The sequence below is a fragment of the Tinamus guttatus genome, unplaced genomic scaffold (assembly GCF_059628265.1).
Source record: "Tinamus guttatus ecotype Peru unplaced genomic scaffold, ASM5962826v1 Tinamus_guttatus_pri_ptg000202l, whole genome shotgun sequence".
Lineage (NCBI taxonomy): Eukaryota > Metazoa > Chordata > Aves > Tinamiformes > Tinamidae > Tinamus > Tinamus guttatus.
In genome coordinates, this window is record NW_028288736.1 from 628,854 (window position 1) to 872,646 (window position 243,793).

At 38.7% G+C, this 243,793-nt stretch overlaps 2 protein-coding genes across 20 annotated transcripts; both read left to right on the forward strand.

Moving 5' to 3' along the window:
* Positions 1-20,388: 20,388 nt before the first annotated feature.
* Positions 20,389-52,399, forward strand: ARSJ (arylsulfatase family member J). Its single transcript, XM_010228098.2, has 2 exons — positions 20,389-20,765; positions 50,893-52,399. Exons 1-2 carry the CDS (start codon positions 20,389-20,391, stop codon positions 52,289-52,291), a joined length of 1,776 nt encoding a protein of 591 aa, XP_010226400.2. The 3' UTR covers positions 52,292-52,399.
* Positions 52,400-105,613: 53,214 nt separating this feature from the next.
* On the forward strand, positions 105,614-243,445 carry CAMK2D (calcium/calmodulin dependent protein kinase II delta). 19 transcript variants are annotated; one of them, XM_088523995.1, is made up of 22 exons: positions 105,614-105,966; positions 106,546-106,640; positions 156,930-156,989; positions 183,649-183,703; positions 191,730-191,795; positions 194,375-194,447; positions 200,128-200,230; positions 205,469-205,552; positions 206,270-206,364; positions 207,657-207,779; positions 208,723-208,806; positions 209,677-209,719; positions 214,189-214,226; positions 215,749-215,781; positions 219,756-219,815; positions 221,336-221,377; positions 223,866-223,914; positions 236,149-236,224; positions 237,303-237,397; positions 237,962-238,190; positions 242,224-242,273; positions 242,803-243,445. In XM_088523995.1, the coding sequence occupies exons 1-21, from the start codon at positions 105,899-105,901 to the stop codon at positions 242,228-242,230; spliced, it is 1,578 nt and encodes a 525-aa protein (XP_088380121.1). In that variant the 5' UTR covers positions 105,614-105,898; the 3' UTR covers positions 242,231-242,273; positions 242,803-243,445. The 19 variants fall into 19 exon arrangements, with proteins under 19 accessions (XP_088380121.1, XP_088380125.1, XP_088380122.1 ...); XM_088523999.1 differs by having other exon boundaries at positions 214,192-214,226; XM_088523996.1 differs by lacking the exon at positions 194,375-194,447 and adding an exon at positions 195,369-195,441.
* The last annotated feature ends 348 nt before the right edge of the window (positions 243,446-243,793 follow it).

Below are 243,793 nucleotides of genomic sequence, written 5' to 3' on the forward strand. Positions count from 1 at the left end.
ATAGTAACAGAATGTTGCCTTTGAAATTACTGTTTCATTTCCTTGCTCCTTGTTGGTAAAGAGGTTAGAATAAAAATACTGCTTTCAAGGATGTTAAAGTGGGTTTTTTATTATTTTTTTTCAAGAGGAGATGGAATAAATCCTAGATATTTAATTTAAAGTGATTAAAAGTAAGTCATAAACTGATCCAGAGATGTTTCCCGCTTAGGCTCCAGGCAGGTGATGGTGGGCAATGCTGCTGAATACTGGTACTTCAGTGCTGAAGCTGCCTTGGACCCCAAAGCAGTTCAGAGCAGTGTCAGATGCTGCCTGAATTCCGCTAGACTGAAAAAGCCTTTACAAGGCATAGCTGGGGGCTGCTGGCCTATAAACCCTGCAGTAAGCTACTGTCCTACAGTATGAAGGGCCATAAGGAGAATCAGTGGTTCTGTTACACCAGATTTTCAACTTTACCCTTTTTTAAAGCAGAACAAGGCATTAAGAGCCATTGACCTCTTAACGCCCATACAGCATTTGAAAAAGGGATTACACAAGTCTCTGGGAAGCTACTAAAAGGGTTCAGCTTTTAAAAGTCAAAGTTACTACATAGAATGCAAGAAACTGGTGCAGGAAAGGACACATGCACCTTTGGTGCGGTTTCATTGGGGAAGTTTTGTTGTAAATGGCAGTGGTTCATCATGGTGTTGCTGTAAAAGCCAATGGACTGGGCCTTGTGGTCTTTCTTTTAGTATGACAGTGAACGGGGCGTTTGGCAAGGCACTTTAGTCAATCTCTGGAGTACAGCCCTAAAGTCAGGGCTGGATACTGGTGGATTTGACAGCTGAAATGCCTTGTTTTCAAATGTGTCTGGAGGAAGAGACGGTGCAGGAGCCACGGGGCTGGAGCGGGGCATGAGCTGCTTGAACCGCGGTCCCCTCTCTCCCTGAGGGGAGCCCAGCCTGTGCGTAACTCGCAGGCAGCGGATGGCATCGGGAGAGCGCAGTGGGAGGGAAGGCTCTGAGGCCCTTGCCAGGAAGCTAATCGTTTCCCCAGGCCCCTTCTGAGTGCCTGAGTCCTCTGCCTTGCAGAGGAGTCACAGGCATCTGAGTGACCTGAACTTAAATGAGGTCTGGAAGCTGCAAAGGTGGATGACAGCACCTCAGCCTGAGGTGACCCCTTTTCTGGAATCTGTCTCTGGATGTTTTGAAACTGTTTACTTTTGTGTGTGTGTGTTCAGGTACTATTTTAATGTCTATGATTCTCATTTGGGGAAGATACTGCTCTTCCTTTTTACCAATAGCAGGATTTTATCTAAATATGAATTCATATTGTATGGAGTGTTCTATATATTCTTTGAAAGTGTTTTGGGGTAGGAGAGATATAATGTGGGCCTAAATTGCTTGTTTTAAAAATGGCAGAACTTTAATTTTAATAGGATTATTACCTTTGTTCTTTTTTCCCTCAGCAAGTGAAAAACATAAATTATTGTAATTCAGTGCCTTTGCTGTATAAAAGGTTCCTCTAAAACAGTACATATAATAGGATAAGCAACCAGATTAGCTCTTTGGATTCACCTCATGCTGTGGCTTCTCTTCTTGGTCTTTGTAAAAATTAAAATGGCACCATGTTTCCTCAGCTATTGCAGATTATGTTAAGGCAGTGAAACAGTACAATATCCACGTAGGTGTTCTTATGCTTGTGCTGCACACGCTGGGGCTGTAGTGAAAGAAGGCCAGGGAAAAACTCACCTGCAGCTTTGTGAAGTGGGTTAGAGCCTTCACACATTCAGTGTAATCGGTTTTGCATAACTGAACACACGTGACATTCACCTCTGTACTTTGCGAATATCATATACTTAATAGTTCTCTTCCTCTCAGGTTTTCATTTGCTGAACTGCTCTTCACTTCCTTTTCATATTAAGGAAACAACAGGCAGAGGCCCAAGCTTCATCATTATTAATGGGTAAATGAAATGTGCTGCTATTAAGGGACCATTTTAAAGGGAACAGTGTTTGAAGGCCCTGGTGTTCTTGGGGTTTTCTGCTTAGAAGTTTCCTTGCTAGAACCTTGAAAAGCAAAAGACCCTTGTTTACTCAGCCTAGTCTACAGGGAACATGAAACAAGGAATAGATCCCCAGTAAGCAAGGAGCTGTCAGAAGCAAGGGTAGATTTGTGATTTATTTCCTATGGAGAGATATGGGTTGTTAATGCCACTTAAAGAGTTTTTTAAAGCTCGGTGACAGAACTGTTAGGTATGAGGGCCTGCTCAGAGTGAAGTAAGTGAAAAGGGAGGAGGTTTGACGTCCCTGGGAAGAGCTTCTGCCAGGAGGGCTGGCCCCGCAAAGTGCAGGGGAGTTGCTGCACTGAAAGGAGAATTTGCTTTTTCTGGATGGTGCCCAGGGATTCTTCCCATTTCTGTCTCCACTCACTTCTGGAGATCTCATCATTCCTGTTCAATTTGAGACTCCTTTGCTAGCAGTCACTTCTGTCTCCTTCCTTACGTGAGCTTTGGAGCCTTAGTTTGAACCCAGCTGTGTTTTCAAGTGTGCAGAATGCAATTGTCAAACTACCTCAGCCTTATTTTTAAAAAAGGATCCAGCTATTAGGAAATTTGTTCAAAGAGCAATTGGGTTGTAAGTACTTGAGACCTTTTCTCAAATGGGACATGGGCCTTCAGGAGACATTGCCCAAAAAGTACCTTGCAGGCCCAGAGTGATGCAGTGGCATTGCGGTTGTTCTGGCCTCCTACTATAACTCTAATAAAAGAAATGATCCTGCTTTGAAAAAATCTCCTTTAGGTCAGTGATCCCCATACTGCAGCCCACCCATGACAAATTGCAATTCTCTATGGCTCATTGGAACCCGCTCAGTCTCCTGCAGGGTATTAAATATACATAAAAGAGTGACACAGTGGAGGGAATGCTTGCCATCTATGAATTCAATCTAGTCCACTTTCTCTTGCTTATCCTGTTACTTGAAAATGGAAAGCAATTAGTTGTGTTTCCAGCAGAATCCCCAAACAGTTTTTAGCAAATGTCAGTACCAGCCGGTAGCACTAATTCTTCTCCAGAGGCCTGGGAAACTTTGCAACTCTGTATTCATTTACTAATTCATCTGGCAGAGTCAAATGCTCTGGCTGGTTCCAGAAATTAAACTATATCAACTCAAAACTTCCTTTTGTTTATAACTGATCTGTTTTTTTCTCTTGAAATAGTCATTAAGCTAGCTTTTATCTTTTCCATAATACTTTCTTAGCATCTGAACATTTTTATGGCCCTGTTCTCTCAGTAACCAGAGATTTCCCGTAAACTTCTCCTTGGTCCTAAGTTATTCTTTTAGCCCACAAGTATCACATCATTCTAGAGAAACTCTTTCATTTTTCCCCCTTTTGGTTTGCCCACCTGTTCTCCTTGTATCACACACGAGAATCAGCATACATGCAAAAGCTGCTTTTACTTCTTGCATGATGCTAAAGATTACTTCCAATTATTATTACATTCTTACAGTAGTTAAAAGCTTAACAACAATCTAGGATTGCTTCCACGTGCCTTTTTAGCAGCATCCATGATTCACAGTGAATAATGGTGACACTTACTGGTTTGTACTGTGGGAGCATTGAGTAGCTCACTGGTGTACAGAAGTCTGTGTCAGAACTCAGGAACAAATCCTTAAATCCTAGCTCAGTTTTTCAGCTACATTTCTTCTTCTCAGTAGCATGGGCTGAAGAAACTGTAAAAGGAGAAAAGAAAGGGGGAGAAACATGACTGCTATTTAAAGAAGTACTCCCTTTGCACTTTCTTTTTTACATTCCTTTCCTTCTCACCTTTGCCAAATACAGTCCTAGAGCCACACTTGTGTTTGGGGAAGCAGAGAGAGATCATGCCGAAATGATGTGGATCTACTATAAGCAGTTACTTATTTTGTTTTCCTGTCTTTGCAAACAGGAATATTAATGCCTAGAAGCAGGAATGTAGGTGGGTCTTTTCCCCATTTTACTTTTTGGCTGACTTCTATCGGGGCGTAAGCAGCTTTGCAGGGTGTAGTTTGTGCTGTCAACTGTGGTGCATAGTGCTCACGGTGCTTAGTGAATTTTATGTGCATAGGAAATTTACTGTTGGAAAATAAATCCACCTGGACTGATTCCAACATCATTCAGCAAGTATATGTTTGCATGTGTATCTGTTTGCTCTAGTGTTTTGCCTATGTGAATTGAGTTTCCCTATCCATAAACTGATGCACAATTACCATGGAAACAGCAATATTCATACACATACGAAAAGCAGTTCAGAACATGATATTAGAGCAATTTATATCAGTGTGCAATTACCCTTACTTCCTGAAGAATTTCTCTAACAAAGGAAATATGTCCTTAAGCAAATCTCTATGATCAGCGCAATAACGAAAGAGAAGACAGATTGCTTGAAGCACAATGTGTCATGCAGGTAATATCCAAAGGCTTACCATACGAACAGAAAAAATACTGGTGCCAATTTTACTTTAGCTATAGCTAAGTTCTTTGGAAGGCTTCTGTCCCTTGCAGCTACCCTTGGCTATCTGATATCTAGAAAATCATCTAACTGATTTTGTTGTTTGCACTATTTGTAGGTGAACAGCTGGCAAAAAAAAAAAAAAATCATGAACTAATAAAACTTTAAATGCAAAATATGGGGAAAGGTTATAAGTATGAAACAGATTTGGCTTGCTTAAATCTGTGATAATGATCTCATTAGATGCTCTAAAATGCAAAATAATCTTGTTGAGGGATTGCAGGTCCACTGGATTTCTGGGTCTGGGAGACTACACTTGACAGCTCTGAAAGTCAGTACAAGATCCTTCTTGGTGAAATCCCAGTGGGAAATTCCTTCCTCTAGATAATACTGTTCCAGAGTCAGTGACAAGTTTGCTTGTAGTGGAGGTGTGCTTTTTTGTTTGTTTTTTAAGCACAAGTATCCGTTTTATGCTCAGCAGGAAGACTGACTTTTCTTCAGGTCTAATTCGCTGTTACTCAGATAAACAATGTATGAAAAAGCTTAAATCTGAGATTCTAAAATGGTCTGAAATGTTACTGCCTGACAAAACCTTTGTCACAGCAGTTGATCTCTATCCATTTTACACAGCTTGCCATATCATAGCTCTTTTAGCACTTGATTGTGTTGGGCAAATTATAGAGCTCCAGGAGCTTAACTGGTGACAAGGCATAGCAATGGCCAGTTCACCAGATGAGGAAAATCTATTCACGTCACATAAACTGACAAAAACGTGAGAGAAGAACATGAGAGAAAAAACAGCACATCAGTCTTCTGCAAAAAGTTACAACTAAGTTACACTGGGGTATCTTGGCAGTTTTTAGCTGTTGGTATACATATAAAGAGCTTTGGACAAATCCAAATTGAAGTAAGATTATTTTGACTTTGATGGCAAGTGACCTCAGAGGGAATTCAGGTAATCCGTTTTAACATTCCCACCTGCAGCTAGTTCAGATGGAATTTTCTCGTGTATTCCTAAGCAGGCAGCTCTGTGCCTATGATAGGTAGGAATGTTGTTGCTCAGCAGTCTGTGGAAACCACTGACAACAAAACAGGTGAAAGAAAGGCTTATAATTTGGAAGTCATAGGAGCTGCACCAACAAACTTTCAACACCTTCATGTTACGTGATCTAAAAGTCTCCACCAAACGCAGATTGCTTGTTACTACAAGATCCAGCCTCGCACACTAACATCTTTGAAAATTGTACCTCAGGGAACTTTTGTTTTCTGTGTGTTCTGCTGTACATGCAAACAGCAAACTTGGATCAAAGCTCCAGATCAAAGTCTGATCAGTACAGTACCTTCCACTTGAGAGTTAGTATGTCCACAATATCAGTCATAAAATCTCGAAGGAGACCACGCCTCCTATTTTATGCCAACAAGCCCGCCCCGAAGTTACCTAATCTATGCAATTAGGGTCTGTAAAGCATATTTGTTTGATATATGTGAAATGAGCCATCTAGGAATAGAACAGAAGATTTGATATTTATTCTAAATATCTGAGAGATCTACTTTAACCCAGAGATTAATCTGTTTTTCTATAAAACAATAAATTGTTTTCAGCATCTTCATCAGTATGGATAAAACTAGACAAGACAGCAATGGGCAGTGGAGCTGGTTGCAAGGAATGTGCTAGCACAAAAGATCCTCCTGGGTTTGGGGCTCCAGGTTTCTGGCATAACAGGCGGGCCATTGCATTTTAAAATCCCGTGTCGATAGCAGCCCAGCCAGTCCTCATGCTGTGGTGGTCTGTAAGCTAAGCAAACACAGGCCCCTCTGCTTTTCAGGAAGCAACTAGTGCGGTTTGTTAATATCCAGACCATGACTTATACAGGTGAGTTTAAGCATGCAAATAATATTTTTAAGAACAAATTCTCATCTGTGTGTTCTGCTCATAAAATCAAAATATTAGGTTTGCTCTAAACCTGATATTTTGCTCCTATCTTTAACAGATGTCTATTTTTATCATTAATCCTGCCTATCACCTTTGGATTTTGCTTCTAATAAGTATTTGTATTAAAGAAACTCCACAAGAAAAGTGCAAACAGAAGGTGTAATATGGCTAAGTGCTGTGCTGCCAGATTTTATAATATTCTCACAATCCGACAGTTTATTTGTAGACTCAGACCTGTTGGCAAGTGAAGAGAGGAACATCAACTGAGGTTGCGCGTGGTAAAAATAGTATTTTTCTAGCTTCTTCTCTTAAAGAAGAAATGGTTAAAATAAAATGTATTAAAAACTCAAAATTCAGAGGGTAGATGATATCCAAAGTGTACTAAACAAAAAACATACTTTCAAATGTCATGAAAATTAAGGTACCTGATCCATGATTTGAAAGCGTATGGTTTTGTCAGTATTATAAATGTCCATTAACACATTTATTATTGTTTCCCTTGGAGACAGTATTAAAAAGAATTTCTTGTACTGATAAAGAGATAGAGCTTGTAACTTAAAATCCTTTATCCCAAAAGCAAGAGGAATACAGCCTTAATGTATGTATAAGTATACATTTCTACATGTCAGAGAAAAAAAACGTTTAGGCATATTCCTTCATGATTGAAGTATTTCATACAATTCTATCGGACAAAATACAAAATTTGTATTTAATTTATGAAGAATCTGTAGTGGAAGCTTAGCCTGCACATGGACTGGTGTCGAAAATACGCAGTTTTTAAAGGTAGCATGAGTTATTGGTGTTACAGTGTGGATAAAAGTGTTGTGGAACAAAGAAAATGAAAAATCCATGGAAATAGCTATTCCTTATTCATATATGTGTGAGTGCGCGCGCATGTGTAGTGTGTGACTATATATATATGGGCGAGTGGGTGTGCGTATACATATACACAAACATTGACCTACCTTCAGCAGGAATTTTTTTAAGGTTTGGAAATAGATGTTACCAAATAAATATAGCTAAAATCTATTTCCAGAGCAATAAATGTACCTCGCAGATCAGGTATGGTTTGTGACTTTGTAAGCTCATACTCAAACTGCTGAGGCTCAACTGAGGACATGACAGTTCCTCTGTTATTTTTCTTTTCCTCTGTTGCACATGGTGATAGTTTTGATTTCATGGCATTTATAAGGCCTGTTACTAGGGAGCTGTCAAAACAAATAAAAAAGTGAAATTCACTGTATGGCACAGCATTTGCTTGAACAGCACTGTCGTGACAGTAATAATCTTCACCATCCTTGTTCCATGGTTTATAAATCATTCCAGGGGTTTGCTCGAGGAAGGACCTTTTCTGTGGATTTCAGTGGATTTTGCTTCAGTCTTTTACCATGTCTATAGGTGCTGTGCAGCAGGGTGTGTGTAGTGGCTCACTGCAAAGTAAATAATTTTTCCTGAGACTGTATTTGGGAAACTACCTTAAGTTATCCTTATGCCTCCATCTGCTCACACAAGGATGGTTGCACAAAGCCCTAACTCATCTGCAATCTGTGGCACAAACCCAAATATTTACTGTGAAATCTAAGGAAACAGCAAAGAAATACGAGATGTCCGTTCTACCTTGTGAACACTTCTAAAAGAAAAAGAAATGGTTGCTCTATGGAAACATGCACAGGCTTCTAGCAGTGTATGGCTTGAGTGCTCTCCTGATTGCTTTTTCTGCACAGCATAAGCATTTGCCTCCCTGTGTAACGTGCAACACCGTAAAACTCATTAGGTAGCATAAAAGTATTACTGTTCACTGTAGAAAAAGATTTGTCCCTGGTGGGACTTAGCTTAATGATATGTCAGTAGTGCAGAGCTGGCAATGAAGTATCTGCATGGGTAATTCATCCCAAAGGGGAAGGCAAGGAGACATGAGGTTTTCATTTCAATTACTCGCTATCTGTGGTGGAGGAAATGCTAACCCACCTGGGAGAGCGACTTGAGTTTATTGCAGGCCTGTGTCTGTCTGAAGGCCTGTTGCAGGAATTGGCCAGTACAGAAGTAGGTCCTATGCGGTGCTGCTTGCTTGCAGAGCGAGCGAAGGAATGAGCGATCCAGGAGAACTGATAAGAATGATCTGTGCTGAGGTCAGAGGGCAAGGTAGCGGAACATACCGATGAATCTCACATTTGTTTTTGTAGTAAGGGAAATCTCTCTTTTGGTGACCTCCTTGCAGCAAGATTTAAGTTTCTGCTTTCCCCACAGTGTTTAGTTACTTGCAAAGATGCTTCAGAGTGCCCGAGCGAAATTGAAAAGACTGCCTGATGCGAGTCATGGAGCAGGCTTGGCAGCAGTTTGGGGAGGGAGAGGGAACTGTTTGGAGGAGCTTGGTGGGGCTTCATCCCTGAGCCTGGGACAATGCAGGAGAGTAATGTAGGGATGTAGTTTATTAATCCAAGCAGGGGCAGGGGTAAAATTCCCCTGCAGAACACTGGGCAGGCTTCTGAAAATTCTCAGTTTATTACATATTCAGTGTAGGGAAATAGGGGTGGTGTGTTTTCGTATTTCTGGCAATCATCCAGGCCTAGCTGAAATCTTGTTTAATACACGAGGTTATTGCTAACTTTTAGAACACTCCAGATTTTCCAAAGGATGTGACAGAAACCCACTACCTGAAAAAGTCAAGCTCATTGTGATTACTTAGGCAGTAATAGTGCCTTAAGGCTCTGATTTGCATGACATGCTCTCATACTGGCTCTTATTCTGCTGGCTCTTATTGCAGATATACAGCAAATCTGCTGGCTCTGTAGAAGCCAAGAGGTCACATTTTATGTTTTTTAATTACTCATTGGCCTTAATCAGCAATTTTTGATTGTCCTAATATTCTGAACACACTGCTGCCTACAGATTTGCTGCCTATCTGTGTGATTCAGTGTTACACAGAATTTCATTCTGGTCAAATTTTATAGTACAATTTGAGGAGTGCATTCTTTTTCTTTATCATCTCTTGGTTCCTAAGCAACATGTATTTTCTGCTCTATGACGCAAAATGTACAAAAGTTCCTCTGAATGCCTTCAGTAATTTGCAGGATGCACAGCCTTTTAAGAAGGGCGCCTTTCCGATGGGTAAGTTAGGGTCTCACAAGGCCAAAACTGTACATCAACTTTAATGCTGCTTACAGGTAGCATATATATACACCTGCAGTTACATCACATATCTTTGCCCTGTGTGGTCAGTGTATATATAGGGCACATACATATGTACATGTAAGAAGGCTAGGCAGCAGTGTTTCACCTTACTGGAAAAAGAGGCTAAGAAAAGTGTTTAAAACCAGCAGTCTGTTCAGTAGTTCAAATGCTGCAGTTGGTAAGCAGGTAAAACAAGTATGCCAGAGACGTTACGAAAAGACAGTTGTAGGTTTGGGTCAGACTGGATCTTGAAGGGACTCCCTGCAGTTCAGGTCTGCAGCTTGTTGCTTTATTGGCGCTGTAGAAAAGGCTCCTGGGTGCGCTGCTGCTACCCCAGCTGCAGCTTTTCTGTGGCTAAAGAGGTGGTTCGTGCTAAAGAGCAAGGCTGCAGCTTTCTAAGGAGCAATAAAGCCCATGTTCCAGCCAGGCAAGTAATGAATCAAGGGCATTCACACCATAGTTCTACAGTAAGTTGTGAACTTGTAATAAGTAACAGCTGTTTTGAAATATACTGTGTTCACCTGTGCTTAGCTATTTTCTTTTAATACTAAGAAGAGATTTATAGTACATCTCACCTTAAAGCCTTGTGTTTTTTTCTTTTATCATGTTCTGTTCCTTCCTATGTGCTTTGGATGTGTGTGTGAGCGAGAGTTTATGAATGGGTATGGAATTGCCTTGTGGCCTGGGCAGTGTCAAATTCAGAACAGAAATAAGATACAGATGTTTATGAGTGATATAAACTGAAACAGTACAGCAGGCCTGTGATGGATACTCTATAATAACAACTTTTAAATTAAGATGGGGTCCTTTTCTAAAGCATATGCTGTGATGTTCAAATAGGCATGAATTCAGGGAAGTTACGTAGTCTTATTATGTAAACAGCTACACAGATAGTCATGGGAGACTTTTCTGACTTTAAAATCTATGAATGAATCTGTCTGTAAAGTCACTGGTTTTCATAGTCCTCAATAAGTGCAACTATGGCTGCTTTGAAAATCTCACAAACTCATTCATAGTAAGCATACAAAACAAGTGAAAATTCTTATGGTGTATATTTGTACCTACATAGATAGTGTTACTAGAAAATAGTGGTTCTGTTTGTCAAGTAAGCAATAATTAAGCCTATATGTGTATCCCAGCAATATAATAAGGGGATTTGCATCCTGGAAAGTTAAGTATTTCATTTTTTATCAATAGACTCTTTAACACTTTGATTAGAATATGGAATAACTTCTGCATGAGGAGAGACTAATGGCAAGAGACTGGAAGTGTATCATGCATATTCAAAAAGTGCTGAATGACATAGGGAAGATGTGTAGAGGCCCCTCTTTCATGCAGTACACGAAATGGGGATGCTTATCAATCCATGAGGTCCTGAGTTTGAGATAAATAGAAGGCAGTATTTCTCCCAGTGCATCAGCCAAATTGTGACAGCCAGGCCAAAGGTGGCCATGAGATCAAAACCACGAGCAGGTTCCATGTAGAGCTGTATAAACTCCATGTCAGCCATCAGCTGGGACACCAGCTCCAACGCTGGAGATCCCCAGGCTTCCTGGGCGGGAGGCCCTTGTCCGCAGCCCGAGCTCGAGGCGGCGTGGGTTGCGTGAAGCCTCTTTGGCTTTTTCCAGTAGGGCTCTTCTTTCTCCTTACGGAAGGAATGCAGTTAGCATTTTTCTAATTTGACTAGTTAGTTCTGCTTTTTAATGTAGTCCTGTTGCTTGGTGTACGAGTAGTTTCATCACTGAAACGTGCAGATTATATCTGCAGTTTATTTGTAAACCGTTTTCTAGGGTAATGACTTTGTAGCAGTTATGAACTAGAAACCAGCTGAACTACGTGGCCTGCTTAGAGACAGCAGAGTAAGGACGTTTCTTGGATGGGAGAAGGAGAGGTGTTCTGTTGTTCTTGTTTGTTGTTGTTTTTGTTAGTTTCTTTGTTCGTTTTTTAAACTCGAGAAAAGAGAGGACAAAGAGCTTTAGCAACTCAGTATTATTTTCCTGCAAAATCTATGATCTCTATACTGACTTTCCTTTTAAATTTAAATCAGATCAGTTAATGATGAACATTTGGGTGTTAAAATGAGCAAACCAAAGCCTAAAGAAAAAAAAATCACAGCAGCAATTGTCCTGCTAAAATGCCTTTCCCTTAGTGTCAATCCATGGCTAACTGTAGTCCCCCCACAGTCCCACTGAGAGACATCTCTCTGGCAAAAGTGTGGCGAGTGGTTTTTTTCTGACTGCCTTTGAAGCAAAGGTATGAAATGAGAAGTGGCAAGAAGCTAAGCATTTCACACAACTTTATTGCTAATTTCTCAACATTGTCCAGGAATTTGCTGGAGCAAACAGAAGCATCCATGCTGAAACAATAAGACAGCTTAGAGAAAAATCAGAAAATCAAAATTAGAAGTGTATTACTTTTTAACTCTGTACCTTTGCGTATTAAATTGATGGTAAAAATGCCTAATGGACATGTATATACTTTTTAAATTATTTGTGGCCCAAGACCAATCTCCTGTGTTCGAAAGATGATAACTATGAATAATACTCTCCTACCAATCCATCTTCATCTTAACTTGTGCCAGTGCTGCCAAGGAAAAAAAAAAGTTGTGTGTTTTTTTTTTTCTCCTCTTGCAGCAACAATATTAAGATATCATGAAGAGGGTGAGGGGAAGCACTTGAACAAGTACTGCATGAGAGCAAGAGCCCAGCAAATGTTCTGTCATGCTTTCTTAGCGTGTGTTCTGACTTTTTTCTTTTCTTAATTCTCCATGCAGATAAAAGGAAAATACATCTATTGATATACAACTGTTTAGAAGGAAATTGCTCCATGTATGTTCCACTGTTGTTGGGAGGGAAGCAGGAGCACTACTTTAAGAAAGGAAATCAGTTCCAGCATCAAACTGCCTCTAAATTTTGGTGAAGATTGGCATAGGAAGCAAAGAACCAGCCTGATGCTCCCCAGAGTAACTGCCAAGCAGAAAAGAAATACCTACCTGAAAGCAGCTGGTTTCAGAGAATCAGTGTTATGAAACAGGAAGGCAAGTTATTTCATACAGGTTTGATGCTGTAAGAACTGTAGTTACAGGAGTACAAGTCAAAAGAAAAGAAGAGCTATTATTGCTTTAAGCTTTGGAAAACTGCATACTTTTAAATTCCCTGCAGGCAGTAATGGCTGGTGCTCTATTCTGTTAGCACAACGTGAATATAAACAGAGGCAACTGCTGACACTTAGGTCTGCAATTTTTTGGTCGGTCAATGTATTTTTCAATATTAGTATAGAATCCAAGATCTGAATGTGAGCCAACCTAGCCAAGTTTTAAGCCAATCAGTGTGGTACAAAATGAGACCCAACATAACTGTGGTAGTTCCAAATGGATCTTTTGAATGTACTTTCCTTCCTTGTCTTTTTACAGCTAGAGAAAACACCAGCAAAAAAATAAAAATCAAACTAACAAGTAGTTTCCAGATACATTACATATGTATCTAAAAGGAAAGTCCCATGCTCTTTCTGTTGTATAGTGCTCTGATCATGCCTAAAAATGCAGCTCGTGACTTTTACTGTTGTGCTTGGCATGCCTTCTCCCAGGCTTCAACAGTACCAACCAAAGTGCACTCCTGCAGGAGCACGCCCGAGGTCCGTCACCTCGGCTGTGCCCATCGCATTTGTGCATGGCCCTCCTGGAGCTTTTGTGAATGGCAAGTCATTTTGCAAAGTTAATGCTGGCAGTCAGGTAGAGGCAGGAAGGTGGCCGCGCGGTCCCCTTGGCGCGACACCTTACACCCAACACCTGCACCTAACTGCGGGCTCGCCACAGAACATGCTGTCTGCTGGCCAGCGGGCATCAGGGACTGCGTAGATGAAGGAGAAGTTGAAGGAGGAGAAAAGAATGCGCTAGGAAGTAAAAGAGGCACACCTGTAGATTAGTAACCTTAACGTTATGTTAGTTATATGCCATGGGCCACCAAAATGATCTGCTTGGTTCAACATGCAGCAGCCTGCCTAGAAAGAAGGAGCAGCAAAAGAAAAGGCATTGCATTTGTGTGCAGGTAGAAAATGAGCAGCTGTAGTGGTTCTGAGCTTATCACAGGTTGTGGCCATTTCCCACCGAGGACAGAAATCTGGGGAGGCTCCAAAGCCCCTATCTTCTGTAACAGAGAGAGTTTCGACAAACTGCAAACCTTGCAGATTCCTAAGAGGCCAATGATTGCTAAAATATGCCGGGGTGGGACAAAGCTATAGATTACAAAATAGATGTGGGTTGTGCCAGATTATCTGTCATTATTTTTATGCATTTCTGAAAGGATGAAAAGATCATTGGCTATTTTGCTAAAAGACTTAGACTATATGGCAAAGGGGAATTAAGACAGTGAGAGGCAGTCAGTGAGAAATATTCTTTCCTGGCAGCCCTCTGAGTAGGTATGGGACAGTAGCTGCAGGAAGCCCTACTACGTGTGTATGTGAATACACACGTTTGTGCTAGCATGTCTATGTGTTGTAACCTCCCTTTTGGTTAAGCACAGATGGCAGATCCATGGAGCCCTCTGAATATTCATTTTAACTGCCAGTCATTATAAAGCATAATTAAAATTCCTTACCAAAGTAATCTCTGACATTAACATGTCTAAGGATCTATACACATGACCTAAAGCTTTCATTTTATATAGTAGCTACTCATCTAAAAGCCATTTCTAGTATTTAACAACTATTTAAAAAATGCCAAGCCTTACAAGCGCTTCATTAGCCCTCTCTTCTGAAGAGCAAGCATTATTCCAAGTTAAAAGCAGCCCTGCCGGTTAAAGCTAGCATTTGGGAAGGACTGCTCTGTTGCAGCTGTGCCTGCAACCTTAAAGCAAATGCTTCACGCGAGGCTGCAAACAATGTTTGGAATGACATCTTGCTGCAGCTGCACCCTCCTGGCCCATCTTTATTTTCAGCTTTACTGTTGTCTGGGGAAAAAATGTACCGGTTTGTGAATGACAGACAGTTGTTAAAATACTTGCTGCAGGTCATCCCATTACCCCTCATTCACCAGAGATTTTTTTCTTTACAGAAAGGAAGTATTCTGTTTGCTTAAAATTATAGTCTTTCTGAAAACATCCACCCTATTTAAGTTTCCTAGATTTATGTTGCATTAAGAGGTCAGGCCTTGTCCCAATTCTTTCTCTGGCCTTTCAAATTGCACGAATATTGAGACAAGTTTTAAACAAGATGGGTGTCCTTGTGTGTGAAGATCTGTGCCCAGGGAACAAATGCAGCTCTTGCTTCTGTAGTGCCCACAGCAAAGAATATCAACGCTCTGCAGGTCTTAGCAGCTCTCTTGGAAAGAAAGCTGAACACTACCAGGCCCGAGCTTCAAAGCAAGGAGCGTGCGGATGGCTGTGGCAGCCAGGAAATGTGCGTGGTAACCTGTTGAGGTCATTTGGCTCCTCTAAAATACAGTGAAGCCAGAAAGGTGTCCCCAGCCCTCACTCACCGCCATCCAGACAGGAGCCGCCGGGGTGAGTGCTGGCAAACGGACGGGCCGCAGCGAGTCCAGGCCGTGGGGCCGGGGCCGCCCAGCTGGGCCTGTGGAGCTGGTGTGCTCTTCTCCCGGCCCGAGAGGCGCGGGGGTCATTCTCAGGGAAATGCCTGAGGAAGTTGTTCTCCTGCCTCTCTGAAATAAATTATTTTGTCCTCATCCTCAGGGCAGCAAAACTCGATTTGGCCTTTACAACTGAGAAGCCCTCACTGCGGGTGGAGAGGATAAATATATAAATGCAGCAGATGCAGACCCTTTGCAGATTGGACTTTGTAAGTGTTAAGTAAATCCAACTGTTGGGCATAGCAACTTTGCATTGGAGGCAATATATCATCTCTAATGCTGCCTCTCACTGAGATGCACATGCCACTTTTATTTTCCAGTAAGGACTTTTTCTGGCATCTGCTGCCAAAATGCTCCCTTTTCCTAAGGAAGTACGTGTGGGAACAAATCACATGGTGGTTGCTGTTTGCAAAAGCAGTTGTTTCAACAGGCCTGCACAAATGGAAAGGCTTGGGTCTGCCTCGCTTGGGAATATGGAACTAGGGGCTCCTCCAGGAGGGCAACAGCAGCTCCAAGATTTTGGTGTTGCAGTCGTGACAGGGATCACTGTGTGAGGCATTCCTAAGGTCAAGTCCTCAACTTCCAGGTACCTTTTTTGGCATCAGTCGAGTAACTGCCAATTTACATCCCTGAAGGCAGCTGAGATCAGAATCTGGACCTCTGCCTATGGAATACAGCAGGGAATTGAGGAAACTGTGTTAAATACAGAATAACTTAGCAGCAGGTTCTGCTTATGTCATCATGAACTGGGGAGTAAGTCACTGGTGCAATCTGATAATTCATGACTAGCAGATCTGCAAATTAATTACCAGGTTCCTCCAATGAAAGCAAAGGCAATGATGTAAGTCCTGTGAATCACCAGTTTTTATTCATGTTCCTAATACGCTGTTTCCAGCAATGAATGCTGGACAAAAGCACAGCATCCACTTGGGAAACAGAATGAAGTGCAGGCCTGATTTTTTCTTCCCTAGCAGGCAGATGCGCTGAGGCCAGTGGTGCGCAGAAACTAAATTATTGGTAAAAGTAAGGTTAATAGGAAATGCATAGTTACATTTCCTGTGCTTGGGAATTTGAAGAATATTGTCTGTGTGTGTAGGCCGAAGGCGGCTTTCCTCTTAATACAGCTGTACTTAGTAAGCTAAAAATAACTGTTCAAAAAAATGCTTTTTGAACAAAAAGTTCTTTGGCCTCAGGCATAACTGAGAAGAGGAGGGGAATGCACATCCTGCAATGTAACCTTTTCTGTTACTGATGGCCCTGACTGGAAGGTGAAAAGCATCACGTAGTCTACAACAAATGAGAATTACCTTTCCAAAACTGAGCTAAGTGCTAAAAGAATCGTTACAATGCTACCATGAGTTATACTGTTTGCAAACATCATCTTTTTCCTGGACTCTGTGCTCCCAAAACGCATTTTGCCATTTCTATTCCTGTTCCTTGTGAACTCTTAGCAAGATTCCTGCTTAGGGTATGTACTTGGATGAGGGAAAAATCTTGCATCATTTAGCCTATACACGCTGCTCACGCTGGAGCTGCGTGCCAGGCTCCTCTTGCACTGGAACAGGACCTGCATGTGGTCTCCGCTGGTGTGACAGACCAAGGCAGAGCAAGATAACACAGCCTGTGTTGTCTTCCTCTTTGGAAAATATCTTTATCTGCGTTCTTTGAGGTGTGTCTCATTTTAAAAGATGTCTCCACCAACGTGCTTATATTCCCTGTTCCCTGCTGTGTGAATCTGACACAGTCCAGCAGCAAATTAGTGGCTGGGTAGCACGAAGGGAGTAGGAGAAGAGCTGTGACTCAGAGGGATGGCTCTGAGTCACATCTCCCCGGGGCCTCTCTGCAGAACCTCTGGCAGGAACCAGCTCTACCGGGCTCATTCTTTGCTGTCCCTCGAAGTCCCCCATGGCTCCTTGCTCTGCCATGATCGGCTTTGAAGGAACCGTCTCATTTAGTTTTTCCGCAGCACCTTTCAGCTGCTATCTTCTTGGGCTTATATTTGTTTGTCAAACATATGTGTCAGAAACAGAAAGCCTGTTAGGTGGAAGCCTGATCTGAAACAACTAGAAAAGGGCATGTTTAATAGCCCCTAGCTCGGCTGGAGATAACTGAAGACAAGCCTTCAACTAAATTCCTCCTCTTGGCACAAGCTTAATTTAGTTAATTTTATGGTCTCAGTACATGCAGAGACTGTATAACAAGTGCTAAAAATACATGATTTCCTAATGGAATACTAAGTTCATTTTTAATTAGTGTGTATTTGGATTAATGTATTCATTGCCCTCAAATTAAAGTATTTATGAAGGTTGTGTGTTTTTTCCCTGGGGGACTTGCTACAGCTTGCACAACTCCTTCCCTTCACCAAGCATCCTGAGGGGACTGTATAGGCCATGCTTCCAAATCCTGAGCGTCTACAAATATTAAGTGGAATATTAATGGCACATGATTTTCCAAGGCCAGCATAATATTTTGCTTACATAAGCCTATTTTTTTTAAAAAAGGGGAAGAAAGGTAGGTGTTCTGTCCAGCCCATGGCGAAAGAAGGCCAGGTTCATAGGCGGCCCTCCAGTAGTGATCGCCTGGGAATGTTTCCATTTGCAGTTGCAAGGGTGGCATGGATAACGGGGCCCTGCCAGGAGGCAGCTCAGCAAAACCAAAAGGTATCCTGCTGTCTGCTGAAGCCCATACTCGAGGTCCTTTGGGAGAGAAACTCTGTTGCATCTGCACAGTGATCTGTTCTTCTCCAACCATTTGAACAATTTGGCTTCCAAACTCTCTCCTATCTGGTTCTGCGGTTCTGCTGACTGATGCTAATCACTTACTCAGTAGTGATATCATGCAGCCGACCCCCCGATCATCTCTTTTAATGTTCTTGAAATATTTTGATTATGTAAGGAAAATTATAGGTGCATAGTTACAGATAATTATATAGAAATGTCATAAGATATGGATTATAATTTCTGTACACTTCTTAATAACTGCACAGTAACACCCGAAGTTTGATATTTTGCTGTTAAAAGCAAATCATTAAGAAACAGGGAGAAAATATCTTAATTACTACAGAAGTATGAATAGACTTTAGCAGGTATTTAGCATTTTGCTTTAAATTCCTGTCTGGGTCCATGCTGCTATTAGAGCATATTTTAAAAGGACAATTGCTTACCTTATCGCATTAGATATACTAAAGGCAAAATACCATTACTAATACAGGTTTTATTTTACTGTATACTAAAATTTACTGTATAGTAAAATAAAAACTGTATAGCTTTCTGTATGTTATTTTGCATTTGCGTGCATAGGAAGTACCCTCTTTATTCCCATGAGAAGTGAGAGTAAAGTTAATTTGAATGCAGAGTTCTTTTAAAAGGGATGTTATTTCAGTATATGAATATTTTACATTTTTTTCAGTTTAGGTTTTGGATGTTTTGTTTTGTTTTGTTTTTTTGAAAAGGGCTTGAGGTAACATGCTCTAAAGCTATTCTGACTTCAGATGTTCTACCTTGAGAGCTAACCTTTGTAGGCTTTACGGTGCAGGTGTAAGTTTATCGATGCTACTTTCCAGTGCCGACAAGCCTGTAGGCCGCGTATGAAAATCACTCATTGCACATCCATGTTCACGTTCTTCTGCTACAGTGTTTTATTCACTTCAGTGAAACACTGTTGGGTAACTCTTTCACTGGAAATCTTTGAGTGGAAATGTTCCTGTTCACATTAGATTGCACAAAATCAATTGGATTTGGCTCAAATTAAAATTCCTTTGGGACAGCATTCTTGCGATTCTCTCTGCAGAACAAGGACACCAAGTGCTGTTACAAGCTGAACGATGGAAGTGCAAGCATCCAAGCAGGCAGAATCCAGACACTTAGGTTAGATTATGTTACTGGAGGCAATTAACGGATGTAAAGCCGTGTTCAACACCTAATGCACCACAGGGGTATCAGTTAAGAGGCAGTTTCCCATGTTTTCTCTCACTGTTCCATGTACAGAAACTCTTCTAACACTTCCTTTGGAAGCTGCATGTTGCAGAAAAATATTAACTGAGGGCACCATTAGATTGAATATGATGCTGCACCTTATGTACTCTCATGGTGATTCCAGAAGTGGGAGTTTTTCATTAGAGACAGCTGTTTCTGCACGTTTTCATGTAATGCACGAGCGAATGCCAGGCTGTGTGAGAGGAAGGCTGAGTGAGAAGGGAGGTCTCCTCCTCCTCCTCCTCCCAGAGCTTCCTTGCGCTCTGCACGAGCCTGTTTGGGGCAATGAGCTGCAGTCCGGAGCAGAGCGGGCTGCTGAGAACGTACCAAACGTTGTGTCCCTCACGTTTCAGAAGTGAAGGAAAGCTAGATACCGGCCAACCTGCTTGCCGTCAGGGGCCAGCTGGCGCTTCTGGGGCTGCCCACGTGGAGCTGCAGCAACTGTCGGGTTTTGTTGACTGGATAGTGAAGAGTTAATGTGGTACAAAGCCTACTTGGAGTAAAAGTCGTTCCTGTCGTGATGAGTCACGTTAGACAGGTTGGACCTGCACATTTCGCTCCGTTAGCGTAATCATGCATGAACGTGACTTTCTGCCTGCTTCGGGATCTTAAGGACCAGGGCGAAGCCGTCTGTCTTTTGCAACTGTGGCACGTTCAGATTTGAGCCTGACTTGTTCAAAAACCCAGAGCAAGCCCAGCGGCCCTTGCCGCGGGCCCGGGCCTGGGGCCGGCGCCTCCGCCCCGGGGGCGCTCGGGGCGCCCGGCCGGGGGCAGCGGGCGGGCGGGCGGGCGGCTGGCGGGGAGGCGGTGCGGCGGGAAGGGGACGGGGACGGGAGGGAGGAAAGAGGGAAAGAAAGAAAGGGAAGGGGGGGCAGAAGGGGCGGGCGGGGCGCAGAGGGGCCGGGGGCGGCGATGCGGGCGGCGGGGGCGGGCGCCGCGGGGCGCGCGCGGCGCGGGGCGGGCCCGGCGCCCGCGGGGCGCCCTCGCTCGCCCCGCCACGGGCCCCGGCCCCGGCGCGGGCTGCGCCTCGGGCGCGGGCTCGGGCAGGCAGCGGCGCGGGAGGCGGCCGAGGATGCGGTGAGCGCCGGCCCCCGCGCTCCGAGCCGGCCCCGGCCGGGCACCCCCCGCCGCCGCGCGAGCGGCAGCCGCTGAAGTTGGCGAAGTTGTCGGCGGGCTGAGCGGGGCCCCCGGGAGCCGCCGCCCGGGCCGCGGCGCGCGGTGCTGCCCCGGCCTCCGCCTCGCGCCGCCGCCGCAGCCGGGGTGAATGGCCCGCGGCGGGTGTCGCTGGCCTCGGCGGCGCCGCAGGGGGAACATGCTGGCCGTGGGGGTGCTGGCCGGCCTCTCCGTGCTCAGCCTGCTCGCCTACGGCTACCTGTCCTGGGACAGCCTCGGGCTCGGGCCCGCGGGGACGGAGGCGGCGGGCGCCGGGCTCGGAGCGGCGCCGGGGGCCGGCGCGCCCGGCTCGCAGCCTCACATCGTCTTCATCCTGGCCGACGATCAGGGATTCAGAGACGTAGGGTACCACGGATCGGAGATCAGGACACCCACTCTGGACAAGCTAGCTGCCGAAGGGGTTAAACTGGAGAACTACTATGTTCAGCCTATGTGCACACCATCCCGAAGCCAATTTATCACTGGAAAGTAAGTTCGCTACTTCGTCATTGAAATCGCCAGTTTAAAGACTGTCCCTGTTGAAAGGAGCGCAGGTCTCTGGGGATGAACCTGGTTAGATGCACCCCTCTGCTCCTGTAGCCAGAAAGGTGCCTCTCTGATTCGCGTAAAAGCCTTAAGCAAAATGCACTTTCCAAAGTGCATTTCTCAATAATGCAGTAGGAACTCACTCTCTGTGAGCCAGGAAGAATTCAGGACTGTGAACTACCCTGCCAGAGTATTATAGGAATAGATTTACATTTATTGCAGTACTAACATACGTGCTAGCTGTCAAGTAATGCTGCTGTTACTGGGAAGAGATCATCTGAGATTTGCTTTGCAATTGCAGAAGTTGCAGGGAAAATCCTTGTTAGTGAAGTGAAGGGGAAATGTTTTCTCCTATAAATTGCTGTATGCACGTTGCAATGCTGGACACTCTGAACCTTGACTTGCTACAAGTTTTTTCTGAGGATTATATTGAATTGAGTGATGATTCCGCTGCAAGTGAGGTGTGGATGAGTTCAGGAAATCTGAATTCTTTTTCAGGTTCCTCAGAACTACAGTTATCTCTTTTGTCAGAGTGTAATTGTTACTTTGCAAACAATTAGAAACTTTCCTTTCAAGCCACTAAAATACTTGCTTCATTAAAAACAACCAGCGGGTTGCTGTTGTATTGTTTGCTGTCTCTGGTCAGTTGTGTTTTGTTGTTATGCTTTAAGTGGATAAGCTATTACCCAACCTAAGGGCCTTCTGTGAAAGCTGATAAGGATCAAGAGCTGGAGGTTGGATCAAGAGTTCTGCCTGCATTTGAACGGCAGGAACAGTTCCCAAGTGACCCCAAGGGTGGACGCATCGATCTGGGAAAAAAACACCTCGTTTCTGTTTATCTTAACTCACTTCAACAGGAACAGGAAAATCTTAAAAGAACAAAACAAAATGAGAGGAAAAAGAATTATTTAGCTTATTTTCCCTTTTAAGTGTAAATAGGAACAAGGCAACCTTAATACTGCTAGTAAAAGAAGCACGTGATTAAATAAAACAAGCAACTGGCCTGGTGTCTTGCATCTCCTTTTGGTAGAGACGTGATTCCTGGTCTCAGTCTAGTCCTCAGACTTCCTGGACCTGGGAAATTGGCCCAGAGAGCTGACGTTATCTAGAACAACAGTCCTGACGTTGTATTTTCCTGGTGCGGACTGAGAAAATTGTTTTGGAACACTCTTTTCTAAGAACATATGTGCCCTGTGGCAGCTGAAGTAATGGCTTAAAAGGGCACCTTATATGTTAGGATAGCATTTATGCGTTGTAGCTGCCTTCAAAGCCCGGCAGTGGTTGGAGGCAAGGAGCAAGGCCAGCAGCAGCAGGTAGCCAGCCAGCTCCCTGCGGGCGGTGGTTGGGAGCCGGCGCCGCGCGCGGGAACGTCGCGCCGCACACGGGAGCATCGCGCGGCCGCGGGGCCGGCGGCTTCCAGGGGAGCCAGGGTGCTGGACCGGCCTCCCGGCGGCCGGGGGAGTTGCCTGAGCGCTAAAAAGAGTGAAATAAGTAAGGAATAAAAGCAACCCAGTTGACCTATTTTAATCCTTCACTAAATATGGAACATTTTACATATGTAAATATACATATATATGTAAGAAAAAAACAGACATGTTCTTAGGAACCTAGCTCTTTTCATCTGCTCACTGGGAGGAAATAATTATGAAAATCTGCCTACTTTGTTTCTGGAACATTTTTATTGGAAAAAAAAAGAAGTTTGCTTATCCTGCATTTTTATTTTCTTAACATCTGCTGGTCTAAAACCATTAGAACATTTTTTTCCTGTTCTGCTTTGGGAAAGGGAGCAGCAGAGGGAAAGGACTGCTTTGCATGACTGAGAAATAAAGGAAGGAAATGGTGAGGGTTTAATAAGTCTGGGTAGAATATTAACAAGGCAGATGCAGAAGGATACTATTATCTCTTCTTCTGGCTGAAGATACAAACTGGTGATCACTACTTTTAATGCTTTCATACTAGAAGTACCACAATTAAAGCGCCAGGATTCAAAAACTGTTAATCCACTGGAAGTGCTGATAATTTTTGAATTCCAAGGCATGTTAGTTCAGGGCTAGAAAGCCCTGCTCGCCTGCTGAAGGCCCACCTGGGATGCTACATGCTTCCCAGGACGCATACCATGCTTAATATGTTCCAAACGCTGCCCCAGTGATCTATAAAAAAACAGAGAAACTTGTGTAAATTGGAGCCATTAGGGAGCACTGACTCACGTTGCCAAACGAAAGTTAGACTTCAGGCAAAGAGACTTTGAATGTTCTGCATTTTTTGTAGGTCTCCAGGCAGTTCCTTTAGGATTTGTGCTAGTAGAGGGATCCTTCTTCTGGTAGTTCTCCTATGCAAGAGAGCAAACGAAGGGCAGGAGAGAGTGTTAGGGGAAAGTGTCAGGGTTGGTTGTTTTGTTGGGTTTTTTTTTCCCTTCATGCTATACCATGGCATAAGAGCTGGCAAGCCTGTCTGTGGCCATTTCTGCTCCCCCTTGTCTGCTTTCTCATGTCCTGCTCTTCATGTTTTGGCCACCCTTCTCTTCTTGCTTTGCATTAGTTTCCACCCTCATTACCTATTTTCCCATTCACTTTGTCAAAAACTTCTAAGCTAATAGTACGGCTCAGGCTATTTTTATTTATCTATTTGTTTTATTTTTTAACCTTGGCCTTTAGTTTTGGGTGCGAGGAAGGGGACACGGCCGAGCGGGATCTCGGGAGCGGGAGGAAAGCGAGCGCCAGTGGGCCCGGTGCCGCCTGCGCGCGCCGGAGCCGGAGCGGGGAGCGCGGGGAAGCGGCCGGGGCTGCTCTGCGGCTGCCAGGCTGCGCTGCGGGAGCCGGGGCTGCCGGCCTCCCCGCAGGGCTCCGCGGCTGCGCCGGGAGCTGCCTTCTCCCTGCTCGCTGGAGAGCTGCCGCTGCTCTCTCTTCTGTGCGCGCTTGAGCCAGGGCTGCTCACAGGTGGGGTTGGTGCATTGGCAAAAAGACTGAAAGCAGGTTTGTTTACTTTTTCTCCCCCCTCCATCCCATGGCTGTGTTGTCTTTGGTCCTCCAAAAGAGGTCCAAAGCATCTTGTGGTACAGTATTCTTTTAAATCTTAAAGTATTCTTTTAAATTTTCTCCTTAAGAGTCTTGATAAGCAAGTCTTGATAGCAACTCTTGATAAACTAAATCCCTTAATCAGAATAGTTCAGGATACCTAGCTTTAGACTAGTACTGAGAGAAAAGCTAGCTTTTAATCTGGTTTACACAGAAGAACATAAAGAGAGTGGTGGTGTCTTAGGCTTAAGGTTTGCTTGGTCAGTACCAGTTTGAGAGTGGCTGGAATCAGATGATGGGAAAAGCAACGTGCTCTCAGTGTCCCTGCTGGAGCAGGGGGATTGGACTAGGCGATCTCTAGAGGCCCCTTCCAACCTCGACCATCCTGTGGTTCTGTGAAAAGGGGATAAGAAGAGCCCAGGCACGCTCTGTGTCCAGCAGTCTCTTGGTCACACTCTTCTAGAGGTATGTGCTGGTGGTCCTGATGAATTTTCTTTTCATGAATAATTTTACACACTATATCTAGTAGTGCAGTTTAAGAGGAGCTTGGTTTATTGAACAGTTCTGTCCTCTAGCTTCCTAAGAAAATTTAAGATGACCTCTGTGTGAAGGTTTTGTTTATATGTGTGTGAGTTGGTTGATGAGACTGAGGGTAGAAGATGGCTTTGCCATGGTCAGATGTGTATTGCTTACTTAGATAATTTGCTAAGTTCAATTTTTATGAGCGCTGATCTCCTTTGTAAATGATGGATTATTGAAGTATAATCTAAGTGTGGAGAGTTTCCCAGTGCTTTTAAGGAAACTTTGAAAATTTATAATCAAAAGGAGGCTGAGGCAAAGATTATGAGCTTAGATGAACATCTCTTGGGGCACCCAACCCAGTTCTGGTGAGAGTATAATACACTTTAGTTGTATTTGCTGTACCAATACTTGAGGGAAAAAACTTGAAAGATGAAATGATATACACAAATATATATTTTAGCCTTACGAGGAGAAGGGACAGCTGCTTCCTCTTCTAAGCGTTAGTTTTCTGATGACTGTTGGACTTGCAACCTTGGCACCGCTGCATGGACTAGAATCCTTCTGGGCCGCAGAAGGGATCCTGCCCTACGCAGGAGCCGGGACCTGACATGCTGCCAAGGTTACAGATCGCTGAGGAATTTGAACTCCCATTTAGAGCGAGTTGTTGAGAATCACGGAAACCATACACTGATCTCAAGAATAAGCTCTGCATTATGGGTGGAATGTAGAGATGTAAGATGTTGAGAAATGTTGACATAAAACCCTCTTTTTTTTCCCCCGGGATAAAATGAAGTTTGCAGAATTTGCCCATCTAAACCAGACAGAAACAGCCAATATGTAAGAGGTGTGCACAATCAGTGTTATTTTAAATAATTACATCCAAGTTAGCTCTTTATAAATATTACATCTGTTTATACATTGCTGGTTCATATGCATTCTCTTGCTAATGATGTACATAGTGGCCAACTAAGTCATTTGGTCAAAGGGAGGTGAGCTCCTCCGAAGGGGACGAGTGCCCTGCGCCTGCCCCAGCCCCGCCGGGCGCTGCCGCATCCTGCGTGGAGCCGTCGTGGTCTCCTGCTGCGCTGCCGTGTCGGCTGCCGGCCTTTGCGGGGGCCTCTCGCAGCTGCAAGAGGGGTTTCAGGGCCTGGATCCTGCCCGGAGGGTCTGCTACATGGTCGTCTGATGGGGAGCAGCTGCTTCAACAGCCGCTCCTTCGACTTTGGCCCTGTGGCCTCCTTGGCATAAAGCAAATCCAGCAGGCGCTGCTCGGCAGCCCAGGCCCCGGTGAGACGCGTGAGCACTGCCAGTACCATCTGACAGGTGCTTGTAGTCCCGCTGCCCCAAAGCATCCGCGCATCTAGCTAGGGAATCTAGTTGTGTGCAGAAACCCAGTGTTGCAGTGCACGTTCCAAAGAAATTTATTGTTCTAGAGGAAAAAAAATCCTGGAAAATGCATGGGACACTCCGTTGCATACTTGCATTAATTTGCAACTAACGAAGAACTACAGTACAACAACCCAGTATCTCAAGGCACGGCCTATTTCTGCATGTGCTTTGAAGTAAAGAAACTTTGGCAGTTGTCAGTCCCAAGTTCAATTCTGATCTGTGGTTTTGCTAAGAGGCTGGATGATGAAATAGAGCGTGCTGATTAAATGTGCCGCTGAGTTTGGCGGGACTGTGGGGATAGCCCAAATCATCTGGACAAGCTAGAGAAATAATCCGAGGAAAAAAAGCAGAATTAAATTTAGCAGTTGTAAATTGAAGATACTGGGCTGGAGCAGGCATAACAACTTTGCAAGCAGTGGATGATGGACGACTGCTTATCTGGCAGGTCCTTTAGAAAAGTGGCTGGGATTACGGGAATCATGCACTGAATGTAAGTCAGCAATGTCATGGAGTTGCAAAAAAGGCAAACATCACAGTAGTTTGTTTAAATGGGGGAGTTACCAGATATGTGAAGCAGCCTTTCTGCTTTCTAGCTGGAGCTCTTGTGCCCAAACTTGGGCATTGCTCTGCTAGAGCAGTGTGTGTTATTGGACAGTGTCCATGTGAGGATCATCAGAGATATCAGAAAGATTACTGTGGAAAAAAGATCAAAAGAAATTGTGCTGTTTAGTCTAAAGAAGAGAAAAACGAGAAGGAACATAAAAAGTCTTACAGTATGATAAAATCTATAGCAAAGAGAAGGGGGATAATGCGCTTTTAGTGTCAGGGTGGATGGCACAAGCAGGAGTGGGCTTCCTTGAGTGAGAAAATTTCAGGTTAGATAATAAGACAGAGTTTTAAATGATGAAGACTGTCACACTGGAATAGCTCGCTTTGGAAAATTGCTGAGTTACTTCATTAGCAATCATTAAGAACAGACAATGAAAATGTGTCAGGAATGATGTAATGTAGCTGAGTCTGTCATGGGGAAGAGAGCTGAACTGTAGGACTTCCCTTCCAGCTCCTTCTGCCCTTCTTTTGAAGGACCTATTAACTGCAGGAGGCGTCCGCAGGACTGGGCGAGAGCTAGCAGAGCAATCCCACACGGCACGCGAGAAGGTGCTTCTGTGTTCCTGCTGGGAGAAGGCAGTTCGCACGAGAGCGGCACTTCAGCTTCTCCAAAGAATTATTTTTTCCATATCCTCATTTTTCTCTGAAAATTTTCAAGATTTTTTTCCCCTCTGGGCCTTCATAACTCTAGCAGTATGTAATTATTTACTTCTGCTCACTTCTTTTAGCATAATTTGTAGGACTGCTGCCAAAGATGCTGCGGTATCTTTTTCCATGTTCTTATACTTGAGGTATCTCTTTCCATGTCCTGTTGTTATAATCTTCCACTGAGGGTGACATTGTCCAAATATAAGCAGTGTGTGAGGGTTCCTGGAAGTATGCAGAGGAGTAAATAGCTAAATGTAAGGACTTCCTTTCCTTGTTTTGTTCTGTGTCTGTTCTGTCCTCTCTTCTTTCTGCAGAATGTCAGATCCAGTTAGTCAAGTGCTCTTTATTCTTAAATAGTACAAAGTCTGTTCTTATCCCCATAACTAATAATGGGCTTTAAAAGGAGCACTTGGAGGAAAATAGTTGGAAAGGAAACTACATACAAGCAAAAAAGATTGAAAAAGATTAAAATATACCAAGGAGTATGTATATGAAGTGGGTGTGTGTATATATATTATTATATATTATATATATACACACACACATATACTTCAGGCTTGCTGCTTATAAAGCAACTGTAAGATTGCCTAAAATATGTAGCTAACTGTTGAACTGGGGTTTTTTTTGTTGATGTGTTTTTTTGTTTGTTTGCTTTTAATACCTTGCCCAATTTATGAGGATTTTGGGGGAGCCATGTTAGTTCATAGGGCAGGAGTCATGAAAACTTGTAATTTTTTAAATGGAAATTACAGAATGTTGCAATAAACTGAAGTATTAATATGTACTGACTTACACAGTTTGACACACATGAGTAGTAGCATCTTCAATGAGTGCATGCTGCATCTCGCTGCTTTTCTCACCTCTTACTCCATCCTGATATAGGTTCTTGTGATGCGGATTTCTCATAAATACTTAATGGTCATTCTTTGAGATGTTTGTGTATTTTCTCTGTATTTATTGAGTATTGTCAGATTTTGTTTCCTGAGGTGGAATGGTTTGCTCAGGTTTAGATTGAATGGTAAAAATGAGTGAGATAATTTCAGCAAACATGAATTTATTAGATTAATGTAAACAAGTTAATCAAAGGTTATGTCTGGAAGTAAGTGATTGTATATCACTTGTTTGTTTTCTCTTTAACATTACACCTTTTATAGTAATCTACACGTTCGTTTTCTTAGATAAAACCCAGTAGATCAAACTAATGAGCTTAGCTTGTCTTTGGTAATTGTAAGTTGCTGTCTGAAATACAGTATGAACAGTTCAGAAGGGAAACAAATTAGAAGTACTGTCTTGATTCCCATTAATGTCAATTTGAAATATGTTTTAACCACTGAGGTTTGACTAAAATGGCTTTTGACTTTCTGTGGTCTCTGATTGAAATCAGAAAATTGGACCTGGTGACTCAGAGTAGGAAATCAGGGGAACCCTGTTGAGGAGTTCAGTTCGGTTGCCTTTGCAGTGTGTTCATCAACGGTGCCAGGCGGTCACTTCCTCCTCGTCCCCAAAGTATCGGGATGCCTTTTCTGTGTTTTAAAAATGCTGTCATCTTCCCAGGTGTGTGCTTGAAGAGATCCTTTTACATTATAAGCATTAAAGAAGTGGGCATTATTAATGTTGACAGCCTTCTGTGGTCACACAGCCTTTAGTTTCAACCTACAGGCAGGAAAATCAATAGGCAGAAACCAAGCATTAGCCTATTCCCTGTTAAACACCTAATCAGGAACAGCACTGGTGCCAGGACATCCCTTCTGCCTTGTCGCGGCCCGTGGCACTTGTAGGTGGTTCCCTGAGGAGCGGAGGGTTAGGGGTTAGAGTATTAGTTATTAAGATTTATGAGCACAAGTGTTTATTCCAGTATTTGAAAACTTTAAAGATACTACCAACTCTACAAAAGAAGGTCCCTCAAATCTTATCCTTGCTTAAAGTCCCAAAATTCAGCAGATAGATAGAATCAGGCAGAAACTTCCTTCTGTCTCAGTTTACACTAAGTAAATGACTTTGCAATACATCTTACCAGGCTCCTGAATGATTATTGTTTCTTTGTTTTTTAATTAATTAAAATATATATTATATAATACTGACCCACAACTTGGTCCTTATTTCTTAGTGATATTTTAATCTGATTATATGGGAATACAAGATTGTAAACAGATTGCTATGGCTCTTATTCTTAAAGTAACATCTTGAGATCCCTCCCATTTTAGGTTTCAATTACTTTCCCCTCCTAACTGGCTTAGAAACTTAACTGGCTTAATTGACAGTCTCCCAGGTGGGCGGATTAGGAGGGTACTGAGTCATGGGTTTTAGTTATCACTCTGATTGCATTTAATGGGCTTCCTGGGTGCTTCCCAGCTTTTTTGCTTTTAGTGAACAAAGTAGCAGCAGGATAATCATCAAGCACTTAGGAGAGTATGACAGAAAAAAATCAAAGAAGACTTAGTAAGTTTTCTTTCTTTTCTTCTGAGAAAGAATCATATTAAAAACAACATTTTTTTAATTCAAAAGATGTAGCATCACTGGTTGTTAAACAATATATGAAGCTAATCAATTAGGACTATGTGTAATAAATATTTAACATGAAATATGCAGTCAGCAGTTTGCATTACATTTTAGTTCCAAAATATACGTTTCTCAGAATATTATCTGTTTCTAGGTAAGTTTACTGCATCCATTTTAAGATTCAGTGTATTTTTCTCTCGATTTATGCATTTTCAGTTTCTTCTCTGATAGAGAATATTGTACCTTCATGAGACAAATAGTGAAATGCAAGTTTGCCTAAAACATGAAATGTTAGTGGGTACTGAGGTATTATTGTAGGAACAATCTCTGCGATAATGAGCCCTAATAAGAAGTGAGTTTCCATCTGCTTTGAAGGACATCATTACGAATTTGAAAATTTGAAGAAAAATTGAAGATGAATACTTGATTATAGTCGTTGTGCATTATAGAGCCTAGAATTATAGAATGATTTATGTTAGAATATAAAAGGTTTATTTTAAGATTAAAAATAATGAGCCTCTGTGATAAACTGAGGAGTATTTGGCCATCCTGGTAATGTTAGGCACATGTGCTGTAAATGATGCAGTCAGATGTAATGATGGAGAGCTAAGGTAATGCTCTTTGGCACCATTATAGCCTCGTTGAGTCTTTAGCCTGACGCAGATTTCGTTTTATAACCCTTTGGCAGTAATGCATTTCCCACGGTGAAACCGCATGTAGCATCTCCAAGTTGAAGGTTAAGTGTTGATTTCAATATTTCATTTCTTTTTCTGTTGGAGACAATCACACGGTTTATGTATTGTTTTCTGCTGTTAGGAGTTGGTGTTTTCTAGTACTTTGGCTGGCAATTTGCAGCCGATTCACGCGGTTGCAGCGTGGCTTTGGAGAAGGGATCCTGCAGGGTGGGACTGGCCGCAGAGTGAACCCCGCGGCGGGAGGCAGCAGGTTCCTCCAGAGGCCCTTCGGGTGGGTCTGCTTCAGCTCCCCTGCTGCGGACTGCCTTGGGTTCCCGGCGGGGGAAACCCTGGCTGTTTGCCCTGGGAAAACGTAGCTCCAGTAGTGTCCAGTAGCTTTCTGTACTGAACCCCAGACTCTTATCCATCTAGTCACTAGAAGCCAAGCCGTTTTCTTCAGTGCATTTTGGTTCCTGCTTCTAGGAAGTATAGCCTTGAAGCACCCCAGAGTTGAATAGTGTGAGTCGATGCTAGCTGTATCTCTCACTGCATTCATTAACTTGCCATGATCTTTGCCAGTTAGCCCATTTAAAGGCTTTGTTTGTGTCCACGTAGCTCTGGTGTGTAAGTCTCTGCAGTGCTTTTGATTCTGCAAAATTGTCAAATGAAGATGACACTTTATTACTCAACATATGTTTCCTGGGTGCAACTGAGTCATTTCTGCTAGCTATAGAACAACAACAGCAACAATGTATGTTTTATTACCATGAACCATGACGAGTCTATATAGCTAAGGGAAAATTAAGTTTATGGGTTATTTTGTTTTGGTAGTTGTAATATCCAAATTGCAGTCTCAGGCATCTTAAGGAAAATCAGAGTAGAGCACTTATGTGCTAAATGATTTGCTATATGGTATGCTAAATGGTATGCTATCCTTTTCTAATTCTGATACTTCCGGCCCTCAAAAAACTAGTGATCATCATAATAAATTCATTTAGTTATCCAAAGCCAACTCTACTCCCCAAGGAGTAATGGTATCATCCTGTCCCTCAGTCCTGTCTCTAGTTATTCAGGTGCTTGTGGGCTGCATAATCACTTCCATGCTTCTTTCAGGCATGACTGGTATTTGTGTTCCTGTTAACCAGTTGCTGGCATGCATGCAGATTTTGTATCTGTAAGGTAAACATACTTGCTTTATTTTATGGATGGATTAATTACAGTTGATCCCAGTAGTGTGTATATATATATATATTTTAAAGTAGCACAGATAATTCTCCTTGCACTGGTCTGAAAATATCTTTCAAAATGCTTTCAAAGCCTCCTATTGAGGACAATTTTCATAGAGTCGTAGGTTAAGGTTGGAATGGACCTTTGGAGGTCAACCCCTCTGCACACACAGGGACACCTAAAGCACGTGGCACAGGGTGGTATCCAAGCAGGTTTTGAAGATCTCCACAGCCTTGCTTGGCAACCTGTTTCTAATAAATAGTAAATATTTAGTCTCTATGTTTCTACCTGTATAGCATTTTAAGACCGTATGGAAAAGGTAATCCTAACTAGGAAGAGAAGGGTCTTTACGAAAGTTACGTTAATCCTAGGACTGCTTTTAAAAAGCAAACAAACCTGAGGTCCTTGGAAACAGTTCAGGGGGCTCTAATTAGAGATGACATGATATATGATCTGATGTATAGGCAAGATTATTGACTTTCACCTTCCCTGCTCCTTCCCCAAACCAAATCAGGCTCTGCTGATGTACTGCAGGCCCTGGAATTGAGCTCTTTGCTATGGCCAGCTTGTCCTAGCTGTGTGGGGAATCTTTTTACACTTTGTCTTGCGATTTGATGTGAGAACAAGGTGCTTTCAGTGAAGCAGGTGTTCTGTTTACGGCATGCTCGGTCGCAGCGACAGGCTTGGCTGGGCTCCGCTCAGGTGGCTGCTGCCAGCGATCCAGTCACGGGGTGAAACGTGTCTCCTCCGTGGAGAAGGAACAAGTTAGCCGTGGTGCTGCTTGGGGTGTCTGTGCTGCGCTGCCTGTGTCTGCGCCGCACAGAGCGCGGTGCCTGGGAGGTCGCGGCCGGCCTCCCTGGCGTCCGGGCGGCTGCTGCTGCCTCCCTCCCTCCCGGCCAGCTTGGAAGGCAGGGAGCAAACTGTGCTCACTGCTGCAGCGCCGTGCGGCTGCCTCTGGGCAGCGAGGTGGCGCAAACCTTAGTGAATTGTCTAGGCTGTCCTCCCGTAGGAAAACGTCACAAAAAATATTCTCGAAACATGCTTGAGAAACTTGTTTCCAAAATCCTTCAGCAATTTCCAAACCTTTCTAGGCTAACTTAGTTATAATTTCAGTTCTTTAGTTTAAAGTTGGCTGACTTCTCTCTATCCTGCTGCAGTTTGAGCTTGCAGTCTCTTGCTTGTTCTTCAGTGAAGTGCTTCCTTTGCTACAGGAAGGCAGTAATGTCCTGTGTGTCCAAAGTCTAGTATCGTGTCTGTGCTCTTTCCTTCTCCTGCTCGAGCAAAATTGGTTCTTTTCACGTGTCCACACAGACCTTGGCTTGCACATTGCTGTCTCTTCATTGCGCATGGGTAGGAGATAGCAGGAGAAGGGCAGTTCACCAGTTACGCTGCAGTCTGCAAACAAAACCAAGCTGCTTGTCCTCCTGGGGTCGCTGCTGTCGCTGCACCCGCGTGCTGGGGTAGCTCAGGACAGGGGCAGCCCCAGGTCACAGTCACGGAGCAACTGAGTCTGCGGCGCGACCCTCTCAGGTCTGAACGCTTGGTTATGAAGCAAATATATTTCCTTACTCTGTGCTGCATGTCACATGTTACACTTAGGCAATCACTTATATACATCCCACTAAGATTTTTTTTTTTTTCCTTCTGTTTGTTTTTTGCAATAGTGGAATCTGGCTGACTCATATTTAGCTTGGGTTATGCAGGAAGCCCTCATTTTTTCTACAAAAAGAAAAAAAAAAAAACACTTTGGGCAGTTATTCCTACATAAAGTAGTACTTTGTTAATGCTTCCCTTCTGTTTGGTTTAGACTATTCTTTTAATTTGTAAGTTCATTTTTAATTTTACTGCTGTTCTCCAAAGTGTATGCAGCAGCTCTCCTATTCAAAGACATATTCAAAGTCTGCAAATGTAGTGAAATTTGCTTTGTATAAGTTTAATCTTAAAAATGTATCATATTCCATGTAAAAATGATGAGTTTTCATTACTAAATGTAATGACCTCATTGGTTTTACTTCTTATTTATCAAGGTTGTATTTTAAGTATGGAAGAACAAGCTCCATAAATATATTTACTCCAAATTCTTTGTGTTGAAACTTGGAGCAGTTTACTGATTGTGTTTTCAGAATTACTTAAGGAATTGGGGATTTCATTCCAATTCATTTGGGAATTTCATGTTCTCTTTTCAGCTGTTGGCTTTTAATGTCTTACTTGGTTTGTTTTCCAGCTCTCCCTTCTCCCTTTTCTTCCTAACTCATAGTCAATTGGATAATTATGCTCTGTTCAGGACAGCATCATATAAACCATGATGTAGCATCCTGGTACGCTAGTGTGTTACAGGGTATCACCTGTAGCTGGGAATGAAGACAGGAATTGTTTGATTGTCTGATCAAGTTTTATTTTCTCTATATGTTTCTGTGATGAAACCAGGCAAAAAAAATCCCGAATTAGTGGAGAGAACCTTCTCTGTAGGCTCTGGTTTGTGCTGCAGGCTGCTCCCAGGCAGGCGACTAGGCCAGCCTTGCTGCAACTGCAGCTGCCCGTGCCACAGGTGAGCACGGAGCCCTTTGTGTCTCTTGTGAGTTAGGGAAAGTTGCTCGGGTATGTTTCCTCACAAAAAAAAAGTCTGTGTTTTAGACTGAGCTGATCATAAATGATATAAATGTGCTAAAGCTAATATGCAAGTAGAGCTCCTGACAGTAGCTCAGTGATACAGGTACTTGTACTCCTTAATATCTGTATTAGATAGTCACTTTGCTGAGGAATGAACAAATTCATGATTTAATAGGAAGAGGAGTTTCTCGTCATTGACATTTGAAGGCATTTTCTTAAAAGACATTTTGAAGTCTGCAGCTCTTTTGAAGCAGACATATATGGAGTTAAATAGCAAGGTTTTCTTCTCTATAATTACTGGTGGGGCCTCGCTGGGTTTTAAAGATTAGGGATGACCATTCAGGCATGTTCCAGGTGTTTCCTCTGCTGTGAGTAATATCTACTTTTATTAGCAATGTGACCTTTACTTTCATTTGGATCTGACAAAATGGCCTTGTCACCTGCTTTCAGACAGAAGTGGATTTTGGTTTCAGGAATAAACTGAATTTTGGTAAGCGTGTGTAAAAATGACTCCTCCTACTTTTCAAGGAAAATTTATGATGATGAAGGAGGAAGGGAGAAAAAACACATTACTAGATTGAAACCACCAAGTTTATATGGGACAAAAATGGGGATTGTCAGTTTCTTCACTTAAGCATCTCAGGAAGCAACAATGCCTTATCACTCAGGCAGGAGTTTCTATTTTTCATATAATGACATTTTTCTGGGTCATTTTTCTTTAACGTGAATAAAACATCTAGGGGAATTGGACAGATTCTGAGCCCAGGACTGGAATTTAGTAGAATTCAGAGAGTTTTAGAATTTTCACAAGACAGAACTGAGTTTTTTTTTGTTTGTTTGTTTTTGTTTTTTTTTAATCTTCTCTATTCAAAATATACAAGTGCTATAAAGGTACCCAGCCCTTTAAAAAGGCTTTGTAGAAATGGCTTTGTAGAAACGTAAGTTAAATACTGAAAAATACATAACTCTTTCCGAAATACTGTCATCCGCCTGTGGTGGTGATAGAATACACTCCTGTTGGCCTTGCTCATGTCTTGTCTGGCCTAATTTTTGTAAAGTGCAGCTACTGTATTGGAATACGAATATCCAAACAAAAACTGTGGCAAAACAGTTCTAGTTGTTTTAAAATGATATCTATCAAATGATCATGTATATAATTAGAAGATTTTCTTTTAAAAAAAGAGTTGTCTTATGTCCTGTTTAAAAGGGAAAAGAGTGTCTGACTGAGCACCAAGGAAAGTTTTGGTATTTACTGAGAGATGTAAAAGCTGTTGTTTTTCTACCACTATTCTTTTATGGAAAATAAATTTGCTAAAAAACACCCTTGCTTAGTCTAACTTCCTTGGCTTGCCTATGGGAAATTCTGATTTTAACAAATGGAAGGAGTATGGCTGGAGTCTGCTCTGTGGTAGCACTTGATACGTTGTGTCAAAACAGTCCTGCATTTTTGGAATTAAATTATGCACGTTTTTGAAGGAAGCGCTTGCAAATATTACCGTGCTGCAGAAATGTCTGAAACAGTTAGTGCTGATACAGTGCTGGCCAGGCAGAAATGGAATTAAAATGTTTCCCTCCAGCAGCCTGCTCTATGCGTATCAACTGCTAGTATCGTACAGAAAAATATGTATTACGCTGATCCAAGCTAAAAACACATCCTGCCTAAACAATCGTCATCTTTTTTTGGGGGGGAGGGGTGGAGATCTTTTTGAGAGTTTGGATTTTAACATTCCTAGTAAACTTATTTCACCCCTACAAGATCAAATGGATCAAAATCTGCTGCCGTCCGTTATTACCAATTAATAATTTCAGTTGCGTTGGCGTGGATGATAATATGCCAGGTTTACAATGCTCTAGAGCAAACTTGTTAGTGACTTTGTTTTGGAAAGCAAACGTGACAGAGCACTCCTTTGCCTTCTCAGAATGCCCTCAGAAGTGCATTAATTCAGGGTCTCTTACCCAAAGTGCCCAAGCACTGCTGACTTCGTTCCGTAAACTGCAATCATTCCTAGTAGGAAATCTTAGCAAAGGACAGAGATCACGTAAAAGTGGTCTCTAGATGACTTGCAGATATAACCAAATGCAAACACAGTCAATCTCAGCCTGGTCCTACTCTTGTCTGCCAGATAACACAAGAAATGACCAAGAAACAGGAGAGACAGAGAGAAAACTTCATCTGTCTCCAGCACTGTAGTCCAGATTAGCCACTTTACTAATATGCTTAGCTAAATTAATGACTGCAGTCTGCCCTGTAATTGCTGTACATCTCAGAAACATCATCTATCTCTTACTACTTTGTCAGAATAATTTTTCTTTGTTTTCTTAGTTGCATGAATCTAAATTTAAGAGCCAATGAAGTTGTTATTTACAAGGCTGTATTTAACATGAGACGCGTGGTTTTCTTACGTGGAAGGAAATGCTAGCTACGAAACTCCATGTAAAAAATCTACCAATGTTCTTGGTATGATTTAAAAATGGACTGCTTTTTTTGATGATAAGAATTTTCAGCTGTTACATAGAGAAACATACAGGGAGGGATAAAGGCAATCGCAATGCAGGATTCGGGTTGCAGAATTCATTGACTGGAGGGAGCTAAAGCTGCGTTTGCCCCTTACCGGCAGGTAGGTGCAAGGCAGCCAGGCCTGCTGCAGTCCCAACGAGCCCCTTTCAGGGAGCGCTGGGCGCCCCTCAAACACTGTTTAAACAAGGAGCACTATTTAAACAAAAATTTTCATAATTAGGAAAAAAATTGAAGTGGTCGTGAGTTGTTGAGGCAGAAGTGGAATCTTGCAGGCCTGTTCCTGAGGGAGCGAGTAGGGGAAACCATCTTTCTGGTGAGAGGGCAGGATGGTGGATAATGGGGCAGGGGGATTTATTAAAAGATGGAGTGTGCTTTGCATGTGTCTACTTGATCAGCAAACTAATTTAAAGGTGTGTTTTCAATTTATAGTCTACTCAAGAGCTCCATATTAGTCATGCACTTGAATTTCTGTCACTAATGTTGAGGGAGTTGTGTTGTTTTTTTTTTCCTGTCTTGCATACCTTACAAATTGCAGATTTTTTAGAGGATTTTTTCTTTTATCCCAAGGGAAGGGAGCAAAAACAAACAATTCAAGCTAGAAAGCAAGAGCAAAGCAGGTGAATGAGGAAAGTGCCATATTGATTATTTTGTTGGGTTTTATATTTCTTACTAATAGAATATCGCTGTTTTTATTGGCAGTTGCATAGGATGTGTGAACTGTGCCTTTTGTGGATGGCGTCCTATTTTGCTGTTTCTGTCCTATTCTAACAAGGGCACTTTTAAGGCAAAAAGAATAACAAAGTTCCTTTAAATAACTCGAAGCTAGTCTTGAGACTCCGATGTCCGTGTAAGTTGTTGATTCAGGAGCTTGACGTGGCCCTCCCGTACCCGGCGCAGGCTCGGTAGCTGTCGGTGATGGGGGGTCCGTCTCCCCGTCCAAGCTGTTCTGCTCCTCATGGGCCTGGAGACGGGGGGAGCGCGGAGCCCCCGGCCGTGCTCTGAGCTGCGCCGCGGCGCGAGCCCCCTCGGGGATGCAGCGAAGCAAGAGCGGCTCCGGGGAACAGCGGGGGAGCCCCGGTCCCGGGCATCAGCCCGCAGGAGAAAGGCTGGCTCATCTCTCCCTCCTGATCCCGAGGCTTTTTCCGGTTTGAACTTCGGGTACTCCGGTTTGAACTGGGTGTCACTGGATATGCTAATGAAATTTTCTGATGGAAAAATTATTTCACTGGAAAGCTGGCCAGATTTAATTATTTAAGAAGTGCTTTTGGCATGCTGGAAAATTCTTACAAGCAGTGGGAAAAGATGGCTACATAAATATCTGTCTGGGCTGGCTACTGATTAAGCTATTTCAAATGAGGAAAATCTGTGCAAGACGCACTGAATTCGTGAAATCTTGCAGAGGGCTAACTGCGTGAATCTGGGCGGAGCAGTGACATTCATACATAGGAAAACCACCGAAGCCAGAGCAGAAGGCACTTGGAGGTGGTTGTGGGTGAGCCGCTGGTGTCCGTATTGCTGTGTGCCAGTGACCTCAGCAGGGGAGCCCGGTGATGCAGGGAGGATTTTATTTTAGCACACAAGATTCTTCAGTGCAGCCGATGCAAAGGATATTTCTATATTTGGAAGGAAAAGAAATGAGGTCAACTGAAAAGCAGTTTGAACAGCTATTTCAGGTGTTGTATAGGGAACATGCGTAACTTCAGAAGAAAAGTAGACATTTCCTAGGAAAACCAATCAGACTCTTGAAGAATTCCAGAACTGCAATTAGCTGCAAGTTTGAGGCTGGATTTTTTATTATTATTTTATTTTTATTTTTCCTCTCCTCTCATCATACAGGAATGATCCTGAAGACAGATGGAAACTTTTTCCTTTATTCCCTCTAAACCTGAAAAGTTTGGAGGGCTTCACAAAATGTAGTTAATGCAGACTTAACTATGTAGTGCTGAAATACTTTGGTGGTGATACATATTGGACTATATATATAATATCAAGCATTAGTCATTCTCTTCTTTTTCCAAAATACCACACAGGCCTTGTGCACTTGATGAAGCACTGAATGCTAGTCTGCAGTAGCCTCAAAGCAGCCTTAGTGTGAGTCACCTGTAATTTCATGTATGCAGAGATATGCAGAGTTACACAACCATGGTATTTTTCTGGTAGAATTCGGGATTGATCTGCATTGAAAGAGAATTTTTTCCCCATATTCCTTAGTTCATAAAATATTTCTAAGCTGTTGTGAAAATAAAGTGATAGAAGGAGCTTATGTGACATTGCAAAGAATTAAAGAAGCAGCATAAAACTTTCTTTCATATTTCACAACCAAACCTGGCATATTTCAAGTGAAAATGTGTCCAGCCATGGCTTTTTTTGCAGTTATCTTGGAATATATGCCATTTCTGAATGTAGTAGTTCAGTTCTGTGCTGTTCTCTGATTCCTATACTGATGCATCATTTCTAAGCCATGTTCATTGTGACTAAGTGCAGAAAATTAGTTTTCCACAATTAGTTTTTTTTGCATTTCGCATTTAGGCCAGAGTTCAGGAACAGGTAGGTGCTTAAAAATATCCCATTCAAGAAAGGGCTGCAACATGTGCTTGCCTTCTGACTTCATGGACTTGAAGCAGCTGTGGAAGTGCTCTCCACAAGAAATTTCCTGAATCGGAGCTCTATAACTATTTAATGAGGCTAACTTTTTGATAAATGTGGATGTAGTTTGTTTGGGTTTTTGTTTTGTTCTTTTTTTCAGTAATAACTACTGGTTTGCAAAGACTCGCTGCTTTTATCTTTCATATTTTTAGAAAGGATTTTAGTTCTCATGGTTCCAAAGAAATCTTTGGGAAACTAAAATGCCACACTTGCCAAAAGATGACAATCTAAATTGCTTCATTTTTTCTTAATTGGCCTTTTTAACTTGCAGCATTTCTTTTTTGTTTTGTTTTTCTCCTTTCAACTGTTGAAGTTACTGATGGAAATTCATGGGCCATGACAATATATGCAATCAGTTAGTAATAAAAAATCATAATTTATGCTCATTCTGTCTGTGTAATATAGGTGGCTGTGTCATCATGGAGTAGAGAAGTAAGAATGGCATATGGCCCAACAAGATAAATGCAACTGTGAACATCCTTTGGTTTGACTGTAGAGCAGGATGGATCCTGGATTCATTGAAACATTGAGGTTTTATAGCATGTGTGTTTATGTTTTTATGTGTTATTAGAAATAACCATTACCCAGGCAAGAGTCAGGGTTTTTGGATTTTGGTGGGAATGACACTGGGCAGGTGCCTGTTCCACTCACGCCCTGTCTTACACTCTGTTTTATTTCCTCGCCTGTTGCCGTATGGCCTCAGTTTCTGTTGGGCTCCTAGAAACTTTCACAATGCAAATAATAAAGCAGGATGGTACTGAAGGCCAGGATGGATGCAAAATTACTGAGGGTTAGCAAGAAGTAGGGACGCAGCTGTGATGCAGCTGTGACGTTCAAGCTAGCACTGTTCTGCTTGATTTGCCCATCGGAAGTTAGGAGGGAAATAAAGGTTGGTTATTCAATTGCAGGGAAGCCAAAACAGCAGAGACACCATTAGGCTCAGCCTCTTGCTAACGGCGTCCTGCTCTCCCCTCTTTCATGGCGCAGGAGATGGGGGGAGAGGAGAGGAGCGCAGGCGCCGCGGCCTTGGCAGCGTGGGCGCCGCGCAGGCAGCGCACGGCGGCTGCCCTTGGCCTTTTTGGTTTTTGTCTTTTTTTTCTGTCTGCTATGAGGGATGGATTGCAATGAGCTGAATATTGTACCTGCCACGGTTGTTTGTATCCATTTCAATCTCAACATAATAGAGCTTTTGGGAGATAATCTGTTGACAACATTTAAGAGTATATTTATGACTATGCTTTCATTGTTTTGCAGAAATACATAAGTCTTTAAAGAAGGAAAGACGTCGTGCTCTGAATACAGAAATTGGACTTTCCTTTGTGCTGTATCATATTGCATGTAGTGTCTCTATGTTAGTTAAAATTTGTCACATTACATGATTGGCAGCACTGACACATTGCTCCTCATTCCTTCTTTTCTGTGTTACAAAGACACTCCTACAGCTACATCTGTTCAGGCAACAGCAAGGAAAGCATTTGAATCCCACCCTGAATCGCTTTTGTGAGTAAACAAGGATGTTTCATTTCCCGCTGTTGTCAGTCAGGCATTTCTCATCAGGGACCCAGGCTGAAACACTGTTTCATTATTTTAATATAGTGCTTCTTTGGAAACTGCACGTGATGCCACATGACCACCAGTCATTGTCTTAAGGAGAAAATGGCCTTACATGATGTGGTTGGTTGTGTTTTTAATACAGTGTTTCTCAAGTAAATCAGGAAGGAGGAAAGCCCAATAGCACTAACGACAGTCTGAATTTAATGAGAAAGTACAGTCTAGTTGAGTAGCCAGCAGTATGTGACAGAATATGTAGATAACTAGTAATGAAGGAAGGAGGCATTTTGTAAGTGCTGTATCTTGACAAATCCAATTAGAAACTAGCTTTAGCAGCAGGGTGCTATTCTCCCTTTGCTTTCTACAGCATTTATCTGGAGAGTAAAAAGGACATCTTGCACATTAGTGGTTGTCCCTCTGTTATGCTGTGCAAAAGAACAAAAGTATCATCTTGGCTTAAAAGGATGAGAAATACAAAGGACTAACAAACTAATACAAAAGTGTCAGAAGGACAGAAGAATTAGAGTTCAGTTGCAATGCTCAGGATAAGAACTATGCGGGAAATTTATGGCAGGGCTCAGAAAAAAACATGTCTCTTGGCTCCCAGCCCTCAGTTTCAAGTCAAGGTTATTCCTCCTGCTAATGATTCAGTACCACTGCTATTGGCAGTAAATGTCAGCACAGCAAAGCATCTAAGTTGTTGAGAAGTCCAAATGCATTTTTGTTCAAAGCAGGTATAGCTGTTCTTCCTGTTATCAGGTCTGTAGCTTTTCTGGGGCAATGAAGCTCTGGAGTGGCATGAGCTGATTCCTGGCATGCTGCTTTCCCAAGGTACCTGTGGAGGCTACAGTGACAAACATCCTCATTTTGCTGACAAGAATGCAGCTGGTGTCAAAGGCTTTAAATGGGAGGTGTCTGGGGAAGCATTGGAGCCCGTGTAAAGCTTGAAGTTGGAGGATTGTGCACTCCAGCTTCCTTAGTTTTGGGGAAACAAAAAATATTGTCAATAGGTTATTGACCTGTCAGCAGTTAACTTACAGGTGTTTAGAAAGATGTATATAGACCGTGACTGCTCAGCTATGCCACATTGCTATGGGTGGGTATCCTGCTGTGTTGAATTGGTGTGTGATATATGGGAGATAAAAGAGGGATAATAACTTTCTCTTCATGAAAGTCTATACCTTTCGCTTTTTCACAATAATGTTACATTATAAGCTATATCAGGCAGAACAAATAGAGTAAGAAAGTTGAGATAGCCAGAAACAATCATCCAAAAATAATTCTTAATCAATCTAGTGTTCACAGTGAACCTTTACACTAGAAAAGAGTGCCATAAATTAACTTACGGATTCAATGTGATATCTTGATGACACTGGGTATTATCTGAAAGAGTATTCTATTGAAACTAATGGGATTAATAGATCCTTCTATTTAAGTAGTTAGATTCTAGTGCCCTTAATTAATACCTAATTCCTATTTTCTGTAATAGTTGCCTAGAGACACTTGAGCTTGAGACATTGATATAGTAGAGCGGGAGTTATATAAATACTAGGGAGAGGTAATGGCATTACCACTTGATTAGCCTGCTTCCAATAACTTACTTGTAACTAAATGAGTTATCAAGCCTTAAATAAGGTTTCTGAATTCAGTGGCTGATTATATCCTTAAGCTGAATAACGTAATGAAACTGTGGTATGTTTATGTAGATGTTGAATGGTTGATGCAGAAAATAGCTTTCACAAAGTTTGGGTGTGATGTGAAGGTGTCTGCAATACTTGAAGTCTCTGAAGCTCTAAGTAAAGCTCTGAGCTCATAAAGTGTAATAAGCTGTCAGACTTTCCAATGTCATAATATTGTTTAATTATGGAATAAGCAAATGAATGTTTGGGTGCTACCTTATGGAATGCTCTCAACTATCGATCCTGATAAAATGTTGTTTGAATGAAGGATGTGCTTTTATGAAAGGCAGATATATAATGGATATTTTTCATATTGCTCAGGTGTAGTCTTTGGATAAACTGTCCTTTCTATAAATCTGAACAAATTTTCCTGGCCTCTTACAGAATTATGAATTCCAACCTCAACATTGTAAGCTGAAAACATTCATACATGTACATGGCAATTATTTGTATTCTGGTCATGTAAAATTGCCTTTTATTCTCAATTAATACATTATTTTGGGCAGAATGTTTCAACGAGACCCCCCGGCATGCTGGAGTTCGCCCTCTCTACAGGAATGGCTGGTCTAGGCCGTTAGCGGTGTCCGCGAGCGTGTCGCCCTGGAGCCGCAGCCGTGACCAGCCCCTGGGTTAAGGTGGGGGATGCTCTTCTGGTGCCGCTGCTGGGGAGCCCCGTGCAGCAGCGCGGGGAAGAGCCTCCGAGCGCTGCGTGCGGAGCCGCTGTCCCTGCTGCTCTCGTCCCGCCTCCCTCGGGGCAGCAGGGTCCCAGAGCGCTCTGCGAAGCGGCGCAAGGGGACATCCCTCTGCTCCCCAGTGCGTGGCTTCCCGCCTCTCTCCAGGCCCTCTTGTTCATTTTCCTTCTAGAAGAACGACTCGGGCAGGGCTGAAAGGTTCATCTCATAATAATATTTTCTATCCCGGTTGCTTGCCTTTTGATTTCAAATAAATACACTGTAAAGGCTGTAATTATGGACCTACACAAACATCTAAAAAAAAGATGTTTTTTCTGAATTATTTCAGACAACAAGTCTATTTATGTGAACTTCTTCTCTTGAGTGCAGCTCCAGAATGGTCATGAACTTAGTGCTGGATTTTTTTTTTTTTTTATGTGTAGCATATCGATTATGGGACTATTTTTAGCCGAGAGCCCAGAATTTGGTGGAAGTGGCTGGATGTGCGACTAGCATGCGAAGTATTTAGGCAAACTTGTTTTCACGTCATTTGCATGTAGACACGAAATGAAGAGCACTGATTATGCGGTCACTTTTTTTTTCTTTTTTTTCTGTGATAAGGCTGGAAATGTTGTGCTCCATTTCCATAGCTGCAGTGGACTCAGGGCAAAGAAAACAGCAGCCACACATAGAATCATAGAATCATAGAATGCTTAGGGTTGGAAGGGACCTCTAGAGATCATCTAGTCCAACCCCCCTGCATACGCAGGGACACCTAAAGCACGTGGCACAGGACTGCGTCCAAGCGGGTTTTGAAGATCTCCAGAGAAGGAGACTCCACAACCTCTCTGGGCAGCCTGTTCCAGTGCTCTGTCACCCTCACTGTCAAGAAATTTTTCCTTAAGTTCCTGTGGAATTTTTGATGTTTCAGTTTCCGGCCATTTCCTCTAGTCCTATCAGTGGCCACCACTGAAAAGAGACCATCCCCGTCCTCTGCACTCCCTCCCTTGAGGTACTTATATACACTGATTAGATCCCCTCTCAGCCTTCTCTTCTCCAGGCTGAACAGGCCCAGCTCCCTCAGCCTCTCCTCATAGGGCAGATGTTCCAGGCCCCTGATCATCCTTGTAGCCCTGCGCTGGACTCTCTCCAGCAGCTCCACATCCCTCTTGTACTGTGGAGCCCAGAACTGGACACAATACTCCAGATGTGGCCTCACCAGGGCTGAGTAGAGGGGCAGGATCACCTCCCTCGACGTGCTGGAGATGCTCTTCTTAATGCAGCCCAGGATTCCACATGTGTGTTCCAGCTGGTCCTCACTGCTGCGTGCTGCTTTGTCCTTTTTATCCCGGCATTTTGAACAGATACGTTGTCTCAATGGCAGAAAAGGTGAAGAGCAGATATGTTGAGAACTTAATATTTCATAAAAATGGGAGTTAGTCTATGAAATTGCTCATTACAGTTTAATTTGTTTAATTCATTAAAGATGAAACCTTTGCTTGACAGGCATTAAACAATTTTATTTTTTCCATGCATGAGCTGCTGCTTGTAAGCAGGGCAAGTAACCCCAAGGAAGTGCAGATGAAGCTTTTGGTTTGTTTGCTCTGCCGGCTTGGTTATGGTTCCCTCAAAACTAGCAACTCAGGAGCCAGCTTTCCTTCTTGCTGTTCCCCAAGCTCTGCCCTGCTCCTGGGGAGGCAGAAGGAGATCCCCAAGAGATGGGACAGATGAAGGGGACACATCCCTCGAGGTGCAAGATTGGCCGCAGCCCAGAGCCACTCGCAGCGATCTGCTCCTGCCTTCATCCTGTGGCCCGAGAGCAGGGGAGGCACTCAGGGCTTTGCTAGGGCTTCTCAGGCGCCCCACAGAGCTTGCTGAAGCCCTCTCTGGTTGTTGCTGTGGATAAATGTTTATTTTTGTTCATGTAACTCTGGTTGGTGGTCCCGTGTGCAGGGTGATAAAAACTGTTCGTGGTCTGAGTAATATAGTGGTGAAAGTCTTCATTCAGAAGACTGAATGTCCAGTGATCCCAAATAATGTTCAGTTAAACAAGGATACCTCAATTCCTGCGGTCCTTGGAAGAAGGTAATCTGAACAAAATCTGTCAAATTTAGTCCACAAATAAATCATTAGCCTTTTTTTCTTCTATATTTGTTGGAAATGCCTTAGTTGATAGAAATGTTTGGAAGGTAGTATTGAGAATCTCTCGAGTGAAATGTTTGCAGTAACACGACCCGAGTGACAAAACAATAAATAAGTTTGCTTTCTCTTTTTCTGTACACACTTGGTTTAGAAGTGGGATTTTTCTACTCTGATTTATAAGTAGATAAAACTTCAAGGTATACAGCTGGAGAGGAAATCAATGTGTGTGTGTGTGTATGTCTGTGTGTGAAAACTTCAGCTTTGTTTTATGACAGCCAACACAGGGCAAGCCCTCAAGAGTTCAGCGCTTACATTTAGACTCATACAGATCTACAGCTGCCTCTCTGGCCCAGATGGCTGCAATCATTTGCCCCCGGCCTGCCTCCCACCTCAGTTGTAAAAGTTATGATGTTCTAGGCCAAAACATAAAAAAGGCTAAATGATATAGGGACGGCTCATACAGAGTTTATTCTGGTGTATGTGTTGGTAAAGGTGCCACTTGCCTATGTTGATAAAAGTTTTTCATACCATGTTCAAACCACTGGGAAAATGTAGATAATTGGGATATCTTACCAACAACATTAAGCAGATGGAAAAAAATAGGCAACATACCAAACACACCTTTTCATCCTTAATTCGAATTATCTAGCCAAAGAGTATATTTTGTGGTGGATCATGTTCTACTGTATAAGGCATTCCCTTCTCTCCTTAGTGTTGTTCAGAATTATAACTGAACAAAATGCTACGTGGCTGGCCTGTGAGCTATTTCCATACCTCAATGCTCATATTCATGGCACATTCTGCCTGCTTGTTTTGGTCCTGATCCAGCCATCTGCCTCACTGAACTCGCGCTCGGGTTTAGATATATGTTGAACTGAAGCCGTAGCTGTGACTTGCGATGTTATTTTGGAGTCAAGTACCCGAAACTTAGGGCAGAGGGAACATCTGTCCCCAGGCTGCTGCAGGAGCTGCTGGTTTTGACGGGCAACCTGTCATTGGTGTAGTACAGGCTTCACACTGCTTAAGCTTGTTCTTGAGGAGGAGACTGCCCAAGAAACAAAGCTTTGATACTAGCGTTTAGAAAATGTAGCCACGCTGAATGGTACCGAGTTGCCACCGACCATTGGCCCCAGAATACTCTCTTCCTTACTGACAGCGCTCGGTAAGCCTAGGCTTGTCTACGTGCTAAGGAGGCTCAAACTTACTGCCACGAAAGATGCTGAGGTGCCTACTCTGTCTAAGTGTGCTAAGGATTTAGCAAGGCAAAACGTGTGGTCCATATCTGGTTAAGAAAAGATTAAAAATAAAAAGACATTAAAAATCAGAAAACACTTTACTTTCCAGGAACAGATACTTCATGCAAAATGAAGAAGCAGCCCTGTGGCTGCAGGCTATGTGTTTATAGTTATCAGTCTGAAGGGACTACTCAGTGGCTGCTTTCAGCAATCTTGTGAAGCTGTGGTGGATTCATTTACATCTCATTTAAATCAGCTTAGCTCTCACGCTGCCCAATGTCTTCTATAACAACCTGCCTAAAGCCACCTTTTCCAGCTTCATACTCTGATTTGAGCTTGTGGTTCAAAGTAATGCTTAGAAAAATCCTGAGCAGACTCAGCAGAAAACATTTACATTTTATGCAAGATATTTTTGATGCAGAATTGTATTTTCATGTACTTTTCTTCCTTGTTGGCCTGTGTCTGCTCAGGAGCTTTGCAGAGCTCTGCTGTGCCCGTGGCCAGCCTGTTGGGAAGGCTGGACGCAGAAGAGCTTTTGCACAGCTTCCAGTTCCAAAGAAGCAGTTTCTCCAAAGGATCCACTGTGTGAACTCAGTGCTAAAGCTTCAAACCACTGCAAACAAAGCTTCAGGATGTAACTAAAATATTATATTAAATTCTAGCCTAGACATAATTTGAAAAAAAATGAGAAAATTCTTCAATATTTCCTGAGCTATATAAACATAATTTTTTTTTCTTTTGCATATACTGACTACTAAGTTGTTGAAACTAGAAACTTCAAGCTGTGCTTCTTTGTTAATCCTCAGTAAGCCTTAAAGGAGTCTGTGTTTGAAGACAATCCAGAATTTTGAAATTATGAAATCTTAAAATCAGCAGTTTCATACATGCACATTACAAAATTAGAAACCTCCCAGCTGCTTTCTCAGTGGAGAACCCACCCTGAAGTTCAGGGGAAAACTCTTGGGAGGAAAACCCCTAGGGAAGCTGTTTCTAAGGGGGGCTCCCTGGCTGTGCACGAGACTGCCAGAGCCTCCAGGGACGTGGAGCCAGGGGAGCCTCTCGTGCTCCGCAGACCTTCACTCTTTCACCCTGCTTTGGGCCCATAGCGATGAGAACGTGCAGGGATTAATATGTAGCATTATTGATCCATTTTGGTTTGCTTTCCAGATAAAAGCTGGGAATTAATCTAGCTTTACTATGGCATAAGAAGTGGGAAGTGATGCCTTCCAATGTTAATGTATTCCTCAAGCTCAGGTCAAATCGACTTTAGTGTCATTGTGGTAATTTAGATCAAGAAAGAATGTGAGCGCTTGAGCAAACAGCTGCCCTTGTGCACTGAAAGAGAAAGGGAGTTACCCTGGAAAGTTGCATCATGAGCATAACCTTGGGACCGGAGGTTGGTTGGTTGGTTCATCGGTTCGAGAAACCTGTGAAGTATTCCTGCCGTCACCCATGAGCTGAAGGGTTTGCCAGGTCACCACCACGGCTCTCTCTGGGAATGTCTTGCTCTAAAGCTTCCGCTGCAAACGGGTGAACAAAGTTGTGCAACAGGCAACGAGCGCTCAACAGCTGCCTTAGCTGGAACCCACAGCCCGGGGCTCTTCTGTATGCGCCTGAACCGCTTCTGTACTAACTAGAAGAAACAGAAGATGCTCAGTGAAGAGCCATCCATGTGTAGTCTGCAATAAATGAAAATAATTGTTTATACTTTTCAGTTGCATATTATTAACTGAGCATTTCAGACAAATTTTGGTTACCTTCCTGTGCCATAAGAGCTGTGGGCATTTTTCAAATTTGAGGCATTTAGAATTTAGATGCTGTGGCCTGTCAGTATTTACTTATATTTAATTGCTTACTAATGGTGTAATTATAATAACAAATTCCAGATGATTCATCATCATAATTTGCTTTCTGCATTTGAGACTAAATTCAACCAATTTATTCTGAAGAATTAGCAACATTTGCAGTGAAAGCCGAAAGACGATATGCTTACATGTGTATTGTAGCCAGCATATGAAATAATTTCCTGAGGGGATTGCTCAAATAGGATGCCTTGCTGTATACCAGGTAGTTTCTTAAGAACATATATAACTGAGGCTAAGTCTTGATATTGGTTGGTTAAATATTTGTCAGGTTTACATCATAGGAATTTCATGCTTGGGTATATGATTGAAAAGCCCTAGCTAGGGAAGCTGAGTATTGTTTAGGAATTGTCTGTGTGAAATTGTCTGTGTATGAGTATTTTACCTGGCGCGTAGCTTTGCCAAGAGGCAAATCAGTGTGGAAGACGTGGCCTGTTGGCTGTCCCCCCAGGCTGTTGGCCATTCACCCCTAGGTCCGGCTTCAGCATCATGGAGAAGGATGGAGGCGTCTCTGGTTTTAAAAAATAATAATAATAATAATAATTACTTCCATTACTTTAGAGAAAGGTGGGACTTTCGGCAAAGTTGGCTTCTCAGGGAGGCATGGGCCGACTGTGCTGTGGTCCTGCTCTGTCCTCTGTCAAGACAGAGGAAACGTTGAAGGTTTAAGTAGGCAGGAACTATTCTACTAAAACTGCGGGAGGAGGCAGGATTTTAAGAGCGTGCTCCAACTGCTGCAGCATCTCCTGCCTCGGCGCCCGCTTGTGTATCTGGGACAGTTGTGTGGCCGGGCTGCAGCCCCCGCGCGGGGAGCAGGGAGGAGCGGCGCTCCCGGGAGAGCGCCGGCGGGCGCGGGACAGGGGCAGCGCCGGCGCTCACTGCAAGGGGCAGTGCAACCCCACGGGCTGCTGCGATGCGTGAGCCAGGCTGGAGCTTCTGGTTCTGCGAAAACAAATTCGAGAGTAAAATGGAACTTACGCAATTATTACAGATTGGCAGGCATTAAAGGCAGCTCTGTTGCCTTCCAAGATTTTGGCTGGGAAGGCATCATATGAAAGCAGGTTTTAAGTTGTTTCTGGACCTGCAGACCCTAGAGTTTTTCATTTTCTAGATAGCTCAGGAAGCTAATCAGATTTGGAATATTAGCAAAGCATGCAAAGACCTCCAAGCTCCTACTACCAAAAAATAATAAAAGATTTTTAAAGAAGCTTCATAGTGACATACCTAGCAATTTTACTTATGACTGAGAATTTAATCTATTCTTTTACTTAGAGAAAAGCCTTCCTCAGGTTACAAAGTGCTGTTATATTTTATTTTTAGCATCTAACTGATCTCCTGGCTTTTTTTTTTTGATACTTACTACTGCCCATACTGAATTCATTTTCTAGTCATATGGATGCCATATGTATTCTTTACACATTGACTATATTTCAGAATTTATTATCGTATCCTTTTAATATACTGCTATTACATGTTCAAAGTCCAGTATCTTTATATGCTATGGATATGTTTACCACTAGCAAGTTATGAGGCATTGTAAAAATCATATTAATCAACCTAATTTTTGATAATCATTGCAAAATGGGAGCATGTGAAAACTTGTTGCAGAGGAAAGCAAGCTACCTTAAAAAGTTATGACCTTACGTATAAAAACATTTTGACTAACTCTCAGTTTGTAGAAGTAACATTTCTTTGACAACTTAGGACAGAAAATGACTGCTGAACAAGAGACCTAATGATGAAATTATGCTTTGCTTTAGAGTGACTGCTAAGAAACATCTCCTGCATGTTTTGGCCACAATATTGGCAGTGTGGGTATATTTGGGCCTCTTGCTAAGGAGATAAATGCCAGAGTGTGGAAGTGTAAGTATTCCAGACTCCAGGGGGGAGCAGAGCCAGGCTCCGTAATGAGCATGCTGGCAGCTGATTCAGTTATTATAATATTAGTAATATCTCTTCTAAGTAATGGCCCATGTTGCGCACTGCTGATGGAGGACCCCGAAGCAGCAATCGCCAGGGCTTCAGTGCTGCGTGTGCTGCAGGAGCTGCTCCCAGGTCAAAACTCGGGAGCACTAGTTCGTACCATAGGTTCCTGCTTGGGAAAAAGCAGTGCAGCTACTGGCATTCTCCGTTTGGTCGTTTGCATAAGGGATGCCAGAGAGGTCTGTGAGTCTGACTGTTACCTCTAAAACAGTAGTCTGCAACTGATGGTTCACAGGCAGCACGTTGCCTCTGAGATCTCATATTGCTCAGGGCTAAAAGGAAATTAAAAAGTTAAAAATGAGGCCAGCAGGAGGATATGATGCTGCTGTGTCATGTTACTTGTTCCGTATTGTTGCCCAGAGGCCAGAGAGCTTTGGGGAACCACTTTTTAAATGCTTCTAAAGTGAAACAGATGTCATTCTCTCTTTTCAGCAAATGCTGTAGTCCAACCGCGTCGGTCTTTGTCATTTACATAGTAAAAATCACTCCACGTGCAGGAATGTTTTCCGCTGCAGGGATGCACGTAGGTGTTCATGAGTGAGTTTCTTTTCTTCCTTGCCTGACCTCTGTTTGTCTCCTCTCTGCCTCCAGGTACCAGATACACACAGGACTTCAGCATTCTATCATAAGGCCCACCCAGCCCAACTGTTTACCCCTGGATAATGTGACGCTACCTCAGAAGCTGAAAGAGGTTGGTTACTCAACCCACATGGTTGGCAAGTGGCACTTGGGGTTTTATCGCAAAGAGTGCATGCCCACACAGAGAGGATTTGATACTTTTTTTGGCTCGCTCTTAGGCAGTGGTGATTATTACACTCATTTCAAATGTGACAGCCCTGGGATATGTGGCTATGACCTATATGAGAACGACAACGCAGCTTGGGATCATGACAATGGCATCTACTCAACACAGATGTACACGCAGAAAGTACAACAAATCTTAGCTTCTCACAACCCCAGGAAACCTATATTCTTATACATTGCTTACCAAGCTGTCCATTCCCCTCTTCAGGCACCAGGCAAGTATTTTGAACATTACCGATCAATAAATAACATAAACAGGAGAAGATATGCTGCCATGCTGGCTTGTTTGGATGAAGCCATAAACAACGTAACTCTTGCTTTAAAGAAGTATGGTTACTATGACAATAGCATAATCATATACTCTTCAGATAATGGTGGGCAGCCAACAGCTGGAGGAAGTAACTGGCCTCTCAGAGGAAGCAAAGGCACCTATTGGGAAGGAGGAATCCGTGCTGTTGGTTTTGTCCATAGTCCGCTTCTGAAAAACAAAGGCTCTGTGTGTAAGGAGCTTGTGCACATCACAGACTGGTTCCCTACTTTGATCACTCTGGCAGAAGGGCAGATTGATGAAGATATGCAGCTGGATGGCTACGATATTTGGGAAACCATTAGCGAAGGCAGACGTTCTCCGCGGGTAGACATCTTGCACAATATCGACCCCATTTATACCAAAGCCAAAAATGGGTCGTGGGCAGCAGGCTATGGGATCTGGAACACAGCAATCCAGTCAGCCATCCGAGTGAACCACTGGAAACTACTGACAGGAAATCCTGGCTATAGTGACTGGGTACCCCCTCAGGCTTTTAGCAACGCAGGCCCTAATCGCTGGCATAACGAACGCATTTCTTGGTCAGCTGGCAAAACTGTGTGGCTTTTCAACATAACTGCTGACCCCTACGAACGGGTGGACCTTTCTGCAAGGTATCCAGATGTCGTGAAGGAGTTGCTGCGGAGACTCTCGCAGTTCAATAAGACTGCCGTTCCTGTTCGGTATCCACCTAAAGACCCGCGGAGTAACCCCAAGCTCAACGGAGGAGTTTGGGGTCCGTGGTTTAAGGAGGATGAAAAGAAAAAGAAAGGAGATAAAAATAAAGGTGCAAATAAACAAAAGAATAAGAACAAGAAAAAAGCAAATAGGAAAAAAGGGCAAACTTTTCGTTGCCGCACACATCTTGATGGTGGATAAACGTGAGCACGTTCTTTTGCCAAGTCTAAGTCAGCTTGGCTTGGCCTTCTTGAACTTCTGACAGAACGTGCTGGAAATGCCAGCTCTGCACTATGGATGAAAGCTCTCATCTCCTCCTTTGTTCTCAAATTCCACCTGCACAAGAAGTCTTGAGAGACTGCCTTGAGTGTATGCAGACACACATGACAAACTTTCTCCTCTGGAGGATTAGTGGTGCTCAGCCACCAGGACTACATTCCAAAGAACAGTGGGGATAACGCCGAACTTCAGTAATCCCATTTTTGATGGACAAATGGTGGGGTATTTTCATGCCTAGATTAGTCTGAATTTTTGAAAACAGTGAAGAAGTTAGTGGTAGATGTTCTCAAATAGATACATCATTCATAGGGAGAAAGGAAAAACAAAGCTTGACTAATTCTATCGTTCAGAGTGTTAGTCACCAGTTTTCATACAGCACAGCAAAAACAAAAGCCATCAAACTAACTTTTTTTGGGTGTGGGTGTGTGTGTGTGTTTAAGTGTGTGTGTTGGGGGCTGAGAGGGAGGGCAGTGGCATAGCCTGGTAGGAAGAAAGCTGCTTTGAATTAGACTGTCTCTCTTATATAAATCAGAACTTTTTTTTTTTTCAATTCCCTAGATGTGCTAAGCTTCTCTCACTTCCAGTAAAACCAGAAAGCTGTTATTCAGCACACATGAACAGCTAGCACATGCCTTGAATAATTTATTATAGTCAAAGACAAAAGCACATCACCAAAGTGAATGTAATACTTAAACACTTTAAGATAACTATAGTACAGTACATAAAAGGCGTAATTTATTTTATAGCACGGTAGTCTTCCAGTTACAGCACAGTTCTCTTACTTTAAAACATTAATTAGTGGGTGATGCAAGGCACCCCTTTGGGTGCTAGGGTTGGGTTTTTTTTGCCTTTCATTATTAATTTTGCTTCAACTCTATCATTCAGAGAGTTTTATTTAACAGTCTAGATCCTCAGAGTGCCGTAAAACAAGGAAGAAAATACTGTAGACAGGATGAGGAAAGGAGAATGATTCAGGTACATCATTTTGTTGTGTATTTGCCTCCAGTTATTTTGAATGTAACAAAATGATTATTTAATTTAGTAGTCGTGTATATTGTTCAGTTTCTGTACAGAAGCTAGACCATCTTTATGATTTGGGGGAAAAAATCTACTTTAAACCTTTTATTTATGTATGTATTAAAATAGTTTATTTTTATGGCATTCATAAATGTAGTCTGTCTCTTTCTGCATTAAAGATAGCAGTCATGTTCTTCTTTAAGTGAACTTAATAAGTTTATTACTTGGTGCAGGGATGATTTTATGATATTAATCTTCTGAAACAAAACTCCTCCTTCCAAGTATGTGTGTAATTTGAGGCATTGTTCCAACTTTGTTTTTTGAAGTGACTGATCTGAATTAAAAAAAAAGGGAGGAGAGGGGAGAGAGAGGAAAGGAGGGGGAAAAAAAAAGAAAAGAAAGAATTCTCGGTGCCTCGATGGATGTACTCAGATTCTTGGTCTTCTGTGGTAAGTGTTACTATATATATATAAATGTATGTAAATCTCAACACTAATTAGATTAAGTGAAATCGATGCTTTGTTTGTTAACAACAGCTATCATATATCCTGGTAAAACTGAAAATGAGCATGGTTTCCATCGGACTCTCACTTGACTCAAGTCAGTGGTACAAATGCATTACTGCTGAAAAAATAAAGGTTTGCAAAACCAGTGCACACTAAAATCTGAATCAAGCTTGACAAACCAAGAACAACCTATCCTTTTTGGAATAAATCTAGCTGCAGACATATAGCAACAAAAATAAGTAAATTAGCAAATGTGCATTTATACCTCAGAACAAAGCTGTCAACAAACAAACTCATAGGAACTAGCTAGTCATGGATGAGTATTTTTAATAGCTACCTATAAATAATAATCAAAAAAGAATAATGTATAGCCACAGAAGTGTTTAATGTTGTCGTCATTCTCTCTTTCATACTGTATGGGCTGATTCTTAGGAATCAGTCTAGCTTTACTTAGGATCTAGAATATTCAGTGACTAATTAGGAAGCCAACTGTTCTTTAATCTCAGCTCTTTTAAATGCAATATTGATGTCTTTAGAAGAAATTATAATAATCTCTTAAGATACTATACTCTAAAGTATCGTGTATAAAATATACTGTCTTTTTTTTGTCTTTGAGAAAAGTTTGACACTATTTAAGGTGGCCTGGGACAGTTATAACACATGTACTTGTAAAAGTGTGCAGGCACATTTTATATAGCTTTGTACTTTGTGAAAGAATCTACGTTGTAGTAATCAATTTCATGAGAGCAATCTAGGAAGCAGGAACTCATTTTTTAAAATATAAGCTGTCTGCTTTACTTCTTAACACATAAATCATTATATTTTTCTTTGAAATGCCCCTGTGTTACACACTGAGCTCAGCTTCAGAAAGGAGGAATAATATTTCAACTTATCAAGGTCATTTAGATAGGCCAAAATTAGAACATGTATAAGGTAATCTATATATAAAACAAAAGTGAGACATTTTAATTAATTTTGCCATCATCTTTTGGCATAATAGAAATAAAGGCACTGTAATGAAGGGTCGTCATTGTACAAACAACATTCTTCCCCTATCCGTGAAATGTTTACTCATTGCTTCGGATTTTATTGGTGTGAAGCAACCGCGGAGCATTATTACATTTTCCTCCATAATTATTTATTTATCTTCTCTCCCAGGGCAAAGCAAGAGGTTTTGGAAGCGGTCAGTGCAAAAGCAGAGCAGTTAGATGGGTTTGTGTTTGCCTTCTGCTGTGCACCACAGAGGCAAGCGTGCACCCAAGGCAGTGGGAGGGCAGTTTCTGAGTCCACCTGCTCTTAGTGGATACCCCTAATGTCGTTACTCAGACCTGGTATAGGGCAAAAGTTGGGTAGCAGTTTTAATAGGGAAAAAAAAAGTTTGGAAACCTTCCCGAATCTTTTATTGAAAATATTCTGAGGCGAAGATATGCCATTACAATTTTCCTTTGTGCTCTGGTACACTGCTTTTCTATTCACGCTACTAGTACAGTGATCTCTAGCTTTTGGTGACAGTGCTGAGCTCTCCAGATGGACTTTTGCTTTACAGAGTTGTAAATAGTTAAAGGCTCTCCCAGGAGGTTTTTGCAGGCAACGTGTGTCTCAGGGTGCGTTGTGTGCCCAATCTTGGGGAAGGTATCAGGGTAAACACTGCAACCAGTGCAGAAAGGACTGCTAGACTTAATGAGACGGTAGTCCTATATTCTGAAGCAAACTCGAGAGTTTTTGTAATTGCTAGACAAGCAAACTGAGGGTGTTACTACATTACTGAGGCCAGTACGTTTGTTCGGAAACAGGCTTGAAAACTAACTGATGCTTGTTGTAATTTATAGTAAGTGGCCTCCCTAGCCACATCTTCAAGAAGCAGAAAAAGACTGGGTGAAATACGAAAGGGAAGCATTTCTTGTTATTATTTTTAAGGTACCTTAGGCCTTCTATTTACCATATACCACCATGTGCACAGGGAAAAGATGGGACTGATAGTATCTCTCTGATCTAACACCCACGCAGAGAGGCTGTATTTCTTTCTTTTCCATCTTTTTCCGTCTGTTGTTGATAGCTGTGATCCTGGGTCATCCTTTCTACACCAAAGCAACCTGAGTAGTGATAAGCATAATTGAGTAGCAGGGAGGAAAAAGGAAAAGCTCAAGAAAGAAAAGAAACAGAAGCAAGAAAACTTTGCCTTATGACATGTCTTCCCTGAATGTAGTGTATCATTCTTATCTTCTTTTTAAAAATGTACAAGTGTGAAAAATGTGGTGCTGCTTTCACGCTTTATCAACCTTTTTTAAAAAACTCTTTGGATTTGTTTTTCAAATAGTTAAATAGTTTTATCATCCAGTATTAGGTCAACTATTATTATCTATCATGTAGCTTGACATAAAGTTGGAGGCAAAAGACTATCCTGGTTACAGATGAAGATAAGCGTAATGGTAAGTAAATAAGAAAATAGAACTTCTTACGTGTGGATCATATTGTAAGATATGAGGGAAAGTCCATGCAGCCTGAAGCTTCAGACATGGAGGATGAGTTATCCTAACTAATGGAGTCATTAGTGGCCAAAGCCATCCACCATAGATTCCTGCTTCTGCTGGGACATTAGGCTTTTTTGGAAAGTGAATTAGGCCATTAAAACCAGCAACTTTATCTCCTTGGAAATGATGGATACTGATTGGATTTCAAGCTGATGAAAGAGCACTTATATTTCCATCTGTACAGGATTATACATAATGGGTTATCTGAGGTATCGTCTAGACAACACTGAAACTTTTTTTGTGGTTTCATAGCACAGACTAAGCTTCTTTCTTTTTCTGCCTTTTTGTATTTCATACACTGAATGTTCAGCAACCAAGATTCAGTCTTACACAGCTATACAGATTTTGAAAGTTGCTTTTTATTAAAAAAAAAAAACAGTTTTTTTTTTTTCAACAGAAAGTGAGACAGCAATGAGAGACTATGTAAGTTCAGATACTGGGCTGAAGCACTAAAGAATAAACTGGGAAATGATTTGTGAATTTATTTCATATTGGAATAACTTCAGATTTGGTTGATGGTAAAGAATAAGAGCACTTTCCACATGGTGATTAGGCCAAAGAAATGGATGTGTCTGAATTCTTCTTAAACTGCAAGGAGATATTAAATGCCCTTACATAATACTCTTTAGGGCAAATGGAGGTGCTGGATCTCTCAGCTTCCATTTCAAAGGTGGTTTAGAAAATCTCTGAAGAAAGAAGGGGAAAAAAATAGTCATATGTATCTGTCAGCTTACTTTAAACTTAATGAATATTTGTCAAGGATGATTAAGCTAAGTAAATAAAACACATGTATTCAAAAGATACATTAACTCAGGAACGGACAGTAAAATATACGTCATCATTTGACTTCCAGGTCAAAACTATGCTCTAAGGACAACTCTAGCTGTTCTCAAGCTTTTATTTTTTCTAGTTTCCAAGAAAGCTCCGAGAACTTTCATTTGCACAAAGAGGAGCATTTTTAGCAATTAAGTAACAGAACCTTCAGTTCCACATTCCATTCCTGATCAGAGAAGTACACAATAAAGGATTTAACTTTATTTCTATAGAATGTATTTAAAAATCTTGATGGGGGAAATGTAAATTGTGTGCCAAAGTGAGTATAAAAAAAGTTCTCTTTCCCTAAATTCTGCCAGTTTTCAATTCTGCATGGAAGTTAATGATAATAGACATAAATATGAAAGAGGATCCAATTAAGTGCCTGGATTTGAACTAATACTGCAACATAGGTATGTTCCATGATATAGTTAAAGCTACTTCTTGAATTCCATTTGTTTCAATTGTAATCAGGGAAGTGCTGTTAAAGTTTATCTTGCAGTTGAAGTAACAGAACTGAATAATTGCTATTATTAATTTCCATAACTATTAGAGAACAGGGTCCTGAAATGTCATACCAACACAGTCTGAAAAATGTTTTTTCAAATGCTAGTAAAATAAATGAAAAAAAAAAGCATTTCAGTAAAAGTCAAGTATTTAATCACCTAAACTGATGAACGTGAAAAGAACATGTCTGGTTTGTTGTCATTTTCTAGCTGTGCTTTAAAAGGTTGCTTTTGATATTCTTCTTTTAAATGTGGTTTTGTTTCTGTAAGTTAAAATTTGCTAGCACAGAACTTATGTAATATAATGTAAATGACTCCTAAAAGTAAGAATCTTTCTTCACTGTAAATATACAGAGGGCAATTTGGAAAAGACCGTAAATAGAATCTGAATGCAGCATATATGGAGAGGTTGGCCAAAATCTAATGCAAGAAAGTAGTTCATTCTTTTAAGACAGTTTTTTTTTTTTTAATTATTTTTAAGATGGCTAGAGAAAGAAGGGAAACGTGATCCTGTCAGAAAAATGAAGACAGTGACTGCTATGATACGTGGAATGAAGAAATTGTAAGCTGCTTAAAGGGAACATGCTGGGGGTTAAACCAAGTGCCATTAAAGAAATATCAGATCTATCATCATCTCTTTTTTCTTTTTCTTTTTCTTTTTTTTTTTTTCTCTCAGTAAAATAAGCAACCTTCAAAGTTGTTAATATTGGCAAAGTTTTAAGGCCAGGAGTGAAAGTACTAACCCCTTACCTTTGGGCAACCCATTTAAATCTTTCTCTGACAGCATTTTTTATAATGATTGGTCCAGTCTTATTTGGTTTTTCATTAGCAGATTTTATTACATTTTATCACTCTGAATGGAATTAGTTTTGATAAAGAGCAAACTGGAACTTTTGGTCAGTGCTGTTATCTTTACCAAATTTCTTAGGTTCTCAAGTGATCGCTCAGTAATCTCATAGCAGACTTATTTCTAATACACTAAAATAATTGCTCTCTCGTTACTATATGGATAGATGTGGAGGTTTTAAAAATTAGACTTATGTCGTCCCAATTCTGAAGTGGCAAGAAAAGAAAATGTCCATAGTAGGCATCGGAATGAAATAAGAAGTTCCACAATGAAGGGTTTATAGAAGCAAAGAGGGTGAACGCTGCCTTCGCCTTTAGCTAGATGACTGCAAGAATTTGCAGCCTTATGATGTCTGCTTTTAAATTCATTTTCTTTAGAATGATTACTACCAGTACATTTTTACCTCCTTTTTGAAAGGATGAGGCTAAATAGTTAGTTTGGCTTTCTACATTGGATGTAAAATGAGACTTGGAAAACCCAGCATGTAGAAAGCCAGCAGCGCAGAAAGATTATGAAGTGCCTGATTTGTATCAGCTGCAACTAGCCATCCGTGGAGAAGGGAACACGTGCTCTTAGATTGGTTCCAATAATATAACTACTTCAGTTCCTTTATGGAAATATGCTGGTACCACTCTGATTAACCTACTAAAGGTCTAGCTACAAAGTCATTATGATGAAAGTATGTATAGAAGGCTACAGGAATACCATCCTGATAAAGAGTAAATACAGAACAAGAGTATATCGTATCTTTAGTCAGCACTAGACCTGGTGTCCTTAGGGTTAATATTAGTGTTAGAGTTGAGAGACAGAGATGATGAACAGAGCCCCATTGGGAGTGGGACTAAAGAAGTGATGGCAAAGGAAGTACTGTGCTATATTGGGACCCTTGCTAGGACCATATACTTTAGTAAACATGAGGCCTGGTTACTTTGGGATTGGGGTTGGGGCTAGGGGTAGGGTTAGAATTTAAGGAGATATGAAGCACAGAGCCCCATGGTGAGTGGGGCTAAATAAGTAATAGCAAAGAAGGTACAGTGCTATATCGGGAATGGTGCTTGTACAATATATCTTGTTTAGTCAGCACTAGGCCTGGTTACTTCAGACTTAGGGCCAGGGTTATGTTTAAGAGAGAGATGAAGTGCAGAACCACGTCGTGAGTGGGACTAAAGTAGTCATGGCAAAGGAAATACAGTGCTATATCGGGCCTCTTGCTAGAACAATATTTATTGTTTATCTTAGGCTGGGCCTAGTCACCTTTATGCTTAGAGCCAGGGTTAGGGCTAGTGTTAGGGTTAAGAGAGAGATGAAGTGCAGAGCCCTGTGGGGAGCTGGCCTAAAGACGTAATGGCAAAAGAAGTACAGTGCTATATAGGGCCTCTTGCTATGACCGTATTATTTTTTATGTTACACTGGGCCCTAGTGACCTTTAGGTTTAGGGTGACAGTTAGGGTTAGAGCTAGGGTTAGGTTTAAGAGAGAGATGAAGCGTAGAGTCCCATGGTGAGTGGAGCTAAAGAGGTCATGGCAAAGAAAATACAGTGCTACATATCGGCTCTTGCTAGGACCATATTTATTGTTTAGTGAGCACTTGGCCTGGTTACTTTAGCCTTAAGGGCTAAAGGGAGGGAGAGACAAAGCACAGAGCTGCGTCGTGAGTGAGGCTAAAGAAGTCATGGCAAAAGAAATACAGTGCTATATTGGGCCTGGTGCTAGGACCCTATTTGTTGCTTAGTCAGCACTAGCCCTGGCAACCTTAGGCTTAGGGTTAAGAGAGAGATGAAGTGCGGAGCCCCATAGGGAGTGGGACTAGAGAGGTCATAGCAAAGGAAATACAGTGCTATACTGGGGCTGGTGCTAGGACTATATATTATGTTTAGTCAGCACTGGGCCTGTTGACCTAAGGCTTAGAGCTAGCGCTAGGATAGAGATGAAGCGCAGAGTCCCGCAGTGAGTGAAACTAAAGAAGTCAGGGCAGAGGAAATACAATGCTTTATCAGGCCTTTTGGTAGAACCATATTTGTTGTTTATTTTGCCCTGGGCCTGGTGATCTTTAGGCTTAGGTTTTGGGTGAGGGTTACAGCTAGAGTTAGTTTAAGAGAGAGATGAAGCACAGAGTCCTATGGGGAGTGGGACTAGAGAGGTCATATCAAAGGAAGTACAATGCTATATGAGCACTGGTGCTAGGACCATATATATTGTTTAGTCAGCACTAGACTTGTTTCTTTAGCTTTAGAGTGTGGGTTAGGACTAGGGCAAGGGCTAAGAGAGAGATGAAGTGCTAAGTCTGATGATGAATGGAACTGAAGAACTCATAGCAAAGGAAATACAGGATTATATTGGGCCTCTTCCTGCGACCATATTTATTGTTTTTCTAGCACAGGGCCTGGTGATCTTAGGCTTAGGGCTATGATTAGGGTTAAGCAAGAGATGAAGGGCCAAACCTCATGGTGAGTGCGACTAAAGAAGTCATGGCAAAGGAAGTACTGTGCTATATCAGGCGTCTTGCTAGGATGATATTTGTTGTTTAGTTACCCCTAGGCCTTGTGATCTTAGGCTTAGGACTAGGGTTAGGGTAATGCTTAAGAGAGCGATAAAGTGCAGAGCCCCATGGTGAGGGGGACTAAAGAAGTCACGGGAAAGGAAATACAGTGCTACATATGGACTCTTGCTAGGACCATATTTATTGTTTATGTTACAGTCTGTTATGTTTAGTCTTAGGGTTAGGGCTAGGGCTGGGATGAGGGTTACAGTGCTATACTGGGGCTTGTTCTAGGACCATATATGTTGTTTAGTCAGCGTTGGCCAGGTTACTTTAGGCTTAGGGCTAGGCTTAGGGCTGAGAGAGATGAAGTGCAGAGCCGCTTTGTGAGTGGGGCTGAGGAAGTCATGGCGAAGGAAATACAGTTCTGTATTGCAACTCTTCCTGGAACCCTATTTATCGTTTTTCTAGCACTGGCCCTGGTGACCTTAGGCTTAGGGCTAGGGTTATGTTTAAGAGATGAAGTGCAGAGCTCCAAAGTGAGTGGGACTAAAGAGGTCATGGCAAAGGAAATACAGTGCTATATCGGGACTGGTGCTAGGACCGTATTTATTGTTTATGTTACACTGGGCCTAATGACCTTTAGGCTTAGGGTGAGGGTTTAGAGTTAGGGTTAAGAGAGAGATGAAACGCAGAGTCCCATGGTGAGTTGGCCTGAAGAAACCATGGCAAAGGAAATACACTACTATAATGGGACTCCTGCTAGAACAATATTTATTGCTTCTCTTACGCTGGGCCCAGTGGCCTTTAGTCTTAGCGCTAGGGTTAAGGTTTTGGTTAGGGTTAAGAGAGATATGAAGCACAGAGCTGCATCGTGAGTGGGGCCAAATAAGTCATGGCAAAGGAAATACAGTGCTATATTGGGTCTCTTGCTAGAACCCTATTTATTGTTTTTCTTACATTGGGCCTGGTGACCTTTAGGCTTAGGGCCAGGATTAGGGTTGAGAGAGAGATGAAGCACAGAGCCCATGAGGAGTTGGGCTGAAGAAGTCATGGCGAAGGAAGTACAGTGCTATATTGGGGTCTTGCCAGAATCATATTTTTTGTTTATCTAGCACTGACCCTGGTGATCTTAGGCTTAGGGCTAGGTTTAAGAGACAGATGCAGTGCACAGTCTCGTGGTGAGTGGGGCTAAAAAAGTCATGGCAAAGGACTGATGTGCTATATTGGGAATGGTGCTAGGACCATATATATTGTTTAGTCAGCACTAGGCCTGGTTACTTTAGGCTTAGGGCTAGAGTTAGGGCTAGCTTTAGAGTTAAGAGAAATATGAAGCTCAGAGTCTTGTGGGGAGTGGGACTCAAGAATTCATTGCAAAGGAAATACAGTGCTATATTGGGACTCTTGCTAGGACCGTATTTGATTTTTAATCAGTGCTAGGCCTGGTGACCCTAAGGCCTAGGGCTAGGGTTAGGGTTAAGAGAGAGATGAAGCACAGAGTCCTATGGACAGTGGAACTTGAAAGCGTATTTCAAAAGAATTGTAACTCTATATCAGGACTAGTGCTACAACCATATATGTTGTTTATCCAGCACTAGCCCTCTTGATCTAAGACTTATGGCTATGGTTAAGCCTAATGTTTGGCTTGATAGAGATCAAAAATTTGGAGCGTCATGGGCAGTTTTGATAGTGTGTTTCAGAGGAAATGTTACACTGTATCCATAGTGGTTCTAGGAACATATTTGCCTTTTAGCCAGCACTAGGACTGATGACTTTTTGCCTTATTATTAGGGTTATGGTTAAGATTAGGGTTAAGAGACAGAAGGAAAACCTAGAGTCCCATGGGGAGTGGAGCTGGAACGGGTAGAGCTAATTTTAATGTGCACATATTTTAGCATAGTATGTTTTGTTTGCATTTGATAAAGAACTACTATTCTGTTAGGGTGGTGGAGGACTTCTGGAGGCCTCCAGAGAGGCTGTGGTTTCTGCTTCTTTAGCCATCTCCCCAAACATTATGATACAATTTTGTGCAATGTGCTGTATGTTTTCCTGCTTGCAGAGCGATTCTACTAGATGATTTCTAGAGGTTTATTCCAACTTCATATTTCATGTCTCATTTCTGCAAAATGTTTTTATATATACTATATACATATTTGTGTATATATAAAAACATATGTATGTTACACCTTATTTCTAAGTTAAATTTTGTCTGACTTCAGATTCCCAGCTTATGATGTCTTCTTTTTCCTAGATTAATGAGTAATTTGGCACCTTTTCTCTATTATTACACTTCCATATTCCAGTCTTGGTTTAGAAACTGAACAGATGGAGTCCTTAGGGTCTATCGCTGTGTGGCACTTTCTACAATTCCTGAAGAGGACCTTTGGCTGTTTGGCATACTTTCTTCGGTTTCCCAGTAGGGTATGAAAAATGGCGTCGTTGGTGGTGGTTACAGTATTCCAGGATTTACTTCACACAAGCCGTGTAACAGAGGAAATAGCATCTCCTCAGAGGTGAGGAGTCCCTGCTTTTCTGTCTCTGATAAACTGCATGACTTAAGGGTTTTCACCATCCAGCCAATCTGCTGGTGCACCTTCATTCTGAGCTAGACGCATTCCAAAACTCCAAGAGGCTTGGTCAAGCACAAGGCTAGATTTATCATGTAATCTATGCCACTTTGCCTTTTTTTTTTTTTTTTTTTTGTATATCATTTCTGTGTTCTTTGTGTCACTTGAAAAGTTTGTCTGCAGTTGCTTTCTAATTAGTTCCAAAAAACACAAGGAAATGTTGCTTGAACTGGGCCTAATGCTATTTCCTGCAAAAACACCTGCTTCTGACAACGATTTCTCATTGGCAGCTGCATTTGAGGCATGCCAGTTAGCCCGTGTTAATTCGATTTAGTGTATTCTTGGTCTGTACTGAGTTATTTTAACCTCTTGACTGCTTGGTTCAAGTAGCAGAGCAGCTTGGCATTCAGGAGACTTGCAAGCCCAAAGCTGGTAGCCGTGGAGTTTGATAGGCAGCGCTGGATCTAGAGCATCCCCTACTGCTTGAATCTCAAGATGACAGGCCAAGGCCAGCCGCCTGAGAGCGGACTGGCCCATCAGGTTGGTGCTTACTCTGCGTTTCTGTGTGTCAATTTCTTACCCCTTAGGTGTTCTTTATCTTCTACAGAAGAAGAAGAAGAAAAAAAAGAATTAAAAGAGTTCTTGTTTGAAACTGCCCTAAAAGGAGGACTTTGATGCTCTCTCAGCAATTCCGTTCTTTGTTTCAATTCCACACCAGTTTTTGAAAGCTTCTTGTGCAAAACAGAAGATGAAAAATATAAAATAAGTTATCCTAGTTACGCTTTATATCCCAAAACGTACTAACATGTATGTCCAATTAAGAGAAGATATGGAGGTCCTTCTCTAAGGAGTAAAACTTACAAGTTACTTTTCTACATTTCATGATTCTGGAGGGCAGTCACTGTTTAGGTCACAATTTTTGAAATCAGTAATTCAAATGTAGCCTTCTGGGTAGCATACATAGCCATAACTGGCATGTTTTGGTGGCTGCATTTACCCAATGGGGCATGTTATTAATGCTATACAATAGCTACTCCATTTCCACCACTATTGGCAAATCCTTATTCTGATTTCCCTGAATCTGAGTGTGACCTGCTGGTTTATCATTGCCCAGTGGGGAAATTCTTACTGAACTGCTGCTGGGATACACTTGGGTCATTACTTTTCCACTGTTTTCCTGGTGTGTGTGTGTACAGCTGTTTTTGAGTAGTTGCTGTACATCTGCCCTCATGGTTTGCCATGTAGGGCATCACTGCTTTCCCTATTTTACATACAGAAGGTAAGGCATAAATTATTCCAATATAACATAGAAGGTCATGGGCAAAGGCTGGCAAAACAAACAAACAAACAAAAACAGATGTCCTGAAACTGAGCCTAATGTTTAAGCCTTAAAGTCAGTGACATTCCTCAAACACCTAATCTAGCGTACTCTGCTGGAATTTTGCAGCAGTGTGCAGCAGTGCTGTGGTAACCTGTTGGTCACCTAATTAAGCAGCTAGAAGCTAAATATGGAGAAGACGAGAAGATGGGAATTTCTAATCCTACCTGAAGATAGGCTGGGGAGGCTCTTGTCAGATTCTAAGCCATATTTCAGTAGGGAGGAGCTGGAGGATGGCCAATCACAGAATCACAGAATGGTTAAGGTTGGAAGGGGCCTCTAGAGATCATCTAGTCCAACCTCCCCGCCCAGCAGGGACACCTAGAGCTCATGGCACAGGGTGGCATCCAGGCAGGTTTGAAAATCTCCAGAGAAGGAGACTCCACAACCTCTCTGGGCAGCCTGTTCCAGGGCTCTGTCACCCTCACAATAAAGAAGTTCTTCCTCATATGGAGATGGAACTTTCTGTGTTTAACTTATACCTGTTATCCCTCGTCCTGTCACAGGTGACCACAGAGAAGAGCCTGCCCCCATCCTCCCTACAATCACCCCTCAGGTACTCAAACATGTTGATCAAATCACCTCTCAGCCGTCTTTTCTCTGGACTAAACAGGTCCAGCTCGCTTAGTCTTTCCTTATATGACAAGTGCTCCAGTCCCCTAATCATCTTTGTGGCTCTCTACCGGACCCTCTCTAGAAGCTCAATGTCCTTCTTGTACTGGGGAGCCCAGAACTATCCCCAGTACACCAGGTGCAGCTTCACCAGAGCTGAGCAGAGGGGCAGGATCCCCTCCCTCGACCTGTTGGCAACGCTCCTCCTGGTGCAGGCCAGGATCCCATCAACCTTCTTGGCCACGAGGGCACATTGCTGCCTCATGGTTAACCTGTTGTCAACCAGGACTCCCAAATCCTTCTCTGAGGAGCTGCTTTCCAGCAGGTCAACCCCTAATCTGTACTGGTGCCTGGGGTTATTCCTCCCCAGGTGCAGGACCCTGCACTTGTCCTTGTTGAACCTCATGCGGTTCCTCTCTGCCCAACTCTCCATCCTGTCTAGGTCCCTCTGAATAGCAGCACAAGCCCTTGGGAGTGTCGGCCTCTCCACCTAGTTTGGTGTCATGTACAAACTTGCTGAGCATGCACTCTGTGCCCTCATCCAAGTCATTGATGAACAAGTTGAAGAGCACCAGGCCCAGTACTGACCCCTGCGGGACACCACTGGCCACAGGCCTCCAACTAGACTCAGCCCCATTTACCACCACCCTCTGGGCTCTGCCATCCAGCCAGTCCTCGATCCACTTCACTGTCCACTCATCCAGTCCACACTTCTGGAGCTTTCCTATGAGGATGTTATGGGAGACTGTGTCAAAAGCTTCTCTGAAGTCAAGGTAGACAACACCCACAGCTCTCCCGTCATTCAGCCAGCCAGTCACCTCATCGTAGAAGGCTGTCAGGTTCGTCAGACACGACTTCTACTTGGTGAGTCCGTGCTGACTACTCCTGGTCACCTTTTCCTGCGCATACCTAAAGATGGTCTCTAGGATGAGCTGCTCCATCACCTTTCTGGGGACAGAGGTGAGGCTGACCAGCCTGTAGTTTCCCAGCTCCTCCCTCTTGCCTTTTTTGAAGGCTGGAGTGACACTGGCTTTCTCCCAGTCCTCTGGCACCTCCCTCACTCTCCATGACCTCTCCAAGATGATGGAGAGCAGCTGAGCAATGACCCCTGCCACTTCCCTCAGCACTCTTGGGCGCATCCCATCCGGGCCCACAGATTTATGGGTGTCCAGTTTGCCTAAATAATCCCTAGCCCAGTCTTCCTTGACCAGCAGAAAGTCCTCCTCTCTCTTGGTTTTCTCTTGTGTCCAGGCTCAAATGCTAAGAGTAACTTAGTGATTTACAGCCTAAAATATTTGTAGCATCCAATAAGATGAGTAATAGTTGATGTAGGCTCAGGTGGGATATTTACTGACTCAAACAGGGATTTCTTGGATTACTAAGTAGATGTGACAGTAATAAACCAAAATTGCTATTTAATATCAGTGATATTCTAGATATCTACCATTCATTATGTTAGATTTCTTTTAGATTTATCCCGCTTCATTCAAGCCTCAATCCCATTTCTTTTCTAGAATTTTACAAGCCTTATTTTTCTTTTTCCTCATGTACAGTTTTATTTTCATCATTTTCTATGAAACAGTGATGGTGTTCATAAAGCCAGAGCTGCACTGATTTTCTAACCATGTTAGTATTTTAATAATGCAGATATTTCCTGATCCATAATATCCAATAGACAAGTTACCTAGTGCAACTGGATGTAAGATTAAATCAGTGCTTATGTTAGTCGGTAGAAGCACATTTTGCTAAATTATCTAGAATGCCTTTACACGACCATCTGTTTCAAACTGCAATGAATCTTTGGCTCTAATTATAAATCTCTTATTATTTTTCTTCTTTTCTAACCCAACCTGCCCTTTGGGAAAATGCTTGAAAGCCCCCTGTGTTATATGAAATTGCACAGGGTGGAATTAGATGATTGACTGATAGTGTGATTTATTTTTTTATTTATTAGCCCTCCTATTAATAATTTTAGGATTGTCTGTGCAGTTGCCACAAGGAGAAGCAGAAATCTGTGTTGCAAAACTGTTTACAAATATGTTACAAAATACTGCATTATAAAGCAGTCAAAGTACAAACATGTTAAAACATACCGCAAATCCACCCCAATCTTGCTAATTTGCTCCAGTATTTAATTACGTGGATCAACAAAATTGAGCATCTTTTTTTTTCTGATCTGTTTTTCTAACTTTACTGTTTACTCATCAGATTGTACTTTAATTGCTTATGTGTTGCAAATATGTATAAATTGAGGCCAAACACGAAAAGCTTGTACTTCAGGTGCTGTTTTCCAGCAAAGGATTACACGTTCAGACAGTCGGTAGGGATTTGTTGCGAAAGCCTTCTGTAGATTTCTTTCCAAGACAAAGTGAAGTCTTTCTTTTAAGTTAAATAAACGTGTGGGAGGAGGAGGAGGAAGTGTAGAGCTTGAGGCTGTAGGGACAAGGATTTCTCCTTGCTACTACTGTGTTTCTCTAGAAGGGTCTTTGCTTTGATGCCATCAGGACCAGTAAGGGCAGCTTTCCTTTCTCTTCCTCTTGGTAGGGCGGCTTCTCTTTCACTGGTGTTGTCAGCAGACTGTTCTGCCTTTGGTTTATTCTAGCTGGGCTGGCTGACATGCCTTTCTCATCCATCATATAGTTTTCTGGTCCGCCTACCCACTCTGAATCATAGCAGTGTCTTAACTTGCATCTTTCGTGGTGCAGAGTAACAGCTCCTTTTTATGACCAAGAAAGAAGAGAAAAACAAACTGTTAGACTTCTTGGCACATTTTCCAAATCCACTAGAGAATTTGGCCCTTGCTAGTCAGTAAGAAGACCTTGAGCAAGCAGAGGGATTATTTTCTTGCCAAGCTGTCTTCCTGAGCACAAGCCAGCATGTAGCAATGCAACGTGGATATGAGTCAGTGAAAAGTGGAGCTAGGTAAATGCTCTTAGCTGATGTTACAGAAAATTTTGCAGTGTCTCCAGAGATAACTGCATTTTTTTCTCCATTCAAGAACTGCAGAAGTGGGGAGGCACATGAACACTCCTAGCTGAAATCCTAGGACATGTGCTGGTCTTCTCATAACCTTTACCCCTTCAGTTTTCAATTCCTACCCATCTTCATCAGCTGCTTTTTGTGCACGTCATCACAACATAGGCCTATATGTAGTATCCCTTATGAAAAAGAAATACTTTATTACATCCTCTTCCAAGAATAATTGCAGTTTAGAAAAGTACTTGATTATCTTTTTATCTTCTTGAAGGTATTTTTTCTCTAGAATGACCTGAGTGACTTTTAGCAAAATACAGTTTGTTTAAATGATCTCATAAAATTCTTAAATTAAAAGCAGTGTTTTCTGAAAGTAAAAATGAAAAGAAATGAAAATGAGAAATTTAAATTGTCTAGTAAAACTGTCTTTCACTCTCCAGAAAGTCCAGATAATGCATATACAGGCTATATTGTTAAATAAAGAATATTTTTAATTTTTAGGAGAGTCTTAGGCATTAGCAAATGTCTCCAATCCTCCCTCTTGGTCAGTCAGACTGTATTCATTGCATCAATTTAAATATAAATTTTATACCCAGATAATGGTTGATGTGACTTCGTAGCAACGTGATTTCGTTTTTCGCCCTTTCATGCAGGAAACAGATTGTATACAAATGCTGGCTTCTTTGAAGGCATGAATATTCTTTTCGACCTTATGTGGAAAATTGTCTTGTTTTTTATTCCTCTTCATACAAAGTAAAGAATCCTTCCTGCTCGCTTTGGAAGTGCTTGACCATTGTAACACCTGTTTAATTCCTTTGAATTGTGTTTATCTGCCTGCCTTGTAACCATAAGGTGGTTTGTACAAGGCCTCTTTCTAAGTAAGCCACCCAAACCTTGGATGCCATGTCCCAAAGTCTTTCATACAAATGTTGTTACATCAGTGTGGTTTTCAGCTCTATGCTTTCTCTTTGCCAAGCACTATCACAGAAAGTCTATCTATGCTAAAGCAAATGTTTGATCCAGCATGAGCAAGGCAGTATCTTCGTGCTCTTTCCATCCTCTCCCCCTGCCATTTCCATATTATATTCAGCGAGTGAAAAAGATTCACCATGATTAATTCTCATTGCCTCCCAAGCTGTGCTCTTCCCTTAAAAACACAATGTTTCTTTTCACATTCATTCTCAGTGAATTTTCACTACAATTTCATCCTCTCATGACTTCTTTCTCTTGTGTTTTTCAGAGAGAAGCTTAGAGCAGGTCTGAAGTACAAGGGATTTGGTGTTTCATGTAGTGCTGCATGTATGCTTAAAAGACAAGCAACAGAAGCATTCATCTGGAGTTTTGCACTGGCAAATGCATGTTTTAAATGTATTCTTTATGATCTTGGGCGTAGGGGGCAGCAGGGAGGAGGAGGCCGGCCTCTTTCCAGTGGCGGCCACCGACAGAACTAGAGGAAATGGCCACAAACTCAAACACAGGAAGTTCCACATGAACTTAAGGAAAAATTTCTTGACAGTGAGGGTGACAGAGCACTGGAACAGGCTGCCCAGAGAGGTTGTGGAGTCTCCTTCTCTGGAGATCTTCAAAACCCGCTTGGACGCAGTCCTGTGCCACGTGCTCTAGGTGACCCTGCGTGTGCAAGGGGGTTGGACTAGATGATCCCTAGAGATCCCTTCCAACCTTAAGCATTCTATGATTCTGTGATTCTATGTCTATGTATATATTGGGTACTAGGCAATGAAAGGTAAGCCGGGATACCTGCAGCCATTATCTTATGACACTAACAGTTATTCTCTCCACAAGAAGCATGGTTTCATTAAGCAAGCTGCTCCTGGAATTTGGGCACATTTGCTTTTTCGTTCGTGAAATCAATGTGTTTAGAGAGTTTTATCACTAGCATTGGGTCTTCTCTGTACCTATAGGTCTTGGAAAATGAAGCTTTGAGTTTTTCTTTTGGTTTCCAGCTGCTCTGCTTTGGGATGCGAAAAGTGCCCTCGGACTCATTAAATCTACAGGATTTGGAAGCTGTTCCTGTGGTTACACCACAGACAATGTTGCATGAGAGACCCAAGTGCTGTAACTCTTTGGCATGAAGCACAGCACATGCAAGAGTTTAGCAGCAGTTCCAGCACTGACTCTAACATGTCTCCTGTTTTTCAGCTGCAGACTGAAAGGTGTTTTTTAGAAAAGTCAGAAGTTAAACAGATGTCCTTGGAGAAGCTGAAGATGGAAATATTTCTCAAATGAGCAATTCACACACGCAGAGTGGAGGCTAATTTGGTAGGTTTCTCAAGAGAACAGCAACCTTTTCTACAGGTCATGGGGAGCAGAGCTGCTTTGTATTTTTCTACTTTAATTTTGTGGGTAAATAGTGCTTTTGTTGAATGCCAAGAGCACATGAAATCCTAAGGGACTAAATTTCCTCAGGCCAAGAGGGAACACTACTTTTTAAAAACATGGATAAGCCAGCTATGCTATTCTGCCATTTTAATTGCTTCAAACTATAAACAGATGCGGAGGCCGTTCAGAATAAAGTAACTGTATGTTTATGAACTTTTTTTCAGGGAGGTCAAATTGCAATTACCAGTAAATAGCAGATGAAGTACAAGCAACTTCTATGCCATTCTTGATGGATGGCAGCTAAAAGCAGAGGAAACATTAGTTAGGAAATTATTGGTGAAAGGGGAGGTGGTGAAGAAGGAATCTTTTCATTTCCTTTAAGTGTGGCATTTTTTGAGTTTAATACAACTAAGCTGAAATACACTGATCTTTATTTTTTTAAAGCTCTGCTTCTCTCTTTCTTTTACGCCACTTTCATCTACAGCGTGAAATTTCAAGTTACTGTGAAAAAGCTGTCCAAGGAATATTCTTGGCAATACTGCAGGCGGAAAGTACAGGAAACCTCACAAGAGAGTTTGTTCCAGCTGCATTGCCATCCACGTTTCACAGCTCCAAGGACATTCAAAGTAAGTCTACCACTGTCTTTTCCCATATACAGAATCTTGCTGAGGTAAAAGTAGTGGGACCAGAAAAGTTAAATTAAATTATATTATAATCATGACCCCCTGTAGTAAAGGAAAATTTTTCATCAATGCAAAAATTAAACCAATCAAAAAGGGGCCAACATGAAAATAATCATTTACTGCATGACACGCTGGCCACCAAAGAGGAAAGAACAGGGGAAAGACGGTTAATGGCACATGCTTCTCTGCTGGTTTTTGTAGCCACTTTTGGCAACCATTTGTAACTGAAGAGAGCTGGAGCAGTAATGATTACTGGGAAAAGGAGGTTTGTATCATCTCTCTCATTTGCTCCGAGTGCTGTTTCATACCATCGCTTTTGTTCTACTATGCCAGTGACCTTTTCTTAGGATATATTTCTAATGCAATTGATCCTAGGTTAACTGTTAAAGCATATAGCAGTAAAGAAACAAGGCATATACATCCAGTGAGAAGGAGAGGTGTTTAACCCTTCCACTACTCTTAAGAAGTTCTTCTTCTTAAGAGTAGCTGCTGAGCTTTACTGCATAGGTACATTGTCTTGATCAGTGAATGAAATGAATCCTGTCACTGTTATATAGTGGTAACTTTCATATTAAGCTCTTCACCCCATCCAAAAAGTTTGCAAGGTAAAAGGGGTCCTGACCACCCCCTGCTTCCCTCCTTTTTTTGGCCAGGAGTACATTGCTTCAGTCAAGATGCTATGAGGGCATCGGACAGGGCTCTGCTGTAGGACCCACCTCCAGGCCCAGTCAAGGAAGTCAAGCCTTGCTGACTTTGCCATTAAAATATGGAGGCCTTTGCTGCTGCACAAGTGTAAGGTTTTTAAGGAAATAAGAATGATCTGTCTTAGCTGATTTCCCCCTCTGCTTAAGTGCTGTCCTCCTTGAATAACACAAGCTCAGCTTTGACTTGTAAATGTTGTCCCATAGTTTTCAGAGCTCTTCATGGTTCCCCTGAAGAAAAATAATTTCTCTAAAGATATATTGAGAAATATATTGGTGTAATTGTTCTTTTGTATGATTTTAGTCACAGTTTTGCTTTAATTTTGCTATGTAACTAAGACCTTTTAAGTTTATTATTTTTAGGATGTTTTTGGTTTTAGGCTGTAGATGTCCATTTATTTATTGGTTCTATGGAATTTTCTCAATTCTCTTTTGGATTTGATAGATATTTATGCTTCATTCTGGCAACTGCAGTAACCACATAACCCTGAACACACTGTCACCTACGTTCACTTATGAAAAATCATCAGACAGGTCTATAAGTTTAAAAAATGTCTATGTGTCAGGATGATTATGCATACATGTAAGCAATTAGACTTTTTTTTTTTTTTGTAATTTCATCAGTAGTTGTTATGGAAAACTTGTATTTATTGTTTTCTAAAATATAATACTGGAATCATTTGAAGAGATAGATTTCACCAGTTAAATTAAGTGCTGAGAATATTGGAATAATTATTTGGGACAGATTTCACCTGTCAAATTAAATGCTGAGTAAAACCTCAGTGAAAATGCAAAGATTTGGCTTAGTAGATTAGAATGCTCAACTACTAGCCAGAATATGGTCATGGTTTGGGCTGGTGAATATCTTGCAAGTAAAATGTAATTGCTAACTAGAAAAGACTGCTGATGGGTTAGAGTCTAACTGGCAAAGGGTTCAAAAACTAAAATCTGGTCTCAAGCTTTAAGAGTAAATCAGGAAGAGGAATATTATTTTGGTACAGTTCTGCTCCAACTTTTGAGGCAAGAGCACTAGCTGCAAAAGGCAATCTAGAGCCCATCTTCCCCTTGCGATATTCAAACTCCTATTTAGTTCAGCAGGAAATTAATTATTAGCATTCAATCTAAGCTAGGTCAAAGATTTGTTTCAGACTGTGGAGGATAAGCCAAAGTTTAAAGAAAAAGAACCTAAAATAAATTCTAATGGTATTGCAGGAATCGGAGATGTGATTTCCTTGCAAAGAATCATTTTTCAAACAGAAGATGTTAATTGCGTAGAAGGGAGAAACAGTAAAAAAATACTTGATTGCACTAAAAGAAATTAATGATTTTCCTTATTGTCATGACCTTTCCTTTTGCTTACTTAGTGGATCTGCCTGTGATGAGTTAGTAGACCTGGGCATAGAAAAGGAAAATAAAAAGAAAAGAACCAAATAATTTAGAATGACTTAAGTAAAAACAGATGGCAGTTAGAAGGTGGCTTTCAGCGGGTTTTGTTAGAACAACAGTATTCATTATTAAAAAACTATTATATAGGAAGCTATATAAAGCATTGGGGGAAAAAGTTAGGAAGAGGTAGTATATGTCTTTCAAGTGCAATATTATCTTCTGAAATAATATACTTAGGCACACACATACTGTGTTTGCAATAAAATTGACACAGGAGAAAAAATGTCTTGTTACAATATCAAAATAAAATTATTTCTTGTACGCTTCACACATACACAAAATCACTAATAGTCAACTTCTGTTGTTAATGTAAGCTAGTAAATGTAAAAGTAAGGTAGCTTTCCTCACTTTTCTTCTGACCAGCATAGATAAGTATGAAATCTTTCAAATGTCCCATATTGATGAAACTGCTATAAACAGAAAGAAAGATTCTATATAGTTATATTTTACAGAACTAAGCAGATATGGGAAGGAAAGTAAGTAAATCTATGTGTTGGGTAAAAAAAGAAAAGGAAATATGGAATATTTTTATGACCTTTGCTTATTCAGTTAACTTCAAAACCACATTCTTTCTTTTATAGTAGCAGAACCAGATGCTTCAGAAAAAGATACAAGGACCCACCTATAGCTTTCCATGCTGGCTCTCACTCAAGTTTCCAATAGTTACATATCAGCCTAAATCACTGTACATGACATTTAATATGCTGAAAATGTGATATTCTTGATGTCTTTAAAAATATCTAGAGCTTCTTCGTGACTTTTTGTAAGCTTTTGGACTTGGTGACTTCTGGTGACATTCAGCTCCACAGTTTAGCTGCTAAGGACTGGGGGGAGGTTTGTGTAAGTTTTGATTTTCACACCTTTAATTTAGTTGAACATCATCTTGTTCCTGACTGGTGAGGTACAGAGACAGAAGCTCCTGAGTCGCCTTCTTTATTTGGCACACACTGTCACCTCCACCTTCCAAGTTCCTCTTTCAACTGAAGAGTCTCAAGTTCCTTTGTCAAAAAAAAAAAAAAGATTTTTTAGTCCTTTAATTGTAGAATTGTAAGGAATAGAAAAGAAGGTTGGCCAGGGATGAAAGTAATATTGCTGATTGCTTGATGGATAAAAGGATTTTCTGAGGCCAACCATTAGAGGTTAACAAGGAACACTTGGTGAGATATAAGCAGCACTTGGGAAGGTGGTGGTAAAGGTAGAGAGGTGAGGATATAAGGATCACCTGGGAAGATTGCTGAAAAAGGAGGAGGGAGAAAAACCCTGGGTGGAGAAGAGGTTGTGGGGTCTCTAGGTTGTTGCCTGTGCCCCTCTGTTTTCCCACACTTAATTACTTGTTCTCTTAGTTCTTCTGCTTCTACGGTGTATTCCATGAAGTGAGGTATCAAGTGCTGTGCAGACTGTCTGCAGAGCGCTATGTTGCTGCTTTATACAAAGGTATTACCACATTTGCCTTATTCATCAGCTTCTTCCTTTATACATCTTACCATGCTCATGCTTGATTTTTCACTGCTATGTATTTCTCAGATACTCCAGTAATGTTTATTCTGAAGTCTCAGTGAAGTAAAGCTAAGCAAACTGATTAGGAAGGGATATAACTTACAACATATATTCAAGCTTGGAAAGATTTAACCTTTCTTGCTCCTAGACTGGTTATAAGTGGTTATTGCACAAAGGAAGCAAACATTTTCATCTTTTGCTAAGATATTACTTTTTCTCTTGTTCCTTTGTTTCTCCTGTATGTAAAATAAATCATCCCTGCAGAAAATGAACAATGACAGTGTGGGCACTGAACACCCTTAATCATACAATAGGCAGAGGAGAGACGAATGCATTTTGAGGTATTCCTGTAGTGGTGATTACATATATCTAGATTATTTACCTTTCTTTTTGAAGATTCTTGTAAAAAAAAAAAAATAGCTTCTGTGCCAGTTTAAGTCAGTTTGAATTGATATACCTGTAATGCTTGGTTAGTAAACATATTCTTGTTTCAGAGATTGTATAAAATTGTAGAGAGATAAGGGAGGTGGAAAAACATGCCTCATTTTTCTTTTTTTTTCTCCTAACTGTAGGAAAGGCTTGTTAGATATAGCTAATACTGTGGCTTTGAGATCCGTAGGAAAGAATTAGTGAGCCACGTATCAAATATGGACGTGGTGCGTCCTGCTCATAATGTTGGTTGTGCACCATGACAGTCTGCTTCAGTGCTAAAGCGACAGCTTGGCAGGCACAGGCAGAAACAGAATCTGACTGCAAAGTGAAGGCAGCACCTCAGAGCAGCAGAAGCTTCAGGCAGCAAGGCGGGATATGGGATTGTTAAGTGCAATGTCCGAGGGAACAAACTGTAACAGGCAAAAGGGAAGTTACCGAATATTCAGATCCACTTCATATGGCAAACATTCTAATACTGTTTTCATGTTTCATGTACTCAAGTGCCTTCCATGGAAGGTATGGGAGGTGGAAGTTGCGCGCGGTGATGGTTTTGATGTTTTCTCTAATTCCTAGCTGAGAAGCATTTGGAAAGGTTGGCATATCCAGTTGAAATGCTGAGAAAATGCTAAGCAGGTGTGATGTAGAAGTACCCACAAGATTTTAAACTCTGAACCCATATTATTAAAATGTTATGAGGCTGAGGCTTCTATTTAAAAATTACCATGGTCAGAACGTAGTTTTACATCTTTGAGAGGTTACATTATGCTTTCCTACTGCAATACACTAGCACTTCTCAAGAGCAGGATTTTCCTGCCAGCTTAAAAAGACATTTTACCCACTGCAAACATGAAAACCCTTTGGAATAAATAGAACTCCCAATGAGTTCTGCAGACTTTGGATTAGGTACAAAATGCTGCAAGTCGAAATTGTTACAGATACACATGCACAAGATCTGCACAGAGATTCCTTCCGTTTCTCTGGGAAACTCTTATCTACAAAAGCTTCCAAATTCTCCATTATTGCCTAGAAAACATCAGTATAAGCTAGTGAAACTAGTGGTATTTTCCTGACTTGGCTGAAACCACCATAATGGCTCTCAGTATGCAATAATATTTTCCCCTTGGAGTTTAGAGAATGAAAGTTAAGAGAGTTCAAATCCTTTATTATTTTGGGCAGCTGTAAAGTACTTTGCTTTAGGTAGAGAGAAATTACTTGAGCATGTATTTTAAATTGGAAGAGTTCACAAAAACAAAGTGGCCTAAATGAAACTATCTTAGTTATTCCTGAGCTTTAACACTTCCTTTGATTTGATCAAAGTTGGGGAAATTATTACGGGGGGAAAAAAAGTATTAAAAAATTATTTGATCATAGTTTCTTGTTTTGTAGGAAACTGATTATTGTATATTTTCACTAAAACTGAAACAGTTTATTTCTAGAAAGTGATTTCAACCCTGTTTAATTCATATAATGATCTGAATATTGTGACTGCAATGTTTTCTTCCAAATCACAGTGGAACAGCTACTGAGTTTATGTAAACTGTCATAGGCCATTAGGTTTTTTGTTTATCTTCGTTGTATTGGTAGTTGAACTGTTGAAGCCTAAAGCTAAGGGGGACTTCTGCGTGTAGCCTGAGAGACAATGTCCAGATATATTTATAGTCAAGAATCGCACAGAAAGATAATCAGTGAAAGATTATGTAACAAGAATGTCATAAATTGACAATCTTTATATAAAGAGAGAGAATAAGTATAAAAAATGGTGGCTTAAATGTACAAATCAAAGCAGCAAGTGAGCATTTAAGTCAAGCACATACCTAAATATGGGTTTGACTAAGGGTAACCTCACTCCTGTGAGAATGTTTTCTACAACCCCAGCGTAAATGCGCCACATTCAGCATTTGCAAATGTAATGTTTTGCGTCCAGCACTGAGGGATACAGGTATTTACTTATTCATTTCTACCAAAGCTTAAGTTGCTTTTGATTCTTCTAATAAGGCTCATGGGAATGATGTTTATTTCCAAACAGAGGCACACCAAACTGTAAGAATGAACATCCAATCTCTCAGGTGGCTATGCAAGTACTATCATACCTGAAATACTAATACTAATAATTCAATTTCTCATGACTCAATATTAAACCTATCCCAGACAGTTTTACTGTTTCTACTAGGGTCGACATGCTGTTTGCATTTCTTTCGCTTGCACTTTACCTCCTCTACACACAAGCTTTAAATTTCAAGAGCTAGTGTAGCTAATAGGGTCTTCCTTTTATTCACCAGCAAAGGAAGGAAAAAGGGGCTGGGAGATTATCTTGGGAAAAAATAGAAGACAAACCATTTTGAGGTTGTAGAGCAAAGAATTACACCTACCAAAGTATAGCAATTTAAATGCATCATAAATGGGGTCAAATAAAAATAAATGTAAAAAAAAAAAAAAGGAGCAAATGAGATATGTCCTTATTTTTCTGAAATTTTATGGTTTAATCCATCTGGCTTTTTCAGGGAAGTGCCTCAGATGCCATGATTATTACTAGTGACAGCTGTCATTTGTTGGTAGTTGTTCCCAAATTGCTCAAGGCGATTAATCAGATAAAGCAAGCCTGCTTGCCTCCACCTACCAGTTATTACTTGTTCGCTTGTGCCTTTTCCTTTACGTCAGAACTCTTTCCTCTGACCACCAAGTATTAAATTAGGAAACTCAGATAAAATTTGTGAAACATACATTGATAAAGAAATATTTAGTCATTAATCATAGAATCATAGAATGCTTAAGGTTGGAAGGGACCTCCAGAGGTCATCTAGTCCAACCCCCCTGCACACGCAGGGTCACCTAGAGCACGTGGCACAGGATTGATAAATAATGTTTCTACTTTAAAATATGTGCACTGATGAAATGTAAATATTTATTCCCTTAAATATCATCATTGTTTTCATGCAGAAGTCTTTATCTTTTCTGGAGAAAGATAAGTCAAACGGGAAAGAGATACAGACTAGTTACCTTTATCTGTCTGCCTACAGTATCAGGGGAATGATAATTCCAAATCCAAACTATTATCAAATCTGTCACTTTGAAAAATAAGAATAAGCCATCAAATTAATTTTTCTCGCATTGATTCCCTTTAGCCAAATTCATTAGACTTTCCTATCCCTGAATAAGAAAGACCAAGTACTGATCTGGATAAAGCTTGGCAGAAAACTACATTGCCTCCTCCAAGTGACTCATTTATATTTCATTGTTTTAAAAGGTTTCTTCTGTACATATTTAATACTTGATGGCCAATATTGAACCAGAAATTAAAAAATGTTGACTGCTATCTTCCACGGTACCTAATAATCTGTTCTCTGAATAAGAAGAAAAAGATTATCTTATCAGTTCAATCTTAACACAGGACTGTTCCAATTTTTACAGTTTGTGAATAATTGCAAAAGTACTAACATCTGTCCAAATACTTGCAGTAAACAGAAAGCATGAATTAGTAAATGCTTGCAAACAGGATTCTAGCAGGGGGCCACCCATGTTCTTGCAAACTTGCTTTGTTGTTCAAATCAACAGTATTAGGCACAAGATCTGTTTCAATTGAGTTTGTATCTCATTATCTAAAATACAAGAAGTCTGCATGTATCTTCCATGTGTCTAATATCTGATAGCAAAAATATTGGACTGACTACTTAATGGCTTTTTTTTTTTTTTTTTTTTTTTGCATTTCAGCTTATTCAGAGAGACCAGGGTGCTTCAAGCTTATCTCTTTTGCCAAGAATGAAGACAGCTACAAAATAACTCTAGACCTGGTAGCTTGCAATGTATTGACCCAGGAAGACATTTTCATGGGATAAGTGATAAGAAATTTAAACAGACTTGCAAGCATCAAGGAAGTATGCAGGGGCTATAAAAATTAATTCCATTTGAGTGTAAACTGTTGAAAAATGAAATCTCCTCTGGGAAAGTTTTGGGAAAGTGCAAAATTCTTCAGGGAATCATTGAAATCTGCATTGAAATAGCTTGCTTCCTTAAGTTTCCTAAGGGATTCTGGAGAATTTATAGTCAGATTGTATTTGTTCATAGTTACATTGCCTATGCCAGCAGCACAAAATTCCTTCTTGAATGAGTATGTTCCATAAAAATGCTTACAAAAATTAGGGGATTCTTATTTTCATTTCCTTCATACAGAGACAACTTTTGTTAATAAGTAAGCAGTGAAGGAAAAACAATAAAGATACGAATGAATGTGTATTTCTTCTTTAAACCGAGGACATTTGGAAAATAGCATTATGTTTGCATGCATGCCATTTGCTCATCTCTTTAATTGTGAGAATGTGCACTATTTTATAGGAAATACTAAAAAGTGCATCATAAGATTGACATTTCTTTGTGCATGTTTTGGGTGTAATGTACAAGGGGAAATCCTGAAAGGCTTCAGTGTAAACAGTAACTCTATTTGTGGAGGGATCAATCAGAGACTGAATTTCTAGTCTTGTCTTTTGTGATGTTCTTGTGTGGGAATGAGGTACTCTTATCAACACGGAGAGAGGTCTTTTTCTTTCAAAGCATCACACAATAAATAATAAAGAAAGGAAAAACTGACCTCATTTGTTGGTAGAAGCACTGAGATGAACTGCAGCTCTGACCTATTTCTCCAGAGTTACAATTATCTGCTGTAATTGTACCACTTTACTTTCTAAATCCAGGATTACAGTGCTTCCAGATTTGGAGAAGTTACTTTCTTCCTAGTTGCAGACCTCATTACATTAGGGGCAAGCTCATGTGAGGAACGAATGAATGGATGAATGTGCATGAATGACCAAAAACAAGGCACATGATCATAATGAATTTGTAATTTTCGTTTGAACAAATTTTTACATATGCATATATTTATAGGTATATATCGATAGAATAATGTATACTGTGATCATATGATGAAATGTTTGTTTGACAGATTGGGTTTGGCTGAGGTATCAGCCTCTCTCTACACAACATGGTATTATAAGTATCAAAGATTTTAATAAATCATTTTCTTATAAATTCAGGAGCAAAACTATAGGTAAAAGAGCTGAAAGGTCTGCCTCTAAGTCAATTCAATATCTGTCTAAATCAATAAAAAAGGAAATTGAATTACATTACAGGTGGATATGGTATTTTTAATCTGATACTATTTTATTAACATTTTTTCCAAGCCTACAAAACACGTTTTTTGCTGAATTTTATGCTCATCTAGGTCACAAAAATGAATCTTAACAAAAAGTGTTCTCATATTTCTTCAAGTGAATTTTCCTTAGTAAGCAGTCCATCTTCACAATGTATCACTTGCATTTTTTATTTGTTTTATCACTCAGGATATGCTTAGCAGCCTCCAAAGCAGCATTGTGCTGCTAACAAACATCCTGTAATGCTAAACCCAGTCATGCAAAAATCATGAATACAGAGCATATGATCAGTTCTGAAATTGAGTTTTCAGGAACTAAGACATCTTCTCATTTACCCTCTGCTTTTTAGCATATTTTAAGCTTTTCCCTAACCTATAAACTCTATATATAATGCCATGATTCTTATATAGTCATATGCCAACTGTCCTGTTCTCTTAATCTTAAGTATTAGTGAAAGTTAACTCTCAGTTTCCGCAATAGAGTACTTAATTCATTCAGGAAATTCATTTCACATACATTAGGCTTAGATCTTCTTTTATCCGTCTACAATTTAATGGAAAATTATTTCCTCTCTTTTTTTTTTCTTTTTTTTTTTTTTTTTTTTTGCCATAGAGTTAGTTCATACCAGATGATCAAATAAAATGGTTTTTCAGTGCTTGTTTTTCCCGTTGCCCTTCTTCCCTGTCAGTAAGATGCTAGGAGCATCATCCACAGAATACAGAATGGCCTCCTAGCCATGAATTTTAAAGGGAGAAACCCTTTCAAGAGTTAGAGACAGCTGAGTTCAAACAAGGATAAGAAAGTACACTGTAATTTGAATTGCTTTTAGTTAGGGGCTTCTTTTTATTTATTTATTTATTTTTTATTCTTATGTGAAGTCATTAAGTTTTGCTGTGAGGAAATGGTGCAGTTTCAAGGAAGACATTTATGGTTCCATCCCTAGAGGGCTGACATACAGGCTAAGGCATCTGCTAGCATCAGCTATAATGCAGGGGAGAATAAAAGTATTTGGAGAAACATCAGGATAAGCTTTGGCAGAGGCAGCTGAGAAAGATAAAATATTGCTCCTGTTATTTAGGAAAGGTACTTAAATTTCAATCTTTTCCTGCCTTTTTCCAGCAAGGTAGCAAAGAAGAGATTCACATTCCACTAATGGAAAGTTTTGGAACAAACGCCAACAGAAGATCTTGCCATAGTTTTCTCAAAAATGAGACAGAACATTTTCATTACTCCTGAGAAACATTTACTTGTAACATGCAAAAGGTGAGTGCGTTTGAAATGAAAGGACCATTCTGCTGTAAAAAAGAGAAAATGCACTAGAATCTCCAAGATAGAAGAATAAAGCAAACAGTACTTTTGTGTTCTGAACATTAGAAAAGGCAGATTACTAGATTAGTCTATTCAGTCTTGACTCCCATCTCTCCAGGGAATTTCATGTTCTCTTTGAATCTTGTGGATCTTAGCAGTAATGAGGGTTTTTTAGACAAGACTTTTCTAATATATATTTCATGTTTGTACATACGTATGCATGTACATGAATTAATATTTAACATTTAATATTTATTCAATATATATTCAATTAAAATTTGTGTAGTATCAATAGATATCTTGATAAAGTTTTAAAACTGCAAAGTTGGTCCTAAAGATTTCATGATGTATGACAGTTTCAGTTAACAGAAACACGCAGCTAACTATCATCTAGAATAACTAAGTTCAAGGTCTTATCAGATATACTCAGAGAATACAAATGGGATTGTATGTCACTCTGCTGACATCAGTTTCTGAGGAATTCACGAATTTCACACAGTGCCCTCCTTGTATGTCTTCACAAAGTAAAATACAAGTATCAAAATTAAGTTTTTGATGAATGTACAAGGAAATGTCTTTGGAAATTTCAGTTCCTCAGATGTGTCATCTATTTCTACATCGAACAGGACTTATTCTGAGTTAAATGTCATCCACCTATCCATCATTTCATGTCTGTGTAAACTGTAGTTGTAGAATATTACCCTCAAAGTCCTTTTATTGCCAGCAACATAAAAATCTAACAGAAATAGACAGACAAAAGTATCTATATCTGTACATTTGTATAAGTGTTATATGGTTATTTTTTCTTACATGATGGAATATTTCAATATTAGATATTGCTTCTAGACTATACACAATATTCACAATTAGAAACTGTATCTCTCTGATGGATATTCTTTCATCAGCTTGTCGTATCCTCCTAGAACAGAACAGTTTGCTATAAGGAGATTGTAGCAATAATTATTCCTTGTTAAGAAATAATATAAACCAATTTTTACAGTGTAGACTGATACATTTTTAATGGTTAAAGCATTATTTTAAAATAGTAATTATATTTTGACATCAGTAAATCTTAAATGCAACAGTAGATGAGCTTTATAAAAAGCAGTAAATAGAGCTTGTCGATTTTTAGTCACATTTCAGAGTGTGAAATTTTGACCAGAATAGAGAAATATTTTACAGTTAGCTAAAAAAATTGGTAGGTTTTAAATGTCAACTGTTGATTTAAAACAAATATGTTAACAGTCTGAAGTATGTGACCAGCTCACCCCTTTTCTCATATTTTCCTGCTGGTTTTAATTGTGATTTTTAAAGAAGAGGAAATAAAATTCATGCTCACCATCTGTTACCTGACATTTGAGGAAAGTCTTTGTTAGCCCAGTAATGAGACAGTTAGCACCATTTGGGCCATAAATCATTAGCCTCTAATTTGCAAAGCTGGTACATTTTTAAAGGCAAAACAGATAATGCCCTATATAGAAATGTCCACATCACCCAAAATGCAGAGCCTCATCCAAGCATTAAAACACAAAACAGATGGAGGAAACCTTTCATGAGGATATACATAGGGGGAAAAAAAAAAAAAAAGCATTATGAAATATAAGAAAAGAAAACTCTGCCAAGCTCTACAGAATCATAGAAAGTGTTAACGACCCTAGGATTAGCTTTTCCAAAGCTGAACCAAAGATAAAACTATGAAAAAAGAAGTTCATAAACATCTAATCAGGAAGCAGCATACACCAACACAGGATTATCTCCGAAAGGGGAAAATTGAGAGGATTTCCTATCCTAGAAAATAGAACTTCAGCTTTCTACCTAACAGCAAGTTACAAAAAATATCCTCAAGTTGACTCGACATTTTAACAGAAAAACTAAAAGAATATAACAAACAGAAAAAAAAAATCACCAACCCGAAAGAGATGTTTTTCCATATTACAAAAGAGTTCATTAATAAACCATATACATTACAGAAACAGTCAAGGACCAAAAAATGACCAGTCGGAGGGTCAAGATGTAGATGACAGTTGTGCTAGGCCCTGGGAAGCCACGGAGCGTTAGGCAGTTTCTGCCTTGGAGAGTTCAAGCCCTAGATAGACACAAGGTGAGGATAGTTGCAGAACGCCAGGTCAGCGTGAGCAGCGCCGTGGTGGACATTTGTGTTCGCTTCCTGTGTTCCTGGCTGTTTTACCAGGGAGGGGACCAGGTAAGCAAATCGAAGGGGAATGAGGAAGCAGGAAAAGATAGAGACAAGAGGAAAGGAATGGCCGTATGTGTGGAGAGAGCAGGCCAGGAAACAAGGAGCAAGGCACAAGAGGAGCCCGGGAGTTCAGTCAGTGCTACAGGAAGGTCTCTGGATGTCCAGGAGTCCTGGCTTTTCCCGGGGGTGTGTGGCTGCTCCCATTCTCGCACTGCCTCCTCTCCACAGGTTTTCCCGAGGTCTACAGGCTTCATTAAGAGGGCACCAGCATTCAGTGACCGAAAGAGGAGAATGGGGGCCACTCTCCAAGGGAGCCACTTCATTCCCTTTGCTGAAACTTCCCGCAAAGGGTTAGCTGTAGCAGTTAGGCCCTGGGAAGAGACAAAGTGGTGCAGAAGTGGTGTAAGTGCAGCTGCGCTTTGCTTAATCACAGTATCTTAACTGTCTCTTTCTCTGAAAGAGTGATTTACTAAATAATTTTTCTGAGGTTCTACCTTGGCCATGGCTCTCCTTTTTCCTTCTTTATTACAGTTTTTATTTGCTTGCTCTTAAGGGGAAAAAGCAATAGGTAAGAAAAGCCTAATTGAGGAAAGATTAATCTGATTCCATGGGAGAATAAGGAAATGATTTATTCTCTCCCTCCCTTTCACAGATGTGTAGTTACAGACTCAGTCTAGCCTTACACATGCACCTTTATTCACTTACTTCTTTCTTGTCCTCTGGGAGAAGCCTATCTCATGTAATTTATAGACCTGGCTTATTCGTTTGTCTTCATGTTAATGCTAAGATGCATTGAATGCTCACATATGAGGCTTATTCTCAGATGCAAGTGAAGAGGGTTTATCTATGTTGAAAAATATGTCCATTTGGCTTGCCACAAGTAGGAGTTGTGGTAAAGAAAATGTTGAAATCGGAGCCTCTTAGCTGGCAAGAAATGCAAAGGTTTGAAAGAGTGGAATCCAGCAGAGCTGCTGAAGTAAAGCATCAAGTCCAGAAAAAATAGGCAGTCTTTTTCTTAAGGTGAGAGTCAACTAATGCCGACAAGCATTAGTGAGGGAGGGAGGAAGGAAATACTTATCTTAAATAACAGTTTAATGAAAGGCTGTGAGAAGAGACAAAGAGAACATGAGAGTATGATCTAATTACTTATATAAGTAGCTCAGGCAAGGGGAAGGAGCTTGGGCCAAACACTGCATCTATCACTTTCTTGCTAACTATGTACTTAAGACTCTGGTTTACCAGACAATCCTTCATAGTTCATTCTGAAAAGGCTTGGAAGGTCTCCCCGTGGTATCTTCTTAAGATTTTGTTCTCTTAGTAGGGCAGACCGTTACATCAACACAGAAAAGGGGCTTCTTCACTCAGATACAAAACCTGCCTTTGACATTAATAGGTCTAAATCACATGTTGGCCCTTTTTGCCAGGCGGTTGTATTTACTGGGCATGTCTGCATTTTTTACACTCACAATGACATTTTCATTTTTACTTTCTGTAACAGAGTGATGCGGCTCTTCTTTGCTTTCGAATATGCAACCTTGTCTCGATATTTCGCCTCTTCTCATCTTGCCAAACAAGCTACTCCTGGAAACAAAGTTTGTGATCCCCCTTTTACTGCTGCCGCAATCAGCTGGAGCTGCCATGGACAACATCATGACCAAAGGTATATTTCAAAAGGTTTCTGTGTTTTAACTCTGCTTGTCATGTATGTATTTTTGTGTTCTTTTTCTTCCCTTTCTTAAGTTTTCGCTTAAATTCATTGTTGTCACCTTTCCCTGTCTTCTGTTTGTTATGTGGGTTTTCCCATACTTGGCATCCAAGTGTGTATTTTTTAATGCCTGACCTCCAAGGAAATTGGAGTAGCAACATTGCTTTTATTGTCACTTTCATTTCTTTCAAAGCCATTTCTTTCTTTTTAACCAGAACAGATGTTTTTTGTTTGTTTGTGTGTGTGTGTGTGTGCGTGTGTGTGTTTTTCCAGAACAGGTTTATGGAGCCTTGGGGCATCTAATAAAATGTTTTTATGAAGATCTCATTTTTAAGTTTAATTCTTTTATCTCTTTTGGCTTTTTTTTCCCCCCAACTGTCTCTTAAGTACCAACAAACATTCGCTGTTAGAACTGTCTTTTCATTTCCAAGAAGTCTTTTATAATTCATGGGAACTCTAATGCCATTTTCATATTAGAAGCTCGAGGCTGTCATTCCAATTATAGATACAGAATTAATTAAGTACAATTATAGGTACATAAGAGTTAGAACAGTCTAATTGAAACAAAACAAAACACACAAACATCACATCAAATGTGATACCAGTTAAAATGGATGCAAGACCAGTTAAAATGGATGCATGATGTAAGTTTCCAATTCCTTTTACTTATCAGTTGCACTATAAGAGTTGGATGTCTACACTTCACTTTTGCTATATGATTTCTTGATATTTTTCTTGTCATTTGCATTTTTCATAGGTGATTTTTTGCTATTTTTTTTTGTTTAAACTTTTCTATTCTGTTTTGGTTTAAGAGTCTCCTTACTAGTTTAATGTTTCTGTACTGTAACCCGTGAGAACTATCCAAAAAAGTTTTAAAACTTTTCATGTAGCCAGTGTTGCACTTCCTGATTTTCTGTTTTCCTGTTGGTCAGGAAGAATTTCTATAAGGATCCTTTAAATATTTTCTTCCGTATCCTTCTGAGTTATCTGAAATGCTGTTTCACAATCTGTGTAGTCATAAATGCCAATAGGCACCATTATCGGTGGAGATGTGCCTGTCAGCTCCAGCAACTCCTCCGCTCCCACCTCGTGTCCCTGTTCAAGGAAAACCATTCATAATCCTGCTGGTTTCTTTTTTACTGCAGAATCAAAAATTAATCTCAAATCATTGTAAAACATTCAGCTCTCCACTTGGGATGCTCAGCAGTCCTCAGCTGTGTATTATATCCTCTACATTCCAGTCCAGCAGACCAGCCTTCTGGGATATTTTCTGCTCAGCCTAAAACTAAATCAAGAAGGCAACCTTCCGTGCTGCACCTCTTCTTTGCCTTCAAACCTCCTGTTACTCAGTCTGTTCCCTGTGACTAATTGTATATCGTTTGGTTGATTCCCTATATGAGTACTTTGATCCTATTTAATAATTCTGGAGAAAGCGAAAGAGGTGGAAATTCGGGAGTTATTTATGAACAATCATGTTCATTTTAAGCAAAAGTATTTTGCTGAAAGAAATTTGTAATTGTTTTCAGCTTATAAATAATCAGGAGTATTTGAAAATGGTTTCCACTGATCCGTTTCTAAATAAAATAGTGACATATCTCCTCAATTTTAGTTCAGTTCACAGAACCTATCTTCACCTCCAACAAACCGCCCAACTTCCAAAACCTAATAGATGGTCACAATCAAGTAGTTGGCAGGCCACAAATACCCCCCACCCTGTGGGGTCATCATGACTGTGTGTAAACCATTTCACTGCTTGATAGATCCCCAGGAGACATTTTAACCTTAGCGATTATTTTTCTCAAGGTCAATGACATCATGAAAGGAGCCAAAAACTTATTTCTTTAGACAATTGTAAGCAGAGATTACTCTTGACCTTGATATTTATAGAGCTCCAGTCATCAAGAGGCTTGAAGCTAGAGCTTATATGGGTCTCCAGAGCCAGTCCTGCCAAAAATCTGGAAAAGCTCCAAAACAGATATAATCCATGATTTCATTGTGCGTGTCTAATTGTTTTTTCTGAAAGCAAATCTCACATATTTGGCAGCTAGCTTTGTATTAGGGAGATACCAAAGATTGTAAATCCCTGAAAAAAACCTGTTTTTATACAATCATACTTTGAAACTCATATGCATATCCACCATAAACACAGTAATATGCTGTTGAAATCAGAACAAAATAATAGATTTGGGACCAAGTAGTATTTTGTTACAAGTTGTACAGCAGAAACTTCAGACCCTGTTTTAAAGGAAAGATTAGTTAGAAAATATATCAGTGATATATGCCAGTACACATATGCACCCTTTCTAATTTCACTCAGTTAAGTAATCAGATTGTTCATCGATAAATGGAAAAAATATGTCAATTTTATATTTCCAAACCAAATTGGAAACCAGTCATTCCACATAAACTGTGTCTTTCTGTGTGATAGGAGGTGCTAGTAGAAGGACAACACAGATAAGAGAAAAATTTTGGATGTCTGATTGGATGTCAGAGTATTTCGTTTTTTCATCAGTCGGAGACAACTGATGGCAGATAAGATTTGGCTTTGTGTTAGTCAGATATTGGTTGTATAGGATTGGTAGTACTAGAATGTAACATAAGATCTATACATATGAATACATGTATATGTATTTTAAGCAGAAATAGAGAAAAGCTGCTGAGATCTCCTCCCAAATAGTATCTACCATTTATTTTAACTGCATTTGAGAAAGAGAAGAATCAAAGCAGAATAGCTGCCAGGGGAAGATTCTAGAGTACAGGAAAATGGAAAACTTAGTTTACAATAGGAGACTAAAGACAAAAACTGAAAGAAAACACCATTGGATTCTCAACTCAGCAGTGATATTAACAGCATTTAGGGGCAAGTGTAATGGAAACTAACAGGCAATATTGGCACAAAACTAGTGGCTACAAGCTGAAAATGAATACATAGAAGCTCAGCATCAAGCAAAGATTTATAACCGTTAATTTTATATTGGCATGGAATAGAATTTCAATTTGATTATCAGAGGAAGGGGGGAGATGAAGTCAGACTCTACAGAAAAGGCAGTGCCAGATGCAGCTGTCTTTGGTAGCAGATACTAAATTAAAGGACCAGGGAGCTCCCTAGGCCTGTATGTGTAATTCCTGCGTGCAGCAGGCCTAGAATAAAGCCTTTTTACTTGCAAAGGAATCAGATACAAATTTGGAAAAGATACCAAACAGCTTATACATTTATTGTTGAGAGTGCCTGTTTCCTCAAATTTTGCTGTCAATGTTGCAGTTTCTTAGATTAAATCTATTCTATGCATTTCTGTGAATCTGATTAAAAAAGAAAAAAAAATCAAATAATCAGTTAAGCAAGCTTATTTCTAAGTTAATGAAAGATGAACAGTGATCAAATAGGGAGTGGCTGGATGGTAGAAAACAGAACCACATTAGTTTTACTTGATATTTGCTTTCATCAGGCTGTTTCTCATTTTCCCTGTCAGAGACTATTAATTTGGTAGCATTAGAACTAATCTGGTAAATCTGTTCATTTTAAATAGCAAGCAATCGTTTAGTTTTAGCCCGCTATAGATTACCATAATCAATTATCTCCACTTTTCAGTAAAAAAAATTGTCACAAATGAACCATTCCCCCATCACCAAATCTTTACAAAATTTCATCAAGAATAATCCTTATTGAGACAACTTATCTGAGACTTTGCAATGAATATAAAACTCATAATCTGAAAACAGTCCTTTATATGCATGACCTAATAAACACATTTGCCTTTCAGCAATACCTTTAGTGTTACCACCAAAAGTAACAGGGACTGATATTCATCCCTACTGGTTAAAAAAAGCACACTGTATGAGAAAGAACATCTAAGTCTCAACTGACTCTCCTCTTTACTAGTAGCTCATCATTTCCACACCAGAAATTTGTAGCACTTTGTAAACTGGCAAAAAATGTTTGTGTTTGGTAGAACAAACACCATTACTGATAGTTGGTGTGATTCATTTGTTTTACTTCAAAAAGCTAGTAAACTTTGAAATTAATCGCAGAGGGGGAGGAGAACTACATAGAACTGCTTTGTTTTAATCTTTTTTTTAAAAAAAAAAAAGTATTTTTTGAAGTCAGATATTTCAAGGCAAAATAAGCACCTTCTTTATTTTAAGATGAATTAGAGAAGATGAGGAAAGAAGCAACACAATTAGAGTCCCGTCTTCACATTATGAAGCAAAGAAGCAGCCTTCCATCACAGGTGAGCCTATTCTTTTACAGATGATGGGTGAGTTTATTCACTAAGCTATTGTTGTTCATACTTCCAGAGATGTTAAATTATAAATGCAGATGAGAGGGTCCCTTAATGGTCAGAAAAGAGCCTTTCTAAACTCTATGTCAGGGATGTTGAAATAAATACAAAGCTTTTCTCTCTCAGAATCTCCTGGGGCATATTAATCCTTCACTTGCAAGTTTGTCAGGTGAAAAGCACCTTGAATAATTTGATTTTTTTTAATGGTCTCTGAAATACTATCAATGCTGTATACATGGCAGATAAAGCCAGCTTGAAGATACCAGAAAGCTTATATGATGTCTCTTTCACTTGCAATACTCTTAGCTATTGCTCAGAAAAGTGATGGCTGAGAGTGAGGAACAGCCCGTCACTTGCACTAACAAGCCCATTAGCCATGGCTGGCAAACAAGACCCCTGTGAAACAAGAAACTAGCTCCTCCAGGAGTAGGCCAGACAATCAGATGCATATACATGACAACTGCTGTGGGATACATAAGCTGGTGTGTTTTAGAAAACTGGAAGCTGTAATGCTGGCTAAAGTTATCTCCATGTCAAGAACTCAGTAGAACTATCTGATGAACTGTTTGTGAGTGCTTTGAATGACTTTCCTTTAGAGAGACATCTTCTGAGCTATACTGCAGCTCTCTGCGAATCACAAGATGCCACAGGCTTACTCCCTCCCATCCCTCTTGGCTGTTTATATGTGCAATATATAGCATGCATTATTATAAAAGCTGTTCAGGATGGTGAGGAGGTGTCAATTGGCTGCTGCACGCAGCAAGGCCCTGTACTCAGATGCATGTAGGGCATTTCCTTTTGCCACTGTAAGAGACAGAGCCCTGGGCTAGACAGGCCATTGGTGTGACGCAGCAGGGTGTTTCTTATGTTCTTATGCTAGTTTGATCCACAAATCCTTACTTACAAAAGCAATCTTCTCTCGTGTAAGTAGCTTTGGGCACTCGTGCAATATATGATTCTTTATCTGAGCATCAGATCCACATTTTTTTATAAGACAAAATGGGTCACCGTCATTTTTCTGTAAGTCTGTTTCACTTAACAGACCCATACCAAAGGTGAATCTGGTTTAAATGGGAAGCCTGTTTTTCTAAGCCAAACTCTTTCCCAGCCATTTTTTAAGTTTACCCACCAAAAAGAAAAAAAAAAAAACAAAAAAAACACAAAAGAGTTCTAAGTGGCTCCTTGAAGATTTAGACAATTATGCCTAAATTTTCACATTACAAATGTGAAAAGCGAGCAGGCCAAATATTCACTGTCACTATATGGAAGTCACTTGGGACTCCCAAATATTCTTTAGATATACATATACATAATAAAAAAAATAAAAAAAGCCAAATGTGTTGTGGATCCCACTGAAAAAGATGATTAACATGGGGCTTAAAAAATAATACATTATCATGATAGCAGAAGAAATACAATAAAAACAGAACATTTATTATCATTGTGCAGAACACCAAATGATGATAAAATGATGTAAAAAAATTGAGTTCACATTTTACATTTCAGTACTTCAGTTTTACATTTTAACTTACTTACAAACTTTGAATAGTTTACAGAAAGCAAGTGGAAAGCAGTATGAGGTGGATAGGAGTTAAAAATGAAATGAAAATTAAATACTAAGGAAAAGACTGTTAAAGATGTACAATCTTTGTAAAGATTGTAAAGATACAGTGTATGCCCTACAATGCCTTCCTATAAAGGAGGTGGTTTTTTAAGTGTTCTTTGTATTTTAGCTCATGTGTGGGTGCTTATGTAAATGTCTCTATTTTCGGGGAGGGCATATATATATCTGTAGGTCAAGTGAAGAGGGACAGAAGAACTCTTATCAATAAGGAAGTAATGTAGAGGCAGAAACCTGAACTGGTGTAAGCTCAAACTAGCTCACAGCCTGCACCTCTGAAAAGGTTTTTTTTGTTTGTTAGTTTTTGGTTTTGCTTTTGTTTTGTTTTTTAATAGAAATAATATCTGATTTCCCGTTTAACAAAGGTGCCTTGTACAAGATATTCTGGATCATATTTTGTGGTCAGAAACTTAAGCAGCTTAGTATGATCAAAATGCCAGTCAAGTTGTTTCATAAGATTTCAAATTCCTCTGAATCTGTATGCATCTTTGTATGGATTTAGCATAACAAACATCTACCCCAAATTAGCTAACATTATGAAAAACTGAAATCAAGGACATGAAAATGACTTTATACTGTTGGGTAGCATTCCAGCTGAACCACAGTAAAGCATCATCATATGAGGACCTAGTGTTCTAGCTTTAGTTGGTACCAGCTGTCTGACTTCAAGAATTAATTACGTTATGTCATTTAACGTACACTGGAAACATAATACTAAATCAGAGATGCTATGTCAAAGAAAAAGACTGCTGAGACTTCCTGGTGTGAGGCTACCTTGGTCTGAGCTCTGCCTGTGCTATCCTTCTGTATGAAGTGTATATAAAATACAAATACGTATGAAGCTCACATACTTCAAACCCTGATTAAAGGATACGGGGGAAATGTGAACGTTAGACCAGTGTTTGCTCAATACCTAATCCACGCTCCAGGGCTCAGGCCGCCAGGTTGCATTAAGTTTGCAGAAACACCCACCCTCCCCGCTCCCAGTCCTCTGGGTCTGCCGCACGAATCGGTTCCTCAGGAGCAATCGCTCAGGTCCTGGTACTCCCACACATACATTTCCACAACCTAAATTCTCCTGGGTGTCTGGAAGGGTAAACAGCATTTTGACAGAGAGCCTCCCAGCAGCTAATGAACAGCAGCACATTGCTCCACATATCATAAATCTCCATGAAGTTCATGAATTCTCTTTTGAGAATGAATAACTAATAAGGCGGCTTTTTTTGCCAGTCATTGTTGCACTATACAAAATGATTTAGATGTGGAGACTACTATTAATAGCATTGAATGAGCTACTAATTGGATAGTTATGTAATGACATTGTTATAAAACCTTTGGGTTTGACACCTTCTGTTTCCTAAAAACTATGTTAAAAACCCCAAACAAATTCATGGTTAGCAGTACATAACATCAAACAAAGACCAAATAATGACCAAACTCAAATAAAATTAAACAGGAAAAAGAGGTCAATTCATTTATCTTAATTGTAGTAGAAATGAGCTGGAAGTGAATACTTTAAACTACCTTTCTTTTAATACCTCTCCCCACAAGTATAGAGACAAAAGTGAAAGCAGGACTGTTTCTGTGACTTGTGAAATCTACTGATATTGAATCTTATTTAAAAATGGACCTTGAATTAGATATAGGACATACAGAAAACAGTTTACAGAGAAAGAGCTACCAGAAAATTTCTCCAAGACGCACACTGATAAAAATCATGTATTAGTAGTAGGCACAGATCTGAACTTTTTTTTTTTACTGACAATGCAGACACACCTGTATAATGTGACCTTTTTTTTTTGAAATACCTTCTAAAAAAAAAAGGACAGAAGGAGAGAAACAAATAGGGATGGCATTTTGTTCCCTGTCCTTCAGAGGGACAGAAAATTGTAGTCCATTAGGAGAGAGGCTTTTAGCTGGAGCGGCTTTCTGCAGTCCCCCTCTTCCTGGTTATTCTAAAAGCTGGAGCATCACTAATACAACGTGCAGCATGAAGAACTTCACCTGCTGTTCCCTAGTCATAAGTGTCTTTTCCTCTTGATGCATTAAATGCAGCAGAATGCAGAGCCTATGCCCTCAGAGGTCTGTAGTTACATGTATCTAGTACTATAGAAGGAGGTAAAAAGCCTTGATGAACACTGTGCCGCTCTCATGCCTCTTGGTTTAATTTTTGACCATGAAATTAGCGCTTACGCTGTGCCAGCAGTGGTTGTTTGATCAGTGTTATCTCTAACCTTTTGCTGCTGAGGTAAATCAAGGCTGTCAGTTGAGAATTGCCTCCTTAATGAATCAGCCTGGCATTCTTGCACAAGCAAAGCAATGCACTCCTTAGAGGTCTGTCTATAAACACCCATTCTCATGCTTCAGAAGGGCAATGCATTAGGTTGCTTCTAATTGAGTCCTCCCTTGGACTTCAGGAAACCATGAAAGCCACAGGGAGCAGTGTGAGGGGAAGGCTGTGACAGCACCATGACGTGCCTATAAGGGAATTTATCCCCTAAAGCCTGCCACACGCAGTGGGCAGAGCAGAGGGACCGTTCTGCAGAAGGTGTGACAGGTATGTCTATATAGATATAGTTAGATGAACATGCACCACCACATGGATTTCCTTGGTCATGTGCTGAAGTTTTACACCTGGTAGCGTGTTTTCAGTTGCGCTCTTTTTTATTGCTCTTTATCTGCCAACAGATACTATATTCAGCCTTGCTGACGCCATGTTATTGTCAGTTCCACATGATTTTGCAATGTCTATATGATGATAAAAGCCCTCGTGTATCCAGCACAATGTATCAGGAAGGTCTTACATCAATACAGGAAACCTCTACTTCAATCCGTCATTGTTAAAGCAGCCGGAGGAAGTAGTTGTTGGGCTTACAAAGATCCTGTTTTATGCAGGATGTCCTACCACCTCTGTAATTATATCAAGCCTGCCTCAAAACATGGGATAACTTAGGAATGGAGAAAGCCATTATATAAACCAAGCAGGAATTTGGGTGGTCCAGATGTCTTCCACATGTATCCCATTAATTATCAGACTTTAGAATGTCTTACGCATCGTGTAAGTATATGTCCAGCCTATTGACTTCACTTGAATATTTTGGACTACAGCATGGCAAATAATACCAGACTCTTGCTCTAGAATAAAGTATTGACATGCTCACCCGCTCCTGCGTATCAGAAAAAAAAGAGTTTTATCTTAAATTTCTCTTTTCACTGGTTGTATAGTTTTTCTGTGTTGTTACTGCTGTTTTGTAATTTCACTTGTGTGAGAAGGAAAGGGTATTCAACAGAGCAGTACTGCTATTTCTGTTGTAGTACCAAAGGGTTCGAATAGGATACAGACCTGTTTTTTTACACACTTCAATGTAGGACAGTTTCTTCAGACTTTTCCTTCAGACTTATGAATTTTGTTCACATGAATTGGTAATTCATGACATCTATCCATGCTTATAAGCTTACATGTATGTGTATTATAATCGACACTGTTTTCTTCTTTAATAGTGTTTTTTCCACCATTTGCATTGCCTGCCTTTCTCCAAGATTAATGCTACCTGCTTTACCATGATGATAGTTCTTAGCAGATGTTAGTAGTATAGCCAGTTAGCCGGTATATCCAGCTACAACCAGTATATGCTCCTGGTCACAGCTTTTCCTGGTGCATGGCAACCCAGACTTTCTCGCTGGTGAGTACATACAGTTCCTCCACAGTATTAATGTCTAGTACTTTCTCCTCCTGACTTTATATACTTCATTTTATGTAATTGCTGACATTTTAGGATGATGGGCAAATTTCATAAGAGAAAGTATAAATGAGAATTGTAACCTCTGGGCCAGGGTTTTTTGCAGTCAGACTACACATTTGCATGGAGAAATATCTGTTAGTGACACCATTTTGATGATATTTTGTGAGCCCAGCTTACAGAGCATTTGTAAAAAATGTATGTTCCTAACCCTTCTGGTATTGTCATTTAAAGGAAGGAACACAGCAAGGTCGTGACTGCAGAGTGACTAAGGCTGGCACAGAAAAGCCTTCAAGAGTGATTAAGCTATTTAGGTGCTCTTTATCCACTTGTGGTATTTGGAAAGAGAAATCATAGAGAAAAAAGCATGAGCTGAAAGAAAGATGGTTTTCCAATGAAGAAACTGACAAACTACTACTCTGCAGGATATCATCCACGAAACGCCACTTTCTGACTTCCTTTAAGCTTTGCTAGGTCATTATTTTAATAAATGGAAAGACTTCCCTGCAATTCTGAATTAGAAAGGTTCTCTAGATAAAAGTCAGCATGGGGAAGCAGTTTTCCTATAGCCTGTGTCAACCACAGGACATAAGCTTGACTATAAACATACTGAATTTCCAATTGGTTGTATACTGTGAGATTGGGTTATTCCTCTCAGAGTTGCTGCCAAATGAAGTTAAAAAGCAAACTGCATAGCAATAATTCCTGCTGATCCTGAATGACAAAAAAAAAAAAAAAACAAAAACAAAAACAAAAACTTGTGGCCATCTCTGCACTCCTTGGTACTGTTCTATGGCAATGACCAGTACTATGAGGTATGGTAAAATGCATTTGGAAAAAAAATAATAGACAAAAAGAATTACAGTTGATTCTGGCATATTCATTCTAGTTGACTAATTCTGGTACTCATTGTGATAAATGTATATTTTCAGATAAAGTAAGACATAACAGTATGCATAAAGCTTAAGTGAAAACTTTCTCTATGTCTAATCATTACCTGGGGTATGAATCACTCTATATTTCATAATAATTGCTAGAAAAATATTTTTTTGAGCCAGAGCTTAGATACCATTAAGGAGATGAATTCAATTCAGCAGATTTCTATGCCCTATATAGGCCATCAATTTTGCTTGAAATAAAAATGATAGTAGCACATCCATCATATTTCCAAGTTCCAAGAGAAAAGCTAGTGCTCCAAGTGTGAAAAGTTCCTTCTGGTTTATAGAACTTATTTGGTGCTAATATATTGAAAGAAACAGTGCTGTAAAGCTCATAAAGAATCGGGCTGAGTTAAAAATTCTTCCTGCAATAAAATTTAGTCTTTTCAAAAGCTATTTGCAGTATTTTGTTTGTTTAGATGTTGGAAGCAAGGCAGATAACCCTGCCCAAACTCAGCTAGACAGAGATTCTGAGCTTTTCATATTGCAAGCTGCCACCCCACAAAGTAGCATTATTATTTGCTGTTTCCAAACAGGCATCCAATAAAACTGCCCATCAATTCCAATTTTGATGGAAGCTTATGTATGACATTGCCATCTGTATAACAGGAGCAACACTAAGGTCACCTTTTGTTTTATTCCATTCAGTGAAGGGCCATTACATAAGAACTGCTTCAGTCACTGTCAGCATGAACTATATTTGGATTATTGTAACTGAAAGGCCTGTATTCCTTTGTTCCGTCTATAAATTAGGCATTCTTAATCTGAATAATAATGATGAGCTGAATAAATATTGAAATTGCTGATTTTGTCCCTTCCCTGAAAATACTCTCATTTGGTCAAATGTTCCGCTGTGAAATGTCTCTCTCTGATCCGAGCAGGGGAATTCTGAAGCCTGTCTTGGTGAAAACACGTGCTCTTAAGTGACCCAAATGTAAGCAGTAAGCAAATGCTTATTAAATTTGACATATATCTGGAGAGAATGCAGGCAGTAAAGTCTCAGTTAAAGAACTGTTGGAATTATCTTTAATTTGCTCCATAAATAGAGAACCGTAAGGATCATTACAGTAGCTTTTTATACCACATGGAGAGAGAGAACAAATATCACTTTACATATAAGGGGTGGAGGTGGTCATGTTCACAGCTGTGCCTTTATCAAGATCTTTCATGCTACAACAATAGATGTTCTGTGGAGCCCGCGATAACCCAGTAAAGGAAATGTTGTGAAATGCTGGCACTCTTGCAAATGATTAAAACAAAAACAAAAAGAAAGAAAAGGGGTTTCTTACATTACTGATTTGCATTTTGCAAATTAATTCTATCTGAAAAGGAAACTTTCCTTATCAAATAGTTCTGTTCCAGTGAACTGATTTAGACAGTTTGCCCTTAATTCAAGGAATCATTTTTACTTGACGGATTTTGGTCAGTGAATAAGAATATATTTGTTGCTTTTGATATTCCGAAGTAGGATGAGCGCAATACGTCAGAAGTAAGAAATGGCATTTTGACAATGTTAAATTAACCCGAAGACTGGTTGATTGGAGGTTGTACTTGTCATCATTTTTACATCCTTTCACTGTTCTCCTACAATAGCACTCCATGATGTCTAGGTCACTAAAGCAGTTACTGCATTTATGCTCCTATCCTTCCTAAAAAGTCAACCTTCTTTCCACTCTCCACTGTTTCAATACTACCCTATGCACCGGCGGTTTCAACAGCCTCCCCCTTTCTGACTGTATCTATCCTTCTCTCTCCAATTCAGTCTGTCTAAAATGTTGCCATCAAAATATTTTCCTTTTCTCTGCCCTTAAAGAACACTCCTTCTTCCTTCTAAAATCTCAGTGTTGACTTATTTCTGCATAAAACTCTAAAACTCTTTTCACAACTCTGAATAGTTCATTCCTACTTGGTCTGACCTCATTTCATCTTGGAAAGCCAATGTTTAGTCTCCAGCATCGTGAGTGTGCGTGTATCCATGTTTGTGGGTATAGCGGGGGAAGGAAAGTATTATTAGCAATTTCCTTCTTTAACTTTCTTCTTCGACAGGATGCACTTATCTAAAATATACTTGAGACAAAATTACTTCCAATGACCTCCCTAATTTGTTTCAGGAAGTGCATGAAAACATTTACAGAACAATCACCAAAACCTGTTTGCAGAAAGAATTCAGCATTACTTACATGTTTGTGCACAGTTTCTACCAGAGAGATGCTTTGAACCTTATTATATAGATCCTTGCTTTTCTATCTCCGGTTAGACCAACTTAAGGCTTGCCCTGACCCATGATAATTGGCAGTAATATCTAACAGATACTTGGGTGACTGAGGAATAGCTGAAGCACATCACATTGTTACTGCTCCACTTCACTTTCTCCTCCTGTTCCAACTTTTCGTGGAGCAGCAGTGCAGGATTCCTAAAACTGACCGTAGTTGCACTGGGTTTACAGTACTAGAAAGTGTTGATTCAATTTGAAATCTTGAAATCATCATTAAGGTTATTTTTGCATGTAAAATCTTCTTCATTTTAATTACTTTTTAAAACTTATCTGTTACTTTATCTTCTAGATATAATGCGTTTGTGTCTGAGTGGAGGTGTCTCTATATACCCAAATACATCGCTATTGACAGCATTTGGGAAACGAGCTCCCAGATATTGTATGTATCAAATATATACAAGTCTAGCAAATGTATACACAATCCAGTAAGGATTCACATAACTCTGGGTGCTCTTGTGGCTTTAATGCCCGAAAAAAAATAGTCTAGAAAAGCCTTTTCTGCCTTGCTCCTGCAAAATGACTTTCAAGGTTCAGCAATAACTTTGACAGATTGCAAGCTAGCCTGGCTGGTTAAGAATATTTACAGCTCAGCACGTCCAAGTTGTTATCTTTACCAGGCTCATCAGGTGATTCACTGAAAACAGCGGAAAGACTCCCACTAACTTGAGCATGTACTGGGATACATCCTGCTCAGCTGGAAAGGGAAGGGTGACTTGTCTATAGATTAACCTAGCTGCAGGATGAAACCAGTAATAATTCAACTGCCAAATGGCTCAATTCTGAGAAACATAAGAATGCCCTTCCCTTATTAAAGATACATTGTAGATATGCAGTAATACTTCAAAATTTAACAAGTTACAATAACTTTTACAGGAGCATTCTGTACTCTGTCACTATTCTTTTCTTTGCTACATCTGAGGATTCAAAGTCAGCTGCCTTAGAGCAGTGGTGTCTACTGACTTGGTCACCGGATCTGAATTCCTGAACTTGGGGCATTGCTGATTTGGTCTCAGCTGTTAAGTGCATAAGATAGACAGTAATGTTTGCTAGTGATTTGTTTAAAAAATACTCAAATTAAACTGAGTTAAAAAGAAATCACCTTCTTTAAAAGCATTATTTTAAATGAACTTTACTAATTAAAAGTATCTTCAAATCAAAAAGATAAAAAAAACTAAGACAACTTGTATCTTGTAAGATCATTACTGTTTCCTCTCAGTGCAAAAAAAAAAAAAAAAAAAATTTAACAAGCCTGTATTTTTGCCTTCACCACCACCAAAAGAAAAAAAAAAGAAAAAAGAAAAAAAAAATGGCTCTCCTTGTGGAGAGGTAGAAGCTAAAGGGCCAGCAGTGTCCCACAGTCTGTCAGAACTATCGGTCTTTCCGGCTTTTTTAGGCCAGAGAGAAACCTTGGCCTCCTGCATACCAAGAGCATGACAGAATCACTGAGCTATCAAATCGGTTATTCTGCCAACATCTTTCTGGTTCACTGAAGAGTAAATTAATCCTATGCAAGAGTGCTCCAGCAGGAGAAAAAGGGAGAGCACACACACTGCCACAGTCAGGTAGTAAGGTGCTTGCCAGGAGTATAAATAATGGATAAATAATTAATTTTCTTCAGGAGAACTGTCAAGAATCTGCCTCTCTGAATGTTTATGAACACATGGTGGAACAAGCTCCAGAAGTAGATTGAGCAAGAGCTTCCTTGTGGAAAGAAAATATGCACTGGATCGGGTTGCTCCGCCGCTCCATCCCAGCTCCCTGTGACTCACTGAGCAGTAGGGATGTTCCGGACTGGATCGGTGCTTTCTGAAGCGAGCACCCACAGTTCCTGACCAGAAGGTGTCCAGAAGGGAGTTGGCTCTAGCAGAAGACACTAGGACAACCTAATGTCCTAATGCTAATTGCTAGTCTAGCTATTAGGCTGCCTTCATCACTTCAAATGATAGAGTGTAGGTGACAGAGAGAGTTTCTGGCATACCAATCAAGGGACATGACCAGTGTTTCTGCCCCTCTGAAAAAAATACTGTTCAGTACTGACTCAAAAACTGTTGACTCCAATTCAAGTTCTCATTTACTGGATTTAAGACTGCTCTCAAAAGGGAACGAGCAACCAAATTTCCAGGCTGCTGAAAGTTCTCTCAGGATCTCCTCTTCTAAATTTTTAATTCTGCAAAAACTGGGGGTCACTGATTTCAAAGCAATTTCCTCTCCAATTGCTTATTATAAGCCTATTCCAGAAAGTCTGGTCCCAACTTTGAGCTGAAATCCCACAGCAAAACACTTAAGGGGAAAAAAAAAAAGTCCTTTCTTTCAACAGGGAAACCTGCCTGTCAGGCAGATGAGTTGATCTTGTCCTCAGATGAGAAGGTGAGAAGGCAGATGGGCACATTCTTCAGTCTTGGCAGAAATACTTTTTTAATAGGCAATGGAATGTCAAACGATTGCAATAATTTGCATACCAGTATATCTTTACATAGATACATATGTACTTTTACAGGTGCTTAATGCACCCAGGACAGTCTTTATACAATAACCTACCACCGTAAGTATTTAACATTTTCACATTCATTTCTATTATACAAATATCTAAAAGTTCAGTTTACTACAATGTACTGTTCATGGTTTCCCAACCATGGGGTTGTCAAAAACAGATCTCCCAGCACAGGAATATTCCCCCTCCCCAGTCCATGCTCCCACCTGTGCATTTCCCAGCCTTCTTCTACATTGCTTCTGGAGAGCAGCTCTGCAGAGAAGGACCTGGGTGTCATGGTGGATGATAAGTTGACCATGAGGCAGCAGTGTGCCCTCGTGACCAAGAAGGCCAATGGGATCCTGGGGTGCATTAAGAAGAGCGTCTCCAGCAGGTCGAGGGAGGTGATCCTGCCCCTCTACTCAGCCCTGGTGAGGCCACATCTGGAGTATTGTGTCCAGTTCTGGGCTCCACAGTACAAGAGGGATGTGGAGCTGCTGGAGAGAGTCCAGCGCAGGGCCACAAGGATGATCAGGGGCCTGGAACATCTGCCCTATGAGGAGAGGCTGAGGGAGCTGGGCCTGTTCAGCCTGGAGAAGAGAAGGCTGAGAGGGGACCTGATCAGTGTCTATAAGTACCTCAAGGGAGGCAGTGAGGAGGATGGTGCTGGCCTCTTTTCAGTGGTGGCCACTGACAGAACTAGAGGAAATGGCCAGAAACTGAAGCACCAAAAGTTCCACAGGAACTTAAGGAAAAATTTCTTAACAGTGAGGGTGACAGAGCACTGGAACAGGCTGCCCAGAGAGGTTGTGGAGTCTCCTTCTCTGGAGATCTTCCAAACCCGCTTGGACGCAGTCCTGTGCCACGTGCTCTAGGTGACCCTGTGTGTGCAGGGGGGAGTTGGTCTAGATGATCTCTAGAGGTCCCTTCCAACCTCAAGCATTCTGTGATTCTACCCAGCGCAGGTGCTTGTTCCATCCCATTGCAAGTTACTTCAAGTAGCAGAACGGAGAGAAAAAAACATATGTATAAGGTTAATTTTCTAGCAGGTTAGTTCCTCAAGCTGCCTTGTCTTGTGGGAAGACAAGCAGTACTGTCATGTACAAGGAAGGTTACAAGGAAGGGTGTGGGGATGTTGGAGCTGGAGACGAAAAGGTGAGGAACATCACCCTTGGTGGGAGTTCTTTTGGTTGACTTGGCTCTTTTAGACCCCATTATAAATCAAGAAGATATGCATAGCTGATTGATCAAATTACATTTTTTTCTCCTTTAATTCAATAACACACCTGTAACTGCCTCTGTTTTTCAGATCAGTTGCCCCAAGGTAGGAAATGGTTTGCTACAAGAACACGAGGTCCATCATAAAAATAGGTATTTATCTAAAATAAAGATTCCAATTTTTTTTCAGGATATTTTCTCTCTAGACCTTTGTTGTAAATGGTCACTGGATATTTTCATGATCTTATTTGCAATATTCCTAGCAGCACTCATAATGAAAAATCTACACAAATGACCTTTTATAAGCTCTCTGATTCCTTCAAAACACAAGGAAATTGAAAATTTATGGTTGCAAGTATCAGGAATAAAATAAAAACCTCACTTTGACTGTCTAAAAATAAAGCCATATAAAGCAAAAACCCTGCTGAATAGCACACTCTTAAAATAAATACCATTTCCTTTGCCACAATAAATGTTGTTTGAGATTCTATACTTAAAAGCCTAATTCATTCCACTGAGATGTAACATTTTGTTAAATTGCAGAAACTATAGAGGAACCAGCTATTCACTGTCTTCTGTATTTGAACTGTTTACAGTTCTCTGTCAGAATTTTCTGGAGGAGAAAAGCTTCCATGTTGTGGGATTTTTTCAGGTTCGCTACCGAGATTTGCCTTTCTGCATCTAATAGATCAACCACAAATTAGCCATTCCTGTGGCCCCAATAGAAATGTGAACCTTTAACCAGCTTTTAGAAGTTAAGCCTGTGGGCCGGATTCTTGGCTGCCATTCTGGCTGCCGTGGTCTACTCCGAAAGGGTTTGGAGAATTTAGGGAGTACTTAAATGGCAGCTATGAATTAGGTTTCAGCTCAGGAGCCAACGACGTTTAGAGAGGATTGTTATAGAAAGAAAAAAATCTCCCAACTGAAATGTATTCAAGCTATTCATCACTTCCCTTTTATCTCCTTTAATGGAAATTCTCCAAATCCTACGAGACCAATCTTGTAAACAATTATTTTCTTTCCTTAATTTCCACTATAAAATTTGTACTTGATATTTCTCTCAGAAATCTTTGGTTTTGCCTTGGATTTTTTGTTATTGGGAAAATGAGAAGAAAACTGGTTTAAAACTTTAATAATTTCTTTTGAGCACTTTTTGCATAAACAAGTGATGATATATGGGACAGTAACAATAGATACTTCTCCCAAATGCTTTTTTTCTCAGAATATACTATTACAAAAAAAAAAAAAAAAAAAAAAAAAAAAAAAAGGAAACATAACATGGGAATTCTTAATTTTCAAGTGTCTATATATAGGTAAGGAACCTGGCAGACATGCTCCTATAAATACTCACAATCATCAGACCATGCTGCGGTTTCAGAACTGCTGATTGTGTTATTTATGCAGATATATACAAAATTATGCATGACTTGCATGTTATATTCTTGTTAGAAGAGGCTGAGAAATATGCTACCATACTGTGTGATGCCTTAAAAAAAAAAAAAAAAATTTGAGACAAGTTTCATTCTTGCCCCAGTGTAAAATTGCTGGTGCAAACTGAAAAGTCCTCTGGTGTTGTAGTTGCATGGCTGAATGTAATGTTCCCCTGGAGAGGAACTTGCGGAGCAAATGTTTTGTACTTGGTCAGAGGTTGCAGAGACTTTCCTCGCGGCTGTGTTCATGCCATGGAGCTCTGGGTCTTGATCTTCTTGACTTTGCAGCTTTAAACTAAAGGAAACCTTTGTGGATTTTTTCTGCATGCATATTTTCCTTCACACAGCAAAGCAGGATTTAGATGCTTAACTTCTAGACTGCCTGCTGAGACTCAAGCTGCATCCTTCATTTTGTGGGGAGGCTCTAGCTGTAATGCAAGCTGACATATTCAGTGCTTAAAACGTGGAAAGGGCTGTGAAGATGTTAACTCGTTATTATCCTGCCACCCCTGCCACCTTATCAGAAAGGGATGAAAGCAAAATGAGATGACTTGCCCAAAGCCACACAAATACTAATTGGCAAAGCCTACCCTACAGATATAAGTGAAGTTAAAAAGGCAGTGGTGTCATATACAAAAGCAATCACCTTTGAAGTCTTGTGAAAGCCATAAACACTCAGAGTGGGGATATACAAACTTTGGGTTTTGAAAATTACTATAGTTCTTACATTTATTTACCTATGTGTTTAAGTTTTAAATAGTGTACATTTTAGAAAACGTTAATATTTAACACATTATGGGTGATTCATTAATAATTACTACTTCAGAAAATGTTATGGATGAAGCACATACAAGCATGCATACACGTTTTTCACTCCTCTAAAAAGAGTTTCAATATGCAAATGTTTTTACTTCAGCACCGTTTTCAGTACTGCTTCCAGACACGCAAAAACGAGGCCGTTCCCGGCGCTTCAAACCCTCACACATCCGCAGCGCCTTGCGGAGCTGCTTGTCGCGTTTGGCAGCGCCGCCTTAGCCGAGGCGCCCGCGCTCCGCGGCCGCTCCCGGCCGCGCTGCCCCCTCCGCCGCGCACGTGCGCCCCGGGGCGCCGCCCGGGCCGTTGCTGCGCGGCCGCGGTGACGCCACGGGACGGAGCGCGCGGCGGGGCGGGGCGCCCCGGGGCTGCTGCTGCTGCCGCCGCCACGGCCGCGGCGCGCGCACGAACGGCAGCAGCGGCGCGGCCGCCGCCGCCCCCGCGGGGCGGTTGGTGACGTCAGGCGGTCGCCGAGGAACGGGGCGCAGGTGCATCCGTTTCCTCGGGGCGAGCGCGAGCGCCGCCCGCCGCCCGGGCCTGGCCGCCGCTCCCGCCGCGGGTGAGCGGCGCGCAGGGAGCCCCCGGCCGCGGCGCCCCCGGCGGGGAGGCGGCAGCGCCGGGTCGCTAGGGGGAGGCACGGCACCGGCGCGAGGGCCGCGGCGGGGAGGGGGGCCGGGGCGGGGGCTGCCCTCGGCCGGCGGCGCCGCGCCCCCCGCCCCGCTTTTGCTTTCCCTTTCGGTGTCGCCTCCGCTCGGAGTGGCGCGGGTTTAATATATTTTTTTTCCTTTCTCTTTTTTTTTTTTTTTCCCTCCAAGGGTGGGGGTGAGGGGTGGGGAGAGGAAAGACCTGAGCGGGAGGACGAGCCAGCTGGCGGAGAGGAGGGCGCGGAGGCAGCCCCGTCACGGGAGGCGGCGGCGGGCGGTGCGTGCGGCGGGCAGGAGGAGGAGGAGGAGAAGCGGCGCGGAGCCTCGCCTCGCCTCACCTCGCCTCGCCCCGCGCGGAGCCCCTCGGCCGCCACCGCCTCGCCACCCCCGGCCGCCGGAGGCACCGGCGGCCGCCCGCCCTCATGATGGCCTCAACCGCCACCTGCACGCGCTTCACCGACGAGTACCAGCTCTTCGAGGAGCTCGGGAAGTAAGCACGGGCGGCGGCGGAGCGCGCGGCGGCTGTCGGGGCTCGCTTCGTGCGCGCCCCGCGCCGCCGGGGGAGCCGGGGCGCAGCCGGGGCCGCGGGGCCCCGCGGGCGGAGGGCGGCGTGTGCGGGCGCTCGTCGCCCCGGCGGCGGTGCGGGTTGAGCCCCGCGCCCGTCCCCTCGCCCGGCTCTAAATGGCCGCGGCGCCCGGGGCGGCGGGGAGCTGCCCTGCTAACGCGGGAGACGCATCGTAACGGGCGTTATTAGTAGTGTAATCGTCTTCGGCACTGGCGGGTTTATTACTAGCAGAGCGGGAATGGGAGCTGGGCGGCGGTTCGGCCGGGCGAGGGGCCGTCGGGCGCGCGGGGCGGCCGTTAACGGCCGCGGGGCGCGGCGGGGGCCGCGGCGGGCGCTGAGCCCCGCGCGCCATGTTGTCCGCGGCGGGGGCGCCCCGCGGAAGCCCCGTTGGGCAGCGCTCCTGCCCGCCCGCCGGCCCGGCGCTCGCGGCGTCGGTGAAGCGCGTGCCCGAGCGACCGCCGAGAGCACCGGACGCTGACGCTCTGTCCCGTTGTTGGTTTTCAGGGGGGCATTCTCGGTCGTGAGAAGATGTATGAAAATTACGACGGGACAAGAGTATGCGGCCAAAATTATCAACACCAAAAAGCTTTCGGCTAGGGGTGGGTATTTTTTTACTGTGTGCTTATGAAGCTGCCTTTCGCCCCCCCTCCCTTCTTTTTTTTCTCATTCTTGGAGTAAGCAATAGAAACAAAAGCTGTTACAATATTTTAATTTTCTTCATACATGTCTTCCTTTTTCCTCAAACGGTGCTCAGAATTGTCTCTGTTAATTAGCAGTTTTATGGATTGACTGTACACTGGTGTGAGGCTGTTGCTGTAAAGTGTCTAAAGGAAAGATGTACAAATCTTTATGGGGGTATTTTGCATGCTGGTTTTATGGGGGAGGTGAGGAAATACATGTCTTAAATAAAAGCCATAATGAAAATTTATCTCAAAATTTAACAGAGTTCCAGTCCTCCACTTCAGATAAATGTGAACATCAACCTATATCTGACTGAATGCCATGAGATAAAAATATAATTTACTGCCCTGAACTAAATTTTGTTTTAGGCTACTTTAGAAAGGAAATAATGGTTTTATAAAATAATAATTTGTGAACAAAGTCATTTTCATTAAGTAATGAATGATATAGCTGTTACAATTGTAACACCTGCTGTATCCCAGGTTTATATCTTACATTTGGTGTGTATATTTCTTGTGTATTTCTTGTGCCATCCATTCAGTGGATATATGCTTATGATACATTGGGGAAATTATGTGTGTACTATGGGTTACTGCTGTTGAAAGCTGGCCTTAATGGTGATCTGTCTATTCCTTGTTAAATCCAGGTCAAAATGCTTGTACTAGGATGTCAGGGATTATGGATTATTCTCTGTTAACATTATCTCTGTTTCGATATGAAGTCATTGTCCTGCAATGAATGTGGAAATGAATAAGCAAATCATGTTAGTAGGTAAACCTCTGTTTATGGCCTGGTTTACTTAAGATACAAACCAATAATTTCAGGTAAATCTGAATTAATTCATACATTTATGCATAAAATGTTACTAATAGTACTCTAGCATGTTCCACTAACATACTGTTCTCTGCCTTGAATCTTTTAATACTGTGTTAATATTCTCTATTTTCAGCTGATGAAAGGAATGTGATGCTTACCTTTTACCTTGCACCTAGCCTTAGTCTTCATACTTTGACTGATAAATCTGTTTTTCATTACTTATTTTTCAAGCCATACTTAAATAGAGAATACTCATTTGTAGAGGATTTAAAGGGAGAAAGGTTAAGAACATAAGAATACCCGGGACTAAATATGCTGACAATTAACACAGATTTTGTTTTTTCTTTTGTCAGCACAATAGCATAGTCTGTTAAATAAGCATCCATATTTTGTGTGTTTTTTGTAGAGTTAAATATTTTCAGTGTGAGAAACTATGGCAAAATTAGTATCAGGTTGCTTCTGTACCACAGTTTTGATATGCAGTGGGGTAAAATCTTCAAATGTTAGGTTATATTAATACCCTAATTATGGTGTTTTTCAAGCTTTTGTACTTTTCTTATTGTTTGTACAGAACTATGTTGATCTTTGGTGTAGCTCATTAATGAGTGGAAGTATACTGGGGTGAACTTAGCTTGTTAAATGGAATGAGGCAAAAATCCTACAGAGATTTTTTTTCTACAAAATCAGCATGTACACCTATAAAACAAGGAGCTATATTTTAAAGCTTGGTAACTAGATTATGAAACACCTCTTTTTTTCTGTCTGCTATGCATATGATGCCTTGTCCATGAATGTAGAGAACACATTTCTGTCTGCTTTCATAGGTTTCAGAAATACTATTATCAACTTTTTTTTTTTTAATTTGAAAACTATGAGGCATTTTTTGAAGAGCATTCTTAAATCTTCATAAATCTTATTAGGCAGGTCTTTAATGGCAGAAGGATATCAATTACAGTGCAAAAATATAAGCATTAACAACACTAGATTCTGAAACTTTGTTGTGTTTAATAATAGATACAATATGACTTAACAATCATTTTTAAGACAGTATCTCACTTCACTCGCACCTTAACTGCTCTATGATGAGATGATAATTCACTTTCATGTTTCATCCTGTAATTTATAGATGTATTGTTTGAAATACAATATTTTTTTATTTACAAATTTACAATTTACAATATTGGTTATAATGTGAGTCTAAAGGATAGCTCACTGGGTGATCTGCATCTGAGAGACAATTATATGCAAGTTTTTAGCTTGGAAACGTGTACTACTTTGAAGTACAAAGTCATTTTTGACTCTTCTTGCAAGATTGAAGAAGAGCTGTTTCCATACATAGTTTAGGAAGACCAAGCCAATGCCTTTCTTTTACAAATCTTATTTAATGCATCTTCAAAACCAGAAATGATTTAACAGGTTTCAGCCCAGTCATAAAAATATCTCTGACTCCACTTTGCTTCTCTACCCCACCCGTAAATATTCATGGAGATTTATCTGAATCCATACCTTAGTGGTCCTTCTGAAATGAAGAACCTATCTGGTGACAGATCTATATTGTGAAAGTGTGTTCTCCTCTACCTTCTTACAGTTGCCATCAAAACGCCACCAAAGGCGCACAGTGCTTTCGATCACTGCAGAACTAATGCCAATAGAGGTATCGGTGAAAAGTACATCTAATCAAAACGTATTAGTTACCGATCTTCATGGCTTTTCCTTAGGATTAACTAAAGGTTGAACCTTTACTAAGGCTGAAACTGATACTAGAAACTGAAAGGCTAGTTGGCATCAATAGACCATGTTCTGGACAAGTCTGTGTGATTGGAGTATGCTGAAATCAGTGTGTGTGAGTGTGTATATATAAAAGTACACGTATGTGTATGTGCGTATAGCTTGCCCCTAAAACTAAGTGCAAGAGTGAATAAGCATGCAGAAAACTAAGAATTAGGCAAAGTGTCTACTTGCTGATTGAGTACTACATTGATCTGTGTGATCTGTCGTAGGTATTTTCTTGTATATTCAGTTACTAAGCTTTTTGTTTTTGCTTATTTTTTGCTGTTAATTTGTGTGAAAAACAGTGTAGGTAAAGATGATTTTCGAAGTGACTTTATGTTACTCTGTCTTTACCAAATATGATTATAATTAACAATAACAATTTTTTGACATTATCTGTGCATCTTTTATCTTTCGAGACTCTTGGCTTTGATCCATGTTTCTTTCATACAATTTTATCCCATTTTCTTAACACATTTGGGCCTCATTTTTTACAGCTAAAAGAGGCGGGGGGGAGCGCAATTCTCTCTAGTCATATTGAAAAGATCGGTAACTAATACATTTTGATTAGATGTACTTTTCACCGATACCTCTATTGGCATTAGTTCTGCAGTGGCCGAAAGCACTGTGCCTTTGGTGGCGTTTTGATGGCAACTGTAAGAAGGGCATGATGTTACAGTCAAGTTCCTTTTCTAGACTGCTCTTGCAATTATTATCTCCTCATGCCCCTCCCTGTTATTTTCTGTAGCAGAAATATGCACCACTTTTCTTATAGGTGTACATATTAGTAAGAGTAATGTAAGAATCAGCTGGAGGTTACCACTTTGTCAGATACTCTCAAGCGCTTTCAGGGGCCACATTAGCATGAGTGAGCCTTGGAGCTTTAAGCCTTGGAGGCTTTGCCGGTTATTTACCTTCCTTCTTAGTAGGAAGCTCTGAAATTCTTTCAGCATCTTCGTGTTTTTGGAAGAAGAAAGTATTTCCTATAAGCTTGAGTGCATGCATATGCAAGGTATAGCCATAGTTGACTAGACCAATAGCACCTTACTGCAGGTAGTTCTGATGGACATAGTGCCTGAAAAAAAAAAAAAAACACTGTTTTGGATCAGTATTTTAGTGGCAGAATTGAATAATCTTGCTGAGGCCAGACTATTTCAATTTCTAAAGCTCTCTGTGTAGAATGCTTCATGATCCCTGAAGCGATTTAAAATACATTAGGTAGATGAATGAAATGTGAAGCATATAAGGTGGTATTTTTCAGCTTAGTTTTTCATAACAGAGATAAATTTTTTTGTTGTGTCGCTAGACCAACAGTTCATTTAATCAAGTACCTTGTCTCAGCCAGTGCCAGATACGTTACACTGTAATAAGGTGTTCTATACGTACAGGGGAAGAAAATAATTCTTCCTAGTCTGTCAAAGATTCCAAACCAAGCTAGAGATCTTAGCCTCTGAAGCATGAGAAATAAGAAACTGTGCACATTTATTTGTGCAAGTTTTGTATAACATAGCTATTTTTAAATACCCTGTCCCAAGCAGACAACACTCTTGTTAAGGGCATTTAGTTGCAAGTGAAGCAAGTGTCAGCTTTGTGTAGAAAAGAATTAAGTTTGCAGTTTTGGCCTTTTCCTTTCAGAAATATTTTATTCATTCCAGTCTGTTTTTCAGGTTGGTTGTATGTTGAATGACACATGTATTGAACATATGTTTAAAAAATATGTTCTGATAGCATGATAGGGAGACTTACCTGATAACATGGGGTTTGATCTTTTTGTTTTCTGTTTTTTTTTTTTTTTTTATTCTCCTGTCCTTTAGCTTAGTGATGGCATACTGTTTAGTTCAACAAAGATGTTTTGTTTTACATGGGAAAGTAAGGTTTTTTTAGTCATGTGTACTGTTTTGAAGTTTTGGAGTTTTGTTGGCTTTTGTTTTTAGTGAAAATCCTGAGAGCATTTAGATACTCCTGAGAATAAGGATAGAACTTCGGATGCACTGTAGCAAGCATTGTTCGGCTTTAACAACTTAAACCATATGTGAAATGAGTGTTCCTAGTAACTGGTACATAAATCTATAGCAAATCTTACATAATTTCTGTAATGGCAATTCTCTTTGTGAATAATTTTTTTTTTCTCCCTTTGGCTCTTGCTGCTTCTAGGAAAGGAGATGCTTTTTCTAACTTGTGTGTTGATAGGCCTAAAATAAGTTATGTTAGAATTTAGAGGTGCATGTGTCATCCCTAGAAAGATGAAAGCTTGTTTCTGGTGTTAGTAATGGGAGGTGCATAGGTGAAAATCATAGCACATACCTAGCACATCTGTAGGAGAAGTTTTTTTTCCTATCCCAGTTTGCAGAGTTATTAAACATGCCTAATTGTGCATCAGTTGAATGTTTTTAGCTCTCTTAGCCTGGAACCTTTCTGCCATGTCCTTTCAAATATCCCCCTGAAATATTAACAACAAAATAATTCTTTGATATTTATTCAGTTCCTTCTTCCTTTCCTGACACTTTCTGACAAGGGTTGCAAATTCTGGCTGTAAAGTGTACTTCTGTTTTGTGTGTTCATTTCTACAAGCTAAAGACTTAATTGCATATCCGAATAGCTCCAGATTCAGAACTGTTGCTCATTCTGACTGCTGAGAAAGGAGAAGTCGAGACAAGGGAAATATTAGTTGAGCATCTTTACTCTCCATGCTGATTGTGAAATACATATGTGTTTTGTTCTGTTTTTTCCCCCACCTACTCTGAGAGACCAGGAATTGATCTTCCTGGAAGTGTTTTGCTGCTTATGTCCAATTCATACTTTCAGACAAGATCTTCTAGTCTAATATGCAAACCAGGAAACAAGCACAACAGTAAACACCCCACCTTTATTGTAGATTTGTTCTATTTGTTTACACATAGTACTGTACATAGAAAACATTGGTTTATGTATGTTGTAGCGTGAAGCCACTGGTCAGTTGAGTTATGTAAGTCATATCTTATCTCACCTTGTTGATAGCAAGTTATCTGGAGGTATGCTTGTATTTTTTTTGTAGGTGGTATATTTTTTCTTCCTGTGGTGAAGCACCTCATCTGTTAGATTAAAAAATAAAGTTAGCCAAATAGTTTGTTTTGCATTTGCAAATATTTTCATATATTTGTCCTTCATTTGACCTTCTTGGACATGTATGCCAGAATGCTTCAGTGGTTTATGGCAGTCTAGCTTCCTCCTTCATACACAATTACTGCACACCTGTAGGATGCTTTGTAAGGGTAATGGGATTTTTAGAGCTTATCAACAAAGCACAGTAACTTCTGCTGTTCATCGAAAAAGTTTAACAAAGCCCCAAGTTGAAAATTGTAACTCTTTTTTTTTTTTTCTTTTTTCTTCCTAAAAATAATTATGCTTTGAATTTGAAGAAACGTCTATGTTTTGGAGAGGCACAGAAATCCAGTCAGCCTGTTTATTCCTGTATATGTTGAGCTCTGTGTGTGTGTGTGTGTGTGTGTGTGTGTACCTATGTCTGTGCAAACTCTTTCTCTGTTTAATGCTATTATTATGGGAAAGATCTTGTGTATAGTATCATAGAAAGAGCATTCTTGTGTAGCACGGTTTTGGTATTTTCTTCCAGGGAAGGCACTTAAGCTATGTTATCCAATGCCTTTTTTTTTTTTTTTTTTTTTTCCTCTGGAATGTTTCAAGTGGCAGTTGCTCTGAGAGTTATAAAACTTAAAGATTTGCATTAATTCCTGTTGCATTTTGATTTGAAGCTCATGAAGATATTCTGTTGCATATGATGGGAGCTGCTGGACAGAATCACTAGCTATACCCAGAGTAATACATTCAATAGCTGAGGAGTAGTATGCATTATATTTGCAAACTTCCATGTGTACCTTAATCCTGAATTAGCTTTTAGTCAGATCCAGAAATTGGAAAGTCAGAGACATAAATTGTGCTACAAGGAATACTTTTTTTTCATAAGTAGGCTTTTAAGTTTGGAAAATGCTAGTTGGTATGTTCAGCAAGCTATATTAGATCAATCTATCAACTGTTGTCTGGTCTGGCTGTATTGGTAAAAAAGGAGCTCTGCATGTCTGGTGATTTGAGGTAGCTTCTATTACTGCATGGATTCCTAAGTAGTGAGCATTTCAGAGGATCAGAAAAGTAGTCAGTCTTAATTAAAAAAGAAGCGTCAAAAGAAAGAAAGTAGGTCTTAATAAACGAAATGTGATACTGTAGATGTTTGTTGCTTATTTCATTTCATGATAGGAGACTTTTATTTTTACAGCTCTGCACCAAGAGTTTATAAATTCCTTTTTTTTTTTTAGGTTGATATTCTGGTAGTGCTTTCCAGATAAATATCTGGCACCTGTAAAATCAGAATTTATGTTTTAGCAGCCACCTTCATCTTGAATCCAGAGCATGCATGTTGAAAAAGTTCATAACTGTGTGTTTTGTTGGACTATTACAGTCAAATCAGTCAATTGAGCTGTCAGTTGAGCATTGCCTCTACCCCCACTCTAAACTGAAAATGCTCTGTTTTCCAGTGTAGGAAGCTGATTCCTTTCATAGTGTATGAAAAGAGTGAGGGTAGTTAGGTTCAATTGAATGTAGAATCTAATCCAAACCCATCTTCAGTGTTATGTGCAGAAAACTTAAAAATCAGAAGGAAAAGAGAAAAAGAGTTTGCAGGGTTGAGGGAGCATTAACAACAAACCCTGATGACAAACTAACTCGGGGTTGGTTGGTGTATAGCATGCAGGCAGTCGTGCAACCCTTCAGAACAGCTTTTTCCAATCCTGTGGCTTTTGGTTGGCAGCTCTCCTTACCTCTGAAGCCCTTAAAGACGTATAAATCGATTTGTGCAGCATTATGGACAGTGAATTGGGTCATGCGTAGAAAGCTGTCTGATGCACGTTGTCCTTTCCTTGTGCTACAATGAGCAGTGTACCTTGCCCAGGAGGATAAAGAGACCTCAATAGAAAGGGTAACATACGTGTGCTGTAAAGTTTCTTCATCTCAACACATAAGAAGAAGAAAAGCAAACTGAATGTATAAAGTTGATATGTCTGTAGCGAGAAATCTATTGCATGTGTTTGCAGAATTTGATTCTTGATTTAATTACAGTCAGGAACTGCCTGCTTATAAATTTTCTGCAACGTGAATGCAAGTGTTGCAGCAATAGATATGTTGCGTATTCGTGTCACTGCATGAACGGCTCCCACATAATATCCATATTTGACAATCTTATGGGATTTCCCAAGCCTAAGCTTTCATTTAAATTTTAACCTCCTGAAGAGACAGGTTTGTGAGGTTTGAAGTTGCTTATATTGCATAGCAGAATGCAAACCAGTACTTAACATGTAGTGTTGATTTGTTCATGTGAATGGACAGGAGATTAGAGTTAGCATATTAGACTAAATAGTCATCTTTAAAAGATATCTCTTGAAGCCTTATTAATTTGACTAATTTTTATTCATATCCTTCAATAAAGGAAGTTTTGTTTTATAAAGCATCGTGCAACATTGATAAGGTTCTGTTGATGTGGTACTGCATTGCAGGGAAGATTATGTATGTACTATAGGTTAGATGACCTTTGGTTTCCCTCAGGGCAGCTCTAGCTGAAATTTAGTTGTTGGTGCCAATGAAGTTTAGTTGTTAGATCTGACCTTAAGATTTGTTTTCGACTTCCTTTTTTTAGAAGGATGTTACAAATAGGTGTCTCCAAGATTCAAGAAAATTTCAGTGCAGAAAACAATCTTAAAAACTGCAGTCTGGCTATTTGTGAGGCACTTTTCCAGGAAAATGTGAAGAAGACTCTTTTATTTTTATTATTTATTCTTTTAGTATAGTGTGTATCATTTTTTAAGTTAAAAATGAAACTGATAGAGGGCTGGTTGCTTAGAATTTGCTTTCCTTGCTTAAAAAAAAAGGGGGATGGCAGGTATGAAACTTTGAATAGAGTTGTCTTCCTTTATTCACATGGGCGTACCTGCCCTCCTGAGAGTAATGTAAGAAAATGTTTTCCAACGTGGTGATTAGTATCACCACCCCAGAGGTGGTGGTGGTGAAAAGATTGTCAAGAAATACATGAAAATATATGAGATGAGAAAAGAGGTAAAAAGACACCATTTTTTTCTGCATTTTTTTCTTTGAATGTTAGCAGTGGTTTCCATTTTAAAATGTTGTCAATGGAATATGATTTGATTCCAAATGTTTATTGTGCAGAAATAGTCAGTGCTGATATTCACTTGCATTTACTATATTTTGGCATGTTACAATCATTTCTAATTGCTTCCTGGTATTTCTTTTCTAAAGCTTCTCAGTATTCTTTCAATACTGTGGAAGCATTAAGTTTTATAGGATGATGTTTCTAAGGTGCTTGGTGGAGGAGCAGCCAGAATCTATAGACATTTCTTTTAAATCTATAGCATTTTATGGTTTTTCATATCCCTTGTATATTTTGACAGCAGGGTGAGGGGAAGTTGCAATTTAGCCTCAAGTGTTTGCATATGAGACACAGAAGCAGATCCAGCAGAGCTTATGTGTACCCAGCCAACTGATTTGCTGTAGGAAAATGTTTCATGCTAAAACACCTATTAACTGATGTAATTTTACATGTAGAGAAGGCAAGAATAAATGTCTTGGGTTTTTTTTGTGATTTGTGATTAACATGATTTATCTATCTACATTAAGTAATAAAGAACATTCAGTGATATGTTAATCAAAACATGTTTCCTAATGAGATTTGCTTTTCCAGAGTAGTAGTAGCTTTCGTGTGGTCAGATCCATTCTGAGTAGATGTGTGTTAATGTTATGGATGTTTTGGGAACCAGACTGATGACTCATCTAGTCGTGCATACTGATGGTAGCAAGCCCAACGTGCCTCAGAGATAATTTTAGGGGACTTGCAGTAAAGGGACATAGAATCATAGAATGCTTAGGGTTGGAAGGGACCTCTAGAGATCATCTAGTCCAACCCCCCTGCACACGCAGGGTCACCTAGAGCACGTGGCACAGGACTGCGTCCAAGCGGGTTTGGAAGATCTCCAGAGAAGGAGACTCCACAACCTCTCTGGGCAGCCTGTTCCAGTGCTCTGTCACCCTCACTGTTAAGAAATTTTTCCTTAAGTTCCCGTGGAACTTTTGGTGCTTCAGTTTGTGGCCATTTCCTCTAGTTCTGTCAGTGGCCACCACTGAAAAGAGACCATCCCCGTCCTCTGCACTCCCTCCCTTGAGGTACTTATAGACACTGATTAGATCCCCTCTCAGCCTTCCCTTCTCCAGGCTGAACAGGCGTGAACAGACATGGGCAAGGGCCTGCAATTTAGGGCCACAGTCTCTTACCAGGTAGAGATCTTTTAAGCTTGCAAATCAAGAGGTTTAATGTTCTTTCCAAATCTTTTTTTTTTTTTGAATTAGTTTTATTATGGTCACATGATGTTCTGCTAGCCATATGAATCCCATGAATCTCTTAAATTGCAACAGCTTTCCTAGTCCTTAAAATACAGAAGGTTTGAAAACCTGTTTGCTTTATCTACTTTAGATATTATATATTCCTTTCCTTCCCCCAAGTATCTTTTTGTTTTAGTTGAGGAAGATTAGAGGAAAATACTGAATAATAAGGATTTGGTTGTTACAGAGTGATAGTATTTAGTGATACTGAAAATGAAAGTCAAGTCTGGAGAAATGTTTTTTTTTCTTCAGTGGTCTGTTCCCATTTTCTTTATCCCATGCAGCAGTTTCAGTTTAGCTAAAACTAACAATACCTTGCACTTTCAAAGCACAGGGGATGACAGAACAGCTGAGTATCTGACTGTATATGTTGGCCTTAAGTGAAAAATAGGAAATAAAATTTAAGTGATCTCCAGGGTGAAACTAAGACCTTTGATAGTGTAAATTATCTGGTAGTCCCACTCCATCTTAATTGAGGAATGAGGGGCTTTTTGCTTTATTGAAAAGATAATTTAATACTGCACTCTTGGTTAGTATTTTTTTTTCCAGATTCACAGCCTACATTTGTTTATGTTTTTGTTCTCCGTGCTGACACTGCCCTTCAAATAATTCTTTGTCCTCCATGAGTTTGTTTATTGAGGGCCAGCTTGTTTCTACTCCACCTTTGCTTTGCTTAGCCATCTTCCTTTAGCTTTCTTTGGTACCGTAGATCTATCCTCACTATGTTCATCCTTCCTTACATATGCTCATTTCTCGGTTAATTTTTATTTATGGATATTTGGAGTGGGTCATCAAGTTCGTCAGAAATTTCAGGCAAGATCTTGTGAGTGGCTTTAGTAGTTACCTGTGACTCCGTAGGATGATCTTGTCTTGTAAATTCCAGAACTGCATTTACTTTTTAACCTTTTAGACACATCTATCCTGTTAGTAGTTGTAGCCGTTCTCTTGATTTCCATTTTTTTTTTTTAAATCTACTTAGTAGAATAATTCTAATCAGTCCCCAAAATAAGACAATGATGTGCAATTCCTATTATTAAGTTGTCTTCTATTATTTTATTCTTCGCATTCGTACACTTCCTGCTGCTTGGTTATATAATCCTTGTTTGTGCAGTTACCATGTTTACTCACTTTTAATGTTTCCTGCATTTTATTACTAATACTGATCCTGAGACTGCTCTTTTTAGGAGCTTCTTTAGTAATCCCACTTCATCTTTGCCTTTTGTCTTTGCATTTCTCATCTTCCATTTTACTGGTTTCATGGTTGATCTGCTAATCTCCATGTTTACTAATCCCCAGATGTCTCATTTTCTTTGTTTCTGTGTCTTAAGCAATGGAGCCTTGCAGGAGGGATTGATCTAGCTTGGAAGAATTCTTCAGAACAATGTTGAAAATGATTTACCATAATCAGCTAGTAACTGATGCATGTAGATGAATGAAGCTTCCCCCCCACCCCCCACACTGTTTTTCAAGATCATGCATATTTGAGAATTCTGTCAAAAAAACAGGTCTTCCAATTACAGGAATATAATTCCGTTTCTAACATGGTAGCTTTCCACAGCCTGCTGTTACTCTCACCTCTGTGCAAGGTCGAGTGGAAACTGCTGTGAAAATAGCTCCATGAAATGAAGCTAAATTAAGAATCGTTTCTGTTGAGTGTTGACTTTGGTTCTGCAACCACAGATGCTCTTCTATTTAACAAAATGGCTAAAGCAAAATGAAAACAAGCTGTGCAAGTGTATTTACAGCAGCGTAGTTCATTGTTTAAAGAAAAGTTCTATTGATAAAATTTCATAAATCGAAACTTTGAAAATGAATTTGCTAATTGTTCTTGATTGGTTCGGTCAAGATATGGTGTGTAATGCATAGCCTAGTCAACATTGTGGGGTTTTTTTTTGGGTGTATGGTATGTACTTCCCCTGCTCAAAAAGCGCTTATCTTGGTGTTTCTCACACTGGTTTATAGACAACTGGCAGTTCATAAAACTGTGACAGTGCTGAAAAACATGCGACCTGCCTATTACAAGGCTTGAGCTGTGTGCTGGCTGGTTTGTATTTATAGCACTTCCTAAGTAATTCTCAGAGTCAGTAGTGAATATGTTGAACTAGGGGACATGTGTAAGAAGTCTGAAAAGCTGCTTGTCCCAGGTAAATGTGCTGGTGCTCCCCGGCACTACTTTGTTAGAGCCACCACTGGAGGAGGGACTGGCAGACACAGCAGTGAGTGCCACTGAGCGAGGTGCCTCACTCCACTGGGCAGTCTTGGACAATTAGATGACCGATGCCAGTTCCAGCTTCTGAAACTGGAACCAGTTCTGTGGTTTGAAAGCCCGAATTCAGTGAATGTGTCTCGAGTTTGTTACATAACAAATATTGGTAATGACTGATGAGAAAAAAAGTGATGTCAACCAAATTAAAAAGCAAAACAAATTCTCATTATTTTCAGTAAAGTCTTTCAATCAATTTGTAGCAAATTCTCTTTCTATTCCCTTCCCTCTATCCCTTCTTTCAGTGGATGATTCACATTTCAGAGGAGGAGGGGAAGGAAACCTCTACAAAGAGAGTAATGTTCCCCTGTAGGACGTTTTACAAGCCAGAGGACATAGTTCTAGTAAAATGGGAAAAATTCTGAGAACTGCTTGATTCCAGTATTGAAATACAAAGGAGAGGTATGAAAGAAGAGAACCCCAAACTGGCATTAGCACCTTTAGAAGAAAATATAATGGTACAATTATACAAGCTAATATTGGATTTTTGAGAGCAAAGTGAATGGATCTAGATGCATATTCTTTACATTTCTTTAGTAGATCATGAAACTATATAGAAAATAATCTTAGGGGAATATGGACAAAGCTGTATATGTAACAGTACAACTGGATTTCACTTGAAAGTCTTAGTAACCCTTTGAGAGTTAGATTAGGAAAGCTGACTTTCCTAAATACGTATTTCAGAGTTGTGTAATAATCGTAACTTTAAATCAAGAAAAAATTGTCTCCTTGTTGCAGTATATAAATGTATTTTCAGCCTAAGAATGATGCCGCCCCTACCCCCCCCCCCCCCCGACATCTGATTTATTCAAAGCAGTTGTAAAAAAGGGAAGAAGAAAAGTAACAATTCTTTTTATAGAATAAGTCTGCTTCTGACTTGCCTTCATAGAAAGCATGGAATGCAAGCATTTCCTTTTGGCGTTTTTTCATCTTTGTTGGCTAGATTACTGTTTGTTTGTTTCTTTCGTGTTCCTAACATGTTTCTTACATTTAATTCCTAAGAAAGGATTGCATGAAGGAACTCTTGAAGAAACTGTATTTGTAGATTTGGTCTCATAACTCAGTAGATGATGTTTAAGCTAATGCGCTTTAGTTTGCAACACTGGCAGACTGTGACTGCACACAGTTCAGGAAATTCCATTCGAGGACAATATTTTTTGCATCTAGTGTAATGTAATTTGATCATGTTTAGTCTAGTACATGTATCCTTAGCAACTTCTGGTGGGATAATAGCAGGATGTGGAGAGTTTAGGACTCTGTTCTATTCGTATATTTTTCTGGTACAGACCTTCTCCACTAGTCCTCTTAAGCTATAAAATCATGTCCTGTATTGAAAGTCAATGGTCAAAGTAGCTGATACATGAGAGAGCAAGTTTGGTATTTCTAGCTCTGTGGTTTATTTTTTGTTTTGTTTCGTTTTTGGTTGATACTCCCTATTCCTGTGGTTCAGCCATATCCCCATAACCTCATTTCAAGGTAATCTGTTTAGTTTAAAACCTGTCTTAGATTTCAGATTGTCCTCTCTACTTGAAATGAGCTTTCCATGTTTATATTATGATGATAATCAATGGAGCAAAAGTTCTTGTAGTTAAAATGACAGAAATACGTGTTTCCTTAAAGTTCAGATGTAGATATATTTATTTCAATTAGTATTGAAATACTATTTTAATTAGTTTCTGTTACTGGTAAAAAAGGAAGGAGAAAGTATATCAAGTTCCCTTTGAATTTCATAATTTCACTGCAATGAATTTGGAAGGCAAACAACTTCAAAAGTATTTTTTTTTTAAGAGTTGTACAATTATTTTTCTTGAAACTACAGATATGTTTCTGGGCTTGGATTTGCCATGTCTTTACTGTACAGTCTTACACTATGAACTACTCTGCTCCAGTATTGCAAACATATCCTTTGTACATGGCAGTGTTTCCCGAAGGGTAGTGTTTTTCTTTTATGGTAAATATTTATCTACTCCTACCAGAAATCTGTGCTTCCTTGGATTCATTTTAACTTTCCGAATTTCTAATCTATCTGTAATTATGTAAAAATAATATATTAATCTTCCAGTGGCTCTTCTGTGTCGCTTAATGTGAGTACGGACTCACACTTAAGTGAGTGCATTCCAGGCAGAGGAGGAGAGTGTCTAGTAAGAAGGAAGCCTCATGATTATTTTAAAGGTTTAAAAGCCTGGAGGAAAAAAAAATGTGAATGTCTGATTTGGAAAGAGGGTTGTCAGTATAACTGGTTTTCTTTGATAATACATATATTTTAAAATATTTATAATATTCTAGCATCCCATTTTCCCGTTCTATCACCAGAGCTAAGGAAAACTATATAAAGAGAAAATGTCTGCTAATACTGAATAAGATGGTCCACCACTGCTCCAGTCTGATTCTCGTTAAATAAGTTGCTACTCTGCGATGCATTGCTGAGTGACAAGCATTGCAAATGCACTTGAAGTTTTCTTAAATGACGAAGCTTTCTTGCCTAATTTAAAAATGAAAGTATGCTCAGGAGTGAATAATGTTGTCAAACCTGTCATCAAGTTCTCAGAATTGGTTTGAATACTTTTAATGTTCTCAGTGTTCAGTCTCAGTGTATTGTCATACCTGAATGTCATTGGCTTTCTTTTTCTCAAAAGAAAAGCAGTAATAAAGTGGTCTGAAACTGAAACTTTTACTACTTTGCCAAATAGCAAGCAGTGATTGTTATAGCTGTTTTGTAACAAAAGGTTTTTGGATGAGAGTACATCTTGGTGCAGTTGAAAATCAGAAAATACAGAAACTCTAGTTCTTTCAGAATCTTATGTCTTTACTGCAGAGATGATAGTTAAAAAGCTGCAGCACAGAACAATTTAGAAGCAATTTCTTTTAATGTCTTAATTATCATCTGTGGTAAAAACCTATGAAGCTTTGGGAGAATGGCAGAGTTTGAATCAGAGAAGTTTTCATGACAAAGATTCCTTTATCTGATTTTCTAATATCATAAATTTCAATGTAATCTCCCTTGTATATGAGAGCCAAAAGGCAGCGCAGTGTAATTGTACTCTGACTACAGCTCTTTGCTGGTTTTTCCTCAGTGTCACGACAAACACTTAATATTCCATGTCTGTTTCATGTTTGTGGTGAACTGTTGTGTTTAAGGTAATCTTAATGGTAGGTAATTCCTCCTCTGTTCAAAATAGCTTTTCCGTTGGAATCGACTTGAAAGCATAAAATAACTTCTGCGACTGCTGGGTTTATACAATAGCACAGTGCCATGAACAGATGGGAAAGCAGAGATATTCCAATGGCAGATGGCTGTCTTGTACCCTCTGCCAAGAAAATAGCTATAGAAGACCAAAAAAAAAAATGGCCTTTTACTTCTGTTTTCCGATGGAATAGCAGAATATGTTTTTAGTTCTTATCTACTTCTCCAAAGATCCAAGTTAAACATCAGGTTGTTAATCAAAATGTAGAGAAATGCTATTAGGAAGCTTATACAAACTCAGGGAGGGCCTCTCAGTTCTGTCCTTTGTCATAAGAAAAATTATTCCAGTGATGTCAGTAATTATGTTCATGTGCTTGTAACTCTATGTCCCATTGTCAATGCAAGCACCACATTCTGAAGGTGATTCCTTCACCAGGTGAGGTTGAATTCAGTGTTTGAATTGGTCAGGCCCCGTGCATGAAATCTGTACTGTAACGTTGACAGAGGTTGACCTGTAAAATTGCTATTTCCATGCCACAGCGCACACAAATTTGCTGTTCTCTGTTTAAATGTGGAGTTGCGTGATGCTAGAAGTAACCACTGGAAGCAGTCTGTCAGTATTTATCCTCAGTAGCACTGGAGCTGATAGGAAAATTGCAGAATACGTCACAAACATTTTATATGTTTGTAGAATTTCTGCCTCTCCTTCAGGCAATGCTGAACAAAATAAAAATAACTTCAGTTGCTCTGATTAGTAGAGCATATTGAGTGAACTGGAAAGAACTTCAAAAAGATCTGTTCAAAACTTTAATTCTGCTTGTTACGCCATGGAAACTACTGTTTGTGTTGCTACTTCTGCTCCAGTGAGCTTGGGGCAGGTGTGCGACATATAGGGCCTATGGGAGCAGTTTGTCAAACCACCATTTTGTTAATTTAGTGCCAGCTTGATATATCTGAAATAGGACCTGAACATCTGTAATATGGATTCAATACTGGCAATAATGGTTTTACTTTGATCTTGTTTACACTTTAAAATGGGCAGCAGTGTGCTTGTAACTGTCCCAGATAGGACAGAACGTTCTTTTGTTGACTGATTGCTTATTTGCAGGCTAACTGACCTTTCCTGGAGTGGAAGATTTTGAAGATTCTGACAATGTTAGTCTTTTTTTTAACCAGAGATATTCTCTGAGCAAGTCTGAGGTCTGATTCATTCTGGTGTAAATCATGCCTTTATGTTAGGTTCAGACAGGTGTCTTTTTTTTTCTTTTTTTTTTTTTCCCCCCCCTCTCTTCCCCTCTCTTGTCTCATCTAAATCTATACCAGCATGACCTCAACATGTGATTTATTTTATATAGTAGATACTTCAATTAATTTAAAATTATCTGGTGATACTTCCTTCCCTCCCAAAAACAAGCAAGCAAACAAAAAAACCCCAACTATATTCAGTCAGTCATTTTGACACCACAGAATTACTACCTAATTTCTGCTTTTGAACTACACTAGCTTTTTGAAATATATTTTGCTCTATTTAAACTTACAAGAAAAGCTTACTGTTGAGCAACTAGAATTTTGACATGAACCAGAGCTAATATCTTCCTGCCTTTAGAATACTAATAATATAGCAAGCTTCTGTATTGTAAGGCATGCTTTATTTTTTACATTATAGGGGTGGCTTAGAAAGAAGGAATTCTGGAAAAAGGAATAGATTGTGTGTTTACCACAGATATCTGTGCTGGCGCTTTTAGTATTGGTGAAATATGCCACTGCATGGAAATTTCAAAATTGATGTGTAAGGTGATAAAATGTGGGGAGGTTTGGAAAGCTTTAAATCCTAGTCGGTATAGTAATTGCCTGTATACCTGTATATATTGGGACTAAATGTGTCTTGAAACTATTCCTGTTTACATGCTCTGCTAAATCCAATGTCTAATAAAAACAAATACCTGTTTGTAGAGTAGATAATTACTGTGTGATTGATTTGACAGGTAAAGCTGGTTTGTGATTTGTTTAATTTGAAATCTGACATTTTGTATGTTAATATATCTGTTTAGCACATGGAACAATGTCAAGTGTAGTTTCGATCTAGTGCACAATTTAATAATGACAGAGCTGAGTATCTCTTAATGTTTTCATATTAGTAGAATGTGTTTCTCGATGGGGAGGTGAAGGGAGGGGGAACCCAAAGCACCTGTGCAGGAAATTATAAAGTTTTCCAGTGTGAGGAAAGGAGGCAGAAAGATATGAATGTGCTGTCAGTGGGTCTTAATTCAGTTTACATGTCCTCCTAGTATGCTGTCGTGTGAGTAGTTCATGTAAACCCTTTACGATCTTGCTAAATCAGTTTTCTGTCAAGCTCCTGAGTCTCTTCCTTCCCTCCGTTTTGGAGGATTAAAAACAGGGAGATTGTTTGCGGACGTCACTGGTAAAGTAGACTGGTGAGAGCTGCTTAGCAGGTGTGTAGTGTCCAACAAAATAACGTAACATGCCTGCCTGTATGGTTTCTGAATCTTCTGTTCCAGGTTTCACGTGTTCCCCATGAAATAGAGAGCTTCTAATGCTTGGTCACCTTTCTCAAAGTCTTCTGCTTGTTACCAGGAGGGATTATCTCTGTGCATTAAGCTTCTTAGTTGTTCTGTGCAGACCTTTTCCTTTGTAACTATTCCCTGAAAGTATTTCTAGATGCAGTATTAACAGCATATACCTTATAACAAGGCTGACATAGAGCACCCCCCAAAAAGGGGAACCCTTGTCTTCCTCTCCCAAATTGGAAAAACGAGCTCAGCATGTGTCTCTATTCTTCTGAAATTTAAAAAAAAATTACAAATCTCTTGCTCTCTTGATTTAAGAATATTCCAAAATCACCTAATTCAAATAGTAAAAACAATCATTGCTATCTCATTCATGTCAGAATCTGTGGAACTAAAAGGTTCTCATCTGCAAATATCTAGTTTTATTATAAAATGAGGAAACATTTTTTTCCAAATTTGCCTGCCCTTCCAAAACAATGGAAAGCTCCATGAGGAAGCCACGTAACTTAAAGATCTAAAAACCTCACAGAATTCTTTACTAGATGGCATCAGTGGAGCCCTTCTTACATTGCTGTTCTGACATTAAACAGCAATAATGTTCTTGATTTTGGCAAAAAGATACGATAGATTTCTAGCTTTGCCAGGAAGTTAAAGAGCTAGAACAGACTTCCTTAAAATCACCCAGTGTTGATAGCTTAGTAGTTTCTTAAAGAACATTTTATGCCTGTTTATGCCTGAAGAATTTTCCCAGGAAATCTGTACGTCTTTGCAGTAAATAGTGATGGCTTATAGGCATATGAAGTATGGAGGGAACAGTAGCCAGAGTATTTCATGTGAAAATGACCTTATACTTTATAACAGGCTCTTCCCAATAAAAACTGAAAAGATAATTCCTCCTTTTCCCTAAATGGCCTTTCTGAGGATTGTTCCTCTTATCTTTACACATGCCTTTATTGTCCATCCAAACCCTCACGTCAAGGCAGCGTAAAGAAAGTAAAATCACTAAAGGCTTCTTCCAAGGCTTGTTCCATTCGCTGTCTCTCTCTCTCTCTGTCTCTCTCTCTCTCCCCATTCAGTCTTTTCACCTTCATCATTCTTTAGGTTTGCAAGCCACCTCTGTCTCAGGTAGAATGTAAGAAAGACGGGGCGCGGGGAGGGAAGAAAAAAAAGGGGGGGGGGAAGGGGAACGTGAGAAAAAGAATTTTTTTTTAAAAAAGAAAACTAGTAGGTCTATTGCTCACAAGAAACAAGTATCCCAAAATTGCCCATTTTTTGTATGGGAACTGAGGGTGGTTTTATTGCTGTTTCCCCCTGCAATTTAGAAACTTTCTCAAGGAACTGAAGCCTTTTGTCCAAACTGTGAACCAAAATTCTTCTGACTTCGTGGAGGGCGGTAAATGGGAAACATTGTAGTCCTTGTGTCAGGAAGGAACTGAATATGTTTCTGAAGAGGAACATTCTTCTTTTCAGTACAGGCAAAAAGTAGTTTTTAACTATTGATCCTGTAGGGGAAACTGGATTAATAGCTCAATTTATTTTTGGTGTCCCTATTTATTTTCTGCATTAAAGAAGAATTTTTACTTAGCCTGAGGGAGCTGAATAGTATTTCTGTCTAGTCATCACTCTGATGTTTATCCAAAATTAAGTAGTTTTTTCAAAGTCTGTTCTTAGACAGAGTTTGCTAATAGGCCATAATGAAGCTCTAGACAAGTATAAAATAACCTTATTAATAACCTTATTAAGAGAAGAGTAACATAGAATCAAATCACAGAATCATAGAACCATCATGGTTGGAAAAGACCTTCAAGATCGAGTCCAACCATAAGCTCTTCAACATATTCTTCAATATTTGTGTTGAGAACCATAAAAATATGTTTACATTTGCAGTCTGCGTACTGAAGTGTGCATTTCTGATATCTAGTGATTTAAAAGAAAATTACCAGTTTCTTCACTAGTATCAGCTGAACGATTTCACTTTTGGGTTTTGTTTTGTTTGCAACTTACAGATCATCTGCCAGAGGCCTTTCTTAACAATTGGAATTTGTTAAAGTTAATACCTTTACATTTGTATGGCGTTTTTACCCTACTACTCCAGAACATTATTTCCCCTGCTGCCAAAATGGCTTAATATAAAATAACAAACAAAACAACAACAACAACAACAAAAACCTAACAAAGAAACCCCAAATACCTTCAACAGATCATAAATAAAATTATAGCTTTGCCCCTTTTGGATGAAATCATAATGTAACTTTGAACAAAGCTACCCTAACAAGTCTTCTAGACTTAATGAAAATATTTCTGAAGGTGCTTTTGTTACAGGCTGTTTATTGAAGTGCTAATCCCTAGTATCAATTCCTGTGAAGAGCCACAGAATTTTACACTGAGCAAATATCAGGTAGATAATCTTCTTTGATCAAAGATTAGCTTAGTTTTCTTCTAGGAGAATACCTAATGTAAAAACCTAGTGTGTTAAGTATGTTGTCTTAATATCTTTTTTTAAAAGGTTTGCTCTAATTCAGTGTAATCTTTTATGAAAATCATAACAAAATGTGATTGGCTGTCTAGTTTTCTGTATGTTAAGAGATATCAACACAAATAAATTGATACAATATATTTCTATATATATATATATAAAAAAATCCTTGGTTCCTCCTTTGCTCTCCTAAGCTGTAGTAGTGTGTTATATATAGTGATGGTTCTCCTGTAGTTTAGTAAAGTAAAAATAAAGCTAATAAAGTCATCACTTATTACTGGCAGTCAGGCACATACTTGTTCCAGGTATGGTGGTGCTGAGCGTAGTGACATCTCTTTCATGTGTCCTCCATTCAGGCTTGTTCATGCATAGCGTGATATCTTAATTTCAGTTAGGCTGCTATCATTTCTGTTTTGGTATGTTGATGTATTCCTACATCAATAGAGCTTGGCTTGTCCTCGTATTTCTTCTCCAGTGTTTCTTCTCCAGTGAAAGAAATGAGGTGCAAATGCAGAGAGAAATCTCGGTAAAGGTTTGTTCTGTGAGAATTACCATAGCCCACTTTGGTAGTAGCAAGCAAAGCTTTAAGTGCAGGGCTTAAAGCTATTTGAGGATTTGACCCATTGATCTTTCTTTCTGCTAAGTCAGGATGGACAATTAACTGGCTATAGAAACCTGATAAACTTCCAGTTGCTTAACAACGTCAAAGCAAACAATAACTACCATGTGTTTTCTCTAAGCTCATTTGTACTTAAAATAGCTGTGAACATGTCAAGTGGGGACATGAGTAAAATGCTGTCCAGATAAACTGCTTAAATAATTAAGCTAAACTGATGTTTAAGTACTCGTTTGTGTTTTATTTAAGTGTAAATCTTTTTTTTTTCCCCCATGACTTTTTCACTTACACGAATGTCAGCTATTGTTTCTTTATAGTATTATTATTATCCTATTATTAATGATTAATAATCCTGTTTTTATTATTTTTATTAACTTTTAATAATTATTATAATGTTAAGTATTTTTATTAATGCTATGCAGTAGCATTATTATCCTATAAAAGTACTGCAAAAATGTGGACTGGAAGTTAAAACACTGATGCAATTGCAAATGGTGTTCAAAACTCAGCTTTTGAAAGTCACCCGATGAGTTGTTTAACAATGTCTAGTTACATACATGCTTCACAGTAAAAGCAGTACTGTGTAATCGAACCAGAAATAATTTGTCTTAATGAATTTGGGTTGATAATCTTGTCATCCACTAGAAGTTACAGATCTTTAAACTTGCATCCTTACTTGCTTTCTGTTTAATTTCTAAGGCAGCAGATGGAATTGTTTGTGGCGTTTATCCAAAGCCATTCTGAAATTTTAAGGTTTAGGCAAACTAATTATCAAAGAATGTCCTCACAGTTAAAAATGATTTTACCCGGATTCTTCCAGCAGACTTAAACACATACTGACTATGATATTTTAATACAATTCATAAATGTGCAAAATAATTCATGTTATTGAATTCGTGTTTTGTTCTCTGAAATTTCTGCAGTGCTTTAAATGTTTGTGCCAGAAATCAAAGCAGAGCGGGGAGAAAAAACTCTCTTGCTTAGATGCTGGGTCTAATCTCTTACCTATCCAAGAAAGGGTACGTTAGCTCACTTGACAGCAAAATCTATATGAGCTTGGATACAATCAAGAGGTCTCTTAATTGATGCTTTAGTAACTCAGTTGTGCTTAATTGTTGTAGTAGATTCATGCAGTGCTAATACTAATTAAGTTTGTGATTCCCTGCAACTTTGTAGATGGCTTAGATTAATCTTTATAGTGACATACAGATATCCATCATTACTTCAGTTATTCAGAAGGGTTTCAGCCAGAGAAGCATTTTTCTGCTGTGCTGAGAAACACTCTGGTTCATTTAGTTTAATTTGAGTGTATTGCTAGGATAAACAGTATATCTGTAAAAATAAAGTTATATAATAAATATAACTGCTTATCAGTTATTGTGAAGGATTAACCCTGCAGTTGAAATAATTCATATATCAAAGAGCCTGGAAATTTTTTCAGATAATTTAAAGGTGGTCAGCTTTATGTGTTTTTTTTTTTTTTCTCTTTTCTTCATGTATGAATTTGAGAGACACCCCAAAACGAAGGTCTTGGATCATTAGAAGTAAATATGCATAGTTGTTTAATCTCTCTTATGGCTGTGTTCCTGCTAGAAGTCAAACAAATGTGCAATTTTTCTAAGGAATAAAATTCATGTCAGTAAGAAAGTAGCTTTTAGGCAAAAAATTGAAAAGTGCAGTTAGAACAGTCATGTCTTTTATGCAGTGAGGAGAGAGACCTTTCTGTGACTCTACAGCTTTTGTCTGGAAAATTCCAGTAAGTTGAGCGCTTGTTGGCCTAGTTCTTGTTTCCACATATTACTCATTTGCAGAGTGGTCCACTGCCAGCATTACACAACTTTTTGCTCTATCAGCACGCCACATAGTTTTATATGTAATAAAACTAATCACATCAGCTACCCTGAACTCTGCGTTAGTACTTGTGTATTCCTTCATTTCAGTGATTGGACATAATGCTGCATATTTAGACATCATTTCCTAGATAAGTATGTCTGGATTAAAGTATTTATTGCAGGTTACATCTGCCTACTTTCAATTTTTGATACAATGGTTTAAGCTTAATTTATAGCTGGTAAGATTTGTTTTATAGTAGTAACATTATACTGTATGTTGCTAATCTCTTAGGCATTACTAGAGGATCTATTGGACAATTCCAAGTTTTTAATTTATAGCTAATGGTTTAGGTAATTTAATCAACTTCTTATCCCTGGAAGAGTGAGAAGTCTTTTCTAGTGTGATATTCTACAATGCTTATGTTGGACCACGGTCTGTCTTATAGGTAGACATTGGTAGCTCGCTTTCATGCGCTCTGTGTTAGACTTGTGGTGCAGTGCCAGGTGCTTTTTAGGAAACTTGGCCTTTTTCTGCAGTCACTTTGGACTAAATAGAGCATTGACAAAGGTGTGAAGGGGAAATCCCGAGCAGTGTAGTTGGAGAAACAATATGTACGTATATACACTCGTGTGTGTGTGTTTGTGTATATATATGTGTGTACACAAACACACACACACACAGATATGAAACACAAAGTCTATATAGTTTTGGTGTACCAAATGAGATATACCTCATTTAAGCTATATGCAGTTTGGTTAGGAAAGTCACCAGAATAGATTGGTTATTTCAACTGCTTCTCAGAAGGAAAATTACTGATAAACTTTTAGTGCTTAACATTACTTGAGTTATATGATGTCTATCATCTATGGGACGGTTCAAAGGAGCTTCTCCCCTTTTCCTAGCTACATTAGCATGATGGTAGCATGCAAATATGTATTTCACACTTGAACTTGAGACTCAGGGTAGCAATTTCTTTTTTTCTTTTCTTTTTGTTTTTTCTTTTTTTTTAAGAAATTGTTTCTGAGTTGGAAGTGTAATGCAGGAAGCTACTGGTTTAAAATAAATTTGTACTTTGAGGGGGTGCTTACATCTGATATAGAGTATCTGAAAGATGACACATTCTTGACAGTCTCTCTCGGGTTATGTATTCTGACACCAGTTACCAGCGGATTCAAAAGTTGTTGGGGAGGGTTTCTTTTGCTAGTGGAAACTCAGTTCCTCTTAGGCGTGGAAGTGAAACCATCTGTAATGAGTGGCTGTCGTTGAAAACTGCCCTTTTTTGCATGTGACACAAGAAAGAGGAATGGTAGCAAGAAGGAAAAGATCTGTACCAGGACAAAGATATCTAGAAGCTTGTGACATGAAAAAAAAAAGATGTCTGAGAAACACTGTTTCACAGACTGCTTGATAACTCGCTGTGTGATGCAGCTCTGAGGCATCCATGAAGAGAGTGATATCCTAGGAATGAATATACTCGAGAGCACCTACATACTTCTAGGATTACAGGTTTACAAATTCTATTTCTTGTTTCATCTCTTGAAGGAAATCGAGCACATAATATTCAAGTAAGTCAGCATGCCCATGGATGGGAATGTCGTCATGCCTTTGGATTAGCCTGTAATAGTTACTGGTTGAATTTTGCTTATAACTGATTCTTAGTCTTCATGAGGCACCATGATTTCTCTTGTTTTGCTGAACTGCCTTCTGATCTTAAAAATCAAAGGAGAGATTTTCACAGGCAACAGAATGTTTTTTCTAAAATTTGATAAAAATATTTCAATTGGTTTCAGATTCCTATTTCAGGCTTGTTTCAGATTCCTGTGCTTTGATAACCACTTTGATACTGTTTTCTTCTGAGAGAAAGTCTTTCTGGTGAAACATCAGATGTTCTGGCAAACAGTTCGAGGAAAATGGTTCATCTTCCTTTAGTGTTTTAGTGAGATTTTTCCGCTGTTCCGATTTTTCCAATTGCAGAATACGTAGTTATTTTAACTGCTTTAAGCAACGCAGACAAGACTTAGCATATCTCATGCCATGACTGAGCAGTATGTTGTAGTACTGTTGGGAAATATCAAAGTGGGAAATTCTTTTTGTTGAATAGGCAAATTTTGTGGCACTGCATTTGTTTCTTTAACCTAGTCAAGTATTTGCATGAGCTATGATCAAACATAAAAACTATAAATGGAATATATGTACATCCTTATTAATGCCTTTTGGTGGTCTTTGAATTTTTTTTTTTTTATTCCTTGTGGTGCATTTTTTTATTTTATTTTATAACACATTGTAGCTTCCATGACTATTACCTGAAGCTCAGTAATAAGAAACTGACGTGTAACTGGCACTGTAACAGCCGTCAGCTGGAGCTTCTTAAATTCAACACATCTACAGTGATGCTGGCAGTATGAGAGTAAAACATCTGCAAGCAACTGGCCAAATACCTTTTGTTTTTCCCTTACCAGCATCACTGGGTAAGAACTTGTAAAACCTGCCTCTCAGTCCTGGTGCGGTGTTGGAAGCTTCCTGTGTCCATGCTGGCCTCTAAGAGAAGGGAGACCGTGTGGGACAGGCACTTGCAGGGCACACGGCTGGAATGAAAGCCGTGTGGTTTGTTTTCTTAGGAACACCAGCTGGGCACAGCAGCGCTTGTGACCAGGCTTGGTGCTCTGACTCAACTGTCCGTGTGGGGCTTGGCCTGGAGCGCTTCACATTGCTCCATGGTAGCTTAATATGGCCAGTAGGGTGTGAAACACTTGTTCACGTCTGGAGACATGTTAGTTATTTTTGAGCTAGAAACCTCTAATTGTGAACTTGAAAAAGGCTGCATTTAAAATCCTGGGTCCTTTAGTCAAGCTTATTCTTTTACTGTTGAAATAAAACAAAAAAAACTCCTATTTTTCTTAGTAGTTTGCTGAGACTGATTAATTGTTGAAAGAGAGCTTGTATTTGAGGCTTGAAATGCTGAGTATGTTTGAATTTCTGAGAGTTATTTGATTAATATGAGTCACTTTAGAATCAGGTATGTTAATCAAGATTTCTATCTCAAGGAAAAATAATAGCTCTTTATTGTTTTTACTCCTGTTTAGTGCTGAAGGAGATTATATTCAAAACTTCTTGTCTGTGGCAGTAAAAATATTTACCGGTCTGATTGGTTACATTCTAAGAAGTCAATCGTGAAGAGAGTGCTGTTTGCAGGCAGAAGTATAAATAAAGGCTCAATTTTGTTTACTGAAGTTTTATTGTTGGTAATAATGCATCTTGATTTTTAGATTCCAGGGTGAGATTACATTTCAGAAAAATGTTAATTCTGAAAGGAGGACTGGCTGGAGGGAGAAGCAGATGAAACACAGATTTTGTTCCCTTGCTTTTATAAAGCTCTTTTCAAAGTAGAAAGAGAACTGGATCAAAGCACTAAAGTGTGCTGTAATATTCTCCTGCTATTCTACCAGGTAGAATAGAATTCTGGTTAACATAAATGATTAGTAGTTTAAATGTTTTATTAGTGGCATAAAATATTGAATGCTTTCATTTTTGAGCACAAAGGTCACATCTTAAAATCCAAATTTAAGTTTATAAATATGTAACTTTGTTCCTTCAGTTTGGGGACAGTTTCATGAGCAGTAGTCAAATTAGAAAGCTTGTAACTTATGTGTTTGCGATATTTGGAGGAAGAGTCAGGAGATGTGAATGCATGAACAGGCACTTGTCTTGTGTGAGCTTTTATCTAAGGACAGTGTTCTTGTAAGTGTGTGTTTGGCCCTGCTAGATCTCTGCCTTGTGAAGATCCATCTCTAGATATATCTGTTTGTGATCTAAAGTTGATAGTTCTGAAGTGAAATTTACTGTAACATTTGTAAATGAAACACTGTATGTGAGTGTTGAGATGTATGGTCAGGTGCTATTATAAGGTGTATTTTTTCTCAGTTTGCCTGTACAAAGCTACAAGTTTCCACTTGTTATGAAAACCTCCGGTAACTGTAATGCATACCATGTTTTTCAGATTGTCTTTTTAACTTCCACATGGACTGAACTCTCTAGGGTGTTCAAACTAGGTGAAAAAATGCTGAGAAAGTTGAGGGTAGCTATCACTGAATAGTTCTTTTCTGGAATTAAGTGAGTATGGTTAACTCTCAATAACAAAATTCCCTAGCCTCTTTTTCACCTTTTCATCCTGGATTTTGGATTGGTAGGCATCAAGTCATAAAACGCTTAATTAAAAAACAAACAACCCCCTCCTCCCCAAAAAAATGCATTTGTGAGTGAAAGTTTTGTAACTAACTTGGAAATATAAAGTACGAGATCAGAGTAGAAACTTTAAAAATGCTTGTGGGACAAGAAGATGGTGATAGGGTAGGAGAATGGAGCAAGAGAGGGATTATTCTAAGAGAATGAGAAGCAGTGCAGCCATTGTAACTGGTGAGATTTTTATGTGCAGTTGCTGATAGTTTTTCCTAAATATCTGTTTCTTGGGACTTGTAAACTAGTGGTTTTTGGAGCAGCATAGTTTAGATGACCCTGCTTGAGCAGGGGGTTTGTACTAGATCTTTTGCAGAGGTCCCTTCCAACCTCAACCATTCAGCAATTTCAAAGAACCTTTGAGAAATGTATAACTCGCCTAAAATCCTGTGTGTTCTAGAATAAAATGATAACCAGAGGAGGTATGAAGGAAAATTGTTTGTGAAACTGTGCTCAACTGTCATAGGTACTTTGGTACTGCCCTCACTGAAAATACTGGTTCTTTGCCCAGGCCTGGAATCTCACCAAGTCACACGTCTTCCATATCAAAATGCTCAGCAAGAACTGTGACCATCAGTTTCTCTTGATTCTGCTTTAGTTTCCTTTGTTTGGCATTTAAAGCTGTGAGAGCGTACAGGCCTTTCAGTGCTTCTGTTCCAGTCTTTCAGTATAATAAAATGTTCCTGTGGGCATTATAGCTACTAGAAAACATCAGCTACCTCATTAACACTATTTTTGCCTTTCCTTTTCACATAGCAGTTGTGCATGTATCTTTCAGTAATGAGCTTCTCACACTCAAGCTGCTAATTTTAATGATCTACTGAAGATACTTAGTGGATAAAAATAAATGCCTGTATTAATCTTAAGAGCTGTGTTGCTAAAACTGCATATATTTATACTTATGCATCTATCAAGATAGCACTGAACCCTACAGCGCTATTAACTGGGACAACAAGAAAAACAATTTTACTGAGACTGGAAAACTTGCTGCACGAGATGGTCAAAGCAGAGTTATGTTGTTCTTTTAGTCCAACTAAGTGGATTTATGGAATTATCTATCAGTAAGCTCCAAATTGTTGTGTGGATCTTTTTGTTTGTTTTGAGTAACAGTTGTCAGACGCACGAGATAACTGTGCACAACTAATCATCTTCATTACAGTAGCTGACAGCTTCTGTGGTAAAAAGTCATTTTCACAGTTGACATGGGACCTGTAGTGCCTGCAAAGATTATCTTTTTAAGACTCTTCTAGTGTGATATTTTTGAGATGCATAGGTTAAGTGAAAGCCTTACAATAGTACTTCAGTGTTAGCCAGATGCTTCCTAGACTTGCTCGTATTTCCTGTGGTTTTAACATATTTATAGCTATATGCCTTACCTTGTATTCTGACATTTCAGTTTACACTTCACCTCTGTTCAGTAAACTTGTCTTTTTTAAATCCTATGTCTCTGGCCACTTCATGCCTCTCAACGTGCTGTTTTAAAATGCAGTTGAACAGGGGAGTGTTTCCAAGGTTGCTTTTTTTTTTTTTTTTTTCTTTCTTTCTTTTTCTGATGCAGTTATAGTTATCCTTGCAGTTTACCAGATGGCCCTATACATTTCTTTCTGAGAGTAATTTTCCAGGAAAATTACTTTGTAGTAAGAAAAGGTATTATAGAAGATGGCTCATTCTGCCTTAGTTGTGAGTGGTTGCCTTTGTATAGCAGAAGTCTTATCTTGTTCTTTAGCTGAAGAATGCATCTGTTTTTGTTTCTGAATTTTTATTTTGTTTTATACGTAGTACTGAAGATCCTTTTACAGCTGTAGCATTTGTTTTCTATTTTGAATTATTGTGACTATTTCTGGAGAGTTGAGGAAGTGAAAAGTTTAGGTGAATACTTAACTGCTGATAAGCAAGATGAAACAGGCATCACTTGGCTTACTGCTTGAGATCTGAATGTTATATTTGTTATTTGTTGTATATTTGTTACCATATGGGTTGTTATGGTATGTATATATATGTAATACAAATATGTGATTTAAATTAAACTTGTTTTTCTCGATTATTAAACCCAGAAAGTTTGTTCAAGAAATCAGTGACAGAACTAACCTGAAAATTAGTACTGATATTTAAACCTTAGTACAATATTAATAGCTCTAGCTTTAATTAAGCATTCTGTAGTGCTGTTTCGTCATTGAAATATAAGAGCTGTCTTTGTGTTCCTGTCTTTTACCTACTGAGGAAAAAAATGGATAAAAATCTCAATCCATCTTGTTTGCCCTATTGTTATAATGGTGGTAATAGCAGCAACCTATGGAGAAGGACTTATTGTTTTGTTGTGTAATAAAGGAAAGAGCTCCTCTCTTTAATGGTAGAGGACAAATTAAGTACTATCATATTTTGCAAACTGAATAAATTTATTTTGTTCCGTCTTTACAGAAAAGTGGGCGTAAGATCTAGTTTGCTTAATTACATGCCTACTTTGTATCACTTCCTACCACCGCTATTTCGGTGACTAGAGAGAATAATTTTTTTTTAAAAAAGTGTTTAGAAGCGTTTATGCTCTAAAGTGTACTCTTGGTAATCTGGAAAAGCTTTTCTACTAGTTAGAAGCAAGAACAGTTCTAACAGCCTTTACATAGTTTTTGTAATGAACCTTAAAGGACACATTTTCTTTGGGGAGACTTGTATTTGTTTTGTCTCTGTGTCCACTGCTGATAAATAATATTTCTCATGAAAGAGTGATATAGTTTTCCTCATTCATATTTGCTAGAGTTTTTTTATCTCTGTGTGTGTATGTGTGTGTATAGGATTTCTAATGGCAGAAAAGTGGATGTGAGCCCAAAGCCCAAGTATACATGATTATGCTTTGCTTTTTTATAAACTTAAGAGGAAAGGAGAATTAAGAGGAAAATTCAAATCCTGGATCCCAAACCTTCCATATCAAATCAGAGTTTTGCTATTTATCTGACTCAGTTTGCCAGTATTGTGTTAATACTTTCACACTCTGTCTTCATAAACTGGGATTCCAGTAAGTAATTTTTTTCTCCTTTTTAAGAACGAAAGAGAAATTTTCCTGAACTTCTATTTTGAAAATAAATTATAAGGGGATAATGTGGATTGGGATTTTTTTCCTAGAACAAACCCTTCACACAGATAGGAAAAGCAAATAGGTTTGCTGGCAACCCAAAGAACCCAACCAAATAGTTTCATGGTAGATGTACAGGGAGCTTAATGGTTTTGCAGGAAAACCCAGCAGTTGAAGCAGTAGTTTCCTTATGTTTGATTTTGGGTTGTGGTGAAACCGAACAGTCAGTTTTCAGTATTCTTGTCACTAGGCTTTGTGCTTCTTGTATTCTAGGTGGGCTAGGGGCTTTTTAGGCTTATAACAATTTGACACTGATACCAAATGAAACAGTATCTCTGAAAGCCTGGGGAAAGTATTTCTGCTATTTTTACATGACATTTGCAAAGCGAAGTTGAAGTCTTGCATTCCTGTTACTAAATGACAACACCTGTATGTGCTGCATGCTGGCGCCATTTCTCTGCAGCCTTGTGAGAATGGGCACAGTGTGATTGGGAACTCAACAGGTAACAGATGATGGGCTGGATGGGTGAGCAGGTGCTGCTACTGCTACATCTTCTAGCCGTAGTGTCGTGTTTGTGGGAGATCTCAGCAGGTCTGCAGAACATTTTTTACAGTAGATTGCCTGTTTGGCCCCTGCCTGAACAATGCTCAATTAACCCTTTGAAACTGGGGGTTCCCATGAGACAGTACTGCTCTCCAGAGGGCTTCAAACAATATATTGCCTTTGGACTTCATAAATTACATGATGTCTTTTTTTTCACGTGGTTGACCCTTACTTTACTTCTTTGGAATTGTGCTCCATCAATTTGGCTTTGGTGGTTGTTGTTAAATAGTGGCCTTGGGTCATCTTTATTAAAAATTCTTGAGTTCCTATTTTGAAAACAGGTTAACAATGCATTAACAATGCAAAATTAACAATTTTCCACTCATCTGTATCAGTACAGTGCTGCCATGCTTCATAGACTAGTAATTAATGATTTCCTTTCCTTAGTCTTAGGAACCTAGGGTATAACAATACCTTAATTTTGAATGACCAACCTGGGATATACCAAACCTGAACTTCCAGCTTTTCTGATGAAAAACTTCATCAGAATAGTTTATACCACCTAAAACTAAGCTTGTGTTCTGAGCTGTTGCTGACTTCTTCCCGTTGTTCCTAGTAGGAGTTCGATAACTGCTATTTTTGGTAAAAATGAGCCTCTGAGCACACTGCCTCCCTCAGCTGATACCAAGGGGCATTTCTACACTACAACTTTACCATTTGCTGAATATTGTTCCCTAGTGGCTAAAATAAGGTAGTTCTCATTATGGATTAACTGTGTCAAGATCAAGACAAAGCCATGGTTAGTGATTGCGTTGTGAGGGATCATATTCATCTTGCATAACTTTAAAAGGAATATAAAGATCTAGTCCCTTTTCCAATGCTTGTAGTGGGTAAAACTTTATGTGCTGTTCTCACCATGGTGCTGGAATTGGATATTTTCCCGTTCCAGACATGGTTTACATTAACTATCTGAGCCTGAGAAGACTTGTGTGTATTAAGTGATTTGGTCTTTGTTTAACCCAGCGGCCATAGTGCGGCCTCATGGATCTTAAAGGATCTTAAGTGATCTAATTTGTGATTTGTAAATGGCTTTTCCTCCTTATCTTTTTCATTTTTGATTTTGCATACAGGGTTTGGGTTATCTTTTTCTTCTTGATACAAATGTTTTTACTTTTTATATATTTCTGCTCGGACTTTATACTCCTCAAAGGCCAAGGCGACATATTTTAATCTCATTTCCTAGGACTTGATGCGTATTGAAGAAACTGTATTCATAGGCACAAGGCTGCAAAGTACTTGTAAGTGTAACTTTTTTTTAGTAAGCCATGTAATCATATTATGTGACAGTGATTTTTGGCTTTGGTTGTAAGCAGGTCCAAAGGTTATGTGATGAGATCATTTAGGTACAGATCCAAGGAATCTTTTTCGTAAGGGAAAACTCTTCCATGTTGACTCCTTTGGGCTCAGTCATATGTTGTTTTATTCCTGCACTCCTACGAGCTATACAGGTCACCAGATCTTCACTGGCTTTTTGATTATGATTTTGATTGACTTTTAAAAATAGAAGTAACAACTGAGGAAATTCTCAAGAAATAAATACCAATAAAGGTAACTGCGTGGGGGACATTATTTCAAAACATCTGCATAAAAAAGTAAGGGCAATGGGCGGGTTTTTATAAACCCTACATGAGGAAAAAGGAAAGGCAAGCCAGTAATTCAGTAATTTCAGTAATTCTAGGCTAGCGAGTAAAAAGAGAGAATAGTTTACTGAGTGCATTTGTGTTTCTTTTACATGGTACTACTGCTTCTTTAAACAGCTTTTTGTTTTTTAACAAGCAGCTCAATATTGGGCCTAGGTCTCTGAGGAGAGGGGCAACAAAACAGATAAATTTCAGTAGAGCCTCTGGAGCCTGTGTGGGCACTGAATGGTCTCTTGGCAGCGGGCAGAGATACTGTTATGGTAAAAGCCAGACTGTACAATGTTTGAGTAAATTTTAATTAGACGTGAAACAACTACAGGAGCCAAGTTTTTGTAGCATGACTCACAATTTGCAAGCTATGGACCAGATCCATCAGTGAGAGTTCTCCCAAGTAGTGACTAAAGTGATTGGCGTCTTGCCGAAAGATGGGTGTGAGTATCTGGCCTTGTTTATTAAGGTGTCCATTAGTTATATTCTGAATCAAACCTCCTCTAAATTCTTAGTTTAAAAAAATCTACATTTTGCATAGTGTTTAGCCTTATTCTTGGCTAAGTTTAGAAATGCGGGTAGCAGTGGGCAGGGGTGTAGAGGAGATAATTGCACTATTAGTGTTTCCTATGGTGATCAAGATTTTGGCTCTCTAACGTTCCTCTGGACCTCAGATGGATACATAGTACTTACCTTTCATAGCACAGTATTACATATATTATGATTGTACATGTGCGAGCTGGGTGGCTGAAGTCTGGAGCCAACTGCATTTTTATGTGCTCCATACATAACAAGCTTGCATGCAGATCATTATTAATACAATTTATGAAACACCTCCAGAATGTGCAAGCTGGTTTAAGATTAAGAGTTATGTTTTGCAAAGCGCTGTTACTAAATCCTGTTGCATAGTGTCATGGAATCTGTCTTCCTCCCTGTGGTGCAGAAATGAAAGGGTGGTGTCAGGAAGCTATTTACCACTCCCTAATTCTGAAAGCTGCTTTAGTCCTACTGTACTTTAAAGATAGACCTCCAGCTATAAGCCTATCCATGCAAGACTGATACAGCAGACGTGCTAATGCTTCCTCAGAGTACTACTTTCTCACCATCAATATGTTCCTTTGAGTGAAAATTTGAAGTAAAGATGAGCAATGAAGAGCCCCCTCTTAAAAAGGAAGTTTTCTGCTTATTGATTGAGATACTCTATCTCTTTTATGCTGCCTCAGCAGCAAAAACTGGGCAGGTTCCGGATGAAAATCTGGTCAGTTTTGTAGTGAATAGATACTGTTGCATGTGATGTTCAGCAGGTGCAACAGTAACTTCCCGAAATTTTCCATCATCTGTCCCCACTGTAATTTGGAGGATTGCAGATTGTCTGCTGCAAGCCTAATCCCAGTCTCCCTGGCAATGAGACACCTGTCCTGGTAGACGTAGTGTTTAGCTACAGCTAGTTTCCTTTTGCATAGCATTATCTAATCAAGTAGAAAATAATATGATGTGGAAAGGGTGTTAGTAAAAGTAAAAAAGCAAAACAACAACAACAAAAAACCTACACCTAAAAAGTAAACCTTTTTTTTCTTCTCTTAAAAATCTCTTCTACAGAGTGACACAACTGGAAGCTTGAGGAGACCTTTAGGGATGTGCATTTTTTTATTAGTTTCTAGAAAGGTATTAAGTGGGTAATTGTCTCTTGAAATTCTTTTTGAAGGTTTTGGTTTAGTATCAATCCAGATTTTGGGCTCCCCTCTGAAAAATGTCTGCCACGCTCCTTTAATAGGAGGCAAACACTCCACCCCAGGTGTCCTAAACTGGAAAATCTTGGGTAAGAGGACAGGTCACTGCACTCCTTTCACTCTCTAAGACAGCAAAGCAAGTCACAAATGATATGATGTTATTAAAAAGCTTATGTGAATAGCACAAGTAAAAAAGACAAATTTTAAAATAAATATCCCCCTACCCATTTTTGTACCCACTCCATTCAGAGCCTCCCAGGGTGATACAGTAGTAATTTCACTTTGAGGGGTGTCTGATTTTAAAGGATTTGTATAAAATTTACCCCACCCACGTAGGTTCTTTCTTTTGGCCTGGTAAGGTTTTGTGCATTTGTTGGTTCAGTGACAAATGTGCCCTTAATTATATCATCAGCTGTTTCTAAGAATGAAGAAAGGCTAGCTAAAGTATACCTGAATTGCCTCAGAGGTATTGGTGATGATGAGGAAGTATAAAAAGGTGCTTGTGAGTGAAAAAGGGAAGGAGGAAAGACACAAACTCTATCACAAATGTATATTTATATTTCTTTCAAAGAGAGTAAGGCAAGTAGCTTTCTGCACCCCCATTATTGCATGATTATCTCACGGGAGTCTTTAAGAAGAGGTGTGTGTCGAGGTGTTTTTTAAGATTAGAGCCCAAATCCTTGTGTACGCCTTTGTGAATGATTCTGTAGATTGTATTTTATCAGTCCTTCCCCCTCTAATACTTGTTAGAAGTATCAGGAAAATAAGCTCGTTACAAATTCTTCAGAATAATTGATTATCTTATAAGCTGCCTTCCTGTCACAAGCTTGTTTTCTCAAAGGCTGTGGACAGCTGAAAACAAACTGCCATGGTTTTCTCTCCCCTCAAAATTAAAAAGAAATCCAATGTGAAAAACACTAAAAAACCGTTTTGTTTTTAAACATGAGCCAAGTTGGGAAGCAGTAGAAATTGCTGCAGTTTGTTTGTGTGTTACCAGCACTCTGTGTGTATGTGTGTCATGGATGAATTAGAACATCCAACTCATGGTTGTTTTAGAAGCAAAGCGATAGCGCTGCAGTCCTTTTTTCTGTACTTAGTTACGAAAACCCCCTCTTGTAGACCTGCTCAATACAAATACTGGAGGTGAAGTCTTGGAATTAGTTGAAAGGGTTATGAGCAAATACAGTATATGGTTACTGAATTTCTGTTTCATGAGTCTAGTGTGACAGTGGTACCAATTCCCCTGGTGTTTTGCCAGCTATTTAATTAGAACTGGCGTTTTTAATTAAATAACACAATTGGAGACTGGCTTATTTCCCTCCTCTCCTTCCCTCGCTTCAGTTTTTGAAGATAAAGGTTTTTCTTTATAGTATATTTAGTTGGCAGAAATGCGAATGTGGTAAGTAGAATATTGAAATCCACTCCACTTTGGAAATTATGTTACATTTTGTTGTTTAATAATAGTGCTACACAACACTCATAACAGTATTTCCACTAAATAACTTTTTTCAGGTGTACAGCAGATCCTAGAAAAATGCTGCAGATACCAGAGCCCCCCAGAGGAGGCAGGAATTGATCTAAACAACAATTTCTGTAAACAACAAGCTCTGTCTATCACAAATTGTTGTTGTTGTTGGAGCCCTGTGCTGCAGTTGTCAGATGTGCTTGCATCAGTGACCAGGTATTGATGGTAGAACATCTTAAACATATTGACTCTAATTAGACTAACAGCATTACTTAAAGCAGTAACATGAATGTTTTGAACAAATCATATTCTCATATACTTAATAGATATCTAGTATATCAGCTGGTTAATCTAATTCAGTAATTTTCCAATTATATTGATTACTTTTTTGATATCTTTTGTAATGTCAGTGAAATACTGTGTAATGACGAATGTTTAAAACATTGTAGTTTTGCTTTTTCAGATAGCTAATATTGGTGATGATCATTGTGACAGCATTTACACTCTAGCGAGTAGTAGAATATCTTCCCTAGGGTTTATATTTACAAGGGATAAGACCTTGCAAATGTGTTGCATATTGAAAGTATTTGTTTTATTCTTTGAAGCTGTGGTGTCTGAAGATATCCTTTTACATAATAGATTATATCTTTAATCATTGGTACATTCCACCATTAATCTGATGCTGGTAGAGACTGAAATGCATCAAGTGCTCTTTTAGATAAGAGATTTTTTTTCTTTTGACTCTTTCCGCTGTTTCATTTCTGTCCCATGCTACCTGTAATTTAAGATTTTTTTTTTAATTTGATTTTCCTGAGGCAGAGCATAATATACATAAGCTGTTGGTCTCGCCAAAAGAGAGGCACTGATTTGGTTTTATTTCCCAAAATTCTCAGTTGCTGGGGAAGGCTGGCAGTTTAGGCACTACAGATACAAGTACCCAAGTACGAGTTGGGCTAATAGTGGGGGAAACTTCTCAGTCTCTTTACGAAGGTTCCATGCATCCACTGCCCATTAAAGAGGGCAGCTTGCCATGTGTTGTTTTGTGTTCCCCTCTCAGCACTAGATGGCTTAATGTGCTACAGGATTTCCTTATACTTAGTTCCTTTGGTTATCTTTTTTTAACCTAAAGCTATCCAAGCTTTTGGTTAGCTTAAAAAGTTGAAGACAGACAGCTTTGTGTACCTGACGTTTGAGGAGAAAATTGTTGTACTTACGAGCAAAGACCTGGATTTGGCAAAACAGCAAAAATTCATGTGATACGTTAGTCATAAATCACTTATTTTTAAAAGAAGGTAATGGAAGGCAGATAATGGTTTTCAGTATTAGGTAGATTTTCAGCTACTATTCAGTAAATATTGAGGTTAAATCATTAAGGTATTTTTAGTAATGCCCTACAATCTTTAGTTCTATAGTGTTGGTACAGGCCACTACTGTTTTTGATGAAATATCCCTGCAAGCATCTGCTTGTGTATTCTCAGAGTTTCTTTTTGTTTTGAAAAATTTAAGCTTTGGTGTGCTTGATAGATTTCCTATGAGTCATAGTGATAGCTGCCAAACCTTTCCCGCACCCTCCTTTGCACTTGATACTGGTTCTACAGTTGTTTCCTGCAAAAGGGTTATAGTCCATGTGCTGTTTTAAGATAAATCCCAGTGATTTCAAACGGATTTGCACAAAGTATCAAGAAATGCGTTTTTTTGGAGTAGAGTCCCTGGTGGAGTAAGTCAAGCTGCATGTTTAGTTTTTAAAGTAGCAGTGGCCACAGGAAATGTAGAAATGAAAGTTTTTTTTTCTGCTGTTTCTTCTTTTGACTGACTTCTTTTTCATTTTTTTTTGTATATTTTAGCATTCTTAAGCTATCAGTGAATTGAAAGTCCCTACTTCACCTGTAAAAACAAAATATTTCTCTCTCTCCCCGTTAAAAATTATGTAAAGGCAAAAGATGAATGTAAATAGGCTTTAGAAAACAAACCTTGCCCAAATGAAAGACAGTTCAAAGATATTATTTGCAGCAGCCTGATATTATTTGCAGCATAACCTGTTCATGGTCTGTGAAAGGTCTGTGAAATAAATGGATGTCTTAGGTCCCCATCATGACTTGGGGTCTTATTCATCGCTGATCATTTAATGTAATTACTCAGCATCATTAATTATTTTCAGCCAGTAGGTCATGATTTATTTCAAAGTGGAAAAAAAAAATCAGTTTGCATATAGCTGTGACTAATACTCTTCTTCGGGTTTAAGAACAGCATTTTTTTCTTTTTTTATTAGACAGTGTTATTTTCTCAGTATCTGGAGGGAAAATGGTCTCCATACCTGAAATATTAGGGACTGTTCTTACGTAAATGTGTATGCATGGTTTAGTCACACTAAACTTCTGATGGTACAAGATCTCAGGAGAAGTAAATTGTTGTTGAGTGCAGAGCTGTGATTTTGTAAATGTGAGCAGATCACTACCTAAGATTGTGGAAAATAGGGCAAGCAAGAAAGTAACCTGCCAAGCTGGTTATATTCCCTGCCTTAAAGTCTTTTTATGGAAGCAGTGAGCTAGAATTGGTGTTGGGTTCTGGGCATGAATCTGGAAGCTGGGAATTCAGTAAATAAAGTGTGAGAGTTTTACATGCGATTTAAGGATGCTGTGTTTGGTAGCTTCTGTGGGTAGGGATACTACTGAGAGCTATCAATTAGTTGTCTGAAGCCCAGAGCTTGGCAAGTGCAGCTGGACCCTTCGTAGGTGACAAGGGCTTCACAGGTGCCTCTGGGTCTTTTACATTCTCTGAATTCACTGGCTCCTTACCATGCATCTCTAGAACGTTCCTTGACGTTTTGGCCCTAGGCACTTTGAAGCATCAGGATTCTCTTGAGACTAATGGGCTAATACAGAAGCACTGGAACTAGTGCACTGACCCACGTCATCAGCCAAGAGTTTTTATTTGTTTGTTTTCCTGTTTAGTGCTTCTTTGTGATAATTCAGTAAGCTCTGGTTTCAGTAGAGGTTCTGGCTCAATTGTGGAGAAAATAGCTCTATAAAAATAACAGCAAGATTAATTATCTTGCTTTCTATATCCCCATAAGTTGACATTGTTACTGTATATTTCCTAAAGCAAGCTTTTGTTTCTCTATGATAATTCCAACCACTTTTTTTTTTCCTCAGCTATGATGAAGACAATGCAATAAAATGCTGTGTTGCTTAACCTATCTGTATGATATTTAAATGTGAGCTTTCTTAGGATTTAATTGTACGCTATTGTCAGTTTTTTGTGCAAGATGCCAGATTTAAAGACTGTTATGACAATCATAGCTTTTTTCCAACTTTTCTTCCTCTAATGAAGTATTGGCTTTGTTTAAGAAAAGCCCTTTTAGTGATGGAAGTTAGCTAGCTTGCCCATGCCAAATCCACATTCATACCTCATCTTTATTTCGTATAAAACACCCAGCATTTTGTTTCATTTAGATGGTTGCTCGGTAGGAGTGTTTTAGAAACACATGTTGTTCTGGTTTTTAAACTAGACCAAGGGAAAGTTGAGGCTTACTGTATTGAGAGAAGGGGCTTCTCCCCTTCTCTTAATAATTAAGAAACAGCAGAAAGTCTTTCTCCCACACTACTATGAAAGAGAAAGTCTCTTTCTCCCACACTACTATGTTTTATAATATTTTCTGGAAGGAGTACTAATAGGTATGGCACAAAAGGCCTTTTTTTTCTCTGTATCTTTATATGTGCTGTGGGAAGATATATTATGTAAATTATCTTCTGCAAATAAATAAATATCATACTCCATGGTACTTAAATTTGCTTAAACTAAGTCAGAATAATATTTAATGTTACTTGTGCCTCCCGTAGCTATTTTGACAAAGCTAGTTTGTGTGTGAATAAGGAAGATTCAGAATTCCAGGGTATTTTAAAGGTATGTCCAGGTGCTTGAGAATTAACTTCAAACAACAGATGACTGTTTAATGGACAACAACTGTATTTGGGAAATTTGGGATTCTGTGCTCATTATTCTACTATAAGAAGAGCTAGTTTGAAAATAAAAAATTGAAGATGTCAAACCTTCAAAATTTTAGTAATCAAACAGAAGTCTACTCAAAATACATAATGCTTTCAGTATGAATAGGTTGAACTATCATGGTTTAGGATGGGGTGTGTAAGACTGGAGTTTAGCAAAGCATTCAAGTATGTGCCCATCCCTCTTCAGTGACATATTAAAGGGCAAGCAGATGTTTAAGTGCTTGTTGGACTGCTGACTTGACGTATAAAATTTCAAACATCTTATACATGCCATATTATTCTGAAATTTCTCTGAATTCCCCCAAATTAGTTTTTGCAAATACTGTTGCTTCCTGCAAATCAGGAAATAAGTTGAGAAATGCAAAAAATAGTTCCTGAATTCAGATTTAGGGTTATCCATTCAGGAGCAGAGTTACATAACATTCCTTCTGCAGTGTTGGTGTTACAAACAGAGCATGTGAAAATATGTGGGAGAGAATAGCCAAGGAGCTGTTTTTTGCAGATTGACTTCTTATTTTTACTCTTTGGAACATAAGACTGGAAAATAAAGCCTCTGTACTTAATATAGTCTCTTGTTACCCCAGGTGGTTTTGTTATACAAGTCTTTAATACATTTATCAAGTTGCATTTAAATAAACTGCTTGCTGAATTTGAAATGTCCTGAATGGGATGAAACTGTCGTTGAAGGAATATGTCAACTTACTTGTGCTGCATACACTTCTTTTAATCCAGGTACTTCTAACCAAATTGGAAAACAAAATTATGATTTCTCTCAGTGCATCACAAACTTTCATATGTAGAAAGTCTTTCAGACAAATTCTCCAAGGAATTAAACTGCTGATTCAGCAGTGCCTGTAATTGTAAATGATTTCAGTGCAAGAGTTTCAGAAGTCAATGAATGGACATGTAAATTTTTCTTTAAATTGCTCCTCTTTAGGCTCCTCTTCTACTCTAGTCAACTTGCCCTATGCAGAAAAGTGGTAAGCAAGCTGAATCTCCACTTGCTGGATTGTTATATAGTTTTCTGCAAAGTGTAAACTGCTCTTTGGCTGGAATGCATCAGGCTAAAACAGTTTCAGTGCTTTTGGTTAGCTTAAATACTCACTCTACTATAGCTCTTGCTGAGGCTAGACCAAATAAGCTTGAAAAATTCTCTGGAATGTATCTTGCAGTGCTTCATGTCTGCTATTTAAGCAGTTGAATTCTAAATAACACTAGTAAAATAAAAGATTAAAAGAGGATAAAGTAAGAGATACTGTATGTATTCTGATATTTATCAGCATAATTTCACAAACTAGAGATAGAAGACATACAGGGCAAGTGTGAGAGCCAAGAAAGGAGGGGAATGAAGTGAAGAAAAGCAAGAACTGCCAGTGCTCAAGATGAAATTTATCTATTTTGTGTAGACACAAAAGAGGAGAACACAGAACAAAGGCAAATATGAGGAACTTTCAGAAGCAAGGATATAAATGTCACACAAAAAGTGACAGGACAGTGAAGGGATTCTCTCTTTTCTCCATTTTCCCTCACCCTCCCCCCTTAAAAGTCATAGAAATGAGGGCTTAAGTGTCTTGATGAAGTGGTATGAAGACTTTTAACCATCTCTGAATGTGTAATTCATGCTTTGTGGTTTGGAATAAAATCTCCACATGTACTTATCATACTTGCACACAAACACTACAGTACTAAAACAGAACACGGAAAGTGGAAGAAAAGCCTGCAGAACCATTAGGCAAATGAGAACTGCTATTGTTGGCAGCTTTCACAGCTTAGCACAAAAAGGCCTTTTGTTTTCCTAATGCCCTCGAGCGGCATTGTGAACAATCAATAGGTGTGGATTTTATTATTTTTTACAGAGCATCTTGGATTAATATGTTTTGCTTTTCTGTGATATTTGGAGGCTGACTGAATAGAAGTTGTGCATACACACATAGCCACAGAAATAACTGAAATAACTGGAAGCATACTCTGTGCCCTGATTTCTGCTCTTTGGATGCTTTTGGCCTAGTAAAGAATTGGCTCTTGTCCTTGTATACTCTTACCTATTGTAGACCTTGAGACCATATAGAAGATGTCTTTATAACAATGAACAGCTGGCATGTGATGTTCAGGAAACATCAGGAGGACTGGATCAGTTCAGGGCTCTTAGGGCTTGTAATAGCTTTTTTTTTTTTTTACTGTAAGAATGTCTCCCTTTCTTAGCCATAAATCCTAGGGACTGCATTTTCGCATGCTGCTGCTGTTTTTGTATTCTCGCGTAGATTGCAAGTGACTGCTGGAAAGTGCTGAAGACACTGTAAACTACTGAGGTGTGGTCTTGGTAACATTGCTGGTCCCCGTTAATGGCTTTGTCTCACAGAAATGATTTGTTGTAAGAGATGAGCTGGAGCGTTTCCCAAGCCTTAAAACTCCTCGAGGTTTCTAAAAATGTATGTGGTATAGTTACGTTATGTATAAACCACATTCCTAGACTTAGCTGTTGCAGCAGTTTTCCTCTTGCCCAGTGTTGTTTTAAGCCTCAAATATTTTCATTCTGTAATACTTAGAATACTTCATCGTACACCATATAGTTGCTATAAAAGTTGTCAAAATCATGGGCTGGGGCAGGGGGAAATTTGTAGTGTTCTGTCTCTTATTGAGTTACAAAGAGCTGGTGTGTGTAACTGCCAGAAAAAAAAACATATTAAAAGAAAGCGTTTTGATAGTGCTGAAATGCAGACTGTCTTTGATGCTTCCGCGGTTCTTTCCATGGAATTTTTAGCAACTTTGTGGGTTTTTTGTTTTGTTCTGTTCTGTGGCTTCGAAATCAGCATATGGAAGAGTTTGTTGTAGTCTTAACATTTCTGTTTTACCCACTCTATTACATTCAACATATGCATTTTCCAAGGGAGAGGTTGATCAACTACTTTGGTGCCACTGCATTGTAGCTGCATCATCCATAGACTGGTTCAAGCCAGTTCTGTTTTGTTCGAAAGTGAGGAGATAAAGTTTGGACAACACGTTTTCTGTCACAAATCATTTTGTCTACCTATTGTCTCTGCTTTGTCTTTGCTGGCTGGCTAAGTGCTTGGAGGCCATGCTGCTGTCCCACCACTGTGATGGGAAGAGAGTAATATTGCTGGAAATTTACCCTTTTCTGATGCTGGCCTTGACACTTAAAAGCATCAGTGCAGCCTGTGACGCTTCTGTTTTGGGCAGATATATTCCAAATGATTTAAGAAAAGAAGAGCGGGAGGCCTGTGCATCAGCAGTAGGTGTCCTGGCCTGGAAGTCTATAGCAGCACTGTCTGCCTTTGCTGTCCGCAGGAGGTTGCACCACTCAGAATGTATGCGACTAACACACCTAAAGTAGGAAAGTAGTCTCAGCTCACCCACCTCCCTTCCTGTGGTTGAACCTGGGAGTTTTAAAAAAAAAAAAAAAAAAAAAAAAAAAAAAAAAAGCTATTTCTACATAGGTGATCCTGTGATAAAGAAAAACATGCATAGAAGGATTTTTTTTTTCCCCCCCATGGTGGAAGGGTCTTTCCTTGGTTCACAGTCCTGCTAAGTTGTTTTCAGTTCTGAATCCCTATTCCTATATTCCTACAGGGTCAAAATTGAAACATCTTGTAAGCAGACATCAGGTGACTTTGACCTATGTTATGCCTGTGAAAAATACTGGTTCAGTAACTTGCCTAAACTTGGCTAAATCTTGCCAGGATTAGGTGTGTCTTGTACAGCCCAGAAATGCTGTGAGATAGGGTGTTAGGTGCTACCTCTTAACTGCAAGTGTCTTGAAAGTGTGCAGAGCAGAGTATGCATTCCTAGCAAAAGCCTAGCTGATAGAAGCTCAGAGTGCTACCAGTCCAAAGGCCTTAAACACCTTTATAACAGAGTCTTTTAGCCTCTTTAGTTAAGGTGCACAGACTTACTCCAGTCAGGTTTTGGGTGACAAGCAGTTAAATTCTTTGAGAGTAGATTGGGGCACATGGACTGTAGGATACAATATAGACTTTGGCAACTATGCTTCCCTGACTGTGAATAGGGAGAGTTTGATGTGTCCAAAAGGTGACTGAAAAGCTTTCATTCGAAGCAGGAAGCTGGCACGCAGATAGGGGCCACAGAGGCTGCCCGTGGATTCCAGCTGCTCTCCGTCCTGTGGGAGGTTTGACTAAGGATCCATCTTTATGAGGCAGACCAGCCAGTTTGCTCCTCGTAGATGATTGTTGGCTGCGCTGAAAGAGCGTCTGAAGAAAACCCATATGCTTGTATGTACCTTTCCTCACTATGAGCAAGTCCAAGAATGGAGCTGCTTTCTGTCAGTGTTACTTGTCTCAGCCAACCTGCTAGGAGGGCAGATGAGCACCTGGGCTGGCACAGCAGAAGGGAGAAGGGATATCTGCCAGTAACACTGAAATTGCCTCTTTTGGTAAGGGCTGGCTGCTAGATTGAAGTAGTTTTCCTACAAAACCAGAAGAGGCATCTATTGAGAAACAGGATCACCTGAACAGTGTGATTCCTGCTCCCATAGATCTGGCCAGAGATGTTTTCCTGAACTTCGGACTGCGTGAAGAAGCTTTATAGAGGCCTAGGATTTCAGATATGGTTCTGCCTTTATTGTTCTCTGTTTGCTCATCTGTGTTTCTGCAAGTTAGATTGCTACTGTAAAAGTTGGGTGATATTATGTTAGCAGGCTTGTTCTTTGCTAGCTGGAGGTATTCAGCCTTTAATTTATAAAGTGCTGTTTAGCATCTTTGTTTTTTTGTGATTAGACAGCTGCAAGTGTTGCAGATGGAGGACTGGTTCCTTAAGTCAGCCACCAAAATGAAGCTTGTTTGCAGTGTTTCTGTTGGCGTAAGTGGTGTTACTCTCTGTAAGTGTGTGCTTCGGGCTAATTGTTTTCTAGTTTCTAGGTGGAGAATAAAGTGTTGACTCTGATTTTTTAAATTCATAAGAGCTCTGGGACCCTCTTGTTTAACCCTGATTCTTTTCCTGCAGTATTGCAAAACTTAAAGAGTCTTGTTGGAGTTCCCTCAGCATAAAGTAAAGCAGGTGCTGATGTTGTTTGGCTTGATAGAGCTCAGCTACTGTCATTCAGTTTCCTCTTAGTTAAATGTAACCTCAGCTAACTGCCCAGAGAATGGAGCTGTGATGATTTATGCTTTTCAAGGTTTTGGCGCTCACATTTTGCCAAACTTTTTTTCAACAAAGCATCATACAAGCTAAAGTCTTTACATTTTTCGCTTAAGATTGTAATTTTAAACCAGAAACTCGCATTTAAAATTCTTACCAAAGCAGAAATGTGGAAAGAATGGAGTGATTTTAATGTGTCAGTTAAAGAATGAGATTAGCTTTTAATAGGAGCCTTGTCTTTCCATGAAGAAGAAAGACGACACAGAGTAAAAGTCCTTCTAGTTGAAATAATGAAATACTAGGGAAAAAATGCAGCTACATTCTAGTACATCTCAGTGTCTGATTGGAACGAGACCTAAAGTATCTGTGGTGGCTTTAAGCCATTCTGTGGTATGATCTGTGGAGAGTCTCATGGGATATTTTTATTTTTATTTTTATTTTTATTTTTATTTTATTTTATTTTATTTTATTTTATTTTATTTTATTTTATTTTATTTTATTTTATTTTATTTTATTTTATTTTATTTTATTTTATTTTATTTTATTTTTCCTAAGACAATAAAAGAATTTCCAGCTTTCCTCTAAAGCAAGCTTGTTTTGGTTTGCATGTTAGATCATTGTGCTGTGTACATGGTTTATATTTGTGCCTGCATTAAAAATAAATTCTCATATAACAGAATTTAAACATCTTAACATGAAACTTCGGTGGAAAATTTTGTGTTTAGAAAACAACTTTTTGATTTTATTTTTCTGTTTTTTTTTTTTTTTAATTTATTCCTTCTATATATTTTGGACTTCTGAAATTGTGATGGTTCAGTTGGCAAGTGGTGACTTGCTTGAGTACTATATTTCTGTGTGCTTTTAAATCTTGCAAGCTTGGTCTCGTACAAGACTGTAAAAGCTAAATTAATCATTGACGTAATAAGAATTGGTTCAATCATTCTTACTAATAAAATTGACAAAAAAATATTGGGAAATATAGACTATAGACAAATAGTGAAATTCCTTTTCCTCTTTTTCCTCCACCTTTAAGAACTGTTTTACAGACTTCAGGTATTAACTATATTAAAGAGGGTGTTTGCCTCCCATATTTCATTTCAAGTTTGTTGTCATAGTTTCTTTTACACAGGTATATCTGAACATGTTGAAGGAAGGTTTGTGCCTTTTTTTTCTTTTTTTTTTTTTTTTTTTTCCTTTTAGCCCCTGATGCTAAATCATAGACCCTATGACAACTCATTCATAGCAACTTTTTTTAAATCCATCCGTTCCTTAGTCTCTTCAGATCTGACCTTGCTGTGCAAATATTGTGACACATGATAGGGTTAAAGGTTCATGTTGCCAATTTTAGTGTATTTTTAAAACTCCAGTGCAGTTTTTTTTTTTTTTTTTTTTTCCAAAAATGGGTTTCTAGTAGTGGATAATTTGTGATGTTTAATGCAGTTGCATCACAGTAAATCTTACAATTTAGTGTTCACAAACTTTATTGGAAACAATACAGTTATTGTAGAGAAAGCAGATGAAGTTGTGTTGCACTTTTCTGCTGGGTTCCAAAACCTGACTGTTCATGAAGAAAATTTATACTGTTATTGGCATGATTTGAATGAAAAGTACCAGCTCTTTAGGTTTTTTTTTTTTTTTCTCTAATATATATACTTAATCATGCTTAAACTGCATGCTGATCTGAAGACAGTTGGTCTTAATTCAAATTTGTTGTAGTAGTTTAATAGGAATATGTTTTTACAAGACTTCTCGCGCAGAAATTCTTTGCTGTGTGGGGTTGCCCTTTCTGTTGACATAATCGGCTTTGCCTTAGTGAAGTCTTTGGAGAGTGTTTCCTAAGCGTTTGACAAAATGTTCATTGATCGAGGATGGGTACCCGATATTAAATTGCTGAGAACTTTCAGGAGATGGTGCTTCATTTATCTGTTATAATGTTATTTGATAGCTGTTAGTAGCTTGGTTTCCAAAGGTGTGCAGCATAGGTCTGTCTGACTTTTGTGTACATGTTTCATGAGGTTGTATGTGCTATACCCGAGTCATCTTTAGTTTTTGTTGCTTGTTGTGTGTTCACCACTATAATCATTGGTAGAAACAGGTGGCTAGAATGCAACTATTTTTCATTATGTCTCTCTCCTCCCTCCTTGATCTAGGAAATATTGCTTAGATCATTTGTAGATACTCCTTATATTTACACTGTGCAAGATACAAAAAGATAAAAGTATTTTATGAAAATAATTTTATTTACTGTATATATTCTTGTATACATTAAGTAATGTGAATGAACCTTTAAGGTCAAATCATGTTTGGGCCATTACTAAGCTGATGGGGGAAAGAAAAAGACTGATATTGTAGATGATGTATGAAGGTCTGAGAGATCTGTATTCCTTTTGTGGATCATGTTTTATTGAGCAACACTTTTTCCCTCTCAGAATATTGTTTAGGGGCTGCTGCTTGGAGGATGTCTGGTATCTGTCAATAGACTGTTCTGGCCATGTTTCACCCTTGCTACTTACGGACTTCAGTTAGTGGTTTAAGATTGGTGTCACATAATCTTATAGCTTGAGAAATGTGCTTTGCTGTAGTGTTAAATTAGAGAGGTGCTTTGAAGGGATCAGTTCTAACAAGAAACTAGTAGGCAGATATTTTGGGAGAAACTGAAAGGCATGAGTTCCTTTTCGTTTGCTTTTCTGTGGAGTTTTTCTCTACAAAATGCTACAAAACTTCCGGAGTTCATCAGCAAGTTAATCTTTGATGCACTTCTCTGGCCACTGCTTCTTCTTTAATAAGCAATAAAGTATCACAAAGGATTGTTTTATTTATGTTGTAGTCCCACGTAAGAGGTCTTGTCTGAGATCAGGACCGAATTGGTCTGTGCATTGTGCGGACACGCTTGCTAAACTGGCTAGCTACATAACTGAGACAGCAGGCATGGAAGCAGCACTCGAGATCCCCATCTAATCCTTACTACATGTTGTTATTGCAACCGCTAGTATATATGCAAGGAACTTCAGTAAGCTAGTGACTGAAACGCTAAGCTGGGTGGGCCTGGGTTGTGGCCCTTGCTCTTTTCACAGCCTGGGTGTTTTGTGCAGGCGGTAGCGATGCATTTGGTGTGAAACAGCTCTTGCAACAAGGAACTTGTGTCTTCCTGCTCCAAAATGAGTACTCAGAATGACCAGCACAGGCAGTTAGACACCCACTGCTGTTGTCTGCACCTGCTGCTGTTGTCTCTCCCTTCCCTGGAGATTTTCCATCCTAATTAACAAGCAGTTTGTAGAGCAGCTCCATGTTGGGTTGTCTGAAGCCAGACTGATCATCGGGGAAGTGAACTTGTCGTTTCATGAGGTAGAGTTTTTGGCAGTGCTACCAACCATCTACACCGTTGCACTGTACCATCATGTCTCTGTTGTGCTGGCACGACTGTCTGGGGAGCTATGCTGTGGCGACAGCTTTCCTGCTTTTGGGACAGCTCTGCTACTCTGTCTTTAGATTAAATGCATTAAGTGAGATATCACCCAATGCTTGATTTGAATGGGAACTGTAAGTATATTTTCTGCAGAACTCAATACTGTACTATACAGACAGTATATGTCTGCAAATCACATTACAGAATCATATAACTTGCTCATTCTTACTATAGTATTTTTTAAGCATTGTGTTCTTTGTAGATTAATTATCTATTTTCTGAATGCAAGTTATTCAACTCAAAACTTCTTGGGTAGACTACAAGTTTTGTGAGTTGAAATAAACATGAAGAGCCTTCCTTTTAGTTGTTAGGAGTGCTCTCAAATGTAATAACACATAATTAGGATTGCAGAGAGAGTATATCCTGAATTACTTGCATGACATCTGGAGTTAGACTTGTGAAGGATTGATTATTATTATATACGTGGATATCAAATTGGAGCCAGTTAAAATAATAGCTCAACTTCATCTCCAGGCACATGTCACAGTTTACTTCTCTTATAATTCTGAAAAAATATTTTTAACTAATACTGTAAAACTAAAATCTCTGCAGCTTTTCTGCCTCTTGACAAGTGTTAGTATTCAAAGCTTCCATGGACATGATGCTGCAGACAGTGAGGATACACCAGAAGTTTGCTGGCATTATAGGACTACAACAGGCAGTTTTTAAATCTCTAAATCGTCTAATTTGTTGTGTGGGTTACCTCTGCCAACTGTGGGGGGAGAGCGGGTGTTATTGCTGATTATTACAAAATCAGGAATCAGTGTCTAAAGTCAGGCCTGCCTCACTTTTCTGTATTAATTTCTAAAACCTAAAATATAAAAATACTGCCTCACTACTGTATGAGTTCATTCAGTATGTTAACTTTGGATTGTTAAATTAGTATCAGTTAGGAGAAATTAGGAGTTTTATTCTGCTTAGCACAGGTCACAGAGCCTTATATGCAATGCAGATAAAATTATTTTTCTTGTATGGTTATAAATATGAAATTAAATATTTCTCTCTCCATTTTTAAATGATTTCCCTTTAGCTACTCATACTCAGAGAATTGGGTTCAGATAGTCCTCATGATAGTCTGTTTTTCTGTCATCATGCCCTATTCATACTGCCCAAAGAAAACTTTTGTTGCAACTATAGATTCTGTACATGAGACATCCAGGTACTTCCAGTAAAAAGAAGTATGCACACACACTCCCATTTTTTTTATCATAAAAATAAGCACTGTATTACTTAGTGTTAATCAAATATAACAGAAGTAGTATTATAAGCACTGGTATTTGAAGCAAATATGATAAAAAGGTGGTATGTAAATAAGCAGACCACTTAAAAGGGAGCTCTGTGTAAGTCACAGTCAAGTTTTGTATCCATCAGGGTCATTTTACCGTAGGGATGTACAAGGCAAATTCAAACAAAGAGCCTGCTGCTTCTGCTCAAAGGTTAAACGGAGTCAAACAGCAGGGAGAGGGGAAGCCAACAGATGAAGTATCTGGACTTAAGTATTCAAAGTATCTTCAGGTTGATGAATAATCAACCTGTGGAAGAGATAAGACCTCATCTGAGAATATCTGCTGGTCATTAGTCATTGGAATTTCTGCAGCATCATGTTGTGGCAGAAATGCTGGCATTCTCTTGGCCTTTTTGCCATGTGTCAAATGGCATACACTGTACTTGAGATATTATTAACACAATAGCTTAAGATTCAGGGTCATGCTAGAGATTCTGTTGTCTTTATTTTGATTAATGCTATAACATAATTCTTGCTCTCCCCATTGAGTAAGCAGTTAGATTTTTCTGGTGTGACAATACCTGGACAAGTCCATCAAAGCAACATCTGAATGCGGCAGTCTAATTCAACATTGCAAATAGCTTGAATATAAAATCCTAATGAAACTTAACAAAGAAGGTATGTTTTTAAAGACTGCTTTTTTTTTTCCTGAGTAATGGTAAACCAGTTTTTTTTCTTTCTTCATTGCAGATCACCAGAAACTGGAAAGGGAAGCTAGAATCTGTCGCCTCCTGAAGCATCCCAATATTGGTAGGAACATTTAATTGCTTTTACACTAAATATTGGTCTAGACAGTTGATGGAAAAATACAAAATAGCATGCAGAAGTAGCAAGCTGAAAGAAGTAAAATGGCAAGAGTATTTCTTTCGAATGTGATGCTGCTTTCAAATTTGTCTGTGAAAACAGATCACAAAAAGCCAAGTGTAGTGGTCTCATCTCTTCTGAGTTATTGCTCTGCCATCAGTGTCTGTGCCAGGTGTTTGGGTTTTTTTGAGCAGTGTGTAGGTGGAGTTATTTCCAGTATTGCCCATGACTTTTTGAGACTTGAAGAAGGATGTGAGCTAATAGCGTATATTGCAAAATGAGACAGACTGCTGAAGATATAGTTAGTGCTGTTTTTACTCAGATGCTTATTTTGTCATGTCGTGTGTTTCAGATTCTGTTCATCTATAGAAAAGGGATGTAAGAAAATAAAAAATGTTGAAAGCTTTTCTCCTTTTATTTCCAGAACTCTAGACTTTCTACTGCAGCATTCATGGAACGTACTAAAAAAGATTTTTTGAGGGGTGGGGTAAGTAGGAGGGGAGGGTCCCTTTCCTTATGGTTAAAAGGATAGGAACAGGCAAGTTCCTTGATCTTGAAGGAGTTGGATTTGGGTTTTTTTAGACACTGGCTTGTCTGATGAGGTCTCTCTGTTAAAGAATAGATACTTGAGACAGCTGCAGTAGAACGGTGGGATTTTCTTGCCTATCTTGTCTCTCTATCCCAATACAGATCCTTAAAAGTTGTTGTCAAGAATAGTAGTAATCCTGCTGGGTGTTTTAAATTAGCATATGTATCTGGTGCTCTGAAAGAACTTGACAGTTTGTTTGCTCTTCTTCCTTGTTAGTCTTTCTCCTTTTTATTTTCAGTGCATAGAAGATGGTGGTCTTGATATTTTTAGACTAATATGATTGTTTTGTGCTTGTCAAAGGATCAGTTCTTCCTTTTAATAGTAACTGTAATTTGAAAACAATTAAGCAAAAAAAAAATCTGCAATTTGAATGGAATTTGGAATCCCTGAAAAAGCTTTCTTACACATTCTGCAAATTGGAAATGAGGAAGTGTAGCATTATCAGAATTATTTAGATCTTTCCCTTTCATGTTTTATCCCAGTCAAATTTGGGAAGTGATGGGCAACAAAGTAATGTGCAATTTATTTCAGGGAAGAGGTGTGAAGTTTTTGAAAACAAATACAGTGTTTGTGGTAATCCACACTGTAGTTTACCTGTGGCTTCTGTAATTATAATTAGAGCATATTCATGAGTTTGCTGAGGCCCAGGAAGGTGAAGAAAGAACAATGATAAACAGGAACTGAGTGGTAGTGCTGAGGTGGCATGTCAGTGTTGGTGACAGTGTTATGTAAGTCAGCACAGAGTTTGTTACCTGTGCCAAGGTAGATATTCCGTTGAAAGGATTAAAAGCAGTATCTTTTACTGCTGTTGATTCCTGTTCTGAAAAGACACCATATTCCAGATCTGTATGAAAGAAGCTGTTTAGGTTTTCATGCTATGGAATTCCATGCTAGAGGCTTGGCAATGTGCATTTTATTCTGTACTTTTTAAAATTTCCACTATCAGCTATTCTGCCTACCATGGCAGTGTATATGCCTGAAAAACACTTTAATTAGCTTGGTTATTGAAGTTCCTTATTTGTATAAATGTAGTAGTGAAGACCACTTTGTATCTGACTTATGTCATGGAGGAAAATCATAAATGTGTTTGCAAAGAAAGAAATCGGTTTGGTAAATTAAAAACAGAAAAGGTAGCTCTTTAGAAAAGTAGTCATTTTGGGCCTCTCAGATCACTATCACGAAAGGTACCGGGTTGAACACTTCAGTGTTTGCATGTCGAGCAGCCAGATGCCTGCCATTCCTTTCCCGCTTCCACTCGGTCTCCCGCGCAGCATTCCCGTGCTCAGCTGGCCCCGGCGCGGGGAGGCCGCCGCGCTCCGGCCCTTTGCCTTCCACCCTCCTCATGGCCCCTGCAGGCACGCGCTGAGCCCCTGCAGGCGGATGAACCAGCTGATAGGAGATACATGCTAGTCATGCACCAAACCGGACCGTTCATTTTAGGATTACTGTCATATGCCATTAAAATATATATAATAATAATTTTAAAAATAAGCTCAAAAGGGTAATAATCCATCATTTTAGAATGCACTGGTAGTGAAAAGTCAGTGTATACAGTAAGGCAAATTGGATTTAACAATGTAGATTAAGATGTGTTTTATATGTTTCCAAGTGGTAAACAAGTTTCCTCATCATGTATATGAAAAAGAGAATGCCTGTTTAAAATGTTAGCAAGTCCATAAATCCAAAACACCTACTTTTTTTTTTTAGATACATTTTCTCCCAAGTTCCTTAAAACTCCTGGATTTCTGGTAGCCTGGAAAATAACTGATTTTTTTGAACTCTTATGTGTACAATAAATGCATATAATTTATGAAATCAATCTGAAATGCAGTTTTGTAAATGCAGTCCCTAAAGGAAAACATAAATGTACGTTAATTTATTGAACGTTCCTCATAAGACAATCTGTGTTTATCATTTTGACTCAATGTAGATTTTTAGTCACTTGTGTATTTTAAGCAATACATATTCAGTGTAGATGGCAGTTTTCTCAGAATTCAGTAATCCTTACACTCTTTATTTGGCCTTATTCCTCTTTCTAGTTATTTTGATTAAATTTCAATTCCCAAAGTGACTTGGTGTAAAGGTCAGTTTTTGAATTTACTTTAATAATGCTCCTTTCTAGAATGTGTTAAGATCTCTTCAATTAATTATCTTTCAAGTGTAATAACATATTGAAACTGTTAAGAGATGTATAAGGGTGAAAGAAAACCTTTTTAGTTACCTTTTTGAGCATTTCCCTCTAGTCATACTAAAATGGCACAGCTCTGATGAATCACGTTTTTAGATTTCAGCCCAAGAGTTGAACACACTGTAACTTTATGAGCAAGATTTTTGTTTTTAGAGAAACTAATGGAGTTGGTTAAACTGTTCTGCAGGAAGCATTTTTCTCTTTGTCCTTCCAGAAAATATATTTACATAAGATTCTGAATAACTTCTGCAAAATGACTGCTTTTGTATTTCCAGGGTAGGTGTCTAATTAGTAGATAACAAGAGCAGAATTCAATATTAAATTATTTCATGAGAGGAAAGAATTGACATCTTAAGACAATATTTGGAAAAGACTTTCAATTTAGTTTGTATTCATATGCAGTATACTTCAAATGTTCCTCTGATATTGGCAAAGGAGGTGTGAAATTGGCCATGACTGTTTTCATTTTTTCATGTAGCTTTGGAACGAGATCTGGAGAAGGGAGAAGGAGTTAGAAAAAGACCGAATCTGAGTGCTTTCTTCCAAAAGATATAAAAGTCTTGAATTTGGATATTAAGGAGATACACATGAAACATTTTCATTTCAATTCCCAATTTGAATTTCCCTAAAAACCTCTACAAAATATTCAGCACAAAAGAACAGAGGGAAAACTAATATGTGTTTTCTGTTAATATGTGTTTGCCTTTATTGAAGCATTTGTGACATCTTTGGAGTTCATCTTTATAAGAATCATTGTATCTACAAAATTTTCACAGATAATGTATTTAAGTATGTAATGAGAGAGCTTTAGTCTTCATCTAAATTATATATTGAGCTTTTCTACTGAAAAAATAATTTTCAAACTAGGTACAGGATAGCAAGTTCTGAATTCATGTGTGGAAATTTAAATTGCTGATGATTGTTCTCACTATACAATTGTAGGGAAGGGCAGCTGACTAAATCAAAAGTTAGCTATTTAGCCTTCAGGTTCTGAACATATGACTGATAAATTTTAGTCAGTGATAATTCATTTTAATGTACAGATATACTTCTTTATACCAATACATATATTTATGTACAGTGAAGCATATAGAAGAGTCTTTTTTTTTTTTTTTTTTTTTTTTTTTTTTGCATGAGAAATGCTTTTGAGGTAGGCACAGGCTTGCACTTGATATCCTTGTAGTGAAGTCACAGATATGACTAGTAGCTATCAGTTGCCTTCTCCAAGACTTTTTTTGCTGTATTATTGCTATACTTGTATTACTGCTGTACTGATGCTAATGTTTTTGTTAAAGAAAATCTGCATATTTATCAGGCAGTCTAAGCAAATGGATAACCACAATAAAGATGTGAAAGGTAATTCTCATCTGAGGGAATTATCAGTGGTGGAGTGCTGAGAGCAAGAAAGTTGAATGTTTTTTATCGACATTCTTAACAAAAATTCAAGTGACTATCCAATGTTTGATAAAGTGGGATCATTTGGATGAACAACAAATAGATATGTGATCACATACCTAAGAACAAAGAATATATGTCTGTCTTAAAAATGAGGACCTGCATCTTGGAAAGTAATGACTCTGAAAAGAATGTGATAACAATAATTAACTACTTGAACACAAGTTTAATTTGGTGGCTGTAGTGTACAGAACAATCTTAGTTCTCTGATGTAGACAAATAACTATCAGGAAGAAGGAAATAGGGCCTTTTGTTTGATTTTTTTTGTTTGTTTTTTTTGTTCTCTGTCAACAGAAAACACTTCTAAAATTCTATACTGAGCTTTGGCAAACGTGTCAAAAAGTTTGGTCTGTTCAAAGGAGATGATTTCATTTGCCTGCAAGGATAACATGAAATGTTCTTTAGGAAGAATAAGCAAAAAGGAGCATGACTGCAGTGCTAGAGTTAAACACAGTCACTTTTCTGGCAAGAGAAGTAATCAACCATGAGAATTACTTAGGGGTATGGTGATGTCTCATAATTCAAAGTCTGGATGTATTTTTAAAGCCCTATACTAAGACTTGTCTATTATTGAAGATGCATATGCTTCTGTTATTCAAAATTGAGTACAGACCATTATTTTTGCAAAGCTGAGTATTTGTGAATAATAATTCAAAGCTAATTACACTGTTTCTTCAGTGCCTAAGATGTTGGATGGTCCTTATTAATTGTGTTTTATATCCAACACAGAAGTGTCATGTGCCTGTTGGAAGATGTTTTTCACTTGAGGTACAAGTATAGTACCAAGATATCTTTGAAAGCAGAATATTTCTAGAGACTGCCCAGAGATTGCTTTGCACATAATTCAGTTAGTTGTGCGAATTTCTTTCATTCATTTTTTACTTTGTGATTTCTGCTTCTCCATCCAGCTATGTAGATGTGAGGACTAATGAATGGTGTGGGGGAAGAATCTAAAAGGAGAGAAGATCAGGAGGAGTACTTTGTTTTCCTTTTTCATATCATTAACACTCACATAATATATATGTGATGGTTTGTTTAGAAAATGTAGGTCTTTCTCATCATTTTCACCTGCAAGTATGCTTTAGCAGTACCTATCACGTTCTCACTTCTATCCCTTCTCTTCTCAGTTTTTTATATCAAAGTAATTACAGTAGGTAATTGTTACTGTGTGTGTGTGTGTGTGTGTGTGTGTGTGTGTGTGTGTGTAAAAGAAAGAAAGCCATCCACTGAATTTTGTATTCCTGAGAAAGCATATGTTAAATCCGTTGCCAAAGTTTTTCCTAGTGAATAGAAATCAGATTCACAAAATCTGTAGTCCTGATTGAGATGATAGCATAAAAATGAAGAATAAGGTAGAAACAAAACAAAAGACCTCCCCCAAAGAAGAAGAAGAAGAAAAAAAAAAGTTTATGTAGCGACAGTCCAGCCCCTAAAACATCCTGTTCCTTGATTCATCCAGGCAATGTAAAAAAACTCGGGACTATAATTGGACCATAACTGTTCCTTTATAAATAGAAGGTGCTATAAAAGCACTAAAATACCACAAAAATTAAATGGATTAGTCTTCATATATAGGAATGTATTCTAAATCCTCTAATTACCTTTAACTCTGAAAAGCTACAAAAAGAAGGCAATACCATTGTGAATAACTTTTATTACTTGCTTATGACAGCTTGCTAACAACAGAGTTCAAAATGAAATTCATGCATGTGGGTTAAGCTTTCTGTTTGGAAAGCCTGTCAATTTTTTCTTTCCATGTTATACCCCAAGTTGTATTCAAAGCTTGCCTCCTTTACTGAGGATTTGTTCCTTCATGGGTAACTATTACTTTTAAAGATGATACATGTAATATTGCTTTCAATTTATTAATTTACAATTTTGGAAAGAAAATTTGTAAGGAAAATAATTGTTTCCTCATAAAGAAATCCATTGTTATTGTTCTGTCTTCTGAACATTATCATCTTTTGATTGAATATTGATTTACCAGTGCTACCAGTGCTATCTTAACTTTAAGTGAAGCTGTATTTTAGCACTCTTTGCTCAAGGTATATTTGTTAGTATAATAATTATACACCACCTTGGTACTACTTTTGACCTTGATTTACAGCCTGCTTTTGTAAATCTAGTTTATGCGATCTCAGTAGCCATGCGAAGCAAATACTGATGCAGTCTGAAAAAATGCTAATTTAAGCCCTTTCTAGATTGAGATTGCTCTTGCAGAGTTTATGCTCAGTGGGATAGCATGTGGCTAAATCAGAGTTCTACTGGTTGCACCCATAGCTATTGCAAAGCTACCGTCTTTACCTTGACTCTCCCATTTGACCAGAGCAATATACAGCCAAAGTTGGAATAGCGCATGTAATGAAATAGAATTCCTGTAAATAACCATAATCTTCTCTTTCCTATCAGCAATTGAAGCTGCCATGGCAATGCCAACACATCTGACTCGTTAGGGCACATCGTTCCCTTTTTGGTGCTGTCTCTTCCTTTTGTCTCTTTGGCTTGTCTCTTCCTATAGATGTGGTAATAAGATATGGCAAGAAGGCAGGATCCGTTACCCAACTACATCAGGCTCAAGTCTGTCACTGATGAATCTTTTCTCCTCCCATAAGGCCATAGCAGATTTTACTGACATGTGGCAGCCTTTCAGGTGATAAATGAAGTTCTCTTGGCAACAGGACAGGTTGTCCCTGAATGGCTTTCTAAGCCAGGATATTTAGAGGTAACTAGGACTGCCAAGCAGAAACAGTGTTGTGTCAGCTCTAATAGTCCCTGAACCAGTTGTGTGCAGGTCTGCTTGCAGAGCCCCAGCCAGACAGGAACGGGGTGAGTAACACCAGCTGTGGTGCCTCAGAGGGCACACTGGCAGAAGCCTTTCTTGTTCCTGAAGAACATGTACCGGGATGAGCTTTCAAGATACGGAGCAGTGCCTTTCCAAGAAAGTCTGGCTCTGCAGCATGCCAAGAGGCAAGACAATCTGGGACACAAGGGAAAACACAAATCACCAAAGTGATTTCATAAATGTGTTAGTTTCTATTTGCAGTTTAGCTCTGGTTTCCATGCTTTGAACTGGTTCTCAATATATCGCCCAGGGAGCTGGTAGAGCACAAACTTGGGACTAAAAGTCTCATCAAAACCCTCACCTTTGTGTTCAGCTTAGCTATTCAGAAGCATATCCTTACGATAAAAAGGAGGAGAGCTCTGCTTTTGTGTTTTGTTTTCCTTCTTCCTCATAGTCACATAAAACATTAGCACCGAATTTGCGAAATACTTCATGTAGAATAGGAAAATTCCATATTCTATTCATTGAATAGAGGGTAACTAATGATATGTGGTGATGGTAGTGGCAGGGGGTCGGTTCTGTGTGTGTCCTCTGTGTAAGAGGGGGTCCTCTGTCTCTTATTTTCCCCAAGTTCCTTTGTAGGACTTTATGTAAGTGAAGAAGAGAATCTGAAGAGAATATAGAGCAAAATTTGGGTCCTTAGAAATATATTGTGTATATGCAGTTTACATACATACATACACATAACTTTTTGTCTCTTAAACAGAAATCAATGAGGCTGTACATAACACGTACCCCTTCCTCTAATTGGCTTCATTGCTTAGTTGATCTGATCCTTATAATGGAATCATATAATCCATCTATCAAAATAATGGAATTTATAATATCCATGCTAAATAAGGTAACCATAGTCTTTTAGAGAATTAAAATAAAACAGATGAAAGTCAAATCAGTAATATGGTTTCTAAAATCAGCAGTAACTTCAGCATGTAGTTGAATAGTAAAAGGCAACAACAAGAATATGGAAGGTGTTTTGTAGCAGCTATTTATGACTGAAATGCACTAATGTGTCTGAACCCAGAGAAAAAAGCAAAAACACGAGGGGCCTCACGTGTTTTTCATGGCAAATGACTTTACTGCAGGTCGTTCATTGTCAGTAGTTTCTGTTATTACAGGGCTTTTGATATCTTTTATTCATTGGAGTTGCTGGGAATAGCTTCTTGATGTACACGGTGAAGAGGTTGAAAATTTCTACCTCTGATAGCTGAAGAATTTGTTGGGCAAAGAGCTGTGTAGTATCTCTGTTTTCTGTAGAGCTCTTAAAAGCCGTTGAGGTGACAGGAATGTCACTGTTAACTCTAAACAGCAACAGCAGTTTTAACCTGTCAGTTTTTTTCAGCAGGTTAAGTATCAAAAGCATGTAACTGTAAAGGCAGATTTTTTAGGTGTTGCATCTTTTGTCCTTGTTTCAGTTACAGCATAATCCTTCTGTAGTGATAAGAATGGCATTTACTCTTGAGGTTTTACTCTTCTGGGTTACTTGGGAGCAGAAAATTGTCTTTTGGTAAAGACAGTGCTACTCCACCCTGCTAACCTGTGCTCCTTTCTTCACATGGAGGACAAGATTATTTTAGTTCAAGAGAGACATTGCTGGTTGTAGTATTCCTGATAACTGTAGCAGCATTCTTAATTTATTGTGGAAAAGAGATTTCCCTGGGATTTGCCATAAATGTCATTTTTTCCATAATTTGTCCCAAAAGTAAAGTATGTATTGAGTGCAAATCAAACCTTGAAGAGTGTTCCTTGACTGTTTGATGCTATTTTGTACGTTCTCTTAAGCACCTAAAATTCATTTCATAATGATAAGTATTTTTTCTTTCTGTAAAATCACTTACACTATTAAAGCTGGTAATTTTAAATGTAAAATAAACTAGTCCATATAACTGGGAATGGAATATAAACAACTCTTTTTAAGAAGCCTGCTGCAGAGGATCACTACTAGGCTGGTTGCTCTGCTTCTCATTTGCATTTTGATTTGTTGTTTTGCTTAGTTTTGATATTTGCTTCCTTCAAAGAAGGATTTGATAATTGCACTGCTGACATCAAGAACCATATAAATTATATCCTAGATTAAAATAAATTACTGTCCTTTTATACACAAGAGATGAATCTTAGAGATCTTGTATAAAGCTTGCCTGAAAGCTGTTTATCATGAATGAATCTGTAGCCACATTTTATATGTACACATAGACATCACGACTCCCAGTTAAACCACAAAACCACAAATATGTAATTTTCCTCTGGACCCTTTCCTCCAAAAACAAGATCTCTACTGCTTAAGCTGAAGGAAGTTTTTTTTTTTCTTTCTTTCAGTGACACTAGTATAGGCATTTTTAGAGCATTTTTAGAAAATCTAAGTTCTGTTCCCTTTGCTTTGTACAGACAATGGTATTGATAGTTTCATTGTTGAATTTCATGTTGGTTCTCAGACTGATACCCAAATGTTAGAAAAAAAAAATCTTGTGAACCTAAACCTAAAATCTTGTGTTACTGAACTTGCTTCAACTGCAGGTAGCAGTGAAGCCTCGTGAATATAGGCAGGCTTTCTGTTCTGTTGCAGCTTCTCTTCTATCCAAATCTTTGTGGGTTTCCACAGAGGTAATTACAATCTTACAAAGGGTCTTGTGGGACAGAGCAAGCTCTCTCCTTCCCATTTCTTACGAAGCTCTGATTAAGAGGCAGTGGCAGCTTTTCATCATAAGCTTCAAGTTTGTCATCTGTTGGGTTAACAGACCTTCCCTCTCTACTAAAACAAACCTTTTTAATAATTTGGAGTCATCATTCACTTACAAACTTGCATGTAATGAAAATGACAGTAATGATAGTAAATGCTAGTTATACTTCTGTTCTGGTAGCATGATTTACTACAATAGTTAATTGGTAGGGGAGGAAGCTACATTCAGTCAAAAACCAGTACAGGTGGTTTTGGACCCAGCCCAATAGATAGTGATGGAGTGGGTAATATATGGAAACAGGCTTCCTTGGGGTACTGCCTCATATTTCATAGTCATACGCTCTGTTAGCTTAACTGCAAGTTGCAAGTGCTTGTATGTCATCTTGATGAATTGTAGAGGGTTTGGTTGTCTAGGTTACTGGAAAACTTTGTTCAATGTACTTGACGCTCTATGGAATTGGGCTTCATAAGACTTCCTAATCCTGATAGCTGGAATAAAAAACTTGTTACACTAACCTCAGACTTCTCAGACAGTCTGCTTTTGCAGCCTGGCAGCAGGTGTAAGAAGTTGACTTCACACCTTCACTGCAGAATGAAAAAATATCTAGTCTTGCTCTTGCTTTCTGTTGATACTGAAGAGCAGGTTGAATTAGTCGTGCTGGTGCTATTGAACCCACACCAGCTTTTTTTGAAAGTTACTCCAAATATCTCTACACTACTTTCCCATTTGTTATCCTTACTGTAATCTACTTCCATTTTATGCACTGAAACAGCTCAGTATTTGTTTTTTAGTTCTGTTTATGGTAATACAGAAAAAAAAAATCAATGGTATAATTTTGTTTTTATATTCAAAAAAGAAGTATGAGCCTGTTTGTTCTCCGACTGCATATATTCATGTATACATTTTTTTACTGCGGAGCAACCAACATGTTATCGGCAGAAACTGATCAGGTTGCAACAGACCCTTTGTAATTGCTCCTTTTCTCAGCAGTTACTGCTTCCTCAGGAAACCAGTGGAAGAAGTGTAGTCGCTATATTTCATTTGTTGCCACCATAAAGAAGTTCTTGCTTAAGAAATGGGTAATCTGAAGTCTAAGGATGTGTCTGATTTTTGTGTACCATGAATCTCAAAGAATGATCTCTGCGTTTTTAATGTTGTTCTCATTCAAGATATTTAGGTCTCTTGCTTGTGACTGGGGATGGAGCTGTGATTATATTTATGCATTTGAGATCTATTGTGCCTATTTTAGGTCTTTTTCTTCAAAGATGGCAACACCAAACAGAATGTTTGTGGATCTGATCCACAAAACATTCACAAAAGTGGTTTTATTTTCATGAACTGTTACAAAAACAGTTGTCTGATAAAGCTAATCATACAGCGATACTGTATAAACTGTCTGTCCCTCAGAAGTATACAGTGTAAAATGACAAAAGTGCAAAAAAAATCTTCCCTTTTCCTGTTCAGCTTAGTTGATGCAAGTCACTTGGAAGACAATATTTTCATCCATGTTTTGTGAATAAAAAGATCTTTTAATGAAAATATTTAGACTGGCTTCATCATCTACACTAATCTTACTGTAATACTCCGAAGTTTTCAAGCTGTGTGATGAAGCAGTACACAGAACTGAAAGGTTTAGGAAAGTAAGCATGATCTGCAAGAAACTTTGTCTAGCGAGTTAACAGTTGGAAAATCTGAAAAGCTGGGAGTGTTCTGTGTTTGGGGTTTGGTCCTTTGCTCACAGAAGACACATCAGAATGGCTATCCTGAATCCCATCTCTGATAGGGACTGCGAAGGCCTGTGAAAGAAATGTGCAGAAGTGTAGCAGCACTTCCCCTGAATACCATCCCCGTCTCCAGTAAGTGCAGGCCAGGAACTTCCTGAGCAAATGAAAGATTGTAAGTATTTTAGTAGCAGGTTGTTTTTCTTCTGTGAGGGTGACTTTACTCCCCTGGAACTAGCTTTTCTATTTTTTTTTTTTCTCCTCTCCTGAAGCAGATCTATACCCTCCTCCAAACGTTGCCGTTTCAAAATACAGCTTTTCAGCCTGATCTCAAGAATAAGTCTACCTGTAAAAGAAATAGTCTGTTGAGCTGTATTTATTAGCTTCAATTAATGCCCTTAGGAGTTAATGAGTTTTATGGACTCATGTAATAAATGTTTCAAAAATTTTTTACTTCAAAATCCTATGTGTAATATTAGGAATAGTTATATGTGCAACAAAGTGTTTTTTCCTAAGTGTTTTCTGAAAATTGACTAACTTGTAACTGTGATCTGTCAGTGTAAGTTCTGCTTCTTTTAAAGTGGCCTGTTGCTTTTGAGCAAAATTCCGCAACAGTAAGACACTAGACACATTCCTCCCAGGCTCCAGTTTAAATAGGACAAGATGCTCAAGTCCAAATATATCTCCAAGTGTGGGAGTGGCTCAGCGTGCTCAGAACTAAATATGCCTTTTAACAATTAATGAATAGAGATCTAAATCATGGCAAAACTGTTCAGTACCTTCTCCTCCTGCAGTCCATAAGACTTTTTTTTTTTTTTTTTTTTTTTTTTTTTAATTTGCAGGCTTGGTTAAACTGAACCGAGTAGCATATCTCACTAAGTTATCAATTCTCTTCTCAAACCCAGAGAAAAAAAAATAATACTAATAAAAATATGATGATTATAGCAAAGATCAACCTTTTTTTTTTTGTGCCAAGCTTAGGGTAAAAATACTTCTGTCAAAACACAGCAAGTTACTGATATCAAAAAGAAGTAGCTACTGCTTTCTGCAGTTCTTCATTGAGGTTTATATCTTATCAGTTTTTGATTATGATACACAACTAAGTGTTGCAAAAAGTATATCCATTATTAGTCCCTGTGCACATGTCCTTTAGCAGTGAATGCTATAAGTTATTTTAAAAATAGTTGGTATTGACAGTAATTGTTTTACTAGAGTGTGTTCAAAGACACTCTCAATGGTAGGTATGCAAAATAACCTGATATGTACAAAATGTCTTACTGTTAAATTATTACTATTGTTTATTATTTGCAACATATGGTAGAAATAGTTATTTATTTCTAGCCCAGCTATTTCTAAAATAATGTTAACTTAGTATGTCAGTTTTCTTAATGGCTTTAATTTGGAAAAATTTTCATATCGCAGTATTAAAATGCCTTATTCTGATGTTAGGTACCTTAGTACCTAGAGCAAAAATCCTTAAATTCCAGATGCTCTCAAAAATGTGGTGCCTGCTGTGGTTAAATGGATCACTATTCACTGTGAATGGTCATTCTGCATAAATATAATTTCGTGTAGGTCTTCAAAAATGAACTGGTTATCTAAGCCTAATGTTCATAACCACCTCACTATAATGTCTGGCTACATTTACAACTGATCAGTGTATTTTAAACTTCCCCGTCATGTGGATGTATAGACAGAATGAACTGTCTTGTAAAAGAGAGAGTCATAGTGCATTGAAAACGTGAAATACTTGACGATCACACTGATTTCTGTTATCTACAAAGATAATTATTACATGTGTTTCATCTTTCTTTAAGAAAGGGAAATAGGTGTTAAATCTGATAGGACAATATCACACTTCCCTCTGTTAGCAGAATGCAACTTAATTCTATTCTTGTTAGGTAGATACTAGAATTTTAGGTCTGACTGCATATAAAAGTTACATTACACAAAAACAAAAGCTGATTTATTTTTAAATTGATTTGCTTAGTTACTTTGGCATCTACTATTGTGTAAACTGGGAAAATGTTTTGTTTTAAATATTTTGTTTTAATCTGAACTGAAAGAGTATAAACTTTGTTTTAATTCAACGTAGCATAAACTAGAACATTTTTCTTGTGTAGGCAAGTGTTTTATCAAGGAATATCTGTAAAAGTTACTCTACAGTCTCCAGTAAGCAGTAGGGAAAAATGGTCTTTTTTATCATCCTCAGTTGTCATCTTTCTGTAGGGATCAATGGCAACACTTCCCAAAGACAACTTTTTTTTGAAAACTTGGAAGTTTTAAAAGCAAAGGAGAAAATGTAGTAAACCAACTAAATCTTTTTTTTTAATGTCAGACCTAAACTTTGGAGATCTCTAAATTAAATGAGACTCTTTATATTCCCTCAAAATGGTAACTAGTATTATATAAAGTCCTTGATCTTCTACCAGCCAGTCTGTCACTCTTTCTAGCATTTGATGGCACCTCTCCAGTTATGCTAGAGAAATGTGCAGTTCTGTGTTCCCTAGAAAAACCTGACCTCTCTACTGGGGTAAGTGCTTTGAGTTGATGACTTTAGCATACAGCCTCCAACCAGCAGGCTGGGGAATTTCCTTTCTGGGAAATGGGCGTATCTTGCTGTGCCTCTTTCCTCTCCCTGGAAAATCAGCGAGGTTACAATATTTTGAAGTATATTTTGGCTCTCCTTAGTGCATTTAGATTTCATAATAAAAGAAATATGAATGTTAAAACTTTAATTTTAAAGTTTATTCATTCAGTTTGAGGGGGGAGAAAAAACAAGCTTTATAGTGTTTTTACAATTTAGTACTTTTTTTTTTTAAATGAAGGTCTTGAGTGTAATTTTGTGAAAAACCAAAGCATACTATGTTTTTTTCCTGACCTTCCATTTTTCTCAGGGGGTCAACATGTCAGCAGTGATTATTTTGGCAGAGGCATTTGCATTTTGTATTACATTTTCATCTATTAAATAGTTGCTGTTAGCCTACTTTATGTAGAGTGTTTAAGCAACTTAAATACAAGTCCAGGGTCAAGGAAGTACTTTGTATTCTCATTCCCACAGTAGTCAAGAGAGAGTTGAGCATTCTTAGCACTTTGTGCTATTACTTGCATAATTTTTTAAATCTCAGAAGTAACTTGTTCACATGGATTAGAAACAAAGCTGCTCTGCACAAAGTGGTGTGCAGGCTGTCTGTTGCTTCCTCTCTTCTTTGTGAAGGTTTGTCTTGCCTCAAAGGGAGGAGGATCAGAAATAAATCAGACACCCGTTTCATGGTACTCTTGTGCTGCAGTTCCTGCGAGAGTTATTTTCTCTTCCCAGATCTGATGATCATGTTGGAAACAAATTCTGTGTCTAGAAATGAGTCCATTAGAGAACATTTGCTCCGATGTTTATTGTCACTGGAGAGGGCTGCTTCCTGTTCGGCTCAGGAAGGCAGCTTCTTGGATGAGCAAAGCAAGACTCTCACAACATTCAGCTTCCATTGACCAACAGCTTAAAGAAATTATTATTTTTTTGTTCACACCTGAAGGTGTCTGAGGAGGGCCATGGAAAGGTGAATGAGGAAGTCCCAGGATGCTGGTTTTGTTGTCCACTAACTTGGACTATAAACTGCAGACCAAATGTAACGCAAGGATGCATATAGTTGGAGTTACTCCTCCCTGGACATGGAGATCACAGATTGCCCGTTTTGGCTTGCAGATGGGGCTGACCTGGTGTCTTGGTGCCTGCTGTCAGGTGCCTGGTGGAGGCAGGTTCTGCAGCAGGCTGGACTGGGATTGTGGGTGGTTTGGGTGAGCTGAGTTCAAGAAACTGGAGAAGGCCGTAACCGTAGGTTGAACAGCCTTAGTCTCCTAAGGAACCCAGGGCAGGCCTCTCAGTTGTCACATATGTACATGCATACACGAGCACATACATGCACACATGCTAGTTAAGAAAAGTACGTCCTAATCAGGCTGAGTGAAGTAATACATAAAGCTGAGCCAGCCTAGCAGCTTTGCGGCCACCGAAGGGGAAGAGTCTGTGTCTCCCTCCGTGTCAGCTCCCCACCATGATGCCATCTCCTCCGCGTTGCAGTCCATGCTTGTCACGCCCCCCACTGAATGAATTCAAGCCCCTAACCCAGCGCATACAAGTCTGGAAGGAATTCGTTGACTGTTTTCTTTTTCTCTCTGAAAAGCATGTCTGTATTTGAGAGGTATTGTATGTAACGCCAGGTTTCTGTGGTTTATCTCGCTGAGGTGTGTTTCTGGTTCTGTGTCAGAACTAGAGATGAAATCTACCTGGATTCCTTATGAAGGTGTTAGATCAAACTGCAGTTGTGTCTATGTTCTTCTGAGCAACCTTAATGGGTTTTTGCATATATGAACATGCCAGTTTCGTCTTGTGTCTCGCTACAGAGACCCATCTTGAGTAACTGGTAGAGATGTTGCAAATTTTCAAAAGTCTTTGCTCTTTATTTAATAATAATGGAAGCCACTTGAATCTGCTAATGTTTTGGAATACTAGAGTGAGAAAGTAACATTTGAAAAATGAGTTTGAATCCAGAATTTCTGTTTATCAGTAGATGAAGTCCGTGTGGGAAGGGTTTGCTGCTGCAGATATTCGTGTGTTTATTTGTTCAAGATTTTTATTGTGTTCAGTTTTTTTTTTTTTTTTTTTTTTAAGTGGTTAAATGCTTTGCTTTTATGAAAGGTAAATTACTCTGTGGCCTATTTTATCTCAGGGGGAAAAAATGAAAACTTCAATCTTAAAATTCACTTTCTGTTAAATAATAAAAGAGCAATTTTCTCTTTTTGACATTATGTGGTTCAAAAAAAATCAATTTCATTGTTTTTTTCCATAATATTATTATTTAGAAAATGCCTATTTTTCAAAACATGAAAATAATTCCTCACAGAAAATGCATGTTCATATTGTAAATCAGTAGGATTTTTTTTCCCATTTTGCAAGTGGCTTTTTTTTTTTTTTTTTTTTTTGTAGTAGTAGTAGTAGTAGTAGTAGTAGAATGGGAACAGTGCATTGAGGGAGGAAGTGAGGGATAGTGTCATAGAATCTTAGAATGCTTAAGGTTGGAAGGGACCTCTAGAGATCACCTAGTCCACCTCCCTGCACACACAGGGTCACCTAGAGCACGTGGCACAGGACTGCGTCCAAGCGGGTTTGGAAGATCTCCAGAGAAGGAGACTCCACAACCTCTCTGGGCAGCCTGTTCCAGTGCTCTGTCACCCTCACTGTTTAGAATTGTTTCCTTAAGTTCCTGTGGAACTTCTGGTGCTTCAGTTTCCGGCCATTTCCTCTAGTTCTGTCAGTGGTCACCAGTGAAAAGAGGCCAGCACCATCCTCCTCACTCCCTCCCTTGAGGTACTTATAGACACTGATCAGGTCCCCTCTCAGCCTTCTCTTCTCCAGGCTGAACAGGCCCAGCCCTGAGTGGCGGGAAGGGGCATAATGTTCACTGTAGCCTCTAACAGTAAGATGCAAATGTAGACCACACTTAATATATTCATCAGACCATAAGGCAGGTTTTTTAATACTGCTACATTTCATAGAATTACAAAGGAGATAATAGTGTATTGATCTAAAAGATAGTAAGTGGGAGGTTATCACCATGCTTTAGTTAATCTCCAGCTGTTAGAATGACCCCTTGCAAGCTTTATATCTCCTAGACTATTATTCTTCTGCAGCACTGAGACACCATAAAAATCTTATTATGGATTTGTATGTGCAGTATTTCCAGTATTCCCTCTAGTCAAATCAAGAGTTCAGATTAATTGCAAATACTCTCAGGTGGGGTAATTGTGTAGGAGTGGTCATCAAATTCAAGTTGTGTGCAATAATTGAATTATTGCACAGTTAATAGATCAGTATCTGACAATCAGTAAATAATCTTTTATCTTTTCTTAACTCTGCAAGATATTGTTGTTCTAATCCACTTTCAAATCCAGTATTTTATTAATTTGCCTTGAATAGAGATGTTATCTCTGTTTAGTTTTGCTAGACACATCTCGAAATATGTATGAAGAAAATTATGAAGAACAGTAAATGACTCCTTTTATTCATTTGCTTTCTGATTTTGTGAAGTAATGCAGGAAAGTTTAGAAATAGCATTACTTTTCATTACTTTTCTGACTCCCACCTTTGCTTTTCGTTTATTTTTGATTAACTAATGGGTGAACTTTTAAGGCTGAAAAAGTCAAAAATGGCAAATAACAGGAGTTTTAATTAAACTGCAGCAACCACTGGCTGAAGGAATTAGATCCAGGTTTTTTGAAAGGTGATTGTTACTAAAGGTGCCTTAAATAATATGCTAATTGCTTTGAAAACATTGTTTAAAATGGATAGGTACGTGCTTGTTCCCTTAAGAACAAGTTCTAGAGAAGTAACTAACATTTCTTTCTGTTATTTCTTTAATTGGGATATTGTTGTCTGCTCTTCTTTTTCTTTAACATATTCAAAATGAGTTTATTTGAAACCTAATTGCCATGAAAGTAAAGCATTTAAAAATGGACATACTTCTCTGAGTGATCATTATAAAATTGGTTGCATTTCTCTATGTGAAGTGTTTTAATAGAGGAAAGCCAAGAAGAAAGCTGTGTCCTGCTTAATGACTACAACTGCAATATGTCCTATTTTGTAGATGCGGACGTCATACATACTGTTAATATAGATCTGTTTTCAGTGTTAGCTTGGCAGCTGGGCAGCTTTGTCTGAGGTGTTATTTTCTTGTGATCCAGTCAGAGTTGCCTCGAAAGCTATCCACTATTAGAGAGGGATGCTAAATATATATCTAAATAAAGCCTATCAAAATCCATATTTTCAGGGTTTTAACTTTCCATACTCATTTTGCCTGTCTGTTACTCCTTTTCTTTTGCCGCATTTTTATTTGGCAAAAATGTAAAAAAAAAAACAAAAACAAACAAACAAACAAAAAAAAACTGCTTCAGATGCTGCTGAACCGATTTTGCTTGTCTAATTACTATGTTAGACTTCGTATACTGAGTAAATTTCAGTTTTCCATTCAGCCTTTTACATCACTTGAGTTTTTTGAATTGCTAAATAGCAATGAATCTTGCAACAGATTAACTTCCTAAGCATAGTGACATTTTCAGGATAACACATCTGAAAAACTAGCCTATTTTAAGATGAAAACTAAGGCTGTTTTTTCAGAGGAAAGAAAAATAAAAGTGTTCCTCCATAAATCTATGCACTGTGGGTTTCTGGACCCGTTAAATTTTAATTAATATAACATCTCTGTGTTACAGATTTTCATTTTATTAGCTAGCACTCCGTGAAATTCTTCCATAAATTTAGTATTTTTTTTTTTACGTGTTTTTAACAAAATACTTAAAAGATGTTGTTACATCAACACTGGCAGCTGAGATACCTGTTTGCTTTCAGAAAAAAGTTGTGTCAGGTTTTTCTATAATCCACGCAGCTAGCCTTGTAGGACTTACGATCACTCGTGTAATGTTATTTTTGTCATGTTTGTAAATATCTTGTTGAACTTAAAATTTAATGGGTTAGAGATTAAATGGCAAAGAGGAATTGGCCTATCTTGAAATACAGAACTTACAGTAAGTTAAGGGATTTTATCATAAATGAAAACAGAGGTGTGTGGTCCTTACATTTTAGTGCACTGTTGTTGTTTATTTTTCTAAACTGTATAGAATTTTGCTATTTTTTACATGAATATTTAAAAGTGTGTTCTTCTAAACTTTATGGTTAGGTTCACAGAATATGAAACAATGTCACAGTTTTCTCCCCTGTATGTGTGTGCACATACATGGACACATGCAAATATTATGCATTAGAAAGCAACAAAAAGCTATAAGGTTAAAAAAAAAAAGTTATTACAACTGTTTTCCCTGAGAAGTACTTATATACAATAATAGTTTTGTAATACTTGTTTAAATTCTTTAAAGAAATAGTTAATTTTTATCTAGGATATTTAATTTTTAGCCAGCGAATTTCTGTTTTTTTTTTTTTTTTTTTGATTAGATCAGTTGCTTTTAAATTTCTCTTGATAGCAGAAACCAAGGTTTCTCTTGATAGCAAACCAATCTTGTGGCCTGCTCACACATGTATAGCTGAGGATTTGTCTGTGCCTACAAACATCTGTTTATACTTGATAAACTGCTCTTTCTTTCTAGGGAATTAGTAGCTCAGTGTCTTCCTCCTGATCACAGAACGTTCTTCTTTCCTTGGCATTTCCCACAACATGCATCTTTCCTATAATAGTTATCATTTTATTGGTGACCTGTTTAACGTGGCAGTCTTAATGCAACAGGAATGAAAAGAGAATTTCTTCTTTTTCTCTCGTGCCAAAAGTGTTTGTAAGTTGAGGCCATATGCTTTGATACCACCTTGTTCAGTTCAAAATGTGGTCTAATAGATATGTATTTTGGGACTTTATATTTTCTGTATAGCATGATTCTTTTACCAAACCCAATAGTTTGAAAAACTGACTTCTACACATGGCTTAGACTTGAGGGATTTTATTGAAGGCAGTGAATATAAATAATTTTGGCATTTGTTCGGGATACAGAAGTTTATTGTGTGGGGGCTTTGGTGAGGGAGTGTTTGTCACTAATGAGGATTTTTAGAATGTGTGGCATTTTGTTCATGCTAGTTAATATTTAATGTTACAATGCCCTGGGGGCGATTGAAGTATTCCCAATTAAAATGCCTGTTTTTCCTATCGTTTTCCATTGTGCATACAGAGCTTAAGTGGGCTTTTCACAAGTTGTTGACCGTAAATGACCATACACTTGCCCTGTAATAAAAGTTTTTTTTTTATTTTATTTTTTTTTTATTAAAGAATGTGGAAGCTGTAGAGCCTCATTCATTCATTGTTGCTGAACATAGACTTGTTAATAGCACAGCACTGCTGACTGGCACAAGGCAGAGTAAGGATACTAAGTGCTACTGTGTGTTGCTTGTGTATTTAACAGCAGGGGGGAGGATTAGTATCTTAGATGTACAAAGTGTTACTGTATGTTTAATGTCGTTCAAGATCAGCTTGCCCTTCAGCATTTGTACTACTGTTCTTGCCAGATTAGCCTCTAAATATTTCAGATTGCTTAGATAGCAGCTCTGATTAGTAATTCTAAACTTCTTTTTATTGTAACTGAGCAGCTTTGGTATACAGGGTCTTAGCTTTAATCACCCTGCCTAAATTTCAGATTCTGAGCTTGAGATGTGTGTGGGGAGGGGAAAGGACATTTCCGTTCCTGCTGAGGAGCATTGCCGGTCACCCATGATGAGAGCTGAGCACTTCTCTGGGACCTTGTCATTGCACAGAAGCTGCAGGGTCTCTGTTCCACACAGCTGCCAGCTCTGGTCCCCTCTGTGCATGGACTGTATCTGCATGGTCTCATCTGCAGTTGTGTTTCAGATTTCAGCCAGTTGACTTGAGTCCTGGGCATTAGTCTGCTAATGGTAGCAGAGATTAGTGTAGATTATCTGAGTACTTACCTGCTTTTTTAATAGCTTTACTGAAACTTGTAAATGGTTGTTTTCAGAAAAATACCTGATCTGGACAGGATAATGACCGTGGGAGTTGTAGCCATAGCAGTGACTGCAGTATAGACTTAAGGAGTTTTTATTATTATTTATTTATTTATTTTAATTGAGTTTAATGTCTGGAGGCTAACATTGTGCCTGTGGCATGCGCCACTGATTTGAGGCATTTGGCCCTAGTAGCAAGGATTCTTTATACTGTGTATCAAAGAAGGAGAACTAGTGAGAGTGAGAGGAAAAAAAGCAGGGGAATGAAGTTGCTGAGAAGATTTTGCAGGAGAGCAGAAACAGATGTCTGTTGAGTGCAGCCAGCAGCACTCTTGAGCAGTGGTTCACAAGCTTTTGCATCTGGAGCTCTGCCTCCATATGGAGATCTATGTTTATGGTGCTTAGTTTGGGAGCTGTGGATCTAGACTAAAAGCTATGGGCAGAATCTTGACTGCAGTCTTGGTTGATGGCACTGCTGTAATGACTCATGTAGTGGCATCTGTGGGAGTTTCTGATTAAATTCAATCAGTAGCTTTATTTTGCTTCCCTTGTTACCCTTAACTTATTTTGTAGAGTAGGAAAGATGACAACGGGTGATTTTGTTGGTGTATCTGAGTCCTAACAGGACTCTCACGCTGCAAAAAAGCAGCTTTGCTGAGACATTCTCTGTCAGAGAGTAGAAAATGCTTATAGGCAGGCATTTTCATATAGAAAAGTGAGCAGGTCAAATACTACCAAAAAGCATTTCCAATATATATTCTGATACGGACTGATAAAGGTAATTAATGCTTTGGTTTACCTCAGTATTTCAAAATGCAACCACTTATCTGATTTTTAGTGGCAAACAGATACCAGTTCACATGAAATCCAGGATTAAAATCATTCTGTTAAGTTAATTCATAAAATACTTTTCATTTTTTGAAGATTTTTTTCCGCATAAGTGAAAGATCAATATAACCATTTTTAATATTCCCCTGGAATTGCACTTGTGAGGAAAGCACATTGAAAGTATGTAGACTTCTGTAATTTACATTTTTTTCTCTAAAGACAAAAATTCTGAAAAAAGAGGCAATAAACCTGTTTGTTGCCCATCATAGCCAGCAGTATTCTGTAGAACAGACACAAAATTTTACAGTTAGGCCCAAAAAGCCAAATAGAGAAGATAATTTCATTTTTTTCTCTTATTGGAGCTTGCCCAAATTGGTGACTAAGTACGAACCTGGTAAGCGTTCTTTAAATTATAACCATTGTTATAGATTGGTGACTGGTGACCATCTCCCTCAGATGAAAGTTAGTGCTGAAGCCAGGGAGAAATAGTAGTGGCTGAGTAGGTTTGTAGTTATTTTTCAAATTGAAAATAGAAAAAACTCTATGCTTCCTGACTTTCTATCAAGTATTTCAAGTTGTTTGCTGAAGCCTCTGTGTCAAAGGTGTGTTTCGCAACTCTCTAATCCATGGAGGAGAATAGTAGTACAGCGTGAAGGAGGAAAAAAGCTAGTGTCTTGTGTCCTTTCCACCATCTAACTGCCTGTTTCTGACAGCACTCATGAAACACTCAGGGACGACCCAGCTCCAATTAATGATAATTAGGTCTTACTGAAGTCTTCTCACGCAAAAGATAAGTGAAATTTTTGAACGCACTGTTAAATGCTTTTTGTCTCTGAAGAGAGTTGCAGTGTGGGTTACTGATTGGATTTTTTTATATGAAGTGAGTAATTTTTGTAATTGCTCTCTTTAGTTTGCCTTGCCTGAATCCTGCCTAGTACTTTGTGTAAAGAAATGGCTAGGTTTGAATTAGAATACACCAATACCTTTTGTAGTGAGTCACCCCTTAAGCTATTGCAAATGGCTTCCCAAATTGCCTCCACCACATCCCTTACTCTTTCTAGTGCAGAGCAGAGTTGCAGACTATTTGCACAGAGGATGCGCTGCAATCCCTCCTGGACTGGCCTCTTTGCTGTTGTGCACCCTCTGCTCCAGATTCTTAGGCTGTCCCGTCTTCATCAGAGATTTTGCTCCTCTCTCCGTGAGTATTTAGGGTTTTCATTCACCTAGCAGGGTAAATGGCATATAGCTGTATTTGAACTGACTGACAATTCCAAAGCAAGCAATTGCCAAAAGACACTTTTGATCTTCCCTGACTGCTTCAGGCAATCATAGGCATGTGATGCTGATTCAGGGAAGGATTTGACCTCTCTCACTTATGAGTCAGACACTAGGGGAGGAAAGGAAAAGAAAGAATGTGATCCTTGAAGAAATTCCCACTGACAGGTCAGGCTAGAGCTTGGCTAGTTGAAAAATAGCCTCACTGAACTAAGAAACATTGCCCAGCATTTCAAATTCCAGTTATTTTCAAATCAGAAGGGAGGTAGTGTTCGGCATCCCTCTTTTAGATGACAGAATGAGAATGTCTCTCGTTTCAGGCAGGCAGTGAAGCTCTAGAAGCCTCTTCACGTAGCACCATGCTTAGTAACAGGGATGTCACAGATGCCTCTTGGCTCTGGAAAGGTGCTTCTCTGAAATAGTAAAAACAAGCCACTGTTCTATGTGGAGCTGCGAACATCAGTGTAATGTAGCTGTAACGCTGTATTTCAGACCATTTCAGTCTAAAAATATTAAGTATTTACTATGTGGTTACGCGTCCGTGTAGCTACCCCTTGCAGTGCAAGGTGTAGATGCCTTTTTTTTTTTTTTTTTTTAAAAAAAAAAAAAAGGGGGGGGGGTTGCAATTGGCTGCAGTTCCCTTGGACCACAGGTAAAGGAATTCATCTTAGGCTTCTCCGGTGACTTCAGTGAAGTGTGACCGCTTCAGGGTCACAGTTGGAGAATTTTATCTTAAAGACAGAGATCTATGAATGAAAGATCTGTGTTGACTTGATTCTTACCAAGGAGGTAACTTTTTTATAAATGCATTCAAGAAAAATTTTTGCACTAAAATAGGGTGATAATAAGAGATCAGTCGTTTGCTTCATCTGCAAATGGGCGAAGCATTTTCTGCTGGAAGAAATCTTCTTGCCTGGCAAGAAATACTTGGTAGCTCTCATCTCTATACCCAACAGAGAATTCTAATATAAAGCCTTCTGCCTGGATGAATTAGGGTGTTCTAAGCAAACAGCTGGGAGAGGAATGCTGCTGTGAATCAAAAAAATGTTCACAGAAAAACCTTACTTTGATTTCTTACTGGTCTATTTCAGAAACATGCAGTTACTACCAAAGGGTATGGTTTACTATGTATTAAATCTTGAAAAGTTTTAAGCTTTTCTAGAAGGGAATAGACAAAATGTACTGGCTGCCCTCTGCAAGTCGTTGTTATTTTAGGGTTACGCTACATCTCATATCCAAAGGCCTGAAATAATTCCCACTCCTGACTCACTATCTGAGTAATGATTCACCACTAGTATCCTGGACACTGTTCTATAAAGTAGTGCAATGCTGCCAAAGTAGATGTGTTCACTGTGGAGTATTTAAGAAAAAAAAATTAATATTGCCTGTCTGATGATAAGCAAGATTTTTGGTAACTATCAATCCTAAGTCTGTAGTTTTAGGATATTATTATATCTCATCCCAAATTTAGTCTGCTTAAAAAGCTGACATTAGGGGATATTGAAATCTGGACTCGCAGACCTCAACAATAAATACGTTTAAAAAAAATAAATAAATAATGGAGTGATATTTCCTAAAGATACATTAAAAATACACTAGCATAAATATTTGGAAGATTCATATTTCCTACTGTTGTTATGCTGTTAGTATTTAGTTATTCTCACGCTTCAGGTTTGCCCTAGGTTTTTGACCAATTGCATTTTGTATTTTTCAGCTATCTTCTAATTTTCTAATCTATATGTCCCTCGAATTCCTAAAATGGAATTATTCTTCTGTAGCAACATTCTGTCACCTTGGTCCTTCATGCTCAAAGCTTGTACTTTGTATAAATAAGATAAGCCTTGAGCACAGAAACAAACCACAAATTCTGATTTAGACCTACTGGAATTTGGAATCATCACAAGCTCTGGGCAGTGAGTCAGCCAAGAGCTGGTTTTCTCTTCAGTATTGTGTAAACACAAGATGTTTCCTCAGGCAAAATATTGCTAAGAAAAAAAGACATATTTATTTGATTTTTTAAGTGATTTTTTTCCTGATTTATTTTTAATCTCATGTATTGCATTAAAAAGGATTAATATTTAAAGCTACCATCAGGGGAAATCTGAAAGTCCTTCTCTTGCACTTTTTCATCAATTTAGTTTTGAAAGTAAAGTGGTTTTAGGGTAGCCTGACTTTTAATTTGGTTCTATAAGTGGCAGTGTTATGGATCAAACCACTGATAAATTTTGCATGTGTTGTAGGAAAGTTTGCTTTGGAAAATGCTATTTCAAGTATTAAAAACAAAAACACATGAGCTCCTTGCTTGTGTAATTTCTTCTTGTGAGCAGCTTCACATGTATTTAGGTTTGGAGCCTGATGATTTGATTTATTTTAGCTGTCTGCTTCCATAAATGAATTTAATGGCTTTTTAAAACTTGACACGAGGGGTTTAATTCCATGCTTTCCTGAGATGTAACTAAACCTAGAAAATACGCATGACATTTTCAATATTTCTTTTCTTGCTATACTGACCCTTTCCTTATTTCATAGGATGGGGGTGGGCAGGTTGTTTGTTTTTAAGGGCAGAATAAATGACAGTTGCACCAGGTTGTTTCATTTTCACCTGCAAGTGTAGCGTGTTATTACTTAGAGGAGAAAGATGTTTCTACGGAACAGAAAACTGACTTTCAAGTGTACAATATTTTTATGCAGTATATGCATGACTTGTGTATTAGGGTAACTTGACTACATGTTAGTGTGAAACTAGTTATTGCCTGGCAAGTTAACTTGTTTAAATATTTGAAACAAATGATCTAAAAGTACAGGCATTTAATTAAAAGTATGCTTGTATATGTTTGTATTCTGCTTTTACTTTTTAATACAGTTAAATGCTTTTGGGTTGTTAAAACTCAAATCAGGGAATGCTTTCTCTTGTAAAATCAGCATATACTGTCTGATTTGGTTATTTATTAACATAGCACTTGAAGTATATATTCTGCTATGATTAATGGATCTTTTTTTCTTGCCTTATTTACAATTTTAAAGTAGTAATGCCACTGAGAAAGTAGTTTTATCACATGAAGAATATGGATTAAGGTAATAGAAGGTTAATCAAAGGTTCCCCCGAGGGGGAAAAAAATAATGTTAAGAAAATATATTTAAATAGTGTCTGATTGTGGCTTTAGTATTTGTTTAGCCGTGACTCAGAACGAAGGGAAGTGTCCCGTGTGTGTAAGCGTGCACGCTTGTAGGAGTGAGAGGAAATGACTTCAGCACGCTTCTGCGGCAGAAGCGAAGCAGGTCACTGATCTCCTTTCCAGTTAGTGCAGGAGGAGCAGCATGTACAGTCCTATGGAGTCACTGTTTATATCACTTCATAAAAAAAGAGTTTGTAGGGGAGAGAATTTTGAAAAGCAGATGAGAACATGTACAACACCAGTTCTACAACAGAATTAAAATCCCTCTTCCCTCTCCCCAAATCAAAGACACACATGAAAGATATGTATAATATGACTGCTTTTTTTCTTTTTCCCCCCCTTTAATAGTGCGGCTTCATGACAGCATATCAGAAGAAGGATTCCATTACTTAGTCTTTGACTTGTAAGTATGTATTTTCCATATGTATCATGTTGGGCATGTGGTATTAAAAGCTTTTGGATGTAAATTCTTCACAAGATAAATGTGTAGTTATGATGCGGCGAGTTGGTCAGATTATAAATGTATGAGTCAAAAAATAATTTGCTGCAAGTTTATTGTCCAGTGAAGGAGGTGTAAGTGTAAGTAAACATGTAAAGGAATTGTTTCTTCACAGAAAATCCCCATTGCTGGATTGAAAAATAAGCCTGAGTTTCCTAGAGAGAAAAAGACTATCTGAATATTTTATTCTGGGTTTTACTGATGCGTAGGATTATTTGAGTTTTGACACCGGTCCGAATATAAAATGATCAGCTTATAGAAAGGAAACTTCTGTATTATTTCTCCTTTTGTTTCCATGTTCTCCTGGAAGCTGTATTCATATGGTGTGGATGTGTGTGTGTGTATATGAGAAAGAGAGAAAAAAAAACATGCATTTTGTTGAGCTGGAGCTTGTTTCTTTTATATAATATAGTAAAAGAAGGGAAGGGGTTTTCGGCAGGTTGAAGTATGTGTAACAAGTGCTTAACTTGAAAACAAAATTAAAGCACTGAAGTTCTTAATTCTTCTCTGGGACAGGCAGAATTTTCCATTCATGTGGAAAGTTACTGCTTTTGGTTCTGGGTATGGGCAAACGTAGCTAGCATTTTTTTTGCAAAACTGACTTTATTTAAATTAAAACAATCTGTTTTAGCTGCAGATTTTTCCAGGGCTGTATATGGATGTGAAATCTCTCCTCTCTTTCTTCCAATTTTCTGGCATAGTTTTTGACTAAAGAAATCTGTGAAGACCCCGTGAAGGACAGGACTGTACTAGCAGTATAGAAATATTGAATTGTTAGTCTGTGTGCAGTAAAGGAATTCAGGGTTCAGTAGTCTGATCAGAATTGGGCATAACTTGTATCTGACTGGTATATCCCAGATAAGTGTTCAGACTATTGGGTCAGAAATGCTCCGGGGCGTAGCATGCAGACTTGCTCCCTGTACGCTCTTGTGCTGTTGGTGGTGGTATTTGTTTTTAAGCTTACGTATATAAAGGAAATCTTTCTATGTGGAAGTGAAAAAAATGTTCTTAATCCTGATCATTCCCAAGAAATAGATGTGGAATACCTGGTCCTAGAGATGATATCCTTGCTATAAACTGAGAGGCTTTTTACTTTTTGCTGCACCATGTACTGTTAGAAACTATGGCCTGCTGTAACTGCGCCTAGCGCGCTTTAGCTTTGAATTGTATACATAATGCCAGACATATCTCAGGAGATTATGATCGCAGTGGCACTTATGCAACATCAAAGTCGTAGATATCTGTATATATATCTTGATTTTTAGAGAACAAATAGAAGGCCTTATTCTGCAGTAATACCAACATTAAAGCAATATGTAACTGAGAAACACTATCCTGCCAGAAAAAAAAAAAAAAAAAAACATTGTCTGCCAAACATTCTGCACTGGAATGGATTTTCTTCTATTTCACTGTTAGTCTTATTCCTAACTTTCCATGTGTATGGACTCCTACACTGACATCTGAAGCAGTCCTTGGTTGTTTTTTGTTTGTTTGTTTTCACCCTCTTAAAGAAGGCATTAGTATTTATGGACACTTTTTTGGCTTGATAATGTAGTTCTGGTTTTCTGTCAAAATGAATTATTTTGCAAAAGAGAAAAAGTTGAAAGTGAGGTGGTTGCGGTTGCTGTACTGACTGATAGTAGTCTTTGTAAAAGCTACATGATAAATTCTTGAAGAGATTTTGCTTACTTAGTAGGGGGTGGCTGCTTAGTGATAATTTTGCATATGAGCTAAGAAGTGATTGTTTTAATATTCACTAATACTGATTAATTTTCACTAATCCGAATTAATGAAACCTTTTTTTACTGAATTTTGTATGTACTCCTGTGCCTTATTTAAATGTCCATTAAAGATCTGTCAAAAAAAAAGAGAACATCATAAATACTGTTTGAATATGAAGGTCAAGTAAATGCTTTTACTTACTTTTTTTTCAACAGGAGTTTGACTGTGGTGTAACATTGTCATTCCACCTACACATGCCATCATGTCTTTATCTTACTGATTTCTTCCAGACTGTGTGGGATTTGGTGCTACTCTTTCTTTAGAAATTCCCTTGAGACTACATCCCACATGAGAAGGGGAAGGGGAACCGTGCTTTTCTTTGAATATAGTGATTGTCATTCTCTGTTTTCAATTCCTAATAATCTTGATAGAGTTAGTGTTATAGAGATGTCTGCTATCTGAAGAACAAGTCTGTTGCCTCATTTGTGTTACCTCACTGATAGAGAGGAAAAAAACCAAAAGGTGATTCATATACTGTGTTACAGGCTTGCGTTTGGGTGAAGAGTTCTAATGTAAAAATGGGAAGGTGGAAGTCCTTTATAATCCGTATGGATTCTACACATTTATGTGTGAAAAGTGTGATTTCTGATAGTAAGAAAATTCTTTCTATTTGTAGGATAGGGGTGTTCCTGTGAGAAGTGGTGCATATTTAAAAGAAAAAAAAATACATGCACTGAAGTAATGATTTGATATGCTCTGTACATTTTTTTTGCCCTTGGTTGCTGACTCTATCTCTGAACATAAGATTGAAATATGTAAATGACAGTGTAATTCTGGAGCATTGGTAGTTACTTTGTACTTAAGCAGGAAAGTAGAGATTTTGAAGGACTCCATGAAAGTGCTGTCTGGGAATTTGGTTACTGCTCTGTCAGTGTGGTTCCACGTATTTTAGAAAATAAACTGTGATAGCTTCCTGTGATGCTTGTCCCAAGCAGAGGACTTGTTCCTGTCATATTTCTGCTGCAAGATGTAATGAAGTGTTTTTTTCAGAGTGACAAAATATGCACAGCAGAATTAGTAATGGCCCGCATAAGGTTCCCTACTTCTCATCCCGTTTTTTCTAAGGCAGTTGTAGTTTTGTCTCTCTTTACATCGACCCATTCCAGTCACCAAGTACAAATGAGATTGTTTTCAATGTTAATGATGTTATATGAGTTCATATGCAATCAGTTCTGTCAGTATTAATTGTTGTATCTGAATGGGAACAGCTGCAGCACTTGAAGTTTTTTTATGCAAGTCAATTAGATTCTCTCTTTCTTGTAGTCTCCAGTTTTTAATGCACTTGTTGAGATACAACAATTGGTACATTGAGACTTCCAGCATTGCTGTAGAATTGCAAGTGGAGATACTGTAGTGTACAGAAGAAAGGAAAATAAATTTTAAAAGGCCTAATTGCAGAAAAATCTCTGCCTAGGGTAAGTGCCTGAACCTTTGTGGTTTTTTGGGTTTTTTTTGTTTGTTTGTTTTGTTTTGTTTTTTTCAGAAGGATAAAGGTCACATATATGTAAAAATACGTGGCTGTGGTAGTTTTCTTATCTTCCACCTAACTTACAAAAGCAGCTTAAAAAATAAGGAATATAAGCCAGGAAGAAACAAAGCTAATGTGATCGTCTGCAGAAGATGTGTATTAGCCTTGCCAATTTGAGAACCTGCTGTTTGCCATTTAAATATTTGCTGATATCTATTTTTTTTTCTAACAAATTAAATATGGCACATGAAGTAAATATTTTTGTGTAATGTGTTGTTAAAATGTTTGCAATGAAAATTTGACATTTAAAATTGTTAAGTGCAGTGATTTGTTGCAGCATGTATAGAAAGTCAGTCAAAAAGCACTTTTGAAAGGAGCAGTTAAAGATTCTTCTTCTTAACAAGGCTGCCTGGAGATTTAAATGGATATAACAGACTCTGTATGTGAAATCCTTCCACTTGCATCCAGGACGTACCTGATGCAGAGGGCCTTGCTTTCTACATGGTGCATGTACTTCCCAATGCTTCATTTGTTTCTGTTACTAAGCTCTTCAGAAGCTTAGAAAATAACAAGAACAGTTTGTGAGAACTAGTTCCTGTTGAAACTTTTACGGCTGAAGTTACCAGAGCCACTCTAACGAATGTCCTGTCATGAACTCGGACCTCATGGACTTTGGCAATATACCTGCAGCGGAAAGGCCTTCAGATAACATTTACTTCCTGCCTTTTAATCTCCTGGGGAGCTTGGCAGCAGTTTGTGCAACTTTCTAGTGCATAGTCAATTTTTTTTTCTGTTTATCCTTTCCTTATACAGTCTTCCTTTACGCTGTGCATAGGCTGTCTGTGTATAGCTGGAGATCTAATCTATACTGACAGATTAGATTACCTGTGAAGTACACTTTTTTTTTTTTTTCTCTATGGTGTATTAGTTTTCTGTTAGTTAAGCTGTTAGAAAAAAGTAAACAGAAGTAGCAGTGGAAGTAATAGATATAGTATATTTTAATTTACTTATGTCACTGGATTTCAAAAACCAGTCCAAGTGTTTCTGGACTTGGTGATCAGTGCTTCCTGGATTTTGGCACACGTCTCCGCATAAGTCAGTTTGATGCTCCTAGTGGTAACAACACAGTAACACTTGAGTCATGCATTCTTTAAAAGAGTATATGAACTTTAATTTCAGGTGATGGTCATTTCAGCCCTTCAGTAGGCAAGCAAAACCCATGACCAAAGACCTCTTATATTTGTATAGTCTATGTTTGTGCTAGATATCTTAAGTCCATCCTTAGTCAGCATATGTTATAATTAAAGATACAGGTGAAAATACACTTAGCAAAATGATGTCTAAGAAGAAGCTGGAATACTTTGAAGCTGTCTTGGTATTAAACTGCATGGGGGACAACAGTAATCATTGGTAACTGTTCTGTTCCTTATATACAGAATCATTGAATGGTGTAAGTTGTAGAAGACTGTGCTCTCATCTTGAAACAGGTCCAGTTAGTTCAGGTTGCTCAGGGGGTTGTCAAGTTTTGAACATCTTCAACAATGAAGATGACGAAACCTCTTTGGGGAAACATGTATATGATAAAGTATAGTAATAAGCAATGAAAAAAACGTATTGGTTTGGATTTTTCCATGTTCTAGCCCTTGATCCTGTCTTCTTGTATCCACCCTGTTAGGAGCTGTATGCAGCAGAGATCTTCTGAAGTTTTTTCTTCTTAATGTTTAACAAACCTTCTTTTCCCAGTCTTTCCCTGTACATCATGTGCTCTTAGTCCTCCAACGGTCTTAGTAGCCCTCCAGTAGATTCAGTCCAGGATGTCATTGTCTGTCTTGTATTGGGGAACCCCTAAGTGGGCACAGTACTCTAGATTGAGTCTCATGCGTGCCAACATGCAGGGGAAGAATCACTTCCCTCGACCTACTGGCCCTTCTTCTTGGTAATACCATGAAGCACTTGACCTCCCTTGCTACAAGGACACATTGTCAGTTCATATAATATACTAAGACCAGTTATACTGCTAATGCTATTAAGAGTTTTCTAAGAGTAAGGGCCCAGAAGCTGCGGGTGGCTCCCAGACTCTCTCTGGGCAGCGGCACAACCTATTGCTGCAGGCATCTGCCTGGCTTTTAGCAGTTTCTCCTAATGTGCCTCTTAAAGTGACAGTGTGTGGGAATTGTTCTTTGCTTGTCAGCATGAAATTCACCTGTTCTGTTCTTGCTTTTTTCATCTTCTAACAATGATTATGAACACCAGCAAGTGTTCAGTGTCAGCAAGTAAGAGTGCAAAGCCTCCTCTTTTTTCTGTGCATGAGTAGAACAAGCACCTACTTGGTGTTCTTTCCAGTGCAGCTCACTTTGATGACAAAAACTTTGTGTTTTATTTTTTCATATTTTCATTTTGACTTGGATGACAAATGAGCATTTCAGAAGAGTAACATCAAAGGATGCTTTTGTTTTTCCATTCCTCACAAAATGAGAATTATTCCTCTTTACCAAGACTGTAGTATGAAAAATGTGTATGAAAAAGATGATCTCAAGACTGTCAAAATATGCCTCAATCGAGCATTTTGTATTACAGCAACCGACGCCAGTTTCTGGAAGGTAGAAGTCGAAAGAAGAGTGACAGAGTAAAAATTAGGCAGCATGTTATTATGCTTCCTGCAGATTTTGTTGCAGACTTTTGTACAAAATAGCCTTCTGTTATAAGAAAGTGATTACTTTCTGAAGTTAGTAAGGTGTGAACTCAGGAAGAGATGAAACCCCAAATATATATGGATAAAAGAAAGCAAAAAGTTCGACCTTCTTTCTCAGAGAGTTGTGGTACTGGCTGAGCATTTAATTTCTGTCCTCATCTAATATGACTAAATAACTGGAAACTGCATTGAACTCTTTATTACAGCAATTTGAAAATGAATATTTTGGTTCTGAACATTCCAGATATTCTCACTTCTAATTTTTGACATTTGAAAAAAAAATTGTATGCAGTAGAGATGTTGGTGATTGGGCAGATTTTAACAATTTTACCAAGTTCATTGTAGCCCACTCCCTTAAGTTTGGGAATTTGTTAACAACAGACTGTACTATAGAGAAGCTGTTCTTAGAAGGTATTTGAAATATGGATATTTCATGGGATTGAGGTTTTGGGAAAGAGGAGGCAGACTAACTCATGTGTCCTGTACAAGGCGCACTGTTGAGGCTGTGCAGGTGGGTGCTGCACGTCTTGTGCCTTTCAGGGCCTGCATCTATTTTCAGCAGTCAAACACAGCATCTGAATACATTAAGATGTGCATTTAGCTGGGAAAGTATGCCAGTATCCTCAATAAAAGAAAATGTAGAGTGCAGAACTGGAAAGATCCTCCTGTTTCGCTGAGCCCAATCTCTTGCTGGCACTGGCAGCCAAGTTTTGTGAGTTTATTAAAAAGCTCATCAATCATCATCTTAAAAGAGCACCTGTCAGTTCCTTTGGCAAATACTATTTATTTATTGCAGCTATACCATAGTTAGAAACCTTTTAGGCCTATATTTACTCACGAGTATTTTATACTCACTTATTATTGTGACAGCATTGTCTCCCACAGCTCTCCTTTATAGTATTTATGCTCCCTGTCTTCAATATCTATTTTTAGAAAGTTGCCATAGCCCTCTTGAACTTTGTTTTGTCGAGCTATGCTAGCTGTGCTTCCTCTGAGAGAATAAGATGAATAAGTGAATGGACAGTCTAGTAGCAATTTGCTGCTGATATTGTTGTTTTCATTCCCCTTCCTTCAACATGAGTTACCAGAATGGCATACGATATTTGTGGAGTGATTTTACTGCTATATGGAAAAAAAACTGTTATTGTGACTGTTATTTTAAAAGCATTCTTGGGACTATGGCAGCATCCTTTTGGTCATTTATTCTGAGCTGCCCTCCTTTGATTGACTAATAGCAGTTTTATTTGTTTTTACTTCTATTACTGGTCTTCTGGATCATACAGTTCTTCTTCCGTAGTGTTAGTGCCTCTTCATGTAATTGGTGACTTCACTAAAGTATTTCTCCTTTCTTGACAGAAGCATAGTTGAAAATATTTTTAAAAAAAGGAAAGAAAAAAAATAAAAGTCCAAAATGCCATTAAATTGATTAAGATACTCTGCTTCTACTGACATCTCTCTCTCTCCTACTCAGTAATTCTCCCTTTAGCAACAACAACAAAATTCCAGTCAGGCTGGCACATGGATTCTGTCTCTATTGTGTTTCAATCTACACCTGAAGACCTTTCCATTTTTTACGATTATTGAATTTTCCTTTAACTGCAGCTTGGTGGTTGCAGTTCTCTGTTTATCTTGAGCTTTTCAGAACTTGATCTACAGCTTTCCTTGTTGGTCAATACCCTCTCATTCATGTAGGTTTATTGCTTACTCTTAACAGATTTTTTTCTCAGTTTTGGCATCTTGCCCAGTAAGCTGTAGTGCTTTGTTTTTGTTTGACAGTTCTGATTGCTCTTCCACCACAACCTTGTTATTCATCTAACATTTAGATTGACAAACTTTAGAATGCAGTTCTTCCACACTGCTGTCAAGACCTCTTTCATTTCTGTACAAATATTTTGGTTATTCTTTCCTGACCTCTCCCTGTCAAGCTACATTTAAGATGCATGTTTTCACTTCTGAAATCTCCTTGCCTATCTTGCTTTTGTTAACAGAGTCACCGGAGGTGAACTGTTTGAAGATATAGTTGCAAGAGAATATTACAGTGAAGCAGATGCCAGGTAAGTCATTTATTTTTCTCATGCTGCCCTTTGTAATTCTAGCATTGTTATTTAAGTATCGCATGGTGTTTGGCATCAGTTAGAGTAGCACAGTATTTGGGACTCTAGGATTTCTCCTAGAGTTCTCTCAGGCTTGGAAGAGTTTTGAAGTTTTGAGCTCAAGACTGTGTGATGGAAAACTCATAAAATCAACTGTCTGCTGATCTAAAAAAGCTGGAATTTTATGTTTTAACAAACAAAAATTTGTTAAACCTTTGCTAGCCTGTGAAAAAAAAATATCTTTCAGTTTTCTTTTTTGTAAACTGGAATTAACATTACAGCTTTGTCATCCAGGGTTTCTCATATTTGTTGAACTGCATGTTGGTTTTGAAAATAATTTTATATTAAATACTGCATTTGATTTGAATCCAGAAAGATTAATTTCATTTTCATATTTAAAGACCTTTGTTGTGTTTCACGAATAAGCAATTAGTCTGGGCATCTCACAGTCTATGCTCAAACCTGAAATCTCTAGTAATTTGCTGCAAGTGCTGTTTCAAAAATTGAAGAACCAGTTGAGTATTATCATGTTTGCATGCTAATACAAAGTAGCAGGGCCATTTTTTCCTTTTCAGGGTCTTTTTGCCCTTATTTAATAATAAATCTTAAACACAGCGATCCATTACTTTATTTAAATAAAATTTGTCATAGTGCTGCACTGTTTACAGAAAATTACTCTCAAAGTAAATTTAAAGAATCATCATGGTTTTGTGTGTAATCACGTGCCAGTAGTGATACATATTCAGTATATATAATTTTCAGCTATTCCTTTGTGTTAGGAATTTGTAATAGATGCCTGGAAAGCCTTAAGTGTCTATAACAACAGTGGTAGGTTAATAATGAACAAATGAGAAATTGGGCTAGAAGTTAGGAAGTGTCACATGCTGTTTAATAGTCAAATTTCCAGGGAAATGGTAGAAATATCATTACTTTAAGCATTTAAACCTAGAATAAGACATAATAAAGCATATTGTAGAAAAGTAGATCAGTAGTTAAGGTGAGATGCAGGAAGACAGGCTGCATGGGACAGGATGCAGGGAGACAGATGTACAACTATTTCACAAATAGTTGAGTGCTTTCAACATCTTGAATCAGGCAAGATTTTCAGTATTGATGCCAAAGGCCAGCATATAGTGTCATTGTGTCTTCTAAGATAATTGTGGTTACAAAGGAAAAACTTTAATGTTTCTTTTAGTATTATTATATATTTGAAGAGCCTGTGCATATGTGTATATATATGTTATATATAGCATATATATATTCATATATTTAGTAAAAACTTGATCAAATAAGTGCAATATATAATTGTCATGCATCTCTAATTTTTATATATATATATATTCATGTGTGTATATATATGTGTGTATATATATATAGTGAGTGTATGTGTTATCCCTTTAGAGATAGTTTTGGTCTTTATAGATGCATATTGTGTCATCATAATACTGGTCTGCTCCTGCAAGCCCTTACTCATGCCAGTAGTCCTTATTCCAACGAGCAGTGCGCTTCAGTGAGTTGTGAACTACTCACATAAGAAAGGGTTTTCAGGTTTGAGCTCCAGTTACTGATTTATGACCATTCCTTCTGAATTCCATGGCCAATACGTTTTGGATGAGCACTACCAGATCCTCGGTCCCTGACTGCTGTGTATTACTTAGTCACAGACTTCTGCCACAATTTAATCTTTACATTTTTTTTTCTAAGTTCTTGTGGTGCTGAAAAACGTCTGGCAAGGTTCCAGTGCTGTAAAAGATGAATATTTTAATTGTGCTTTTTGGCACTGTAGGCTGGCCAAAACTTGCAAACCTGGACATGGAAAAACAGGTGCTAATTCATTTTTTAAGCTGAAAATAAAACTTTTGCACCAATCTTCTAATGTAGATTTCCATTTGATGAGTGACTCCCAACTAAACAATTGCTTGACTCTTTTTAAATGAAAATGCATGCCTCTTTTTTGAATGACTTGGCATTACTCTAGTAGTTTAAGAAACGATTAGATTCAAAATGGGGAATGTTTTGTTTTTCCTTAGCTTTTGATTTTTTGTTTGTTTCATTTTTTATAATTTCATTTCTGAAGACATTCTTGTTTCAGCATTGTTGTAATATTAACTTTAAAAAATCTCGTAAAATATAGCAGATATACCAAGTACTTTATTGCTTCCCATTAATTTTTCCTATAGCAGTTTTTGGAAACTGGAGAAAGCTTCCGTACTGCTGAATGGAAATGTAGCACAATGATTCTGCCTAATAGGTGTCACATGTTCCATGTTAGATGTCTTCATTGGTTTGTTTCTTTTGGGTTGTTTTAGGGGACTTTTTTGTTTTGCTTTGTTTTTTTTTTTTTCAGTGTGCTAGAGCTGGAAATATCTCTGTATTCCACATTGTTTTGCTCCAGTTCAGTGTACAAGCAGGACTTGTCAGGAGATGTGAAATTGCTTTTGTTCTTTATACTTTTTTTAAGTTTTACTTTCTTTTGTACTTGATGTGATTATGTGCCTTTAAAATGTTCTCCCCTCCATTCTGCCCTTGTATCTTTGCAGTCATTGTATACAGCAGATTCTAGAAAGTGTTAATCATTGTCACCTAAATGGCATAGTGCACAGAGACCTGAAGGTCAGTATCTGGTGCCCATCAATTGGATAAGACTTTTTTTTTTTTTTCTTTTCCCCCTCACTGGGCAGGGGACGAGGGTGGGTGTCCGCAATGTTCCCTTGCCTCTCCTCACCCTCCAGACAACTCAAGGAGCAAATAATGCATGACGCCTTTTTCCAGTTTGCAAGTCTACAGGCCTAATATACATCATGGCACAAGGGGGAATGGTTGCCAAAACAGTGTCTCCTTCCAAGGTGCTGGATTGATCCCGTGCTGTCGAACGTGTCTGGTATTTCATTAGGGGTTTCCGTGTCTCGCTGTGTTGGCGCGCGGAGGTGGACGTTGGCTGTGATGTATGTCAGCTTGCAGATGTAACCGCACTGCCGTTCGCAGGCAGGCTGGCAGCAGCAGCGCAAGCGGTTGCACGTTGCCGCATCGGAGTATGACGAGTCCTCAGGCAAGCCCTGATGCTGCTGCCTAAATTGGGCTGGGAGAGGTTAATAATTCATTGAAAGCTCCTTGCTTGCCGGGGTTTTACCTCAGCGGCCACTACAGTGAGAGGGCGCTCAGTGAGTGAAGGATGAAAGAGCACAGAGGAGACAAAATATTTAATACGACCTTGGCAACTGTGCATTGGCAGACATTGTCAATTTGTATACATTTCCTAAAATTTTCCTTCAAAAAAAAAAAAAAAGGCAACGTTTTTTAAAAAAGGACACGTCTTGGAGCTGCTGCTGCTCGCGGGCCCTGCGGCGTTGCCTGGGGCCGTCGTGCTGCGCTGCTCTGCGCTGCTCGGCGCTGCTCTGCTCTGCTCCGCTCGCCCTGCCGCGCTCCGCGCTGCTCCGCTCCGCTCCGCTCCGCGCGGGGCCGAGCGCGGGGCGAGCGCGGCGCTCCCCGCCGCCCGCTTGGCACTGACGGTCGCCCCCCGGTGTTTGCATGCAGTCATTGCATTCAGCAGATCCTGGAGGCCGTGCTCCACTGCCACCAGATGGGCGTTGTCCATCGCGACCTCAAGGTGAGTGGTGCCCCCGGCCGGGGCGGGGAGCCCTGCTCGCTGGGAGCCAGCGCTTGGTTTGCCCCACTCGCTTCGCCTCCGTGCAAGAGCCAGCACCTGGGAGGCACCGGAGGAATTCTCCCAAAGGCTGACGGCCTGCCGGTACCGACTGTGCGGATCTGGCCTGTGCGAGGCACAGCCGCCCTTCCTTATGTGTCAGTTCCAGGCAAAACAGTAGTTACTTTTCAAGTATTTAGTGTATTTATTAGATACACAGTCTTCCTCTGACATCCAGAGCTTTCTGGGGAGAGGGCTTAGGATCTTGCTTCAACATGACTTGATGTGCTTCTTGGGAAGCACACAGATGTTTCCAAGTTGCACATTTTGGTGATGAAAAGCCAAGGGCTAGGAGATGGCTGGCAGAAAGACCCTCTGTCTCCTCGAGTTCCTATTCAGATGGCTGGACTACCAAACATCTTTAGAGAGATGGATTTCCCACACTGTTCTTACCATGTGCATTCCCAAAGAACTGAGCTCCTCCCAGGTAAATTCTAGTACTGAAGCAGAAGCCTCAGAAGGAGGGCCTTGTGTTGAAAAGGATATCACAGTTTCATAACTGTGGTAATTCCCAGCTGACTGGAGACTTCTGCTGCAGAAATATTCCCTGCATCTAAAGCATGTTGGAGATGGAAACAAGTGAAGTTCATTTTCTGTCACTGGAAATCTCAGATCGACAATTTTGTCTCTCAGACCTGGTGTTAAATGATGAACTTTGTGGATGTAGAAGTGGGCTAACTTGAGCACCTGGGCTTCAGAATCCCGAGTAAAGGAGATTGATCATATGGAAAGCAAATGAGATCCCTCACCCAGGCAGAGGAAAAGTGGCATGTTGGCCAAGGGAGTGAAACGTGCTAATAGTTGCTGGCACAGCTCTTTTATTTTCTCTTCTGACTCAGTTACAGGAAGCAGGAATTTCCTTCCAAGACATGAGTTCTTGAGTGTTTGTCATTAGCAATGATAACTGCAGTCAAAATGCTGTCTTCTTTCTTGACATCCTTCATCCCAGAGAAGACGCTGTTATAGTAGCTGTGTTGATTTACAAAACTATTCATTGTTGTCCTACATAATAGTTAACAGCTACACTCTGAAGGCTTAGAGAACAGAGTGCTTTCCAAAGTCCCAAACAAAATTTTCTATGTATTTTGCTCCCGGATTTCCTTGTGTCACATTTCTACAGCATCAGACTGTTAAGTCTCTGTCCAGTGCATATATCCTGTGTGGCAGCTGGAAAATGTTGCAAGTTCAAATGAAAGAATGTCCAATTTGTCCAGCTGCTCCAAAGATTTCTTTTCTCATTGTACATGCAGTGTTATGCATCAAGCATGAAAAATAATTTTTAAAAATGTGGTGGTAGCTATGTAAACTGATAGAATAAGAAGTGCTTTCCAGCAACTTTCTTACATTCATAAGAAAATAAACTTTTAATCACAAATGTATTAATTCCAGCTGTTCCTGTACTCCAGACAATGTGTAGATTTCTTATTCTGGCAATTCCAGAATGAATTGGAAACAGTGAGAAAAATCTGCTTCTTCCAAGCTCTAGTACTTTATATCATTTCTGAAAGTAAAAACTTCAGGAAACAGAAATTCATCCTTTTTCAGTTACTACCTCGTGTCAAGGAAAAGAAAAAGTGAGCGAAATGGAAGAGAGCAATGAAATACAGACAGGGGACCAAAACTGCAGGACACAGAGAATGGGTACCTGGTGCAAATACCTAACTTGCCCCAAAACCGGATGAACTTTTTCCAGTATCTCAGATCACAACCTGAGGACATGTTTGGATCTGGGAAGGGGAAGGAGTGGGGGAAGATACAGAGTGAGACAATCTGATTTTGTTTAACTTGCCTTTCAGTGTGATTTAATAGCAAACAGGAGATTTGGCAGCCTTTTACAACCTGCGGAACTGCTTATTGCTGCCTAGTTTGCGTTACTTGGTACAGGTCACAATAATGATGCACCCTAGATCCAGTAAAAACTAACCTGTCTTTAACAGATGGCAGGAGTGTACTTTCATGTAGGAATTTCAAGCCCTGGTAGACAGCAGCCTTGCTGCTTTTGTGGAACTATATGATTATGACCCTCTTGCATTTCCCATTGAAGTTAAATAGGTAAATCAAAAAACAAAATGATGCTGTGATATATTCAAGAAAAAATATACAGAGGCATAAATACTTGATCTCTAAGAACAAAGACCTTCAGAAGAGTAAGGCACAAATCATGTTTATTAATTCATGAGTAATTTTATTGACCCTGCCATTCTGCATGTATGACTGCAGCCAGCCTGCCAGTAATGCAAGGTGACACTGTCCAGTCCCAGCTGTGGGACCTGATGACCCTGGCTGGGCTCTCAGGTTTTCCAGTCCTTGCAGTCTTTGAGTTCATGCATGGTAGTTACTTAATGTGTTTCTGGAAGTGACAGCTGTGTTTGTTTAGGGGCATAGCCCCACACACCACTACCCAAAAGGCTGATACCTTTTGGCATGCTAAATCAGCAAGTCTGCTTCGAAAGATATGTATACTGTGGGAATGATGTGTAGGTAGAGCACTTTTGCTGGCAGGTTAAAGACATGTAATGGCATAAAAAGAAGCCAAACTACCCAAAAAAGAAAAATCCCCTTAGTAAGAGAAAATGCCCCCCCCCCCCCAAAAAAAAACCTTATTTTGAATAGAATCGCACTCTGCTAAGTGAAACGTTACTTGTGTCTCAACCAAGAGTGTGTGGCATTTCACTTCTTTCGGATTGCTGAAGGTCACAGCCAAATAGGATCAGCCATTGCTTTAAGAGGTTTATATAAGTAGTACATCCAGGAAGTAATTACTGTAAACTTTTGCTACTCTGATAGAAAACCTTCAAGAGCATATGGGACCATGTATTGAAATAGGTACGGTTAAGTGGCAAACAATGTCATGTGACTTAAGTGAATTTTGATGGAGAAGAACTCAAAGCTGTTTCTTCAGTGGTGGATATAATGTGGTTGAATTTGTTTTTAATAATATAAAGCTAAAATTTTATTCTGAGAAATCTTATTTTTATATGCTATATATAAGTTTCATCAAGTGATTATTGGTAACAGCTTTCTAAGAAAAACTCCTTTATTGCATGATAGGGATGGCTGGGAGAATGGTTTTCATTCTTCTTTACTTCAAACCTGTCTTTATGAAGGGTAAAAAGGTTTTTTCTTTTGGACTAGGAAGGCAGAAATGCACCTTTAAGTGTGTGTTATTTTGTCCTTTCCTCTATCTGTCAGGAAGTCTCAGTGATGTCAGTGCTGGCAAACTGAGGAAAAAAGAAAGAAGGAAACTTAGTTTGATGAGAACAGGGGAAAGAAACCCTTTTAAGCTAACCAGTAGAATTGCTAACTAATAAAAGTTCTTAATTAAAGAGGTCTTAATTGGACTCAAGCATATTTTGATGGATACTTGGCAGATGTATTAAAGATGGTCTTTGCCCAAAGAAGCTTATACTCTTAATTGTTCCCAAGATCAGTACCTGCATGGGATTAGCTGTAATCACGTGAATAGTCCCTTCGAAGCTTATATGATTGCTGCTGGATTTAAAATGAAGGATGGGTTTAAGATTTTGCAGGATTGGGTCCGCAGTGCCAGGCTGGGTATAGTGAATTCCCTTGTGGACATACCACTACAAAAATTTATCCTAGAAAAGTCATTGAAATACTCTTGAAACAGACTTCATTATAGACAAATATGAAACAAAACCCTCTTCTGAAAGTAATGGAGATTATAAGGAAAGAAAGAAAGAAGGGCCAAGGAAAGCCTTTGGAGCTCACAGTTTTCTGAAATTATATATTGGATTCTAAAGTATTCTGTAAATTGTGAGAAAGGTTAATGTTCAAAGAATATAGTTATGTTTGGACAATTTATGTTTGGCGTATTTGCAAACTGAAGTTGGGAGGATTGTTATGAACACTAGAATGAACACCATTGGTAATATTCAAATTCTTTATTTTTCACTATATAAATATATGGTACCATTTGCTTTCAGTTGTGACAGACATTCCCTCAAAAAAAGCAGTCGTGTTTTTTTTGCTAATTTATTTCACCTTCAAAAAGTGGTGTTTGTTGTAGGTTCTATGTAAGCAGAACTATGGGTTTGCTGCTTTTGCTGGAAGATTGGGGCTGTAAATACACTTGCACTCTAAATACGATCATAAAAACAATGTTATTGGTAAGCTGTGCTGGAAAATGCATTTATGCTCTGTTTGTTTGACAGTTGCAGTTAAAATATGCAGTTTGCAATCCTGCAAATTAAGGCAGTCATCAGATACAGGATATCTCTATTTTTTTCTGCTGCATTTTTCTGGTACTGAACTATTAAATACTCTCAGAATTGTTCTATTATCAAACAAGCTTAGCAATTCTATATGACCATTCCAGTCTACGTAGCTCTTTTGTAGGTCTGCATGTTGCCCTTAGCCTTGCCATCATAAGGGATCATGAACACCAGTTACAAAGACTGATGGTCTTTCCCCAGTAGGAGTGGAAAGTACAGGGGTTTTTTTACGGAGAAAATGCATGTTTTTTTCTCTTCTCTAAGTAATTGTTCTTTTCCAGATTAAGAAAGTGAAAAAATGTATAAAAATATTTACTTATCTTTTCATGTCAATTTTTTCTCTCTCTGAATAAAGCCTGAGAACTTGCTTTTAGCTAGCAAATCCAAGGGAGCAGCAGTAAAACTGGCGGACTTTGGGTTGGCTATAGAAGTCCAAGGAGAACAACAAGCTTGGTTTGGTAAGTACATCTTTTTTTATTTATTTTACCATTTATTCTTTGTTGCCATTAAGCCTCACAAACCTCCCATCTCTCACCCTAATGTGAAACATGTAGCTGTATGATAACTTGATATATAGGTCTAATGAGTGTTTTGTTCATAGCTCAGTGTCTATACCTGGCTATACTTAGACCTTTTCCTACAGGCAAAAATGTTACCCGTAGTTCTCACTGGATTAAGCAGAGCTTGGCAGCAGACCTTCTTTGCTTTAGAAAAGAAAAAAATAAGATCTCAAGGCTGACTTATGGCTAATTTCCACATCTGAGAGCTTGCTTACACAAGAAGAGGCTCTGCCTCATGGCCCCCTTTTTACTGTCAAAGCTAAATCACTGTGCCAAATGGCATAAAATAAACTGGCAGACATTTTATTGGCACAGCTGTGTTCATATTGGGGATTTTTCCAGCATGGCAATACTGGTAAGGAGAGGGAGGAAGAGAGAATTTTCTTACTCATGTTGTGCTTCTAGTAAATACAGATTTAGCAATGTCCTCTTTGCAAGTAGGCTAGGTGCCGCTAATTTGACCATGAAATTCAGGTTTCCTGATTTGTGTCTTGTCCTAGCTTTGTCTGACCTCGTGTTGTACTGTAATGTGTGCACACAAGCACCGTCTTTTCCACTTTCTGTGTTGTACCTAGGAGGAGGAATGTGGATGTACAGGCCAGGAGGGAGACGGGTGGTTTCCAGTGAGATGCTCAGTCAGGTGACTGAGGATCAAGACCGAGTTAGTGCTGCTTAGTGCACCTGCCCTATAATTTAAACACTGTCTCCAAGTCAGATGGAAAGTTTATTCTAAAACACTTCAGCATGTGATTTAAACAAACAAAACACATGGGATTTGATTATTTAAGGCTGTGGACAGATGTCTGCTTCCAAATCATGCTCTGTGAGTACAAGTTCTCTCTCCCAGCTGTTTATTGATGCCCTCGAGGTGACTGCCCTCACGGATCTGCTCGTAAAGCTATTCATGCAAATGTTCCTTGACCCACTGGTGTCTAAATAAGCTGGCTTACTAAAGATGTACAATGACTAATACATGCGCAGTTCACATGGTACATCACAGAGACCATAAACCCAGGGAGAAAGTTGTTAAAAGCCTCAAAAAAATGGATACTGCAGCAGTCCGGAGAAGGATGTTCATACGCAGTTCATGTCTTTTTTGAAGTTGGTGTTGAAGTTTCTCAACCACTTTGGTGAAACATTTGGAAACATTACTGGCATCTGAAGAGGGAATCGAGAGTTTGATGATGGCAATGAAGTTAAGTCAGACTCTAAGTCAAATATGATGGGAAGCACCAGATAAAAGTCATTATAAATCTAAGAGGAAAATAATGCTGTAGAAAATATTGGTATTGCTACATTTTCTCCCTTACAATAGCTGGAAAATGCAGGTTAAACTTGAACAAAGTGATTGTAAGTTTGCAATCAAAGGTTAGGGTAATAGCAGAAAAGATTTTGTGCAGGCAGTGGGTTGAGATATATGGAGTGTTTGAAGTCTGGGGTATATCTACATGTGCATGCGCAGGCAGTACCATTAGACATATGTTGGTGGCTTTATAAACCCAGGCTGCTGTTTTTAATCCCAGCCATTATATAAGTGGATTTCAGTAATCCACAAACGACAGTCAAGTTTGCCATTGAACATTAGCAAGTAGACCGGTACAAAGTGAATCAATCAGATGTAAGACAAAATCCAACTGATTTAATGACTAAAAAAAAAAAAAAGTCAGGAGAACAGAAGAAGCGTCTCAAGGAAAAAAAAATACCAGCATAAAGAATTTGATTTTAATGGTATTTTCTTGAGATGGTTTATCAGTATGGATGCAGATGATATGTAGTATTTTGCATCTCTCTGTAAAATTTTGTACTTGCAAGGGCTTATTGCGGACCTGTAGGGCCATGAGGACTACTGTGATGAACTTGACAGAATAGTGAAGAGGATATCTTCCAAAGCGGTATATAAGGGACAGATAAGATGACCATAAGAGATGTAATGTAGCTTTCTTTATTCATTGTATTTAATAAGACTAGAGACTTCTCTTCCGTACAGGGTTCCTCTTTTGGGACTTTCTGTGAAAAGCGCTTCTCTAGTGATTCTTCCATCTTCGTATGACTGCTTTACAGAGCAGACCACAAACTCCTATGTGTTTAGTGGTTTGAACTTTCTCCTGCTTCCTTCCATAAAATTTTTCTGTTTTCCCTTGTTTTTCCCAGCACTCACTGACTCATGATACGCTCTGATTCCAATTATAGCTCTGCATAAATATTGTTTTTTTGTTGTTGTTGGTTTGGTTTTGATGTAGTCCTCTACCCTACAGAAATGGTAGCTTTTCTGTTCGAACCACAAACACGTATCAGCAAGGAACTGGTCAACTTTGTGTGGCTTCTACAGGATACTTCCCTGGGTTGCATCTTTATAAAGCAACCTGTTCATATGCTGTTCATAGAAAGTAATCAACTGTTTGGTCCAAACACTCCACCCTGCTGGGAGGTGTTGAATGTACTAAGCAAGCTCTGGCGGGCTCAGTGAAGCAGATGACTCATTGCCCCTCATTAAAGTCAAAGGATGGTTTGCAATTAACTCCCTGATAGCTAGATTTAGTCCTGGTGGCATCTCCTCTTAATTTAAGGCCAGGCTTGTGACTATACCCAACAATTGCATAATTTAATCCATTGGAGTAGATCCACTGAACTTGTTTACTAGTACCCTATATGCTTCTACCCTGCATTTACTTTCAGCTCCTTGCTGGCTTTTTCCCATATATTCTCACTGCGCTGCTGCTTTGACTTTCTGGATTCTGAATTTGAGTATCTTAATTTCTGTATATTCTTGAGTCAGAGTGCAGTATGTTGGCAAATCTGTACTAGCTAATCTGTTCACTAACGTGTTTTATTTTATTTTGGTATCCTTGTTTAATCGCCTCTGAGAAGCCTTAAATATAGCAAGGGGGCGGTCAAAGCACAGGGCAGACTTTAGAGCAGTCATCTCTTCTGCTGTGTGCTTTAAGCAATGGAGAGAAATACACCTTATGTTTATGTAGTGGGATTATGTTTAGTTAACTTTCAATCCAGGTTAGGCTCAAAGTCACAAGCACCATTTATGAAGTTAAGTATATATGTAATCTTTGTGTAAGAGGGTTTTCAAACTCTAAGCTGTTTAGGCAGAGTACCATGCTACCTCATGTACCCAGGCACAACTGAAACAGAACATGACATTTGTCTTGGAGTACTGGCATTTATTTGTCAAAAAACAGTAACTATATCTGGAGATATTTTACAGTCAAAAGTAGTTTTCAACTTTGTGAGTTGTTCTAGCCAAAATAATTATTACTCCTGTATTTATATAGGGATCTTTATGATGACTCATAGAATTAACTGATAAATGAGTTCAATATGCTTTTTTCTGTTTCATTGAAGTTGTGACTGAACACTTCTCTGCAACTTTAAATCTGTTAAAGGTATTAACTGTAACTATTCCGTATTCTATAACTACTGTAAAGTGCTTAGACTCATGTTCAAAATATAAACCACAGCTCTTCTGATCTGCTTAGACTCACTGTGTGCTTGTCAAGGATACAGTTAACTATTACACTTATTTTCAGTTTAGTTTCAATTATGTTTATAATTATGTTAATAATTATGTTTATGGAGCTATTTCCACTTAAAAAAAAAAAAAGAAAGTAGAACACTCCTTTCTTAAAGGAAATTTATATAAAATATCACTCTGTTTAAAACTGCTTAGAATATTTATTTTTCAGCTTCTCAAAGGAGATTACATGTTTCCTGTATGATAGTATTCTTTAACAATTTGTGGTTCTCATATCAGCTGCATGGCAAAGGCTTCCTTTATCCATAGCTCTAGCCTTAATACATTATCATCACCTTTCATATGCTTTTTCACAGCTAATCTTACATTCAGCACAAAATTTTGAGGCATGCACTATGGTATTTCAGTAATGATGTCCTTCAATAAAACCACCAAATTCTCACGTTTCTAAGAACTTCCAAGCATTTATTTTAAGCAAAGAGACTAATAAGAACAGGAAGGTTACTTGAAATTTTAACTAATTACAGCATCATAAGAAAAGTCTGCATTAGTCCTACATTTTGTATTTCTCCAAAAAGCAATTAACACTGCTGGTTTTAATAAATTAAAAAAAAAAAGAGGGGAGGGAGGAAGGGAAGGATGCTTTTTGTTCACTTTTATAAGGTTCCCAGAACTTGCATGAATTTAAGAAAATCACTGCATCATCTGGCATTGGCTAAGTGAGTCGCTGCTTCTGTGGAAATAAATTAGAATGATGTTTTTACCTCTATTTTTTTCCCTTTTACATGAAAGATTCACCCATTTCTGAGCTTTTCTAAATCAAGCCCTGTCTATTGATTACTTGGTAATCAATACTTCCATAAGATGAAATTAGACTTTAAATTCTATAGTTTTGAAACTGTAGCTGAGTTGCACTTCTGTTCTGAAAATCAGTTTCCATAAATGTCAGTGGAAGTTTTGGATCTGTGGTAACGTTCTTCACAGCTGACGGATCAAGGACTGACATAAGTTCTGTGTGATTCCTGTTTACAGGCATATTTTTTATAGTTGGGACTAGTGTAAAGTGAACTAGATTAGGCTAATGAGTAATTTAAAAAAATGTTCATAGTTTTTGGCATGCGGGGTGTGCACGTTTTCTCTCTTTCGGGAAGCTTTCTCTCTCTCCAAGAGCATCACTCAGATCTTTGAGACTTCTTACATTCATGTCTAATCTGTTAACTTTTTTTTGACCTTGAGGAAATGCATAAGTACCTCTCTACTCACTATGGTTTACAGCTAGCCAAAAATCAAGAATGAAATTTTGTCAGCTATTTTATAGTTCTTTTGGAAATGATCCACTGTTGGGCTGTCACTAGATCCTTGCCTCCACTGATGAACCTGGAGTGTTAGTGTAGGTGGGTTAAGCAGCTATTTTTCAGCTGTCATCTGAACTGCACCAGACATGATGGGAGGAAGAAATGAGACCAATCTGCAATAGTGTTCCCTGTATTGTCACTTCTAAGTGAATTGCCACAAAAAAAAGAAAGTTCAAAATTCAGTGTTTAATATTAAATGGCATCGATGATTCCTGTGTTGTGGGCTGAGATGAGAATTGGCTAGCTTTTTGAAGAGCATCTACAGCTTCTGAGAATATATGCCCTTTATTCTGACAGGCTTTGCTGGTACTCCAGGATACCTTTCTCCAGAGGTGTTGCGTAAAGATCCCTATGGAAAACCCGTGGATATGTGGGCATGTGGTAAGAAATGATTATGAAAGTGTTCAGTCTGGTTTAGAGAAAAAAAGTACTTTGGGGGAGAGAGATGGTATCTAGAATATATTATATTCCACATCAGAAAATAGATATTTAGTGAAATTCAGTATACATTTTTGGAAGTTTTCAGATTTTTTGTTCTTATTCCAGCTTTTTGAAAGAAAAATGTTTGTGAAGATATGCTCTCAGTGCATTCTTGGCCATCACTACACAGCTCACGTGAATGTTTTAAAAAAAATTGCCTGTAGGCAACTATGTCCAACTAGTTACCAAACATAACCATTCATACTGCAAGCAGAATCGTAATATGGTTCACAAATAGCCTAAAAACTGATCTGATTTTAGAACTACAGTTTTAAGTATTTGAACTTTTTTTTTTTGTGGCTATAGTGCAGAACTTTCTTTTTCCCTCCTTCCCTCCCTCCCTCCCTCCCTCCCTTCCATTCTTTTAAATGACAGACACAGACAGTGTGCCTCATCTGATTTTTTCAGGTACACGTTCTTGCCCTCAGTCTGCATATAATGTTTCCCTGTGTACCCTATATTTACTTTCAATGACAGCATAAATAGCAGTGTTTTTCTGTGAGGTTTTCAGCTAGGATACTGCTGCTGAACTATTTGTTTTACATGTAGTTCAGGTGCAAAATTAATTTCTGGAGTTTATTTTGCTAAATCACTGAATTTTGATGTTAACTTTTTGCAGTGTCATTCTCTATATCCTTCTAGTAGGATATCCTCCCTTCTGGGATGAAGACCAGCACAGACTCTACCAGCAGATCAAGGCTGGTGCTTATGATGTATGTGTTGCTTTGTCTACTTAGCTAATTATAATGGTACCTCTCAGTAGTTTTCTAGAATAAAAAGTTAACTTAAATATTTATTTATTTTATTTTTTTTTTTTTATTTATTTTTATTTATGGTAAATACTTCTTTGGTAACGTGAAATTTATATGGCTGGGAACATCCTATGCTAATTTAAATCTGATTTCTGTATGCTCCCAGTTTCCTTATCCAGCCCTTGTATATGTCCTGAAAAGGTTATATTTTCTTGACAGACCTTTGTATTTCTGATAAATATTTCTGAACTCCCAGAAGCCTATCTTTTTTTTTTCCTTATGGTCTTATCACTTAAACCAAGAGATTTTTCTAAATCGTTTTTATAATGCGTTAGGCCGCCTGAATGTACAGTGCAATACTGTTTGTTTTTGTAAATACAAGTCAGCATAGAGCTCTTCAAAAATAAAAGTTTCAGGCTGGTAACTATTTGGAAAACTGAGCTGGCAGCATGCATGAATTTTGCAACTTCATCCATTTATATTAAGCTAAATAGAGGGCTAAACAGAAGAATAAGAGACGCAGAATTTTTTGTCTTTTAAGCTACTTATTTGAATCCAGTCCTGGAGCGATAATGACTGGAAAGTGATTGTCGTGCCTTTTAGTGGAAATGAATTTATGGTCTGTCTAGTCTTTTTCCTAGCGAAAAAGTAATCATATAGAAATAAACAGGATGACAGTTAGAATTATAGTTTCAGCTGAGAGGGCAAGACATGAGTGAGTGCAGAGATTGAACTCTGCATCTGTATTGTATGTACATTTTACATGCTTGTGAACTGCTTTGCCTAGATTGTAACAAATTCCTATGATCTCAAATAGTCGTTTTTTAATAGTGGATACCTCAGAGTGAAATGCTCAAGCTTAAGGTCTGTCTTCACAAAAGCAATAGACATGCATGTTTTTCATTCCATTTGCGTTTACACTTTGAGTGCGAGTGTAAATATTTGGCTGAGCAAAGAATGTTAAATTAATGACTAATTAGATTTATACACCATAACTATACAGTTAGCATGAAAATTAACTTGAAAGAAAGCAAACAAGGAGATTGTATAATAACACATACTATTTGTGTCTTTATTAAACTGAAAACAGTTAATTCAAATGGTTCTAACAGCGACAAGCTGCATTTTTTTCTTAAACCTGTTAAGTTGCGCTAGTGGTTAATGTTACAAAAATAGTATCAGTAAAAATCTTGACGTAAAATCTTGTAGAGATCATACAAGTTAATACACGCATCCTTTTTTTTTTTCTTAAGTTTCCATCACCAGAGTGGGATACAGTGACTCCTGAAGCAAAAGACCTTATCAATAAAATGCTTACAATTAACCCAGCAAAACGTATCACAGCATCAGAAGCACTAAAGCATCCATGGATCTGCGTAAGTAATTTCCACTTATTCAGAAAATCATTTTATGGCCAAATCAATTTATAGTGTTCTTCAGCATCCAGTGAAGGTGTTCAGAGGATAACATTTGTCCTTACTCATGCTGTTCCTTTGTATCTATTTGTAGTAGGGATTTGTAAGGTTCCAGCCTGAGACAGAATTTAGCAGAAAGGGACTCCTTTTCCTTAACTTCATGATTCACTGATGCTATTAGGCTGTGATACTTTCTTGGTGGTACTGCAAATTCTCAGAGAAAGAAATGTACAGGAAAGTCATTTTAAGTTGCATGTGTGTGCATTATCATTTTCCTATAATCGTTACGATAAGCATGAAATTTAAAGACAGAAAATTAAGGGACGTGTTAGAAGTCAATTTGTGAGTAATAAAAGCTGCCATTCTATTATTGGATCCAGCACCACTTTCCAAGTCTCAGGTCATGCTACAGTTTGACTTTGCAGGTAGTCATGGCTGATACTTACAAAGTCATAGGGAGATTCCCAACTGTTTATTCATTCCAGTAGGCTGTGTTATCTTTGCCTTTAAAATTGCAATGCAAATCAATTCGGCTTACAGGGAAAGTGTAGATATAGCTGAGCATTCTCTGAGTTATTTCCTGCTGCTGTAGTTCACCTAATATATCTAATGCTAAAAAAGCTTCCTTCAACCATAACTGACTGTATTACTTCGTTTACCTGTATTCTATGTAACCCAAATCCTTCAGGAACACATTACACGAGAAGTACAAATTTTAAGAAGTCCTTAATTTGTTGATGTGAAGATTTTCCAAAAGTGTATGATCCTGTGTAAAGAGACAGTCACACAGAGTAGAAATTAAAGTCTTATGACTTGGACCATGTGTGTTATATACATGTTTTGCAGTGAATAATTTGCTAAATGTCTGGCTAAACATTAAAATAATTCTTTCTTCTTCCCTTAGCAACGTTCTACTGTTGCCTCCATGATGCACAGACAAGAGACAGTAGATTGCTTGAAGAAATTCAATGCAAGAAGAAAACTAAAGGTAAGAAAGAAAAACTGCAAAGATGAGTAAATAAGTTTGGAGAGAGAAAAAAGTGTTATGTTGGTTTCTGTTCCACCTCTAAAACAAATGACCTGAAAGGAATTTGGTCTTGAATATTACCGTCCTCTGAGCAAACAGATAAATGATCTGCCTTTAATCATGTGGATCTTAAATCTTTAACAAAGGTGATGAAAACGTAGCATGCAGAGTTAAGCTACAGTGCTAAGTATTATAAACATTGTGATGCTGGACTCAGTGTATCCTTTTCCAAATCTAGTTGCATTTTTAGTCTATTGTAAAGGAGTGTTTTAGAAAGGAATTTTTAATTATTATTGCACTGTTTTGTTGGTGAGATTAACAGCAATTAACTTAATTGATTAAAAATGAATAAAAATAATTGAAGGAAATAAATTCCTGAAGCTATTTCGTAGAATGTCCTTTGTTTCATTTTTATCAGCCAGGGCAGGATAGTTCTACAAATTTGGACATTTCTGATCAGCACAATGCAAACGAACTTCTGTTCCTACCTCAAAAAAAAAGACTCAAAGGACACAAATCAAGTCCATTTCATTTTCAGTTTCCAATTCAATAGCTGCTTGCTGTGCCTGTGAGTACTCAGGATTTGTTCCTAACATACTGACAGACAGTGACTATTTGATTTTATCAGGTTGCTAACAGGTGCATACTTAAGAGTACAGTTTATGCATTCACAGCATCATACGTGAGAGGTAATGCACAGAAAATGCTTTGTTTCAGGGTTAATTTAGCCATTTATGCAAGTTAAGTGTGTTTTCGTTTGTGTTGTGTTTGCATTGTGTTTGAGTTTTGCACAAGTGTAACGCTAATTTGAGAAAATGTATTTGTACACAGGGAGCCATTTTGACAACTATGCTGGCTACCAGAAATTTCTCAGGTATGTTCACGGAGCTCCAGACTCAGTGGCGTTGTTTTTTTAACATTGTTGATGAATAAGATCCAATTAGGGTTTGTACCATATAGAAGGACCTTCATTGTCAAGGAGTATGTCAATGTTGTTGTTTTTGTTGCAGAAACAAACAAGAAAATTAAACTATTTTGGCCAAACGGAACATTTTCTAGCTGACTTGGAAGTGTGGTCAAACAAAGTTTTAAAAGTTGTTTGTTTTTATATGACTGAAATCTCATTCCAGGATTTGATTGTGTTTTGTATTTAAAAAAGACATGTTCATTCTTTATTACTTTGCTAAGGAGCAAGAGAAATATTAAAATCAGTCCTTTATCCCTCTTTTCCAGTTTGAAATAACAAGGTGTTTCCTGCTTATGAAGTAATTTTCTAATGAGTGTATGGGGATTTTGGGTGTTTGTATCAAATACATTTTAATGGTGGATGTTGAAGGTCAAAATAACTGCTGTTACTATAGTTAGAATTGTCTTATATAACAGTATGGTGGAAATTATGATGCTATGTTAAATTTTTCATTTGCTTTTTAAGATTTTAAGGGAATAGTGAAAAGAACTAGCAAATTTAAAAGCTGTAATGTGCTCTCTGTGATGTAACTGCTGGAGTGTAATTGAAATTAATTTACAGATAAAAACGTAATAGTGCTTTGGGTACGTTTTGAATAATAATAAGCATTGAATTATTCAAAAGCAGTTAAAGAATTATGAATGAAAGAACAGCTTGTTCTATTTGCATAGTGTTTAAAATACACTTTCTGTGGTTAGGTTCCTACGTTAATATACCTGTTACACAGAAAACTACATGTAGAAAACTACAAGTAAATTATACTAGGTTTTTACTTAATTAATTGCTAGTACCTTTTCTTCATTTTAGTGGTGGTAACACTATAGGTTGCATATCTTGTAAAAATGAGTTATTTTAAAATATCAAACAGATAGATCATTTCTCATCACTATTCTTAACTGCCATAGCCTATATATGTAAGAGTGATTTTCAGCTTCTGTGAGGGAAAAATAGGCAAAGTCATTTTCAACCTTATTTCAGCATGAAAAGCAAACAGTTTTTGTAGACTTTGTTTTGCATTTTTGTCACTTACCATCTTTGTTTTTTACCATAATGACACATAATAATATTTTACTTTTCAAGTTATTTATTCATTATATTCATTGCAACGCATGCTTTTGAAGGTCATTTGTCCATAATAATGTCATTATAAAAGTGTTTTATTTTCCTTTTTCTTTCTTCCTTTTATGTGGAATGTATATTTCTTGTGAGGTAAGACCCTCAGCACGTGAAAGGAACATCTTTCCTTCTCTTCTGAATCAAAATTGCTGTTTGCCCTAAATTACACTAATTTCATCATGTTGTCACAAATGCCATTTCTTTTCAGTTTTCTTTCTGGCTTATTAGCACTGCATAGGTTTAATTTATAGCTGTTGCATGTAGTTGCAAAACTCTTTCATTGTGGGCTTAATTTAGAATATGCTAATAGCTTTACTACTGCAAATTCCTTAAATATTTGATCTGTATGCAGTATCTGTGCTCAGAGAAAGATGCATTAACATATTCTTAAAAATACATTCCAAGATAAAAACAAAATGGCAAAAGCAGTGGTGTAAGATGGATGTCCTCTTAAATAACATACTGCATAATAATCCATAGTAGAAACATTTCAAAGGGTATGCTGACAATGCCATAAATACAGTTCTTGTAGTTACTGCTTTTGGTACCCTCACTTGCCTTTTTTTTTTTTTTTTTCCCCTCCTTTTGTTAATGTTTCTTAAGTTTTGAAAAAAGCACAGAAATTATATACAAAAGTCTAGGGAAAGGACTTCATTTGTTACGAAAAGCAGCCTATAAGAATTACTTTACATTTTCCCATATTTTTGTGAGTTCTAACAGTATTAAACATGCTTTGAAAGGAATTTTTTTTTTGACTGTAGGTTTTAGATATGGTTCCCCCTCCTGTTCTTTCCATAAATTAATTTCAGAAGCTAATGAAGTTCCTGAAAATTTCTTTATTGTAAAGGGTAACAATGGCATTGGGTTGGAGGCCTCGCTGCCTCAGGTTTTGAAAGCACACATTACAACAGGAAGAGTCCTATCTCGAAAACTAGTATAAAGTAGTTCATTTTAAATGTAAATTTATGTTTTTTTCTTATGTAAAAATATGCAGTATTTCTATTACATAATACAAATATGTTTTTTAATACATGGGCCTTGTCACATTCTTAATAAGAGTTTTTCTGATGTCTATAAGTATTAAAATATATTTGGAGGCGTGATATGCGTTTGGTAAACTACAGACAAAACCTAACCTCATTTTCCAGTTTTAATGTCAACAGTACAATAATAGACATGAGCTATTTCTGTACAGTCTCTGGTGTGATCTTACATTTTCTACACTCCCCATCAAACCTAAAAGAGCACTTGATGCAGATATTGTTGGTGAACAAGCCACAAATACAGAAATGAGCTTCAAGTTTAAACCAGATAGTCACTAACTCAAGGAAAATGTGAATTAAATTATATCCCAAGAAACTCTCTCACTAGAACTCGCCTAATATGGTCCCTGACCAAAAAGTATTACCTCCCTTTCTTCCCATGTAATGTCTATAAGACTTTTTTTTGTTTGTTTGTTTTTTCATTATAAAAAGGCTCCACGTTCCCTGCTGCATCAGCTCATGTGCAGGATGCAGATCAGGATTGCCCCCATCTGTACGACACACACAACCTTCCTGCCCTTCTCAGGGCCAAGCTCAGCCCACCCAGCCACTCCACGTAGTAATTAATGCCGCAGGTATTGAAGAGAAACGGTGACCAGCACCTTCTCTTTGTGTAGGTGGGAGACGCTGAGCATGTGTGTGCACGAAGGCATGGCCTCTCTAGCCTGGAGTAGATTCGAAAGGCCCAGCTTGACACGTCCCTCTGAAACCTTAGCTTTTCTTACTTTCCCTAGTGACGGTGATGGTAAACAGAAACAAATGCTGGTAACCTGTCATCAGAAACAGCACTTAACACTTGGCATTCTGGTTTAAGCACTGCTAAGTATTGCCGGTGCAAGAAGAGGGAGGCTGAAATGTGTGATGTCCTCCTTTCCATTCCTCATTTCCCCCCTCCAAAATTCAGAAGTAGTTTGAACAGCATCAGGCTGGCAGGGCAGGAATACCTGTATGGATCAAGCTCCATGTCATATCTCTCTCCCCTTGGTTGCACCAGCTTTTTTAGCCTGGAACATTCCTCTGTCAAAGAGGCTTGCAAATTCTAAGTGAAGCTGTATATACACTGCTTACAGCTTAAAACTAAAATATATCTTCTAATGCAAAAGGTTCATAAGCAGCAAATAAAAATGCCAGGCTCATTTTAATAGTTCAGTATTCTTATGGGTTTTGGCAGCAGCTCAGCAAGCATTCACACTTGTGAATAGTTTATTTGAATTTGGTAGGTCTCCCAGCATGTATTTCAGCTGCAGATGTTTGCAAGTTCAGGGTTTTGGTTTGCCTGCTTGCATATTAACCTTCCAAATTTAGTAACTTGGACTAGTCTGACACAGTCTATGCGGTAGGTTTAAAGCCTAATATCTCTGTGATTCAAAATTGCAAAAAATCTTTCCCGTTAGATCAGACTGAAATTATAGACAAATGGAACACCTTTTTAAAAGAAAATTGACTAATCAGGGTGCAACACAGCTCAGAAAGTCAGAAAGGTTTTCTTCATTAGAAACTGAAGCACCATTCTTAATTATTAATCCCCTAAGAAGCACTCCCTGAAACAGAGCTTCCCTGGCAGATTGCTTTTCCCTTTGGATTTGCAACCTCCTTGTCCTTTTCTGTGAGGTGACTGATACCTTTGCTGTAGGAAATCCCCAAAGAACCCTTGCGCAAAAATGCTATTTTATAGTGAAGTTCACTTCTTGGTTAATAGAGTAGTCAGTCCGCCTCAGGTACCTTTCCCCATCAATTAGAGGTTGCTTACTTTTATGCCGCTCTTATACTGATGACAGCAGTAAGATAGGAGTAAGCTCTACCAGTAGGATATCAAAGTCCCTACCATCAAAATGGTACTGCTTCGTAGTTGTATTGTTATGCCTATCTACAGCTGTTAACATGCTTCAGTCTAGAAAATGAATGTATTCCATGCTGCTCTTCTACACCTGTCCTACTTCTCTTTCTTTTATTTATGGCATCCAATAGTTCCTAACAGCAAAGTTCTCAATGTATAATTATTGTCAGCTTTAATCAGTAGAAGAATGATATTATACTCTTCCGTATTTATAGTTTCTTAAATATTGTGAATATCTTGTTTCCTTTACTTAGAGCAACAAAGAGAGAAAAATAGAAGCTAAAAATGTGTGCAGCTTGAGGCAGTGGGGGGCTTGCTGTACAGCTGATTGACCTTGGGAGTAACTAGCTGGCACTGAAATTATTTCTTTCATTTTACAGCAGCTAAGAGTTTGCTGAAAAAGCCGGATGGAGTCAAGGTAGGTTAAATATATACTTAATATTTTCTAATTCACTATCTGTAACTTCTGTGGATATTTTTAGAACTTAATCAGCTTTTTTCTTTGTAGAATTTAGATGCTTCTTAATGTGTACTGGGCGTGTTAGGCAAAACTTAAATAAAAGAAATAGTTGAAAATAAGCATTTTAATAAGTGGAAAATAGAAAAGTACTGGAGAAGGAATGCCTTGCTTGCTATTTCAGTGAAAGATGGTTGTATAATTAATGACCCAGTGTTATTAATTAATGTAATTAACGTGATTAATTGGCTTATAAGTAGAAATGATGGTGGTGGGCATGTTAGCCTTTAAGGTTACCAGTACTTATCTGCAGCTTTATTGCCTCCATGTTTACCCTTGATTTTTCATTAGATTTCATGGAAGATCAAAAATTTGTTGGTAGGTTTGGCTCCACATGAGGTGTATTCTGCCAAATGTCCTTGGTACATTTGGCAGAACTCGAGGGGTTTAATATGTCAACAAATAAGTTTTTCCTGACTAATAAACCTTGCCTAAGAAGGGAACATTTTGGCAGCTTTCATACATAATTTAGAGTTCCTATTCTCATGTCACCAGATCCTGCAGGAGGAGAGATGCTTCACAAATGGCCATTCTGCATTAATACTTTGAAAAACAGCCAGAAAAAAAATACTCAGAAATGAAAAATCTTTTATTTCTTTTCTTGGAGGACTCCTGAAGACTAAAATAAGTGCCTCAAGCTTTCATTACATGATTTGAAAGAATTTCTTCTGTGCTCTATGTATTTTCTCAGGAGTGTGTCTTTGACCTGAAATTTAATTTTATATATAATCTTAATTTTTTACTCTTAACAAAACATTGTGTACTTAAATATCAGACTCATAGTATATTGTCCCTCTCACAAATATGTGTACATTCCCTATCAAAATATTCTTGAGACTGACTGAAAAAGAGGCGAGCACACTAGCATTTAAGTGCTTCTCACCGAAAAGTAACAGATGTCTTATGTGTATGGAGAAGCTGTTACAGGACCGTGTCTGTTATTTTTGTGGAAAACCCTTAACATCTTTCATCGTGGAATATTTAAATTGTATGTACTTCAACTGAATAGTTTTTCCTTTTTAAATATCATTCCTCCTACAGGTCTACAGTAGTATTAGTTATATCTTAATTTTGATTATAATACTGCAAACAATTGTTGCCAAAATTTTGCCTAAATTGCACTCACTGGGCTTTGATACTTTAGTTTACACGCATTGTATATATCTGTTGTTTTCCTGTGTAGTTATGTGGAGCAAAGAGAGTGAGTATACATCTGGGGAGGTCTGTTTTCCTCTTTTTTTTTATTGAGAAGCTATATATATTCTCCATAGCATTTTTTACCCCTTTCTACAGGTTAAACATTCTTAAAAAAAATACAACAACAACAACAAAAAAGGAAATATACTGTTCTCCATGCATTGCTACTTTAAATCCAACCAGTCATATTTTCTTCTTTTCCTTTCTCTCTGACTGGTCAATTCAGAAAAGGAAGTCCAGTTCGAGTGTTCAGATGATGGTGAGGATCTTTATCTGACAGATTTTTCCTCCTGTGAAACGTTCACACTTAGAAATCAAACAGTTGCATTTAGTTTTATTAATATACTGTTAGAAACTGCAAAATTTTCAAGTACAACCTTGTGAATTTAAGCCTGCAGTTGCTGTATATCATCCACAATGAATTGTTCTGCAGTTCTTTCGAGCAAGTTTCTGTTTCTTTAAACTGGGGACATGTAAATACAAAAAAAAAGTAGATGTAACCTGGTCCAATGCAGCTGTTCTTAGCAGATAAAAATAGTAACAATATAGTAATATTATAACAGCCTTTCATTAGCTTATAAAAATCTTTGTATATTAAAAGCTAATAATATTAATGTAATAAAGTGTAACCCAAACTACGTTGCTTTGCACAATGAAAGTGCGTAACTTTAATTGAGCAATTGCAGGTCAGGATGCAATGCCAAAAATGCACAGGAATCAGAAAAACTGCACAGCCTTCCATAATGTGCTTTCCTAGCACAGGGATTTGGCACCAGATGTCCCAACTGCCTGCCAGTCTGTCTAACTTCTCTCCCTCCTCTACTCCGTAGTTACACATTCAGTTGGCCTTGGTGCAGCTCATTGTATTCCTGTTTATTATGGCAACTCATTATATTCCTGTTTATTATGGCTTTGAACTGGAATTTGGAGGTATTCTTGAGGATCTGCTGAGATGTCCCAGCCAGCTTCTGTTGCTGCTGAAGATAAAGAGAAGGCACGTGTGTGTCTCCTTCCTTTGGCAAGCCCAATCCCCCTCAAAAAGTGACCAGGGATAGCCAGATTGGAGTAGGCATGTAGTTACCTGGGGAAACACTCTGCTCTCCTCTGGGTGCAGGTAGAATTTCAGAGTGTCAGCGGTAATGGTGTCCAGAGGAGGATCAGAGGACAGGTACAGCGGGGATGTTTCTAGTATCCCAAGCATGAATTATGCTTTAATTCTTCACTTACAAAAGTATTTTGTGGAAGGTTAGTCCTGAGGTACAGGTTTTGTTTCTTAAAATATTTTATAAGATACTGAAAAAACGATGCTACAGTCATGCCCAACTGCTTGGTGTGCTTGTGTGTTTATGTCCTGTACTACTATCAAACCGAAGAGTGTCTGTGGACAAGCAGTGCTGTAGTACAAAAGTTTTTCTTCTGTACAAGAAATAGATCACCACTTCAGTATAATTTACATTTAGATCAGTTGTCTCATATGAAAATATTTTATTCCTTTTGGAATAGTTTCCCTGTTCTGTTAAAATACATGTAAAACAGATAATCGTGTGTTCATATATATTAACGAAAAATCTCGTGTATGTGTTACATGAGGAAGAGAGAAAGTGTACAGGCTTATTGCTCTTTTCCTTCTAAGCCTCAAAGAGTTATATAGAAGAAATAACTTTGTTTTGAATTACATTATCTCTTTCTGCTGTTAGTGATGAATGCTGAATTCTTGATATGTTACTAATAAGTACTAATAAGTTTTGAATATATTTCGTGCAGTTTTCAGCAGTAGCTGTAATGGATATTGTTTATTTTTATAGGACTTTCACCAAGGGAGTATGGACCCAAGCCTGCTCTCCTTACTCAGGCAAAATTGGAGTTAAAATTTGATTAATCTGTTTTCATTATGTATTCAGCAACAAGCATTTTTTTGGCATATCACTTTATTTTTGGTATTAAGCTACTACTGAATGGAACTGTATGAAATCTGATGAAATCCTAATTTCCTTCCTCTTGTTTTTGCTGTGTGTGCATTTTTGTCTTTTTATTAGTTACTTTTTGTTGGTAGTGCCTTGATGGCTAAGCTGTCACTAAAACATGAACTTTTAGTTACATAAGTTGATATGTGATTTTTCTCTTGTGTTTGAAGATACATTATGCCATCAAATAGTGTTGTATGTGTGCTCTCTATTCCATAATTCTCCTATAGAATTTCCATTTATTGAAGCAGTAGTGTTTCTTTTTTTAAAGGTTTTTCCTGAGTAAGGACTTCAGGTTTTGTCAATCACACAGTTCCACAAGTATCTAAGCAAGTTAGTCGTTATATAAACACTTGTAATATTTTCATCTGACAGAGCTCCCTGTGAATGCATGCCAGTATGCACCAAGGATTTCTTCTCCTCCTCTGTTGAGCGCAGAGCCCTGCAACTTCTAGCTGAAGTTGCACTTGGAGTACATGGTTGTGAATAGATAAATTAAAATTATTTGGCAATAACAAGTCTAAGTTGGAGCATAAAATAAGCACTTAGAATTCAGTAAATCAGTCATACTTTCCCTTAATGACAAATTCTGTAGAAAAGCAGTATTAGAAAAACACAGTGTTAGAAAAACTCATTCTCCTGCTACAGATATAGGACTATTAACTTTGATTCTAAATCAAAGAAAAAATATTTTTATTCTGTTTGGGAAAATGGGTCCTATCATCAATAATACTGTTCTGAGATTATAGAATCATTGAGAAGCTATGAAGTCAGGTAGAAGTCAGGTGTTTCTTGAATAAAATAGCTCAGTTTGGTCCACTCTTCTAGAATTTTCCCTTTATGCCTTTGCATAAGTATTACTGAGGACATCATCATTTTCTAATTCGTTTTAGAAAGGCCTTTCTTTAGGAACTAAAAGTACCTTACAAGCTGGCTCAGAGGATTGCTAGAGTTTCTTTAGATGACATACTGAATTTTTTTACAAAAAATCAATTAATGAAAGAATTACGTATTTTTATTCTTTTGCCTTGTACATTTAATGTTAAGTACTGTGAATAGAAGGTTCAATATGTTGCTTTGCTATTTTTTTTTCCAAATTATATATCTATATACATCTTTGTATCTTGTTTTGGACTGCTGTTGTTCAAATCAAACATGACCAAAATGTTTGTGGAAAAAAAAATCAGATTTTCTATTTTTTTCTAACTGTTCTAATAATTCTCAAAGACTGAAATGACATTTTAAACTGTTTTTGCCTATGCTTTAATATTGCTTCCTACTGCATGTAAAAAGTAGTTTGGTATGTACCCGATATTCAATATTTTTCTACTTATGCCACGGTATTTATGAAAGCGAATTTTAAAAGTGAATTTAAAGAATCAGATACATTTAGGCTTACTGTTTCCATTTCCTTGAGATATACACTTGTATAAATAAAAAGCCAATCTTGTGAAGATATAGTACTGTGTTAAGCTCGGGAACTATCACGACTATCCACATGTGAAGATAAGCAGATATGCAGTGCTTTGTGAATTAAGACTGCAGACACTGCTGTGTGAACATGATACTTTCATGGTATGGTACCAAAATTGAAAGGCTGATACACAGTTATGGCAACATAGTTGAGATTGGAAAAATCACAGCTGACGGTTATTTTTGTCTAAAGTAACACCAAAAAGCTAAAGGGACACCAGTCTATTTTCAACAGCAGTCATATTTATGGAATTACATTCCAAGAAGTCAGTATAACTATAGATCTCTGAAGAGCTATGATGAATCAAATGCTATTTATGTCATAATTGGTAAAAAAAGTGTACCTGAGTGCAGTTATTCGATATTGGTAAGAAATTACAGTGGCAATTTAGGAATCTGTTTAAAACACATATTAATTTTATATTCTTCTCATATATATGCATATATATACATATATATATAAATATATATATATATATAGCGCTGCTTTCTAAAGGCTTTCCATTCTTTTAAGTGTCACAGCTGAAGTCATCTCTATCTTATATAGAACTTCCTAGACTGCATCTGAAAGCCTGTAGCTAGCATGTTTGGAGAAGTTACAGCTAGCTGTCAAAGCTATTGTTAGTGTTCCTTTCAAGTTCATAAGTTCATCTTTCTGTGATCCTTTTATTTCCATATCTATATCTATATATAGATATCTATATCTGTATATAGATGTTCTATACAGAGAGATATAGATACGGTGCCTACTGCGAGTTCTAAGGCTTGTCTGTTTCTATTTTCTGCATACCTACAGATAAACAACAAAACCAACGTGGTAACCAGCCCCAAGGAAAATATTCCTACCCCGGCGCTGGTATACCTGGACTCTTGCTTCTCATGCTATCTTGAAGTTTTTGACTGTTTTCTGTTCGTTCTTTCTCCCTCCCCTATTTTTTTCCGCCCCTTTTTCATGTGTTTACTTGGTTTGCTTTCTAAAAACAGGTTTGGGGAAAACACGTTTTGGTTTGAATTATGCTTTTCTTTTTTTGGACGAAGTCCATTGTTGAGCAGTGTGTTTATTAATAGAAAATGTTACATGGACGCTGGATGCAGTAGAGTCATGGTAGTTGTATCTGTAGTTGAATTTTTTGCATGCTGTTCCAGAAAGTGAGTAGAATGCGCTTTATGTTGCTCTTAGCTGTTTGCGTGGTGATTGTTTCAGTCTTTTCAGTGCTAACTTTTTGAGAAAAAAAAAAAAGGATTATTGCCAAGCAACAATAACATAGACCTTATTCAGATTTTTATTCAATATTCTATAAAACGCAACAGGACTTTGCAAGTCTTTGCATACTGGGATCAAGAGGCATCTAAACATAAAGCTTTTTGGTGGTTTCTCTTGTACTTAAATCTATAGGAGACATTATCCACTATTAAGAAACTGCAAGGAACATATTACTAATCGGAGGACTATTCATTAATATTTGTATCACAATTTTGTTTCTGTTAGTAACTCAAATTTATTAGGCATACATTTGCCACAGGGCTTAAAAAATGTGGATATTAGCACGTAAATATCTGATTTCATGAAGTTTTCCATATGATGGATGCTTTGAAAACATACATGCACACATGCCTCAGGAGAGATTCTTTGCGCTTTATGAGCAACTCCCAATGAGGAATACATTCCTACGTAATACCCAAGGACTATTTTACAGGTTTATGCAAGAGCACATGGCAGTCAGTTCCCAGACCATATATGATAGTTTATGCTGAAAGGCCGAAATTATGCTGGCTACCTACTATTTCTATTTACCTGCCTTTTTTTTTTTTTTTTTTTCCTTCTGTCTTCTAAGGAAAACAGATTTGGGGAAATTGCATTATGAAATGACACAAAGACTTCCCACTTATTCTCTGCTGCCCTGCCAAGACAGAAATTAATAATAATGCACCTATTTTTTCCTGAGTCCGTATCTATCCATCTGTTTTTTTATTTGATCATTTTTATCTTAATGCTAACGTTGATAACCATGTTTAAAGGAAAAAGGTGGTGGTTTATCACCTTAGTAGCTCAGATAGGAAAATGAGCAAAGCATTTGGCATGAGACCTTACCAAAAAAGAAAGGAGCCTCTTCAGGTTTTCAGAGCTTCAAAGCCCTGTATATGTATGTGATCATGAATAAGGTCTTTGCATGCTGCTGGATTGAGAGAGATGATCTGTTTTTGCTGGCTTGCTGGTTGAGGAAAACTTTTATCAGAAATACCCAGTTTCATCTGCTGGCAACAGTTAACATTTGTTTTAGCATTTGTGAGCTGGCTCTTCTTGCACGCCCTCACAGTAACAAAAATGCGTTTACCAATGAGAATTGTTTTTCTCTCTATTTTGTTCTTGCTCAGGAGCCCCAAACTACAGTAATCCACAACCCTGATGGAAATAAGGTATTCAGAAAGAACTGATTCCATCTTGCTTTTCCAAACCACGCCTTTCATCCACTATGGTAGAGCAGAGCAGGGCCATTCCAGGCGTTTGCGAAGGACACACTCGTTGCTGTGTTTGTCACCCGCGGTGTCCCCTGCGTTCTGTTCCTGCTGCGCGCGCTCTGTGCCCACGGAGCGCCCAAAGCCCTCGCGGGGAGCGGTCGCAGTTGCCGGTGTGCAGTACCCTGTGCAGCCAAGCACGGCAGTGGGGGCTCCTTCTGGTTTCAGACAAACATTTCTCCAATTTAACTAAAGCAGAGGAATGCTGTTTGCAGAGCTCGGTGAGATTCTGGAGTTGTCACCTCAGATAAAGACATACCTTCAGAAAGCTCACCCCATCTGCTGTTTCTCAGCGTGCTCGTACACCATGCTGTGACCTGTCTTTTGTAACATCATTGAGCAGTTTCAAAAAAAAAATCAACCTTTCAAGTGATGAGGAACTTTTTTGATTTTTATACATTTTTCATGCTGTTTTCTTTTATCTCCTGTGTATTGTGGTGTTTGTGTTTGGCAGCTGATTCCTAAAACATGTGTTTGTTTTATTTTTTCATGCATGGACTTGAAAAGGGCCAGGAAATACCATCATTTCCATATAACACATGCTCCTAGGTTTCCTGCAAAGAATTTCTCTTCTGAAAAAAAAATTTGCTGTTTGCAGTATTCACTTTGAGAAAATTGCCTAGCATTTAGCTAGTCTAATTCCCTGTGATTATTTTATATGTAAAGGATTGAATCCGAGTGAAAAAAAAAATGCATGCAGACATTCCTCAAGCATGGAAGAAGTGATCGTGTATCGTGTGCTTGCATATTCCGTTTGTGTATGTATCCCGCATTTGTAGAATTTCATGTTTTCATCTTGCTACCTTTTCAGCTCCCGAAGTTTTTACGCCCAGGCAACAGCGTGTGTTTAAATTCTAGTCTAATCTTTATCACTAAAGCTACTAAAGACCGCCCTGTCAAAACCCCAAATAAAATATTGGCATGACTACATCTACTTGACATTATTATGTAATTATTAGCAATCCGGATATTTTATGTCCCAAGAGGTCCTAGTAGACACGTAAACTACTCAGAGTGGAGAGTTGCTCCTAAATTTCTTGGTCTGAAAAACTGAGTGTTAAACTATGGCAACTGGAGTGGATGCTTCAGTATTACAGGCAACATCTGCTGTGAGAGCTTGTGCATGGTGTTCCCCGCTTGTGTGTGTGTGGAGTTTCCATTTCCTTATAAGTACTCTAACATATATAACTGATAGCGCATGATGCGTCCGTGTAGAGTGAAACGTCTAACACCAGCCAGTATAGGAGAAGCATGATGACTTGTTTCATTTGTGTATGGACTGATTCATGTAGTTTTATTTGTGGATGCACATACATTTTGGTTTTTAAGATCCGAGCAATGTGTTAACAGTTTTGAACATTCACTTGACACAGTAAGGAACACTGTCAAATTTTTTTGTTATTATTTGATCGTATACTTTCTAGGAAGTGAAAACAATACCACTTCTATCTTCCATCTCCCAGATAAAAAGAATCCACATAATGCTTTTTGCTGTTGGGCTGTGACTTAAAAAAGATGTTACTTTTCAAAAAAAAAAAAAAAGGAACAGATGGAAAAACGAGCTTAAAAACTATCAGGCTTTTTAAAAATGTGTGCCTATTAGGTTTGACAGTGTTCTTTTTGAATTTATTCCTAACATTTCATGTTTCCGGTAATTCATGAAAGACTGAAAAATGGTGTTCTTGCCTTTTTAACAGTGAGGTGGTTTAAATATAACTGTCTGATAGACAAGTCATTCCTCTGAGTGGGTAGGCGCTTGAACATTAGTTCTGCGAAGATACATTAGTATATTGAAGTTGTCCTCATTTTTATACTGTTTTGTGATAAAAATTTGAAGGAGATGGAGAATTGATAAATTTATGACATAAAAATTTGTATCCGATTTTCTTAAGATCTCTGGGAGCCTTTCTATTTGTTTTAATATATATTGTACGAAAGCTTAAGAGCAAAAAAAAAAAAAAAAATCCTGCCTGCAAGTTATAGTGTTCAGAAGTCTGCATATTTAAAAATCGGAAGGGAATGACTTATTTTACGCAGTTGGTTAATCACTAAGCTTAAAATGGCAAGCTCTTCTCCCTGCCTGACGTAATTCATATAACATTTCAGATGAACTTTGTTGGATAGATGTTAAAGAAAAAAATTGCTTTATGCTCCTGTGAAATCAAATCATTAGACAACAGGAAATGTATTTACATTCCCCTTTGAAATGGATGGGAATGTTTGACGTTGGTTTCAGGTGGGAACGTCTCAATATGTGACCATTTGTTTGTGAATTACATCCCACTGCTTAAGGCTTTGCATGATCTCCATAACTAACTGTACTTTTCATAGGAACACAAATAAGACTTGGCATGTTTTATATATTCTACTTACACTTGCTTCTTAACAGGAATCAACAGAGAGTTCCAATACAACCATTGAAGATGAAGATGTGAAAGGTATGATTTTTAAGCTTGAAAGATTTGGAAAAGCAATAATATAGATTATTTGAATTGATTTCATTAGGTCATTAAAAAGATAAACTCCTAATAAAGCTTAAAGGAGAATGTTTTTTTCCCCCTATTTTTAATTAAATTATTTTTACACAGATTTAACGCTGAGTTTTCGTTTAGCAAAATGCGATTTTCTTTCCTTTTTTTTTTTTTTTTTTTTTTTGAATGAGGAATAGAAATATAAAGTTACTGCTTGTTACTTAAAATGTTGGTAATCTGAGGTCACCGTTTTAATTTTTATTCTGTTCAGATGCCAGTGTTTCTTTGTGTTTTTCTTTTGTTTTGGCAATACTGGTATTTCAGTTGTTTTTTATTTTTCAAAAAAAACTAAAAACAATGATTATTCTATAAAATCAGTTCTGTGACCTCATAGGTATTGTTTTTATTTCCTCTTTTTTTCTTCAGATATTACACTGTGATGCTATTCATACTTATTTTAATAAGATTTTATTTTAAAAACTATATAATGAATGATTGATCCACAGGAAAACTGTTTTTTAGCATCAAAGTGCAATGTTATATACATTTAAAACACGAGTCAGAGATGATAGTAAAAGAAAAAATAAATAGGGAGTAAGAGATAGAAGGCAGGAATTCTCAGTTAACTGTTGTAGTATAAGGTGTGCTTTATGTTGTAAGTGATAGAGTGCCAGTAGGAGTCATGGTTACTGTGCGTGTTAGCACAATCATGCAGAGGTTTGAACCTGCTGGAGACCTTCGGCTTGCTGCAAAAGAGTATGGGAATATTTTAGAATTTAGAAGAGGTTCAAACAAGGTAATTTCAATTGTATTAAAAGTATATATATACAGTGTTTTATTTCTAGTTGGTAGACCAGGTAGTATCTGTGTTTGATAAAAATTTAAATCTTGCCAGTATAATGAACTGACATGCGTCCTGACTTAGTAGTCACTGGCATTTCCTAATCAAGCATTTCACAAAAAATTCAAGATAGCCTGATTTCTTTAATGAGACACCTAGTGTCTCATTATCTGGAGTCTGGAAGTCCAGATGAGCATCATTAACCTGGCAGTCTTGTGTGTGCTTCCTGTCCTGAGCAAATAGTTTATGTGGTTAATGAGGAAACAAAACATTTGCACACACAAATGTGTGTGTGCAAGGGCTCACATAGCTTATTTGTTATTCCCTGAGCTTGTTTTTATATTTAATCTGTTATGATTTTAGCAGAATCAATAGCAAAGAGGAAATCTAAAATATTTGGCATAATCTTGAAACTTCAGAAGGCTGTTCTGTTCCTGCTTATGTGGTGAATCAGCCGGTCAGGAATGGCAACGTGATTATGCAAGCTAATCGCAGCCCTGTGTCTCATAAGGGAATAGCAAAATAAATATAAGATTCCTATCTCTTATGCAAATATTCCTCTATTATCCAAATTTTAATTAATTACTTACGAGTTCATTTCCTCCTCCTTCCTACACAGTTAAAAAATATTATAGTGAATATATGCTTACTGTTCCCTTCCAGTAATGAGGAAAACTTGGGGGCAGAAGGAACGAGTTTATATTTGGGACAAAATCAGTTGTTGAATTTTTTTTTTATATATATATATAACTGAGGTTTACTGAACAAATGCAAAACCAACATACAAAGCTGCAGGTACATTTTGGAGAAATGTCTAAAGCCATCTTTTCTGTCAGTTTGTGTTGTGTAAGATATTTATAAACTTTCATCCACAAAATAAGGAACGTGAGTTATTGAAGACAGAAATTGACTGTGGTTTGGGTAGTTGTAACATGCCATTCATTAAAAGTGGAATAAATTAAAATGTGCTTAGAATAATAAAACAATATAAAAGATCCATTATTTTTTGGACACTGATGGTTTTTCATTAGATATCTTTAAGACTATGCAGCTTTTAGAAAGTGACGGCAATTCTGTTACAATTGCACAAGAACAAAATCAAGAGTTTGTCGTTTCTGTGTACTCCTGTATACAAATAGTTGGTATTAATAATACAGGAAACTAGATGCTGAAAATCATGTTTTTGTCTAATGGTCTGTCAACTTCACTGAGCAGCCTGTTAGTTGTTGGGAAAAATGGACTCAAAATGTGTGTATAGAAGTACTGCATACACTTTTTTTATATGGACCAACAAGGTTTTATTCACTTTCATTTTTGGCTGACCAATGGCCAAAAGTACAGTAAGATAAGCAAGGCAAAAATTCGTAAAATTAGTAATCTGTACAGGAATAAATTTTTCTCGCTGTTTACGTTTTATAACTTCATTTAGTGTCTTACTGTTCATCCTCACAAAGAAGAGGCTTTTTCTTGCTCCAATCACGCTAATATGATTATTAGTCAAGTAGAGTATTAGTAACAAATGGAAGCTAAGATATCCTTTTTTTGTAGACTTTAGAGCAGAATATATGTTTCCTTTTGAAAGTAAATTAAATTTTGAAATCAAAACACAGGAAGTTCCATTTCTGTGTGAGGAAGAACTTCTTTCCTGTGGTGGTGGCAGAGCACTGGAACAGGCTGCCCAGAGAGGTTGTGGAGTCTCCTTCTCTGGAGAACTTCCAAACCCACCTGGACATGACCCTGTGCCACGTGCTCTAGGTGTCCCTGCTGGAGCAGGGGGGTTGGACTAGATGATCTCTAGGGGTCCCTTCCAACCTCAACCGTTCTGTGATTCTGTAAAATTTTCAGTAGATACAAAGGGAAGAATTCACTGGAGACATTGTTTAACATGGATGTATGCAATTCTACTGAATGATCCAAAAAAAAAAAAAAAAAAAAAAAACCTGACTTTCACTTGTCCAATTCCTTTTACAATAGTTGAAGTTTTTACTTATTTCTGCTTTAGTCACAGCAAAAAGAATGGCTACAGAGGAAATAAAAATGCAATAGTTAACTCTGCTTTTGGCATAGGTCAAACACTTTCTTGGCAGTACTTCTATTGTATAAATAATGAAGGCCTGTTTTAAAACTATATTTCTCGGCTACCTTTCTATTTGCTCAATTTACTTGGGAAAAAAGTACATTACTGTTTACCGTCAAATCCAGGTTGATTGTTAGAAGGCTGATGTGCACTTGTAGCATTGTCACGACCATTGAGATACTGATACATCATTTTATGAATTGGTTGTTTAGATTTATATCACTTATATTTATTTTATCATGTAAAAGTATTGTCAGAGTGGTGTCAGGAAATCATTTGTTAGCAGTATTGCTTCTGTAAAAAAAAAAAAAAAAAAAAAAAAAGGAACACAACACCATCATGTGGCTCCCTGACCATCATTAGTGTTGAAAATAAATCAGATACCATTTTCATTGAAAAAATCACAGGCATATCATGTCATTTTGCATGCCTTTTTTCAAAGTACTTTGAGATTTGAAAATGCAGATTATTTGGCATTATCTTTACCAGTATTGGGTATCCTGAAGTCTGCTTTGATAAACATCTTGTTTTTATAATCCCCATGAAGAGTCCGTGAAAATTCTTGAAGCTTGAGAAAATTTTGACGAACCCTAGTCGCTTGGTAGCAGCTGTGAAGGAGCTAGAAGGATGCAGTGTGCTGAAAACGTGGACTTTGTCGTGCTTTATGTGAGATTCCTGGGGCATTTGTCTCATGGCATCTTAGCTCAGGCTTACACACCAGTGGTAGTCTTGTTTCTTGTTTCTGCCACGATTCTTGGTGCTGCATTTGGAAATACTGAGGAACTCGGCTGGCGTGCAGGCTGGTGTCTGCAATCTACACTGCAATAACCAGTGGAAAGAAGGTTTTCCAGGTTTGTTCCCTCATTGCCTGTCTCACACCATGCACTGCTAGCAACAGTGCAGCTGCAAATTATGATTTCTCTTGCTGTGTGAGCTGCTGTTAGCTCTAATGAAGTCATTGGTGTTGTACTTTGTTCTCCAGGTTTCTGTGAATCATTTCACCTCCATTTCAACAAATTCTTGGGTACATTAACAGTCAATATCATCTAACTTTAAATAACAGCCTCATGATAATTGTTTGAGTTAATGGAAAGTAATGGCTTGGAGAACAATTGCAGCTATCTGCAGCTGATATAAAGAAAAATGCAGTGTAATTTACTGTTATTCATAATACCTTTTGTTTCCTCCTTCAAACCATTATATGTGGTTTTGCAACTAATCTCCTTAAATGAATAATTTAATTATAGGGCCTCTGCACAATGATATTACACCATCTTATAACCGTAAAGCTTTTATCTCTTAGGTCTTGTTTGAAGCATTGCACATAAAATTATATCTCAGGCATACAATTATTAAAAAAAAACAATGCAAATGTTTTGCCTAATACTTCTGTTTAATTCCATAATATCACAATTAAGAGAATATTAAATGACCATTATGTACTTTATTCCTAAAACGGATTTTTTTTTTTTAAATCACAAGTCTAAGCCAAAGGAGATATTCATCATATTCTTCTTTCTGCTGAAGCTTAGTGACAGATGTGAAATGTTTGATAGACAAAGTTTCTGCTATTTGTAGGTTCCTGATCCTTCACTGCTTAATGCTAGGAAGGGCAGAAAGCATGTGAACCAGGAAGATGGGCTAAGGCTGCAGTGGGAATGTTACCTGATACATTTTTTGGAGACTACCTGAGGGGGACGTGACAGATGTTAACCGTGCTTGTAGTAAAGGAAGTGGGAGACATTGTGCTGCTGTTCTTCACCAGCACTGGCAGGGAGGTGGGGAAACTTTCTCCAAACTATGAATGATAATTTGAACATCATGTTAAAATCTTATACTGATGCCCAGCACTTGGCATGGACCGCTGCCGTGTTCATCCGGTGCTGGGTGCACGCTTTATTCCAATGAGTAGGAAGTTCGTTTTCTGTTTATTTAAATACCAATATCATCTCCCTGTCATTAATTGCCTGTGATCTTGCCTGTTTTCACTTCTTAATATTCTTCTCATGCTTCTGTCTTTCTACCTGAGGCTGTTTTATTGTGAGTTAAAGCCAGCACTACTTCAAGGGTCTATTTTCTAGAATGATTTAGCAGTTGTGCAACTCTGACAGCTCTTATAAGTTTTAGCTTTACACTTTAACAGGGCACCTCAGGAAATTTATTTTCCTTCCATACTAAACTTGGCTTAGATTTTCCAGGCTAAGGGTGAAAAATCTTTTTCCTTTTTAAGGTTCAGGTACTGGTTACAGCTGGAGATAATAAACTGATTGGAAGGAATGAGTCTCTGAGGTAGTAGAGGGAATATTCTCCGATTACCTACAATCTATATTTACACTTATGCTCAAAAAAATACTTTGAGCTGTGAAAGAAATGTTCCCCAGATGTCCCCAGGTAGTAAAGGACCTTCAATATTTCTCTTCTTTTTCTCCAGAGCATGGGGTGTAATTCATCTGCTTGGAATATTCTGTGTCCTGTTGATATGTGGGTCACTCTTGCTCCTTTTTTTTTTTTTTCTGGTTTAGTTTGGGTTGGGAAAATGGCAAACGTTTGAACTTATGAAAAATCTCTGGATTTATCCTATATATGGGTAGAACTTAGTAACCGATAATTTCTCTGAGGACTTTTTCTACAGTATTGTGACACTGTAGGGTTTGTGTCTTCTAGAATTGGAGAAGCATGTGATATCACACAGATAGAGACTTCCTCCCCCCTATAAAGATGGGAAAGGGAGATGCCACTCTGTAAAAAGTAAAATTAATGTTTTATGGGACTGCAGTGTGACCCATGCCTCACAGAGAACGGCTCTTCTCTACTAGGGTACGTGGTCTGTGCACTTCATTCTTCCTGCTGTTACTCCAGTGTTGTGCGTGAGCTGCACAAACGGGCATGTGGTGCCTTCCTTTGTACACTGTACACTACCAGCCCCCCACACACACACTTAAAACATTTATATTTGCATTAAGTGGTTTTCTGATTTCAACTTTTTAGAAGCTGCATTAAAATTGTGTGCGCTGGGTGAATCTCTGTGTGATATATATCCAGGACAGTGGTGTTTTTGTGTGCCCTCAGAGAGGGTTTGTGCATATGCATGTCTACATAAGGTATTGAAAATGATTAATAAATGTGCAGTTTAATTAAAAAACAACAGCCTCTAATCAGCTATTGCAAATGTTTCTTTAGGAACAGATTATTATGTCTAATGATCTTGTTAGGGAAAGCATACATTATTTTCCTTTCGCATCAGGACCTCACCTATATTTTGTGTTTGAAGGCAGATGTTAATTTGAAGATCATTTAGTGCATCTCATGTGGAAGTTTCTTTTCAAGAAGATGTCGCAAGTCTTAGTTTCTCTATCTGTCTCTTGCGTAGTGTGTATCTGCATCTTTTAGAAATCGATTGCACCGGTTTAGAATTTTGGAATTTTATTTTACTAAGAGCTTTACTTGGCAAACAGTGATAAGCTTTAAGAATTTGAAGAGTTGGTTGATGCAAGATCTTGAGTCTGAAATTATTTGAAGCCATAGTTCAGGTCCCTGGCTCACAAAAGTTTCTGGTGCTAACCTATGAACATGCTGTCTGCAGTTCATCATTCCTAAATTAAAGGCTTAGAGTAGAAAGAAAAAGCATACTTAAAAAATGGACCGTAGTAAACACCATCTTTCAGGATTTCTTATGGGGTTTCTCCTTCCTGTAGTAATGGCTACAGTGAGACTGGAGCTCTGACAGTATGTCTTTGTTATAAGATGGATGTGTTTTTTGTTTTTTCAGTAATGTTGTAGGATACAATCATTATTTTTGCTAGCAAACACGCACAAACCTTTACCATGTTGAGTTGTTGAGTTCATTGTGGTCAGTAAATCTAGATCTCTTGTGGTATTATTCTGCCCCTTGAGTTGAACTCATGTAAAAAATGCTAAGAGTGATGATTCCCTATAGGCAAAATTGCTGAGCTGAAGAACACTTAAAGAACAGATAAATTCTGACTAATTTGTGCTGCTTAATAGATCTGTGAAGTTTGAAATGGTTAAAATGTTAACCATTCGGGAGGCATCTATATTCACATATTTTGCCAATTTATTTCATTGTTGTTTAAAAAAAGCATAAACTAATTTCAATTCATTAGTTTGGAATATATTTTCCTAAGGAAAAACTTCCCAAGATTTTTTTTCAAAATCTGGCATATCTCAATACTGGATAAGAGAGGTAAATCTGCACTGGCATCTGAACAGAGTCGTTAACAGCTACCCTCTTTGCCATTTTTCCTTCCAAAAAGGCCACAGTTCCTTCCAAGACTATATCATTAACATTGCTTGTGTGTTCAAATTTTTTGTCAATTCTTACTGTTTTTAATTAAATATCTTTTTTTTTTGGCCTTCTCTTTTTCTTTCCTCATCTCTTCTTGACCCTCCCACAGCTCTCACAAAGGAGGGTGACATGGAGAGGTTATGTTCCACCAACCACTCCTCCTCTTCCATTGCTTCTTCATCTTACTGGTCACCACCCTTGCTGTGCCCCAGCGGCCGCTCCTGCTGCCAGTGCCTCCTGCGGATTCTGATCACCCTCTACCTCTTCATCTTTGTTTGTTCATATGTTGTGTTTCTTTCCATCAATTCAGCGGGAAAGTCCACGAAAAATGCAAACTCACAGAGTCATTCATTTGAGTTTGAGCTCTCCCACTCCACTCCTTCCTCTGTGCTATGTAAGTTGAGAGACTCATCTGCTCAGATAACACTTTCTGTCTCTCCCTTTCCTTCTGCCATCATCCTGCCTTTATTTTATTTTTATTAAAAAAAAAAAAAACAGGCATATATTGTGATCTGACTGGTCTCAAGTGACCTATTATTACTTTGTCAGGTTTTCTTATTTGTATAAAGTGTCATCACCTTCAAGAACAGTGTAAATAGGTATGTATTTTGCAAAGTTATCTTGCAGAGGTTATCTGTGGATTGGACTAGAACTCTTCATGTCTTCCTTGGATCCTGAATGGGCCAACAGATCAATTATCCGTTACACTTATGAACGTCATCAAGTTGCTTTCTTTAGCAACGCCATTGATAAAGCAACTGTAAACCTGCTCTGCTGTGTTATTAACATGCAAAACTTATTCATAACACCTGAAAACTTATTTAATGCTTAAAAAGATATCTAGGCTGATTAATGACAAGTTAAGGAGATATATCTAGGGTGAAAAGATCATGTTTGAACAGTTTAGATTTGAGAAGGTCGCGGTATCAGTAGTTTGTTGGCTAGTGCTATTATTAGTAGTTTGGTAGAGCAAAGGCCTCATCAGAGCGTTTTTCATTTTGTTTATAGATTAATTCTGAAATTCTTGGAGGGAACCTGAGAGTTGAAACTGGGAAAATTCCCTGAGAATGTAGGCCCTGTTTGCCAAATTCTGGTCTTGGATCCTGTGCTAAGAATGGATATTTGCATTGGTAAAGATGAGGTCAGAATGACCCTTAAAACATGAACTGTGTGTTACAGACCTGAACCTGATCATAAATTTGAGTGGGACTTTTGCTGGGTGCTGCCGACAGAGGTGAAAGGAGAATCAGTTCCCGTATCTCAGTATCTGAAGATGCACCAAACTTGCTTCTGTTTTTTTATTCTTTATACTTGGAAATACCTTTTCCCAATAGCTGTAGTAGAAAGAAATACAGAATGGAGGATCACTGTTGGTTTTCCATTGTAAAATGCTAACTGAAAACAAAAAGATTTCTCTGATTGAAATAGTACAGTGATCAGGTTGGAGTACAATTTAAATAAAAAGGTGTACACAGGCAAAGCCAATCAGTGTCTTGGTTTTCAGGACTTTAAACGTTTTCTTGAGGCGGCAGCCAGGCTCCATGACTAATGTAATATGTTCAAAAACCACAGTGCGGTATCTTGTCTCTACAGTGACCACGATCCTTAATGCCTTGTTTGTTCTGTCATTGCCTTTGTCATTTACATATAGATAGAAAAGAATTTGAGCTTCCGAAGAACATATGTTACATATATTCCATCAAATTTGTAATGAAAATTTGGTAATTTTCTTCCAATTTAATAGTGCCAATTATTTCTGTCAAGTATTGTCTGAAATAGCAAAACTGTCTTCCTACCAATATCATTGTCACCTCAGCTCATTTTCTGCACCCTTCTTTTTCTCCTTTGTCCCAAGGAATAATATAATAACACTTACTTCACATGTTCATCAACCCAAGCTTTTCTCATTTTATTCTCTTCCCTCTGTGCCTTCCAGTCTCCTTACATTTTTTTCCTTATCGAAGTCTGGTTCTCCCCTGTTTTCCTCATCTTCCTGTCTGCTGCTTCTCCTTTCTACACAAGTTATTTATAGACTGAAATAAATTTGGTCTTTATTTGTATTCATTTCCCCTGCACACAACACAAAAAGTGCAAAATGTTTTTTTAAATTAAAAAAAAAATCAATAGTTTGTATAAAAGCCCAGCTGCTGTGGTGGTTTTCACCTGTTCTGTGGTATCTGTTATTACTGAATATCTCATATTCCCCTGTTCTTGACTGCTTTGTTCTTTTAATGTTCATTGGGATTTCAGATAATGAAGAGCTGAGAATGAGGGCAATCTTGCACATAGGGTAAAACATTTCTGGAACTCCAGCTTCTGAATTGTGCTGCACTTACGCCTTGGGTTCTTGCAACTCGGAGTTGCTTCCTCCCTATACGATTACATCACTAAATATGAAGGTGGAGACTTCTTGGACTACCTGTGTGTTTATGTGTGTACATGTGTTACTGAACAGAGAGTGTAGCATGGTTGCTTTCCTATACCAAGTTTCATATGGTATTTGTCGTTTTGTAGAAGACTTGAGCAGGTTGAAAGGCAGATGACTCGGCAGCATCCTTTTGTCCCTGATGGTCCCCTTTGTGTGCTGAGAAGTTGTTCCGCAAGGGCTGGAAGGACTGATGCTGCTGCTGGAGTCAGACAGTGGTTGAGCAGAGCCAGTGGAACCGCCTTATTCCCATTTCCTTCCGTAGCTGTCTTGCAGAGCTTCCTGGTGGATGTTCTCTATGTTCAGCAGGCACAGCTCTTCTACATGTTAACACTGGCCAATGAAACTTTGCCTGAACCCTATCAGTACTGATAGGTAGTTCCTATTACAAGACTTCATGAAAACACATCATTTACAATGCGGTTTATTTTTTGAATAAAAAAAAAATGGAGAAAAAAGCAATTTTAGCAGTATGGTTCAGTTTTTCACTTTTGATATTGATTTACATCTTGCAATGTAATAGTAAAAGTTTTGACCAAAATACATTTTGACTTACCTAAAACTTGTTTTTTCAAAATGTATGCTTGCAAAAGTTTCCATGCTCATTCTGAATGAAAGCAAGTCTCAAGAAACTCAGAAATACTTCCACGCATATATCCAAATGGTTTTAGATCATGCTACTGCAGGCACAAACAGATGACAGCGAATTGAGTTATCACCCAACTAAACTGAGCTGTTGCACACCATTTATTGAAAAGGAAAAAAACACTCCAGACGCCGTTGGATTTGCTTCACTAAATGTTAAGCAATAGAATGTATTCAGATGCTCACTGTTTCTTGCTGTTTCTTGTCAAAATTTATATAACATGTAAGTTAACTATCAGCTAGTCATGGTAAAACTTGTCAAACAAATAATTGATATCAGTAAAGAAGGGAATATTATCAGTTATTGGTAATCAGTTGCATAACCAGGTGCAAGTAAAATGATGTGTTTTGTGGTTTGGTCTCTTGCGTGTGGAAAGTACAGTACGTATGTAGGCCTTTTTATGGCTTTCATTAATCTATGACTGATGCCAGGGCTTTGTAAGAGCTCCGAAGATGTTTTATATCACTTTCCATTGTCTGATTTAATAATCTGTAATTTCACGGTGTCTTACTGGGTTCTGTTTTCAGGTTATTTACTGAAATTCGTTAGCTTAGTTATATTTATACTAGATGTAGCATGAAAAATCAGTGATCTTTTTACTGCATTATGTCTGCATATTCTGGCTTTTATTTGCAAGTATTTCCAAAAACTGCACTATCATCTCTTGTACTGAGCCATCCTAGCATTTGACTTGTGCTGGCAGTGCCCTACCATGTCCACAGTTTCTTCTGTCTTATTTGAAACATATGACAGTAGAGTCATTGCTGATTGGCAGAGTCACATCTTTTCATTAAAATTCTTTGTTATTTTTAGCAACACTTAGAAATTGGGCGGTTAATACTCTGAATATTCTTGTTTTGCAATGCTATGTATCAGCCAGCAAATAATCACGCACACAAAAAATTCTTACATGATATTTATATCCTCTTTTTCTCTATCACTTCTTTCATTTCTGGTTTCTTCTTTTTGGTGTTTTTTTTTTTTTTTTTTTTTTTTTTTTAGGCTGGAGATGTATTAAGTCTGCAGTTGAGAAATAATAAATGGAAGGGCAGAAAAGAAATGGAGAGGTGATTTAAAACTGTTTTAGTTCTTGCCATACTTAGGAGGGTCACTAACTTTCTGCTTATGCTCCCCAACATTTTCTTTTTGAAGAAGAATTTGAACTCTCAGTGCTTTGGTATTAACATCTTGCATATGTATGGGGATGGCGTGCACACACATCTATTCCTGCGTATAGCTATGTCACTGCATTGTAGGTAGACCTCTGTGTGTGTGTGTGTGTGTGTGTGTGTGTGTGTGCACTACATGAAATCCATGGGGCTTTGCAACAAGTGTTTTCATTATAGACTCAGGACCTAAATTGCTCTTTGCTTAAATGTACATGTTTGGTCAAAGTGAAATTAAGTGTTGCATAGATTTCTGATAATCAGTATTATATGTTTACAAGCTAGAAGGGTAAATGTGCATATGAATCATTAGTGCATCACTTAGGAAATGATGATGGGCTTCCTTTAGCACAAAGTAAAGAGTTGGGTTGGGCTTTGGTGGTTTTGGTTTCTGTTTTGCTTTTGTTTTTAAACGGTAGGTCCCTCAGTGAAAGAAAGAAGATTAAAACCTTGATAGCGGAGTGTGTTATTGATCTTGATGTGTGTTTAATTTCCTCGTGAATATAGACATATGCTGAGGCCAAAATAGTGTAAGAGTATTGTAAATAGTGTAAAACTGCTGTAAAAAGTGTAAAAAATGTTTTGTCTTCTGGTTATAGAAAAGGAAAATAAATGGCAGTAATATCAACTGAGAAATGATAGAATGCCTTTGATAAGGCTGTTACTGTGACAGCCTTTCAGCTGGGACCTTTCACTTTGATTTGCATTTTAAGAATTACTATATTTATATCTCTCTTTAGCTCGTAAGCAAGAGATTATCAAGGTTACCGAGCAGTTGATTGAAGCTATCAACAATGGGGACTTTGAAGCTTACACGTAAGTTTTGGCGAGAGTGGGAGCTGCTGTTTCAGTGTGGCTGTGCATGGGTATGTGTGTGCTGTTAAAATTCAGTCTCAGATGCCCCCAAGGAAAGTAGGACTTGGTGATCACTGCATTGCATCAGCTTTTGCTAGCCTAGTTGCCCCTTTCATAGGTGATGCTAGTGTAAATCTGTTGTATTTGCCTTGGGAGCCAGAATTAAAAACTGACACAAAATATGTAGTGTTCTTTCTAGGAGTATGAATGTAATGTCATGTCTTAAAACAGAAGTATTTATAATGTACAGAGATCGTTACTTAGCAGAATCCCCTTTGTAATAAAAAACATTGCCAATGACCATGTGGCATTTAGCTTCCACCTGCCTCTACTGAACACTGCATTTATGTGCAAGAATTTACTGAACAAAAATGGTCTGAGTTTTGTCAATTTTCCTGTGCAGTGTCTCAAATCCATCATTGTATCCTTTTCATCCTACGTTGGAATAGAGGAACGATGCTTCATAAGCACTTTTCAACATTTCTTTTGTTCTGTGTTGCTTTGGGTGGCTTCTGCGCTGTTGTGGCCCAAGCTTCACAATTCAGCTATGTCACTTGTTTTCTTGTCACCCAGGAAGCCTCTTTAAAAACTTTCTAACATGTCAGGTAAAAATTCATATTATTGCATTAAAACTATACAGCATTTGTTGTACAGATGTCAAGTGGAAACTTATTCTGAATTCTTGTCTAAATTTTAGCAGATTAAAGATAAGTAAAGATCTTTCATAAATGATGGTGTCAGCCTTGAAAAATGTACTTTGGATTGCACAGAGGCAGACAATTTTCAGAGGCACAAGCACAATTTGATGGTGTAGTACCAATGACTTGGAGGGCCTCTTTGGTACTCTTTTCTCAAAATACGATTTATGTTAAGACTGGTCCAGCTGAAGTAAGCTGCCAAAGTTAGATTTACCTGAAACCAGAACTCCCATTACACTCCCTGTGCCATGGGCTGAAGGAGGCATTTAGAAAGAATCTGCCCAGTGTTGTATTACATCTAATGGCATGTGTTTATTGCAGCAGTTTCTTACTTTCCACAGAAAAATCTGTGATCCAGGCCTTACATCCTTTGAACCCGAAGCTTTGGGTAACCTAGTAGAAGGGATGGACTTTCACCGGTTCTACTTTGAAAATGGTGCGGAAAAATTCTTTTTCATCTCTCTGAATCTTCTGCTCCTTGTGATTGTGTCTCTCTGATCATCAGCATTTTGATTTGGGATTTTTTTTTCTTTTTATGTAATTGATTTGGGTAGAGAGGTGGTTATTTTTTCATCTGGAGTTTTGCTGCATCTATTTTTCCCTTCTGTTTCTGCTTTGTTCATTCAGACATCATAGGAGATTTCATACAGTGGAAGAAAGTTTCAGGTATTTGGAAAGGCAAATTTAAAATTCCCTGCTCTTTATACTAGCATCTGCAAACAGTTGCATAACATCTCACCAGGATGATCATCATGTTGAAATATTATTAAAAATTCAATTGGTTTTCTTATGGAAAGGGAAAAGCACACTTCCTTTTCTGACTGTACTCATTTCTACTATATTTTTGAGCTATTTGTAAATGGTTATCAGTAAATGGATTTTATTACTTAATATATGCTTATATAGACTTGCATACTTATATGAACTTAAACTCTAAATACTAAATATTACTTTGTATCTTGTTACTTAGTATCCTCTGTGTGTGTGTTTTGTTTCCTAGCTTTATCCAAAAGTAATAAGCCAATCCACACCATTATCCTCAATCCTCACGTGCACCTCGTGGGTGACGATGCTGCCTGCATTGCGTATATACGTCTAACCCAGTACATGGATGGCAGCGGGATGCCAAAGACTATGCAGTCCGAGGAGACACGGGTCTGGCACCGTCGGGATGGCAAATGGCAGAATGTTCACTTTCACCGTTCAGGGTCACCAACAGTACCTATCAAGTAAGGAACAGTTTCAAAGCACAAGCGTAAGTTATGTAGGTCACACGAGATAGTCTAATAGCTGCTTTTGGCCTTAAAGCCTATGAAGTTGCCCTCTTGATAGTGTCATTTCTTTGTGCTCATTTATGTGGTGTCAGGAGTGTGCTTAAAGTATTCATGCGAATATTTTTAGTAATAATGATTTTTGTTGCTGTCATTTTTGACAATGATGCCTTCTGATCTTAGCCCTGAACTAAGAGCTTGAAAAGCAGAAAAATGTTTTAATGGAGTTAGTGCCTGATACAAGTCATGCAAAATAGGAGTGGAAAATCTCATTAGAGGAACCAGGGAGGACAGAACGAATAAAAAGTGATAAGATATATGGAGCTGTTAGAGATGGTTGGAATATTTCAAAGGATAAAGTAACATCTACTGAAAAAACATAATTTGAGCAATTTTTGTGTGTGGTTTCCAGCCATCTCTATCTACTTAGACCTAACTATGTTCTCTCCATGTTGAACTTGAGACAGTTTACATATTTACTTTATAAATTCAGGCATAAAGCTATCTATCCTTCTCTCATCTGTTCTTCCACACTCCCTTTGCAGAGCTGCTAGGCAATCACTGTTCTATAATTGTTTCCTGCCCATATGGGTAAGCCTGGAACCTGCTGTCATCGTTCATCTATTCGTTTCGTTCTGGCATCTCCGCACATTGAGTCACAGACTGACACCAAGGGTATGAGAGGCCATTCACAAACCTGGGTTCCCTGAGCTAAATTTTGAACAGTGTTAATTAGCGCAAATTCATCATTGCAACAACAAATGGAGAGTCACAGCTTCTTCGTGAGGTTGTGCTCCAGTCCTTTGCTTTTCTCCTGCTTACAGCTTTCCCCAGTGCTATCATGTCCCTTGGGGCCCAAGCTTGCTGACTTCCTCTCTAAGCAGACACACTTATGTTAGACTGTTTCCAAATTATAGAGCACTGCTATAGACTTTATTTGGCCCAGGTGTGAGCCCCTTATATTAGATGTAACTATATTTGTATGAAGCATCTTCTTGCAACAACATTCTCCCGTATAAAATAGTATTCTGTGAAATGAGTATTATATAATAGGTTTAAGTGTAAAACTTCACTGGTGATAGAATACTGGCTTTTTGGGGGAAAAAAAAAAGTAATTTGGTAATAACTACTGTATTTTATTTACAAGTGTTAACCCAATGGCAGCAGGAATCATGTCATTCTTTGTTTTTTTTGCATCTTATCTGCAATGCCAGTATTTTAAACAAATACCAAAAGAGTAGTTATGATGTTTGAAACATTAGTATTAGTAAATGGTATTAATAAACAGTAGTGTTACTGAGATATTTTTGGTGTATTTTCTAAAGGAGTTTTTTGTCAAGGAGTCCAACCTGGCTATCCATAGGGAAGTGTGAGCGTAAGTGAAAGGGGCACAGCTGGCCCAGTGCAGCCTGAGCAGTGAGTGGGTGCATCAGGTTGGCAGACACTGAGCTAGGGAGCACTCTGATCATTGCCATGTTTTTGTGTGTGTGGTTCTGTGTTTTGTTTGGGTGTGCTGTGTTATTTTTTCCTTCTTAATTTATTTAACTTAAAACATATTTATTGGAAATAATCATGAATATACATGAAGAAGGTAGCTTATTACACTTACTTTTAAGCAACAAAAACAAAAGGGAATGAAATAGTAATCTTACGGTTATGGTCAGTATAGATTTTTTTATAGATTATAGAATCTTGCCAATAATTCCTGTGCTATTCAGATTTTACTACTCCTTCTGTTTGAGGTACAAGTGTTTTAATAGGAGCCTAATGTTCATGTAACATGTGAGATGTGTTGCAGTGTGCTCTGTTCTGCACTTACTGCTCCTATGAACACTTACCAGAGCTGGAGTTTCTCTGGAAGTTGAGGCTTCATCTGGCTGCCACAAAGCAGCTCCTGGCTGTGAGGTCACACAGAGAGAGGAGGCAAAACTCAGCAAAATGTAGATGTGAATTCAGATCTGGGATTTGCTCTATAAAAGCTGCACCAGTATTCAGGATTCATGTAATGCCAACTCTTTATTGCTGGTCTTGCTAATTAAAAAAAAAATTTGGGAGGGTTAGTAAGGATGGAATGGTTAGTAAGGGTGAGAGCAAAAGGCTGAAAGGTTTTGGGGTTTTTTTTTTTTTTTTAAGCATAGAGGCTTGTGTCTGTCTGATAGTGCTCTGAGCTTGTGGAATCAGACGGAAGAGCTTTCAGGATTTGGGGAATGTAACTGAACTGAAAAGGTCACGCAGGAGCAGTGGCCCAAAGCCTTGGCACATAGCTAGGGTTTAAGGAGAGATGCTCTGGAGATTAAAGTGTAGCAATAGGTAGATCCTCTGTTAGCAGAGGCAACATATTGATGTAAATGCCTTGCCTAGCCCCCATTTTAAATTCAGAAGGTTTTTTTGAACTCTCTTCTAGTACTGTTCTAAAATATCATTGCTCTGATGGTTAAGAGCTTTACTATGACTCCTAAGTTTTTTTGCTACACACATTGTATTGTTGGTTGTTCATCATCCTTCTTCTTTAGTACGGGAGACAGCTGTGCAGATAGGAGACATTTTATTTGAAGAATGATTAGAATCACTTCTGATCTCCCATTTTGATAGGGTAAATAAAACATGCTGCTTTGCTTGGCTTTGTGTGGTAGAATCTGTTTTCCTAGTTCCCCAAGTAGCGCTCTGCTGTGTCTTTTCTGGTGTAAGGTTTGTCTTTTCAGCAGTTTGAGTTCATCTGAAATACTGCATGCAGTTATGATCACATGTTAGCAGGGCTTTATTTGTCTTCAGTTGCTTCCTTGCTGCTAAGATTGCCATGTCTGCTGTGTTACAGCATGATTACTTTCATCATCTGTATCACATTAGCAGACCATCTAGGATAGACATGAATTGATCTTAATCTGCCATGTCCAAGGAATGAGTTTATAACACTTTGGGTGAGTGTGCAGCCCTGTGCTTCCCGCTGTTTAGCATAATGTTTGTGGATCAGCCTTTCCCTCTGTAGCTAGGCATTAGTCTTCCACCCTTGTGTGAGCGAGCCACACGAGATGGTCCTGCTGCATATACTCAGCGTGTTAACAGAAGTAGTGAGTTTGCTGTACCTTGCAGTTCCCTTCCAACCCAGTCATTGTCCTTTTCCTTTCAGCTACTTTACCTTGTTTTAATCCCCATCTTTTCAAGTTTTACTTCCCATGTGGTGCCAAGTCAGGATTCACATTCTGTGACTATCATGACGATCGGAATATCATAATATCTTTTAGCATGTCTCAACGTTCACCTTCACTTTTCCCAATGAAACCAGTAGTGCATAAATAACCCAGTTTGGAAGATGACAGAAGTTTAGTTGAAGTATTGCTCCGTGTTATTGTTCCTCACTTGTATTCTAAGTCTTCGCAATTTAAAATTACTTCTTTCAACATTATCAAAATGCTGTAGGTAATAATGACCCTTATGCAAGGGAGAGACAATTTTATGTACATCGTCTGAAGAAAAATTTCAAATCTAATGAACTTGCAAAAGCAATTGTAGCTGTGATCAGGTATAAATCTGAGGATGAAATCGAGCTTTTTGGTAGGTATAGGTACCAGAAAAGGAGATGCTTCCATATGGCAGTTAATTTGGAGATTAGTATGAGCACAAAATTACATCATTTATTTATGTATTGTATTTTTTTACTGTTAGTCAAACCAGCAACAACTGGCAAATGTTGTTTTTCCTTTGGTCCATTGCTTCACTCTATTTATGTAATTTGGTTGATAGTAGATCTTTATATTGAGTGGTCTTAAGAATTTTTTGGTATGTATTTTTTGTGTCTGCATATAAACAAAAGAGTGGTTTAAAATACCTGCAGTCAAAGAGCTGTTGGACCTCAAACTGGCTCTCAAATTCAGACTTTGAGACTTATACTGACTCACTTATCACTCTTTTCACTTTCCTGTGATTTCGTAAGTTAAATACAGCACCAACAGCAGGAAGACTCAAGTAAAGCATTTCTTCTGTGTTTGTACAGTGCCTAGCACAGCGGAATCCCAGTCATGACTTCGGCCCCTAGATGCTACGGTAACGAAAATAATATTAACAAGCTGAAGTAGTTACCTGCTCTCCTACACCTTCCTTTCATTTTCTTTTTATGTAATGCTTCTAGCATGTCTTGCATGCAAATGACACCTGGTTCTTCCTTGCTGTTCTGTTCGTTTTTTGTATGAGAAAAACGTTGGCTGCATCCGTAATGTACATGTTAAGGAAGCAAGTTAAAGGAAGGTTCGCTCTTGAATTCAGACCTCCGTCCTTCGAGAAACTGATTAAGGCAATTTCACAAACTGCCTCAGCTTCCCTCTTTCTTTTAACAGCTTTTCTGGCATGTTGTAAAGATTAAAAATATCTGTAAAGTGTTTGAAAAAATAAAAATGCTTTTCCTGAGAGTTTGGGGTTTTATTTTGTTTGGATTTTTCTTTTTCCTAGTGATGTGTTAAATGATCTGGAGAAGGTTTTGTTCAATAGTATTGGCTAACACATGAGCATGTATTGTTGTCTGGTGGTGATGGTACCTCAGTAATGGCAATCTTTTTTCTCTCCTTCCTCCTTCTAGCTAAAAATATCAGCGGTGCCGCTCTTGCATTCTGTGTACCCAACGCGCCTGATTGATTACCATCTTGGCCATCCTGTTGTCTTCATGCATGTTTCTGAGTGCATGAAGTCGTGAAGGTTCTTCATGTAACACATTTGTGATGCACCATTTTGCTACATATTCCATCTGTACACTGTTAACATTTCAATGAAGGTGATGTTCCATGCAAATAGAAAACAGCCAGGCATAAACGTCAAACATTTGGTGTACAGCAGTAGATATAGGAGACAGACATTTGTCATTTTTTTCTCCACTTATGCCAAGTTTTGACTGACAACTTTAAAAGTTATCCCATTTATAAAAAAGAAACAAGAAAAAAAAATTACAAAAAAATACCCTTCCTCAAAAATATATTTACCCTCTTTTTTTAAGAACTGTTTTTTGACTCTTCCTTATTCCCCAGTTTTTTGGATTTTGCTTTGGTTCTGGTAGAAAGGGATAGGTTTTCCACTGACAGCTGTGTTACTGTAAAACAGATTTTTATTATGGCACGTAGATGGACAAAGTCACTGACAAATGTGGAATGATCATATCTTGGCTTTGTTCCAGCTGAAGCCTTCTTAGTTATTAGTCTGTGTGAACTGGAAAAATCTCCTCATTTGCTGGTGTGGTCAGTTCTGAATTAACTGGTAATGATCTGCCTAGTCAGCAACTTCTTTCCATTTTTTTTTCCCCTCTATTTTCTCCTTCAGTCTTCACCTTTGCTTTCTTACTATGCTAATTAAAAATTTATATTGGATGATAAAGTAAAATTAAAAATTGTGAGGAACTAAGTGATGATTGAGGCAGATTTTGATTGTTGAAACAGATAAAGAAAAACAGATTTTTATTGCTTTTAAGGAGTATTGTAAATTTAAGGAGGCTTTAGAACATTTAAAAATTTTGTTTAAAATATAATCCAGTTTTGTTGTTAGAATACTCTAGAAATATTAGGCCTTCAACCTTAGTATGA

Coding starts and splice junctions, on each gene's coding strand:
- ARSJ (XM_010228098.2), top strand. CDS start 20,389: ATGGCCCGCGGCGGGTGTCGCTGGCCTCGGCGGCGCCGCAGGGGGAAC. Junction 20,766..50,892: donor AGCCAATTTATCACTGGAAA/GTAAGTTCGCTA, acceptor CTCTGCCTCCAG/GTACCAGATACACACAGGAC.
- CAMK2D (XM_088523995.1), top strand. CDS start 105,899: ATGATGGCCTCAACCGCCACCTGCACGCGCTTCACCGACGAGTACCAG. Junction 183,704..191,729: donor CATTACTTAGTCTTTGACTT/GTAAGTATGTAT, acceptor TTTTGTTAACAG/AGTCACCGGAGGTGAACTGT. Junction 208,807..209,676: donor ATGCAAGAAGAAAACTAAAG/GTAAGAAAGAAA, acceptor ATTTGTACACAG/GGAGCCATTTTGACAACTAT.